The sequence below is a fragment of the Entelurus aequoreus genome, linkage group LG02 (assembly GCF_033978785.1).
Source record: "Entelurus aequoreus isolate RoL-2023_Sb linkage group LG02, RoL_Eaeq_v1.1, whole genome shotgun sequence".
Lineage (NCBI taxonomy): Eukaryota > Metazoa > Chordata > Actinopteri > Syngnathiformes > Syngnathidae > Entelurus > Entelurus aequoreus.
This window is the reverse complement of record NC_084732.1, coordinates 71,342,218-71,606,134: the sequence shown is the minus strand read 5'-3', so window position 1 is coordinate 71,606,134 and position 263,917 is coordinate 71,342,218. Positions and strand designations below refer to the sequence as shown.

The window sequence follows — 263,917 nt, the reverse complement described above, 5'->3', positions numbered from 1 at the left end:
CATGACATGACATTGCCAGTAAAACGAGCAGACACGCAAATTTGGTAACGCATACGCACGGAGTACTTACAAGCAGAAACAGTGGGGAGATAGAAGAGGGAGAATGGACGCATTTTGAAGCTATAAACATTGAAGCACCGCTCTTAGCACTTGTGCTTGTTAGCCGTTAGCGAGTTAGCGGCTAACGTCCATTCGCAGTCAGTAGTGTTTTAGCTACTTCTAAATCACTAATCCTCGCCGCCATGGCAACAAATAAGGTAAGTTTCTTACAAGTATCATCCCTACAGGACGAGGAATAGCTAAACATGCTCCACTACACACCATAGGAAAATTCAATAGCTAACCGCTAACGGCAAGCTAGTGCTCCTGAATGTAATCAAATGGGTGGATCTACGCAGACATTAACTGTAACAGTACCAACTACAAGAGCGGTACAAAGTCGATACCATAATGATTATGTCAATATTATTATTTATTATCACAAAATCTTTTGTCTTTTTTTATTGTGTATAAACCCATGAAGTATGACCAATGTACAAACCCCCAAAACGTGGTGTAAATCGTAAATTAAAAGAGAATACAATGATTTGCTAATCCTTTTCAATCTATATTCAATTGAATTGACTGCAAAGACAAGATACTTAATGTTCGAACTGCAAAACTTTGTTATTTTTTGCAAATATTAGCTTATTTGGAATTTGACGCCTGCAACATGTTTCAAAAAAGCTGGCACAGTGGCAAAAAAGACTGAGAAAGTATAGGAATGCTCATCAAACACTTATTTGGAACATCCCACAGGTGAACAGGCTAATTGGGAACAGGTGGGTGCCATGATTGGGTATAAAAGCAGCGTTCATGAAATGCTCAGTTATTCACAAACAAGGTCACCACTTTGTGAACAAATGCGTGAGCAAATTGTCGAACAGTTTAAGAACTTGCCAGGAATTTAGGGATTTCACCATCTACGGTCCTTAATATCATCAAAAGGTTCAGAGAATCTGGAGAAATCACTGCACGTAAGCGGCTAAGCCCGTGACCTTCGATCCCTCAGGTGGTACTGCATCAAAAAGCGACATCAGTGGGTAAAGGATATCACCACATGAGCTCAGGAACACTTCAGAAACCCACTGTCAGTAACTACAGTTTGTGGCTACATCTGTAAGTGCAAGTTACAACTCTACTATGCAAAGCGAAAGCCGTTTATCAACAACACCCAAAAACGCCGCCGGCTTTGCTGGGCCTGAGCTCATCCAAGATGGACTGATGCAAAGCGGAAAAGTGTTCTGTGATCTGATGAGTCCACATTTCAAATTGTTTTTGGAAACTGTGGATGTTGTGTCCTCCGGACCAAAGAGGAAAAGAACCATCCGGATTGTTACAGGCGCAAAGTTCAAAAGCCAGCATCTGTGATGGTATGGAGGTGTATTAGTGCCCAAGGCATGGGTAATTTACACATCTGTGAAGGCACCATTAAAGATGAAAAGTACATACAGGTTTTGAAGCAACATATGTTGCCATCCAAGCAACGTTATCATGGACGCCCCTGCTTATTTCAGCAAGACAATGCTAAGCCATGTGTTTCAACTGTGTGGCTTCGTAGTAAAAGAGTGTGGGTACTAGACTGGCCTGCCTGTAGTCCAGACCGGCGCAATATGAAGCCTAAAATAGCACAACGGAGACCCCCGGACTGTTGAACAACTTAAGCTGTACATCAAGCAAGAATGGGAAAGAATTCCACCTGAAAAGCTTCAAAATTTGATCTTCTCAGTTCCCAAACATTTACTGAGTATTGTTAAAAGGAAAGGCCATGTAACACAGTGGTAAAAATGCCCCTCTGTCAACTTTTTTACAATGTGTTGCTGCCATTAAATTCTAAGTTAGTGATTATTTGCAAAAAAAATTACGTTTCTCAGTTCGAACATTCACAATGGATGTGCTGCCGGACATAAAATGGCTGCACTGCGAGGCACACAGTGGGCAGATAAAACATTCACATTCTGAGACAGGGTTTGTACGCCAAAGCATATTTTCATTTAGTCATTGGTTTGTAAATCGAAAAGTTGGTACAATGAGGGGTTCGTACATTTACTTTCCACTCTATTTTTTTGGGATTTTATGTGAAAGACCAAGCCGCACACATTTGTGGTATGGAAGGAACATCGTATGGGATTGTTTCCTTTTTTTACAAATAAAAAACTAAATAGTGTGATTTTGCTAAAGGGGGCCTATTATGCAAAACTGACTTTTTTTTACTTATTGGTACTTGCTTATGTGTATTTGGGATCTGCATAAGTCCCGAAAAATTTAAATCAAACTGTGGAGTCATTGTGGAGATATTTATGAAACAAGCTTGCCATCCTTCATACTTCCTCCAAACGATCCGTTTGGAATTTTCCCCAAGTGTGACGTCAATGTATCTTAGTGTGTGCTGTGAAGAGTCCCGTTTCAACCAAAAACTTTTACAGACATGGTTTTTACCAAAAACAAATTTTAATGGTGGACTCAGTGACTATACTAATTAAATACTAATTATGGCAATGGAGGAGACAATGAAGCCATAAGTAATAACAATAGGTTAGAAATGTGTGAATGACACATTAGCAATGTTAGCTTGAGTTGTTGTGTAGCTAGCTTAGCCTTCTAATGTAAGACAGTAGCATCACCGTCCTCCAGTAAAATAATGATCGCCCCAAAAACTACTTTTAATTGAATCAGTGTCTACTGTGTTTGGCAATAGACCAGTTAGTATTATAATCCGTTATTACTCTTGCGAGCCTCGCAAACGATGATGTAGCCCGTAGCATAGCTAATTGTTTGGCCGACTCGGGCCTCTATTGTTTACAAGAATTTGTATGGAAGTATTATTGTAGCAAACTTATTTTTTTAAATTAGTAACGCATATCTCAATCTGTGTGCGCGTAATCAAATTTGCGTGTGTGGATATTATGAGTCTGAGTGTAAAAAAATATCTGTCTGTCCATATTTGAACAGCGTGTGTATAAATAAAATGTGTGTATTGTGGCGGGCACTATAGGACCATGCTGACACCCAGTACAATGGGGGTGGTTTTCATGTCTTCTTGAGTGCACTGTTAAGGCGCAGTTCTTGTTCATGTTGGCAGTCTTACAATAAAGGCCTGAGAGAAACAACAGCTTTGTGTTCCCTGCGTTTGCCACATTGTTGACCCCGAATTACCTTCCTCTTCCTCCATAAGAGGACGGTGTGTCTTCATCGGCCATGTCGCCTCAACTACAGCAACCGGAGTTCTGGCAGAGGTACCCGGTATCATGGTTCCAGCACATCGAGGCACTTTTCCACGACTCCCCGTATTACATGGTTGTAACAGCCCTCGACCACGTAACCACTCATTGTGCAATGCAGCTATTGCGAGCACTTCCACAGAGCGGCAAATACACTGCCCTCAAGAATCTTCTGCTTCGGGGATTCACTACATTTGATGCTGAGAGGGCAGATCGACTTTTTCCCTGCCTGATCTGGGCGATAGTACCGCTGTGGATTTGATGGACAATATGCTGTCGCTGCTGAGCTCCGATGAGGACGGGTTCATTTTCCCGCATCTTGTCCTGCGGCAGCTTCCACATCCGGTCCGTGCGGTGTTGGCTAACTCCGCTTCTCTGGCCTCCGGCCACTACCAGGGCTTGGCTGAAGAAGTGAAGGGTTTGCCGTGTAGAGCGTAGAAGCAGGCGCCCCGCAGACGATGGAGGATGCGTACCCGGCGGTAGTGGCGGGAGTTGCTACTGGGAAGCATCACGAGGCAAGCCTGTGCTTCTTCCATCAACAATTTGGCGCCAAAGCTCGAGGGTGTATGCCTCCATGCTCCTTCATGGCCCTGGGAAACTCCAATGCCGGCGTCGAGTAGCGGCTGTGGGCGCCGGCAAAGCAAGCGAGCTGCTCTTAATTACCGATTCGTCGTCAATGAGACGTTTCCTGGTGGACTCCGGTTCACCAGTCAGCCTGCTGCCCGCCACGAACAAGGTGGTCGGTGGCTGCGGGCCACGGCTGAGTGCAGCTAACGGCTCGTCAATCGAGACTTTCGGCTCCAGGTTGGTGACTGTGTGCTTCCATGGACGCAAATTCCGGTGGGACTTTGTCATCACCGCCATCACGGTCCCCATTATTGGTGCGGATTTTCTGTGCACTAATGGACTGCTTGTTGATGTTGCTAACCGCCGTTTGATTGATGCTGTATCTTTTTCAACTGCTACATGTAAGGCGGGAGGACTCGGACCGTTAACACATGTTAATTATTTAGCATCTGGTGACATTTTTCAGCGTTTGCTGGTAGATTTTCTGTCACTGATCACTCCCGCTTTTTCCACTGCGGACACTAAACATGGTGTTAAACATTTCATTCCCATGGTGGGCCTGCCAGTTTTTGCCAAAGTTCCCCCCCTCGACTCGGCTAAATCGGCCATTCCTAAAGAGGAGTTTGCTATTTTGGAGCAATTAGGCATTTTGAGATGTTCTAATAAACCGTGGGCCTCGCTGCGTTGTTAGCATCACAACGCACAACCTACTACCCTATCCTACACATCCAGGACTTTTCGGCACGCCTGGCGGGTGCCACCATTTTTTCGAAAGTAGACTTGGTCAGTGGTTATCACCAGGTACCGGTGCGTGCCGAGGACGTGCTCAAAACCGCAGTAAAGACCCCGTTTGGGTTTTTTGAGTTCCTGCGTATGCCTTTTGGTCTGTAGGGGGTGGCACAAACTTTTCAAAGATTAAAGAACTCTGTGTTGCGAGACCTCATTTTTATGTTCATTTATCTTGATTACATTTTGGTGGCAACTCCTTCAGCAGAGGAGCACCGGTTTCACCCAACGCAGGTGTTCACACGTCTTGACAAGCACGGCCTGATCGTCAATCCTGCTAAATGTCAGTTTGGGCTGCCGGAGATCGATTTCTTAGGTCACCGCATTCTGTCGCTAGGTGTGATTCCTTTGGCTTCAAAAGTGCAAGCACTAGCAGATATCCCTTGTCCCACCACTGCTAAAGCGCTGCAGGAGTTTTTGGGCATGATTCATTTTTATAATCAGTCCCTTTCTCGCGCTGCCCACCTCCTGCAGCCTCTTCATTGTGCCCTGCGGAACAAAAAGGCGAACGATTGCCTCGAACGGACTCTTCACAGAGTCCAAGCTTTTCAAAGGGCGAAGTCCGCTCTCGCAGACGTTGCTCTCCTTGCCCACCCTGTTTCCGTGGCGCCCGTGGCTTTGACAACAGATGTGTTCGATGTCGTCGTGGGCGCAGTGGTCGAACAGCGGGTTGCGAGTGCGTGGCAACCCCTTGCGTTCTTCAGTCGTAAACTGCGAGATAACAAGCGGAAGTACAGTGTATTTGACCGAGATTTGTTGGCACTGAATCTTGCCACACACCATTTTGTTTACTGTTGGAGGGTCGGTTTTCCACGGCTTTTGTTGACCACAAACCTCTGATTTTTGCCATGTCAAAGCCCGTCAGCTGTGTCACTTGGGGGCCATCTCTGAGTTCACTATGGACATTCAGTATGTGGCTGGTAAAGCCAACCCTGTGGCTGACTGTCTCTCACGTGTACTCGTGTGTCCTGTGCAGCTCGGTTTGGATTTTTCGGAAATGGCTGCTGACCTAACCGACGACCCTGATATTCACATACTCAAGACCGAGGGTATGGCCCTCAAGCTCGAAGAGGTGGTGGTTCAGGATGGCAGTCCTGCTCTCCTCTGGGGCGTTTCCACTATCTGCCCCCAGCCGGTAGTCCCAGTGGACTGGCGCCGCGTGGTTTTTGACACAATCCACTCTTTCTCCCACCATGGCGTTCGGGCTTCCGTCAAACTGGTTGCTGCCAACTTTGTTTGGCCTGGCCTGAGGAAGGATGTTAAGGAGTGGGCAGCCACATGCGTGGCATGTCAGCGCGCAAAGGCCCACCAGCACACTAAGGCTCCCCTCCAACAATTTCCGATCCCGGTCAGGCGGTTTGACCACGTACACGTGGACTTAGTTGGCCCCCTCCCTTCATCGCAGGGTTATACGCACTTGCTCACCATGTTAGATCGCACCACCAGATAGCCAGAAGCCTCATCCTCCACTGCCTCTGTAGATGTTACCGGTGTGTTTCTGTCAACCTGAGTTGCACCTTTTCCCACGCCGTCAGATATAACCTCAGCCAGATGATCTTAGTTTGTGTCGTGCAGCTGGTCAGCGTTGGCGCAGTCCTTGGGTGTGCAGGTGCACCACACTATGGCCTACCACCTCTAAGCTAACGGCTTATGTGAATGTTTTCACCGGTCACTTAAAGCAGCGTTTCACGCGGCACTCTTTGATAGCAATTGGATTAACCATTTACCTTGGGTCATGCCCGGGTTGCGCTCAGCTTCTAAAGAGGATCTTGCCACAGCACCCACTGAGTTAGTGTGAGGTCAGCCACTTCGCGTTCTGGGGGAGTTTTTTCCAGGGGAGTTCTTGCCCGAGGGTTTCGCCCCGCAATCTTTTCCCTTTTTGTCGAGGGGACCCTTGGCTCCTGGCTTGGTTTACCATTGTTTCCCGAGGTTGTTTGTACCGTCAGAGCTTAAGTCTACCCATTTCGCCTTTGTACGTCACGATGCCCACTGTTCACCCCTCCAACCCCCTTACAATGGCACATTTAGGGTGTTGGAATGCGGCCCTAAAAGTTTTGTGCTTGATATAGGCGGGCGCAGGAAGTACGTTTCTCTGGACAGGCTTAAACCGGCGCATTGTGTTGCAGGTGAGGAACTATTGCCGGGCCAAGTCCCCCGCTGAGGTCGCTCTCCAAAGTCCGTCAGGGTTGAATGACCTCCACCTGTTTTTTTTCTGGGAGTTTTTTGTTTTCCAAATAACTTGCCGTCTGGGTGTTTGAGGTAGGGGTTGTGTTGCCATGCTACCATGCTCTCACCCATCAGAATGGGCGTGGTTTTCATGTCTTCTTGGGCGCACTGTTAAGGTGCAGTTGTTGTGATATTCTCATGTTGCCAGTCTTACAATAAAGAACAGAGAGAAACAACAGTGTTGTGTTTTTCTGCATTTGCCACAATATGCATATTCATCAGTGTGTGGAGAAGGAACCCTCTGTTGGCATGGGACTTTTTACACGTGACTTTTGCGACACTTCCTCCGTGTACGACTTGTCTGTCTCTACAGCGATTTGAAGGTGTAAAAGGATTTGTCTAACTTCACCTTGTCTTTACTTATACTTACCACTACTCGGTGCATCGCAGCCACTCACAGTCGTGTTGGCGTTGAAGCCAAAAACAATGGACTTTTCATCCCTTGCTGTTGATAAAAGTTTGTGTTTAAACAGACACTTAGCTGTCAGAAGTAACTTTGTATTCAAATAAGTGATCAGTAATAACATAGTGGCCGTCAGGGCTCTCCCTTGGACACCCACGGTCTTCCCCGTGGCTTCTCACCAGTCAGACGTGTCCTAAACACTTCCCCAGGGAGGCGTTCTGGGGCATCCTGACTAGATGCCTGAACCACGTCTCTGGCTCCTCAATGTGGAGAAGCAGCGGCTTTACTCTTAATTGATAAAAAGGAAAGTAATTGATAAAGCATTCTCACAGCCCTGAGCCAATGGGCTCTTGAAACTGCGGCCCTCTTCACTATGTAGTTAAACAGTCCTGCTTTAGAGTAATATGACTCAAGTAAAAGTAAAAAGTAGTCAGCCAAATAATTACTTGAGTAGAAAAAAACTACTCAAATACTGAGTAACTGTTGAGTAATTTCTGATTTATTAGTAGCTATTTTTTTAATGGTACTTGCACTACAGTGTGTGCGAGAGATAGATATACCACAGCATTAGTTCAAAAGGGTGGCAGCACGGTGGCAGAGGGGTTAGTGCGTCTGCCTCACAATATGAAGGTCCTGAGTAGTCCTGGGTTCAATCCCGGGCTCGGGATCTTTCTGTGTGGAGTTTGCATGTTCTCCCCGTGACTGCGTGGGTTCCCTCCGGGTACTCCGGCTTCCTCCCACCTCCAAAGACATGCACCTGGGGATAGCTTGATTGGCAACACTAAAAATTGGCCCTAGTGTGTGAATGTGAGTGTGAATGTTGTCTGTCTATCTGTGTTGGCCCTGTGATGAGGTGGCGACTTGTCCAGGGTGTACCCCGCCTTCCGCCCGATTGTAGCTGAGATAGGCTCCAGCGCCCCCGCGACCCCGTAGGGAATAAGCGGTAGAAAATGGATGGATGGATAGTTCAAGAGGTGCATATCCCATTTTGTCCACAAGCGATGCTGAGATCATTATCCATGCGTTCGTTACATCTCGTCTCGATTACTGTAACGTTTTATTTTCGGGCCTCCCTATGTCTAGCATTAAAATATTACAGTTGGTACAAAATGCGGCTGCTAGACTTTTGACAAAAACAAGAAAGTTTGATCATATTACGCCTATACTGGCTCACTTGCACTGGCTTCCTGTGCACCTAAGATGCGACTTTAAGGTTTTACTACTTACGTATAAAATACTACACGGTCAAGCTCCTGCCTATCTTGCCGATTGTATTGTACCATATGTCCCGGCAAGAAATCTGCATTCAAAGAACTCCGGCTTATTATCATTAGAAGCATTTAAGTCTCATCTTAAAACTCATTTGTATACTCTAGCCTTTAAGTAGACTCCCTTTTTAGACCAGTTGATCTGCCGTTTCTTTTCTTTTCTTTTCTACTCTGCTCCGGGGTGGACCGCTAGCCTGTTCATCAGATGGGGACATCTCTACGCTGCTGACCCGTCTCCGCTCGGGATGGTTTCTGCTGGCCCCACCATGGACTGGACTTTCGCTGATGTGTTGGACTTTCACAATATTATGTCAGACCCACTCGACATCCATTGCTTTCGGTCTCCCCTAGAGGGGAGGGGGGGGGGGGGGGGGTCACCCACATATGCGGTCCTCTCCAAGGTTTCTCATAGTCATTCACATTGACGTCCCACTGGGGTGAGTTTTCCTTGCCCGTATGTGGGCTCTGTACCGAGGATGTCGTTGTGGCTTGTACAGCCCTTTGAGACACTTGTGATTTAGGGCTATATAAATAAACATTGATTGATTGATTGATTGATATCATACAGTCACTTGTGACATCATAACAGCAGTTAAAATTAGAATATGCACAGCCAAAACATAAAATAAAACATCCACAACAGGGGTGTCAAACGTACAGTTTGTGAAGTAAAAAAATGTAGCTGCAATTTTTTAATGAAAGAAACTGCGGTACTAAATGTGTCCACTGGATGTCGCAATAGCAATTCAAGTGTAACTCAAGTCACACATCACACTGTTTAAGATGACTGTCAGCTGACTTTAAGCGCCTCTGGATTGGCTGCCGCTACTCCTATCAGTGCAGGTGTAAGCAATCAGCTGCTCTTGTTGTGGCTGGCAGCAGACTAATGCTGTAGCGACACACAATACCTTCTTTTATTGTAAATTATCCACTCTACGGATAAAATAACAAAAGACTTAAGTCAACTTGACCATCATCTTTATAGTTAGAGTCCCGGAGTTAAGGTGGGTTAAGCATCTTGCTGGTCGTGACTTGGATGGCGGGAGACGGATTCGAACCAGGAACTCTGAAGTGGCCCGATGCTCTCTACCATCTAAGCCACGCTGTGCCCTAAATTTGGATTACCAGTCCAAATTCACTGTAATATTACAATAAATAACTGTAAAAATGAGAATATCATTATACTGTATTTCACAACAATTAACTGTTATTTTACAGTAAATCTAGAGGTGGCGATCTTTGGGCACCTCACAATTCCGATTCTTGGGGTGATGATTGGATTCTAGATTCAACAAAATTGCCGTGATGTATAATGACATTTTTGAAAAAGTCTTTTTATTTTTTTGATATATATTTTTTAAAAACACAGAATGTTAATCATGCCAATTAAAGAAAATAGCACAACTCCAACCCAATCCCATTTTTACAATTCTTACGATATGAACTTACAAAGCAATTAAAAAGACATGCAAAAACCATACTAAAAAACGAAAAACAAAAATGTATAAAAGCAACAGTGTCAATAATAATAATATCAATACTAGGTTTTCAATTAAAGAAAAAAAGAAAAACAATTGCAAAAAAACCATTTATAAATATTTTATTTGTTTGAAAAAAAAAACAACCTACTATTGATATTATTCATAATGTTGCTTTTATTATTTTTTGTTTTTTTCTATTTTTAATATATATATATATATATATATATATATATATATATATATATATATATATATATATATATATATATATATATATATATATATATATATATATATATATATATATATATATACACAGTATATGTACATACAGTGCAGGCCCAAAGTTTGGACACACCTTCTCATTCAATGTGTTTTCTTTATTTTCATGACTATTTACACTGTAGATTGTCACTAAAGACATCAAAAGTATGAATGAACACATGTGGAGTTATGTACTTAAAAAAAAAAAGGTGAAATACATGAAAACATGTTTTATATTCTAGTTTCTTCAAAATAGCCACCCTTTGCTCTGATTACTGTTTTGCACACTCTTGGCATTCTCTCGAGGAGCTTCAAGAAGTAGTCACCTGAAATGGTTTTCACTTCACAGGTGTCATAGTTTTGATGCCTTCAGTGACAATCTACAAGGTAAATAGTCATGAAAATAAAGTAAACACATTGAAATGAGAAGTTGTGTCCAAACTTTTGGCCTGTACTGTATATACACATACATTTTTATACATAAATATATATACACATATACATACATACATATATTTATTTGTTTGTAATTGAATATCGAAAATGATATATCTATTTAGAATAGGAATAAATAAAAATGGCGCTTTGGATGTGGGTCGATTTTTTTGGAGCACCTCTGGTAATCACAATATCTCAACAAATTGCTGTGCAGATATTTCACAGTAAATTACCGTAATATGTTGTTCTAAAAGCAATGCAATTCTTGTGAATTTACAATGTATTTATTTTTCAATGCAGCTGCTCTTGCCTTCAGGAAAGCGTTCAAAGAGGAGGCTTTAAAATGAACATTCATTGTGTGTTTTCACAATGGACGCATGAGGCGTGCGATCAATATCTATTAGCACTCCCATCAGAAGAATTAGATCTCCCTATTAGATCAGCCTGCTCCCCTGACACCATGTCAAACATGATCAGTCCCATCATGTGCAGCTCAAATACAATACAAGGAAATATGAGGCGCCAGTAGATGTCACACTCAGTCCATTCACCACCTCAACAAAGACCTTGACATATTTGAATATATAGGTTTTTATAAGGTTACCTCACATGTAAAGATAAGTGGACCAAATGTGAGAGAAAATCTTTTATTGCATGACCTCAAACATACATGACGGCTGAAGTAAGTGCTTTTAAAACATGAACAGCCTTCTTTTCCACAAACATTTGGTATTTATTAGGACGACGAAAGCAGAAATGTTGCCCTTTTTTTTCCCTTCTTCTTTTTTTTAAAGTGCTTTACAACACAGAACGGTGGTACAAATCATCTGAAAGATAAATTAAGAAAATAACAAAAGCTAAATAATGACAACTTATGATAATAATAATAATAATAATAAACATACATGCCATTGCACATTGTCACATGAATATATTGTATATAGGGATTTTTTTTTTTTTAACCCCTTTTTCTTTTCAGAATAGTTAAATAGCAGGTGACTTCTTGGTAAGAGCTTTTCTCATGACATCTGATTCATAACTTAAAGTAATAAAAACATTTGTTTGTGAGTGTACTCAAGTATTACGATCACCTTCTACACCAGGGGTGTCCAACTTATGGCCATGGGGCACATGGGCAGTTTCTAGAAGGGCCAACGCATGATGTAATAATGGTGCATTATGTAATAGAAAATAAAGAGTTAACTCAGGCGATTATTAACCAAAAAATATCGCGTTAATCGTGTATATTTGCAGATTATCACGTAATTTATCGTAACCGCACATGCTCGTTTATCTTAACCGCGGATGGTTACCTGAAAAGTGTGTTGTGATGCGGTCAGTGATCAGGTGGACGCATACGTCCGTGCAAAAATGGAGTAGTGAGGAGACCGACTGGTGTTCCTTCTGGCAAATTTCGCTTCAAAATAAACCTAGACGGGACTTTAGATAAACACTGTTATGAGCAAATAAATATGAAAATTATTAAAAATGTTTTGTGTATGACATTGACAATAAAATGTTCTTTGTGTCCAAATATCGGGGTCTTTTTGAAGTTCATTTAAAATGATGCCAGTAAAGAAAATATGTGATTAATCATGATTAATCCAAATTCAAAACTGTGATTAATCGGATTAAACAGAAAATCCTTTGGCTGCGTGAGTAATAATGTAAAAAAAAAAAAAAAAAATGTCACCACGTTATGTAATTGGGTGATTTTGTAATAACTTGGTACAGAAAACCTTGAGAAAAAATATTACAAAATGCGGGAGCTGCACTTTTTTTTATAACAATTGTGTGCTTTATTTATAAAACCATGGGAATGAATGCCTTATTCAGAAAATCTTTCACAGCAACACAGCGCATCAATATTTATATGTTCATCATTAAAAAAAAAAGAAGAAAAAAAACATGCAATTGGTCATTGGTAGAATAAATGTATTTTTTTCTGTTTCATAATTGTATTTTTTATTCTTAGTATCATGTATAATATGGTGTTATCATAACATGAGCGTATGTCTTCCAACATTTTCATGTCAGTAATAGATCATTAATGTCATTTATAATCCATTATCCTTCATAATCAATAAAGTTACATTGGATGGATGTATTTCCTACTGGATTCTTAAGATGAATTTGAATAAAGAGTAAATGTTTTGTGGTGTAGCGATAGTTTTTTTTCTGATTAAGGCATCAATTTCAATGGTTTATCACATTAAAAAAGAGCAGCACCCACATTTTGTAATAACTTTTGCAATACTTAAGTTATTCAATCATTTGATTACAAAATGCGCTAGATTAATTCCAAATGCAGCGTTATTATGTACACAATGAGGTGAAAATGCATGACATTATTACATAATGCACCAATGTGTTGTTATAGGGCGCCCAAAGATCGAGGGGGGAAAATGATTCATATTGTGGCGAGCTGCACGTGTTGCTGTTTGGGCGCCATCAAAGCTACTCAGAACAGGGTCCATTTTCTTTTATTGGCCCACATTCTGAAACCTCGAATGACTTCATTATTAATGAGATGTATGAAGTGCCACCTAAAAGACAAAGTAAGTTCAGATAGTTTTACAAATATTGGCCTACAGTAGATTGGTTTCAGCATCATTAATGTACAAAATGGATTATCCTGTCATTTTTTCAATATGCGGCCAACAAAAAGTTTGGACACTCCTGGTGAAAGTGTGTGCGTGTGCGTGTGTGTGTGTGTGTGTGTGTGTGTGTTGCACTTTAAGGAGGCAGCAGCGGGGGTTTAAAGGTGGTGCAGGCTCCACTACACTGGCGAGGGGTCAACATCTTGCAGGAGAAATGGTGAAGGGCGTCGTGAGCTTCTAGGGAGGAACCAATCCATCAGTCAGAACATTTCCACTCTTCGCTAAACCCACTTGAATATTACTATGATGATGTCTCTAGTAGCACTTATGTTGTACTGCATGGCGAGCCTTTTCCACACGATGATTGAATGAATGAAGGAAAAGGAAGAAAGGGGGAAGCGAGTGATATTTACACTGACCCCCGTGTGTACTTGAACCTTGTATTTAAACAACGTAACACGAAACCAATCCTTTATTTGCTGTCTGCTGCGTGTAAGTGATACAGCCACACATAATGGACTCTCTAGTCTACTTTTCCACAGCACAATTTAGGAGAAAATAATCTCTGCAAACTAAACATGGTTCAAGTTTCTTTTCTTTAAAAAAAAATTGAAATATATATATATATATATATATATATATATATATATATATATATATATATATATATATATATATATATATATATATATATATATATATATACACATTTTATATATAATATATGATGTGTATATATACACACATATATTTTATATATATGTATAAGTATATATATTATATATAACATATATTTACATACAAATATACACACATAAATATATATATATACATATATGTACACTACCGTTCAAAAGTTTGGGGTCACCCAAACAATTTTGTGGAATAGCCTTCATTTCTAAGAACAAGAATAGACTGTCGAGTTTCAGATGAAAGTTCTCTTTTTCTGGCCATTTTGAGCGTTTAATTGACCCCACAAATGTGATGCTCCAGAAACTCAATCTGCTCAAAGGAAGGTCAGTTTTGTAGCTTCTGTAACGAGCTAAACTGTTTTCAGATGTGTGAACATGATTGCACAAGGGTTTTCTAATCATCAATTAGCCTTCTGAGCCAATGAGCAAACACATTGTACCATTAGAACACTGGAGTGATAGTTGCTGGAAAAAGGCCTCTATACACCTATGTAGATATTGCACCAAAAACCAGACATTTGCAGCTAGAATAGTCATTTACCACATTAGCAATGTATAGAGTGTATTTCTTTAAAGTTAAGACTAGTTTAAAGTTATCTTCATTGAAAAGTACAGTGCTTTTCCTTCAAAAATAAGGACATTTCAATGTGACCCCAAACTTTTGAACGGTAGTGTATATATACACACGCAAAAATACACACATATACATACACATTTATGCATATGTATATACATACACACACATATATACATACACACACTTTTTTGTACATATACACACGTATATAAATACATATATACAGTACACATACACACACGTATACATACATAAACATATATACCTACATATATACATACATATTCATATATATATCCATATATATATATATATATTAGGGCTGTGAATCTTTGGGTGTCCCAAGATTCAATTCAATATCGATTATTAGGGTCACGATTCGATTCAAAATCGATTTATTTTCAATTCAACACGATTCTCGATTCAAAAATTATTTTTTTCCCGATTCAAAAGGATTCTCTATTTATTCAATACATAGGATTTCAGCAGGATCTACCCCAGTCTGCTGTCATGCAAGCAGAGTAGTAGTTTTTTGTAAAAAGCTTTTATAATTGTAAAGGACAATGTTTTATCAACTGATTGCAATAATGTAAATTTGTTTTAACTATTAAATGAACCAAAAATATGACTTATTTTATCTTTGTGAAAATATTGGACACAGTGTGTTGTCAAGCTTATGAGATGTGATGCAAGTGTAAGCCACTGTGACACTATTGTACTTTTTTTTTTTTTTAATAAATGTCTAATGATAATGTCAATGAGGGATTTTTAATCACTGCTATGTTGAAATTGTAACTAATATTGATACTGTTGTTGATAATATTAATTTTTGTTTCACTACTTTTGGATTGTTCTGTGTCGTGTTTGTGTCTCCTCTCAATTGCTCTGTTTATTGCAGTTCTAAATGTTGCTGGGTCGGGTTTGGTTTTGGAATTGGATTGCATTGTTATGGTATTGCTGTGTATTTGTTTTGATGGATTGATTACTTAAAAAAATTAAAACAAATCAAAAAAATATATATATGTATTTAAATAATAATTTAAAAAAATAAAAAAATTTTTTTTTAAAAATGAGAATCGATTTTGAATCGCACAACGTGAGAATCGCGATTCGAATTCGAATACATTTTTTCCCACACCCCTAATATATATATATATATATATATATATATATATATATATATATACATATATGTGTATATTTGGGGGTTCGATTTTTGTGGTTGACGATACGATTTAGGAACAATCTCTTTTTTAGACACATATATACATATATACATATATGTATATATATATACATTTACATATCTACATATATCTATGTACATACAGTACATGTGTATGTATATTTGGGGAGTAACAATTCATTTAACAACAATTCAATATTTGTGGTTGACAATACGATTTAGGCCCGATCTCTTCTTTTTATCAACATAATGAGTGTAAAATGAATAGTGGACACTGCAGGTGAGGTTTTCTCTAGTCCTGGTATTTCTTGTAAGGGAAATGTGTATAAATAAATGATGGATTCAAAGAAGCAAGTAAACAACAAATAATGTCCAGGACATTCTCATCTTATTTGAATAAAGTGCAACCAACACTTTAGGTTGTAACCTTTTCTACTCTAAATTTCAACATTCAAGCAAATTTCAATAAAAGTACAGTAACCAGTATTTAACAGTAGATTTACCTGATGAATAAAGTTCCCTGCCCTGGCGTCGCCAATGAAGGACGGCGTCCCAGGTGAGCGGAAGTGTGTATGCCCCCTCGCTTCCTTATTTCCATAGCCTCCTTCATCCATCTCTTCCATTTTTTCTTTCTCATCAAATGACTTCTCCTTATGTTTTGTAAATCAGTGTGTGGCCCCAACTATCTATCACTCACTCTATCTGTGCCTTAAAGTTATGTTGTGGCTTTATCACTGTGTTGTGCCGTTTGCATTTGTTGTGGCTTTTGCAATCGTGTTGTAGCTGAAAGTTATGATATTGTAATGCTGTGCAGTGGAGAAGGTGAGACACAGTTGGAAATACACGCTTTATTTAAAAGTGGCTGCTGCTCGGCACACAGAAACCCAAACTCTCTGTCACACACCAGCACCACCTCTTAAAGACACACACACACACACACACACACTTTTCACAGATATTGTCTTGTGGTGTTTGCTTTTCTGATGACCTTTCTCGACCACCGTAGTTATCCACCATTTTTGTTTTGATGACGCCACCGACAGGAAAATAAAAGTGCTAAACTTCATCTAAAGTCTGCCGTTCTTAAATCCACTGTTTTCCTTTTTCTAGTATTGATAAAATTCCTCATTTCCATTTTAAAACGATCTTTTGGAAGGCAAACTTGCTGACCACAGATCAATACTTAAAATTTAAGAATATACATCGATGTATCAATCAATCGTTACACCTCTAATATATATATATGTATGTATGTATGTGTATGTATATATATATATATATATATATATATATATATATATATATATATATATATATATATATACACACACATATATGAATGTATGTACCTGTATGTACATACATACTTACGTACGTATTACATACATATATATACAGTACTGTATATATGTGTGTATATATATATATATATATATATATATATATATATATATATATATATATATATATATATATATATATATATATATATATATATATATATATATATATATATATATATATATATATATAATATACATACACACATATTGTATGTATATATTTTTAATTTTTAAGAAAAAAATGCTCATAATTTGAAATGAAACAATTAAGATTTGATTAAAGTAAAATAATAATAATACAATGTAATATTCTAATAAAAATATATATTGTTTTTCATTTCATTATGTATTGTATTATTTCATTGTATTGTTATTTTGTTACTATCATGAAACTGTTGAACTTTTGAAAATTCTGTGCAATAAATTAATAATTTTAAAAAGATGTGAATCAGGTGAAGACTGCACCTTCAATTTGAGAGCTGACATTTACAGCGTATGAATTAGACATTTTATGTGTACGGTAGTATCAGTAAGGGGTTGGCGCATTCATCCAATCATCTATATTAGTAATACCTAAAGTTTATTAGTATCAGTGTCAAGACTACGTTCTCGGGTTGTGTTTCTCCAGAAGGCAAAGGAAAATTGGCGCGGGCAAGGCATGAATTTAAATACATGATTTATTTTTTAACACTAATAAACTACAAAAAAAAGGAAGCAAACAAATGACGCGCACAAAGGCGGAAATACAAACTTGACTAAGAAACAAAAGACATGCACGTGGGCACAAAAACTATGAACAAAGAAACAACAACACTAACTGTGGTCTTAATAAACAAAACTTACTTGGCATGAGAAAAACATGAAAAAGAGCAGCATGGATCATCAGAGTGTGAATGTGTGAGGACGCCAGGACGAACAACAGAAACAGAAAGATTTAAATAGTGACGTGATCAGTGAAAACAGGTGCGTGACTCGAAACGTGAAACAGGTGCGTGACAAGACAGGTGAAAACTAATGGGTGACCATGGAAACCAAACCAAACAAGGAAGTGCAACCAGGAACTAAAAAGAGTCCAAAAAACAAACACATGGCCAAAACAAAAACATGAACAGACATGACAGAACACCCCCCCCCCTTACGGACAGATCCCAGATGTCCAAAAAACAAAACACAAAACAGGATCAAGAGTCATGCGAGGGCGGGAGGGGGACATGGCGGTGGGTCGCCAGGCCAAGTGGCCCCGAATTCACCGAGGCATAGTCATGTGGCGGCGGCGAGTGGAACGCCGCCGCCACAGGCGAGGTGGGCGACCCGGGAAGGGCCACATGCGTGGCCGACGAAGAGGAAGCCGCAAATGACGCAGGTGCGGGTGCAGCAGACGAAGCAGGCGGCGAAGCTTGGCGTGGCACTTCGGGCGGCGAAGCTTGGTCTTGGCCGCTTGGAGGGTCTTGGCTGCTTGGAGGGTCTTGGCCTTGGCGAGGGTCTTGGCGAGGGTCTTGGTCCTGGTCTTGGCGAGGGTGGTCTTGGACTTGGACATGGTCTTGGCATGGTTGGTCTTGGACTTGGTCTTGGCGTGGGGGGTCTTGGCTTGGACTTGGTGGAATCTTGGTCTTGGCTTGGAATTGGGGGATCTTGGTCTTGGCTTGGACTTGGGGGATCTTGGTCTTGGCTTGGACTTGGGGGATCTTGGTCTTGGCTTGGACTTGGAGGATCTTGGTCTTGGCTTGAGGGGTCGCGTCGTGGAGCTGCGACTGGCGGCACTTGGCGTCGTGGAGCTGCGACTGGCGGCACTTGGCGTCGTGGAGCTGCGACTGGCAACACTTGGCGTCGTGAAGCTGCGACTGGCGGCACTTGGCGTCGTGAAGCTGCGACTGGCGGCAACTGGCGTCGTGAAGCTGCGACTGGCGGCACCTGGCGTCGTGAAGCTGCTACTGGCGGCACCTGGCGTCGTGAAGCTGCGACTGGCGGCACCTGGCGTCGTGAAGCTGCGACTGGCGGCACTTGGCGTCGTGGAGCAGGTAGCGGAACTTGGCGTGGAGCTACCACGGGTGGCACTTGGCGTGGAGTTGCGACTGGTGGCGCTTGGCGTGGAGCTGCGACTGGTGGCGCTTGCCGTGGAGCTGCGACTGGTGGTGCTTGGCGTGGAGCTGCGATTGGTGGCGCTTGGCGTGGAGCTTGGCGTGGTGGAGCTTGGCGTGGTGCAGGTGGAGGTGGCCTAGCTGGAGGCTGTGGCTTGGCCGGTCGAAAGACTGGTGGTGGCGGCCGTGCTGGTGGCTGTGGCTTGGCGTGACGAAATTCAGGTGGTGGTGGCCGAGCTGGAGGCTGTGGCTTGGCAGACCGAAGAACGACCCCACCTGAACAGTCCCCAGCCCTAGCCCCCCCCCTCAAGGAGCGGATCCCAGACGCGCTACCTGCGGTCTGGAACCGTCTTTTGGGGTGGGTGGAGGGAGGTCAGGAGGGGGGCAGAATCTTCCCCTCCAAACTGTCCAAAAAGTCTTTCTTCCTGGGATTGAGTGGGTGGAAAAAAAAATTGTGTGACTTGGGCGTGGCTTGAGTTCTGGGGGGCGGGGCATGAAAACTGGGTGACTGTGACTGATATGCTCTAATTTGTAAAAACATGTCCTGATAATGCTCTATCTTGGACTTAGAGTCTTTTGCTGGGGGCGGGTGATCAAAAGAAAAAGAGTTCAGAAAAAAAAAATCCTGGTCTGTGATGTCATTTTGGAGCTGCGGAGCTGGCAGCAACCTGCTTCCGCCCGGAGTGGGAGGAGCCTGCGGCAGCGCCGCATGCTGTCCGCGCCGCATGCTGTCCGCGCCGCATGCTGTCCGCGCCGCATGCTGTCCGCGCCGCATGCTGTCCGCTCGCCTTCCCTGATGTCCTTGGTCTGGAGCGGCGCTTCCGGGACTGCGGTGACGCAGCGCCGTCCTCGGACCAACTGGAGCTCAATGGCACCAGATTTCCATCTGGCCCCCACATCAGGTCTCTGCGCTTCCCGGAGGAATAACGCAGCGTCTCTTCCTCCATCGCGCGGAGGACCTCCCACGCTGCCTCGTCAAAATTGTCCAATTTTCTTGCGGAGAAACTCTTCTGCTGGCGTCCTACTGTCAAGACTAGGTTCTCGGGTTGTGTTTTTCCAGAAGGCAAAGGAAAATTGGCGCGGGCAAGGCGTGAATTTAAATACATGATTTATTTTTTAACACTAATAAACTACAAAAAAAGGAAGCAAACAAATGACGCGCACAAAGGCGGAAATACAAACTTGACTAAGAAACAAAAGACATGCATGTGGGCACAAAAACTATGAACAAAGAAACAACAACACTAACTGTGGTCTTAATAAACAAAACTTACTTGGCATGAGAAAAACATGAAAAAGAGCAGCATGGATCATCAGAGTGTGAATGTGTGAGGACGCCAGGACGAACAACAGAAACAGACAGATTTAAATAGTGAAGTGATCAGTGAAAACAGGTGCGTGACTCGAAACGTGAAACAGGTGCGTGACAAGACAGGCGAAAACTAATGGGTGACCATGGAAACCAAACCAAACAAGGAAGTGCAACCAGGAACTAAAAAGAGTCCATAAAACAAACACATGGCCAAAACAAAAACATGAACAGACATGACAATCAGATCGTTACCAGCATGATAAGATTGATGTTTTTTAGGTTTTTTTTGTTTTTTTTAAAAATACAATTCTTGGTATCAGAATTTGGATTGTTATTGAGTCAGTAGAACATTTTTATTAGTTTGTTGACATTGTTTCACTGTCTTTAATTGATCAATTGTTCACAAATCCCTTAAATTCTCAAAAACCTTTTGGTGTCAGAAGTGGGATTATTATTGAATAAGTGGAACATTTTATATTAGTTTGTTGATATCGTTCCAATGTTCAAAAATCCTTCAAATTTTCCATATTTTTTTTGCCAGGAGGGGCATTGTTATTGAGTCAGTGGAATACTGTTATTAGTTTGTTGATACAGTGCCACTTTCTTAAATAAGTTCACAAATCGATTTGATGTCAGAAGTAGGATTGTTATTGAGTCAGTGGAACATTTGTATTACGTTGTTACTATTGTTCCACTGTCTTGAGTTGGTAAAATGTTCAGAAATCCCTTAAATTTCCAACAACAATTTGGTGTCAGAATTGGGATTGTTAATGAGTCAGTAGAGCATTTCCATTTGACATTGTTCTACTAATTCTGTTAAATTTGTAAAATGTTCACAAATCAATTTGGTGTCAGAAGTGGGATCATTTCTGAGTAAATGGAACATTTGTATTAGTTTGTGATATTGTTCCACGCTTTTGAATTGGTAAATTGTTCCCAAATAACTTTTGTGTCAGAAAAACAGTTTTTATTGAGTAAGTTGAACTTTTTATTACTTTTTTGATATTGTTCTAGTCTGTTAAATTGGTCATTTGTTCACAAAATCAGTTTGGTGTCAGAAGTAGGATTGCCAATGGGTCAGTGCAAAACAATTTATTAGTTGGTACATATAATTGTGATCAACAATATAAAATCACAAATTGGATCTTAAAAACATTTAAGTAAGAAGTACCCGTATGTGCAAAAGTGGTGCCGTATTTACTAAGTATCAGATTAAAATCTAAATGTGCAGTGGCACTCAAGTAATTATAACAAATAATGAAAAACGTCTTCATCCAAACACTTGATTCCCTGAAATTAGACATTTTTTTCGACATTTATACTTTTTGCAGCGAGCGTCTAAATTAAATTGAAGGACACAGGGGATCATTTTGACACATATTGTTCATTAAAGACAATACAATTCAATTCAGGCAAATATACTGTATTATAAACAAAGTGATAACACAAATCAGTGTAATATCTAATATAACTTAGGGCCGTAAATCATTGGGCACCTAGCCATTTGATCCGATTCCGATTCCTGGGGCGATGATTCGATTCAGAATCAATTTTCGATTCAATACAAATCTCGATTATAACCGATTCTCGCAGTTCATCATTTGGTACAGTAATAGAAACTTTTTTCAAAACACATTACAAAAGTTACAACAGCTCCTTCTGGGTGAATGGAGATGGCCTAATAACTTATTTAAAAAAATGGATTCTTATAAAATATATATGTATACACACACACACACACACACACACACACACACACACACACACACACACACACACACACACACACACACACACACACACACACACACACACACACACACACACATACACATATATAATATATATATATATATAAATATATATATATATATATACACACACACATATATATATACTTATACATACATACTTATATACACACATATATACATATATATATACACATATACATATATGCATATATACATATACGTATATATACACATATACATATATGCATATAAATGTGTATATTATACACATACAAATGTGTATGTGTGTGTATATACAGTACAGGCCAAAAGTTTGGACACACCTTCTCATTTCAATGCTTTCTTTATTTTCATGACTATTTACCTTGTAGATTTTCACTGAAGGCATCAAAACTATGACACCTGTGAAGTGAAAACCCTTTCAGTTGACTTCCTCTTGAAGCTAATCGAGAGAATGCCAAGAGTGTGCAAAACAGTAATCAGAGCAAAGGGTGGCTATTTCGAAGAAACTAGAATATAAAACATGTTTTCAGTTATTTAACCTTGCTTTGTTAAGTACATAACTCCTCATAGTTTTGAAGCCTTCAGTGACAATCTACAAAATAAATAGTCATGAAAATAAAGAAAACACATTGAATGAGACTGTGTGTCCAAACTTTTGGTCTGTGCTATATATATATATATATATATATATACACTACCGTTCAAAAGTTTGGGGTTTCTTGTTCTTGAGTTTCTTGTTCTTAGAAATGAAGGCTATTCTACAAAATTTTTTGGGTGACCACAAACTTTTGAACGGTAGTGTATATATATATATATATATATATATATATATATATATATATATATATATATATATATATATATATATATATATATATATATATATATATATATATATATATATATATATATATATATATACACATACACTGTCGTTCAAAAGTTTGTGGTGACCACAAACTTTTGAACGGTAGTGTATATATATATATATATATATATATATATATATATATATATATATATATATATATATATATATATATATATATATATATATATATACACTGTCGTTCAAAAGTTTGGGGTCACCCAAACAATTTTGTAGAATAGCCTTCATTTCTAAGAACAAGAATAGACTGTCGAGTTTCAGATGAAAGTTCTCTTTTTCTGGCCATTTTGAGCGTTTAATTGACCCCACAAATGTGATGCTCCAGAAACTCAATCTGTTTAAAGGAAGGTCAGTTTTGTAGCTTCTGTAACGAGCTAAACTGTTTTCAGATGTGTGAACATGATTGCACAAGGGTTTTCTAATCATCAATTAGCCTTCTGAGCCGATGAGCAAACACATTGTACCATTAGAACACTGGAGTGATAGTTGCTGGAAATGGGCCTCTATACACTTATGTAGATATTGCACCAAAAACCAGACATTTGCAGCTAGAATAGTCATTTACCACATTAGCAATGTATAGAGTGTATTTCTTTAAAGTGAAGACTAATTTAAAGTTATCTTCATTGAAAAGTACAGTGCTTTTCCTTCAAAAATAAAGACATTTCAATGTGACCCCAAACTTTTGAACGGTAGTCTACATATATATATATATATATATATATATATATATATATATATATATATATATATATATATATATATATATATATATATATATATATATATATATATATATATATATATATATATATATATATAAATAATTATAAATATTATTTGATTTGATTAAATTAAACATTCATTTAGAATTGGGATGAATAAGAATATGTCTCATTATTGAATTAATCATATTTTTAGAATCTGCAGAGTGCCAATAAAAAGCAAGCTGCGGTCCAATAACAATCCATGGACCGTACTTTGGACACTTCCTGCTTTGGTGCTTGAAATAACAGCTAAAAGTTTACAGTTCAATCGCATCTTGTTTCAAATCCAGTGTGGTGGCATTTAAATGCATAAAGCATTAAAATAAAAAACACCCAAATATTTTTGGACGGAAAACTTCAAAATATGCAAGTGTTTATAGTGTTTCCATGACGCTCAATGAAAGAGCACTGTTTTGATTGAAAGTTGTGTTTTACATGATGGAGAGACACTGACCTCTAACAAACTGCAGCTGCTGGACCATTTCTTCTCTGTAGGACAGCTCACGCTTCATTTGATCCTGAAAATTATCTGAAAAATACCACATGTACAGTTATGTACTCATTATTTCTATTTTTTTTTTATCATGCACTGAGGTGTTTGCTTTTACCTTTTAAATGTTGAAACTCTCGCTCCAGCTTTTTCCGCAGCTCCATCTGCTCCACAAGTTGCTTCTGCAACTCCTCTGTGAAGCCAAGCGACATCACAATGTCAGCTGTCAGTCACTTCATTAGGTACACCTGCACAGTCTGAACACACGCAGGCTGCTTTGATTGACACTGCAGTGCAAAGGTGTCCACCACAGTGCTGGCGGGTTCTTTTTTTTGATCATTAAAAAACACGATCAAAAATAAAACAGCCAAAAATGTCGATATAGGGTTGTAACCGTAAATAGAGGTCTGAGACAAGGACATTTCTGTACCTTCACATCATTTTTATTAAAGAATATTCCCTCAAAAGTACATAGCTTTTCTTTAATAGGCCAGAAGCATACCTTTATACTACCAAAAAGATGATATAAAGTATAAATTTGTACCTTTTCAACGGTACCTGCTGCATTAAAAATGTGCTTAGAAGTTGTCGACATTGTTCTAAATCAGGGGTGTCCAACAATTTTTCCACTGAGCGCCACATACTGAAAAATGTAAAAATGTAATGGGATACATGTTGATACATGGTGTACATTAAAAATGATGAAACCCAATTTAATGTACGAGTATATGCTAAACTACAAACCCCGTTTCCATATGAGTTGGGAAATTGTGTTAGATGTAAATATAAACGGAATACAATGATTTGCAAATCATTTTCAACCCATATTCAGTTGAATATGCTACAAAGACAACATATTTGATGTTCAAACTGATAAACATTTTTTTTTGTTGCAAATAATCATTAACTTTAGAATTTGATGCCAGCAACACGTGACAAAGAAGTTGGGAAAGGTGGCAATAAATACTGATAAAGTTGAGGAATGCTCATCAAACACTTATTTGGAACATCCCACAGGTGAACAGGCAAATTGGGAACAGGTGGGTGCCATGATTGGGTATAAAAGTAGATTATATGAAATGCTCAGTCATTCACAAACAAGGATGGGGCGAGGGTCACCACTTTGTCAACAAATGCGTGAGCAAATTGTTGAACAGTTTAAGAAAAACCTTTCTCAATCAGCTATTGCAAGGAATTTAGGGATTTCACCATCTACGGTCCGTAATATCATCAAAGGGTTCAGATAATCTGGAGAAATCACTGCACGTAAGCAGCTAAGCCCGTGACCTTCGATCCCTCAGGCTGTACTGCATCAACAAGCAACATCAGTGTGTAAAGGATATCACCACATGGGCTCAGGAACACTTCAGAAACGCACTGTCAGTAACTACAGTTGGTCGCTACATCTGTAAGTGCAAGTTAAAACTCTCCTATGCAAGGCGAAAACCGTTTATCAACAACACCCAGAAACGCAGTCGGCTTCGCTGGGCCTGAGCTCATCTAAGATAGAATGATACAAAGTGGAAAAGTGTTCTGTGGTCTGACGAGTCCACATTTCAAATTGTTTTTGGAAACTGTGGACGTCGTGTCCTCTGGACCAAAGAGGAAAAGAACCATCCGGATTGTTATAGGCGCAAAGTTGAAAAGCCAGCATCTGTGATGGTATGGGGGTGTATTAGTGCCCAAGACATGGGTAACTTACACATCTGTGAAGGCGCCATTAATGCTGAAAGGTACACACTTTGGATACCTCTGTTCTAAATAGGAAAACAATGTTTTGTAGTATATCTTCCTGACGTGTATGTATGTGTACGTACATGCACAGTATATGTATAACATGTACAGTGCATCCGGAAAGTGCTTCACTTTTTCCACATTTTGCTATGTTAATGCCTTTTTCCAAAATGTAATACATTTATTTTTGTCCTCAAAATTCTACAGACAAGACCCCATAAAGACAATGTGAAAATGTGTTTTTTATTAATGAAATAGAAATAAAAATACAAAATAACATGTACATAAATATTCACAGCCTTTGCTTAATACTTCGTTGATGAATCTTTGGTAGAAATTAAAATTACAGCCTCAAGTCTTTTTGAATACGATGCCACAAGCTTGGCACACCTATCTTTGGGCAGTTTTGCCCATTTCTCTTTGGAGCACCTCTCAAGCTCCTTCAGGTTGGATGAGAAAGTTGGTTTTCATCCAGGATAGCTTTGTTCATTGCAGCATTCATCTTAGTCTAGTCAGGGAGGTGACCAAGAACCCGATGGTCACTCTGTCAGAGCTACAACATTCCTCTGTGGAGAGAGGAGAACCTTCCAGAAGGACAACCATCTCTACAGCAATCCACCAAGCAGGCCTTTTTAGTATACACTGCAAAAACTGAACTCTAAGTAAGATGAAATATCTCAAATAAGGGTGATATTTGCTTATTTTCTGTCTGATAAGATAATTATTCTCACTTAGCAGATTTTATGTTAGAGTGTTTTACTTGTTTTAAGGGTTTTGGTCCTAAATTATCTCAGTAAGATATTACAGCTTGTTGCTGAGATTTGATGACCTATATTGAGTAAAACATGCTTTTAAAGTAATAATTTCTTATTTCAAGCATGAACAAAAAAAAATCATGACTGCCACATTTGTGTCTCATATTAAAACAGATGACAGCCAAATGGACTTTGCTATTTTATTTTCAATGAAACAATATAAAATACGTACTCATATAGTAGTACAGTTGTTATTAGTGTTATTTTTGTGTTCATTGAAATTAGCTAATTTTACTTCTTTTGGAAAGTCTTGACAAGCCAAATTGTCTTATTCTATTGGCAGATAATTTTGCTTAGTTCAAATAAAATACCCATCATTTTTGTATTTTTTTTTCTTGTTTTTGAACACTGACTTTTTGCTGTGTAGTGACCAGACCGAAGCCATTTCTTAGTACAAAGTTTGCCAAAACGCACCTGAAAGACTCTCAGACCCTGACAAACAAAATCTCTGGTCATGATTAGGCAAAGATTGAAGTCTTTGGCGTCAATGCCAGGCGTCATGTTTGGAAAGAACCAGGCACCGTTCATCACCAGGTCAATACCGTCCATACAGTGAAGCATGGTGGTGGCAGCATCGTGCTGTGGGGATGTTTTTCAGCAGCAGGAACTGGGTGACTAGTCAGGATACAGGGAAATATGAATGCAGCAAAGTACAGAAACATCCTGGATGAAAACCAACACTTCCCATCCAACATGATGGAGCTTGAGAGGTGCTGCAAAGAGGAATGGGCTAAACTGGCCAAAGATAGGTGTGCCAAGCTAGTGGCATCGTATTCAAGAAGACTTGAGGCTGTAATTTCTGCCAAACGTGCATCAACAAAGGCTGTAAATACCTTTGTACATGTCATTTTTAATTGTTTTTAATTTTTGAGTTAAAAAAAATAAAAAAATTTCACACTGTCATTATGGGATTTTGTTTGTCGAATTTTAAGGACCAACATTAAATAATTCCATTCCATTGGAATAAGGCTGTAACAAAACAAAATGTGGAAAGATTGAAGCGCTGTGAATACATTCCGGATACACTGTATGGGTAATTGTTTACATGTTTGCACAATCAATGTCCAATAAAAATATATTTTAAAAAAAATGTGTTCAGCTCATACCTATTTTGAGTAGGATTTTAAATAAGGCATATTTAAAACCTGCTCAGTGGCCTTGTGGTTAGAGTCTCCGCCCTGAGACTGGAAGGTCGTGAGTTCAAACCCCGGCCGAGTTATACCAAAGTCTATAAAAATGGGACCCATTGCCTCCCTGCTTGGCACTCAGCACCAAGGGTCGGAATTGGGGGTTAAACCACCAAATTATTTCTGAGCGTGGCCACCGCTGCTGCTCACTGCTCCCCTCACCTCCCAGGGGGTGGAACAAGGGGATGGGTCAAATGCAGAGGGTAATTTCACCACACCTAGTGTGTGTGTGACTATTGTTGGGACTTGAACTTTATAGTAATATGTTCTAGTTCAGGCATATAGAGCAGGGGTCTTCAACGTTTTCTACGTCAAGGGCCCCCAAACTGATGGAGAGATGTGTAGCAGGGACCCCTACCTGTAAATCTTATACAAAATTGTGCTTTAAACTGGTCCTAAAGGTCCAATATTTAGATATTCAAATAATAAACCGTTTTACTTTGTCATGATTTTATTCTAAACATTCAATATTTATTTATTTATTTTCATTATCATTAATATTATCATTATCATGATTTTTTTCTTTAAATGTGAAATACATTAAAATTTGTGGAAATTGGGGAATATAAAAGAAAATATATATATTTTTAAGTTTAATCAATTGAAAATTTCCCAACACCCCTGTTAAAGATCTCTGATTTAGAGCCATTGTTAATAGAAATACATTTAGCATCTTTGATTATTGTCGTAACCTCTATTCCAATAACTTGTATTCATTATGTATAAATGAAAGTGTTATATTGTCAATTTCATCCTCAAAGATTTCACTTATTGTTGAGTATTGAGCTTTTATTGTATTATTTATTGACGGCTTCAAGCACACCTTTACATCATCTTGGCACTGTCAGGTGTTTTAGAGCTTCCTGCAATCTGAAGACTAGACTTAGACTTCCTTTTTATTGTCATTCAAATTTGAACTTTACAGTACAGATAAGAACGACATTTTGTTACATAAGCTCATGGTAGTGCAGGATAAAAAAGCAATAAGGTGCATGTATAAATAAATAAACAAGTTACTGTACAGATAAATATATGAAGCACTTTACTTTAACTTTAACAAACACACCTGGACTTAAGGGTACAGAAATGTATCCTGAAAAGGTTCACGCACACCCAGTTCCAAGAATTGGACCCTTTATTTTGGCGTATCCTGTTCTGATTTTTCAGTTTATGACATGAGTACAGCTGCATACTGATTTCCCAGACGATGCACATTTCAAGACAAAAATGAAGTCATGCTATAGGAACTCTCTTTGTCGTTGGAAAGTATGCGTAACGGCCAAATACAAGTGGATGAAAGCAGTGTGTCATTGTTGGAGAAGAGGGACATGATGAAACTACTAATGCTAAACTTTAAACAATAAGGAACTTTACTAAAAAATACAATAATAATTTGCATATTTCAACCTTTACCTGTTTGCAATTTCCTAAAAAATAACAACACACACTCTAAACCAGGGGTGTCAAAAGTGCATCCTGGGGGCCACTTTCAGCCTGCAGCTTGTTTCTTTGTATTGGCCTTCATCTTATTCTAAGGATAACATTATTGACATTTAATTTTACACTAATTCCATTTGTCAGCTACAGTGAACCTTTGTTTATCATTGTTATTTTGTTCCCAGCCAGACGATGGTAAATTAATCACTGGGAATATTAAGTACACATTTAATATTTTCATAGATAGACCACAAAAAAACTGTTCATAACATTCGAAATATGGTTTTAATATCATTAAAAGCCCTCTAGACACAAACTAATACCCTTTAGTCCCCTTTACATTCTCTTAATCCAATATAGTACTGCTCTCTGAGGCTGAGCCAATCAGTGGCCTCGATACTGAAGAGCGCAGTCGGATTCGTTTGGTCTCCTGTATACCATATTATATTGGCCAATACTACTGTAATATTGATACCGTATTTTTCGGAGTATAAGTCGCTCCGGAGTATAAGTCGCACCAGCCGAAAATGCATAATAAAGAAGGAAAAAAACACATATAAGCCGCACTGGAGTATAAGTCGCATTTTTGGGGGAAATTTATTTGATAAAACCCAACACCAAAAATAGACATTAGAAAGGCAATTTAAAATAAATAAAGAATAGTGAACAACAGGCTGAATAAGTGCATGTTATATGACGCATAAATAACCAACTGAGAACGTGCCTGTTATGGTAACGTAACATATTATGGTAAGAGTCATTCAAATAACTATAACATATAGAACATGCTATACGTTTACCAAACAATCTGTCACTCCTAATCGCTAAATCCCATGAAATCGTATACGTCTAGTCCAGGGGTGTCCAAAGTGTGGCCCGGGGGCCATTTGCGGCCCGCAGCTCGTTTTTAATTGGCCCGCGACACCGACAAAATACAATTTGCGCTTAGGAAAAATGGAACAAGACCAAATTCCCCCAAAATGGGACCTGTGCGTCTTTTACATGGTGTTTGATGAACACATTGCTTGCAAGATATGGTAAGATTTTGAGTTTGTGAAAGCAAAATATTAATAATAATAAGTATTGATAAAGACTAATTATAAGATGGATAATTGATTGGACTACATTGTACTAGTTTTTTGTTACGTTTCGTTTTATGTATGCACTCCGGAATGCAGGGACGGCAGGCAAGTGCAGAAAACAATGGTAATGGTAAGATTTTGAGTGTGCTAAGCGTTATAATGTAATAATCATACTAATATTAATAAAGAATAGTAATAGGAATAATTGATTTAACTACATTGTATTCGTTTTTGTTACGTTAGTCACTCCAGGATGCAGAGACGGCAGGCAAGTGCAGTAAACAAGTCTTCTTTACCAGAGAAAGGCAGGTGCACAAATGGAAAAGAGACGCATGAAGTGTAAAGGTACAACGTTGAGGTCGTGAAAAAGGACGTGGAACAAAAAATACGAGCGCTGGACAGGAAATCATGCAAAATAAAAATAAATAATAATAACTGGCATGTAAGAGGTTTTCGGGTCTTGAATGTACAAAAAAAAGTACAAAGTGGCCCAGAGAGCCTTCAACTTTTCTGTATGCGGCCCTTGCTGGAAACAGTTTGGACACCCCTGGTCTAGTCTCTTACTTGAATGAGCTAAATAATATTATTTGATATTTTACGGTAATGTGTTAATAATTTCACACATAAGTTGCTCCCGAGTATAAGTCGCACCCCCGGCCAAACTATGAAAAAAACTGCGATTACAGTCCGAAAAATACGGCATACATTTTTAGTTCATTTATCCATTTTCATGATTGATAATGCGTAATTTTGTTCAAAAAATACATCGAATATGCTGTGAAAAAAATTGTTTAAAAAAAAACAACGCGATATTGTAAAGCCGCATAATTGCACAAAGCTAATATAGATCCAGTGTGTTGACCTACACTGGATTGTTTTTTAGCATCTTTAATGCACCAAAAAACTATTACAGTGGTTCCTGCGTCCTTACATTTATCTGTACGCTATATTTTTATGTTATATTTGAGGAATTGTATTTTGTGGAGATTTAGCAGGCAGCATTTTTTTTTTAAAAACCAACATAATTCTGTACCCAAAACAACCAGAATTATCACCATGTGTGTGATTATAGTAAGTACAGTTGCAAAAGAAACAAAACAACTAATATTAGTAACTGCAAGCTGAGATGCATGATTTTTTTTAGCACACTTTGAATTGTTTTTTTTTTTTTAATGAAAAACAACATGACCTAACATTTTTTGATTTGATTTTTCACAGTGGATATTTTTCTTTGTTTTGCATGTTTGCCTTATAAACTTTTCTAACATTTTGACTATAATGAAACTATGACCCACTACAACAATAAACACCTTTCAGGCCAAAGTGTCCACTTGGCACAATTATAGCTTGGATGTCATTAGACATGCGTGCACAAATAGTCCACATGAAATGTTGCAGTGGATATTCTGCAGGTGCGGGTTTATGGCATGCAGGCGACATCAGGTGCGTCGCCTTGCAGTCGCAGTAATTGTCGCCCACAGCCCGCGGGCTGCACGAGGCCGTGATATTGCCACATTTGGCGCGCAGGGTTTTTCCAAGCGTTCAAAAATAATTAGCTGCGGTGCCTCGGGGGGAAGGCTCTGTTCGTTAAAATATTAATAGCCTCTAAACGATTTTTTTTTTTAAACAAATAATGCATCCAAACGAGCGTGTCTTGTCATTCCCGCGGGAACACTTCAAATGCAAAAACGCGTAATGCGGCGCGAATGGAGTTGTTGTTAATACACTAACACACATTTGCAGTGATTAACACTTTGCATTCGTTAATACACAAATAATGCATATTTATTACATATTTATTACACCTTAAATGTTTGAAACAGGTCTTTACCTTTTGCCATCCTCTCCAGATCTCGTTCATGCACGCTTATGTCGATGCGTAAAGCTCCGTTGGCTGTGAACAAAATATGATCTATATGTAAGGAAATGTATTTGCAACTTTAAAAATAATAATAATAATAATTTACATAAATGAGCATAAATAAATGACCTGGTTTGTCCTTTTGCTGCTGATATGTGATGTTGCGTTGAGGTTCAGGCAGGTGCTGCACACCTTAATATTTAAATGCATTAAAATGTGCTTATTGTTGTTTTTAAACCTATAATAATAATAATAACAATAATTACCTTCTGATCTGCAGGGACTGCAGCTCGATGACTCAAACGTCTCTATCACCTTTTCATGCACAAACACCTGCAAACAATCATGTTTGATTATGTCATGTTATTTGGTTGGAGGAAAAAATACATAATTTGAAAAAAACTAAAAAAAAAACGCCTCTATCACCTTTTATAAAGTTTTTATAAACGTCTCTATCACCTTTTCATGCACAAACACCTGCAAACAATCATGTTTGATTATTTCATGTTATTTGGTTGCAGGAAATTATACATAATTTGAAAAAAAAACAACAAAAAAAACCCCGTCTCTATCACCTTTTCATGCATAAACACCTGCAAACAATCATGTTTGATTATTTTCATGTTATTTGGTTGCAGGAAGAAAATACATAATTTGGGGGAAAAAACAAAAAAACAAAACGTCTCTATCACTTTCTCATGCACATACACTTGCAAACAATCAGGTTTGATTATGTCATGTTTGATCATTTCATGTTAAATTAATTAAAAAAATAAAATAAAATAAAACGTCTCTATCACCTTTTATAAACTTTTTTATAAACGTCTCTGTCACCTTTTCATGCACAAACACCTGCAAATAATCGTGTTTAGTTATTTCATGTTATTTGGTTGCAGGAAAAAAATACATATTTTGGGGGGAAAAACGAAAACACAAAACGTCTCTATCACTTTCTCATGCACATACACTTGCAAACAATCAGGTTTGATTATGTCATGTTTGATCATTTCATGTTATTTGGTTGCAGGAAAAAAATACATAATTTGGGTAAAAAAAAAAAACCCGTCTCTATCACCTTTTTAAGCAAAAACACCTGCAAACAATCGTGTTTGGTTATTTCATGTTATTTGGTTGCAGGAAAAAAATACATAATTTGGAGGAAAAAAACAAAAAAAACCGTCTCTATCACCGTTTCATGCAAAAACATCTGCAAACAATCATGTTTGGTTATTTTAATGTTATTTGGTTGCAGGAAAAAAATACATAATTTGGGGAAAAAAACAAAAAAACAAAACGTCTCTATCACTTTCTCATGCACATACACTTGCAAACAATCAGGTTTGATTATGTCATGTTTGATCATTTCATGTTATTTGGTTGCAGGAAAAAAATACATAATTTGGGTTAAAAAAAACCCCGTCTCTATCACCTTTTTATGCAAAAACACCTGCAAACAATCGTGTTTGGTTATTTCATGTTATTTGGTTGCAGGAAAAAAATACATAATTTGGGGGAAAAAAACAAAAAAAAACGTCTCTATCACCGTTTCATGCAAAAACACCTGCAAACAATCGTGTTTGGTTATTTCGATCGGTAGGTTGGAGTTCAAATCCCAGCCGAGTCATACCAAAGACTATAAAAATGGGACCCATAACCTCCCTGCTTGGCACTCAGCAACAAAGGGTTGGAGTTGGGGGTTAAATCACCAAAAATGATTCCCGGGCGCGGCGCCGCTGCTGCCCACTGCTCCCCAAGGGGATGGGACAAATGCAGAGGACAAATTTCACCACATCTAAGTGTGTGTGTGACAATCATCCATCCATCCATCCATCCATCCATTTTCTACCGCTTATTTCCTTTGGTACTTTAATCTTTAATCTTCATGTTATTTGGTTGCAGGAAAAAAATACATAATTTGGGGGGGAAAAAACAAAAAAAACCCGTCTCTATCACCGTTTCATGCAAAAACACCTGCAAACAATCATGTTTGGTTATTTTCATGTTATTTGGTTGCAGGAAAAAAATACATAATTTTGCAAACAATCAGGTTTGATTATTTGATGTTTGATCATTTCATGTTATTTGGCTGCAGGAAACTATACATAATTTGAAAAAAAAATAACACATTTATTTTTTAATATAATGACGTCAAAAAGTATTTGATGTATGTACTGGTGCGTCCTCCGTACCTGATGAAGAGGAGATCCATCCCCCTCCTCGGACGATGCGCTGTGCGAGTCCCGCGGTGATGCTGATGCTGCGGGGCTGCAAGGCGCCAGCTGCTCCTCGGGTGTTCCACGGATCTGCTCCTCGTCCTCTTCTCCCCGATTGGACTCCACGTCCACGTCCGGGTCGTCATCGTCGTCGTCGTCCTCTTCCACCGTGTCCCTGTCCGGGGACACGGACCTGTAGCTGGAGGTCTCGCTGATGAAGTCCGGGGACAGGTAACCGTAGCCGTCCCGGCTCCCGTAGAGCTTGGCGATGGTCTCCGCGTCCTTGACGACCGGCCGGAAGGCGGAGATGTAACCGATCTTCCGGTGCGGGGTGTCGTCGACGGACTTGTCCTCGTCGTTCCTGTTGCTGGACGCCGCGTCTTTGTTGGTGTTGTTTGACCCCCGCTCGCTGGGGTCTGGCAGTGACAAATCCGGGCCTGGGACCTCCAGGGGTTTGGGGTAAGGCGGCATCGGAAGGCCGCCCGCCGCGGGCCAGAAGACGGGGAAGGCCGGGTAGATAGCGTCCTTGCCGGCGGGCCAAAACACGCCAGGCACGCTGGCTTTGCTGGCGTCCGGCACGCAGTCGCTCTTTTTGGGACACAAGCCGTAGCCCGCGAAGCCGTAGGGCGGGTGCGGGAACAAAGGCGGGGGGATTTTTTGCAGCATGCTAAAGTTTTTACTCGGCACGGGAATGAGCGGGTAGCTGCGCGCGGCACTCGGGTGCGTCGTCGCCGTCGCTCCCGGGTCGTCGCCGCCGCAGCGCAGGCGTTTGTGCGCCGCGTCCGGCGGCGACGCGGCGCGGCCCAGGGCGGACGAAGCCTGGGGCTTGACGGACCCCCCCTGCACCGGAAGTGTCCTCTTCCTGCTGCCGCCGTTAAACATGGCTTTGACGTCCTCCCACGCGTGGTTGATGTCCTCCGATGGTTTCTTCTCCGTCAGTTTCAGGTGGCGCCTCCACGAGTTGAAGTTGGCGGCGTCCGGCTGCATGTACTTGGACTCCGGCGTGCGGTGCGAGTGGAAGATGAACTTGTTGGGGGAGAAGTAGAGGCTGCAGAAGCCGCACTTGATGCACTTTGCGCGGGAGGAGTTGTAGCGCGCCGGGATGAAGCTGCCACGGCAGCCCCACGCACACTCGTGGGAGACGTCGAAGGCGAAGTTCTCCGGGAGCTTGGGCGGGCTGTGCGCGCCCAGGAAGGACTTGCACAGGCGCTCGGCCTCCCGCTTGGTGATCATCCCGCAGCGCCGGGACGAGATGGGCATGGCGCCGGCGCGCCGCAGCAGCTCCAGCTGGACGGGGGTGCACTGCACGCAGGTGATGCCCAGCGCCACCCGCCGGTTGTGGATCTCGTTGTAGCTGTAGTTCTTCAGCAGGGTGTTGGAGATCTGGGCCAGGCACAGCCGCTCCCTGCCGTCGATCACCAGGGAGACTATGGGCACTCCGTACAGGGACGTCTCGCTCACCTGGTTGGGTTTCAGCGGGTTGGGGTGCGCGTCCTGCTTGGGACTCGGGGAGGAGCTGCGGGATTCTCGTCCGGGCATCGACTCCATTCCTGGGGGTTTGTGCAATCACATGGAAAGCTGGAGTGAGGCTACAAAAAACAAGAACAAAAAAAAACAAACATTTTTTTTTTCTTTCTTGTTCTATGTAGCAAACATGGCTTCTCCCTTCTGATCCTGCGAGATCGGCTCAGCGCTGATTGGGCTTTAAGATCCACATAAGAGCTTTAGACGCAGATAAGGACAGAAGGGAAACGCGGCAATGCGCTTAGCGGAGGGGAAAAGAACAGGTGTAAGCTTCTTTGCAGGTAATTAGCCTGCGTCTTTGCCTTCTTAATAAAATACGAACTCCAAATATAATTAAAGCTTCAGTGCGGATTAGCCTTAAACGGCCGTTTGCTGCTCCAAATTGAGCGGAAGCGGCTCCTTTTACGCACAGCCTCTCATTTAAAAAACAAAAAAAACAAATCACAATTTAAATTGGAATTAATACAAAAAATATATCACAATTTAAATTGGATTCCAGCAAAAAATAATAATAAATGAATTGGAATTAAGTATGCAAAAAAAAAAACAACAACAAAAAAACACGAATTCTTACCTTCTAGTGCTTCAAACGATGACCTCCTCCAATGGCTGTGGAAAAAAGAATAAAAGCTGAGAAAAGTGCGGTATTTGGACTTTATTAGTACACGTGCTGCAGAAGACAAGGCGCCTCCATCCTGTTGGACAGCAAGGAGGTGAATGGCGGGGAGAGACCGGAAACACGTGTCACACACCCCCACCCTCTCTCTCATTTTCTCCTCCCCTCTCTCACAATGTAAACTCTCTCCCTATTTCTGTTTGTGAAGAGCCACAAAATCACCACAATTGTGACACACAGGCGGAAAATAGGCCCCAAAACCATTAAGATATTGTTGTCATGTATTTTCAATTAACATTAGGACAGGATCAACTAGAATATAAAGCAGAAATAATCATACAAATATATATATATATATATTTCATTCTAGAAAATCAACCACTCTCTGCAATCACACTACAGATATATTATAGAAATATAATCTCAGAGAAAAATGTAATTTAAAACAGCTGTATGCACGCACAACACTTAAGACCTTCAGTATATCAGTATGTGGAATTAAATTATGGAATGGATTAAGCAAAGCAATCAAACAATGTACTAATATGATCCACTTCAAGAAACTCTTCAAACTTAAAGTGTTTACAAAGTACAAAGAAGAAGAACCATGATAAACATTCTGGATTTATTCAATCCATTCATTCTTTCATTATTTCATTCTCAAAATAATCTTACTTATCTCATTATATGTAATATGACTTACTTCACCAATTACTATTTATTTGTCTATTTTTATTGTGATTACTTATGGAGTTTATTGTGAATAAATTGAGAACAGGAAGTGAACAAAAGTTTTAGCAACTGTTAAGTAAAATCAATCAATCAATCAATCAATCAATGTTTATTTATATAGCCCTAAATCACAAGTGTCTCAAAGGGCTGCACAAAAAAGGGGTAGGATTAAATAAGCTCTGCTTCTTCCAACTCCTTTTCGAACATGTTGAAAAATGAAACTGGAAATTGTGATGTATAATGTGTGTATGCTTGCATGTTCGAAATAAACTCAAACTAAACTCAACACTGTAAACAAATCTAAAGATGTAATATTAAATAAATAAAATACTGTACAATACAATATCCTTTCACAGCAATTAACTGCTATTGTCCACAACAAAAGACTGTAATCGTATAGTCTTTTGGCATATTATATATAATACAACTGTGAAGGTACAGTGTAACTTTATTGTAATGAACAGTAAATGCAGCAGTTACAGATATTTCACAGTAAATTACTGTAAATGTTACTGTGATTGTAATGCCATTAATTATTAGCCGGTAGTTTGCTGCGAAATTAAAATTACTTTTTTATATATATATATAGTGTGGTGTTTGTTTAAAAGGTTAGACAAAAGCTGAATCGTATGAAAACCGAAGCGGTTTCTTCTTCCATAAGAAATAATGTGAATCCAATTAATCTGCACGCAGGTAAAAATGAAGGCTGTTGAACAAATTAAATAGATAAAATATACAATAATTGTGTATACATCCAAATTAATCACGCAATGTATTTATTTACAACTATCAAGGACTTTACCAAAATGTTAATGTGTGACGTTCTGACAAAACATTGCATTTGTGTCCAACAGGCTCTTTTTTGAGTTATGCAAGTTAGTAATAACCTGTGATTAATCTCGATTAATCCAAATTCAAAAGTGGTATGATTAATCTGATTAAACAAGTTAATAAAATATTCGTTTGAGTTCCAGTTTATTTTGAACATGCATGCGATACAGTATAATGCATCACACATTTCCAGTTGTTTCATTACTGCACGTCCGAAAAGGAGTAGGAAGAAGCTGAGTTTATTTAATCCTACCCCTTTTCATACCATAGCAATTTTATCCAATTTCCTTGTTCTCTGTAACAGAATAATGAACAAATAAATAATAAATAAGTAATATACCATAGTAAGCAAACAATTATTAAATTCATCATTCATCTTTGTCTCAATTCAAAAAAGAAAAAAGTAAAAATATTAACATAAAACATTCAATAATTCGTTTGAAATGCAGAAAAGAATGTGAAATGGATATAAATGATGAATAAAATGGATAAATGAACATTTCACATCGCTGTTACTTTTATTGAAACACTTGTGGCAAAGACAGCAAGGAGTGGAGAGAAAGTGTAGGAGAGCCACACAGAGAATTTCTCTCTTGAATCCAATAGTGTTTCTCACTTTCTTTATCAAAGTGCTTGCACTCACAACTTTCTTTGGCAGCATTGTTGATTATTTCTCTGTCCATGCGATACCCCCCAAAAAAATCTACTCTTATGACAAATTGGTCTTACAAAAACAAGGTAGTATTGTTTTAAAAATTTTTTTTAAAATATCAGCAATTCTTCCCCCTACATTTACTTGGTATCGGATTGATACCAAATTGTGCAGTATCGCCCTGCGCCCATATGCAGTGTCTCCATGCAAGTGAGAGGCCGAGAGAGCTGACAAAAGACAAACGTCCCTGCCTCATTTATCAAGTTACAACACCATCTGCTCGGCTTCCACGGCCACGCAAATCAATGTGAGGCCTCAGCAAAGAAGAGGAATATGGGGGGTAGAGGGGTAGGGGGGGCTTGGAGAAGATGGCGTTTAAAAAAATGTTTTCATATGTTTGAATAGAAACTGCCTGAGGTTAAAAAAAAAAGAAGAAAAAACAGTTGTGATATATCATATTAGTCACATGATAACATCATGATGGTGACAGAAGGGAGGAATGTATGTTGATATTAAAGGTTACATATATGATTGTTTATTACTTCTTGTTTACATTCAAGTTGTCATTAGAAAAATCATATTTAACGTTTATAATTACACCGCACCTATTATAGTAATTACTTCAAAATAGTACAGTCGCTTTTTGTACGGCACGCTTTTATGATTAGTTAAAAAAAAAAAAAAAAAGACTATTATGGCAAAATAATCCACCATGGGGCCAAAGAAAGTTGCGAGTGCCAGCACTTAAATAAAAGTGAGAAACACTACTGAATTTGAGAAAGAACTCACAGCAAAGCATACAAGATGCACTTCCCCTCCCCTTCTCCACTCATCTGGGGGGTGGGGAGATACTGAAAATGTTGGTATCAATTTGATACCATGTAAATATTGGGAACGTATTGCCGATACTTCATTTTTGTTTTTTTCTTTACACAATGGTACCTCGTTTTCGTACACCCGTCTTTTAGTAAAATTAGGTTTTTGAAGAACGCTATGCCGTGGTTTTCATATGACTTCGGTGTCGTTCGCACACAAAAATAATCCATCACGCCGCCACAAAAAGTTGCGAGTGCCAGCACTTTGATGAAGAAGGTGAGAAACACCCTTGATTTCAGGAACTTGTAACAACTTTTAAACTGACTTTTGTGGCTTTAATTGCCGTCTTCACCGACAAGAACCTTCAATAAAAGTCAAAGTCATTGTTTTTAATTCATCATTTATATGTATGTCATTTTGTTTTCGGCACATAAAACTATACTTATTCTCTATTATATGTTTTTTTTTTCATATTTCTGGGGTTCTGGGAAAAATGACATTGGTTTTTGTATGATTTGCTCTTGTTCTAATATTTTCGGAACAGATTACTAACAAAAACAGTCAACATAAGGAATATTATTGCATAAGCCACCATATACAAACTCTTTTAGCATTACTGTTAAATAATAACACAGGAAGTGAATCAATTGCAGAGGTGCAGAGAGAGAGAGAGAGAGAGGGAATATTATTTATTTATAATAAACTCCCTAATTCCTTCTCAGGCATTCAAATTATAACCATATTATGTATGTCAACGTGACTAAACTGGCTTTGATACATATTAAATATGCTAAACCAACATATTGTACATTATTATGCTAAACCAACCCACTTTAGGTTAAAACTGACACAGATCTGATAATAGATCTCATTGATAATGATTGTTTTATTATTTATAATAAGTAGATGTCCAAAAAAAATGGACCTGCGTTTGAAAATGGCCCACGAGCCGCACTTTGGACACCCCTGACTTAAGACTGTGTACATTTTAGGAAGATGTTTGTGGTATAAGACATATATATATTTATATATATATATTTACATGTTTGTAATATTAATGCTGACTAACCTGATCTTAGCAGATGCTATCCTCTTCTACCATCAAAAGACTTCCTCGCCGCCCCCACCAATAATTACAATTTTGCACTGTAATTATTCCTCTCCTCTTAATTATTTACACAGCCATTGTGCGCGGGCTTATTTCGCGGGAAACGTGAGCCGACACAACAGCGCATGGCCAAGCACGGAGAAGGTTTGTTTTCGGGTTTTTTTTTTGTTTTTGTTTTGTTTTTTTAGAAGGAGACATTCAAGCTTGTTATTATTTCCGTCTGCTTACAAATGAGCGCGGCCTGTTCAGACAAACCTTCAGCTTGAAATATTCATGCGCGGTCATGGTTGGAAGTCGTGAAGCGGAGGGATTAGTTTACGTGGCGGAGGAAAGCCTCTCTCTTTTTTTCCAGACAGTAGGAACCGTCGTGTTTTAGCATTTTAACAAACATTTGACTTTTCTATCATATATTTTTTTAAAATGCGTTTATTTAGGGTTTGAAGTTTATTGAGCATATTTATTATGTAAACTTGAGAGTTCCACCTCTCAGAAAAAAATCACCTAAATAAAAAACATCTTGATTATTTTATGAAAGTACATATTATATTAAATTAATTAATACATAATATTAAGTACAATCTCACTGACGATAAATTGGGACCCAAAACAGAATTTTATTTTGAGTCATCCACCCCAATTATTACCAAAAAAAACAACACATTTGTGCAATTATTTGTAGAATTTTTTTTTCTTTTTACTCAAACTTGAATTTAAATTGATATATGTTTTGTAGTAAAATATATTCATGGGAAATAAATTGTTCAATAATGATCTTTTATTTAGTGTAAATTAGTTTTTTTGGTTTTTTTTTGGGGGGGGGGGGGGTGTTGAAGTTTGCATATTTTAATACATAAAGTTGCCTATGAAGTCCACCTCAAGTAAAAATAAATACTTTCAAATAGAAATAGCATCTTGATTACTAGAGGACATATTATATTGAATTAAATAATACAGGATATTTAGTTAAAATTTCACTGAAGATAAATTGGGGCCCCAAGCAGAATTTTATTTTTGAGCCCTCCCACCCAGTTATTACAAAAAAAATCACACTTGTGGAATTATTGTCATACTTTTTTTTAATCCAACTTGAATTTATTTTGATTGATGTTTTGCCCTGTATGGAATTCACAGGAAATAAATTGTTGTTTTTTTTGTGTGCAAAATAACAAATTTAACACAATTAAAACTAGGGATGTCCGATAATATCGGACTGCTGATATTATCGGCCAATAAATGCTTTAAAATGTAATATCGGAAATTATCGGTATCGGTTTCAAAATTATCGGTATCGGTTTCAAAAAGTAAAAAGGATGACTTTTTAAAACGCCGCTGTGTACACGGACGTAGGGAGAAGTACAGAGCGCCAATAAACCTTAAAGGCACTTCCTTTATGTGCCGGCCCAATCACATAATATTTGCAGCTTTTCAGACACACAAGTGAATGCAATGCATACTTGCTCCACAGCCATACAGGTCACACCGAGGGTGCCCGTATAAACAACTTTAACACTGTTACAAATATGCACCACACTGTGAACCCACACCAAACAAGAATGACAAACACATTTCGGGAGAACATCCGCACCGTAACACAACATAAACACAACAGAACAAATACCCAGAACCCCTTGCAGCACTAACTCTTCCGGGACGCTACAATATACACCCCGCTACCCCAACCCCAATTCATGGTAATGCATTGTTTAATGCATCCAGCGGGGCTTCACAACAAAATTGGGCATAATAATGTGTTAATTCCATGACTGTATATATCGGTATCGGTTGATATCGGAATCGGTAATTAAGAGTTGGACAGTATCGGATTATCGGATATCGGCAAAAAATACATTATCGGACATCCCTAATTAAAACACATTTGCCAGGATTTGATCCAAGCACTAACATTGATGTGCGCCACCAAGGACAATGATTACATATGGGGATATTTGCAATTATATTATTATCGGTGATAGAGCAGGAAGGGGCTGGGAATACTTGACATACATTTTATGGGAAGCACCTTGTCATTCATTGATTGACATTTTACACTCAAAATGCCCCCCCACTGAACATGTGATCTACAAACATGAGGGGCGACCCCCCTGAATACATGAATCAAATGAAAGACAATATTAATAATGGTTGATTATTATGTTTTCCAATGAATAATGTTTAATTTAATAGATTCAAGCCATCCAAAGTGCGGCAAGGGGGCCCTTTCCGGCCCGTGGCTTATTTAATATTGGCCCTTGGCTAAGATTGTTAGCTTAGCAAATACTGACATGTAAATTGGATAGACTTGAGCATCTTTAATGTACAAAACGTATTCATCGCTGCATGACAAAAGTGTGTTTATGTCCAAAACACACCAGTTTGTTAGTTAAAATGAGTAAAAAGCTCAAATTCAGACGGGGCTCAATCAGTGGAGGTTTAATAAGAGGCCAAATGTTTTCTAATTAACAGTTGTATCAGCACCCTATAAAACCATGAGCCTATAAATCCCATTTTAGAGAGCAATCAATCCTCCTCGTGGACTAAAGGGCCTATTGATCCCACTACTCAGCCTCTTTTCCTTTTTTCTTTTTTTGGTTCCCACTGAAAAGAGCGTTTCGATTGCACTTTTTTTTTTATTGGAGCAAAGAGTCCGCCGAGAGCAAAGCGATGGCTTGAAAATGAAAGCGTGACATTTTAATTACAGGGCATTGATAAAGGGATGTGGCTAATGGGTGGGCACGGGACGCTCGCTCATTGTCCCGCCTGACGTGCTAATCAAGTGGGACTGACGCGGAAGGGGCTGGGGGGGTGGACGTCGCAACCTCCCTTCCATTCAGAAAGTCGCTGGCTGGGAATTGGGGAATATGACGGCGCCAAATGAAGACGCATCTCCAAACAATACACGCTCGATATCACCAGATGAGATCAGCATCCGTATCTCATTGGGACATGTTAGCGCTATAGGTCACTTCAAAAAGGGCCTATAGATCATCTACTGGCACACTCAGCTGTCACACACACACACACACACCACTTAAATCACAGCATTTGATTGGCACTCCCGCCTTAAGAGCACTTGTAAGGAGCGGGTGTTGCAATGTGACAAAGAAAGAAGAAGTTGAAGCTGCATACTTACAGTGCGTGATGGACCACATCTGACGGCAACACAGCGCTGCATTCAACTTTCCTCTGAAGAAGAGACGGACAGACAACAGAAAGATGGAGAGTTACATCCTGGGTATATCTCACATGGATAGATGAATAAATCGTCCCTCCCATTTTGGGCTTTTGGAGTTTTTCCTTGCCCAGATGTGGGTTTCAGATGAGGGGATGTGATAAAAGGCTTCATAAGTATAAACTCTGATTGATTGATCAATAAATGTTTACTTATATAGCCCTAAATCACAAGTGTCTCAAAGGGCTGCACAAGCCACGACGACATCCTCGGTTCAGAGCCCACATAAGGGCAAGGAAAAACTCACAACCCAGTGGGATGTCAATGTGAATGACTATGAGAAACCTTGAAGAGGACCGCAGATGTGGGTGACCCCCCCCCCCCCCCTTTAGGGGAGACCGGATGCAATGGATGTCGAGTGGGTCTAGCATAATATTGTGAAAGTCTAGTACATAGTGGATCTAACATAATAGTGAGAGTCCAGTCCATAGTGGGGCCAGCAGGAGACCATCTCGAGCGGAGACGGGTCAGCAGCGCAGAGATGTCCCCAACTGATGCACAGGCAAGCGGTCCACCCCGGGTCCCGACTCTGGACAGCCAGCACTTCATCCATGGCCACCGGACCTGTGTGTGTCCCCCCTTCCACGAGGGAGAGGGGGGCAGAAAAGAAAAGAAACGGCAGATCAACTGGTCTACAAAGGTTTTTTTTTTAAAGGCTAGAACAGGGGTCCCCAGACTACGGCCCACAGGCCGGATCCGGCCCCTCAGCATCCAAAATCCGGCCCACGGGAAGTCCCAAGTTAAAAAAAAAAGTGTTTTAATTTTAAATTTAAATTTTATTTTATCTTTCCTTTCTTATCCATTTTATACCGCTTGTTACTCTCGGTGTCTCCTAGCCGCTCAGGCAAATCATATTGTCTAAAAATGAATTTTCCCATCGATAATGTGACAATGTTAAATGTTTAAGAACATCGTTAATTGATGTTAAATGACAAAACAGATTAACTCGCTGGAATATAAAGACAATATATATATATATATATATATATATATATATATATATATATATATATATATATATATATATATATATATATATATACAGCCCGGCCCCCGGACAATTTTTTTTAACCCAATGCGGCCCCGAGTCAAAAAGTTTGGGGACCCCTGGGCTAGAGTATACAAATGACTTTTAAGATGGGACTTAAATGCTTCTACTGAGGTAGCATCTCTAACTGTTACCGGGAGGGCATTCCATAGTACTGGAGCCTGAATAGAAAACGCTCTATAGCCCGCAGACTTTTTTTGGGCTCTGGGAATCACTAATAAGCTGGAGCAGATTTCTTGCCGGGACATATGGTACAATACAATCGGCAAGATAGGCTGGAGCTAGACCGTGTAGTATTTTATACGTAAGTAGTAAAACCTTAAAGTCACATCTTAAGTGCACAGGAAGCCAGTGCAGGTGAGCCAGTATAGGCGTAATATGATCAAACTTTCTTGTTCTTGTCAAAAGTCTAGCAGCCGCATTTTGTACCAACTGTAATCTTTTAATGCTAGACATAGGGAGACCCGAAAATAATATGTTACAGTAATTGAGACGAGACGTAACGAACGCGTGAATAATGATCTCAGCGTCGCTAGTGGACAAAATGGAACAAATTTTAGCGATATTACGGAGATGAAAGAAGGCCGTTTTAGTAACACTCTTAATGTGTGACTCAAACGAGAGAGTTGGGTCGAAGATAATACCCAGATTCTTTACCGAGTCGCCTTGTGTAATTGTTTGGTTGTCAAATGTTAAGGTGGTATTATTAAATAGGTGTTTATCAATTGATAAAGTAAATCAACTGACTGATAGTTCATCGGTTGCAGCTTGAAATACATTAGAATTGCTTTGTCAGCATTCGAAAGGTAGAATCTGAATGTTTTGTTAGCATCAGCATACAGTACAGGCCAAAAGTTAGGACACAACTTCTCATTTCAATGCATTTTCTTTATTTTCATGACTATTTACCTTGTAGATTGTCACTGAAGGCATCAAAACTGACACCTGTGAAGTGAAAACCATTTCAGGTGACTACCTCTTGAAGCTCATCGAGAGAATACCAAGAGTGTGCAAAGCAGTAATCAGAGCAAAGGGTGGCTATTTTGAAGAAACTAGAATATAAAACATGTTTTTAGTTATTTCACCTTTTTTTTGTTAAGTACATAACTCCACATGTGTTCATTCATAGTTTTGATGCCTTCAGTGACAATCTACAATGTAAATAGTCATGAAAATAAAGAAAACGCATTGAATGAGAAGGTGTGTCCAAATTTTTGGCCTGTACTGTATATTGACCTCCATTGGTTTAGTTTTAGCGTCTTTAACATACTCCTTAATGGTTATACTTGTATAGCGCTTTTCTACCTTCAAGGTACTCAAAGCACTTTGACACTATTTCCACATTCACCCATTCACACTCTGATGGCGGGAGCTGCCATGCAAGGCCCTAATCATGACTCATCAGGAGCAAGGGTGAAGTGTCTTGCTCAAGGACACAACGGGCGTGACTAGGATGGTAGAAGGTGGGGATTGAACCAGGAACCCTCAGGTTGCTGGCACGGCCACACTCTCCCAACCGGCGCAGTTAAGTGCTCTAACTCCCCCGTTTATAATCTTATTCATTTACAATTACTAGTCTGCTCAACTTGCATGTCACACAATTCTGTGAAAACAAGAAGGAATTTTGTGTTTTTGGATAACATTTGTTTTCCCATTTTTAGGTATTTTTTAAACTTTTCAAGATATTTTTTAAAGCCTCGTTTCAAAAGGAGACGAGCATCAGACACTAATTACATTAATAATGTATAAACAGAATCATTACGTTATTTATTTTGACTGAACATGCTCCTTCATTGGCAATCACGCGAGTTAAAAGACCTCGACCCTTATAAATGACTATGTCTCCGTCTGTCTGGTTTGCCTGGGCTCAGTGGTGTGACTGTGAGCAGAAGAGGGGATTAGCACTGCTACTTTCAATCTCTCCCTTTTTACCATCTCCCAATATTTTGGTGTTTCTAGCATGGATCCTCTCTGAACAAGACGGTAGGCTAACTTTATTTTTTACAAAGCCCCATGGACACGAGCTGCACGAATGCTTTCACACTGGTTCCTCTGTGTCAATAACTTTTTTGAACGTTTTTTTAGTAGGCCTATGCGTTTTTTGCCAAGCTGAGTCACAGATTTTTGTGAACTGTTTTTGGGACACATTTCTCTCCACACCTCACTGGTGCGTGATCTGTCGGCCGTTTAACATACTGAGTCATGCAGGTCCGATGCTCTTTTCTGGACTGGAACATATTTTGTACTGGACGCTGGAACTGTTTTGGACTTGTTATTTTTACTCATTTATGCTGCTATTTTTGCGTTTGTGTGTCTGGAGTGAGTGTGTATATACCGGTATGAATGTGGCTGTGCTGTGTGAGTATGCGTGTGTAATGTGCACCGTGGAGTTATGCTCCTCGTATGGAAATATGAACACTAACGTCAATCTACACAGGAGATGTCATTCGGTGGTCGTGAGGGTGTGGAAGAATCCGATAGGGTATACCGTGGACGGTGCGGGATTGGGGACTTATGAGCATGGACATGGACACTGGATCCAAGTAATCAGGCTAAGGGGGGACCGCAGCCTGGGAAGGTATGAGTGGCACAACTACAGTACATCCATGTTAACCACCATGATGCCATCCTACAACCACAAATACTATGCCTATACTATATCAATCATTATATTTATATACTATACTATGACGTCATGCTATTTCTATATGACAACTATGATCATGTTTAGCTTTGGGAATATAACATCAGCATATTTATTATGTCATGAGTTTAGCATTGGGAATATAACATCAGCATATTTATTATGTCATGAGTATATTTATTATATTATGAGCATATCAATTATTCTATTACTGTGCACTGGCAATATAACATCAACCCATAATGGCTGAGACAACTGAAAATCATCCGTCAGGATCTGAATATATAGATTACAAATTGCATGACTTTGAATGTCAAGTTGACCCAGATAAACATCTGTTCAACTCAATTAATTCCTTGTGTGATTACTATACAGAGGAACAGCTTAATGATAGTGTTAGTCTAGACAATAACTTTTCTCTAATACACTTCAACTGTAGAAGCGCATACGCAAATTTTAATAAAATCAAAGAGTATCTGAGTAACTTGAAAAGTAAATTCAAAATAATAGCTCTGACAGAAACATGGATAGATGAGGAGAGAGGTATCGACTTCTCCATCGATAATTATGAGCTGCATCACAGTAATAGAATAAATAAAAGGGGAGGGGGCGTGGCCCTGCTTGTCCACCGTGACTTGAAATGCAAAGCAGTAGAACGTATGACGATGGTTATTGATGATTTGCTTGAATGTATAACTGTGGAGATTGAGATGGAAAGGAAGAGAAATGTCATCGTTACGTGTGTATATAGGGCACCGAGGTCCAGAGTAGATGAATTTAATGATAAACTTGAAGAAATACTGTGCCATCTAAATGAAAAGAAAACATATGTCATGTGTGGGGATCTAAATATTGATTTGCTGAGCGCTCCTAGAAATACATCAACAAGCGAATATCTAGAGATACTGTATAGTAAAGGATTATATCCGTTGATCACCAAACCAAGTCGAATAACAACAACGTGCGCCACACTGATTGATCATATCTTTATAAATGTTGTAGAAAAAAACAAAATCAAGAGTGGATTGGTAGTTAATGATATCAGCGACCATCTACCTGTATTTTTTACTTATGAGTGCCAAATCAATGAGGGGGACTGTCAAGTCAACAGGAAGAGAGAAGAAACAGCCCACAAATATGTAAGGAAAAGATTAAGAACCGAAGCGACAATTGACATGTTTAGAAGCGACCTTCTTGTAAGGGATTGGATGGAGGTATATGTAGGAGAGGTAAATGATGCATATGAAGCTTTTTTAAATATATATTTATCACTGTATGAAAAACATTGCCCAAATATGCTATGTAAACAAAAGGACAATTACAGTGAAACTCCTTGGATCACAAGGGGACTACAGAATGCATGTAAAAAGAAAAATAGACTTTACAAGGTATTTTTAAAATCTAGGACAAATGCAGCAGAAATTAAATATAAGGTTTATAAAAACAGGTTGACAACAATAATGAGACAAGCCAAAAAAGACTATTATAGTAACTTGTTAGAAAAAAATAAAGCCAATATCAAAGGAACATGGAACATATTGAAAAAGGTGATGGGAAGCACACCGGGACCTATCAGCCCGCCAAACCACTTTGTAAAAGAAGAAAAGATAATAAAAAATATGGACGAAGTGGCAAATGAGTTTAACTCATTTTTTGTAAACGTAGGTCCAAAACTAGCAGAAAATATAGAAAAACATGATGATGGGTCATTTCAGAATGGGTTGGGAGGTGGAGGCAGAGTACTTAAGTCAATGTTTTTGGGAGAAGTCAGTGAAAATGAAATTATAACAATTGTAAATAAATTAAAGAACAAAACATCAACAGACGATGATGGGTTAGATATGATAATTGTAAAAAAGACAATTGACTGCATCATTGAGCCTCTCTGCTATATCTTCAATCTCTCTTTCAATACAGGGACCTTCCCAGATAGAATGAAGGTAGCAAAGGTTATTCCACTCTTTAAAGATGGGGATAAGCACATGTTTACTAATTACAGACCGGTATCACTTCTGTCCCAATTCTCTAAGGTGCTTGAAAAAATATTTGTACAAAAATTAGACCATTTTATTGAAAAAAACAAGTTGTTGAGCGAGAGCCAGTATGGATTTCGTTCAAACAGATCTACTGCCTCTGCTGTGATGAACATAATTGAGGACATAACAACAGCCACCGATAGTAAGAAATACACAGTAGGGGTGTTTATAGACCTTAAGAAAGCGTTTGACACAATCGATCACTCTATCCTTTTATCCAAATTACATTCATACGGTGTGAGAGGAATAGTTTTAGATTGGTTAAATAGCTACTTGAATAACAGACAACAATATGTACAATATGCTGCTAATACATCTGAAAATATGAGTATTAAGTGTGGAATTCCACAAGGGTCTGTTCTGGGACCGAAACTATTTATTTTATACATAAATGATATCTGTGATGTGTCAAAATTACTCAATTTTGTATTATTTGCTGACGATACCAACTTTTACAGCTCTGGACATGACTTAAATGAATTACTAAAGAGTATGGAACAGGAAATGGTCAAACTCAAAAAATGGTTTGACGTTAACAAATTATCATTGAATTTGAAAAAAACTAAGTTCATGATTTTTAGTAAGAGAAAAAAGCCTGAAAATATTGTACTGTCAATAGCTGGAACAAGCATTGAAAAAGTCTCTGAGATTAGATTTTTGGGAGTGATTTTAGATGATAATATTAGTTGGAAATCGCATATCTCACATGTTAGAAAAAAGATGGCTAAAAGTATATTTATATTAAATAAGGTAAAAGATGTATTAGATTATAAAGCAATGCGTACACTGTATTGTGCACTTGTACTGCCTTATATCAATTATTGTGTGGAAATATGGGGTAGTACATATAAGAGTAACACAAAGCCACTGTACCTCCTTCAGAAGAGAGCGATCAGAATCATACACAAAACAGGTTATAGAGAGCACACAAATGGATTATTTATTAGCTCAGGACTTTACAAATTTTATGAACTAGTTGAGCAGCAGACATTATTGGTTATGTTCAGGGCTAGTAGTCAAGAGCTACCAACAAATCTACAAAAAAATTTCACTTTAATAGAAAAAGAAGGAAGAAGGAAAGGGCACTTTAAGCATCAGCTTGCACGAACAACATCAAAACAAATGTGTACATCAGTGGTGGGAGTAAAACTCTGGAACTCTCTCCATAATGAAATAAAGCAATGTAAAAACACATTTCAATTAAAAAAAGTCTTTAAAAACAGAACTATGATGTTATATGAGCACTGACAAAAGGGACGCAAAGGGAAAAATAAGGGGAAAAAAATAAAAATAAAAAATAAAAATAATAATAAACACACAAAAAAAAAAAAAACAACGCTTACATTATCCTACATGACTGTAGGTATTGTATAGTCTAGCTTTCCTTTCATTTTTTTTTTTTTTTCTTTATCGACATGCACTATGGATCCTTGGTTGAATGATCACATTGTTCTTAGCTTTGTTTGGTTTGAATGATACCTTGTTATGATAGCCTTGTTCTATTCAGTTTTGTTTGGTTTGAATGATTACCTTATTCTTTTTCAGTTTGTTTGGTTTGGATGATTGCCTTGTTCTTTTTCAGTTTGTTTGGTTTGAGTGATTGCCTTATTTTTTCAGTTTTTGTTTTGTTTGTTTATTTTTTGTTCAACTTATCTTGCTTGTTTATTCTTTTCATTGATTGTTTGTTCTATTAATTTCTATGAGTGTGTGCACTGGGTAGGGGTACAAACTTGTAGTTTTTAGGCAACAATAACTTTTCTTGTCAACTGGGTCATACATGTCCTGTAGCCTTTTTTACTACTCTAGAGTCTACGCCCCTGGTGGGTGGGTGCGTGTGGGTGTGGGTGCCTGTGTGTGTATATGTGATATATTGTTTTGTATTGATTTGTTGCATTGGATGTTCTAATGCACTACCGGCAAAGAGATAGCAAGAAAATGTTTCTTTTGTGCGAAGGGGCAGGAAATATAAGATTTTCTTCATCCTGTTCCTTTTCGACATGGCTGTGTATTGAATGCAGTAAGGTATGTGAGATTGTTGAAATGTTGTTGAAATGTACACATCCAAGTACGAAATAAATAAATAATTGAATTGAATTGAATCATTACAAGAGACAATAACACAAATGTCTTTTTTTTTTAGGATTCCAAAGATAAAAAGAATGCTTGTGAGATGCGGCTAACGGGAGTCCCCTATGTTGCCTTCAAAGCGCTCTAAAAAAACTTGAAAACCCTCCATCAATGTTTTGTATACACACCGCAAGCAGGGCCGTAACTAGGATTTGATAAATACCGAGGTCAAAAATTGGTGGTTCAAGAGGAGCTTTGAAAGGTTGAAATCATCTGTGGCCTTGTGGTTAGAGTGTCCGCCCTGAGACTGGATGGTCATGAGTTCGAACCCCGGCCGAGTCATACCAAAGTCTATAAAAATGGGACCCATTGGCTCCCTGCTTGGCACTCAGCATCAAGGGTTGGAATTGGGGGTTAAAATCACCGAAATGATTTTCGGGCGCGGCCACCGCTGCTGCTCACTGCTCCCCTCACCTCCCAGGGGGTGGAACAAGGAGATGGGTCAAATGCAGAGGGTAATTTCACCACACCTAGTGTGTGTGTGACTATCGTTGGGACTTTAATCTTAACTGTATTTCAGCACCATATAAATAATATTACCTTGAGCAACACAAGAATAACAAAAGCTTTCATTGAGGTAGAACTATCACGTGTTAAATTATCTAACATATTTGACAATCAGCATGGTTTTGTAACAGTCCAATTTTGTATTAATATACCGAAGCTTTGCGTATTAAACAATTCTGATATGATTAAAACATCAATTTGACACCATTGCATAGTTTCATATTGACCGGGCATCGAACCCACACCCTTTTGTTTAGAAACTGGGTATCAATGACACACGCCAGTGACAGTGAACGTTAGGGGTCAATTTTTATATGAAGCGCCTTGTCATCCAATAATTTACATTTTAATGTGCTTCTTTACGCAAAAAGGGCCCCCCACGGATCACTAAGACCTATGCACGGCTAAGGCGGGCTTGATCTGTGTGAGCAGAACCTGGCTGACATGACAACTGTGGTTTCCCGACATCAAATTCATTCAACATTAGTTACGTCAGTACAATCTCATGTTAACGTTATGTTGACAGCACATTTCTGATCGTAAAAGTGGACTTCATTGTGTTATGTTGCTGGAGTTGCAGCCGGCAGTACAGGATCAAAGATCGTATATTGTAAAAAATAAATGATGGCAATATAGTGCACACAAGGTCTCACACAAAGTACTTCCCATTTTGCATCAGTCATATCATCTATTTGTCACTTAAAAAAAATACAGAGGATTTGACCTCAGTTTCCTCTATGTTAGTTATGGCCATGACTGTATATATATATATACATACATATATAAATATAAGTGTGTGTGTGTGTGTGTATATACAGTCATGGTCAAAAGTTTACATACACTTGTAAAGAACATAATGTCATGGCTGTCTTGAGTTTCCAATCATTTCTACAACTCTTAATTTTTTGTGATAGAGTGATTAGAGCACATACTTGTTGGTCACACCAACCATCATGAAGTTTGGTTCTTTTATGAATTTATTATGGGTCTACTGAAAATGTGACCAAATCTGCTGGGTCAAAAGTATACATACAGCAATGTTAATATTTGCTTACATGTCCCTTGGCAAGTTTCACTGCATTAAGGCGCTTTTGGTAGCCATCCACAAGCTTCTGGCAAGCTTCTAGTAGAATTTTTGACCACTCCTCTTGACAAAATTGGTGCAGTTCAGCTAAATGTGTTGGTTTTCTGACATGGACTTGTTTCTTCAGCATTGCCCACACGTTTAAGTCAGGACTTTGGGAAGGCCATTCTAAGACCTTAATTCTAGCCTGATTTAGCCATTCCTTTACCACTTTTGACGTGTGTTTGGGGTCATTGTCCTATTGGAACACCCAACTGCGCCCAAGACCCAACCTCCGGGCTGATGATTTTAGGTTGCCCTGAAGAATTTTTTCATTGTCCCATTTACTCTCTGTAAAGCACCAGTTCCATTGGCAGCAAAACAGGCCCAGAGCATAATACTACCACCACCATGCTTCACGGTAGGCCTGGTGTTCCTGGGATTAAAGGCCTCACCTTTTCTCCTCCAAGCATATTGCTGGGTATTGTGGCCAAACAGCTAAATTTTTGTTTCATCTGACTTCACATGGACAAAGATAAGACCTTCTGGAGGAAAGTTCTGTGGTCAGATGAAACAAGGAACAAGCTATGCCAACAGAAATGGAGTGCTGTCCCAAAATCAACTGGAAACGTCCCAGGCCAGCTTGACCAAACGGGCAACAGGTAAGTCACTATAATATTGATCATGATGAAGGCAGCACATCATGCTTGTTAGCTGTGTCCAAACTAAACATGCAATGTGGGCTACTTACAATAACAACATCTCTACAGCTTGGTTATTATACAGATTATGGAACATAAAAAAAGTATTGGTGGCAGTTTTGGGATTTTTTTTTTGGCAGCTTTCATTAGCAGCATTGGTAGATGCCGAGAATGAGCCTAAACTGCAGCCACCAGGGCGAGGGTGTGTCATTTTGACGTCACAGCCTTTTGCCTCATTCCGCAGAGTGACATTGCGATAACACAGCTGGTTGCTATGGTGGAATCTGAGATCTAGTGCAACAGAGTTAAACAATCCTAGGCTTACTTAAGGGAACGGGTAAGAGATGTCAGGAACATTTCACTGGGAGAGTTACAGCAGCGACCTTGCCAAGTCGAGAACCAAAATATATATAAGGATTGTTTTAGTTAGGGCGATCAGATCCCTTTTAACAAATCGTCTCCTCAATTGTCAGTTCTGGTCCTTAAGTTAATTTCGCCTTGCAGGGCAGAACGCTTCTCCGAGATGTTACCCAGTTTAATGAGTCTGAGTGCCTACAGCCCTTCCCATCCCATCAATCATGACGGTCTGCTTCTGGGTACCTTGGAAGGGCAATGCACAATCCAAACAGGAGATGACCTGTTGTCATAGTTTTGTGTAGGTGTCGATGTCTTTAACGGAAAGAATCACCAGGCACACGACCCCCAACTTCTCCCAAGAGCCGATCGTGTATTCAGCAACCAACGTTCCGTCAGGACAGGCAAGTTCCCCCAAACCTGAGCTTCTCGTTGAGAAGATTTCGTCAATTTGGTTGAGAGGCCAGTTGATAAAATAAATTTTTTTTTATTTGGAGAGCAGTGCAAGAAGAAACTCCAAAAGTTAAATGGAGACAAATAAGCAAAAACAGGGAAACTAAGGGAGAGGGAAGGGAAGTGTCCGGCTTTGTTGCGAACCAGATAGAAAGAGGCAAAAATATTTAACATTTTTAAAAATAATCTCGGGTGACATTCTGACCATAAAATTGCAGTTGTTTTGAAATGTTGGGGCCCTTTTTAAATTAATCTAAATTGTGCAAGTGGGTATTAACTTTTGATTAATCATAATTAATCCAAATTCAAAAGTTAAAGGGCCCCTCTAATGCTGACGACATTGGCACTTATTTCATAGTTCTAAAAATGTCTGCGGGTAAAAGTCCCCCTAAAATAGACACAGTACTGATTTTGGTTTTAACAAGTTTCAGCACATTTTGGAAAGCCCACTTTTATGCCTGGACTGGAGACTGGAGGCAATTTCATATTGTGTAATATGTGTTTTGGTAGCATCTTCATCCCAAATCATACTTTTGCACAAACTTTGAAATAATTATCAAATATGTTTACCAAATGCCTTGCTGCAGTTTGTAGCCATACAACTAAATAAGTTGTCAGCCTATATATATTTCCAAATGATGGGACGATGAAGAAAGTATGGACCTTTTCACTCAAACTGACTCATGCAAAGTGGGGCTGACCAGGTGAGAGGTGTGTTTTGCAATGATCATTTTAATAATTCAGACTTTGAAGAACGAAGGTTTTGGTCGTAGTTTTGATGGAAAAAATATAAAAGACTCAAGCCAAATGTGATACGGAAAATCAAGAGCACACCCGAAGAAAAAGACCGAGTCAGAACCTGTAAAAAAATGGAGAATGAAAAGCAGACCCAGCGCTCACTAATGAGTAAAAGAAAGGGTGAGCCACTGGTTTTCTATTTTGCATTCACTTCTACTGATGTTTTCCCTCAAGACGCTTGAGGAAATGCTGAAAGAGCATGAGGAAACAAAGGTGATGGTGTCTATGGAAGAGGAGATGGAAGAGCAAAACATGCAATTAAGTGATCAAAATAATAATTTTACATGACTTTATGCACACTGTCTATGCAGGGAAATGGGCTCCAGGAGGGGGCGGCATTGAAATCATTCAATAACAGATTTAGACAAATTCATGAACAAAAGTGCAACACTCGCAGAGAACCAGAGCTATTAATCATCAAAGGCATTAATCAAAATAACAAGACATTACCAATGCAAAAGATAGTAAATAGTGTGCAGCGGCAGTATTCATGGATCTTCATCAATAAATTAAGACATCAATTTATTGATATATTGGATTAGAAGTTACTTAAACCACAGAAAGCAATACGTTAAGCCAGGCAAAAATACGTCATCAGAGCTGGAAATATTTTGCGGAGTACCCCAGGGATCAATACTGGTACCAAAATTGTTTAACATCTACATAAACGACATTTGGAAAGTTACAAACCCCGTTTCCATATGAGTTGGGAAATTGTGTTGGATGTAAATATAAACGGAATACAATGATTTGCAAATCATTTTCAACCTATATTCAGTTGAATATGCTACAAAGACAACATATTTGATGTTCAAACTGATAAACATTTTTTTTTTTGCAAATAATCATTAACTTTAGAATTTGATGCCAGCAACACGTGACAAAGAAGTTGGGAAAGGTGGCAATAAATACTGATAAAGTTGGGGAATGCTCATCAAACACTTATTTGGAACATCCCACAGGTGTGCAGGCTAATTGGGAACAGGTGGGTGCCATGATTGGGAATAAAAACAGCTTCCCAAAAAATGCTCAGTCTTTCATAAGAAAGGATAGGGCGAGGTACACCCCTTTGTCCACAACTGCGTGAACAAACAGTCAAACAGTTTAAGAACAACATTTCTCAAAGTGCAATTGCAAGAAATTTAGAGATTTCAACATCTACGGTCCATAATATCATCAAAAGGTTCAGAGAATCTGGAGAAATCACTCCACGTAAGCGGCATGGCCGGAAACCAACATTGAATGACCGTGACCTTCGATCCCTCAGGATCAAAAACCGACATCAATCTCTAAAGGATATCACCACATGGGCTCAGGAACACTTCAGAAAACCACTGTCAGTAACTACAGTTCGTCGCTACATCTGTAAGTGCAAGTTAAAGCTTTACTATGCAAAGCGAAAGCCATTTATCAACAACATCCAGAAACGCCGCCGGCTTCTCTGGGCCCGAGATCATCTAAGAGGGACTCATGCAAAGTGGAAAAGTGTTCTGTGGTCTGACAAGTCCACATTTCAAATTGTTTTTGGAAATATTCGACATCGTGTCATCCGGACCAATGAGGAAAAGAACCAGCCAGACTGTTATCGACGCAAAGTTCAAAAGCCAGCATCTGTGATGGTATGGGGGTGCATTAGTGCCCAAGGCATGTGTAAATTACACATCTGTGAAGGCACCATTAATGCTGAAAGGTACATACCGGTTTTGGAACAACATATGCTGCCATCTAAGCGCCGTTTTTTTCATGGACGCCCCTGCTTATTTCAGCAAGACAATGCCAAGCCACATTTAGCACTTGTTACAACAGCGTGGCTTCGTAAAAAAAGAGTGCGGGTATTTTCCTGGCCCGCCTGCAGTCCAGACCTGTCTCCCATCGAAAATGTGTGGCGCATTATGAAGCGTAAAATACGACAGCGGAGACTCCGGACTGTTGAACGACTGAAGCTCTACATAAAACAAGAATGGGAAAGAATTCCACTTTCAAAGCTTCAACAATTAGTTTCCTCAGTTCCCAAACATTTACTGAGTGTTGTTAAAAGAAACGGTGATGTAACACAGTGGTGAACATGCCCTTTCCCACCTACTTTGGCACATGTTGCAGCCATGAAATTCTAAGTTAATTATTATTTGCAAAAAAAAAAAAAGTTTATAAGTTTGAACATTAAATATCTTGTCTTTGTAGTGCATTCAATTGAATATGGGTTGAAAAGGATTTGCAAATCATTGTATTCCGTTTATATTTACATCTAACACAATTTCCCAACTCATATGGAAACGGGGTTTGTACAACAACTTACAGTTAGTACTATTTGCAGATGACACGGCAGCTTTTTGTTCAGGAGTGAACACACAGAAGCTAATACAAATAATAACAGAAGAAATGAAGAAATTAAAGAGATGGTTTGACAAAAACAGACTATCCTTGAATGTCAGTGAAAGTAAAATAATGTTATTTGGTAGAAAAGAAAGTCAAACACAAATATAAATAGACGGAGTGGATATTGACAGAGTAAAATAAATCACATTTCTATGTGATATAATGGATGAGAAAATGAACCTAAACTCTCCTGTAAAAAATATACAAGATTCTCAAAAAATATTTCAATAATGAATAAAGCCAAATATGAACTAGACCAAAAAATCACTTCACATTCTCTACTGCTCACTCGTGTTACCATATCTGAGTTATTGTGTAGTAAATATGGGGAAATAACTACAAAAGTACATTACATCCACACACCGTGCTACAAAAAAGATCAATTGGAATAATACATAATGTTGGACATAGAGAACATACAAACCCTTTATTTATTGAATCACAAATATTCAAATTCAATGATTTGGTGCATTTGCAAACAGCTAACATGATGTACAAAGCAAACTATAACCTGCTACCCAAGAAAGTGCAATTCTTCTCAATGATAGAGGAGAAACATAAGCTCAGAGAAAAATCTAATTTAAAACATTTGTATGCACGTACACCACTTAAAACATTTAATATAACAGTATGTGGAATTAAACTATGGAATGGGTTAACCAAAGAAGTTAAGCAATGTACTAATATGATCCACTTCAAGAGACTGTTCAAAATAAAAATGTTTACAAAGTACAAGGAAGAACAATGTTGATGAACATCTTTAACCTTATTGAAAATGAGATATGATTAATCTCATATGTGAACCATAACTGACGTAACTATTATTAAGAGATCTGTTGTATTCATTGATGCAAATTGTGTAACAAAATGAGGACAGTAAGTGAATATGTGCTACTAAACTGCTATGAATTGGAAAAGGGGTAGGCTTGGCTTCTCCCTACTTCTTTTCGAACACATAAAGAGAAATGTAAATGTGTAAACTATATGATATCATACTTGTAACTGCGTACATGTTCCAAATACATTTTAACCTACCAACCTACCACCCAACACCCTGAGGAAAAACTGACAATACTTAATTAGCAGTGAGTGCTGCCATGTGGCAAGTGTGTGTGCAAGGTTATACATGTGTAAATACATAGTGTTCATTCAGAAGGCTATTATTTGAGTAAAAACACGTACAAGGTCTCTGGTCACTAGGCAACATTTGGTAATAGCGGTAAGTATATAAAGGTTGAACGTTCATTGATAAGCCCACACAATATGAGTTAACGATGGCATTTGTTCATTGAATTTCATAGTTGCAGTGAGGAAATTAATTAGTGAACTTAACTGCGGCCATAAAAACATTTCGGGAGGTATTCATAAGAATAAAATGCACATTACCTTGCTTATAATTAAGCTTGTGCTAGGTCATGGTGTCAAAGCGACCCCTGAATAACTGTCTAATTCACCTCATTCAGTTTCATCCAACAAGTGCATGCGTTTGAATACAACATATAATCATTTTCTTTCCAAAGGGTTTGAAAACGATTCATGTCTTGAAAACCATACCTTACTTTCACTTCAATTAAAATAAGGGTCAGAAACCGGAGGCGCTTCAGCCTCCTTGTTGTGAATCCTTTCTTTGGAGAGTTTTTAAACACTGCAGTGGGGGAAATATAGGGGTGTAACGGTACGTGTATTTGTATTGAACAGTTTCGGTACGGGGGTTTCTGTTCGGTTCGGAGGTGCACCGAACGAGTTTCCACACTGACATATTAAGTAGCGTACCGCACGTTGTGTAAACAATGCACACTGAGGCGCAACACACGGCATGCTAGCAACGACCGGGCCAGGACAACATGTAAAAGCCAGAGCTGGAAGACCCTCCTGCCTCGTTAATCAATCAATCAATCAATCAATCAATCAATCAATGTTTATTTATATAGCCCTAAATCCCAAGTGTCTCAAAGGGCTGTACAAGCCACAACGACATCCTCTGTACAGAGCCAGATCTCCCGTTTGGGAACACTTCGGTGCGATACAACAATGGAGGACGGAGTTTTGCCGACATTGTTCAGCAGCAGCAGGAATGCTTCTGACAACCATTTGAAGCGTCATCACTGCATTCAAGCAGCCTCTCCTCGGCGAGTCAGGCAGGGCTAAAGCAATAACAAATGTTTTTATAGCAGCAGATTTATGACCATATTGCATTAAAAACTAGATTTTGAAAGAAAAGTTAATCTGAGGCTGAGTTGACTTGACTGTTTAATGTTGCACTTTTTATATGCAGAAGAAAAGTTTTGTCATTTTATTTAATCTGAGCAACAACTTGAGGCAGTTTAATGTTGATTAACGTGGACCCCGACTTAAACAAGTTGAACAACTTATTGGGGTGTTACCATTTAGTGGTCAATTGTACGGAATATGTACTGTACTGTGCAATCTACTAATAAAAGTCTCAATCAATCAATCAAAAAAAGCACTTTGTATGTAGAAACGTTTTGTTAAGAAACCATTCTGAGCCATATCTTATTTAGTTTTTATTTTATATATGTTGACCACATTAACTCTGGCAATGGATACTGTTCAAAAGCTTGGGGTCACATTGAAATGTCCTTATTTTTGAAGGAAAAGCACTGTACTTTTCAATGAAGATAACTTTAAACTAGTCTTAACTTTAAAGAAATACACTCTATACATTGCTAATGTGGTAAATGACTATTCGAGCTGCAAATGTCTGGTTTTTGGTGCAATATCTACATAGGTGTATAGAGGCCCATTTCCAGCAACTATCACTCCAGTGTTCTAATGGTACAATGTGTTTGCTCATTGGCTCAGAAGGCTAATTGATGATTAGAAAACCCTTGTGCAATCTTGGTCACACATCTGAAAACAGTTTAGCTCATTACAGAAGCTACAAAACTGACCTTCCTTTGAGCAGATTGAGTTTCTGGAGCATCACATTTGTGGGGTCAATTAAACGCTCAAAATAGCCAGAAAAAGAGAACTTTCATCTGAAACTCGACAGTCTATTCTTGTTCTTAGAAATTAAGGCTATTCCACAAAATTGTTTGGGTGACCCCAAACTTTTGAACGGTAGTGTACGTAGTTACGGCATTACATACTTGAATTATTTATATGGTAATTATTATTCTGTGACTGTAAATTGTTTGCTTGTTTTCTTATTGATGCTTTAATTTTTTTCTGTATTGTGTAGTTATAATTATATGCTTTTACTTGTAATTGTATTGAGTTTGTGGACCCCAGGAAGACTAGTGGGTTGTTGTGGCAACCAGCTAATGGGGATCCTTAATAAAAATCAAATCAAATCAAAATCAAAAATCTAATCAAATTACATACTAGAAGCTGTAAGAAGGGCGGGATGTTCTGTGTAAAATACATTGGAAAGTGAAAAAATGTGAGTAAACGGGGTTGTGACTAATTTTTAAAAAGTATTGGACTTTACCTGTTTATGTATTTACTGGTATTTACTGATCTACCAAATGTTAGTCTGCTATTAGCAAAGTCATGCTCCAAAGAAAGTGAATAATAGCAATATTAATCTCCATAATCTCCAATCTTCAAAATTAATCTCCATAGTTACATGGGAAGAATTCAAACAAAGTTTGGATAATAATTTTGCTTTATTAAAGCATATTAATATACAAGTGTATTCCAGTGCTTTTTTGTCTGCTTTAGGATGGTCAGAATTTGAAAGGTCTTTAAAAAAAATAAAGAACCGATTTTTTTCACATGCTAAAAAAACAGTCATCTAGGCTAAGCACCGGATCTTCTTCAATCCTTAATCTGTAATACATTTGTGCAATTGTCACTGAAAAAGAAGCTGCAAGAAAAAATGTGGACAGTGAAAGAGTACAGTAATTTACCCCGCCATGACATTTGTTCGTTAACCACATATTCCCAGGTTAATGATCACATTAATAACCAGTAACAAGGCTGCCTCAGAATAAAAGGTTGACTACGATTAATTACCAAATGCAAATTAAAAAGGTGAATTCCACCTTGCAAGGTGCTTATACAGTTTGGGTGACATCCAAATGTCAGCCTATGCATGATCAAATGAAACCTTCACCCAAAGGGTGTCGGACATATTTCATTCGACAAGAGAGGATTTCACTTTTAGGTAAATACATGAAAATAAAAAGCATTACATTACCCAGAATGTAGAACAAGGACAACACGTATACCACACCCGTACAATGTCCCTCAAACTGGTGACGGATGATAGTGTGTGATCCTGTGGAAGCAGACAGACACTTTCCCTTGTTAGAACGTTAAAGCAAATTAACATTTGGGTTCACTCTTTGGTTGTAAACTTCATTTGACATCTGCATAGTCAACCTTTACTCTGCATGCTATTACTATCTGTTGTTTTGGAGACTTTGATGCATGTTTTGGTTATTTCTAATCAGTTGTACAAGTTAAAGTCCCAACGATGGTCACACACACACTAGGTATGGTTAAAGTATCCTCTGCATTTGGCCCATCCCCATGTTCACCCCCTGGGAGGTGAGGAGAGCAGTGAGCAGCAGCGGTGGCCACGCTCGGAAATCATTTGGTGATTTAACCCCCAATTCCAACTCTTGATGTTGAGTGCCAAGCAGGGAGGCAGTGGGTCCCATTTTTATAGTCTTTGGTATGACCCGGCCGGGGTTTGAACTCACGACCTTCCAGTCTAAGGACGGACACTCTAACCACAAAGCCACTGAGCAGCACACTTCAAATATTTTTAAATTATCATAATTTTGACACAAATTCCCCTCATTGATAGCCTTGGAACCTCAGGAACTCTCGTTATAAAGAGTGAGAAGAATTCTTCATTAGAGTTCACTTTGTCAAAGACTTGCTTCTGGAGGCACCCACTTACGTACGCAATGCGGGTGTGAGACCAATGTTGTAACATTCACTTGTGACCTGTTTTAATAAATATTTGTGGACTGCTCAACCAAAAAAGGCGAGTGGTGTGTAACACCCTTCATATCGGGTAACTCTGCATATTTCTCATCTTGTCTGAAACTCTTGGATTTGGTAGCCTCTTAAAGGCAGTGATGCCAGGAACGCAAGTAACGCCCTACCCTAATATGAACACTTTTTTTCAATAACAAGTTGTCTAATGCGGTGTTTTTCAACCACTGGTGTACCGTGAGATACAGTCTGGTGTGCCGTGGGAGATTAGATAATTTCACCTAATTGGGTTACAAATATTTTTTGCCAACCAGTAATTATAATCCGCAAATGTGCCGTTGTTGAGTGTCTGTGCTGTCTAGAGATCGGCAGAGTAACTGTGTAATACTCTTCCATATCAGTAGGTGGCAGCAGGTAGCTAATTGCTTTGTAGATGTCGGGAACATGGTTTGTCGTGATCACAATATGCGGGAGGCAGCGTGCAGGTAAAAAGGTATCTAACGCTTAAACCAAAAATAAACAAAAGGCGAGTGCCGCTAAGAAAAGGCATTGAAGCTTAGGGATGGCTGGGCTAAACGAAGCTAAAACTGAACTGGCTGCAAAGTAAACTAAAACAGAATGCTGGACGACAGCAAAGACTTACAGTGTGTGGAGCAGCAGACGGCGTCCACAAAGTACATCCGTACATGACATGACAGTCAACAACAAAATAGGAGCGCAAGACAAGAACTAAAACACTACAAACAGGAAAACAGCAAAAAACTCCAAATAAGTCACGGCGTGATGTGACAGGTCGTGACAGTACACCTACTTTGAGACAAGAGCTATAGTGATGCATGCTTGGTTATGGTTTGAATACATATCCAACAATTGCGAGAACGACGTTTTACTGTCAATATCGGCTGCTGAGTTTAATTTTTTTATGTTTTCTGCTGGCGTTGTGACTCGGGATTTTTTCAATGAAAAAAATGTGCCTCGGCTCAGAAAAGGTCGAAAAACACTGGTCTAATGTTACCTTTACCAAACCGGTAATCAGATTAAGGTTACTAATTTTGTAATTTTTCTTACCAAAAATATATAATATTCTTGCATCTCGGGGACTGACGGCACGCCCGTCACAAGTCACGTTTTCAGCACGGGGACAACTCACCTGTAAAGATTATACAAAGCCCGTTTCCATAGGAGTTGGGAAATTGTGTTAGATGTAAATATAAACGGAATACAATGATTTGCGAATCCTTTTCAACCCATATTCAATTGAATGCACTACAAAGACAAGATATTTGATGTTCAAATTCATAAACTTTATTTTATTTTTTGCAAATAATAATTAACTTAGAATTTCATGGCTGTAACACGTGCCAAAGTAGTTGGGAAAGGGCATGTTCACCACTGTGTTACATGGCCTTTCCTTTTAACAACACTCAGTAAACGTTTGGGAACTGAGGAGACACATTTTTTATGCTTCTCAGGTGGAATTCTCTCCCATTCTTGCTTGATGTACAGCTTAAGTTGTTCAACAGTCCGGGGGTCTCCGTTGTGGTATTTTAGGCTTCATAATGCGCCACACATTTTCAATGGGAGACAGGTCTGGACTACAGGCAGGCCAGTCTAGTACCCGCACTCTTTTACTATGAAGCCACGTTGAAGTAACACGTGGCTTGGCATTGTCTTGCTGAAATAAGCAGGGGCGTCCACGGTAACGTTGCTTGGATGGCAACATATGTTGCTCCAAAACCTGTATGTACCTTTCAGCATTAATGGCGCCTTCACAGATGTGTAAGTTACCATGTCTTGGGCACTAATACACCCCCATATCATCACAGATGCTGGCTTTTCAACTTTGCGCCTATAACAATCCGGATGGTTCTTTTCCTCTTTGCTCCGGAGGACACGACGTCCACAGTTTCCAAAAACAATTTGAAATGTGGACTCGTCAGACCACAGAACACTTTTCCACTTTGTATCAGTCCATCTTAGATGAGCTCAGGCCCAGCGAAGCCGACGGCGTTTCTGGGTGTTGTTGATAAACGGTTTTCGCCTTGCATAGGAGAGTTTTAACTTGCACTTACAGATGTAGCAACCAACTGTAGTTACTGACAGTGGGTTTCTGAAGTGTTCCTGAGCCCATGTGGTGATATCCTTTACACACTGATGTCGCTTGATGCAGTACAGCCTGAGGGATCGTAGGTCACAGGCTTAACTGCTTACGTGCAGTGATTTCTCCAGATTCACTGAACCCTTTGATGATATTACGGACCGTAGATGGTGGAATCCCTAAATTCCTTGCAATAGGTGGTTGAGAAAGGTTTTTCTTAAACTGTTCAACAATTTGCTCACGCATTTGTTGACAAAGTGGTGACCCTCGCCCCATCCTTGTTTGTGAATGACTGAGCATTTCATGGAATCTACTTTTATAGCCAATCATGGCACCCACCTGTTCCCAATTTGCCTGTTCACCTGTGGGATGTTCCAAATAAGTGTTTGATGAGCATTCCTCAACTTTATCAGTATTTATTGCCACCTTTCCTAACTTCTTTGTCACGTGTTGCTGGCATCAAATTCTAAAGTTAATGATTATTTGCAAAAAAAATTTTTTTTATCAGTTTGAACATCAAATATGTTTTCTTTGTAGCATATTCAACTGAATATGGGTTGAAAATTATTTGCAAATCATTGTATTCCGTTTATATTTACATCTAACACAATTTCCCAACTCATATGGAAACGGGGCTTGTAGACCCCAAGGAAGTGTTTTCCATGTAGGAAAAAATATGACCCCTTTGAAAGAATCATTTATACATTTTGTAATTTGAGCAGGTAAATAAAATCAAATGCCTAATCAATCATGACAGTTTTGGAATCTTCCTCCTAAAACATTTTAAAATATATATAACATTCTAAACCAAGCATAAGTCAGAAAAGGTGTAGGACTAGCAAACGACCGGTAGACTGGGGTGCAGGACTAGCAAACGAGCTAAATCTGTTATGCGTCTTAGCTGGATCACCGTAGCTTGTAGGCCGTTAAGGGCTGCTACAGACTGGGCTAGTTAGCTCAATACGACTAACGCTAGCAAGCGTGTCCACGGCATCTAAAGTTACGAAGTTACTCTGCTCCAACTGGCGGACACGTCCCTCCATGAGAAGGGTGCAGGAAGAACACAAAGCCATACTCACGTTTTTTCCATCACCAAGTCGAGTTCTTGCTGTATTCGGAGTGGGCAGCTAGCTAGCTGAAAGTAAACACGGTGAAACAAAGAGAGCAAATGCTTTGTAAATTCGATAAGACTACAAAATGTGTCGGAGAAGGGCTAAAGAAGGCTACAAAATATTTGGAAGCACACAAAATAGAAAGTTAGCACTTAGCTTTGATGACGAAAGAGCACAGCTGACCAAACAGCAGCTTGAATGCTTTTTTGTTCCTTTGTCGGAAGAAACTGGAAGTTACTAAATAAAAATGTCACTAAATAAAAATGTATTATCGACCAAGTGATGTCCAAACCTACTCTTGGATAGATAGTGCCTGCCCCATTCTGGGACGTGAGAGCACAATCTACCAAACCAGACATGCCGTGAATGGTGATAATTTTTTTGTATTGTTTCGAAAAGAAGAGGGTAAAAAATAAGAATTTCTATACAGCCCGATCTCGGGAATAAGGCGATGGGTATTTTATGGACCCCAACAACGACATTATGTCAAACTTTGAGTGTAGAGTTAAAAAAAAAAACACAATTTGGCAAGTGGAAACTTCAGACACGGTGCTGCCCTTCCATCTCTTCTACTTTGTCTTCATAGCAGATAATTGCAAAATATATTCTACTAGAATATAAGACATTGTCAAGTGTATTATGTTTGCTCTGCTAAAGAAAAATCCATATGTGTTCCTTGGAGGGAAGTGCACTGTATTAAATTCCTCCATCAACATGATCACATTCCACTGCAGTTTGTTTCGAGATAGTTGACAACTCATCAGAGTGCAAAGCAATGGTTAAATTAAACAATAGCTGGTTTTCAGAAATAAATGCTAAAAACCATGTTTTTCCCTCTCTGTGACCTTGTCAATAGGCTTTTTTAAAATAGTATTTGATATCAAAGAAAGTCTAGGCACATTTACATATCAGAATTTAGTAAAACGTGCACAGTACATGTTTAACAAAGGCAAAAGTCTTTCAAACTGAGCTAGATAAATCTTTATTTGGTCTCTGATTGTCAAGGGTAAAATTATCTGAACTGTTTTCCTGACTGTCAAACAGACATACAATTCTTGGCTAAAGGCTTTTTTTTTCATTTTATAATAAATCCTTGTCTTCTGTTTGTTATATCATTTTAGGAGCATGGGTCAATGTTATGGCAATATATGATTATTGGGATGAGTAACAAAATAATTTGGGTCTTGGGCTGAAAACCCTTTCTTTGGTAGAAAGCAAAGTTTGTCTCTAACAAATGGGGCTAAACAGTTTTTTTTGTAAATGGCTATACAGGGGATCCTCGGGCTATGTACGAGTTCCGTTTCAATGATAGCGATGGGAACTTAGACCTAAATTAATACACATGAATTCAGACATAAAAAGAATACATAGAATACAGGAATTAAATGAAACAGTAAAAGAGAGACAACTGGAATGGGAGGAGGGACAGAAAAGCTTATTGGAATGAGAAAGCCTCAATAATGATACTACTACCCTGCTTACCTATTACTAAGTAGAAGATAATTTCACAAAACGGGGTAACATCAAACGAGGACCGCCTGTATTTAGTCCTAAAATCTTGCAACTCCAGACATGAGCTGAAGCAATCGATGACACCACTGGTAACATGGGCAAGGGAATGACCTCGTCACAAGCAAACACTTGAACATTCACTTAACGGGTTGCCAAGAAACTTTTCTAAGACAACACCACAAACAGTGTCAGCATATTGTGATCATAAATGTTGATGCTACCGTCATTGATCTCTTTTCACCTTTCCTGCAGAAGAAGACCGTTGCTGGAGGGGTCTCCACTCCAAATTCAAAGCCTAGGAAGCGATCCAAAAGATGTGAGCTCTTGCCACTGCGCAAAAGTGAGGCACCAAGTCTCAAGTATGTCGTGATTTTCATCCGTGTTTGTTGAGTCATTTTCAGAGTGCATATGGAAATACAGTACATGACCTTGAAGCCTCTCGGGGTTCAAGAGCTTGGCTCAAAATATCATGGTCCATCATGGCGTAAGTTACGACCTTCAGCCTGCTGCGCTCGTCTCTCTTCCAAACAGCAACAAACCCACATGGACACAACCTCTGCATTTCCATCATTGTATTGTACGATGAAGGAATGATCCTGAAAAGAAGAAAGCACAATTGTTGTTAAACAAGAGGGTTTTCAGGGAAGTTTGATTGCTTCTGTGATTGATTTAGGGTTTTCCCAATACCAGTATTTTGGTACCGGTACTCTACAGAAAAAGGCCATTAGGATTGTGTCCAATGTTCACCACAGACATCATTCAAATCCACTATTCATGGAGTTAAAGCAACTTAAACTGCACGATGTGATCAACTTTAAAACTGCTCAAATTATGTTTAGGGCATCCCAAAACTCTCTACCATCCAATATACAGAACCTATTCCAGGATAGAGATGCTCACCATAGTTACAGTCTAAGAGTAAACAACAAATTATATTTGCCTAAATTTAGAACAACTTTAAAATCAATGTGCATTTCAGTGCGTGGAGTCACTCTGTGGAACAACTTAGGGGACGAGTTAAAAACCTGTTCTAACATGATTCAATTTAAAAGGCTGTTTAAAAAAGAAGTACTGAAGAAGTACGAGGAGGAAAGAGACTGATGCCCTCAGTACAGAGCGATGGGAGAGAGGTGTATGGTCAGAGAGTGTTTGGGCCTGTGTGTGTGTGTGTGTGTGTGTGTGTTTTGTCTCGTCTTGTCTTGTCTCATAGTAACAGTGATACTATTGTATTGTTAGTGTACAGGAGCTTTTCTTGTTTTTGTTTGTATAGTATTGTTCTTGTATTATATTGTTTATGTTAAATGTGGAATAAGTGAGAGGGGTTGGGATATTATAAGCATCTGCTTCATCCAACCCCTTTTCAAACCTTGCATAAATGTCTCTGCCAAAATATTTTAAAAAAAAAAAAGTGTGTTGTTGTATTGTGCAGGTTTGAAATAAATACTTCAATTCAATTCAATTCAAAATAAGTTTCAATACTTTTCATTACTTTTCCAAATAAAGGGGACCGCAACAAATGGCAATTTTAACCAAAAAATCTTACGGTCACATTAAACATATGTTTCTTACTGCAATCGAAGAACAATTTTGATCTTAAATAAAATAGTGAACATACTAGAAAATAAAGGCTTCTAATTTGGCTGCTGACGTATGCAGTAACATATCGTGTCATTTCTCATGCTATTATTTTGTCAAAATTATGAGGGACAAGTGGTAAAAAAATTAATTATTAATCTACTTGTTCATTTACTTTTAATATCTGGTTATTTTCTATTTTAACATGTTCCATTTACACTTCTGTTAAAATGCAATAAACACATATTATTCTGTTGTTTGGATGCTTTACATTAGTTTTGGATGAAACCACAAATTTGGGTATCGATACCAAGTAGTTACAAGGTCATACATTGGTCATATTTGAAGTCCTCATGTGTCCAGGGATGTATTTTCCGAGTTTATAAACATAATATACATTTTAAAAAAGGAAAAAGGATTTTGTGACCATAAAAAATATCAATGCAATCATTGTAGTATTGAGTAAATGCGCTCTTGTACTTTGTATCATTACAGTGAATGTCAGGTGTAAATCCAACCCATGGCAGTTGCTTACATTGAGGAGCACTCGCTTGTTATTAGCGGTGAGCTATTGTATCCTCCTATGGTGTGTAGTGAAGCATGCTTAGCTATTCCTCGTCCTGCAGGGATGATACTCGTAACAAACTTACTTTGTCGCCATGGATGCGAAGATTATTGATTTAGAAGTAGCTAAAACACTGCCGATTGCGGCTGAATGTTAGCCGCTAGCTAACTAGCCATGTTTAAAAGCACCTCTTGCTGAGCGGCGTTTCAGTGTTATAGCTTCACCGTTATCGTTAGATTTTAAGCCAAAATGCATCCATTCTACATCTTCTGTCTATACTCCATGTCTGCTTGTAAGTACTCCGTGCGTGTACGTTGCCGAAAATGCTCCTTTGCTTTTAAAACCAGTCATGACGTGACGACTGCGAGCCGTCATGCCCGTAAAAAAAAAGGCAACCGGTATTTTTCAGAAGCAGTATAGTACTGTTTTTAATTCATTAGTACCGCGATACTTTTTTAGTATCGGTATACCGTGCAACCCTAGATTGAATTCAGAAAAGGTTTGGCTTCTTTCCTAAGAAGACAGTCAAATCAAATACTACGGCGTGGTGAAGTTGGTAGAGTGGCCGTGCCAGCAATCGGAGGGTTGCTGGTTACTAGGGTTCAATCCCCACCTTCTACCATCCTAGTCTCGTCCGTTGTGTCTTTGGGCAAGACACTTCACCCTTGCTCCTGATGGCTGCTGGTTAGCGCCTTGCATGGCAGCTCCCGCCATCAGTGTGTGAATGTGTGTGTGAATGGGTGAATGTGGAAATACTGTCAAAGCACTTTGAGTACCTTGAAGGTAGAAAAGCGCTATACAAGTATAACCCATTTATCATTTATTTGCTGTATAAAATAGTAACATCTAGTTGAACTTTGTTGATTGAGGTGAATGTCCGGAACTATGAAATCAAATCAAGTCAAAGTCTAATATTTCTGCATACAGTCCAGTGGTATCTTAGTTTTCGTATGTCCCAATTTTTGTGTGGTTTTTCACATGAACATTTCGGTAAAAACGTAGTTATTGTACGTCCAAACACTGCATGTAACAAAGTACAGGAAAACCTTTATTTAAAAACCCCTCTATATGTGAACTTTTTAGTTTACAAACTTGTAGATCACACCAAAAATGCCTGTGTCTCCCTGTCTCCGCTCTCTTCTCTGCCTTGAAAGCGTTCGCCTCCTCATGTCAGGTGCATGCCACAAACATTCACAACAGCAAGGTTAAGAAGTTTTCACTTTGTTTCCTTATTGTAGCAACATTGTTGTTAATGTTTTTGAGAGCACCAAAGGTACTTTTTGTGTGTATGAACGCTTTGACAGTTCAGAATGCTGTTGTTGTTTTGATAATAAAGAGATTGTTGATCCATCGCCCCCTCGTTATGTTGTTTTGACATATACACAATATAGTGTCTTCAATGTGGGCATTCTTTTACTAAAATGGGGATTTTTGTCGAGGCTAGAACCAATTATTCATGTTTACATTGTTTCTTATGGGGAACTTTGCTTCACTATATGAACTTTTCAATTTACGAACCATGTTCAAAAACCAATTAAGTTCGTAAATCCAGGTTCCAATGTAATCCGTTTCCCTGTGTATCATTCTTTGAGTGCCTGAACAAAGAATCCCACGTGTTGGTGACTTAATCTCTGTGCTTTTTTAAAATTCAGTATGACTGCCAAATAAGCCACAATAGGGCTTAACCAGTGGTTCTTAACCTGGGTTCGATCGAACCCTAGGGGTTCGGTGAGTCGGCCTCAGGGGTTCGGCGGACCCTCCGCCGCAGAAGTCAAGACACACCCGACTCATCGTGTAAATAAAAACTTCTCCCTATCGGCGAATTATGGATACCGCCAGTCTTTGCGAGCAATCCTTTTCGAGGATGCTCGACATAAAAACGAAGAAAAGGAACAGACTTTGCTGTGAAAATGACATGAGAGTGGCACTTGCCAAGGTGAAGCCACGCATATCTAAACTGGTCTCTGAAAGGCAACAGCAGAAGTCACACTGATTTGCAGGTGTGTAATTTGTTGTGAGTTCATGCACTGTGTTGGTTTTGTTCTTTGAACAAGGTGATGTTCATGCACGGTTCATTTTCTGCACCAGTAAAAAAAACATATACATTTGTCTTGGATTTGAAAGAAAAAAAAAAGAAAAAATTTGCACTAAAGAAGGGTTCGGTGAATGCGCATATGAAACTGGTGGGGTTCGGTACCTCCAACAAGGTTAAGAACCACTGGGCTAAACAAAGTTGTGACTGCCAGGACTTTAATGAAGAAAGTGAGAAACACTATTGAATTAAAAAATAACTCCTAGCAAAGTACAAAGTTGGTGTCCGCATGGGTCTCCCCTCTCCATTATTTGCCACCATTGTCTTAAATAAAGGTAAAAGTGATGGTAAATGTTCATGTGTATTTTACATTGTTTTTTGCAATTAAAACTATAATGATCTTTTTGTGTTATTATTTTTAGGTGATTAGTTGGACTTACATTATTTTTTACGGTAAAACATGCTTAAGTTTTCTTACAATTCGATCTTTGTCAGACCTTTTGAGTGGGATCACGAACAAAAACTGTATGTGGTTTAAACAATAACATCAAAGTAAAACTACTGTATGTTGATTAAGGCAAAGAGGCCTGAACTACTAAATCAAATCATGTCGAGAGTATTTAGAAGATATAGACCACTTTCAATACCTCATTCTAGTCTAACACATCAATGACTAAATGAACAGAAGGAGCTATAAAAAGGTGTCTGCACTCATTATTTTCTTTCTGATATATGGTTACACTGCCCGATGCGCAGTATCTTTTATGATCAATTTTACCATTAACAGCTTGAATGCGCAAATAATAAATATAAAAAAATCATAAAGAACCACAAATAAATCAAAGGGAAAAATGATTAAATGGTCTTAAATATTTAAGTCCAACAGATTACACTTTATAGTCATTATGTGGTGTCAGGCCATTCGGAAAAAATGTGTTTATTGGCTTTATTGATCTGCTTGACAGGCCGTAAACGAGTTTAGTAACATCTTTTGAAAGTGTCTATATGTGATCTAAATTGTTTTCACATCTAATTTCGCAAACAGTGACCGGTACCCTGTCTAGTTTAATGGAGACAGCTTTCACACAGGCTGACAGAGTCAAACACAGATGTTACATGCAAGGTCTCAATGACAATAGTCACTCACCTCATCTGGGAGACCATCGTCTCCAGTGAGGGGGGTCAGAGGTCAAAAGGTGAGAGTGGAGGTTGTAAATGAGACAACTGAATCAAAGCTGACCATGAATTTTCTCTATGCCATCTGGTTGTCCAATTAGTAAAACAACCCAGTGGCTGGTGGGTTTAAATGAATCTGTCAACAACAATTCCTAAAAAAGTGAAACACTGTCTACTCTGTTAACAGGCGACCAACGAAAGGCTGTGCTCAAAACAGATGTGGCACAAAGATGTTCTTAACATTTTCTGACAAAGGCAGCATGAGGTATTTTACACACAGGGCAAAAAAATTTAGTTGATATTCAAGCTCCAATTCGAGGCAACTAAGAATTAACTTTTAGCAAAAAGATGGTTACAAATTGTGTTTGTTTTTCCTTGGATTACGTCAGTGCTTCTCAATAATTGTCTGTTACGCCCCTCCAAGGAAGAAGAAAATATTTTGCGACCCCCCACTTTCGGCCGCGACCATTAATAGTAGCATTTGTCTATACAATTGTTATAAGTACACCTCTGGATACCATTAAATAAAACAAAAAAGGAAAAAAGAAAGAACTACAGATCAACTTACAACAAAGAATCCTTATTTATACTAATAACATTAACAACCCGCATCGCGCCCCATTATTTGAGGAGAACTGAAAGGGACAAGCGGTAGAAAATGGATGGATGGATGGATTATTCAGGTTTATGATCGCAACAAGGACCAAAGCAAACTACTTTACTTTTAAGTTAAAGTTAAAGTACCAATGATTGTCACACACACACTAGGTGTGGTGAAATTTGTCCTCTGCATTTGACCCATTCCCTTGTTCCACCCCCTGGGAGGTGAGGGGAGCAGTGTGCAGCAGCGGTGTCGCGCCCCAGAATAATTTTTGGTGATTTAACACCCAATTCCAACCCTTGATGCTGAGTGCCAAGCAGGGAGGTAATGGGTCCCATTTTTATAGTCTTTGGTATGACTCGGCCGGGGTTTGAACTCACAACCTACCGATCTCAGGGCGGACACTCTAACCACTAGGCCACTGAGTAGGTTAGGTTAGGTTAGTTAGGTTAGTGTTAGGTTTTCGTCACCTGTCAAAATGATCCCAAGTTAAAAGTAAGACTCCAACATCAACATAATGCTAGGTTGTCAAAGGTAGTGTCTACTTTCATGTTTTACGACTGCCATTGGTTTACCCAGGCTGACCATATTCCGAAATCCCAAAAAGAGGACACATATATGCGTGCCAAGGCGGGCAGCACGCCAAGGCCGGGACTAGGTGAAAATTTGCCAATGATACTCGAACTTGCTTTATAAATAATATATTTATTTAAATGAAGCATTTTTTCTCCTCTGTTGACAGCAGTGTTGGTGCTAGGAATTTTCAAAATGGGGTCCCACAGTAAATTTTTGGGGCCCCACTTTTTTGTAAGCGTTTTGAAAAAAAAATTATTAACGTATGCATTATCCTGTTATATCTCACATTCTATATTGCGTTTTGGAAAAAAGTTGTCATAAACGTTACTTAATTCATTAAAAAAATTAATAAAAAAAGAAAACAAATGTGTATACATATGTAAATGTATTCAGTTATAAACATTCATTCACTTTCTTCTTTCCTTCATGGATCTAAACTTTACCACTGCTTCTAGTTTTTTCTATGTTTTTATTTAGTAAGTTGTAGGTGTATTTATTTCAGTTAAAAAGTGTAAAAAGTGTTTTGCTTCGGTCATGAAATGATGATAATGGTGTGCCAGGCCATACATACATTTTATATTTAACGCTTAAATCTCTGGAGTCTACATCAACTTCAGATCTATCCCTCATTTAAAAATGTTTTAGTTTTTTTTATGTTGTTTTTTTGTTTGTTTGTTTTCCGCCCTTTTTTGTCAAACAAATCTATGTTTTTAATGGCAAACACCAGAGGTGTGGACTAGAGTCACGTGACTTGGACTCGAGTCAGACTCGAGTCATGAATTTGATGAATTTGGACTCGACTTGACAAAATGTAAAGAGACTTGCAACTCGACTTAGACTTTAACATCAATGACTTGTGACTTCACTTGGACTTGAGCCTTTTGACTTGACATGACTTGCTACTTTCCCCAAAACCCAAAGATTAAAAAGTTATTTGGGAGCGCGCCGCTCCGTATTTTTCCTTTTCTTCGTCTGTGTCTATCAGCGTGTTGTTCCTGTCAGCTGGTGTGCTCTCAGTACAACAGCCAATCAAATTAGATCAACGCTGTTTTCATCCCACAGCTCTCATCCAATCAAATTGCAGGACAACCAATGAAGAAGAATTGTCAAACAATGCGGCAGTGAGAAACAATTATGCCAAAGTTAATTTCGTTCGGGTATTAAAACTACGACTCGGTCAACAAAACACGAATAGCCCTATGCAAATCATGCAGTTCGAATATTATAGACGGAGACGTAACAACTTCCAACTTCGTTCGACATTTGAAGATGCACAAAGAAGGGTAAGTTTTTAATGTAAGCTAACGTTTATTGGCTAAGTAACGTGAATTTTATTTGCTGTGTACCGGTAGTTAAATGAGTGAGGCTGTAAACTCACTGCTAACGTTATAACCATAGACATCTTATAAGTAGACGCAGCATGGAGACGAGACGCGGGGCCGCCATCTTGGAGTGGTGATCCGCTCAACTAGTGCAATTCATTTGGCAGGAGCAATGAACTGTCAGCGCATTTAATTCATCTTACCTCACTGAATACCACTCATTTTCACGCGCTTTTTTGTCATACGTTTAGCTATGATAAAGGACACATGTTTTATTATTCATAGTTTGCTTAACAGTAATATAATATTTTTATACGTTATAAGTGACCAGACGTCCCAGATCAAAACTGGGAATATAATCCCAGAGAAGGGGGAAAAAAACGGCCAGCTATTTTTAAATTGAAGAAACAATATGATGAGGTTATATATACATGCTACATAAACAATGTATGAATACATTAGATATCTATATATCTTATAGACTGTATCTCTGTTGCTGCAGCAGCAGAGAGTTTATTCTGTCTTGACACTTTGTATTGATATTTTCTATTACATTCTTCCCTTAAATGATCATGTTTACAGTCATTGTTTTATATGTATTTTTTATGTATGTCGCTTTGGATAAAAGCGTCTGCCAAATACTTCAACATAAACATATATAAACACCTGAAAGTCTTTGTATCAGCTAAAACCACCAATCTGTTTCACTAGATTCAGAATAAAACCAAATGCTGTCTTACCCAACAATGTTAGTATTTGAATATTGTTACTTGAAGACTTATTCCTGGTTACAATTATACTGTAATGAAAGTATTGTCTTATATTTTGCCTAAAATGAGAATGCATCATAATCAGTGGCGGCTGATGAATTTTGTTTTAGGTGGGGCTGAAAGTTTGTAAACCAAACCCCTGTAGGGGCGTCATCCTCCCCCAGAAGATTTCTTTGTGATTTTAACATACAAATATTGAAGATCTTTGCTCCTTCTCAACTCTGTGGTAATATTATTTTCATAAAATACAACCAATAGTACATTAATGTTAAATCTTACTTGTGAAAAGTAATCCCCCGATTCCTATTTTCAACAGTTTGCTCATTTGAGTAGGAAAACGCTGAACACCATCTTTGTTTTCTACCTGTCAACTGTCACTTTAGCATCTTTGTTTTCTACCTGTCAACTGTCACTTTAGCATCTTTGTTTTCTACCTGTCAACTGTCAGTTTAGGCTGCTCGCCGGTTCCTCATCACCACTTCAAGATGGCGGCCAAATTGCTCACGTCACAGCAACCAATGCTGCGTCTACTTATAAGATGTCTATGGTTATAACGTCATTGCAAACACGGCAATCTGTTGCGTCCACTGCAGTTCGCTACCTTATTCATACTTTTTGTCAAGTGATTTTTTTTAAGCAGTGTTGGATGAGGTACCTACACGTAACGTTACGTTAGTCAATGTATCACACACAGTAACGTAACGTTAGACGGCGGTCAGCAGCACCGCGTATTTTAGCCACCTACAAAAAGACAAACATAGTCAAATAAAGGTCAGTTAAAATGTATACTATATTAAGAATATGTGTACAAATTGCATAGGGCCCTGACATCTAAAAAGTACAACTCTGTTCATTGTTATGTTCATGTATTTGTTATGTTTTTCATGTGTACGCACACTATCAACACATGAGATGAGATCAATGAGATAAGGTAAGAACAGGATAGAAAGTGCTGTGGAACTAGTTACAATGCAATATGCCATGGAAATACAATGTTAACACTCTTGTGCAAATAAGTACAGTTGCACTTGTTTTTTCAAATGTATTTATTCTGTAAAGGAATGAGTTAAATGTTTAAAATGACTGGTTAATAGTGCTATTATGAAGTGCAATGTCAGCACTATTTTTCTTCCTGCAATTTCAAATGCACTTGTTTTAATAAATAAATACAGCGTTTGAAACGCATACACAATCTGTGTAAATATATTAGTCTGTGGTTAAAAAGACTTGAAAGGACTCGAAATTCAAAATGCAGGACTTGGGACTTGACTTGAGACTTTCCAGTCTTGACTTTGGACTTGACTCGGGACTTGCCTGTCTTGACTCGGGACTTGACTCGAGATTTGAGGGCAAAGACTTGAGACTTACTTGTGACTTGCAAAGCAATGACTTGGTCCCACCTCTGGCAAACACACAAAATATGCAAAGTCTTCCACCAAAAATATTTTTCAAAGTGGAATATTTGATGTGAAGTAATCGGAACCTTGGATAGGTCAATAATTCATAATAACACTGATTTTGATTCAATATTACGTTTTGAGCAATGACAGTTTGAAAGAAAAAAAAAACAGCTTTGTTTTATTAGTCAACATTGCAACTTTTTCTAAATTACATTTCACCTTTAAGCTATTTCACTTTTGTTATGTTTTTGTTTATTTTAATAGTATTTTTAGAATGTGCCGTGGGCCTTTAAAACATTAGCTGTGGGCCGCAAATGGCCTCTGGGGCACACTTTTGACACCCCTGCTATAGATAATAAAAAATTAAATCTGATTAATCTATCGATAAAAAGCAGAGCCTGGCGACGCATGCGCGTTTATCATAACGCCCCTACCTCACGAATGCTGCTGCGTGCGCAAACCTTCACAATTTTTTTTGTTTTTAACCCCTTCTTAACCCTGAACGTACATTGAAAATACACGCAATAACTCAAAATGCCGGACATTTGAGGCATTTAAGAAACTCCGCGCGGACAGCCCCGCAAATGAGGACATGTCCGGGGAAAGATAGCACGTATGGTCAGTCTAGTTTACCTTCTTCTTCCACTTACAATAAAATAAGCTTGGAGATACATCTGCAACTTTAATCATTTTGCGGTGACACCTTGTCAAGTCAATATTTTTATATTTTTACAAGGGCTGTCAGAATGAGCGTTATCAATTGGGTTAATCCATCATCATTATCAATGGGATTACAAATTGTATTTCACAGATTGACTCAAAATCCATGAAAGGTCTCTGGCAAGTAGTGCTAGCGTCGCGTGTGCGCAAATGGGCAAGTGTTTTGGTGGTGACAGGCCGCAGAACCAAACAAGTCAATACGGGAGACAGTAAAAAGCACGTCGCGCCTGTCCGTGGGAAATTTGAGTACCAAAAAACAAAAACATGACGGAACCGTCGACCGACATAAAAGTATTATGCAAGAAGGAATGTTCTTTTCACCAAGACATTCCTATTATAAAACATCATATTAAAAACAAAGTGTTACAGGTATGCACGCACACGCACACTCGCACACACACGGTACATACTGTATATCCACAACAACTTCTCCACATACAGTGCTTGTTAGCCACAGTACATGTAAGTTAGCCAAGGTTCACACTGCTAACTACAATGACAGGATGCCAGCAGCACAACAAGGTCTTCAGCAGACACAGCCATCAATGACAGAATGGGACAGTTTGACCACAAAGGATAGTAACGAGTCCAGACTGGACTGAATCAACTGGTAACTGGGCATTAACATCAGGACTGGTTCAGTTGATTTGTTACTAAATGCTTAGTTCGTAATGTGATATTTGGTCAGGCTTGTATGGATGGACACATGATCAATGCATGCGTTAGTTCTTAACACGACACTACTAATTAATAATCACATATAATCTTTCCCCACTGGGAGAGAAACTTAGCCAATTAATTTATGCAACAAAAAATAGTGATGTATGCATTGCAAATACAAGTAATACAATTACTATTGTTATGGGTCACACTTCTGCTGCGTCTCCTCCTGTTGCGTGCCCGGACGAGCGCACCGCAGGCCACGCCCACGGGCGCTCTCTCTCTGCTGCAAGCGCGCTTCCGCGCGGCTGCAAACGCTCGGCAATCTACGCACCTGTCCATGATGAGCGATCAGCCTTCTTAAACCAGCGCAACCTGAGATCCGACGCCAGAACGTAGCTTCTCGTATCCAGTACAGTAAGCCCATACGTTTCTCGCTCTCCTACATGTGCATTTGTTCTCCCTGTGCTTCCTTCCCGTCGTGCTCATCGTCTACTGTGTTGTGTCTTCTCCAGTTCCCCGTCATCCTTCCTCGTGGTCAAGCTGTGTGCCTTGTCACTTTGGACCTCCCTGTGGAACCCCCTTGCCTTCCTGGATTTTCGACCTCACGCCTGTCACCCGACCACGACGCCGTGCTCCTGTCATTGACTATCCGCCTGTCCTCCGACACTCGAGCCTGCCTTGCCCTTATTTGGACTTCCGCCTGGATCAACACGCACCTTCAACACCCTCTGACAACCACGCTCAGATAAGTCTCACATTTAGTCACACCACATCTCTTTGGTTTAATTACACATCTCATTTACACACCAAGCTGTTAATAAACAAGCTGACAGCTAAACGACGTCATATCTCTGTCGTCTTCTTCTCCCGATATCACGTCACAGTACGTTCTGGCCATGTCAGAACCAGACGGCAAAGACATGACGCGTACCCCGCTCACCTCCAGAGCCTCCCCTGTACCAAGTATCACAGGTGTGCACACGGCACTCCGGCAGCACCAAGAGCGCTTTTGTGTACTGGAGAACAAGCTCGATGCTGCTTTTGCTAACATTTTAGCTCGACTGGAATTGATTTCCCCAGGCTCCTCCGCTCAGCCGATACCCGAGCAAGCCGCCCCTGCCGCTGCAGCCCCCATGCCGCCCCCCCCATCCTGCGTGCCGAAGATCGCTAGTCCCAGAGCTTTTGAGGGGGATTTTGAGCTTTGCCGTGGCTTCCTGGTCCAGTGTGACATGGTGTTTCGTCATCAGCCCTCCCGCTACACTTCTGACGGGGCCAAGATAGCTTTTATTTTTTCACTGTTGACCGGAAGGGCTCTCCAGTGGGCAACGGCAGCTGTTGACCGCAACCTTAGTCTCAGCACAAACTTTGCTGCTTTTTGTGCTTGACCACCCCGCTGAGGGAGGAGACGCCGCCTCACGTCTTCACTCCCTCCAGCAAGGTTCTCGTTCTGTAGCGGACTACACTCTCGAGTTCCGCACCCTGGCCTCCGACAGCGGGTGGGATAACAAGGCCTTGTTGAGCGCCTACCGTCAGGGCCTCTCTGACGAAATAAAGGACGGATTGTTGCCACCGACCAGCCACCTACCATGACCTCATCCAGCTGGCCCTGCTTATGGACCAAAGACTAATGGAACGAGCAGCGGAACGAAGACTTGCTGCCCGTGAGAGGACCAGATGGCCGGCGTGGGAAAATCGGACCGCTTCCTACTCCCCTACCGTGGCCAAAGCTCGGGATGAGGGTGCTCACTTGGTGGACCAGTCTGGCTTTTTCCCTGCACCTACCAGCGGGGTGGAACCCATGCAGTTGGGCAGGACTCGACTTGCCACGGAGGAACGGGAGAGGAGGTTCCGGCAGCGCCTCTGCCTCTACTGTGGTTGTGGGGGTCACGTGATCAAGACCTGCCCCACACGACCAAAAGATCAGGCTCACTAGTTAGGGGAGTACTTGTGAGCCACACCATCTTTCCCCAGAGCAATAGTGACCCTGGCATTCTTTTCCCCGCAACATTGTCCTGGAAGACTAAAAGACTGAAGGTGGGAGCATATTTGGACTCTGGAGCAGATGAGAGTTTCATGGACCGTGATTTCGCCTGTCAAGCCGGGATTGAGCTTCTGCCGCTGGACAAGTCCTTACCAGCTCAGGCCTTGGATGGGCATCCCCTGGGACCCATCACCCACCGTACCGCACTAGTCACTCTTACCCTGTCTGGCAACTACACTGAGCAAATTAGCTTGTTGATCCTCAACGCCCCTGTCGCCCCTCTTGTCCTCGGCCGTTCTTGGCTTCGCCAGCACGACCCCCAGATTTCCTGGATCTCAGGGAGGATCCTAGCCTGGAGCACGGCTTGTCATGCTAACTGCCTCAAAGCAGCAGACCCCGTCTCGGAGAACCCCAAGCTCAAGTCTTCCCCATCTGACCGATCTGGGGTTCCCGCTGTCTATCATGACCTTGCTGCTGTATTTAGTAATGAACAGGCACTTTCACTACCCCCGCACAGACCATACGACTGTGCCATTGATCTCATACCCGAAGCAGTACTCCCCTCTATAACCTGTATAACCTATCCATACCCGAGAAAAAGGCCATGTCAGACTACATCACGGAATCACTCGCATCTGGTATCATCACCCCCTCTAAATCACCGGTAGCCGCTGGATTCTTCTTTGTCGGCAAGAAGGATGGGTCCTTACGTCCGTGCATCGACTACCGCAAACTCAACCTCATCACGGTCAAGAACCGGTATCTCCTACCACTCATGAGCTCTTCTTTCGAACCCCTTGCCCCTGCTACCGTTTTTACCAAGCTGGATCTCCGTAATGCATACCATCTTGTCCGGATTAGGAAGGGGGACGAATGGAAGACGGCCTTTAACACACACTTGGGTCACTTTGAGTACCGGGTCATGCCCTTCGGCCTGACCAATGCCCCAGCCGTTTTCCAGACTCTTGTTAACGACGGGCTGAGAGACATGCTCGAGAAGTTTGTGGTCGTATATCTTGATGATATTCTGATTTTCTCTCACAACCTGCAGGACCATCAACAGCACGTCCACCTTGTTCTCCAGCGCCTCCTTGAGAATCGTCTTTTCGTCAAGGCAGAGAAGTGCGAGTTCCATTCGTCATCAGTTAACTTCTTGGGTCACATCATCGAGAAGGGTAACATCCGAGCCGACCCCAAGAAGGTCAAGGCAGTGGTGGATTGGCCCCAACCCACCACTCGTACTGAGCTTAGGAGATTCTTAGGCTTTGCGGGTTTCTACCGTCGCTTCATACTCGACTTCAGCAAGGTAGCCGCACCCCTTCACACGCTAACTTCTACCAATACAGTTTTTGTGTGGAACAAGGAGGCAGACAGCGCATTCTTGAGCCTCAAGAGGAGTTTCAGTTCCGCTCCCATCCTGGTACACCCTGACCCTGACAAGCCGTTCACGGTGGAAGTAGATGCATCTGATTCTGGGATTGGAGCAGTATTGTCCCAAAGAGCTAATGAGAATAATGTGTTGCACCCTTGTGCGTTCTTTTCCAGACGCCTAACCCCAGCCGAGAGGAACTATGATGCAGGGAACCGAGAACTGTTTGCCGTCCACGAAGCTTTGGTTGAATGGAGACACTGGCTGGAGGGGGCTAAACATCCGTTCCTGGTCCTGACCGACCACCGCAACCTTATTCACATCCGTTCCGCAAAGAGACTTAATGACAGGCAAGCACGCTGGTCACAGTTCTTCGGCCGATTCAATTACACTCTCACCTACAGACCCGGTTCGCGCAATGGCAAGGCTGACGCTCTTTCGCGGATCTTCTCCGAGGAACCCACAACTAGACAAACTGCAGAGACCATCCTTCCCCTGAACCGCATCTTCGGGATGGTAACTTGGGAAATCGAGGGCCTGGTCAGGAGGGCGCTACGGTCCGACCCTGGTCCTGGGAACGGATCCCCCAATAGACTTTTTGTTCCACAACCCTTAAGGAGCAAGGTACTCGACTGGGCACATTCAAGTCTGTTTACATGTCATCCCGGAATCCACAGATCGCTATCATTCATTCGACGCCGCTTCTGGTGGCCTTCCATGGAGGCGGATACTCGCGAATTCATCGCCGCCTGCTGCATCTGCGCCCGGAACAAGGCAGACCACAGCCCTCCTGCTGGACTCTTACATCCCCTTCCGATCCCGAGTCGACCTTGGTCACACATCGCTCTTGACTTCATTACTGGACTTCCCCCCTCTAAAGGTAACACCACAATCCTCACCATAATCGACAGGTTTTCCAAGGCGGCCCATTTCATACCCTTGCCCAAACTCCCATCCTCGGCCGAGACCACAGAACTGCTCGTTCAGCATGTGGTTAGAATTCACGGGATCCCCACCGACATTGTGTCTGATCGTGGTCCCCAATTCATTTCCCGGGTCTGGCAAGCTTTCTGCAAGGGGATTGGAGCCACGGTCAGCCTGACTTCTGGCTACCACCCCCAGAGCAATGGACAAGCGGAAAGGGCCAACCAGGGGGTGGAGACCATGCTGCGCTGTATGGCTGCTCAACAGCCCAACTCCTGGTGCAAGTTCATTCCATGGGTGGAGTACTCCTTTAACTCCATGACCTGCGCGGCTACTGGTATGTCCCCTTTTGAATACTGGCAAGGTTTTCAACCTCCTCTATTTCCCTCCCAGGAGATCGAAGTGGCAGTTCCTTCCACCAGAGCTCACCTGAGACGATGCCGCAAGGTGTGGAGGTCTGCCCGCGCTGCCTTATTGAAGGCATCTGAGAAGATGCGTCGTAACGCCAACCGGCGGCGCATCCCAGCTCCCGACTATCAGCCCGGACAGCAGGTGCTGTTACGGGCCAAGGACCTTCACTTCCCGATATCCTCTCAGAAGTTAGCACCACGTTTTGTTGGACCTTTTACAGTCAGATCCAGAGTCAATCCTGCCGCAGTTTGCCTGGACTTCCCTGGGTCCATGAGATCCCACCCGGTGTTTCACGTGTCTCAGGTAAAACCAGTAACCAACAGTTCACTGTCGCCCCCCATCCCTGCCCCCCCTCCGCCTAGGGTTCTCGAGGATGGGGACCAGGTGTGGACCGTCAGGGAGATTCTCAAGGTCCGACGACAAGGAAGAGGATGGGTCTACCTCGTGGACTGGGAGGGCTATGGACCTGAGGACAGATCATGGGTCCCGGCTTCTTACATCGCCGACCCTTCCCTTATTGAAGATTTTTACCGAACTCACCCTGAGGCACCCCGAAGCTCGTCGGGAGTCTCGCATAAGGGGGGGGGGGGGGTCCTGTTATGGGTCACACTTCTGCTGCGTCTCCTCCTGTTGCATGTCCCGACGAGCGCACCGCAGGCCACGCCCACGGGCGCTCTCTCTCTGCTGCAAGCGCGCTTCCGCGCGGCTGCAAACGCTCGGCAATCTACGCACCTGTCCATGATGAGCGATCAGCCTTCTTAAACCAGCGCAACCTGAGATCCGACGCCAGAACGTAGCTTCTCGTATCCAGTACAGTAAGCCCATACGTTTCTCGCTCTCCTACATGTGCATTTGTTCTCCCTGTGCTTCCTTCCCGTCGTGCTCATCGTCTCCTGTGTTGTGTCTTCTCCAGCTCCCCGTCATCCTTCCTCGTGGTCAAGCTGTGTGCCTTGTCACTTTAGACCTCCCTGTGGAACCCCCTTGCCTTCCTGGATTTTCAACCTCACGCCTGTCACCCGACCACGACGCCGCGCTCCTGTCATTGACTATCCGCCTGTCCTCCGACACTCGAGCCTGCCTTGCCCTTATTTGGACTTCCGCCTGGATCAACACGCACCTTCAACACCCTCTGACAACCACGCTCAGATAAGTCTCACATTTAGTTACACCGCATCTCTTTGGTTTAATTACATATCTCATTTACACACCAAGCTGTTAATAAACAAGCTGACAGCTAAACGACGTCATATCTCTGTCGTCTTCTTCTCCCGATATCACGTCACAACTATGAGCTTTAAATAATGTTAAGCGCAACTGTACATGATAGGGGCTCTTTAATTAGTCAGGTTATTAAAGGTGTTTCTTTTCCTGTAAAAGGTAACATAGGGAAATGACTCTTTTAGTCCCATTACTCACCACCGGGCTACATCAAAACGAGATAATCACCTGAAAGCCTCACACTGAAATAGAATATGCCCAAACCCTGGGGATATTCTATCTGACTCTTTAATTGTTTAGGGTCTTTAAAAGAGATATGTTGAATCCACTATGAATTAATGCTATTTTAAATAATAGTATGGTTAATATGCTCAGGAGAAAGTAAAAAGACTTTAAGGCAAGTTTAACAAAATGCAAAACAAAATAGCAAAACAAGATTGGTGTAATCGAGAATAATGAGAGTGCTAAATCACCATTTGCCAACAGAAACTGTTTAGCACTGGTTCTTGCATATATGGCTAATTGGCACTAATGTATGTTTATTAGAATGCACTTCCTCATACTTAAATGTTTAATATTTTGACACTGTCATGTCAGAGATACTGCAGCTGGGTTGTGAAATTTTTGGCTGATTAGGCCGATTAAGAGCAGATTTGCTCAAGAACTAGTTGCAGCGCGCACAGTGCAAGTTGCTTGTGTGGGATTTTTAGTCAACTTTCGGACTCTATTATCTCTCCAAAGCATCGGTGTGCCAGGAAAGTAAAAAAATTAACATAATAAAAATCTAACATAGGAAAATACTGCCACCAATAATAGTCACACATGTGTTCACTATTTCTTGACTATTGCAATCGACCCTCATCAAAACTTTAAAGTATTAATGTTCATGAAAGCTAGAGTGGTCAATGATGCTGTGCCATTCATTACAAGATCTGGTAGGAGAAGAGGAGAATATTTAGGATCAATCGGTTTTAGGAGCTGACCTAAAAAAAAAAGTCTGGCTTCTTAAAATGGAGAAAAGTGGACAAAATTGTGAAACTTGACTAATGTTCCAATGGCGTGACTGACTGCATCGCTGCCATATTGCAGTACGCTGGTATGTGTGAATGGGACTTTTGTCAGGAAATGCCCATGGGTGAAAGGTGAAAGCATTTTGGAGTGAAGGTGGTGACAGCTAAGTTTAGGTTGGACCGAAGAGATCTGACAATACACATGAGGAACACGTATGAGGTGCAATGATAGGTTCACCTTGTGAAGAAACAGGATTGATGAGAAGTTATATAATATGAGGAACTTCTGAAGTTTGGTTATGCTGCTGCATAGTCACTACGACCATCCTTTTCGACAGTGTCGTGATCCTTTTGAAGTTCTGCAGTGACTTTTATTGGAAATCTTAAATTGGAGATGAGTGTGCTTGTGAAAGTGAGCTTTAGGTGCTCTCAACACAGGAAATCATATGCAAAAAAACAACATATCACAATGTTGCTGAGATGGGAGGTCAGCTTTTTTGTGGAAAACCGTCACAGAGTTTGGATGGGGGCGAGCGAGCCACCATTTCTTGCGGGGACGACTTGATGAAGCAGCATAAACCAGTTATAACTGATGTGGTTGTTGCCGATCTCAACCAACCAGACTCACAGATGCCTTTAAATTGTAAACATGACAAATATCACTGCTTCTATGGAATTATTGTTCAAACTGGAATTTTTAAAATTAAAACTAGACGTGCATGGATCTCAGACAACCACATTATATCCCAAGGTTTTCTTCTGGTGGTCTATATCAGGAGAAAAACACACACTTTTTTCTCCAACACTAAAGCTGAAACGTTAGGGATGGAAAGTCAATGGACTAGAATCTTAAATGGGTCGTATAATGATTTATTTTCAACATTTAATATACTTTCTTGTGGACTACATGACATCTAATGGTGGTTCTTTGGTCAGAATTGTTATAGATTATATATTACAGATGGTCTTCAACACTAGAGATCGACTGATGTGTTTTTTCCAGGACCGATACCAAAAATTAGTAGTCAAGGAGGCTGATTTGATTTGGAGTCGATATTTGATTGCAGTAAAAGTTCTTTAAACATGAGTAAAAACACATTTTGTTGTACATTTAAGTGCAATGACAATACATTTCCATCCCATTCCAGTCCGAGCAGAGAGGAGACGCACATCTGCTCTGTGCAAAGCTGCTGCTGTTTCTTCCTTGGTTTACCATGTAAGATTAAAGTAAATGATTCATCACTGTCGCGCTTCCAATAAAAACATTCATGTTATGGCTAGTGAAGATTTGGTTAGTTTGTGAATATCACAAGCCTTCAATCTTTTGATCAAATTTGATAGTTTAACATTTAACGATGTAAAACAAAAAAATATATATAACTAAACTATGAATCAACAGAAGAAAATTAATGTACAATTATTGCATTTATTAACTCACTTTTATTGTCCCCACTACATTATTCCTCTCCGGCAGCATCCATTGTAATCAATTATCCAAATGAGACAATGATGTCATCTATCAACTTCTAGCAACTTTTATGATAGCCAATAGCTACTTTCCTTAATGAGGAGTTGGCAACACTGGAAGATAAGAGAGATCAGAAGAGTTTGAAGACAGAGATGTAGAAGACATACAAATTGAGAACACTGATGCAAAGGATGCCACAAAAGAGCCAGTAGAGAAAACAGTGGATATGATTTTCATATCTAATTTCTGGGTAATTAAGACTAGCATTAGGAGGCCACAGAGCTGCTGGAGGCGAGGACACCAGTCTTAAGGTATAAATTGATGTTAAAACAGGCCGAATCGGTGTTAAAAAAGGTCAAAGTCTTTTCAAACGCATCATGCCACTAAAGTCTCACTCTTGTCATTTTCTGAAACTTGGCAGCCCTGAAGATGTCATTTCTTCAGTGTTGTCTCATGAAAAAATGTGATAAAATATTTGCAGAATTTTGAGGGCTTAACTCACTTTTCCCTGCTGGTAAAAGAAATTGTACACTTGACTCGAGAAGCGTTATTAAGCTAATTATGTTGCACAGCACACAGGTTGATATGGCAAACTCTCACATGCCCACATCCTCCACTTGTTGCGTCTTTTTAAATATTTACACAGGAATGATAACACCATCCTTTTCCAGAACTATCACTTTAAAACGTTTCAATTTTTATAAAAAAAAAACACAGTTGTGAATTAAAATGCCAAAACAATGCCAAAACAATGTGCTTAAACATCTTCATGGCATATTTAGGCTTCACTGGCTTGTTCAAAAACAGCTACTGTGGAGACAAAATATGCTGCATATTAAAACAGAATAAGTGTTTTTGTTGGCTGACGGGCAGACACGGAAAGGAGTCTTTTGTGAAAATCACTGGGGCTCATCTGGTGTCTCGGGTTGAAGGAGGGGCACAAAAATTGTCTATGTGCAAACCAATGAATAGAGAAGAATTGGGGGAGGTTGCATGGACAAGGGTGCTAAAAGGCTGTGTGAAGGCTGCTGGCTAGGGAATGATGAGGAGGGAGATGGGGGAGAAAGCGATGACATGTCAATCAAATCACAATCAAAAAATGTAACCATCTTAATCCGAATGCTTTTTTTTCCTGGCCTTTATAAACAAAAATAAGCACACAGACAAAACAATTGCATTACTATCTTGTCTAATATATGCTCAAATAAGGCATTGTTTTTAAGCAGAATGAGGGAGAGGGCAGTTTGCTTAGAGGCAAAGGCAAGAAACATCACCTGATCATCAACTCCCAGCAGTTAAGCTCCTGGAGGCTGGCCAATGGAAAGTTTCCTTAACTGGGCAATGTCATTAACTTATGACGACAGGATAGGGTGTCCACAATTAAAAATGCATTAGGATAAGGGGAGAAAAACACTCACTTTCCACTAAGATGGCTCATCACACAATCAAAACAAAAGCTTAGACTTGTATAAATTGATAGAATAACTTTTTTTTTTACAGTATGAGCACAAGATAAATGATGACTGATTCAGCTTGAATGACTGGACCTCAAATCTTTCCAAATACCTGTGACTAACAAATGCACATCTTAGCCCAGTTTTAGGATCCAATTTGAGAAACCAGGTTACTGCAAGTTCACATACTGTGTATAGCTGGGACGCACGTGACGTCATGTCTGGTTGTTGTTGCCCCAGACTTAAAGAGGAATTGTACTTTTTTTGGAGTTTTGCCCATCGTTCACAGTCATTATAAGAGACAAGTAGACAAAAGTTTTGTAGTTTTTTTTCGCTCTCTAACATATAGCAATCAGCTCCTTCTCTGTGGGTAGCAAAGCAGCTAATGGGGTCAATCAATTCTACCTCTAAATAACTTTACAAATGCATTTAAAAACGTACTTCATTTACGTTCCGTAACCGGTAAAATAACCAAGCTGTAGCGACCTTGTTATTGTAAGAGCGAACACTGAGGAACTCTTTTTCTAGCCTCGTAACATATCGGCATGCTTTGTTATTAGTCGGAAAAGCTAACTACGGCAAGAGATATTATTATAATGCACAACTCCGCGATACGACACAAATTTGTACAGTGAAAAACATGAACAATTATATTACAGTATCCGTAAAGTATTAGTCCACATTTTAGCTTTTGTTTGTACACAGTTGAGCAGGCCAGACAACGTATGTGCTGTAGTTGTACTAACACGCATGGTGTGCTGCATGTATCATGATCGAAATTAAAGTGACTCACTCGATGGACAGTTGTTCGTTTGGTCCAGCTGGCCGGGGATGTTCCCTGTTGATTTTAGGTAAGCAATCCATTTATGTCGAAACAGTTTGGCTCCAAGTTCCATATTTATAGAGTCAATAACACATTCATCCCCCTCTCTCTGCTTTCGTCTGCTCCAACGTCTCACTCTTCCTTCGTGCTCGCTTCTATAAGCAGCAGTATATTTAGCTTCAAAAGTAGAAGGTTGTTAATCCTCAATTTTCCAAAAATAGTCATCTTTGTGGTCTGTTACCAAGTCTACCATGATTAGAAAACACACTCGTGTAGGTAGTAGGAACACACATGTTGCCAGAAGTCAGACGTGTGCTGCTATGGAAACAGAAATCAATTTGCGGAAAAATCAGTCCCGGAAATGATTAAAATTATCAAAATACGGTAAATTGTTAACATATTGTTATAAACGTGTCTGTTACTACATTATACATAGACTTGCAGTGTGTATATAAAACGTTGCTGGAGGGTGTTGAAGTTTTGTTTTAGAGGGCTTTACAACGGTGACCCCCATTAGCCGCATCTTTCAAATGTTTTTTATCATCTTTAAAATCGCGGTGGGTGTATATTGTAGCGTCCCGGAAGAGTTAGTGCTGCAAGGGGTTCTGGGTATTTGTTCCGTTGTGTTTATGTTGTGTTACGGTGCGGATGTTCTCCCGAAATGTGTTTGTCATTCTTGTTTGGTGTGGGTTCACAGTGTGGCGCATATTTGTAACAGTGTTAAAGTTGTTTATACGGTCACCCTCAGTGTGACCTGTATGGCTGTTGACCAAGTATGCCTTGCATTCACTTGTGTGTGTGAAATGCCGTAGGTATTATGTGATTGGGCCGGCACGCAAAGGCAGTGCCTTTAAGGTTTATTGGCGCTCTGTACTTCTCCCTACGTCCGTGTACCACTCCGTACAGCGGCGTTTTAAAAAGTCATAAATTTCACTTTTTGAAACCGATACAGATAATTTCCGATATTACATTTTAAAGCATTTATCGGACATCTCTATTAAAAACCATCCAAACACTTCCATCAAGGTTTTATACACCCGCTGTACAGAAGGAAGGGGATTCATAAGACCCCATCGTCGCAATTCACCTGACACATGAAACGTGACAAATTTGGGGGCTGCACTATCCACCTCAACCGCCAGACGACAGTAGATGTTGACTATTGTGGCAATTCCAACTTTGGCCAAAGTGTCAGTTGCTATGTCGAGTGGCACTTTCCATCATTTTCAGCAGACTGCATTGCAAAGTGTAGGCCTGAGCCGATATTTGACAAGTCAATTAACCGACCAAAAAATTGTAATAATGTCGGTAAGTTTTCCAGCGTTGATAAACCGCCATGTGCACGCTTCAAGATAATTCACGCTTTTCATGGGTTTCAGCAGCTGCACACGTTTCTGCCATAGCGGAATGAAAACAAAGGGGTGAATTCTCTTGTTCTTCATTAGGTGTCTTGGATTCTTTGTGCGATAAGGCGGGGCCGCTGTCCCGCTAGCATTACATAGGGCAAAATTCCACCGCGTCATCGTGGGAATATTTCAGTTTAAACCTTTGGAACAAGATGAGCGAATCGACACCAAGGAGCAAGTTTGCCGAATGTGTTCGAATACAACAAACCTTCATTCCCACTTTGAAACCCAACCACCCAACAGTCCACACTCCCTGAGGCGTTAGACATGCTGCCCTGTAATACTGTTGAAAACGAGCATTTCTAAAAATGCTGCAAACGTTTGACAGTCATTTTTTATGTTGTCATGTCATGTTGGTGTTCCTCGCTTTTTTGCATATGACCTGTTAATACATCTGCATATACTGTAGTGTTTATAATGTTACTCTGCACTTTTGTTTAAATGTTTGCCCACCAAGTCAAATCCGAATGTGCCTTGAATGGTTGCAAATAAAAAATCAATAACAAGAGTACGTTGAGTCCAAAACATACAGTAAATATCAAGACCAATAAGTGATATTAAAAATAAATGACTAAATGTAATTTGATAGATACTGTCTATGCTCGATATGCCTAATATTTTTTGATAAGTTTGGCATAGAGGACACAAGTGTAGATAAGATAAAAAGTAAAGGCAAATGGTGGCACAAGCAAAACAGGTCGATGTAGTTTGGCGCATTAACATACAGATTGAATAGGTAAAATAGTTTTAATGGACTCAGGAGGCCGACGGAATGGGGAAACAGAGTAAAACGTGCGAAAGAAAGAGGGAATGAGAGAAAGGAAGGAGAGACACAATCAGTAGGCTGGCATTACAAAGGCAGGCATCCATGACCTTATACCCCAGGGCACATAGCAGGGAGAAGAAACAAAAGAGCTAAAGAGGACACAAATATAGGCAAGGCTATGGCTGGGACATATGGCCAAAAAATAACATCTCAGAATAAAAAATTGAATAGTGTGTCTAATAATGTCTATTTACATTTTACCTTTTTTTTTTTAAAGAAAGCCAAAACTAGGGGTGTAACGATTAATCGATATAACGATTTATATTCCTTAGATTCAACTTAATCAATCTGTGCTTGGCAAGTTTGACTTTCGGAAGATCGTTTAAAAAAATAATCGATTGATTGTATCGTTACTAGAAAAGGGAAAACATTGGATTTAAGAACAAGAGACTTTTTATGAAGTTTAGCACATAAGGACAAACATTCAAATCTGTCTGCAGCGTCATCAAAACCAAAATGGCGAATATCCCTGGTGCCTAAGAAGGTCACAGCACATGCAAACACCATAAGACAATTTTGTCAATTACAACACAAAAAGTTTTAGCTACAACACGATTGTAATAGCCACAAAAAAAACAAACGACACAAAACAATTATATAAAGCTGCAACACAACTTTGAGCCAGAAAGGACACGACCGACACAACCGAAGTGACAGCGGAGCTAATTTACTAAATTGATAAAATCGATATATCACCCAGGCCTAGGTTAGGCCTTATGTGTAATAATAGACAGAAAAACTACCGTTTCTTTGGAGGGGATGAAAAAGTCCCTGCAAATGAGTAAAAACAATTCTGTATTAAATCAGCCTGCACTTTACAAAATTAATAATTTGGATGAACTCATTAATGACCGCGAGCAGGGAAAATTAACATTATTGTCAAATAATGCTGAACCAGTCAAAAAGAAGTCCAAAGAAAGTACCGTATTTTTCGGAGTATAAGTCGCACCGGCCGAAAATGCATAACAAAGAAGGAAAAAAACATATATAAGTCGCACTGGAGTATAAGTCGCATTTTTTGGGGAAATTTATTTGATAAAACCCAACACCAAGAATAGACATTTGAAAGGCAATTTAAAATAAATAAAGAATAGTGAACAACAGGCTGAATAAGTGTACGTTATATGACGCATTAATAACCAACAAAGAACGTGCCTGGAATGTTAACGTAACACATTATGGTAAGAGTCATTCAAATAACTATAACATATAGAACATGCTATATGTTTACCAAATAATCTGTCACTCCTAATCGCTAAATCCGATTAAATATTATACATCTAGTCTCTTACGTGAATGAGCTAAATAATATTATTTGATATTTTACGGTAATGTGTTAATCATTTCACACATAAGTCGCTCCTGAGTATAAGTCGCACCCCTGGCCAAACTATGAAAAAAACTGCGACTTATAGTCCGAACAATACGGTAATGCCTAAAGCAGGGGTGTCAAACTAATTTTAGCTCAGGGGCCGCATGGAGGAACATCTATTCCTACGTGGGCCAGACAGGTAAAATCATGGCATAATAACTTTAAAATACATCTACGACAACTTCAGATTGTTTTCTTTGTTTTACTTCAGCCCAAAATAGAACAGGCACATTCGGAAAATGTACATATCACAAACAATCCTCTTAAAAAGACACTTCAGATTAGTTGAACATTTTGAGGAAAAAATTGGTGCAGTTTCAAAAACACCATGAGAACACAATAAATTTAGACTTAATCTCAGTGTATCTACAAATCAATTAAACTTTAAGTCACAGCCCATCTAGGATTGAACAAAAAACTAAATCAGGCATAAATAAAAACTCTTCTATGCATCAACTACCCGATTTGTCATTTTCACATATTAATCCTGTGCTAAGTCAACAAACCATACAAACTAAGGTCGAAACTACTAGGCATCACTGTGTATTGATAGAAAAATAAAAGCTGTGCAATGTGTGAACAATTTCAACAAACCAAAAATACAAATTTAAAAGACTGACAGTATTGCAGTAAATCCCACACTGTTCGCTTTCTGTAAATTTGCACACAAGACAATCATTTTTACAGAACTATATAAATGTGCAGTGTATCATGCAGCATTTTAAGTGGGGTTACCAATTGTTTACTTTACCCCTGTTTGTTTTAAAATGGGTCGAGGGGGAAGAGTCGCAGCCGCGCTGTACCGTGTAACTCTTGCTTGGTATACTTGCTCGCCCCGGTATAAACTATTTGCTTGCCAAACAGAATTGCTATTGCAACATCCCATGGACACATTTGGGACAGCAGTTTCTTTAATTTAATAATGCAGCTCAACTTTACCCTTAGCAAACTCATTCGCGGGCAGGATTGAACCTGTTCGAGGGCCTGATCCGGTCCTCGGGTCGCATGTTTGACATCCCTGGCCTAAAGTATTCTGCTATTGCTAAAGAAGTATATTTGTCCTGTGACATACATTTCCATTGAGTGTCAGACCATGGTTTCCATTTAGCCTTCTATGGTGTGAGACTGCAAACTTGCTATCCGTTAACAGTTCTACATTTACACCTTTCAATGCTGTGTCCCCACAACATAAAACATCACCCACTGTCTCTCTAAGGACGTAACTGTTGCTGTCCTTGGCGTTATAACAGATAGCAAAATGTCCCTGCTGTTAAAAGATGCTTCGTGTAAATGATTGCCTTGTGTGAAAACCATCTAGCAAAGAACAGCTTCCACAGTGGGGAAGTAAATGGTGTACAGTGTTGTAATATGATAAACAAATACATTCAATTAGATTTTACTTTGTATCCGTTTAGAAATGAAATTATTTGCTTTTGAATAGGACATGTCTGGGAATATTCCCATTTATATGTTTTACTAGTAAACCAGGTACACACCACAGTGAACGCACAGTAACTTAGCAACAACACTAGAAAACGTCTAGCATTGACCAAAAAACAACCAAATGTATCTTGCCTCAGGATACCAAATAAAACAGAATCACCCGAACGGTACTTTCAGGGATGTGAGCACCCTTTGAGAAAACAAGATTAAAATTGAGAACAAAAAGAGGAACGTTTCTAACAGCACAAAGTGCTGCCACGCAAACCCCGAAATAAAAATTTTAAAATCCAGACTACATTTCCTGCAATTGGGTTGATTTCTACATTATACTTAACCTTTCAAATTATTCTCATCCACCAACCTATTTTGGCTATCTTTTTGTCACTTACATGTCCAATGTAATGTACTACAAAATGTTTAGTGTTTTTTTTTTAACACAAATATCATTGCAAATGCCATGTAAAAGTCTATACCATGCATGCAAAGAATTAAAAATTGCAATTTCCCATTTGTCAACTCTATCCGGTAGGCAAGCCCCCTTGGGTAAAATACGTCCGGTGTTGTGACTTCTGTTTGCAATCCATTATGTCAAAAATATACCTTCTCTGTGGTTACTAATAAACACTCTATAACCGAAGTGCCCATTATGTCGATCGCGAGCTACTGGTCGATCGCGCAGGGTGTGTCAGTCGATCACCAGCCGGCATTTAAAAAATAGTCCTAAAAATTAGCTCTCATCAATCTTCACTATGACGTCACTTTCGTCACTTGATTGACATTCGTGGCACCCAACGCCGGTTGCAGCGAGCTTTGTAGAAAGAAAAAAAACACTGCAAGAAGGCGAGAAACACTTTTTATTTCAACAGACTCTCGCGTCGCACCTGCTCTGCTGTCAAAACCCTAAAAAACGACCGCACAGTTCCTGTCTTCACAATAAAAGTGCTGCTCTATCCTGCCGACGCTAACAAAATAAGAGTCTCAGAAAGCTAGCGTGCACAAGCCGGCAAGCTACGGAGTTTGTCGTCAATGTATTTTTTGTAAAGTGTACAAAAACTAGTATGAAAGCTGGACAAATAAGATGCCAAAAACCAAACACTTTCATGTGGTATTGGACAAAAAGGAGCACTTTTTTTGTCCTTCACAATGTAAATTCGAAAATGTGGAAGTTTTAGCACTACTGTAAATCCTGTCTGACTCAAATCAATGCAAGTCATCAGAATGAGGTAATACACCAATTATATTCTTGTCTTCATGAAAGAAAGGAATCTATATATTATGGTTTGAGTTTATTTACGCTTACAATTACAACATGATACATGTGTTAAACATGCTTATTAAACACTTCTAACATGTTAACAAAAAACATCTGTTTCATAAGTAAAAAATATTAGTTATACATATATATATATATATATATATATATATATATATATATATATATATATATATATATATATATATATATATATATATATATATATATACATATATATATATATATATATATATATATATGTATATATATATATATATATATATATATATATATATATATATATATATATATATATATATATATATATATATATATATATATATATATGGAGATGAGGTAGATCACTTCAACTTGGTCATTTGAAAAGTAGCTCGCCTGCTGAAATAGTGTGGGCAACTGGTTCGGAACTAAGAGCGTTCGGATTGTAATTCCCCAAATATGATTAGCACCAAAGTAGACAGCCATCAACGTTGTGGCTCTAAGAGTGAATGGAGGTAACAACAAGTAAGCTAGCTAGATGGTTAGCTAACTTGCAAGCTTGTTTTTCGGTGCTCCTGATCGTCTCCTCGTCCTCTCACTCAGTGTGGCGTTTATGCAAGAGTAACAGCAAATACCTGCGGCTGAGGCGAGCGTTCAACAAATTTTATTTGGATGTCATTTATTGCTATTTCATTTTTTTTTAAAACGCGAAAGTTATATCACACGAAAATGAAAGTTTAAAAGCGCGTATTTCTGCTTTTTTACGGAAATTTCCCATGTCTGTACTTTTATAGGTAACGACCAAATTCCATCGGTACAAACAGGTACAGATTTACGTAAAATCAAACGACAGCACATTTCAATAATTTTGTTGCACATTTCACTTACGAGAGCAAACTGTGCACTGACTTAAGCACTTGGCAGGCAAACAAGCGTATTCATAGTGAAAATTAATGTATTCAATCTTGGCATAAGGCATAACGACAAAATGGGGAAAAAGTGAAGCACTGTGAATACTTTTCAGATGCACTGTATATACAGTTAATAAATATGGATAAATATTACCATTTAAAGGTTTTATCAAAAAAGTGCAGATATTGGTTTTGTTGTATTGTAAAAAACTTTTATTTAAAAGTTGTTCCCTTGATAGGCAAAACACCTCCACAATGAATTCGCCTTTACACAGTGACCTTCAGCAAACGTCTTTTATTATTCCAACTTTAACGAATAATCATTTGTCATTCATAAATGTCTCATAAAATATGTTAAATGGTGCATAATGCAAAATGCCAGCCAGACAGACACTTCTGTTAAATTTGTCATTTGCTTTTGTCTGTCAATGTCAAAATGGAATGAATTAACTATTCTAAGCACTGTGGTCTGATTCATTAACATTGTGTTAATTTAATGAATTACTACTGAAGTGCACTTTATATTGGTCTCAAGGTTTTTTGGAAAAACCTCTGTGACATCTTTCCCAAAAAGGAAAAAGTTCATTCACGTTATTTTCACATAACGGCAGTAAATTATAAGGTCTTTGACAAAGAACTTTGCTATTTCACAAAAAGTATAATTGCATAATACAAAATCTAGAGATATACAGTCGTGGTTTTTTTGATTGATTGAGACTTTTATTAGTGGATTGCACAGTGCAGTACATATTCCGTACAATTGACCACTAAATGGTAACACCCGAATAAGTTTTTCAACTTGTTTAAGTCGGGGTCCACGTTAATCAATTCATGGTACAAATATATACTACCAGCATAATACAGTCATCACACAAGTTAATCATCAGAGTATATACATTGAATTATTTACATTATTTACAATCCGGGGGGTGGGGGGTGGAGGGGGTTGGGACAGGGGGGTTAGGTTTGGTTGGTATCAGCACTTCAGTCATCAACAATTATATCATCTGAGAAATGGACATTGAAACAGTGTAGGTCTGACTTCGTAGGACATGTACAGCGAGCAGTGAAAAAGTCAAGTCAAAAATTCAACCAGAAGCTTGTGGATGGCTACCAAAAGCGCATTATTGCAGTGAAACTTGCCAAGGGACATGTAACCAAATTTTAACATTGCTGTATGTATACTTTTGACCCAGCAGATTTGGTCACATTTTCAGTAGAGCCATAATAAATTCATAAAACAACCAAACTTCATGAATGTTTTTTGTGACCAACAAGTATGTGCTCCAATCACTCTATAACAAAAAAAATATAATTGTAGAAATGATTGGAAACTCAAGACAACCATGACATTATGTTCTTTACAAGTATATGTAAACTTTTGACCACGACTGTAATTATTTTTTTACGTGGGTGAATGAATACACTGATACACACCTCGGGCCTGATCTACTAAAGGTTTGCGTTTACTAAATCTTATGCAAACACGATAGCACATGCAACAAAGGTCATGAGCAGAGGATTGCGTCTCTTAAAGGCCTACTGAAACCCACTACTACCGACCACGCAGTCTGATAGTTTATATATCAATGATGAAATCTTAACATTGCAACACATGCCAATACGGCCGGGTTAACTTATAAAGTGCAATTTTAAATTTCCCGCTAAACTTCCGGTTGAAAACGTCTATATACAATGACGTATGCGCGTGACGTCACTAGTTAAACGGAAGTATTCGGACACCATTGAATCAAATACAAAAAAGCTCTCTTTTCATCTCAAAATTCTGGACATCTGTGTTGGTGAATCTTTTGCAATTTGTTTAATGAACAATGAAGACTGCAAAGAAGAAAGTTGTAGGTGGGATCGGTGTATTAGCGGCTGGCTGCAGCAACACAACCAGGAGGACTTTGACTTGGATAGCAGACGCGCTATCCGACGCTAGCCGCCGACCGCACGGATGATCGGGTGAAGTCCTTCGTCCTTCCGTCGATCGCTGGAACGCAGGTGAGCACGGGTGTTGATGAGCAGATGAGGGCTGGCTGGCGTAGGTGGAGCACTAATGTTTTTATCATAGCTCTGTGAGGTCCCGTAGCTAAGTTAGCTTCAATGGCGTCGTTAGCAACAGCATTGTTAAGTTTCGCCAAGCTGGAAAGCATTAACTGTGTATTTACATGTCCATGGTTTACATGTCCATGGTTTAATAGTATTGTTGATTTTCTGTCTATCCTTCCAGTCAGGGGTTTATTTCTTTTGTTTATATCTGCATTTGAGCCTGATGCTATCACGTTAGCTCCGTAGCTAAAGTGTTTCGCCGATGTATTGTTGTGGAGATAAAAGTCACTGTGAATGTCCATTTCGCGTTCTCGACTCTCATTTTCAAGAGGATATAGTATCCGAGGTGGTTTGAAATACAAATCCGTGATCCACAATAGAAAAAGGAGAAAGTGTGGAATCCAATGAACCCTTGTCCCTAAGTTACGGTCAGAACGAAAAAAGATACGTCCTGCACTGCAATCTAGTCCTTCACTCTCACGTTCCTCATCCACAAATCGTTCATCCTCGCTCAAATTAATTGGGTAATCGTCGCTTTCTCGGTCCGAATCTCTCTCGCTGCATTGTAAACAATGGGAAAATGTGAGCAGCTTTTCCTCCTGTGACGTCACGCTACTTCCGGTATAGGCAAGGCTTTTTTTTTATCAGCGACAAAAAGTTGCGAACTTTATCGTCGTTGTTCTCTACTAAATCCTTTCAGCAAAAATATGGCAATATCGCGAAATGATCAAGTATGACACATAGAATGGATCTGCTATCCCCGTTTGAATAAAAAAAAATTCATTTCAGTGGGCCTTTAAAGGGGCCTTATTATGCAAAACCAACATTTTCACCTTTTTGGATATTTGAGATCCCCATATGTCCATGATGAAAAATAATTATAAAACAATCTTGCATTCTTCTTAACTTTCCTCAAAAAAGTTGTCTGGAATGTGACACTTTAATTACATATTTTGCCTTCATTATGACAGCGGATATCTCCATATATGGTAGAGGTTTACCCAAACATGTTTACGTGAGTCAGACATTTTTATTCGGTGGTAGTCAATAAGTTCTTTATTTTTCTCTATCCTCTTGCTGTCAGGCAGACTGGCTTGTACATATACATGTATCCTGAAAATCCTCGACAGTTGCCATTTCTAATAGAAAAATAGTGTATCGTTCTATCTCATATCTGTGAGTAGACATGATATGGAAGCCAAAAAACTAAAACATAACTGACGGGGTGTAGCACAGTCGAAAGGAACTTGGGCTGGAAAAGGACTTTGGCACGTAATTTAAGACCACCCACAAAACAGTGCATTTTAAAGAGACAATCAGAAAGCGGTTCAAAGATGGTCCGTAAAAAAAAATTCCATGCAAACTTTTGACCAAAGCACCACCATTACATGGTATGCACGCCACAAGTGTTTTGAATGTGGAAATAAAATCAAAATATGACCCTGTCAAATGAGCAAAAAAATTAGCTGAAGAATATGCAAGAATATATGCTCATCGTCAGCCGCCCACAATCCTGGGAGGAGGAGATGCTAATATAATTATTCAGCACACCCAATGTGATTCATCAATGCGGATGTTCTGCAAGCGCTATTTTGCGTCTGAAACGTATGTGCAACTGACACAGTTACGCACACGGCTGATAAAAAGTAGAAGATCGTGGTGCAAAAACAGCTGGACAGAGAATTATTTGTTTAAATGTGCGTGTCAACATATATGGACAGTCAAAAATAAAATAATATACGTATGGTTGATTCAGCAAAATAAATTCTTAGCTTCTGGATGACTTATGGGGCTGATTAAAACAATTTCAATTGGTGCATTTTTGTGTGTGTTCATTTTATCATTTAGGAAATATTTAATAATATATCTCCTATATGAAAAATGTCTTGTCCAGATTGTGATTCTATATTGCAGAAAATGTAAATACATATTATAGATGTGTTCTGCTTGTTCAACATTACAAAACCCAGAGGCTGGGGAGCACAATATTATGAATCTGAAAGTGAGTTTCCATTGCACATAATGCCAGTAGTACACGCAAAAAACCTCATAGGACAATCTACACTAATTATCAAAACAAGTTAGTCTTAGTAGATCCCATGCAACACGACCACTAATAGTACGCACAATTTTATAGTGAGTACATGCAATTTTATAGTTTTCACACGCTGTTTGGCGTGTGGAATTTGGATCTTTGTAGATCAGGCCTTAAGTACACAGACGGATACATAGATTATTTTGAAGGTTACAACTGCTTAATATGGTAATTGGTTTGACTTACCATTAAGTTATTGGGTGCAGGTCTCTCTTTGGGCTGTCGTCTCATACTAAAAGATAAATAGGCAGTCACTATCTGCTCCCTATCTAACTGATGTTATTGTTCTAGCCTGTATGTCATTTCACAAATTCTAATCTACACAATAATCCCTCCATTATTGCATACTATGTACGCTGTTCAGGGTCACAATAAAGTTAGCATCCATCCCAGGTAACTCAAGAGAAGCAGTAGGGGTATACCCTGGACTGATCACCAGTGAGTTGCAGGGCTTACTATGGTAATATAGAGCAAAATTAAATATATTATCATAAAAATAAAAAAAATTTTTAATTGTAAATAATGTCATCGGGGAATGGATGAGCTCTGACAGACTTACCATTGTGTGATGAAGTGAACAAACATCTCGCTGAACTGTCCAGCAGGCAGAACTGGAGGATCCTTTGAAAATAAGAACAAACATGTTATACAAGAAAACATTTATGGGAGATTTAGTCAAGTTTGTTTATATTAGAATTATGATCAACAATGTAAATGTGGAATTTTACCAACCACACAATCAGGAGGTTTACAGTACGTGTGATAAAGTAATTGCAGTCTTTCAAAGGTACAGTACATACTGTATACTGTGAAATAATGGAGGGGTGGAATAAATGATGGTAGCAATGGCGAAAGAGCAGTCTGTTAACTCACCTTGTTGCAGTTTAAGAGTAATTGTTAATCAATTTTGGACCAATACTTACATACAAACCCTGTTTCCATATGAGTTGGGAAATTGTGTTAGAGTAAATATAAACGGAATACAATGATTTGCAAATCATTTTCAACCCATATTCAGTTGAATATGCTACAAAGACAACATATTTGATGTTCAAACTGATAAACTTTTTTTTTTGTTGCAAATACTCATTAACTTTAGAATTTGATCCCAGCAACACGTGACAAAGAAGTTGGGAAAGGTGGCAATAAATACTGATAAAGTTGAGGAATTCTCATCAAACACTTATTTGGAACATCCCACAGGTGAACAGGCAAATTGGGAACAGGTGGGTGCCATGATTGGGTATAAAAGTAGATTCCATGAAATGCTCAGTCATTCACAAACAAGGATGGGGCGAGGGTCACCACTTTGTCAACAAATGCGTGAGCAAATTGTTGAACAGTTTAAGAAAAAACTTTCTCAACCAGCTATTGCAAGGAATTTAGGGATTTCACTATCTACGGTCCATAATATTATCAAAGGGTTCAGGGAATCTGGAGAAATTACTGCACGTAAGCAGCCAAGCCCATGACCTTCGATCCCTCAGGCTGTACTGCATCAACAAGCGACATCAGTGTGTGAAGGATATCACCACATGGGCTCAACACTTCAGAAACCCACTGTCAGTAACTACAGTTGGTCGCTACATCTGTAAGTGCAAGTTAAAACTCTCCTATGCAAGGCGAAAACCGTTTATCAACAACACCCAGAAACGCTGTCGGCTTCGCTGGGCCTGAGCTCATCTAAGATGGACTGATACAAAGTGGAAAAGTGTTCTGTGGTCTGACGAGTCCATATTTCAAATTGTTTTTGGAAACTGTGGACGTCGTGTCCTCCGGAGCAAAGAGGAAAAGAACCATCCGGATTTTTATAGGCGCAAAGTTGAAAAGCCAGCATCTGTGATGGTATGTGGGTGTATTAGTGCCCAAGACATGGGTAACTTACACATCTGTGAAGGCGCCATTAATGCTGAAAGGTACATACAGGTTTTGGAGCAACATATGTTGCCATCCAAGCAACGTTAACATGGACGCCCCTGCTTATTTCAGCAAGACAATGCCAAGCCATGTGTTACATCAACGAGTGCGGGTACTAGACTGGCCTGCCTGTAGTCCAGACCTGTCTCCCATTGAAAATGTGTGGCGCATTATGAAGCCTAAAATACCACAACGGAGACCCCTGGACTGTTGAACAACTTAAGCTGTACATCAAGCAAGAATGGGAAAGAATTCCAACTGAGAAGCTTAAAAAATGTGTCTCCTCAGTTCCCAAATGTTTACGAAGTGTTGTTAAAAGGAAAGGCCATGTAACACAGTGGTGAACATGCCCTTTCCCAACTACTTTGGCACGTGTTGCAGCCATGAAATTCTAAGTTAATTATTATTTGCAAAAAAAAAATTAAGTTTATGAGTTTGAACATCAAATATCTTGTCTTTGTAGTGCATTCAATTGAATATGGGTTGAAAAGGATTTGCAAATCATTGTATTCCGTTTATATTTACATCTAACACAATTTCCCAACTCATACGGAAACGGGGTTTGTATGTGAACCATTCTCTTTATATCCTGGCATAATTCTACAATGTACACTACCGTTCAAAAGTTTGGGGTCACATTGAAATGTCCTTATTTTTGAAGGAAAAGCACTGTACTTTTCAATGAAGATAACTTTAAACTAGTCTTAACTTTAAAGAAATACACTCTATACATTGCTAATGTGGTAAATGACTATTTTAGCTGCAAATGTCTGGTTTTTGGTGCAATATCTACATAAGTGTATAGAGGCCCATTTCCAGCAACTATCACTCCAGTGTTCTAATGGTACAATGTGTTTGCTCATTGGCTCAGAAGGCTAATTGATGATTAGAAAACCCTTGTGCAATCATGTTCACACATATGAAAACAGTTTAGCTCGTTACAGAAGCTACAAAACTGACCTTCATTTGAGCAGATTGAGTTTCTGGAGCATCACATTTGTGGGGTCGATTAAACGCTCAAAATGGCCAGAAAAAGAGAACTTTCATCTGAAACTCGAAAGTCTATTCTTGTTCTTAGAAATGAAGGCTATTCCACAAAATTGTTTGGGTGACTCCAAACTTTTGAACGGTAGTGTATATCCTCAATCATGTTTTCAAAATTAGAATTGGATGCACAAGTTATTATTTTTATTCTAAATAACTTGTGGTCAAAATGATAACTGCAGAATAAAATACATATATAAAAGTACACTTCTGAACAAAATACAGTGGAACCTTAATAAAAAGGTGCAAGCTTTATAATAGACAATATTTACGAACCCTTCAGTGTATAAACTTTTCAATTCACAAACCACGCACCGAATAAAAAATATGCTTTGATGTACGAATCTTGTCTCAGTGTACAAACATTTCATCCACTCATTGTGTGCCTGCAGCGCAGTCATTTTGTGCCCGGCAGCATATTACATTGTGGTCGAGCTGATCAATCAATCTCCGGTACTCATTTAGTCAGCAGAGCAGTGCTGTCATTAGCTACTGTGGGATTGGTACCGTTCACTCGATACAGGTATTCAACGTCACCAATTATCAGAACTTTCGTGCTTTAAAAATTTGTGGTTTTTGATAATAACCTTTTTTTTTTTTAATACCAACATTTAAAAAGGAGCTGATAATGACAACTGCAGTCCAGTTGTTATATTGTGTTTTATTATAACATTTGTGAGTCTCAATTACAGGTGCAAGTCCAAGATGTTAGATGGCAGTAGTGTGTAGTTTATGGTGTGTTGGCTAGTCAGTTAAGGCTTGTTGCGGCCTAAAAAGTGTTAATACTCTAAGTATTGTACTTATTATGCACCAGATATTTGATTGTAATGTCCAATGTAGTTGTAGTTTTCAAATACTAATTTGGAGAAATTAAGGGGCTTGGCTCGGTTGGTAGAGCGGCCGTGCCAGCAACCTGAGGGTTTTCGCCATCCTAGTCACGTTCGCTGTGTCCTTGAGCAAGACACTTCACCCTTGCTCCTGATGGGTCGTGGTTAGGGCCTTGCATGGCAGCTCCCGCAATCAATGCGTGAATGTGTGTGTGAATATATGTGTTAATGGGTGAATGTGGAAATAGTATCAAAGTGCTTTGAGTACTTTGAAGGTAGAAAAGCGATATACAAGTATAACTCATTTACCAATTTGAGGTGATAAAATCGCCATGTAAAATCGCTAATGTTAATCAATAGCATAGCCAATGTATATTAGCATCGAGCCAGCACATTTTTGAAATAGTGGAGCCTTCCTTAACTAACATTGAACCATTTTCTGAGTCAATTACTTTGTTGGGATGAAAATAGCAACATTACCTAGAAGTAGTTTGGCTGAGTCTGCTCTCAGTGCTGCTGGAGTGATCACCAAGTGTTGAAGTGCTAAAAGCGACTTAAGTCAGCAACAGAGCGTGACATCACGCGCAACCCAGGTACTGTAACATGACACCATTAGATTTTACATGAATCAGAAGCCCGTAAATCCGGCGGGATTCATTCTGTGTTTAAAAAGTACCAGATTCTGTACACATTCCTAGTGCTAAATGAGTATTGCGAATTGAGTTCGTAGATCGAGGTTCCACTGCACAGTCGTCCCTCACCACAACACGCTTCAAATATTGCGGCTTCGCTATAGTGTAGATTTATTTCGCTTAATTTTTTTAAAGCATATTTTACGTTTCTTCCCTAAATTTTTAAGCATACCAATGACTAAATGGACTAAAAATATAAATCCTACAATAATTTTGGCCATTAGATGAAACTAAACCAATCAGAGCACGCTGTTTAGTATTGTGGCCACTGATTGGCTCAGCCTCAGGCAGTGTTTCCATATTAGATTAAAAGAGTATAAAGGTGACTAATTGGCTCTCGTAAGGTTGAAAACATATTTAGAAGGGAGTAAACAAGTCTTTAATGCTCTTGCTATGAAAATATTAGATTTATATTTTATGATGTCTACTTCGCGGAAATCAATTTATCGCGGTCATGTTTGTAACCAATTGACAGCGTTAAACAAAGGATTACTGTATAACATTTTAGATCTCTCTCTTACTGCGTCCATCTTCAGCAGCAATTGTGTGTTGCAAGAAGCCTTATTTGTGCAGTTTAAAGACTGAATGTTTTCCTGCCTTTGCCACCACAAGGTCATGACAATGACTACGTTTTCATGCACTAAATGAGTCTGATTTCAGTTTTTTGCATTTTCATACCTACATGTGAAGTCCCAGTGTCTATACACACTCTCTAATGAGACTATTGGTCAAACACCATGTGCCTCCCGTACACTGGGGAGCATTTATTTCCTTTTAGCGTGCATTAATTTATTGCTTTTTCAGTTGACCTATGACAAGGCATTGGCGGCTCCTTACAAGTCAACAGCTGAGCTCTGTTGTACTTGTAATATTGATACAGATTACAAATATAATATCGCTAATGACTATGCTGATGTTAAATAGCAGACAGCAATGAGAAATTATCTTAGATTGCGCTACGAACATAATGCTACTACCGGCGTGGCGAAGTTGGTAGAGTGGCCGTGCCAGCAATCGGAGGGTTGCTGGTTACTGGGGTTCAATCCCCACCTTCTACCATCCTAGTCATGTCCGTTGTGTCCTTGGGCAAGACACTTCACCCTTGCTCCTGATGGGTGCTGGTTAGCGCCTTGCATGGCAGCTCCCGCCATCAGTGTGTGAATGTGTGTGTGAATGGGTGAATGTGGAAATACTGTCAAAGCGCTTTGAGTAACTTGAAGGTAGAAAAGCGCTATACAAGTATAACCCATTTATCATTTATATTTATTTATAAAAAGGTCTTGGACCAGATGCAGGTCAGCAGCAAAGAAGGACTGGCAGGAGAGAGTTGTTTTGAAGGATTTTTCAGATGAAGAATCATGGAAACAAAATGTTTAAACGTCTCAGAGTTCATTCAAAAGGCTTCGTGGATTGATGGAAGGAGTTTTAAATCCGATGGATGAGACCGTTCGGGCCCCGGCTGATAATGTTCCAGATGAGGTTTGCTATTGTTCTGGACTATCTTGCCAGTTGTGTGGAATACAGAGTTATTGCTAATTAGTTGGGAGAGCACAAATGCAGCGTGAAGAGGTTTGTGTATGCTTTATTATTTGCTTTTTAATATACCTGCTTCATTCTCTTTCATTCCATTCGTATTTCGTTCAGGAATCCGAAATTAAGCCGGCATTTTACGTTTCATTACTATCTCCTTAAATCATACTTGCCAACCCTCCCAAATTTTCCGGGAGACTCCCGAATTTTAGTGCCTCTCCCGAAAATTTCCCGGGACAACCATTCTCCCGAATTTCCAGCCGGACTTAAGGCACGCCCCCTCCAGGTCCGTGCGGACCTGAGTGAGGACAGCCTGTCGTCACGTCCGCTTTTCCTTCATATAAACAGCGTGCCGGCCCAGTCACGTTATAACATCTACGGCTTTTGGTGAGTGCACAACTGCGCACACAACAAGAAGGAGATGAAGCAGAAGAACGAAGAAGACCCAGTCATGGCGACGACGAGTGACAGAGAATAGAACGAGGATGGACAATTCAACCCTAAACTCACTCCTTTCCTGCAAATTAAATTTCACAGATGCTGCCTGTAATAGAGTGATCTAAGTTGTTTGTTGCCATCTCCTGGTGAATGTTGGGTATAGTGTTCTGTGGTTACTTTTTGGTTGGCCAACGGTTTACGTTGTATTGCGCACCCTGACGGCAATTGTGGGAGTCGGTTCTGAAGTATGAAGTAAAGAGACGTAACTTCATCACCTCGCCTGGTTATTGACTCCAACCCAGAATATTACACTGCCCTTACCTACTGTATGTTCCTTCAAAGGCTGTACTACTGGCTGCAAAGCATTGCACTTTCAAATACAACAATGAGTAGAGGAGTGTTATGTGTGTATATGTGTAAATAAATTAACACTGAAATTCAAGTATTTATTTTATTTATATATATATACTGTATATATATATATAATAAAATACATATATATGTATATGTATATATATATATATATATATATATATATATATATATATATGTATATGTATATATATATATATATATATATATATATATATATAATAAAATACATATATATGTATATATATATATATATATATATATATATATATATATATATATATATATATATATATATATATATATATATACACACACAGTATATATATATATATATAGCTAGAATGTACTGAAAGTCATTTATTTTATTTATATATATATATATATATATATATATATATATATATATATATATATATATATATATATATATATATATATATATATATAAGAAATACTTGAATTTCAGTTAATTCAAGCTATAAATATACTCCTCCCCCCTTAACCCCGCCCCCGCCCAACTCAACCCCCCCCCCAAGTATGCCTTAAATAAATCTCAGTTTCTTTTTTTCTCCCAACGATGCACTTCAAAATGTTCCGTTCTTTCAATTTGTGAAGCAAATAAACAGTCTCATCTTTATTCCAATTTTTGCCTATGTTTTTATCGAATGGTATCTGCTTCCGGATAATATCCCGCGCGTTGAGACTGGCGCATCTGCGATATGAAGGGTTCCCTCCAGCAGCGCACACCCACTCGAGAGATCTGGTCTCCAATCGCATAATCTGGGTGTTAGTGCAGTTGCTCAAAAGACAAACATGATCAAATTAAGGTGTTTCCAACTATCATATACTAAATTAGAGTAATTTAGTGCATGGAAACGTAGACAGTGTGAGTGTCTGACATAAAATGATGTTAATGAATAGACCGTCTGGAGTTTAAATGCAGTTTTCAATACAATGCAGCTTTTATCTTCAATAGGTTTCCCATAGTTCTGAATATTGGTCTTATATTAAAATACATCTTTTTTTTTGCTGTCAAAGAGACAGCACCGGCTACAGTCAATCATTATCACTAGTTAATGTCAGAAGCTCTTAGAAGATGAAGATGACATAGGTGTACAGTATCTATTGTATGTATTAGATATATGTCAGATAGACACAATATATGTGTGTAAAATTATAATTAAATTCTAAATGGTGTAGCCTTTTTTTGCTTTTAAAAATCATTGCAAGTGTACACTGCTGCAAGTCTGGGATCAATTGCAAATGCCATCCATCCATTTTCTACCACTTGTCCCTTTTTGGGGTCACGGGGGGTGCTGGAGCCTATCTCAGCTGCATTGGGGCGGAAGGCGGGGTACACCCTGGACAAGTCGCCACCTCTTCACAGGGCTCAATTGCAAATGTTTCAAAGAAAAACACAGATTTATGTAATTCACAATTATATTCATTATCCGCAATTACAAATAACGAGATTATGTTTAAAGAATGAATCAGACAATTATCTGCATTAAAATCCTGGTATCCTGGCCATCCATCCATCCATTATATATTCTCCCACACAAAACTGTACTGTCAATCTAAAAAATGTAGAGAGTAAAACTGAGTAGGAAAAGCAGTCATACTCAAGATTACACTGAATGTAGTTATCAGTAACATGTCTGAGTGTGTCAGTTAGATATTGTCAATGGGGTTATGAGCCGTGTCATGTAGAACAGCTCTGCCAGACGCCCCCTCTGACCACCCCTCACCTCATTACTTCATTTATCTATCTCTCTAGCCCACGCTTTCCAGCAGGAGCAGCTGTAGTTAACTCAGGCTGCAGTGGAGAGGCTGATGACAGCCTAAACTGTGCTTGTGGTTATTCCGAATGCCCATTTGCTTGGATTTTACAGATGTCACATCCGGCTCACGTCCCGCCCATTAAATATGAGTGGTGGTCAAGCTAGCTCTGTTCTCACTGGGTACTCTGCGCCATTTAGCCTTTCAGAAGAAAACATGCCCTATACTTGTGTTGTTTTCGGCTGTACGAATCGTTCAAATCGCGAAAAAGATAAATGCTTCTTCTGAGTTCTTCGAGGGGTAATCATAAAGGGCGGAAGAGTGCAACATTTTACGAAACGACGACGAGAAAAGCAGGCAGCTCACACTCCTGTCCAAGGGAGCACAGTCGAAGAATGCACAAGTTTGCAGAGATCACTTCGTTAAAGGTTTGTTTGATATACTTTTAACATTTATTATTTCCCATTTAAGTATTATCTTGATATTATTTGTATTTCTTAAACATATGTTTGTTATAAAAAGCGCCAACACGGCATGTCTAAATAAACGGAAGCAAATGTGAGCGAAATCTAAAAGAGTTAAGCTTTTATCAAAGGCAACAATCGTGAATGAAGCTTTCAGCACATACACAACGTTGCAATCTTTAGTTATATTTTGATAAAGATGGGGAAAAATACTGTACTCGTAAATGGCGTGTGCAACAGCAACTAACATAGTATTGATATCAATTTCTGTAGCCCAGCCACACACAAAGAAGTTGTAAACCTCCAGGATTTTCAAAATTTCCATCTGTTTTGTCGTGTAGAATGGCGTCTGGAGCACAATAGTTCAATATGTCTGGGAACGTGACCAAAATATAATCCTCGACAAATCTTTTTTGATAAGGTATAGGGATCCATTTCATTGCATAGTTTGATTTTTTGCTCGTATCTGCTTTTTGCAGGAATATTTAAGCCTCTTTTATACTCAAATTGTTCGCGGCCTGCTTGCTGCACAAAAGCCATCTAAGTTTTGTTGACCACCACTGGTTTTCACTTCTGGGAAGAAGTCACGAGTCAGAATACAAGCAATAGTATGTAGAAGATGTGGTTAAGTGTGCTTAGTCTGAAGACAGCCTGTTTCAGTCATTTAGGGAGATTTCAAGAATTGTTAGGTATTGTACAGGGAGGAATGAGCAGTAATTTCACGTTCCCAACTGGTTATGTGGATTGCTAGCATTGGCGTCAAATGCAACCAATGACCTTGAATAGTTAATTGCATAGGAAAAGCTACAACTAACATTCTCAATCTCAGTCTTTTTCCCTACAACACAGACTTACAAATTGCACTATACTGTAGAAGTACAGTGTTTCCTCCATTATTGCAGGGCTTACGTTGCAAAACCCCTAAGGTAGGTGAATTTCAGTGAAGTAGGGACACTGTTTATTTTATACATTTTATGAATATCGTATGCATTTAACGTCTTTATAAGCCCTCCACACATTCCGCACAGCTTTCACGCATACTTAGAAACACTTCAAACACTCTTAAAACACTGCACACCCTCTAAAACCTACGTAATTTTAACATTAAAAGTCTGTGGGTATACTCAAAACTTAATGTACTCAATGGTACTTTAAAGGGGTCAAATAATAATTTTTTTCCTACATTTAAAACAGTTCCTTGTGGTCTACATAACATGTAAGGTGGTGCTTTGTCAAGATTTGGCATAAATTTGTTTTACAAACCATCTTCAAGCCGCTTTCTGTCTTTCTCTTCACAGTGCCCCGTTTTGTGGGCTGTCTTATTTACATGTCGAACCCCTCTTCCTGGCCAAGCTACCTTCGACTGTCTTCCACCCGTCAGCCATGTTGTAGTTTTTAGCACTTCCATATTGAGTCTACTGACAAATATAAGTTAAAACTATATGATACTTTTTTTTAATAAGAAATGGCAACAGTGGAGTATTTTAGCATACATGTGCATGTATGAGGCTGTCAGCCCCACAACAAGAGGATAGAGAAAAAAAACAATTTGACAACTTTCAACTACAACTGAATAAAAATGGCAGATTCACGCAAATCTGTTGAAGTAAACCTCTACCACGTATGGAAATATCCGCTGACGTAAGTAAAATACATCACTAAAGTCTCAAATTCCAAACGGCTCATTTTGAGCAAGTTCGAAAGAAGGCAAGATTGTTTTATATAATATCTCCACCATGCCCCATGGTTTTATTTCACATTTTCGAGACTTATGGGGACACCAAATAAACAAAAACAGGTACCTACAAGTAAGAAAAGTTGTTTTTGCATCATGGGACCCCGTTAAAATCCGCAATGCACTGAGACTGCAGCAAGTGAACCGCAAAGTGGAAATGCTATGTAACTGCACCTCATCTCCTGTTATTACTGTACCAAAGCATCGTTCAACCCATCCTTATGTACTGTTCCACATGTTTTTTCACCATGCTTTCTGTAACCAACCGGACCAAACTCACACGCATTACAAACATAGCAGCTAAAATCATCGGCCTACCCACACCCAACATTTCAGACTTAAAGGCCTACTGAAACCCACTACTACCGACCACGCAGTCTGATAGTTTATATATCAATGATGAAATCTTAACATTGCAACACATGCCAATACGGCCGGGTTAACTTATAAAGTCACATTTAAAACTTCCCGGGAAATATCCGGCTGAAACGTCGCGGTATGATGACGTATGCGCGTGACGAAGTCAGTTTAACGAAGTTATGGTACCCCGTAGAATCCTATACAAAAAGCTCTGTTTTCATTTCATAATTCCACAGTATTCTGGACATATTTTGCAATTTGTTTAATGAACAATGAAGGCTGCAAAGAAGACAGTTGTAGGTGGGATCGGTGTATTAGCAGCGGACTACAGCAACACAACCAGGAGGACTTTGTTGGAGCGCTAGCCGCGCTAGCCACCGACCTCACCTTGACCTCCTACGTCTCCGGGCCGCCAAACGCATCGGGTGAAGTCCTTCGTCCTTCTGCCGTTCGCTGGAACGCTGGTGAGCACGGGTGTTGATGAGTAGATGAGGGCTGCTGGCGTAGGTGGAGAGCTAATGTTTTTAGCATAGCTCTGTGAGGTCCCGTTGCTAAGTTGCTAAGTTAGCTTCAATGGCGTCGTTAGCACAGCATTGTTAACTTTCGCCAGCCTGGAAAGCATTAACCGTGTATTTACATGTCCACGGTTTAATAGTATTGTTGATTTTCTATCTATCCTTCCAGTCAGGGGTTTATTTTTTTGTTTCTATATGCAGTTAAAGCACGATGCTATCACGTTAGCTTGTAGCTAAAGCATTTCGCCGATGTATTGTCGTGGAGATAAAAGGCACTGAATGTCCATTTCGCGTTCTCGACTCTCATTTTCAAGAGGATATAGTATCCGAGGTGGTTTAAAATACAAATCCGTGATCCACAATAAAAAAAGGAGAGTGTGGAATCCAATGAGCCAGCTTGTACCTAAGTTACGGTCAGAGCGAAAAAAGATACGTCCATCACTGTCTCTCAAGTCCTTCACTGTAACGTTCCTCATCTACGAATCTTTCATCCTCGCTCAAATTAATGGGGTAATCGTCACTTTCTCGGTCCGAATCTCTCTCGCTCCATTGTAAACAATGGGGAATTGTGAGGAATATTAGCTCCCGTGACGTCACGCTACTTCCGGTACAGGCAAGTCTTTTTTTTATCAGCGAGCAAAAGTTGCGAACTTTATCGTCGATTTTCTCTACTAAATCCTTTCAGCAAAAATATGGCAATATCGCGAAATGATCAAGTATGACACATAGAATGGATCTGCTATTCCCGTTTAAATTAAAAAAAATAATTTCAGTAGGCCTTTAAACCACAGGTCCATCACTCGACTGGCAAAAACAATAGTCCAGGATATCACTCACCCACTACACTAATACATCATCCCACTACTATCAGGGCGCAGGTACAGAACTATCAAATTCCGGAGGGCCCGCCTCAGGAAAAGCCTTATCCCTGCAGCTATAGCCGCCCTTAACAGCAGGCCCGGCCGACCTGTCTGACAAGCCTATAAATGTGTGTTGGTCATGTAGGATGTCTTTTTGTTATTTTTTGTGATGTGTAATGTCTATTGTTCAAATGTACGGCAGTGACAATGAATTTCCCCAAGGGGACCAATAAATCTAATAAATAATGATAAATGGGTTATACTTGTATAGCGCTTTTCTACCTTCAAGGTACTCAAAGCGCTTTGACAGTATTTCCACATTCACCCATTCACACACACATTCACACACTGATGGCGGGAGCTGCCATGCAAGGTGCTAACCAGCAGCCATCAGGAGCAAGGGTGAAGTGTCTTGCCCAAGGACACAACGGGCGTGACTAGGATGGTAGAAGGTGGGGATTGAACCCCAGTAACCAGCAACCCTCCGATTGCTGGCACGGCCACTCTACCAACTTCGCCTAAATCTAAATGTAAATCTAAATCTGTTACAATAAGATGGTTAAAAAATTATTATACCATCTCTTTTATAGTTTGAAAGCTTTCAACATACATATGAGATGTGAAAACAGTATTTTGTAAACATCAGCATTCAAAAAAATAACTCAGGGGTAGAAAAGCCGGGGCTTATTCAAATTCAGGGGAATTAAACCTCTCTACAGTTGATGCCCCGCTGTGCCTTTAAAAACACCTCTGGGCAGTGTTCGCCATTCCTTAATGTTCTGATCGGCAGCCTCTCGCAAACCCTGATGCATGAACCTATTTAAATTAACAAACAAATGGGTTCCGTCTAATCTCACTGCACTTCACAGTGCTGCCTCCCCTTGGATGAGTGATATACCATCGTGTATACTCACACGCACACACTAAAATGAACTGCTTGGTGTGTTGTTTAGTTATGACAGAGGTTGTGTTTTCCCCACATATTGACTGGCACATGCAGCTTCTACAGTTACAAACACCAACACACACATTTATGCATGTATTCATGTTTCCAGCTGAGAGGGATGCTGCCACAGCTTTGATGTGGCACAAAAGACAAGCAAGCTGATGAAAGTGTCTCATCTGTGTGAATTATTCCTCCGGTTGTCAACATGGTTCCACGACAAGAACACACCATGCAAGGGTACAAGGGTACGAGTAAATATACATGTCATTGCCATGAAGCAATTATTAAGCAAAATTAGATCAGTAATTACAGGCTTGAAAATAAAGAGGGAGTTCTTTATCGGTGGAGCTGCTTGCTATTCAACAAACGGAAAAAAGAGACATTAATGAAAAACAGATGGTAGGAAAAACTACAGAGAACCTCTCCTTCAAGGCATTAGCTAAAAGTGTTACATACTGTAGGTGAGTCTGATTTAACGTGTAGTACACAATGATTTCTTTAAAACAAAAGGGGTCCTTATCCTGCTAATTTCAGGAGCTTTTTAAACAACATTGGATCCCAGTCACCGTCACCCCGAGAGGGACAAGAGGTAGAGAATGGATGAATGCTAAAAATGTGGGTATCGATCCAATACCAAGTAGATAAAGGGCAGAATTGGTCATACCAATGCTGATACTTCACATTTTGAAGATATTTGGAATGATTACATTTTATAATAATTATAATCAAACAAAAACATAGGATGGAGGTGTAACAATATCAATTAAAACATTTCCTACTATTGGCTCTGATTTAAATTCTTTGGTTTTTGACCTTAAAGCCCTCCTCCGTCCAAGGACATACAGTATTAAAAAAATGACGAAATAATTACAAATATTAATTAATTTAAAATAATAAATATCGATCCAACCACTGCATTATAGACCATATACTGATACTATACTTGGTATCGTTACTGTCGATACGTGTATTAATTCTCCCACCTTTGCTTAAATTCAAGAGCTCTGGCTTAGCGGTTAGCATATCCTCCTAGAGTGTGTAATGTAGCATGTTGAGCTATTCCTCATCTTACAGTGATGCTACTTGGTTTATTTTGACTTTGAATTGGCTTTGCACTGTGGAGGGATGTTAGCCGCAAGCTTACTAGTGAAAATGCTACGATGCGTTGAGAACACGTTCATTCGCTTGCCGCTGACAACTTTGCAGGTCACTGGCAGTCAACATGTAGTATCACAATGTAATAATAGTATTAATAGCTCTATTGTCGGCTAAATGTACATCGTCTATATCGCACAAACCCGAGTGGTTTTCATATACCCGACTGTTCACAATATTTAGGAGTGGCATAAAAATTAAACCAGTGACAACGTAGCACAACAACCTCATGATATGGTACTGTCACATCATGTAGAACAAAAGTATTGTACATTGTAAACAGTTTGAAGTTTAAAAACTTGCAAATATAGAACTGGGCTCCTTTAGGTGCAGTTGTTTTGTATAAAATATGAGATCAGGTAAACAGATAAGTTTTCTCATACATTTTCACAATAAACTAGTAACTGCAAAAGAGACCAAATCTGATATGTATACAGTATGTCTGAAACACAATTGTTCAATCTTCATGACTTGATGAAGGGAGACAGAAAATATTTTGATAAATTGGTTTCGCTGCAGTGCCATGAATTCAAATGAATTTTTTTCTTTTCTTTTTTTTTTAACAAGAATTATATTTTTTCGGTGGCCCTGCGGTGATTAACAAGGTCACTAACTCACTCATCATGTAAAACTCACAAAGAGCAAATTACAATCCTTTTTATTTTTGTAATTAGTTTAACGTGTGAATGCTGAACTTTAATCGGGGGGGTGGGGGGGATACAACCTAATTTTATTTTGTGTTTTTGCATGAAAATCAATCCCATCAAAAATTAGTACACAGAAAAAAAGGCTTTAATTAGTAGCTAAGGTCGGGTAATTACAATTTATTTTACAATGTTTTTAATGGGGGAATGTCAGTTCATCTGTGTGCTATCAGAGCATTGGCCAAGAAAACAAGCATACATTTTTTGTTTAAATCTACATTAAATCTCACATGCATTAGCTCCATAGCTGCAATGCGCAATACTGCCGCCCACCGATCTGGAGTCCCCAGTGCGTTTTTTTTTTTTTTACAATCTATTACAGTAGCTTTTAATCTGATGTCTTGGTGGAAGTCTATTTAATATGTAATATGTTATTTTTTTTCTGCCATGATTTATCAGCAAAAATGCGCTGCACTAAATAATGCAGAGATATGAGGAATGAAAAATGCTATTTTATACAAATGTGTGAGTATGCATTGCCTAAGGCAGTGGCTTTGGGTGAAGGGTCGAGTGAGCAGGGTGCTAAGCTGCTCGAGTGGTTTGCTTCATTAGGAAACAAAATATAAGCTTTCTGGTCCATTAGCACCGACTTTAGATGCAAAAGCACATAAGACAACGACTCACCTCATCAACGATGCATTGTAGTAGCTGAAGAGGCTGAAATGGGATAAAGACAGCTGACAAGTTGGAATGTTTATGGAAAAAAGGAATGCAAATTATTTTCTTTACAAATCAAATGCAATGAAGTCAGACAAATCTATCATAAGCTCCTGAATATTTTTATTTTTCCCACGCCTGGATTTATTGTACCACCAGCAGTTTCAGAATGAATAAATATTTCAGTGCCATTAGAGTGAATTTCCAAATTAGGGACTGCACCAACAATTTTGCACAGGACCTGCAAGGAACAATAAAACTTACCATTAAAGAGCCTTGGTTTTTCTGAATCTGTAAGACAAACCAGAGAAAGACGATATGGCAATACGTAATTAGCATATCATAATCAAGACAATCCACTTGGACACATTATGATCACTAGGAGAAAATTATTGCTTTCCTGGTGGCACTTTGTGGGTATGCGAAACACCATTTACATAATGAAAACACACAATTGTTAATGGCCTTGCTCTCATTTGAGGGAATGAGGATAAAAGATCCACTAATGTGAATTCTCAGAGTAGCACTTTATTCTTGGCCCGCAGGTTATCTAGAGGTACTGAGATGTACAATAATTGCTACAATCGGCATGACCAGATGTCAGAGTGAGCATGCTCAAAGTGCCAATTTCTCGGGCGAAAAGACGACAACCCATGTCGTCTTTATCAGATATTATTAGTGTGTCTACCACCCACTGTAAACTTTAAAGTTCAACAGTTCTCCAATACTGTGATTTGTAGAGATTTGTATTATCATCCCAAGAATTAACAAACATATTTTTCCTTAATAAAATGTTATACACATGTTAACCACTGCTATAAATAAAATATAAAAGTAATAAACATACTTTACGTTAACCCTTATGACACATGAAAAACACGTTGAAAAATGTGGAGAGGACAACAAAACACAACTAAGACCCTTAAAATGTTATGGTCAAATTCCGTTGGCCAAAACTGTGTTACTTTAGAGATTACAGAGTATTGTCATACTACTCCTCTCAAACATAAATTAAGCTGTGTTGGCCTTTTATTTACAGTTTTGTCTAGTGTCTGTTCATTCTTTAGCAGATTGTAGAGCATCTCTCTCACACACATACATTAACATACATCTTTAACTGCTGAACCAAATAACAAAATACGATCCTATATTTGTAAGTCTCTTTATTTAAGTTTTCAGATGTGTTTTGGCAGTTTGCACACTAGTTAACAGCAAACTGTTTCTCATCGAACCAAGACTACTAACCAAGACTTCTAAGATAGACCACAGCATTACAAAATGCGTTATGTGATTGAGCACAACTAATCACGTACAATTTTTTTAAAAATGCAAGATCCACTCTTGTCTCACTTGTGACCAAGACCCCAAGGTACTTGAACTTTTCCACTTTAGGCAGGATCTCATCTCACACCAGGAGATGGAGTTTAACCCAGTAGACGAGAGGGTAGTCTCCCTCCGCCTCCGGATAGAGAGACAAGTCCTGACTGTTGTTTGTGCTTACCCGCCAAACAATAGTTCAAAGTAGCCACCTTTTTTGGATTTCTCTCAGCTGATTCCCTTGTTCTGCGGGGGGACTTCAACACTAATATTGGCAATGACAGTGAGACCTGGAGAAGCATGATTAAGAGGAACTGCTGCTGGGATTCAAACCCGAGTGGTGTTTTGTTACTGGACTTCCGTGGTCATCACAGATTATCCATAACAAACACAGTGTTCAAGCATAAGGGTGTCCATATGTAAATGGTAAATGGGTTATACTTGTATAGCGCTTTTCTACCTTCAAGGTACTCAAAGCGCTTTAGACACTATTACCACATTCACCAATTCACACAAACATTCACACACTGATGGCGGGAGCTACCATGAAAGGCCCTAACGACGACCCATCAGGAGCAAGAGTGAAGTGTCTTGCTTAAGAACACAACAGACGTGACTAGGTGGGAATTGAACCAGGAACCCTCAGGTTGCTGGCATGGCCACTCTCCCAACCGCGCCATGCCGTCCCACTATTTGCACATTTGTGCACCCAACACCAGAACACTATGGGTCGCAGTTTGATGATTGACTTTGTGGTTGTGTCGTCGGACTTGCGGTCCCATTTCTTGGACACTCGGTTGAAGAAAAGGCAGAACTTTCAACGGATCAACAGTGAGTAGGGGAGGACGCCGTTTAGACCTGGCAAGCCCAAATGCATTGTGAGGGTCTGCTTTGAATGGCTGGCAGAGAGTTTCAATTCCTACCTGCGAATTCTTTAAACATGTTCCGAGGGAGGCAGGGGACATTTAGTCCAAGTGGACCTTGTACAACATTGTATAAAAACATGTGAAATCACCTCATATTGATGAATAAAGGATGGACATAAAAAAAAACGGCTTATCGAATAAGGTTTGTCTAATCTAATGTTTGCTAAAAAGAAAATGTTCATGTTGCAACTCCTTTAGCACAATATAACCACACTTATGGATACACTCAATTAAATACAGTTTTCCCACACAGTATAAATGTCAAGAGACTCCTCAAACGGTCTCCATATCCACTTTTGCCTGATTCAAACACATTAAATGCAACTATGCTAAAGTAATTTGCCCCTGAAATAATTACTTGGACCAAATGGCATTCTGCTTCAGGGGTTGAAATTGTATTGTGAAAAACAAACAGATTCAAGCATATAACATATTTTTAGGAGGTATTTTAACCACCTATTAAAAGTGAGGTTACAATAACCACCCTCTTATCTGCTTTTGACACCAAATGTTAGTTTTTTAGACTTAGAGAACATGGACCTAAATATAAACACTGATCAGTCGATCTAGATCTAACAGGACGTCCGTGCAGCACTTCCTAATATTGTAGAACCATATAAACCTAGACAGTATAAGGTTACTCAGAAGGAGCTCAGAGATTGTGCAGATTTAAATACGCGCGCCACTTACTCTCATCTAAATGTTCGATCTTCTCATCTCTCTTCATCAATGTCCTTTAAAAGTTATTTCGGAACTTAACTTTGATAAATTAAGGCCTTCGTTAGAGAAGCTATACCAAGTCAAATTATCGAATTATTAGTAGTTATTAGTAGCATTTAGGGTAGGTCTAAGTTGTTTGAGAGAAGCAATGATGTAAAGCTAGGGTTCGCAATTCCTTTGAAAAATAAAGAAAAATACAAAATGGCAGAGCCAATCCACTCAATTGTCTTCACCCATTGCAGTGTTGTGAATTTTGTCAACCTTTTGTTTTGTAATTATGTAATCGATGCCATTAGTTTGTTAGTTGGCAAAATAACTCAAAAAGATATGGGAGGATTTTTATGAAACTTTGAGAAAATGCCCGAAATGTGATGAATGACAACTAATTAGATTTAGGGCCTGATCAAAATAGTTTCAACTACATTACCTTATATGTACATTTCTATTTTTCTCTGTATCAGAGACAAAAACAGTAGATGGATGTCAAGGGTCTTCACTCCAGATGCATGTTTTTAGAGTATTACAAAAATATAGAAAACAAATTGAACACATTCAATTCAATATTTATTTTTTGGTGCAAAATATTATAATTAACAGAATGAAATAAATAACCGTCAATCGCAAGATGATTTAGCTTAAGGGTCTTCAACGTTTTTGAGGCAGAGGACCCCCAAACAAATGGAGAGATAGAGAGGGGACCCCCTACTTGTATGCAAATGTGTTTTGAATTAAACTGGTCCTAAAATAATATAGTTTAGCGCTGCCAATAGCTAGCTGGCAACTAGCACACTAATTGCTAGCTGACAACTGCATTAATCGCTAGTTGACAAATAGTGTGCTAACCTCTAGCTGGTAACTAGTACGCTAATTGCTAGATGGCAACTGACACCCTAATCGCTAACCGACAACTGACACGCTAATCGCTAACCGACAAATAGTGTGATAACGCTAGCTGACAACTAGTGTGCTAATTGCTTGCTGGCAACTGGTGGGGTAATCACTAGCAAGCAACTAGAGTGCTAATTGCTAGCTATCCTAAATGCTAACATGAATACAGTCATATAATTATTTTGTTTTTATTTAAAAACTGCAAGATACAGTGGGTAAGGGTGTCACTGCTATTTCTACACTATATTACAGTGTGTGCGATAATTTTTAACAAGTATTCAAAGATGTTTAAAATTGTGAATAAATTGCACGGGACATATATGTATATATATATATATATATATATATATATATATATATATATATATATATATATATATATATATATATATATACATATATATATATATATATATATCTATATATATATTTTATTTTTTTTTAAAGTCTAATCAACCAAAACTTTCACAACCCCCCCCGAAGTACCTCTGCGAACCCCCTGTGGGTCATGGATCCCCCGGGGGTTCAAGACCCCTGTCTTTCTGTTAACATTCTGTTACTTTTTTCTCTCATTGGTGACTGAGCAGAAAAGGTCTCGGAAAAATTTGCCGTAAAAATTTTGTGTAAAGTGTTCCATTGACATCTTCATTCCCTAGACAACCCTAAGACAAAAGAAAATAACAAAAATGTCACTTGCTCCTCGCAACAATATTACAACATCAACATTGACAGCGACTTTATCTCATAGTCACCAAAGTCTGAAAAAACTTTAGCAGCTAGTCCTACAGTATATCTCTCGTACAGTAAAGTTTCGAAAAGCCATACTATCTTTGATCTTACCCAACTTCAATGCTCAGCCTGTATTAAAATGCTCTCTGGGAAGTATAGAGGGGTTGGGGTTTGCCCAGACAGCTGTGCCAACGTCTGTAAAATGACAGCCTCAGCCTGAGGACTTTGGCTAGCTACACCTAACTTGCTGGATCCAAGCGCTCATGCCAGACCACTCTGCAACAGCCTGCAGGTGATCGGTCTGCAGTACCATATGGGGGCTGAGAAAAATTAAGAGATTACAAAGCTGCGTGACACTAAGACATTTGCTAAGACTTTTTGGGCTTTTTAGAATACAGTAAGCTACACCCTTGCTGTATGTCACACACAGTGCAGTCATTGTCATTCAACTAGAACCGAACATTGAAGACTGTATGATGGTTTTGTATCTAGAAGTAATAGAAAAAATACTTTTGCCACATTAGTAGCTGAAACACTAAACTCTTCAAATAGAATCCGCAGACTCACATTCCGTGCAGAGGCCCAAGATGGAACCTAAGGTAACCAGAATCAGATTGCTCAACTAGAGATTAGTGAGGTAAACCCATTTGAAGCGCTAATTAAGACTTGATGAGATTGGGAAGTCATTCCTATGGTCGGCAATTACATCTGAGCAGGATTTAAGGAACTGTAATGAGAGAAAATGCTCTACTCAAATCAAAGATAGTGCATATCACCTCCCCTCTCCACATAAAAAGCTAAAGAACAACCTCGTTGACACATACAGTACATCTTTATACTTGGGTTTCCAAAAGGACACTTATTGGGACTTTTGAATTGTTCATAATACCCTCATGGGTCTTATTAGCATTAATCAGTCAGTCTTCGATGCTAAGTTTTGACACCATATTTTAGTTTTCTGTATTTAGCTTTTATTCCCTAAAAGAGTAATCTAAACAGCTGAATCAAACTGTGCCATGCATCAAGCAAAAAAGACAAATGTTATGACAATGTCCCCGAGTGGCATGGAGAACAATCATGTTGTTTTAATGTTTTTTGGGGTTTTTTTGTTTTGATTTTTTTTAAAGGTAATTATATGTGGAGCCTGGAATGTTGCAGGAACAGTACAACACTTTTATAACTGCTGTATGAAAACAATATTGTAAAACCAACCCTTAAGTGTTTTAATAGTTGGATAATATTAACAGACTCACCTGTGGATATGGGAACATGCCTAGGGCCAGCTGTGTAAAAAACAAAAAAAACAATGTAAAACTGGATATGATTTAGTATTCTTGGGGAAAATGTCTATGATATTACTCAAACAATGTACACCCTGTCAGGTCATTAGAAAAAGCAATTTGAAAAAGTGCAGATAAATATGCAACAAAAGTTGTAAGGCTACCAAAAAATAACATGTGCACCATATCACTTGGTTGTGCCATACAGTTGGGGTACCAAAAGCATAGCGATTTGGACAGGTTCATGTGTTGATTGGTCTACAATTTGAATTTAGATGTAAAGGGGGTAAGAGGCTACTCTTTCTTTCAATTCCCAATTGCATTCTTTATAATAAAGCAGAGTTTATTGGCTTTGCTTCTCCTCACAATGTTTTACCTCTAGTTGTATACTGGTACTCCCCCACAACAGCATGGGTACACTGTACAGCTGAGTAATAGTCATAGGTCAGCAGTGTTTATAGCAAATGTTCAGGTGATGTCCTTAAGGGGAGCTGGTGAGAGAATGAGTGACAATGGATTTTATTAACTTTCAGCGGTTGGTGAAAAAGTACATGTCCTTTTTACACAGCAATGCTCTTAATTCAACAAAGGCCTGTTTATCACTATATTAACATAAAGATGTATAAACTAATAAATAAACTTCATCAAAGGTGGAATTGTTACTTGCTGGAGTGATTATTAGTCATCAAATTTGAGACTTCCAGTCGTCTGTATAAGCAGAACGTCCACCAGCTGTTAAGACTCAGACCCTGTCAACATGAACCCAAATATTTTCAAAATTGCACATCTCCCCTACACCAGTGCTAAAATAAAATTCCATTTACAAAAGTGGAGTTTCAAAAAATCTCTGTCGATCCCATAACACATTCACTAGCTGTCATGCAGATTGTGGCCAATAAGAACCCTGAAAAACCAACTACAGCTGACTTGGTCGCTGTTTGAAACGCCTATGTTTATCAATATAGTGATATATTAGAAGTTGAATGACATGTACATTATCTTTAACAGCCGCGAACACATACATATGAATGTTTTATTTGCCATGCGTGTTATAAGATGCACACATGCATGTCTACCACTGCATGATACGAAATAAACACCTGTAGGTCAATAACTTGATGTTCTCTTGTTTAAATACCGTATTTTCTGCACTATAAGGCGCACCTAAAAACCTCCAATTTTGTCAAAAGCTGACAGTGCGCCTTATAATCAGGTGCGCCTTATATATGGACCAATATTGAGCTACAACAGGTCTCGTAACTACGCCCACTTAATTTTCCCCCTTCTACGGCTGCTTACCGTAGAAGAAGAAGCGCTTCTTCTTCAACGGGGGAAAATGAAGTTGGCGGCTGCTTACCGTAGAAGAAGAAGCCCTTCTTCTTCTACTGGGGAAAATGAAGTTGGCGGCTGCTTACCGTAGAAGAAGAAGCGCTTCTTCTTCTACGGGGGAAAATGAAGTCCTGTAGTTGCGAGACCTAAACTTTATGTAAAGACCCAAAAATGGCTCCTATTAAGAGGCTCGCTTACGACGCAGAGTTTAAACTCAAGGCGATCAGTCACGCAGTAGAACACGGGAATAGAGCAGCAGCGAGATAATTTAACATTAACGAATCAATGGTGCGGAAGTGGAGGAAGCAACATGATGACCTGCGCCAAGTAAAGAAGACTAAACAGAGTTTCCGAGGGAACAAAGCGAGATGGCTACAGTTGGAGGACAAACTCGAACAGTGAGTTGTTGAACAGAGAGCAGCAAGTAGAAGTGTCAGTACAATCACTATTTGTTTTGTTGACATTCCCTTTAGCGGAGCTCCATCTAATGGATGCATAACGTAACCCCAGCCTCTACTGTAGCGTCTATTCTATGTGCCTTATAATGCGGTGCGCCTTATATATGAACAAAGTTTTAAAATTGGCCATTCATTGAAGGTGCGCCTTATAATCCGGTGCGCCTTATAGTGCGGAAAATACAGTACCTAGGCGGAAGAAAAGCAGTCCCCATCAATCGTGTTTCATTCAGACAAATATCTCAATGATTAAGTTATAAATAGATAGTTTTTAAAGTATTAAAAGTATTGATATTTGAACTTGAGAATCGATATTAGAGCATAAAAATCTGGTATCAGCGGTCATTATTGCACATGTCTTATGACAGGAACCAAAAAGCTCCGTCTGCATACAAACGCTGAATGCGGCGCTTTTAAAAATCTCCACTTTTGCTCAGTTTTTAAGGACTAAAACCTAAGTTTGTATGTGGAAGAGAAGCTACACTGCCGTTCAAAAGTTTGGGGTCACCCAAACAATTTTGTGGAATAGCCTTCATTTCTAAGAACAAGAATAGACTGTCGAGTTTCAGATGAAAGTTCTCTTTTTCTGGCCATTTTGAGCGTTTAATTGACCCCACAAATGTGATGCTCCAGAAACTCAATCTGCTCAAAGGAAGGTCAGTTTTGTAGCTTCTGTAACGAGCTAAACTGTTTTCAGATGTGTGAACATGATTGCACAAGGGTTTTCTAATCATCAATTAGCCTTCTGAGCCAATGAGCAAACACATTGTACCATTAGAACACTGGAGTGATAGTTTCTGGAAATGGGCCTCTATACAGCTATGTAGATATTGCACCAAAAACCAGACATTTGCAGCTAAAATAGTCATTTACCACATTAGCAATGTATAGAGTGTATTTCTTTAAAGTTAAGACTAGTTTAAAGTTATCTTCATTGAAAAGTACAGTGCTTTTCCTTCAAAAATAAGGACATTTCAATGTGACCCCAAACTTTTGAACGGTAGTGTAAATTTATTTATTTTTTTAATACAGTATTCCACTGGACATGGTCTAACTCATCAAATGACATTAGCTATTAATAACCCCCCTCCCACACTATTACAACAAGCTGAGGACGTATCGTTGGAGTGTACTGAATCATCAAAGGATCCAAGGGCCAATTTGATACATTTTGTGCATTAAAGATGTGATAACGAATCCAATGTAGATCAATGTATGCTAAATTTTCTGAACAAAATGTACTTTGTATTATAGGTGACAAAGATAATAAATGTAACTCTCATTACTAATGGATTATTTTTTTTCGAGAATATTCCAGAGAAGCTGCAGGCTCGAAATGGCCAGCGTAATCAGGGACAAAGAGATAAGGTACCAAATGGTGGGCCAGTTGTATATATTGTGAATGTGTGTGAGGGGGTGGGTGGCAGCTGTCCGTGATATTTTTGGCAATATTATGTAAAAAAAAAAGTGCAATGTAAATTGTTTGGGAGTCATTTGATTCAGCTCACTGCCTAACTAAAATAAAAATTGAGAACAGATTTCCCAAACTGTTTCACATAAAAATATTACAGAAACTTTTAGTTGTCTCTTTTTGTGTCATCTGCTCATTATTGTTATACACGTGATGATACTATACGTTACTGACACACAAAACTGAGACAAATCATTTGTTTTACTCTGGACACAAATAGATGGAGAACCATAGCTTCAGTGACAAGGCATTCCGGATACTGAAATTCTAATTACCGGTATATTTAAAAACAGTGTCACTCGAGCACTTTAGCAAGACTCTATGGAGCAATGAACACTGCATCATCATCAGCTCTTTAACTACCTCCAAACACACATGCGCACACACGCACATCTCTCATATGACAGCAGTCAGACAGACACGATAATGTCATACCTCCATGAAAGAGATTCCAACACTCCAAACATCTGCATGGATACCATACTGTTCCCCTGATATCCGTTCTGGCTGTGGATACATAGTATGCATAAAAAAGTATTTCATGGGCAGAGCAATAAGCTCCGAGCCAGAGACACATTTACATGACATACTTAGGGTTTACTTACCGCCATGTATGCATTTGTTCCCACATATGTTTTGGCAATAGAATTCACCAACTGCCAAATACAAAAAAAATCACCAAGGAGAATTATGTCATAACAATACTGAACTTTCAGAAGACATTCAATAATAGCTAGTAATATTTATCAATTAACAGAAACATAGTATATCCAAGATGGTTGAGGAATCAGTATGCCTGAGTAGGCATGAGAACATATTGCATACTATACATACAGTACATGTGAAAAAAAGGGGTGTCCCGATAACAACTCTTTCACTTCCGATATGATACCGATGTTGGAGCCTTGAGTAATAGCCGATACGGATAACCTAATACGATCTCAGCATTTATCATAGTACATAGTATTATTTTGTAGTGTGGAATATCTCAAAAGGCTTGATCAAATGAAATTACTCAGATAACGTCATTATCTAAGTAGTTCATAAGTTTTTTGGTGACACCTAGAAGTCAAAATAATTCATTTGATAAGGCGCATAACGCAATAAATTAAGTAATCCAGATGCGTTTGTTCGTGGATACTTTCTTATTATGCTTCTGTTTTGTATCTCTACGTAATATGCAACTATAATTATTTGATACTTTTTTATACTGACAAATGTCATGTTTTAGACGGCAATATTGATCAATTAAGGACACTTACTATGTACAGTATGTCTAGCTTGTGTGCTATTGTGCGCTTAGCTGCTGTGGAGCTGCTACTAGCCTATAGCCTAACATGTTTACCTTTTGTAAAATATTTCACTTAAATGCAAGGAAAAAACTAACTTGTGTGCTTATTGGAGGACATTTAGATGTGCAGCTTTGCACAAGTTAACACGCTACAGGACCATTTTTATCAAAGCTTATCCTGTATGTCGGGGATTTTAGATGCAACCCAATATCATGCAATACTTATTTTTTTTGCTGATATTGGGCCACTATCCGATATTAATATCGGATCGGGACAATCCCAGTGAAAACTACAATAAATCAACACATATGTATTTTCCTGATCTGGGAAAGACAAGCGATTCTCTTAATGACAGGGGGAACAGTATAAAACATTATGACCACAACAATCCCTAGAAAAGCACTCAGAAAGTGCAGTACTCCGCTATGCTCTAAATCCCAAAAGGAAAATAGCCTTGAATTCAGAGGGTGATCCAGATCATCCCCAAATCGGAATCACGTGTTCCTTATTTCATTTCTGACATTTCCTGAAAGTTTAATCAAAATGGTGCCCATAACTTTTTGAGATATCTCTAGTGGATTGAAAAAAAAAAAAAGTAAAGCCTCTGGTCAGTCATCCACTGTCTTTGTCTCTACAGGGCACTAGCATACACACACAGAAGTGTAAACTTAAGGTACTTAAGGTAAGTAAAGGTAAGTAAAAATGTGTACATTTCCTGAAAGTTTCATAAATTACTTAACTTTTCAATTATTTGATAACTAAATGACAAACCAACAGTAACGGTAGAGGACCTCCTGGCTGAGATAATTATACCAAATATAAATTTGTCAACTGGTGGTAAATGTAAAAGTTCTACATTAGGGAATTTAGCTGTTCTGTCCCTGTACTCACTACCTACATGTTTTTGACATTTCAATTTAATAACTTGGGGTGTCCGTAACCCCCACCAAAAGGAACATGGGTAAGGCAAAGTGCCCCTGTGAGTATGCACTCTTGTGTGTGTGTGCGTACAAAGGCACATGCCATCGATGACAAGATAGTGATAATGAATGCCAATTCCCGCACGGCTGTTTTCTTTTTAGAACATGTCCTCCGAGTGGGAGAAGGTCAGTGTGTAAAAAGACGATGCATCCAAAAACAGCCAAACAGGCTGGATTACATTTTTATGCCACATTGTTAAGACATTGGGTTTAAGGTTAAAAGTGAATAACAAGTTAACATTTTAGAGATCTATGCCTGTATTGAGGAGGAAGGCAGATATTAATGATGTTTTGAGAAACATCCAAATTCAAATACAAACACGGCAACACGCAGATATATATTGAGAAAAACACAGTTACAAAAAATGCACACAATGACATGGGTATTGTCTGCAACCCACGTTTTCTGCACTTTTGTTGAATGCATATCAATGAGGCTTCGCAGTTGTGTGTGCGGTCATAATTATAACGACATTCTTTTTGGAGGCTGCAGAACAATGGGGTAAGGGGGATGTGAACGTACGAGACAGACCCTTGGGAAAGCACTCGTGTCTCGAGTCTAAAATGAATGCAGTGATTGACAGGTTGACCATATGCACACAGGACTGAGCACAGTAGAATATAATTTTCCTCTCGCCCACCCACCCGACTCTCTCTCAAACAAACGAGAGTACCTGAGTGCTGACACCAAAGTCACAGAGCTTCACTTGTCCTCGGGTGTTCACCAGCATATTGGAGGGCTTGACATCTGTAGAGACAAACTGCTTGAAACAACTGCAACATCAGCAATCCCATACTGATCTTTATCATCTCGACTCCTGTTGACCAACAAAAAACCCATTGCCAATTTTACTCACCCCTGTGAAGTATCTTTAGGCTCCACAGATACGTTAGGCCTTTCACTACCTAAGAAAAACACCATCAAAGTATTTAAAGTTTTGACAGTCTGTCAAACCAACCACACCTCCATTCAAATTATACACTTCACTATTTTACACATAATGTAAAATAATTTGAAGGCAGTGGCAAACAAACTTTTTCTATCGGGGGGCTGCGGTATTGGGAAAAAAAAGGATGTAGTCAATTTTGTAAACGGGCCAAAAAAAAAACACCCCATGTATACGCTAAATTGTATGTATGGGTGACACATGTCCTAGGTGAGGGACCAGACAAAGAGCAGCTCAAAGACTTCTATTAAAAAAAAAAATCGAGGACCAAGGTTTCCCTCGCCCGCCCGCACGCGGGTGACAGGGCCCCCCCCCTCTGGAGCCAGGCCTGGAGGTGGGGCTTGATAGCGAGCGCCCGGTGACCAGGCCTTCCCCCATGGCGCCCAGCCGGGCACAGCCCGAAGAGGCAAGGTGGGTCCCCCCTCCAATGGGCTCACCACCCATAGGAGGTGGCATAAAAGTCTGGTGCTCTGTGAGCTGGGCGGCAGTTGAAGGCAGGGCCCTTGTCGGTCCGATCCTCGGCTACAGAAGCTAGCTCATGGGACGTGGAATGTCACCTCGCTGGGGTGGGAAGGAGCTTAAGCTGCTCCGCGAGGCAGAGAAGTTCCGGCTGGATCTAGTCGGTCTGGTCCTGACCGTTGTTTGTGCTTAAACACCAAACAGCAGTTCAGAGTACCCGCCCTTTTTAGAGTCCCTAGAGGGAGTACCGTAGAGTGCTCCCTCTGGTGATTCCCTTGTTCTGCTGGGGGACTTCAACGCTCACGTTGGCAACGACAGTGAGACCTGGAGACTTGTGATTGGGTAAACGGCCGCCCTGATCTGAACCAGAGTGGTGTTTTGTTATTGGACATTTGTGCTCGTCACATATTGTCCATAACAAACACCATGTTCAAACATAAGAGTGTCCATATGTGCACTTGGCAACACTCGGCCGCAGTCTGAGGATTGACTTTGTGGTTGTATCATTTGCGGTCTCATGTTTTGGATAATCGGGTTAAGAGAGGGGCAGAGCTTTCAACCGATCACCACCTGGTGATGAGTCGGCTACGATGGTGGGGGAGCATGCCAGACAGACATGGCAGACCCAAACGTATAGTGAGGGTTTGCTAGGAAGGTCTGGCAGAGTCTCCCGTCAGAGAGAGTTTCAATTCCCACCTCCAAGAGAACTTCGAACATGTTATGAGCGAAGCGCTGGATATTGAGTCCGAGTGGACCATGTTCCGTGCCTCTATTGTCGAGGCAGTCGATCGGAGCTGTGGCAAGGTCAATCAATCAATCAAAGTTTATTTATATAGCCCTAAATCACGATTGTCTCAAAGGGCTGCACAAGCCACAACGACATCCTCGGCTCAGATCCCACATTAGGGCAAGAAAAAACTCAACCCAATGGGATACAATGAGAAACCTTGGCAGGGACCGCAGATGTGGGAACCCCCCCCTGGGCGACTGGTGCAATGGACGTCGAGGTGGTCAGTGTCTGCCCTGGCGGTAAACCCAGAACACGCTGTTGGACACCAATGGTAAGGGATGCTGTTAAGCTGAAGAAGAGGTCCTATCGGGTCTTTTTGACTCATGTGACTCCAGAAGAAGTGGACAGGTTCCGACAGGCTAAGCGGTGTGCGGCTTTGGCGGTTGCAGAGGCAAAAACTCGGACATGGGAGGAGTTCGCAGAAGCCATGCAGAACGACTTCCGGACGGCTTTGAAGCAATTCTGCACCACCATCCGCCCCCTCAGGAAGGGGAAACAGTGCACTGTCAACACCGAATACATTTTTCTCCATGCGGCCCCAGAGCTAAAATGACTGACACTCCTGATCTAAAAGTTAGTTTTTCTTTATAATAGGCATGTCACATGTTAAAATGGTGAAGCACACATTAAATTGATTTTAACTCATTTCAATGGGCGGGGTTCCACTGAGTGTTCCGAGTTACGAGCTTGTTCGTGGAACAAATCGTGCTCCTATTGTAAGTTAAGGTACCATTGTAATTCGAAGCGGCGAAAATAAATCAGCGTTGTATCTAATCGAATTGCTAGTTGATGAAAAAGCATCCTACATGCATTAAATAATTGCTTGAAAGAGATCAAAGACGCCCATCCCTACTCATAACTCCAGTGGCAAAGTGACACTTGATTCCTGTGCGCTTTAGCAGTGGTCCACTTTGTGGACAGATACTTTCAGTACCTGAACAAAATAGTGATTGATAAAACATGGTTGGTAAAACAAGGCACATTGGCAAAATAATAAAAATGTCTATCTGTAAGCCGACCTTAGCTTAAAAAGTCACTCTTTCATCAAGTCACAGTTTGGTCTCTGAGTACCTTGAATGATTCACTGAAAGTGCAGATACTGAAAATTACTTGAGCTGAAGGGAGTATCTCCTGAATGGCATTAATGCAAGTGCACTTAACACAACATGTCCTTGCATTTCAACACTACTTACAAAAGTAAAGCACTTTCGTGCACTGGCATTGCAGTAATCCACATCACCAAGTACAAATGCTCTGAGGTCATGCAGCTTCAAAAAAAGTGGTGTGGATGACGTGTAGCGCCCTACTCAGGCGCTCTTGGGTGCCTCTCCTGTGATAATTAGAAGTGGTGACGATGAAAAGAAGGGAAAGCTGTAAATTACAATGAACACAGACTAACCAGCTGTCATTGTTTGATTACAGACTGTGTCTGAAGATGGGGTACCGAAAAGTGGAAAATAACTCAGAGTAGGTTAATGAGTGTGGAAAGGGGACATGCATACATCTACATCAAGGCTGTTACTATCCAAAGTGCTGGTTTGAACCGTGCATAGTAAAAGGAGGGGCTAAACTAATTATAAAGCGGACTAATTTAACTTTTGACACTTTTGGATTCTTTTTCACTCCTGGACTTGCTCTTTATCTTAACAATGGGTATGGAAAAGTGGATCTAAAATGGTAACTCAGTCAAATACTTTCACCTTACTGACGGTAAAAAAATACAAATTAAGTTTGCATTGTATACATTTTGGATTTTGTGCACTATAATCACTTACTGCCACAGCAATCCTCCCTAGGACATGCTCAGGGATTCTTTTGTACACATCAAGTGAACCACCTGCATTCAAAAGACAGTCATTATTATACACCATTTCATTCTATGCAATGGAACAACAATGACACAAATGCATGATGGCCTTAGTGAAAGTGAGTAATCACAGTCATACAAACAACACACTTGGAGATTTGAGCACTTGGACTAGACTCTTTGCAACATAATTTTACTGAACATCACACACAACTAATGTGGCTTTACAGGGGAACTGCCCTTTTTTGGGATTAATGCAATCATTCACAATCCCTATGTAAGACAACAAAACATGTCTTTCTGTTTTTATGTATTCTAATTACCGGTAGTAAAATACGGCAAGTATGAGGTGGCTAACAATGCAGCTAAATCAAGTACTCTATTGCGCCCATAAACATTAAATAAAACACCAACAATACTGCATTTACATCTCGTGACCTGAATATTAACTAGTTTATAAGCGCTAACGCAGAGGCACTATTTTAGCTGTGTCGTGATCACAGAGGTAATAAATATTGACATACTGAGCTGCTGTATTGCCTGACTTGGTGAAAGCTAATTGTACATGAAAAATCATGCCTCTCACTTAGAAGAATGTTGCCATAAACTGAGAAGTTGGTCAACTTTGACATTTAAAGGCCTACTGAAACCTACTACTACCGACCACGCAGTCTGATAGTTTATATATCAATGATGAAATCTTAACATTGCAACACATGCCGATACGGCCGAGTTAACTTATAAAGTGCAATTTTAAATTTCTCGGGAAATATCCGGCTGAAAACGTCTCGGTATGATGACATTTGCGCGTGACGTCACGGATTGAACGGAAGTATTGGGACACCATTGTGTCCCAATACAAACAGCGTCTGTTTTCATCGAAAAATTCCACGGTATTCTGGACATCTGTGTTGGTGAATCTTTTGCAATTTGTTTAATGAACAATGGAGACAGCAAAGAAGAAAGCTGTAGGTGGGATCGGTGTATTAGCGGCTGGCTACAGCAACACAACCAGGAGGACTTTGAGTTGGATAGCAGATGCGCTATCCGACGCTAGCCGCCAACCGCACCGATGATCGGGTGAAGTCCTTCGTCGCGCCGTCAATCGCTGGAACGCAGGTGAGCACGGGTCGTGATGAGCAGATGAGGGCTTGCGTAGGTGGAGAGCTAATGTTTTTAGCATAGCTCTGTCGAGGTCCCGTAGCTAAGTTAGCTTCAATGGCGTCGTTAGCAACAGCATTGCTAGGCTTCGCCAGGCTGGACAGCATTAACCGTGTGGTTACAGGTCCAGGGTTTGGTTCGGTGTCTCCTGTGAGTAGAAATAATAGTAGTATTGTTGATCTTCTGTCTATCCTTCCAGTCAGGGGCATGTTTCTTCTGTTTCTATCCGCAGTTAAGCACGATGCTATCACGTTAGCTCCGAAGCAGAAGTGCTTCACCGATGTATTGTCGTGGAGATTAAAGTCACTGTGAATGTCCATTTCGCATTCTCGACTCTCATTTTCAAGAGGACATAGTATCCGAGGTGGTTTAAAATACAAATCAGTGATCCATAATAGAAAAAGGAGAAAGTGTGGAATCCAATGAGCCCTTGTACCTAAGTTACGGTCAGAGCGAAAAAAGATACACCCTGGCGTCCTGCACTGCACTCTAATCCTTCACTCTCACTTTCCTCATCCACAAATCTTTCATCCTCGCTCAAATTAATGGGGTAATCGTCGCTTTCTCGGTCCGAATCGCTCTCGCTGCTGGTGTAAACAATGTGCAGATGTGAGGAGCTCTTCAACCTGTGACGTCACGCTACTTCCAATACAGGCAAGGCTTTTTTATCAGCGACCAAAATTTGCAAACTTTATCGTCGATGTTCTCTACTAAATCCTTTCAGCAAAAATATGGCAATATCGCGAAATGATCAAGTATGACACATAGAATGGACCTGCTATCCCCATTTAAATAAGAACATTTGATTTCAGTAGGCCTTTAACTTAGACCTGGAGATGCTAAGAAAGACACAAAAACACGCTTGTTGGCGCCCACCTTTTTTTTTTCTTTTTCTTTTTTTTTTACCTGCGTGAGGGTTATGTTTAATTCTTCATCTAAACGGGAAGATATAAACATCCCATCAGTCGGCATCCAAGTGAGAGCCGACATTGTACAATAAGTGATTGTTTTACTATGTTCATAGTTTGTATTACTTGTTTAGCACTTAGCAATAGTGCTACATGATGCTTAGTGTCTCACTAGAGCTGGATCTGTTTAGCACACAGCTTCTAAAACGTGTTGCTCATCCTCCTTATATTCAGGTTAAAAAAATCTGAGTTTCTGGACCAGCTTTTGTCCCAAAGTAGTCTTTGTTGTTCCTTATTAAGTGTGCCATGATTAGTAGTGGTAGCAGTTGTTGTTGTTGAAGTAGATAGCGAATGTTGTGATTTGTCTGTCAAATTAAAATGCCACCGTATGCTTAAAATGACCCAAAAATTTAACTATTACATGTTTTTATGATAAATGATATAAATGATAAATATGAATGTGCTTGTTACGACAATACATACAGTATATACTTATGTGTATATAAAATGTTGATGGAGGGTTTTGGATGTTTTTTAGAGCGCATTATAGGTCAAATAGAGCAACTCCCATTGCCTCTATTGTTAGCTGACTTTTCCTAGCGTTTATTTACGAGTTAGAACGCATTAAAAAAGAAAAGCATATGTGTGCTTGTCTCACATGAGGATTGTAAATGATAGGCAAAACGCCAAAAAAGTGTGTTTCTCCTTTAACGGTAAAAGCTTTTAAGTGACAAATATCAGCAACAATAGAGGAATAATTACAGTAAATATGCCTTAATGGGTAAAACAAGTATGTATATATATATTTTGAGGATCTTATCAAAAATGTTAAATAAAAACTTTGCATTGATAGTGACAAATATATCAACTGGATTTTTGTAAGTGCCAAGCCGTTGACAGTTTGACTAAGGTGTGAAACAGGGGAATCAATGCATTAACACAGTTAACACACACAGTTACTAATGCAGACATTCACCTATCAAACCAGTGGAAAAACACGTTGTGCACACAGCCCTCCGATTCCACTCAAGTCAGGATTTATCACACCCTTGTAGCTTTTAGCACATGGGCCCAGTAAGCAGCCCACAACACCATGAAATTCTTTTGATCAGCAGATGTGTAAATGGATACAGAGTCGAAACACAGAGGGCAGGTGCGAGGAAGAACAACGCAGAGAAACTCACCATCCATATATTCTGTGCATATGGATATCCGGTTCTCCACAAAAAAAGCACTGAAGAAAGTGATGATGTAGGGTGAGTCACACTGCAAAAAGCATAAACGACAATTAATACCTACAGAACAAGATGGAAGGAATCTATCTATCGAGTGTGGATCTTCTTAATTTCTTCATAGACATTTTTGGAAAATACAAAGTTAAACTAAATGTTTCAACTGTCCTATAATGTGTGAACAAATATATCAGCTATTTGCAGTTCCTCATACAAAACAAGAAAGGAAAGGTAAGTATCATACGGGGTTTGAGCTGATAAAATAATATATTCACAAAATAAAATGTTATGGTATGGAAAAAACCTATTGTGATTATCCATATTCTCCCCTCTGTCAATAACTTGTGTCTGAATAACAAATCAAAACATGTGGAACATTGGATGTCAAAAGTGTCCAACGAGTTTGACTCACTTAAAAGGGTACAGACAGATCGATACTTTATTAGTCCTGTGAGAAATATTACAGAACATAAAGGAAGATGTGCCTTCAGGGGATGCCATTAAAGGTGCAGTTTGCAGCGGGTTCAAGTCTGACTTTTTTTAAAACCAGGCTGTAATATATGATACCAAAAGTGGTTTCAGGGAACAAATTTTATAAATAAATGTCTATATTTATCACAATTGTAAAATGAACTTTGTAAAAACTGAATGAATAATGTGACTGGCGCCAGTGACATCAATTACGGGTGTCTCGTGCAAATGTGCATGCTTGTCGCGTGTGCACATGCATTAAGAGATCTTGGAGAATGAAAAATTAACAATTGATGCTATGGTTGCTTTGTTGCTGTTGAATCGATGAAAAAAACCATACGCTTTTCCAAACATTGCTTTTGTTGCATCACTATATCTTTAGGGCTATAACAATTAATCCATTAAATCAAATGATTATATTTGAAAAAAGTGTCCATTTATGTTTTGTTGCTTTGATTAATCATTGAAGAGCGTAACTAATAAAAATATATAAAATCCGGACTGCATGCAATGCCTGTAACTTGCACATGAGAGCAATGATGTGCGGCAAGTTTTTTTTTATTTTTTTTTATTAATGCACACATGTTAAAAGTGCAATTTTAATATTGATGGCCTGCATTTATTAGAAAAAAATAATTAAGGGTATGGCACTATTTTCTAAGGGTGCTAAAAAAAAATTCACATTAGGGTTGTCCTGATACCCATATTTTGGTACTGGTACCAAAATGTATTTCGATACTTTTCTAAATAAAGAGGGCCACAAAAAACGGCATTAGAGGCTTTATTTTAACAAAAAAATATTACAGTACAACTTGTCTTTTAATAGTTAGTAAGCAAACAAAGGCTCCTATTTTGTCTGTATGCAGTAACATATTGTGTAATTTCCTCTTCTATTATTTTGTCAAAATTTTGAGGGACAAGCGGTAGAAAATTGATTAACATATTACTTATTATATATAATTTACTGTTAATATCTGGTTATTTTCTGTTTTAACATGTTCCATTTACACTTCTGTTAAAATGTAATAAATTAAACACATATTCTTCTGTTTGGATGCTATACATTAGTTTTGGATGATACCACAAATTTGGGTATATACACTATATTGCCAAAAGTATTTGGCCACCTGCCTTGACTCACATATGAACTATGATGTCGATCCACCTTTTGCAGCTATTACAGCTTCAACTCTTCTGGAAAGGCTGTCCACAAGGTTGCGGAGTGTGTTTATTGGAATTTTCGACCATTCTTCCAAAAGCTCATTGGTGAGGTCACACACTGATGTTGGTCGGGAAGGCCTGCCTCTCAGTCTCCGTTCTAATTCATCCCAAAAGTGTTCTATCGGGTTCAGGTCAGAACTCTGTGCAGGCCAGTCAAGTTCATCCACACCAGACTCTGTCATCCATGTCTTTATGGACCTTGCTTTTAGCACTGGTGCACAGTCATGTTGGAAGAGGAAGGGGCCCACTCCAAACTGTTTCCACAAGGTTGGGAGCATGGAATTGTCCAAAATGCTTTGGTATCCTGGAGCATTTAAAGTTCCTTTCACTGGAACTAACGCCTGAAAAACCACTCCACACCATAATTCCTCCTCCACCAAATTTCACACTCGGCACAATGCAAATGTACCGTTCTCCTGGAAACCTCCAAACACCGACTCGTCCATCAGATTGCCAGATGGAAAAGAGTGATTCATCACTCCAGAGAACGCATCTCCACTGCTCTATAGTCCAGTGGTGACGTGCTTTACACCACTGCATTTGACGCTTTGCATTGGGCTTGGTGATGTAAAGCTTAGATGCAGCTGTTCGGCCATGGAAACCCATTCCATGAAGCTCTCTGCGTACTGTACGTGGGCTGATTGGAAGGTCACATGAAGTTTGGAGCTCTGCAGCAACTGACTGGGCAGAAAGTGGTCGACCTCTTTGCACTATGCGCTTTAGCCTCCGCTGACCCCTCTCTGTCAGTTTACGTGGCCTACCACTTGGTGGCTGAGTTGCTGTAGTTCACAAACCCTTCCATTTTCTTATAATAAAGCCGACAGTTGACTTTGGAATATTTAGGAGCGAGGAAATTTCACGACTGGATTTGTTGCACAAGTGGCATCCTATGACAGTTCCGCGCTGGAAATCACTGAGCTCCTGAGAGCGGCCCATTCTTTCACAAATGTTTGTAGAAACAGTCTCCATGCTTTAGTGCTTGATTTTATACACCTGTGGCCGGGCCAAGTGACGAGGACACCTGATTCTGATCATTTGGATGGGTGGCCAAATACTTTTGGCAATATCATGTATCATATTTAAAGTCCGCATGTGTCCAGGTACGTATTTCTTGAGTTTATAAACATAATATAAATGTAAAGAAAAGGAAAAAAGATTTTGTGACAATAAAAAATATTGATGTAATCATTGTAGTATCGACTGGATACGCTCTTGTACTTGGTATCATTACAGTGGATGTCAGGTGTAGATCCACCCATGGCATTTGTTTACATTGAGGAGAGCCAACTTGTTCTTAGCGGTGAGCTATTGTATCCTTCTACGGTGAGTAGTGAAGCATGTTTATCTATTTCTCGTCCTGCAGGGATGATACTTGTAAGAAACCTACTTTATTTGTCGCCATGGAGGCGAGGATTGGTGATTCAGAAGAAGCTTGAATACTGCCGACTGCAGAGGGTCGTTAGCTGCTAGCTAGCCATGTTTTAAAGCACCTCTTGCTGAGCGGCGTTTCCGTGTTGTAGTTTTACCTTTATTGTTAGTTTTTAAGCCTAAATGCATCCATTCTCCCTTTCTGGTAACACCGTGTCTGCTTGTCAGTACTTTGTGCGTGTGACTTGCCAAACATACTCTTCTGCTCGTTGAACCAGCAATCTCACAACGTGATGACACCATCATGCCCGTAAAAAAAACCCAAAAAAAACAAGGAACTGGTATTTTTTGAAGCAATATGGTACCGTTATTAATTCATTGGTACCATGGTTCTTTATGAGTACCGGTATTCCGTACAACCCAAACTCACATCCAACTTGCGATTTTTAATTTTCCTGATTCTAAAACAATTCATAATTAATAAAAAAATAATAATTATAATTTTTATAGAATACATTTTTTGAATTAAACATTAAACAACTATTATTGATATGATTTTTCTTTTTCATACTGTTGTAAGTATTGTATTCACATGTCAATTTCTATCCTGAGTATTGCAAAGCGGAGATTAGGTTGGAATTGGGGTTGCTCTATTTTCTTTTATCAAGTAAGATTCTGTGATTCTTGGAAATACATTTTTTTAAATACATTTTTAAAAGATGTTTTTAAGCCAACAATGCGCGTACAAATCATACGTTTTGAAAAAGTTTTATTATAATCTATATACCAAATCATTTATTACGAGAATCGTGTTGCATCGAATCGTTCCCCAAAGAATCAGAATTTAATCGTGAGATGCCTAAAGATTTCCGCCTTTACTATAGTCCCTAAAATACGCATTGAGGCTATAAAGTATGTTTATCCGATTCCTCGATTAATCGAACAAAGTAATCGATAGATTACTCGATTACTAAAATAATTGATGGCTGCAGCTCTAGTGCGTGTGTATCAGTAGTGCCTATCTTCTATGGTCAAACCAGGAAGAAGGCGAGAACTCGCTCAAACAGAAGCGCCCTCTAGACAGTTCCCTCTCCGCTGAAAAACAGCACCTTTAAATCTTGCTTTGTACATTCTACATCTACGTACATTTTACATAGAACTCATCAAATAAAAACTGACCTTGTAGAGAATTTCTAACTCTGACATGATCTGCTTCTGTAGCTCCACAGTAATGTCAAGAGGAATTACCTGTTACAACAAATCAAAGCAGAAAACACCGTCATTAGGAAACATTAAAATTAAGACAATGTAATATGTACAACAGTAAATGCGAATACTGGAGTTATATAATCAATATAGTGTAAATGTTTATAAATAAATACAGCATTACAATTGAGTACATACTAATGACTGCAGTTTTTTACCTTTGTTAAATCAAATGCCAGTCATCAGTTGAAAGGAAGCACCTGGTCCCACATGCTGCAGTTGATGAAGCAGGGGACCTTCTATCTTCCTAAGAACCAGCATCCTTTGCAGTGTAAATTTGATTTCCGTCTATTTATTTTGTCAGACTCACAAAATTGGGGGTAAAAACAGCTCAGTTGTGTAAAACACAAGTATCACTGTAGAGGACGCAAGTTCTTAGGAGGATGTTTTCAGGTCTCTCTAATTTTGTTGTCGCACAGGTCTACCTAAAGTAATAGTGACTGTCTGATAGTTTTTCCAAAACATACATCATCATTAAGCTAAAAATAGACTGACATTTGCATGAACTCATCAGGCCAATTTAACTGTAGAAGGAATATTTGTTATTGATCACCCTCAAGAACATTTTTCAATAGCATGAAAGATCAGTCATAGCAGATGTCTCACCTTGACAGCTAAAACCCTCTTGCCAAGTAGATGATATGCTCTAGATAGACAAAAAGAATACAACGTGAAACTGCATTCTTCTTTAAAAAGGGCTCTCAGTATATTTCTAAACCCAAAATCATAGGACAAAGCAGTGAAAGCAAGGTTTAACAATGCAAAACTTAAGTCAAAATGTGTCATTTAGTGTAAAAATAAAAAATTTTCCCCTGTAAAACTCGGTCATGGGTCAGTCGGCTGCAACCTACAGAAAGTCCCAAGTTTTGAGTTGCAAGAGAAGCAGCAAACAAACAGGCCCCATTGTGATCTATATGTCAAACTCCTTAATGGCAGACTGCAGCTTTAGTTACATTGCTTAGAGCTTTGTTTACCAGTCACATTACCTCATGACCTCTCTTTAATAATTAATATGCACTAACAGCTGCCCGGTGATGGGGATGACGTGGGTCCTGGCATCACATGGTTTGGTAGCCAGGTATCACCATCATACCTGGCTACACCCACCTATCAATGAGTGTGGAGCAGAATGTGCCTGGTGCAATGTGTGATTACACTTGACACAGACTGGAGTATCACGTTGCCTCTTGGCGAGACACCTCGAAACTAAGGCAGTCCTTTAATCACCAACGCAAATGTAACATTAGTTATTAACCAACAGTGTTATGAATACATCTACATGGGCTTATTTTACATATACCTTTTTGTGTAATTGTAAACAAAAAAATTATATCACTTTGACTAATTTCAATAGTGTTTATTGCTTCCTTTAATTCTTATGGTTATGTCATTCAATGCAAAAGCATGTGTCAAATATGAAAATTATGTGTTTGAAGTCAACGATAAGATAAATAAACCTTGAATAGCCATAGCTTTAAATTTTAAACTATGACCTCTAACTTGACTTTAATACAATCATTATAATGGAGAGTTATTTATTGTTTCCAGAAGAATAAATTCGATCTGTGTCATGTTCTCCCCGAAAGAGCACTTTTCACAAAAGACTCGTGGCCCTGTTTTCCTGTGGATGTCTCAGTATTCTTCTAAACTACAATCAATATCAGCTAAGCATGACTGCTGCCTCGTAATTAAACTGACGATGTTAATTGAGGCGAGATCGCAGGGGTAGAAATGTTAATGCTGAATGAGCAGGTTGTGGAAGCCTAAAAAGCTATCAAACAAACTACCTGGAGTCCTCCCATTATTCTAGCCTGAGTACCCAGCCTGTGGCGGAATGCACCAAAACAGAAGCTCTGTGTGTATCTTCTGCCTTTTGAATATTGTTTGGTATAGCGAGTACTGTTGAGCGATTACACTTCTTATCAGATTAATAAAACTTCAGAATTTTGATTATTCACAGGTGCTACAAAACTGTTGCCTAACTTATCTGTGGTACTTTTGTTGCCAACATTTCCACAGTTATACTCTGCCAGCGTTGTTTTTTGACCACTCCCTGTTGTTGAAGTTAGCGTTCTTGCTAGCGGCTGCCTAATTAAAGTGCTTTGCTTTTATATGTAATTTTAAAATTGTTGTACTTCAATGGTACGATAATTCATCGCAATGTATTCAAATTACCTTTGTTTTATCTTACGTCTCAACGAGGTATACTTTAAAGTGAAATTTTCCACCGAACAGCTAGTCACAGTCTCCTCACTCATCTTTACACGGGCGTATGCATTGACCTGATCACTGACCATATAACAACCTATGTCACCTTTTAAGCAACCGTTCATGGTTAAGGTAAATTGACATGTGCTATCAAAATAAATTGTGTGATGAACCTGGGTTTATATTGTGCATGAATAATGCGATAATTTTTGTGATTAATTACATGCATTAGCATGTTAACAGTCCTAGTATACACATTAACTAACACAAGGAAGTACATCCCTTACATTTCATCAACTTATTTTCTTAAATCTTCACTAGAGATGGGTGCCAAAACTGTTTTATAATAGCACCAGTGCCGATGTAAATGACAGTAACCAGACCAAAAAAAGTAGCTATCGGTGCCTTATTTCGATGCAAAATAAATGAGTACTTGGCAGAGATATTGTGCAAGTAACGTCTTATAAATAATGTAGTGTCTCGACAGAAGCACAGAGTCTGAAACTCTTTTTATACTTTATTTCCTACCTTAACACATCAACAGCAACCCTTATAACACTACAAGTGCTGCAGTGCTGGACAGAAACCAGAACAACCACACAGCACTTTCTCATTATGTACCAAAGACAGTTATTGCGAGCAAGGTGCATTCAAAAATCCCTGAAACAGAGCATCAACTAACAACGCAAGCAAGTAATTTTTTTTTTAACATTCTCTCTTTTCTGTATTGCTGCTAGTTAAGTTTCCTGCAACAATCATAATTCTTTGTTGTGGATTTTGTTTCTTGTACTTGTTGCTTATTCATTTAATATTTAATTATATAGTTTAAGTATTTAAATCACTAGTCTGTTCACACTGAATATTACAAAATTCAATAAGAATAAAAATACATTGTTTTTTCTTTAACAAAAATGTAAATGTTCTTCATGTTTTAAGCACTGTTTTTTTGCATGGTTTAAGCACCAGCACAGTTTTAAAAGGTACAGACGGTACTAGTATCGATTAAAATGTAAACAATAACCATCCCTAATCTTCACAAAAGACAATACGAACTTAAAATAGTCAGCATACTGCTTGGAAATAAGTGCAGATTATAAAAAATAACAGCACAGTTATTACAAGTTGTACAATGACTACTCTAAAGAATATCCAACTATCATGTCTATAGCACGGTTTTGAAAAAATTAAATAAAATGGTTGTTGAAATTAAAAGTGTTTTTTACTCCCTTTTGTAAGATATTGCACACTTATTTTTCATGTTATTAGCTCCAGGTATATTTAATATACATATTGCGACGGCTATAAAATAGTTTAGTTTTGAAAGTTGACTTACTTAAAAATACAATGTAACGACTATTGAGGTGTAAGGCACAATATTGTACTATTTAATTGATATTGAATTAGTCACATTGCTTAGCATAACCATTGAACTATTGAACTTTAAAGTTCACTGTGTTTTTGAAGACAGAATCAAGACATACAGTATGTCCATAATCTTAACATTAAGCTTGACGGAAAGTACTTTAAAAAATATGGTTATGAATATAAAGTACAAATTGCTATGTTTCAAACTGTTATAGGGGATGCTATAAAGATAAATATATGATGTGGCTTGGTTAAAGAAAACTGTCCTTGACCAGCTCAGGGCTGAACATTCTTATATGAATTACAGTGACGGACTTGTGACAGCAGGAGAGCTAGGGACAAGGTTACATAGCCACCCCCTGTCATTTCCCCCTGATCTGACCCCAGTAAATGTGCCCCATTGCCTAGATCTTATTTACACTCTAGCTCCTCTGTAATAAAAGCTCCATCATGCAGTATTCATAGGCCCTCTCGCTATCTTTCTCAAGTTGGGGCTATATGTTAGGATGTCTGGCCTTTTGGATCAGGGCTAATGCGCTACTTTTACACTGCCACATGGCTGGCGCGCCCCTCGTTCTCACAATGTGTCAGCGATAGCACAAAATTCAAAAAACAAACAAAGAGACTTTATAAAGAATATTACTATTAGCAAAAAACTACTGTAACTGTTACATTAAAGTACGTCATGTTTACAATTGCATAATGTAACATGTCTGAAAAGGAAAGAAGCAGTTTATTTATTCCCACTTCTCTGTGGCTCAGCGGTTACTGAAAGTGTGTTCACTTCTTATGTTTAAAATGTACAGCATTATTTGGTTGCCATTTTCTAACAGAAAAAGAAAGGGTATTGAATTCTTAACAGTAAGGTTAATAGACAGTTTGTATGGATAACTTGTTCAATGATAAAAATGATAAGTTAACAAATAGAGTAAATATTATATTGAAACTAATTTACAGCCATTTATTTCAGAACCAGGGGTATCCATATCACAATAAAAACAACAACACAACAACCTCAACAACATTAAAACAAATACAAGTGATACAAGCAGCAGAATCAAACAAAAATACTAAAATACTGACAGTGACATTTTATAATAATAAATAAGCGCAGGATATTAAATAACAAAAAAAAAAAAAGAATAGAAAATGAGTCCAGTTAAAAAAAATATGAGACCTAATGAAATAATAATGCAAAATGATGAAGTCATGATAAATTGATCAGACATTGTGGTGTTCAGCATTCAGCTTCCTCCATGTACATTGTAATCAATCACCATATTCTGGTACAGTTAATAAGGCAGTAACAATAGATTTTTAATAATGGGGAAAAAATTATTATTGCATGTTTTGAGAATTACAGTATGCAAATTGGTGGAAGTTGTTCAGATTTGCAGGCAACAATAATTTTAAAGGACTTTACTTGCCACCTGAGGATTTAAAATCATGTTATTGTTAATACCAAGATGATGAAGTTATCTCATATTATGATGCAGTTTCTAATAACATTACTATGAAATAATGTACATTTATGATCAATAACAGTATTTTGGGGCATTGTTCATGAGGCGAGTTTACTTTTGATGTTTGAGGCTACCGTATTTTTTGGACTATAAGGCACACTTAAAATCCTTTCATTTTCTCAAAACTCGACAGTGCGCCTTATAACCCGGTGCACCTAATGTACGGAATAATTTTGGTTGTGCTTACCGACATTGAAGCTATTTTATTTGGTACATGGTGAAATGATAAGTGTGACCAGTAGATGGCAGTCCTACATAAGAGATAGGTGTAGACTGCAATATGATGGCAGTCACACATAAGAGATACCTGTAGACTGCAATATGACTCAAATAAACACCACCAACATTGTATATGTTCCATTGAAAATATAGAACATTACACACGATGTTACACACGACGCTCAAAAATTGATCTAACATTTTTTAGTACGACTTTGGTAAGCTATCAAGACCGCACTGCTTGAAGGATTGTACTGTGCTTCAACATACGAGTAATATTATGGTGTGTGTGTATAAGGTAAGACATTATCTGGCGTCTTGTTTCGCAATATTATGCAAAAGCAACTTTTCTTACCTTCTGGTACCTGCTGATCTGTATTTGGGATCTCCATAAGTCCTGAAAATTTGTGCGAGTCCGCCTTTGTAGTCCGTGCCGACCCCATTGTCAATAAGCTTCTTCTTTTTCTTTATCTTCTTGTTATGGGACATTATCCTCCGCTGTTGCCATTTGTAATTTAAAGTAGCGTAAAGTTCTTACTTATATCTGACAGAAAACTCGCCATGAAAGCGCTAAAACATACCGGTGTACTGAGTTTACATTATTCACCCAAGGAACTTTAGTTATTAGAGAGTTCCGGTCGGACGTTTTTTCATGGGACACATTGTTATTGCACGCTACACCGGTACAACAAAGACGACGGAGAAAAGACTCTGCCGAAGGTGAGCAATGTAAATAAGACCACCCACAAAACGGCGCATACTGAAGCGACTGTCAGAAAGCGGCTTGAAGATGATCTGTAAACATAATCTATGCAACATTTTGACCAAAGAACCACCATTACATGTTATGTAGACCACAAGGAAGTGTTTTCCATTTATAAAAAAATAATAATAATATGACCCCTTTAATGCGCCCAATAATCCGGTGCGTCTTTTGTATGAAAATAGACCTGACTAGACCCGCTCATCGGCAGTGCGTCTTATGGTCCGGAAAATACGGTAATCTAAATATAATTTCAGAGACAATCTAAAGTATTGACAAGGACTAGTTTTATTTTGTTTCGAATTTCCTGTGTGTCTTAACTTTCTATATTTTTAAAATAATTAATTGTAATTTTTCGTATTATTTTGTGTGTCATGCTGCTCCGCTTGAGCATCTCCTTAGTTCATTAAAGACTCTTTTTGACTGCACTTACCATGATGTCTCTGCATCCTGGGGTCACGCCACATTCTCAAAGAGCGTATCGTTACACATTCAAACCATTAAGACACAAGGTAAACACAGATTAATCAAAGTGATTGGAGTTTCGACCATTAAATCTAATCCATGGAGTGACTAAACAAGTCAATATAGAAAATGGCTAAGGGGCTTGAAGAAGAGTGTCTGAATAGATGTCACAGCTATGCTAACATGCTGGTTTTAATTGCACTCCTGGATTTTGAGAGACTAAAACAATGGTCTGTGTGTCCTTGTAATTGTATTTATAAGCCATAGAGTCAGTTAAATTGGCGGACAAGATGGTACTCTGAGGGAGTGTGTAATAAAAAAAACAAAGGCAGACGCTGATGGATGACCAGGTCAGCATATAAGAGCTGAGGTGTTGGTAACATCCAATTGAGTCCAAATGGCTCTAGGTCATAAATGAACTAAAGGGTTGAAAGGTGGGAAGCATTTAGTGATGTTTTTACACGTGATGAGACCAGCATTGCTTTGTTACCAAGCAAGACAGAAATCCAGGGCCACAGCGGGAATTGAAAAATCCTAGTCTTAAAATATGGAACACAATGGTCCTTGTTCAGCCAGAGGACTGATGTAAGACACTGCACAGTAACAACGAGCATGACATAACCTAGAAAGACATTTCAGACCGGTTTAAAGATTAGAGATGCAACAAAAGGATTTAAAAATGGGAAACTTGGATAAGACCAATGTGTCATAGGTGTAGATGTGGGATGGAGGCTTTTGATGCACACAAACTGTAAATTGCTTCATGGTTATGCAGTTGCAATCAACCTGAAACCTCAAACCAATGTGTAATGATTTAAAATGACATATTTAGTCGCCTCTGTCTAGCAGTTTTTTAACAATTCAGAATGCACAGAAAAGAGAAAGATGTGTGTTTTTATGACACATAAGAATTGTGGATGATGAGCAAAAAGTGCAGTTCCACTTTAAACCTGCAGACTTTTACTCTTACGCTGTAAAAAAAATCCACACAATTTACGGTAAACTACCAGCAGCTGTGGTTGCCAGGAATTCACTCTAAAACACACAGTCACAATGTATTTGACATTATGGTATGTCGATGTTGAATCTGTTAATTTTCCAGTTGATAAGTGTTTTTGCTTACGATATATTACTATGAAAAAAACTGATATATTGTCACGACTTGCCACAAAAATAATGTTTAAATGTTGTTGGCCAAAAGTGAACTAGGCTAATGCTTTAACACAAACCCCTAAAACAATTAAGCAGAGGTGGGTAGTAACGCGCTACATATAAAAATTGTACTTGTCAGAGTAGTTTTAATGTAACATACTTTTTACTTTTTCTTGAGTATTTTTGTGAAGAAGAAATGCTACTTTTACTCCGTTACATTGAGTTTCATTCTGATTGTTACCTTTATTTACATCATAATTATTGACAATCTATTGATAAAGACAAACTAATTTGTTTTCGCAGTAAGCCTTCACGTGACTCTGTTTCGCCACTCCAACTTAAGCTTTCGTGACATTGGACTCCATTCCACCAATCAAATGGAGCCTCACGGTGGGGATCTATTCAAACCTACAACCACTAAGACGCAGTGTTTGGAGTTTCCACCAGGAAACAAGATTATATTGTAGGGATGTAACGATAAACGGTAATAATGATGACGGCGACAAATGTCCCGACGGTTAGTATTACCATTTCCATCCATCCATTTTCTACCGCTCATTCCCTTCGGGGTCGCGGGGGGCGCTGGAGCCTATCTCAGCTACAATCGGGCGGAAGGCGGGGTACACCCTGGACATTTTTAAATTAAAATGACCTAACAAACTGAGATTGATAACTGCACTTTCATAAACTCACAGCGGACTGACTGGTGCTGACAGCTCGCTCGCTTACCGTATTTTTCGGACTATAAGTCGCAGTTTTTTTCATAGTTTGGCCGGGGGTGCGACTTATACTCATGAGCGCCCTATGTGTGAAATTATTAACACATTACCGTAAAATATCAAATAATATTATTTAGCTCATTCACGTAAGAGACTAGACGTATAAGATTTCATCGGATTTAGCGATTAGGAGTGACAGATTGTTTGGTAAACGTATAGCATGTTCTATATGTTATAGTTATTTGAATGACTCTTACCATAATATGTTACGTTAACATACCAAGCACGTTCTCAGTTGGTTATTTATGCGTCATATAACGTACACTTATTCAGCCTGTTGTTCACTATTCTTTATTTATTTTAAATTGCCTTTCAAATGTCTATTGGGTTTTATCAAATAAATTTCCCCAAAAAATGCGACTTATACTCCATTGCGACTTATATATGTTTTTTTTCCTTCTTTATTATGCATTTTCGGCCGGTGCGACTTATACTCCGGAGCGACTTATAGTCCGAAAAATGCAGTATATGTTAACATGAAAACAAGATACATACTACGTCTTATACATTATACTATTATACATTATATTTTAGTGGACAAAATTTACTGTCATTTTAGTCGACTAAGATGTTGAGGAATTTAATCGGCTAAAACAAAACATTTTTACATGATCAAAATATGTCTAAAACTAAGATTCCTTTTCGTCAAAAAACTATCCATTCATCCATCCATCTTCTTCCGCTTATCCGAGGTCGGCTCGCAGGGGCAGCAGCCTAAGCAGGGAAACCCAGACTTTCCTCTCCCCAGCCACTTACTGGGTCTTCCCCGTGGCCTCCTACCGGTTGGACGTGCCCTAAACACCTCCCTAGGGAGGCGTTCGGGTGGCATCCTGACCAGATGCCTGAACCACCTCATCTAGCTCCTCTCGATGTGGAGGAGCAGCGGCTTTACTCTGAGCTCCTCCCGGATGACAGAGCTTCTCACCCTATCTCTAAGGGAGAGCCCCGCCACCCGGCGGAGGAAACTCCTTTCGGCCGCTTGTACCCGTGATCTTGTCCTTTCGGTCATAACCCAAAGCTCATGACCATAGGTGAGGATGGGAACATAGATCGACCGGTAAATTGAGAGCTTTGCCTTCCGGCTCAGCTCCTTCTTCACCACAACGGATTGATACAGCATCCGCATTACTGAAGACGTCGCACCGATCCGCCTGTCGATCTCACGATCCACTCTTCCCTCACTCGTGAACAAGACTCCTAGGTACTTGAACTCCTCCACTTAGGGCAGTGTCTCCTCCCCAACCCGGAGATGGCACTAATCCTGCAGCCACCAAACCGGATCCCCTCAACGCCTTGACTGCGCCTAGAAATTCTGTCCATAAAAGTTATGAACAGAATCGGTGACAAAAGGCAGCCTTGGCGGAGTCCAACCCTCACTGGAAACGTGTCCGACTTACTGGCGACAATGCGGACCAAGCGCTGACACTGATCGTACAGGGAGCGAACCGCCACAATCAGACAGTCCGATACCCCATACTCTCTGAGCACTCCCCACAGGACTTCCCGAGCGACACGGTCGAATGCCTTCTCCAAGTCCACAAAGCACATGTAGACTGGTTGGGCAAACTCCCATGCACCCTCTAGGACCCTGCTGAGAGTATAGAGCTGGTCCACAGTTCCACGACCAGGACGAAAACCACACTGTTCCTCCTGAATCTGAGGTTCGACTATCCGGCGTAGCCTCCTCTCCAGTACACATGAATAAACTTTACCGGGAAGGCTGAGGAGTGTGATCCCACGATAGTTGGAACACACCCTCCGGTTCCCCTTCTTAAAGAGAGGAACCACCACCCCGGTCTGCCAATCCAAAGGTACCGCCCCCGATGTCCACGCGATGCTGCAGTGTCTTGTCAACCAAGACAGCCCCACAGCATCCAGAGCCTTAAGGAACTCCGGGCGGATCTCATCCACCCCCTTGCCACCGAGGAGCTTTTTAACTACCTCAGCAACCTCAGCCCCAGAAATAGGAGAGCCCACCACAGATTCCCTAGGCACTGCTTCCTCATAGGAAGACGTGTTGGTGGGATTGAGGAGGTCTTCGAAGTATTCCCTCCACCGATCCACAACATCCGCAGTCGAGGTCAGCAGAACACCATCCGCACCATACACGGTGTTGACAGTGCACTGCTTCCCCTTCCTGAGGCGGCGGGTGGTGGTCCAGAATCGCTTCGAAGCCGTCCGGAAGTCGTTTTCCATGGCTTCCCCGAACTCCTCCCATGTCCGAGTTTTTGTCTCCGCGACCACTGAAGCTGCACACTGCTTGGCCTGTCAGTACCTGTCCACTGCCTCCGGAGTCCTATGAGCCAAAAAAACCAGATAGGACTCCTTCTTCAGCTTGACGGCATTCCTCACCGCCAGTGTCCACCAACGGGTTCTAGGATTACCGCCACGACAGGCACCAACTACCTTGCGGCCACAGCTCCAATCAGCCGCCTCGACAATAGGGGCGCGGAACATGGTCCATTCGGACTCAATGTCCAGCACCTCCCTCGTGACATGTTCAACCGGAGGTGGGAATTGAAACTCTCTCTGACAGGAGACTCTGCCAGACGTTCCAGCAGACTCTCACAATGCGTTTTGGCCTCCTAGGTCTGTCTGGCATCCTCCCCCACCATCGCAGCCAACTCACCACCAGGTGGTGATCAGTAGAAAGCTCCGCCCCTCTCTTCACCCGAATGTCCAAAACATGAGGCCGCAAATCCGATGACACAACTACAAAGTCGATCATGGATCTGCGGCCTAGGGTGTCCTGGTGCCAAGTGCACATATGGACACCCTTATGTTGGAACATGGTGTTTGTTATGGACAATCTGTGACGAGCACAAACGTCCAATAACAAAACACCACTCGGGTTCAGATCCGGGCGGCCATTCTTCCCAATCACGCCTCTCCAGGTTTCACTGTCGTTGCCAACATGAGCGTTGAAGTCCCCCAGTAGGACAAGGGAATCACCCGGAGGAGCACTTTCCAGTACTCCCTCGAGTGTATCCAAAAAGGGTGGGTACTCTGTACTGCTGTTTGGTGCGTAAGCACAAACAACAGTCTGGACCCGTCCCCCCACCCGAAGGCGGAGGGAGGCTACCCTCTCGTTCACTGGGTTGAACTCCAACGTACAGGCTTTGAGCCGGGGGCCAACAAGAATTGCTACCCCAGCTCGTCGCCTCTCACTGCGTGCAACGCCAGTGTGGAAGAGAGTCCAGCCTCTCTCTCTCGAGAGAACTGGTTCCAGAGCCCTTGCTGTGCGTCGAGGTGAGTCCGACTATATCCAGCCGGAACTTCTCTACCTCGCGCACTAGCTCAGCCTCCTTCCCCCCAGCGAGGTGACGTTCCACATCCCAAGAGCTAGCTTATGTAGCCGAGGATCAGACCGCCAAGTGCCCTGCCTTCGGCTGCCGCCCAGCTCACAATGCACCCGACCTCTATGGCCCCTCCCATGAGTGGTGAGCCCATTGGAAGGGTGACCCATGTTGCCTCTTCGGGCTGTGCCCGGCCGGGCCCCAGGCGCTCGCCATCGTGCCCCAACTACAGGCCTGGCTCCAGAGGGCGGGGGCCCGGAGTCAAAAAACTATGACAAACTAAATGAAAAACTGCTGTCAAAATTAGCACTGGCCGGTGGTAGGATAAAATAGAAACCTACTTGTTTAGCACGTGACAGAATGTTCCCATAATAAGACAATTTAATCATGTGACATGACACCAGCACATCCCGGCTGTTTGAAACAACTGGTAAGCAGAAACCTAAAACAGATAGCTAATATATCTATAAAAAAAAAACATTAAAATATATATTTTTGTATGTCTCTGATGATTATAACCACAATTGTCATTCAAACGCATTAAAACATTACCAAAAAGATTAAATAGTAGTGGAAGTGTAGTTATCTGTTAGATCCGGAGCTCGAAAGTTACTAGGGCTAGCTTATTAGCATTCTCTTCTTTTACTGTATTTACATTTCCACATAGCTAAACAAGCTGAAATGACCACAATCAACCCCGAGTGTACGTGAGGCACACTGCATATGGCCAACAGTCACATTAGAGATAAAAGCATGGAAACTACAACTCCACATGCAGCTGTGAAAATAGAAGAAACTGAATTATTTGACAAATTAGATTAATTTAGTGCATAAAAATGTACTGACTGTAAAAAGTGACATGAAATCAGAAAATACAGCACACATCTTTAATGATTACTTTAAAATTCGTAAAAAGAACATTTATATGATGTGCTGTCATCTGTGTCAATAGAATTGTTCACATTTCAGCTTACAAGAATTACACTTGTAACTAGAGAAAACATGTTGCAATAAATTGTATACAATTTTATGTTTTAGACACGCACACTCACATCAACTACAATTGTAGTTCAAGAACTATTAAAAAATAGATCCTAAATAAATCAGAAGTTACTCAATACTTAAGTTTTTTTTGCTGAATACTTATTTACTCTTACTCAAGTAATTGTTTTGATGACTACTTTTTACTTTTACTTGAGTCATATTATTCTTAAGTAACGGTACTCTTACTTTAGTACAATTTTTGGGTACTCTACCCACCTCTGCAAGTAAGTTATGCTGTAAATTTAAATTTACAATCGGCAAAATCTTTAATTTAGACAAAATAATAATACCATACATTTTAGAGTATGTGCTTGCTAAATTGCAATGTAAAGCAAATGCATGGTACAATTTTCCATTATTTCCACAGTAAAGTCATGTGTTGTCTACATATTACCGGTATAACTATAGTAATTTATATTATCTACTGTTTCTTTACTGCATTTAAGACTGTGATAAACTATGATTTATTTTACAGTGTTTTACCGTTGCTATTTAACAATTGCTTGCCATAGTTTTTACGGTCACTTTTTACAGTGTATAATCACATCATATTAATCATGTGTTTATATATATATATAAGTAGGGCTGAGAAAGTTATTGCGTTGACAAATGCGAAATAAAAAAACTAAATTAAAAAACACATCATCATTAGGTGTGCCGGAAAAAATTGATTCACATCCGAATGGCTATACCTATATATTACAATTCTAAATCGATTAATATTTTTCAAGAATCTATTTTTAAAAATAAATTTTTTAGACCATATCCATGCTTACTTCCTGTGCATACAGTATAAATCATACATCATCTGGATCGAATTGTCAATCCAAGAATCGGAATTGAATTGAATTGTGAGTTGTTGTAAGATTCCCATCCCTATTAATTATGTATAAAAGCAGATTAATTACACAATGTATTAATTATTCATCATTCGTCAAAATTCAAAAGGGTGATTCATCCGATCTAAAAAGGTCATCATTATATATAGTTATATGTAGGTATTTTTTGACAGTATTGTAATAGTAGGTATTTTCCCCTCTTAATTGGTTTTATTCAAATTCTTCAGACTAAATATCTTGTTTGTTTTGAATCTTTGTGTTTGTACTTTCAATGCATGTAAAGCACATCAAAAAAGTGTATAAAATATGCTACAGTAGATTAATAAATTGCCTCGCTTCTACTATTAAGTACTTTTAAGAAAATAATGCACAACAGCAAAACAAGGTAGAGTGCCATTTCTTTCCCTCTTCTCCTCCCAACCATAACATTTTCAGTGCCAAAACATATGGATTTTCTGCTGAGCTAAATTGACTGAGAAGTTGTAGGATTTGCAATATTGGCCTTCACACAAGCGTACTGTAACCATTTCTACCCCGAAACATCAGCATTCTGTTTGTCCTGCAACTATGAGAGATTGTACTTTAATGAAACAATCTAAAAGCGATAAAAGAGTCAAATGTATTTGGAATGAGACAAGAGAAAATAAATAGACGCTATTGTGGTTTGGCTCGATTGGAAATCTACTGGGTTTGCCGTGGAGTTGAGAGAACATTTGGCCGAGTCAAGGTTAGCCTGAGCAGTAATCAATACTTCAATCTCAATAAAACAGCTCAATGTAGGTGGATTGATGGCAAAGAAGAAACAAGGAAGCATTGGAAAAGCAGGACAGGAGTGCCTACCTTGTCATAACTTTAGCTCCTCAGTAATACAGTATATTTGTCAGTGTCTAGCCAGTGCGGACGCACCTTCTCTATTGGGTATTGTTTAGTACTATAGACCAATAATGTCTAATGCTGTCATAGCTTAAAGCCTCAATTGGTTTAATATATACATATATTAATAGACACAATGTATGTATTCATGCGTTTTCTACATGTACTTATTTTATTATTTAATTGTAACCACATTTTTTAATATCTGGATTGAAATATTTAGCAGTGAATGATCATGAAACCTTAATTATTTAAAATGATGGGACATATATTATAATACATGAGTGGTGGATCATTTTGTAACTGACATTTAGAATTTAAGTATATTTTTTATATAACAGTAAGTTAAAGATGCTCATGGCTTTCATCGACAGGAAATTATTTTCATCCAAGTAAGGTTATAATAACAGTACCAGTCAAATAGAAAAAAGAAAATACGGTGTACTGCCAAAATCCTGTGACCTGCATCTAGTATCAAGCATGTGATTTGAACTTAATGATAAAGAGTGAAAATAAGCCAGGAGTCTAGGGGGCGCAGGTCCCCAACCAGGTCCAGGGTGGTGCCCTGGTGGGGACACACAGATGGTTCATCTAGTTATTTACATTATTTAATGTGTGCATTCACACATGACTTTGGCATTTTTGCTTTGATGGCTCTGACATAAGCCTTCCTGGTAAATTTCTGAGCAGCTTGCATTTTTGTTTTTGTTTCTGCTTTAGTGGATTCTGCCTTGGATTTTATAGCCAATTTCTGTCTCTTCGACTCCCTCTCCACATCTAACTGCTCCAAATGCAAAAATCATAAAGAGTACAAACAATGTTTACACTATGAGCTAACTTCCTTTGTCTGAATAGCCATTTGTGATTTATAGCATGAAATAACAAATATATTGCAGTCTTGTTGTTTATGTTTCAAAATGATTCAACTATTCAATGTCAAAATAAAAGCAGTAGAAATATCAAACAAAATTTCAGCTACTGTCTTGTTCTAAAACACCAATGAAAATTAAATTGACCATTTAAACAGGCTATACAGTAGCAAAAGTCATCACATGTCTGCCATAATCATGTGTGTTCTTAAATGTGTATTCCACATCTTCCATGCCGAGAGCAGTTTTGATTTGGGCTTACATGGTAAACAACTAAAATGAATGTTTTGGGCATTGTTTTATCCAGACGCATACATTTGTCAAAATGTGGCCAAGTAGACACATTGTGGGTTTTTTGGATGTTGTCTATATCTCTAAAAGAAAAATCTAAGGAAGAGAATCCCTCTGCCATCTTCCACTAGTTGTTTTTAATATATAAATCGCCAGCTTGAATATTCCCTCTTCTCTTCTCCGACTCTCTCGTCGTCATTTGGGATGTTCGAGTCTGTTGTGATTTCCCTTCCTGGTTCGAAGACCCGCCCAATCTTGCCTCTCACTGGCCTGTCCGTAATGTTTTGCCCTAATCTTAACCAATTGTGACCCATCATAGTACACCAACCAACAAATCATGGATTTTCTTAGAGGTAAACCAACCAATCATCATTGAGGTTTCCGGTATATGTTGTCCCCTGCCCGTGGAGTTGCTTCGCTACGTAGCTTCGATTTTTTATTTAATAATTTTTAATGGAAAACCGTAGTTTTTTACCACTGGATTATCAAAAACCATACTTATTACGAGAAAACCATAGTTGTTGGCAGGTATGGCAAAGAGACGGATCCAGATTTTAACACACATTGTAGGTCGGAAAAAACGAAGAGAAACGGAAAATATTTTTTACAAAGATTAAAAAGACAGATTTTCGACTATAGACGGAAAAATCACATGCCTGTAGTATACGTCAAGCACAAAATTCCTAGTGCAAAGGAGTAAAACTCATTTTTGCTCAGGGGCCGCATGGAGGAAAATCTTTTCCCTCGTGGGCCAGACGGGTAAAATCATGGCATAATAACTTAAAAATACAACTAGGACAACTTTAGACTGTTTTCTTTGTATTACTTCGGACCAAAATAGAAAAAGCACATTCTGAAAATGTACATATCACAAATAATCCTCTGGACAAAACACTTCAAGTTAGTTAAAATTGCTGAGGAAAAACTGGTGCAGTTTCAAATACACCATGAGAACACAATGAACTTAGATTTAATCTCAGTGTATCTACAAAGCAATTAAACTTTAAGTCACAGCCCATCTAGGGTTGAACAGAAAAGCAAAATAAAGCATAAATAAAAACTATTCTATGTGTCAACTACCTCATTTGTCATTTCCACATATTAATCCTGTGCTAACTCAGCAAACAAAACAAACTGAGGTAGAAACTATTCCAGAGAGTTGAATTAGACCTGCTCAGTGGCCTTGTGGTTAGAGTGTACGCCCTGAGACTGGAAGGTTGTGAGTTCAAACCCCGGCCGAGTCATACCAAAGACTATGAGAGTGGGACCCATTGCCTCCCTGATTGGCACTCAGCATCAAGGGTTGGAATTGATGGTTAAATCACCAAATGATTCCCGAGCTCAGTCACCGCTGCTGCTCACTGCTCCCCTCACCTCCCAGGGGGTGAACATGGGGATGGGTCAAATGCAGAGGATAATTTCACCACTGTGTGTGACTATCGTTGGGACTTTAACTTTTAACTTTACTCCCTGCCTTCTAGGCATCACTGTTTATTGATAAAATTTGTGCAATGTGTGAACAATTTCAACAAACCAAAAATAAAAACTTAAAAGACTGATAGTATTGCAGTAAATCACACACTGTTCACTTCCTTTAAATTTGCACAGAAGACAATAATTTTTACAGAACTATATTAATGTGCAGTGTCTCATGCAGCATTTTAATTGGGGTTACCAATTGTCTTTTTTACTCCTGTTTGTTTTACGTTGGGTCAAGGGGGAGGAGTCGCAGACGCGCTTTACCGTGTAACTCTTGCTTAGTATAAATAAATGATAAATGGGTTATACTTGTATAGCGCTTTTCTACCTTCAAGGTACTCAAAGCGCTTTGACAGTATTTCCACATTCACCCATTCACACACTGATGGCGGGAGCTGCCATGCAAGGCGCTAACCAGCAGCCATCAGGAGCAAGGGTGAAGTGTCTTGCCCAAGGACACAACGGACGTGACTAGGATGGTAGAAGGTGGGGATTGAACCCCAGTAACCAGCAACCGTCCGATTGCTGGCACGGCCACTCTACCAACTTCGCCACGCCGTCCCAATACAGTATACTTGCTCGCCCCTGTATAAACTATTTGCCTGCCTAACAGAATTGTTATTGCGACATCCAACGGAACCATTTAGAACAGCTGTTTCTTTCATTTAAAAATGCAGCTAAATTTCACACTCAGAAAACTCATCTCGTGGGCTGGATTGAACCTGTTTGCGGATCTATTCCGGCACACTGACCGCATGTTTGACATCACTGTCCTAGTGACTAGTATGATTGATCGCTCAATGTGAGCCACACTTACTTGTAGACCGTTCCTCCATTTCCTTGCCCAAGCTGCTCTTGATATTGAATATCTTGGGCATTTATCTGAAAAGTAAGAAGAATATGACGTAATACAGCAGGCACCGATGCAACGTAGGGCAGTAATTCAAAACAGGGTTGTCATTTATAATACAAAAAAAAATCAATGGAATGCATTTAGAAGTAAAGTATGTTACATTGAGGTTTATGATGTGTATGCTCTCTTAAACAAGCATGACTGTCAACAAAATACAAATTTACAAACACATTCCTCTCCATTATGAAATGTGAAAGGGTAATGAATCATGCATTTGTCTGACAATACATTTTTGTTTAAATAAATGACTGAATGAGCTTATTTCAGTTAATAACAAGTTATAAATAAACTGCATAGCTTAATATCTTAGGTATTAAGTATTAGGACGAGACTATACATGTTACACACCGAGAGCAAGCAAGAGCTAAGATAACCGCTAAGCTAGCTAAAAACAATAGAATGAATAAGTGCTTAGTAAAATTTAAGAAGAGTAGATGGAACAATATTGCAGCAAAAAGAAAGGAGCTATTAAAAGGAAATTAACAAGTAGATTAATAAGAGTTAGAGAGATGACAAAATAACAACAACGGTTGGTGTGAGAGGAGGGCGGATTGATCCATAACTCAGTGGTGTTACAAACAAGAGTAGAATCAGTATATGATGGATACTAGATTGATTTGATCAATATTTTTATTTTCTCACAGTCATTTTTGGTTTGTTTGGTAATGTTACAAGCTCAGAGAATAACTCCCTGGACGCAGGACTTAGAGAGCAAAAAGGAATTTAATGAGTAATTGGTAGTAGTTTTGGATTTTGTTAAATTATTTTGTAATATTGGTTTTGTTTTGCTCAAACAATTGTAAGTAACAAAAGACAAAAAGGAACTTGTTTAAATATCATGCTCATACTGTTTAACTGTCAATAGCACATTAAATACATTGGAAAGATGTACAGTTAATATTTGTGATCGGTATTTGTATCGTCTGCGCTCACTTGTGGATAATCGTATCCGAACCGGCAGTATAATCTGAATCCCAATTTGCAGTTTACAGAGAAAAAAAACAAACGCGTAGAAAATGCCATGAGCTGGAATCGCATAGAATCAATACACAAGAACAACTACTAAAGATCATGTGCTGCGGTGAGTGGCTACAGGGTATAAAAAGACAAACAATGACTTCTAGTTAAACTAAAACACACTCACTTGTCCATTTGTTAGGATACGCTTCAGCTCAGCAGACGATTGCTTTAAGCTAAATTAAAAGCACACACAGTTATAATGACATAAGAGTCTCAAGATCTTGTTTAGCTGAACTTTGATGATGCGCAAACTGTGCCCTGAGCTTACCTGTTGTTGGCCATAGGGTCTGTGAAACCATGTGTGCAGTCATTGCCTGGGTTATGCCGTGTATTCACCTACATTTGTGCAAACATACATATGGTCAAGGTGGACAGACAGTGTGATCAAACTTTAAAATACAGGATTTTAGATTAAATAGTTTACAATAGCTCCAATGATGAAAAGCTTCAGGAATTACAACAGAAACATATGGTTATGGTCAGATGTTTACACACAGTCATCATGGGCATTACACGTCAAAATTATACTGTGCCTCCGGAAAGTATTCACAGCGCTACACTTTTTCCACATGTTTTAATGTTACAGCCTTATTCCAAAATGGAATGCATTATTTTTTATTCTCAAAATTCTACACACAATACTCAATAAGGACAATGTGATTGTTTTTTCAAATGTGTTAAAAATTAAAAAAAATAAGGAAATTACATGTACATAAGTATTCACAGCCTTTGCGAAGTGAACTCAGGGGCATTTTGTTTCAACTGATCATCTTTAAGATGTTGCTCCAGTTTATATGGAGTCCACCTGTAGTAAATTCAGTTGGCTGGACATGATTTAGAAAGGCACACACCTGTCTATATATAAAGTCCCACCTGACATGGCAGAGCATAAACCAAGAATGAAGTTGATAGAATTGTCTGTACATGACAAAATGTAGAAAAAGTGAAAGGCTGTCAATACTTTCCAGATGGACTGTACATATAGGTTCAAATATACTGTATACACGTACAACCCCAGTATTATGAGATCAGCTGCGTTCTGTAGTCAAGCATACGCTTCTAGCTGAGGGTGCAGCTAACGATTATTTTTCTATCGATTAATCTATAGATTATTTTTTCGATTAATCAGTTAATCTATAGATTATTTTTTTCGATTAATCTATAGATTCTTTTTCCTTTTACCGATTATTTTTTTATTCAAAATGAAGATGAAAAAATAAATGTAGGCCCGTTTTTTCAAAAGGCATGGCTTTTATTTACAAAAAAAAAGAAGTATGGCCACTCAGTCAGCATTGACAACAACATGACTAAATATTCTGTAACAATGTAAACATTTAAAACTTTTAACATTTAACAAAATTAAAAGTAGCTTATTTGCTTTTTAATGTGCAAATATAAAAGTCAACATCCAGTACAAATCTTAATATTCTGCAATAGTATAAGCATTTCAAAAGTAAAAGTATTGCTTATTTTGCTTTAAAATGTGCAAAAATAAAGATAAACATCCAATACAAAAAAGTGCAAAACGAAATATTCTGTAACAACAGTGTAAACATTTCAACAAAAGTGAAAGTATTGCTTATTTGCTAAAATGTGCAAAAATAAAGATAAACATCCAATACAAAAAACTGCCAAACTAAATATTCTGGAGCACTGTAAACATTAAGTATTGCTTTTAAAATGTGCAAAATAAACATCCAGTCCAACACAGTACACAATAACCAATTCTACTCATTCCAGTGAGTGACTAACAGTTGTAATGAAGAAAGGTTAGCATGTGTACATGTTTGGTTCTTTTCTTGTTTACAATATTCCCAGCAGCTGAAAATAGGCGCTCAGAAGGGGTCGATGTGGCTGGAACTGAGAGGTAATTAGCCTTCACCTCAAGCCAGGAGCTGAGCTGCAGTTTATATTTCTAGAAGGTCAACAGGCTCATAGTGATGTTACTAGTAGTTGACTGGGAGGTGTTTATTATCATTTGGGGAGAGTCTGCTGCCTGATGCTCACCTGCTAAACACCTATCTGCTCCACGCTGAAGCGCTGACTACATGCGCTCTGAATACACACTGCTGATTGGCTGATAATGCTTCGTGTGTACCAATCAGATGGTTGTGTGGGTGGGACAATGCTGCGTGTGTACCAATCAGATGGTTGTGTGGGTGGACAATGCTGCGTGCTGAGACAGAGGCAGAGGAGCGAAGCAGCTTGTTAAGACTTTAGCAGCTAAAGTTAGCTTTAGCTTAGAAACTCGTTCGGTACACCCCGGTGCCGAACCGAAAGCCCCGTACCGAAACGGTTCAATACAAAACACGTACCGTTACACCCCTAGCAGATACAAATGACACATTCATGTTTTTGTGTAATGATGACAACGTATGCTCGCGCGGACGATTGACTAGTTGATGGTTTTCTTTTCAAATGTTCGTTCATAGCCGTTGTGCTGCTATGATAGGCCATTTCCGCTCGACACAGTGTGCATACAACAACATTATTAGGCCGTTTATTGAAATACTCCCACACTTTTGACCACTTTTGGCATGCTTTTCCCCCCTCGCTCACATCGTCTGCTTTGATCGTCTGCTTTGCGGTCCGCCATGACGGTAGTGTGACGTAAATATGCGACGCGTCGACGTATTTACGTAACCGATGACGTCGACTACGTCGACTACGTCGACGCGTCGTTTCAGCCCTACTTCTAGCATAATGCTGGGAGACAGAACTAGTAGACATCATTTAAGTGATGTTTGGGAGGTTGGAAAGGCTGTTCCAGAAGCTTAATATTAGTTTGCATTATCCATTCCAAAAACAGTTTCAATATGTGTTTGGGATCATCAATTGGATCAACACCCAATTACTTGGTTAATTGTCACTCGCAAGTTGTGCCTTCACCAGAGGCACACAATTATAGCTTTTAAAAAGTATTAAATATATAATTTGAAAATAAATGTAATTTCACCCTAGAAAAACTGCAATGAGTAATGAGTTAATAATTACCAATGTGATAGTGTTCAACAATTAATATGTTCAATGTATGCAAACTTCTGTTTGTACAAAACCCAAAACCAGTGAAGTTGCCACGTTGTGTAAATCGTAAATAAATACAGAATACAAATCCTTTCAACCTATATTCAATTGAATAGACTGCAAGGACAAGATACTTAATGTTTGAAGTGGTAAACTTTGCTATTTTTTGCAAAAATTAGGTCATTTGGAATTGGATGCCTGCAACATATTTCAAAAAAGCTGGCACAAGTGGCAAAAAAGACTGAGAAAGTTGAGGAATGCTAATCAAACACTTATTTGGAACATCCCACAGGTGAACAGGCTAGTTGGGAACAGGTGGGTGCCATGATTGGGCATAAAAGCAGCTTCCATGAAATGCTCAGTCATTCACAAACAAGGATGGGGCGATTGTCACCACTTTGTGAACAAATGCATGAGCAAATTGTCGAACAGTTTAACAACAACATTTCTCAACGAGCTATTGCAAGGAATTTAGGGATTTCACCATCTACGGTCCGTAATATCATCAATGGGTTCAGAAAATCTGGAGAAATCACTGCACGTAAGCGGCAAAGCCCGTGACCTTCGATCCCTCAGGCGGTACTGCATCAAAAAGCGACATCAGTGTGTAAAGGATATCACCAGCTGGGCTCAGGCACACTTCAGAAAACCACTGTCACTACATCTGAGAGTGCAAGTTAAAACTCTACTATGCAAAGCGAAAGCTATTTATCAACAACACCCAGAAACACTGCCAGCTTAGCTGGGCCCGAGCTCATCTAAGATGGACTAATGCAAAGTGGAAAAGTGTTCTGTGGTCTGATGAGTCCACATTTCAAATTGTTTTTGAAAACTGTGGGCGTCGTGTCCTCCGGACCAAAGAGGAAAAGAACCGTCCGGACTATTATAGGCGCAAAGTTCAAAAGCCAGCATCTGTGAGGGTATGGGGGTGTATTAGCGCCCAAGGCATGGGTAACTTACACATCTGTAAGGGCACCATTAATGCTGAAAAGTACATACAGGTTTTGGAGCAAAATATGTTGCCATCCAAGCAAAGTCTTTTTCATGGACGCCCCTGCTTATTTCAGCAAGACAATGCAGCCACATTCTGCACGTGTTACAACAGTGTGGCTTCATAGTAAAAGAGTGCGGGTACTAGACTGGCCTGCCTGTAGTCCAGACCTGTCTCCCATTGAAAATGTGTGCCACATAATGAAGCGTAAAATACGACAACGAAGACCCCGGACTGTTGGACAACTTAAGCTGTACATCAAGCAAGAATGGGAAATAATTCCACTTGAAAAGCTTAAAAAATTGGTCTCCTCAGTTCCCAAACGTTTACAGAGTGTTGTTAAAAGGAAAGGCCATGTAACACAGTGGTAAAAATGCCCCTGTGCCAACTTTTTTGCAATGTGCTGCTGCCATTAAATTCTAAGTTAATGATTATTTGCAAAAAAAAAATGAAGTTTTTCAGTTCGTACATTAAATATCTTGTCTTTGCAGCTAATTAAATTGAATATAAGTTGAAAAGTATTTGCAAATCATTGTCCTCTGTTTTTATTTATGATTTACACAACGTGCCAACTTCACTGGTTTTGGGTTTTGTACATACTGAAAAAATCAAGTTTTTCATGTATAGTAGCTTAAAATGTATGAGATGAAAAAGGTCGTATAAGAGATAAGACAGGGATAATAGTGATATCAATATTAAAATTTACACAATTTGTCATTTGCATCTTTTGTGTGGCATTTCTAGCCAGAAGAAACCCGTTCAACAAATTAATCTAGAATATGAATAATTACGAGGTTTAACAGGAGTTATGTGCAATTACATATAATGTTCTTAACATCTGGGAAAATAAGACAAAGGCACAAGGAACAATCAAGTTGAGACAATAAAATGTCATCCTCCACTGGGGACGATTTTAGTTTCATTTTTTCATGCGGATCTATGTTTACTCGAAAGACATGAAAGAATAGACAAGACTTTGTACGGGGAATACTGAAAATTACTCTTTTAATTGAGGTCAAAAGGCAGGTGTGTTGGGTCTACTAAAGCGAAGGGATTCTCTCTTTAATTAGTGCCCAGGAAGACCTAATTTAAACAGCACACAAGACTCCCCTAAGCCAATTACTTTTATATTAACATAGGAGAAAAGGGGTGAAAGATTACCAAAGGTTTTTGGAAAACATCTTCTTGTCATAACAGACCCTTGACTTTAGTAGTTGAGTAGTTAGAGCCGAAGCTTCACAGCAGATACAATATATATAAGGCAGGGCTCTCCAAAGTGCGGTATACCGGCCATTTGCGGCCCACAGCTAATTTCTTATAGCCAGTGGCACATTCTAAAAAGACTTACTAAAGAAAAACATATAAAAAAAAGTGAAATAAAAGAGCAAACAGGTGTAATCAGAAAAAAGTTGAAATGCTGACGCAAATATAAACAAAGATGACATACAGCATGTTTTTTTTATTTTATTTTAAAACATCAACATATTGTATTAGTTTTAAAAATGAAAAATATCAAAATGGCCTGTGCATTCTTTGAGTTCTTTGGGTGTAAAAGTATGACAAATACGATATCAGGTATTTTATTGTTGAAAATGCAGCTGAGATAGGCTCCAGCACCCCCCGCGACCCCAAAAGGGACAAGCGGTAGAAAATGGATGGATGGATGGATGGATGAGAAAAGGTGAATGGGATACGGCAAGTGGCCAACTACAAGTAAATTTGGACCTCCGTAGAAAGAGAAACAGAAAGGGGGGTTCGATTGGTGTCTGTGTTGCTTGATGTTCCAACTCCGTGAAGTAGATGGCAGTGTAACTTTGCCACCTAACACACCTAATATGCACATACCACAACTGACTTGGCTGCGCATTATAACGCATCATTGATATAGTGATACATCAGATGTACAATGACGTGTAAATTATCTTTAAAATGAGTGAGCACTTGTATGGAGCACAGAAAACATCCATCCATTTCCAACCGGTTGTCCCAGAAAACATCATTCATTTAAAAATGTTTTCCTCGTGTGTATAAAAAGTAAGTAGGGCTGTGCTTTATGGTAAATTTCCCAAATCGGTTTGATTTTGATTCATGGTTTTAAATCGATAAATCTGATTCGATTCAATTTAATTCCATTAACACTTAAATATTGGAAATGTCTCAAATCTGTTACAAATATGTAGTGTTTTTTCTGCACCATAATTTAAATATTCTTCAAAGTCTCAAAAGTGCAATTTTAAAATAGGAAAGGAATTGCTAGTGGAAGTGTACCGTAATTTCCGGGCTATGGAGCGCACCTGATTTTAGGCCGCACCCACCTAATTTTTGGACAAGTTTTATTTTGTACATACTGTATATTGGGCGCAAACGTCAGTTAGCCGCAGGTGTACAACAAATTAATTCATTCATTCATCAAAATTTGGTGCTTGTAACATGGCATAAAGTAATCTCAGGGCATTCAATCGATCGCAAACAGACTGTTTGGTATGTCTTAGAAGATGACAATTAATGCAGTGCCAGTAGGGCACGCCCTTGATTAAGTAATTAGAGTGAAAATAGGATAATATTTACCCTGGGAGATTTCTAGGAGAGGCAGTCTGCTGGGAAAATCGGGGGAGGGGGGGTCGTTGGAAAACCGGGAGGGTCGGCAAGTATGTAGCTGAGCCGCATCAGAGTGGTCAAAGAGCCGCATGCGGCTCCGGAGCCGCGGGTTGCCGACCCCTGCCCTATAATATAGTGGTGTGTGTGTGTGTGTGTGAATGTGTTGTCGTCCTTCAGGGACGGGACATGCGCTGCCACACCGGAAAGATCCATAAATTAGCCTCAACATTATATAAAGTGCATGGGTTCAAAGCACTGGGAAAAAGTAGCGCTTTATGATAGTTTAAAAAAAGATTAAAGACACACATTTCAATCAATCTTTTTACTGATCATGTTGAACTCTTCCTAGGTTCTTAAATTGTATTCTGTTATTTTGTATTTTACAAGGCAGGGTACACCTTGGACAAGTCGCTACCTCATTGCAGGGCCTACACAGATAGACAAGCATTATTAGTCTCTCAAGTTTAGGTTTTTATTAATTTATTATTTACACTTTATTTTTACAGATATTTTAAAATATCCATCCATCTATCCAACCTCTCGGGGTTGCGGGGGGTGCTGGAGCCTATCTCAGCTGCATTCGGGTGGAAGGCGGGGTACACCCTGGACAAGTCGCCACCTCATCGCAGGGCCAACACGGATAGACAACAACATTCACACACTAGGGCCAATTTTTAGTGTTGCCAATCAACCTATCCCCAGGTGCATGTTTTTGGAGGTGGGAGGAAGCCGGAGTACCCGGAGGGAACCCACACAGTCACGGGGCGAACATGCAAACTCCACACAGAAAGATCCGAGCCCGGGATTGAACTCAGGACATTCGTATTGTGAGGCACATGCACTAACCCCTGTCTCACCATGCTGCCCATATTTTAAAATATGTTTTATAAAAAATTTTTAGATAGCGTTAATTGTAGTTACTCTCCAGTGCCATGCCAAGTTTTGTTATTGTCAATAGTACTGTGTGTATGTGTGTGCATGTTTTCTTTTTTGGTAAAAAGCACTTTGTGTTGCCACTTGCCTGTGCATGAAAAATGCTATATAAATTAAGTTTGATTGACTGATTAAATTAAATTAAAAAAATAAATATAGATAGATAGATAGATAGATAGATAGATAGATAGATAGATAGATAGATAGATAGATAGATAGATAGATAGATAGATAGATAGATAGATAGATAGATAGATAGATAGATAGATAGATAGATAGTACTGAAGGAATCAATAAAGTACTAACTCTCTATCTAAATGATTGACTGATTGATTATAGACTGAAAGCCAAGGTTTTTGTATTGCAACATTCCATCACTGCAAATTGCATTAAGATACTGTTTCTTCAAATAAAAAACAATAACAGTGAATGTAAGCTATTCTACTGGGACTCTTATTTTGGTAGCCCAGTCAGACAGGATGAAACACACAGCAATTTTATAGATAAGGCCGGAAGAGTGCGCTAGGTTTTTCTTCCGCACTTGACACTGCTCATTGTGGACGATGAATATGTAAACAAAAGTACCTGCCGTTCTTTCTTTAACTGTGATCAATACTCTCAGTTACAAATATAAAAAACAATAACAGTCTGAGTCAGATGTTTACGTTACACGATCATATTAAAGTGTGGTCCACTTCGAGCACAAGCCGAAACTGGCAAGTGCAGCTGGACATATTTGCTAATCCACGTAGTTGGTTGGGAAATAACCCAATTTGAATGGTCAAATCAACGTCACAACCTGACATTGAATAAACGTTGGCAAAAAGCTTGTTGTTCCAACGTTGCATTTGTGTTGTAAAATAATGGTGAAAATTACCAAAATTCAACTGTCAAATCAACATCAGAACCCAACATTAATTAAATGTCATCAAAAAGTAGAGATGTTGATAAATGCTTTAAAATATAATATCGGAAATTATCGGTATCGGTTTTTCCATTATCAGTATCGGTTGTTGTTTTTTTTGTTTTTGTTTTTTTTTATTATATCAACATAAAAAACACAAGATACACTTACAATTAGTGCACCAACCCAAAAAACCTCCCTCCCCCATTTACACTCATTCACACTCATTCACACAAAAGGGTTGTTTCTTTCTGTTATTAATATTCTGGTTCCTACATTATATATCAATATATATCAATACAGTCTGCAAGGGATATAGTCCGTAAGCACACAAGATTGTGCGTGCTGCTGGTCCACTAATAGTACTAACCTTTAACAGTTAATTTTACTCATTTTCATTAATTACTAGTTTCTATGTAACTGTTTTTATATTGTTTTACTTTCTTTTTTATTCAAGAAAATGTTTTTAATTTATTTATCTTATTTTATAATTTTTTTAAAAAGGACCTTATCTTCACCATACCTGGTTGTCCAAATTAGGCATAATAATGTGTTAATTCCACGACTGTATATATTGGTATCGGTTGATATCGGTATCGGTAATAAAGAGTTGGACAATATCGGAATATTGGATATCGGCAAAAAAGCCAATATCGGACATCCCTATCAAAAAGCATGGTGTTCCAAAGTTAGGTTTAAATTGCTCAATGTCAGGATCTAATTCAACAAGTTATCAAAATTGTTTTAATGTCTTGTGCCTGCTGGGACTCCCATATGCTCCATTGTAAGCAGACTTTTGATCGCATGTATTCAATATTTAGAATGCAAAAAAAATAAAACATCATCCATCGTCATGTCTCTCATAATGATTGTGAACGATAAGCAAAATTCCAAAAGTGCAGTTCCCTTTTAACAGAGCAGGCCGCCCGCCGCTGGTACAAAACCCTGTCGAGCCGCTACAAAAGTGGGAGTGCCCAAAATACAGACAACCGTAACATCAATTGTGCACCGAGGGACTCCGTATCCATCCACCTCTCAAAGACACGCCAAAATAAATGCGGTAATAACGTTTCATATTTGGCCAAAGATATATGTCCTATATATGCTGTAAGCAGTAGAACTAATGTCTTCCTCTGTATGTGCCTTTTGTGCATAATCTTAATTTTTCACTTGCTTGCACTTTATAATCTCACTCTGCAATGGCATATTTATTTTACTTAGCCCTTCGTATCAAATTCACATACTGTTTGTTTAAAATAGACAGTACAATAAAATATGTTTTATTAACAGTAAATTAATAATCATGATTTCAATATTGATGAAAATAATCGTTATCATTTTGGCCATAATCGTTCAGCCCTACCTTCATTATTAGCTCACTTTTGCTAGTGTTTTTTTACAAGTTAAAATGCACAAAAAAAGAAAAACATATGTGTGCTCATAAGGATTGTGAATGATGGACACAATTCCAAAAAAAGTACATTTCCCCTTTTAAAGAGACAAACAAAAAGCTCTACCAGAGCTACAGTATTTCCCTTCTATTCAATTAAAAAAAAACAACAACAGACAAGCGGAGCAATAGTATGGGCGTGACAGAAGTAGAGCCTTGACTGCAATTGACATTTCAATAAGTGGAACACAGTGTTACCAATCCATTCACTTTGAGACCCCCTCCTCATTCTGTGTAAGGCAGCTGAAACAATTATTGAGATAGGTACCTTCAGGCCATGTATGTTCCGGATCCCTGGAGTCTTGCCGGCTGAAACGGTAATTGACTCGATTGAAGAACACATCACTGGGCCATTTACAAATGCATCAGTTCAGTTTTATAAAGGAAAAAAAAACATGAAATGAGGGTTACTTTGAAATTAGCTGAAGACAAGAAGAAGATTGAACTGCTGTCCTCTTGAGAGTGTGGAAGGAAAAACTGTTACAGTGAGAGACATGAACAGGATATGAGTGCGAAAAAGATGCATGTAATAGAGCAGAGAGTCAGAAAATAAATGTATTTGTCACTAAGCCCTTGGGGGTTGTTTAAATTATGTGTATGAATTACAGGTGCTGTGAAACCGAGTCATACTGCCCATATGATGAACAGAACAACTGAGATAAGATAGAGGCTTTGACTGAATCAAGCAGTTAAAGCACCCTTGAACATGTGCTGAAATACCAGCTTTGTATGTGTCTGAATGACAAAAATGAGCACCTTCATTTCTATTTCGTTTCCCAGTTTTGCTTAAAGTTCAAGTGATTCACCTACTGTATATCACCTAAGTGTGTTACATGGAATCCAACAGCCAGTGTGTACTGTACATACAAAATTGAAGCCGACCTACTGTTAACATATTAATTATACATATCAAATTCCTTTCATGAATTTGCATTAATGATTAATTGCAAGCACTCAATACCTCGTGGAAATATCTGTAGAGGATCTGGCAGCTGTCCATTCATGCGCTGTTCATTCATTGTGCTGCAGTACTGAAGGAGAAGTAAAGTCAACATAAGCCCAATATAAAACAGGAAAACTTAATGTATGATGATTGTCCTCTTTTCTGACTTATAAATGTTGGATACGTGTGTTAAACAATGCCAAAAATGTCAAATCATGAGATTCATGAGTTTGGAAAGTAGCTTGACTGCAATGGGCAATTTTTTAAATCACAGATTGACATGTAAATATGTGGTCATCTTTGTACATACTGTGTCAGCCATGACAGCCTCTTCCCCCTATGCTAGGTCGACTCAGCCGAGACTGCTGCCTGAAGTTTCTGGTGTCATTGCTTTTCGTCTAATGCTCTTCAGCCTGCTCCGATAAAACATGTTTATTTGTCCGCTGCGTTTGTTCAAGATGGGCCACTACAAATTTAGTAGTCGCTAAACTCCCACACTACTGCTCGGTTTGAGGAAGCACAAGAGAAGGCGGGATAAAGTATAATTTTCATCTAATCGTGGCATGCGCAAAATAACATTGACGTGTGACATGCAGTGACTTAAATGGTACTAAAAGCATATTTTTTATATGTAGCTGTGTATAGATCTGAGGTTTACCTAACGTTGTGATTGGTGAATCTCCAGAAAGTGGAGTCACAATTTACGAACCCCTCATTATACAAACTTTTTGATTTACGAGCCACAAACTGAATAAAATGTACTTTGTTGTACGAACTTGACTCATTGTATGAACATTTCCTCCACCCATTCTGTGCCAGGCATTGTGGGTCTCTAGGGCTCATTCAGTCAGCAGAGCAGTGCTGTCGTTAGCTACTGTGCTCATTGCTATTTTGTGTGCTTTAAAGTGTTTTTTAGCCATTTTATAGCATTTTGATTCAATATGAGTAAAAAAAAAAAGGAATGGACAAGTGATGTGTGGTTTTGAAACATTCAGAAAGTATCCACAGCGTTGTCGACACTGGCCCTCCCTTCTTTCAGTTGCAAGGAGAATAACCAACAAAGAAAAGTAGATATAGTTCTGTCATTCCTAATTATTCTAGAAACCTGGCTGTTAAAGTTAAGGAGTTCCGTGAGTTTAAACAGAGTGCACCACAGGGCTGGTGACAGTGGTTGTTTATGCATGTAGGCAGGGCGGCAAATAAAGACAGTTCAACTTTTGTTGTTGTTTTGGCTTTGTTATTAAACAAAAAGTTGATCCATCACCCCCTTGTTATGTTTGTATTATGTACTGTACTGTATTGTGCATTATATTATGTTCTAAGTGTACTAACTTTAACTCAAATGGGGATCTTTGTCAACACATCATTCATATTTACATTGTTTCACATAGAGATTTTGCTTCAATACACAAACTTTTCCATTTACGAACTCTGTTAAAGAACCAAATAAATCGTGGTTTGATTGTACTGTCTAAGAAGTTTATTTTTGACCATGTCTGAAAAAAAAATCGCGGCTATATTGATATATTTTTAACAGTGTACATTTTCAAAAGATAGATTATGACACTTTTGGAAAGGGCGGTGCATGGAGGGTGTCATTGCACCAAAGTGAAGGCCTCCACGCAAGAACTGTTTGCGGACAGATTAAAAAAGGGGGTATAAAAGTGACTGTGGAGCAATATTTACACAACATTTACACCAAAGTATATCCAAAACATATCATATAGACCACAAGAAAGAGGGTTTAATGTAGATTAGAATCATTATAGGTCAGCTTTAGCGTTTCATACATAAAGCACTAACTGACGCAGAAGTGTGCTAAAACTACACCGAATCAAATCACAACCTCATAAAACTGGGAAGTATTAATTTTGGTGGATTAAAAATATGTAAAAATGCTCAAACGGCATCCAAAGTGTTTCCCAAATGTGAGCATGCTGTGTTGAAATCTGTCGCTGAAGAGGACTAATGCCCCGCGGGCTTGTTCTGAAAGAGTGTAGCATTAACCCTTTTCTCCTCCAGGTCAACAGCTCACCAAACACTCATATCCTACAGGACTAACACGTGTACACACACTCGGGAGCCACTCCGATGCTTGCCAAGCCAATGCAATAATTGATGTTTCAGTTAACCAAACCATCTGTTTAACGGAGTGTGTGGTTTTGTGAGTCTATGCACATGAGCGTGTTTGTGACTCCTTCCTCCGGTTGGAGACTTCAAATCAACAACAATTAACACGGTGACCTTGCTGCAGTTAAAAATCGCGACAATGTTCAAAATGATGTAGTTTTTTATACACGTGTTAATTGCATCTTTTCATTCCCAATTCAGTGTGAACTATCAAGTCATTCCAAAGATATGTAAATTTGTCTCTCCCATTGTGGGGAAGGATGGAGGACGATGGGCCCGGTCGGATGGGAATGGATCAGAATGGCTACCCAAGTGGCACAGCTGTTATTAAAAGGCCTATTTATCACTGTCAGATCCCTCCTCGCTTCTAGCTCTGTGCTGATGCCCTCCAGCATTCTCACTCGTCCACTTCTGAACAATGGGCCTAATACCAAAAACATGCTGTACGTGTTGGGGGGCGGGCTTCGCGTACCTTTAATTTTCCGCTCAGCTAGCTTATTGATTAAGGCAGCAATTACCGCTAAATCTGTGGAAGGTGTGTTATTAAAAGACATTCTCCATTGTTGGCCAATAACTAAACTGTGTCCGATCCCGAACACAATCGCTCAGCCTAAAGGGACAAGAGCAGGGAGAGGGTCTCATCATCATTAGCAGGCTGAGGGGTGATGGGAGTGAGAATGGTGGAATTAGAGCCATTACCTCCAGGGGGAGCTGATTGAGGAACAGATGAGGTCACATGTTTTTTTAGCACCTGACAGAGGCCAGTCTTTAACTTTGAACAGGGGCATCTGTCTTTCAGTGTGTCAAATAATGATAAGGGATGCCTGCAAGACTAGTAGTAGGTCTCACAGGAGCATGTAGCAATCAGTGTTCTCGCTGATGGGGGATAGGTTCCACAATAAATGTCCTCTACAAACAAATGTTAATGAACTGCAGAATGTGAGCATTCATTTCAGCACATAATTTCATGTGACTTTTAACAAGTGTCATATTTTTATGAATAACTTGATCTACCCCCCGGCCCCCCTTGTTTTTCAGATAGTTAAAGGGGAACTATTTTTCCTATCATTCACTATTCTGCCTGTATAGCGCTTAAAAACCATCCAAACGCTTCCATCAAAGTTTTATATACACGCTGTAGGTACATATGTAATGTAGTAACAGGCACATTCATAACATGTATTATTTACGTATTTTGCTCATTTTAAAGATAGGGCGGAGCATTAATTTCTCAGACGCATCACAATGTTCACTTTTTCCTTTAAAGGCCTACTGAAATTAATTTTTTTTACTTAAACGGGGATAGCAGATCCATTCTATGTGTCATACTTGATCATTTCGCGATATTGCCATATTTTTGCTGAAAGGATTTAGTATAGAACAATGACGATAAAGTTCGCAACTTTTGGTCGCTGATAAAAAAAAGCCTTACCTATACCGGAAGTAGCGTGACGTCACAGGAGGTAGGATTCCTCACAATTCCCCGTTGTTTACAATGGAGCGAGAGAGATTCGGACCGAGAAAGCGACGATTACCCCATTAATTTGAGCGAGGATGAAAGATTCGTGGATGAGGAACGTTAGAGTGAAGAACTAGAGAGGCAGTGCAGGGTGTATCTTTTTTCGCTCTGACCGTAACTTAGGTACAAGGTCTCATTGGATTCCACGCACTCTCCTTTTTCTATTGTGGATCACGGATTTGTATTTTAAACCACCTCGGATACTATATCATCTTGAAAATGAGAGTCGAGAACGCGAAATGGACATTCACAGTGACTTTTATCTCCACAACAATACATCAGCGAAGCTCTTTAGCTACTGAGCTAACGTGATAGCATCTGGCTCCAATACAGATAGAAACAAAATAAATAAATCCCTGACTGGAAGGATAGACAGAAGATCAACAATACTATTAAACCATGGACATGTAACTACACGGTTAATAATTCTCAGCCTGGCAAAGCTTAACAATGCTGTTGCTAACGATGCTGAAGCTAACTTAGCGACTTAGCAACCGGACCTCACAGAGCTATGATAAAAACATTAGCACTCCACCTACGCCAGCCAGCCCTCATCTGCTTATCAACACCCGTGCTCACCTGCCTTCCAGCGATCGACGGCGCGACGAAGGACTTCACCCGATCACAGATGCGTTGGCGGCTAGCATCGGCTAGCGCGTCTGCTATCCAAGTAAGTACTCCTTGTTGTGTTGCTACAGCCAGCCGCTAATACACCGATCCCACCTACAACTTTCTTCTTTGCAATCTCCATTGTCCATTAAACAAATTACAAAAGATTCACCAACACAGATGTCCAGAATACTGTGGAATTGTTCGATGAAAACAGAGCAGTTTGTATGGTGACACATTGGGTACGAATACTTCCGTTGCCGTCGTGACGTCACGTGCATACGCATCATCCAAAGACGTTTCCAACCGGAAGTTTAGCAGGAAATTTAAAATTGCACTTTATAAGTTAACCCGGCCGTATTGGCATGTGTTGTTCATCATTGATATTTAAACTATCAGACTGCGTGGTCGGTAGTAGTGGGTTTCAGTAGGCCTTTAACTACAACACTGAATAAAACTAATGCAGACTTCATGAGAGCCAACAAACATAATTAATCATTACTTACTGTACAATGCCTGCTCTCACTGGGATGCTGACTGATAGGATGTTGATATATTCCCATTTAGCTAAAAAATAACTCAATCCTAGCAAAGAAAAAAGGGGGTGGAACGAAGCGTCTTTTCGGGTCCTTTTCACCATTTCTGGGTCTAAAGTGGCTGTCAAAGTTGACCAATTTCTCAGTTTATTTCCACATCATTTTACTATCAAAATGAGAGGCAGGATTTATAATCTATAAAAAAAAAAATTGCAAGCTGCGAGGCGAGAAAGCAACTCACCAGCTGATGATGTCAATACAGCAGCAGGACTTACACATTGTCATGATTCCTTATTTTCTGCATTTGTTTCCTGTTAGGTGCTTTTGGTTTAGTTCCACTTCCTGTCCAAGTGTCTGTTTCCTTGCGGAGATATTTATAAAATAATCATGCATTCCTTCGTATTCACGCCAAACGAGCCATTTGGAATTTGCACAACCTGTGACGTCATCGGTTGGGAAGAATGTTACCGGATTATCCATATGTGGTTTAAATGTACCCAGAGTGCCTTGCGCTTCCGCCATTATAGTCTATGCTGTAGTCAATAAGCTCCTTCTTTTTCGCTGTTATCTTGTTGTGGGGCAGACTGGCTCGTACATGCACATGCATCTTCTGCTGTTGCCATTTCTCATACAAAGTAGCGTATAGTTTGAACTTATATCTGTGAGTAGTCTCGTTATGGGAGCTCTAAAATCTACAACAAATGTGTCGTGGAGAAGACGCAGTCAAAGTGGAGGCACGTAAATAAGACTGTCTGTAATGCATAATCTATGCAACATTTTTACCAAAGGACCACCATTACATGTTATGTAGATCATAAAGAAGCGTTTTAAATGTAGAAAAATAAATCATAATATAACCCCTTTAAGTCAAGTGCTTAGCTAGAAGGGGAGAAGCTCCTCCTCTGCTTCAGGCTATGAGGAAACACAAAAAAGTAATTTCATCTAATTGTGGCATATGCATTATGACATGAGATGCGACATGCAGTAACATTAACAGCTTTTTTTATGCACTTTCTGAATTAATTGGCGGAGTGTGAAGGTGTACCTAATGTTTTGACCGAGTGAATCTAATCTTTATGAAGCTTATTCTCGACCTTGTCTGCCATAAAAAGATATATATTTTAAACTGTGCATTTTCAAAAGATAAATTATGACACATTTGCAATCTAGAAACGCCCCCACAAACGAACATCTTGCAGATAGACTAAAAAACTGGGTTATAAAAGTGATTGAGGAGCAACATTTACACCAAAGCATATCTAACACATTGTCTAGGAAGTGTCTTGAATGTAAATTCAAATCATCATAAGTCCCCTTTAAAACAGGGGTCTTCAACATTTTCCAAGCCATGGACCACCAAACTTATGGAGCGACATTCTGTTTTAAATTTAACTGGTCCTATCCCAACGGGTTTAGTTTTTTCTTGCCCTGATGTGAGCCGAGGATGTTTTTGTGGCTTGTGCAGCCCTTCGAGACACTTGTGATCAAGGGCTATATAAATAAACTTTGATTGATTGATTGATTGACTGACAATTGCCGCGCAAATTGCTAGCTAGCAGCTTGCGCTGCTAACGATAGCTGGCAACTGGTGCGCTAATAGTTAGCAGGTAACTAGAGCACTAATCGCTAGCTAATTTAGATGCTAACATGGATACAACAATATATTTTTGATTCATAAGGTACATTTAGTATGGTGTCCAGGTCACTGCTATTTCTCAACTACATTACATTGTGTTAAAGGCCTACTGAAATGAAATGTTTTTATTTAAACGGGGATAGCAGATCCATTCTATGTGTCATACTTGATCATTTCGCGATATTGCCATATTTTTGCTGAAAGGATTTAGTAGAGAACGACGACGATAAAGTTCGCAACTTTTGGTCGCTGATAAAAAAAGCCTTGCCTATACCGGAAGTACCGTGACGTCACAGGAGGAAGGGCTGCTCACATTTTCCCATTGTTTACAATGCAGCGAGAGAGATTTGGACTGAGAAAACTAAGATTACCCCATTAATTTGAGCGAGGATGAAAGATTTGTGGATGAGGAACGTGAGAGTGAAGGACTAGAGTGCAGTGCAGGACGTATCTTTTCTCGCTCTGACCGTAACTTAGGTACAAGGGCTCATTGGATTCCACACTTTCTCCTTTTTCTATTGTGGATCACGGATTTGTATTTCAAACCACCTCGGATACTATATCCTCTTGAAAATGAGAGTCGAGAACGCGAAATGGACATTCACAGTGACTTTTATCTCCACGACAATACATCGGCAAAACACTTTAGCTACGGAGCTAACGTGATAGCATTGGGCTCAAATGCAGATAGAAACTAAATAAATAAACCCCTGACTGGAAGGATAGACAGAAGATCAACAATACTATTAAACCATGGACATGTAAATACTCGGTTAATGCTTTCCAGCCTGTCGAAGCTTAACAATGCTGTTGCTAACGACGCCATTGAAGCTAACTTAGCAACGGGACCTCACAGAGCTATGCTAAAAACATTAGCTCTCCACCTACGTCAGCCAGCCCTCATCTGCTCATCAACACCCGTGCTCACCTGCGTTCCAGCGATCGACGGAGCGACAAAGGACTTCACCCGATCACCGATGCGGTCGGCGGCCCGGAGACGGAGGAAGTCAAGGTGAGGTCGCCGGCTAGCGCGTCTGCTATCCATCTCAAAGTCCTCCTGGTTGTGTTGCTGTAGTCCACCGCTAATACACCGATCACACCTACAGCTTTCTTCTTTGCAGTCTCCATTGTTCATGAAACAAATTGCAAAAGATTCACCAACACAGATGTCCAGAATACTGTGGAATTTTGCGATGAAAACAGAGCTGTTTGTATTGGATCCAATAGGGTCCGAATACTTCCGTTCTCTCCGTGACGTCACGCGCATACGTCATCATATCTAGACATTTTCAACCGGAAGTGTCGCAGGAAATTTAAAATTGTACTTTATGAGTATTGGCATGTGTTGCAATGTTAAGATTTCATCATTGATATATAAACTATCAGACTGCGTGGTCGGTAGTAGTGGGTTTCAGTAGGCCTTTAATGTAGTTGAAATTTAAAGACATTTAAATTTGTGTAAAAATTGTCTGGGGAATACAGAAATGTTTTTTAAAATAAAGTCTAATGCACCTGCAGTACTTCTGCGGACCACCAAGAAGTCAAAGACCCCCTGTTGACGACATCAGGGAAAAATCCCTGTATCTAAAATGTACATGATTACTGAAAAACTTTACACTTGCATTTAACATGTAAGGAATTCATCCAGTATAAATTAGATTGCAGCCAGCAAAGTATTTTCCAAGTGTGTTATGAGCGATCAGCAACTTTTTGCTCACACAGCTGTCCCGGCAGAACAAGAAAACTATTACAGAGCTGCTGTTTTAATTGTACAAATGACATCAATTATGTGTTTAGCAAGGTAAATTTTTATGTTGGATCGGCTAAGGTGACGCTTGGGATCATTCTTAATAGCGTTGTAGTGGGAACAGCGATGGAATAAAAGAATGTGTCAACCAGATTTATTGAAATGAATATTATGATTGCATTTAATTCCACGTGTGTGCGATTAAAAAGGCCTGAAAGACATTGCTGACTGAATGTGAGAGACAAGCATGACCTACTAAATGCAATAATCTCTAGTATTGACTAGAAAGAACTACTGTGAACATTATATGTTATGTTTGTACAGGTTAGACACCAATGCAATGTGATGATGTTAATTGATTTGCCAAATTTATAGTAGTAGTAAATATTACATCTTAAAATCACTCTCTTTTTTTAATATATAGAGGGAGTTGCACAATAGATACATCTATAATGCGGGATAAACAAGCCACCAGAAGATATCGGCATGACAGACATGGACCAAAAAACAAGAAATGTTGTCTGCAGCTCCCACAGCATTCTGAGTTGATGGGGGGTAAAAGACATCTACAGATGAACGTAGATTTTCAGCAATTCTGCAACCCGGGGGGGCCTCCTTCTTAATGAGGCAAAACTTTAAGTACTGAATAATAAATAATGAAAATCGACAGCCATTTATCTGTCAGTGTGGCCATGTAGCAGTACCCATCACACATCATTACACTGACTGTCCGTGTCGTGAACACTAAATACTGTGGCGTAACACCCAACTGAATTGTTCGTGCAGTGTGTGTTGTTTTTGTGTTGTTGTATATAATACAGAATCATGATGAGACATACAAAAGAAAATACTGGATGATGAAATTCAAGTAAATACTCAGTTAGAATGTTTATATGCACATATTAATCGCATTACAGCCATAATGTGTTGCACGGTCTCTTAATATGATCGATTTTCTATGCGGTCACTTCAGCTCCTTTAATTGTTTGGCTTTTTCAACAATAAAGAAGGCTGCTTGAATGCTAGTAAAGTGGAACCTCGATTTACAAACCCACCTATTTACAAACTTTTATATTGATCTAAATATGCCTCAGTGTGTGAACCATGTCTCTGTGTACGAACGCTTCATGCATTTATTCATTTTGGGTTTCACTTTCTTTTTTCGCCTTTTGACCCGTTTTGTTCATTTTGCTAACTAAAACTAAAAGACAACAAACCAACGTGGAAAGAAGGAGGGAATCGCTGTGGAATCAAAAGAAAAACTATTTGCAAAGAGTACATTATTATGAAAGAATGGAGAAGACTATTCCTCGTTCAGCAGCGCATCTTTCAAGAGCACTCACACGGCCCCTCCCCGCACCTCCTCAGTTCTCCCCTTCTGTCTGCTGTTTTCTCTTCAGCCCCTTCTTTGCTGAAGTTAATGTAAGTAGATTTTCCGTTTTTTAAATGTTTATTATTGTAGCAATATGGTTGTTAAAGTTAAGGATTTTGTGATTTCTGATCGTTTGTGAGGGCATCAACGGGACTTATGTGTGTCTGTGCATATTAACAGAGCAGCGTATACAGGACATCATCTTGTTGTTGTTCTTGCTTGTTATCAAATAGAAAGCTGTTCCATCACCCCCTTGTTATGTTTGATTAAAGGCCTACTGAAACCCACTACTACCGACCACGCAGTCTGATAGTTTATATATCAATGATGAAATCTTAACATTGCAACACATGCCAATACGGCCGGGTTAACTTATAAAGTGCAATTTTAAATTTCCCGCTAAACTTCCAGTTGGAAACGTCTATGTATGATGACGTATGCGCGTGACGTCACGACGGCAACGGAAGTATTCGTACCCAATGTGTCACCACACAAACTGCTCTGTTTTCATTGAACAATTGCACAGTATTCTGGACATCTGTTTTGGTGAATCTTTTGCAATTGGTTTAATGAACAATGGAGATTGCAAAGAAGAAAGTCGTAGGTGGGATCGGTGTATTAGCGGCTGGCTGTAGCAACACAACAAAGAGGACTTACTTGGATAGCAGACATCTGTGATCGGGTGAAGTCCTTCGTCGCGCCGTCGATCGCTGGAACGCAGGTGAGCACGGGTGTTGATGAGCAGATGAGGGCTGGCTGGCGTAGGTGGAGCGCTAATGTTTTTATCATAGCTCTGTGAGGTCCGGTTGCTAAGTTAGCTTCAGCGTCGTTAGCAACAGCATTGTTAAGCTTTGCCAGGCTGAGAATTATTAACCATGTAGTTACATGTCCATGGTTTCATAGCATTGTTGATCTTCTGTCTATCCTTCCAGTCAGGGATTTATTTATTTTGTTTCTATCTGCATTTGAGCCAGATGCTATCACGTTAGCTCAGTAGCTAAAGAGCTTCGCTGATGTATTGTCGTGGAGATAAAAGTCACTGTGAATGTCCATTTTGCGTTCTCGACTCTCATTTTCAAGAGGATATAGTATCCGAGGTGGTTTAAAATACAAATCCGTGATCCACAATAGAAAAAGGAGAGTGTGTGGAATCCAATGAGACCTTGTACCTAAGTTACGGTCAGAGCGAAAAAAGATACACCCTGCACTGCCTCTCTAGTTCTTCACTCTAACGTCCTCATCCACGAATCTTTCATCCTCGCTCAAATTAATGGGGTAATCGTCGCTTTCTCGGTCCGAATCTCTCTCGCTCCATTGTAAACAACAGGGAATTGTGAGGAATTCTTCCTCCTGTGACGTCACGCTACTTCCGGTATAGGCAAGGCTTTTTTTTATCAGCGACCAAAAGTTGCGAACTTTATCGTCGTTGTTCTATACTAAATCCTTTCAGCAAAAATATGGCAATATCGCGAAATAATCAAATATGACACATAGAATGGATCTGCTATCCCCGTTTAAATTTAAAAAATTCATTTCAGTAGGCCTTTAATGCAGTACTGTGTATAACCTAATATTGTGTTTAAAGCAGGGGTTTCGCACTAATTTTAACTCAGAGGCCGCGTGGAGGAAAATCTATTCCCACGTGGGCCGGACTGGTACAAATCATGGCGTAATAACTTAAAAATAAAGACAACTTCAGATTGTTTTCTTTGTTTAAAAATAGACCAAGCGCATTCTGAAAATGTCCAAATCATGTTTTTTTTTACACTTCCATTTTGCAGTTACTAGTGTTCTATCTTCATTTGTCATTATTCATACTTTCTGAATAAATTATGTGATAATGTTCATCAGCAAAATGGGTGGAATTGAGTCTGGCAGAGTTTTAAAATGCTTTCATTGGTGTTAATGTTTAATCACTCAAAAGATTAAATGAATAATAATATCAAAATCAAATCACAGGATGTTATTAATGTAATGAACTTATTTTGCTTAACTGACAAACTAACATCATGTGGTTCATTCTGTGCATATATAGCATCCTCTACAACAAAACGTGTACATTTGGACTCATTTAATTTATCACACATGAAGGTAGAAGGGGATTCATATTATTTCAGCATATTTATGTGCACCCAGAAAATGTGTCCGCAGTCTTAAATATAACACGAAATGTACTGATTATCAAACGCATTTATTTGGGTAGAAATGTCAGAGATTACACCAACAACATATTTGAAAATCAAGGCATGAAAGTAACAATCCATATTGTGTATACTATCACTAATAAGCAGCGTAAGTACGTAGTGTCCAAACACTGACGTGTTGTCTCTATCTTAACACAGCACATAGCTCCGCCCCCTCTGAAGTCATGTGTGCTCTTGCTGTAGCAGATACATCCATCCATCCATCCATCCATTTTCTACCGCTTGTCACTTTCAGGGTCACGGGGGGTGCTGGAGCCTATCTCAGCTGCATTCGGGCGGTAAGCCGGGTACACCCTGGACAAGTCGCCACCTCATCACAGGGCCAACACAGATAGACAGACAACATTCACACTCACATTTACACACTAGGGCCAATTTAGTGTTACCAATCAGCCTATCCTCAGGTGCAGGTTTTTGGAGGTGGGAGGAAGCCGGAGTACCCGGAGGGAACCCACACAACGAATTGTTAATGCAACATTCAGTGGACACATTTAGAACAGCAATTTCTTTCATTTAAAAATTTCAGCTTATTTTTATACTAAGCAAACTCATCTTGGATCAGGCCTGGGAACGGGTTTTACCTGGCCCGCAGGCCGTACGATTGACACTCTTGGTTTAAAGTGTACATACCTTCACCAAAATATGGACTTCTGTTGAGGCCTGAACCCATTATTGTTTCGTATGGAGAAATTTGTTTTACTATACAAAATTGTCAATTTAAGAACAATGTGCAAGAAGCAATTAAGTTTGTAAATCGAGGTTCCATTGTATCTAGCTGTAACTAGTAGATGCTGACCGGTCAAATACATAACTTGGCTTTCTACAGCTCACACATGGGGTTGGTAGCATTTTATTGTTTGTTTAAATGGCAACTGCTTTTTTAAGGAGGAGTTCCCCATACTGTCATTTATTTATTGCGGAACGCTACAAAAAAAGTATTACGCCATTTTTTATTAGCATTTCTGTAATTTAAGAACATTTTATAATTTACATCAATGAATTACCATTCCTAAATGTAAGTAGAATGAGCACAAACTTGATTGGGCAGTGTAGCTTCCCCATAACAGGGGTTATCAGCACCGCTAGCTACAAGCTAAGCTGCAAATCAGCTGCACACATGCATAAACTGCTGTTAAAAACATTGATTGGCTGCGTGTGAACAGTAGCATAGTGTAACAACCTGGCAGTTATAGTTTATGTGCGGCGTTGGAGACTGTTTGTATGGCTGTGAACGTGTCAGTGGCTGAACCAAGTGTTTATGTGTTGATGCAAGTGAAAGCGCCATATTAAAAAAAAACAGCTACTGTTGAGATGACAGTTTTTTTTGGCGTGTTTACGGCGGAAAGTGTGACCAGGTTTGCTGGAAAATAGTTTTTGCTGACGTTTTGGCGGGGTTCGGCAGACAGTTTTCAGTACTTCTCAATAAAGTGATTGTTGATGGATGGGTCCCCTTTGTCGTCCTTAAAATGTCTCAGTAGAAGTTACAATAATTGACTTGGTTTCTAGTTTTTATTTCATTATCACTTAAGGAATAGCTGAACATGTGACATGCACTACACAAGAAGGAGAGCAGAAGGAAACGAGAAGCAATGCTAAGCTCGCTAGAATGTATAGTAGCGAAACAGAAAAAGATGTGCTTTTTACTTGATAACAGAAGTCTAACTGGAACCACATTACAGCTATGAACAGAAAAATCAGCACGTTTAGTAGAATATTTCCAAGCAGCGAATATTTGGTAATGAAAAGCTGGTTAGTTACAGTGTTGTTCCTCAATGCTTACCTGCTAGATGGCTGAAAAGTGATAATGCATGTCCTCAACGCAATGTATCATTCTCGCTATTGGTTAACGTTCTTCCACAGTGTAAAGCCACTTTTAAGTCAGTAATCCTAGCCTCCACGGCGGAAAATAGACTATGTTTTTTTACAAATTTCGAGGAATAGCTAAACATGCTACACTACACACTGTAGGAGGATATGCTAACCGCTAAACTAGATCAACAGTACTTTATCATTAACATGTGCTTTTATTCTTTTTCTCGCTCTTTCTTTTCTTTTTCTTTTATATTGTAATTTTACTGCTTTTTTACATCATGGCCAGGGTACTACAGATGAAAACCAGCCTTCTGGCTAATTCTGTCTTTTTTAACCATGTGTAGTCATGTGTTTTTATGAAATTGCATTGTCCCCTCTGAAATAAACTAATTAGTGATTAAATCAATATTTTTACTATCACAAAATCTTTTGTCGTTTTTATTATTGTTTACAAACTCAAGAAAAAAAGTCCCTGAACACAGGAGGACGTTGGGACAAAAAACATTTAAATCAGAGCCAATAGCAAGGAATAATTTAAATATTTACTTGATGTTATACACCAACACCACCATCCTGTTCTTTTTGTCTAAATATAGTTGTGTTCAAAAATGAAATAATTCATTGATCTTGAAAATTCAAAGTATCAGTATTATTATTCATATTGTCAATGGTGCCCCTGGAACTACTCGATACATTTTGCACATTTACTGTACATAACTTACTGGATGTTGTAATAAATGTATATAGTTTGTGTTGTGTGTTATTTGTTGTTTGTGTGAAAAACATGCCACTGTACTATGTTTATTTTATATTTGCAGTACATGGTTTGAGGGCTGATATATGATTTTGAGTTTGTTAATAGAAAATCATACAATAATATATAATGGTATACAATATACATACAGCATATTCATATAGAGCTACAGGCAAGGTTAAATAAATCACTATTAGATACAGTACAGGCCAAATGTTGGGACACACCTTCTCCTCATTCAATGCATTTTCTTTTTTTTCATGACTATTTACATTGTAGATTGTCACTGAAGGGATCAAAACTATGAATGAACACGTGGAGGTATGTACTTAACAAAAACAGGTGAAATAACTGAAAACATGTTTTATATTCTAGTTTCTTCAAAATAGCCACCCTTTACTCTGATTACTGCTTTGCACGCTCTTGGCATTCTCTCGATGAGCTTCAAGCACACCTGTGAAGTGAAAACCATTTTAGGTGACTACCTCTTGAAGCTCATCGAGAGAATGCCAAGAGTGTGCAAAGCAGTAATCAGAGTAAAGGGTGGCTATTTTGAAGAAACTAGAATATAAAACATGTTTTCAGTTATTTCACATTTTTGTGTTAGGTACATACCTCCACATGTGTTCATTCATAGTTTTGATGCCTTCAGTGACAATCTACAATGTAAATAGTCATGAAAATAAAGAAAATGCATTGAATGAGGAGATGTGTCCAAACTTTTGGCCTCTACAGTGTATTTCACACTATGGTTGAATATAGATATGTTTTACACTGTATATAATAACAGTTGATACCAATTGGCATTGTTATCACTAGATATCAATTAAACTAGCAGTAACCTATGATACAAATGTTGTAACACATCACAGTTGTTGCAGGAAAGGAAAAGAGAACAAAAAGAAAAATATGTTATTTATGACTTAGCTGTGTCCGGAATCCGAACCCAGTTCTCTTTGTCTTTCTCCTTTCCCCTCCCCCCATTTCCTTCCCCATCGTATACGGACGATTGTTCCCCAGCTTGCATAGTTGTGTTTTCAATAATTATGAATATGGATAAAGAAATATTGCATTTTGGATGTATTGTCTGGTTATTAACAGGCGCATGAGCGCTTTCTATTGCTGTATCTGTCACCTTTGCAGGTGAAACATTTTTGCCATCGTTGCTTGTTGGCTTAACTTTTTTGTTGAATATTCTTTGGTCAAATTCAACTACTTTTATATGGAACATGCTTGTGCTGTGTATCCATTCATCCATCCATCCATCCATTTTCTACCGCTTATTCTCTTCGGGGTGGCGGGAGGCGCTGGAGCCTATCTCAGCTACAATCGGACGGAAGGCGGCGTACACCCTTGACAAGTCGCCACCTCATCGCAGGGCCAACACAGATAGACAGACAACACAACACAACTTGTGCTGTGTATCATAACTGAATTTATTGAAAACTTAAAATTCTCTCCCTTAGCCCCGGGGGAGAAAAAATCCTGGAGCCGTCCCTGTGTCCAGTCGCATATGACTGCAGTTTTCTTCAAAGTAATATGGAAAATAGCATCTTGTCCCGTCCTCATGAACTATATCATGCATCGTCTCGTCACGTGAGCAAAGTGTATATCATCACACCCCAAATGCTTTAATTTGAAAAACACTTAAATTATTGCTGAAAGTCAGCATTATACATTAAAAAAACGCTAAACTGCAGGTAACGCCATCATGATGAATAAAGAAATGTAATAATGTGTACTTACATATGACAACATGGCTTTTAGCTCTTCATCACTTCTTACAGTGATTCTGTCACCAACTTCATCTTCATCTAGAGACAAGTGGTAAAGTAAATATCATTTTATGACATGGAAAATTATACATCTTAAATCCTAGCATAAGGAAAACAAGTTGATGCACTTGATATTGATGGAAAACATGGAAATAAAGTCTATGCTCCTTTGCAGGGGTGTCACACTCGTTTTCATTGAGGGCCACATCGCAGTTATAGCGGCCCTCAAAGGGCCGTTGCAACATTGAGTAATACATTTATATAAATGTATACAGTAGGGATTCACCTCATGGTATTATTATACAACTGCCTTTGCATTTGATCATTATATATATATTTTTTTTAATGTAAAAAACATCTGTAGACTGGCAGCTCTGTCGCCAGTGATTTAATGTAGAAATGTGCAGTGTCTTTTTGCAGCATATTACTGTAAGTGTAAAACGGTAAAATTCTGGCAACAGCGCGGCCAGCGTTTTTGTTATATCTATGGATGTTTTAGTTTTTACGGTGTATTACCATAATTGGAAAAACAGTACCACTGCTTTTTTACGGTAAAATTCTGGCGACTGAGTGGTCATTTTTTGATCGTAAAATCGATGGTTGTTGTTGATTTTGCGAAGTATTAGTGTAAATGGAAAAACTGTACCATGGTTTTTCTTAAACAGTTAAATTCTTACTACTGAGCAGTCATTTTTTTTACCGTAATATCTGTTGTCATTTTTTCAACGTGCGATTTAATGGATAACGTCCTTTGAAATTATAAGTCAATGAGGTATTTTTATTTTAACAAAAAAAAGTTTGTAATGTATGATAATATAACATATGTTACATTCTTAGAAAACACAAAACTAATAATTTATTATTATTACTATTATTATTATTATTATTATTATTATAACTACTTTCCAAACTACATTCATACAAATATAAAACAACATTATTATCATTACAGATTCATACATAAGTCAAGCAGATATTCAAGTAATTATTCGTATTTTAAGCAATAAATGCATGACAGTATAATATTTGTTACATTATTCAGTTCAGTTCAGTTTCAGTTTGTTTCGAACATGCATACGATACAATGTAATGCATCTAATATTTCCAGTTGTTTCATTTAAGCACGACCGAAAAGGAGTAGGAAGAAGCTGAGCTTATTTAATCCTACCACTTTTCATACCATAGCAATTCACCTAATGTCCTTGTTATCTGTAACAGAACAGTGAATAAATAAATAATAAATAAATAATATACCATAGTAAGTAAACAAATATTAAATACATAAATAATCTTGATCTTTAAAAATAAAAAAATATAAAAAATAAATACATAAAATAAATAAAAAAAGGATTCAAGATGTTCATCATAATTCTTGTTCTGTGTGCTTTGTGAACATTTGTAGTTTGAACAGTCTCTTAAACTGAATCATATTGGTGCTTTGTTTGATTTCTTTGGTTAATCCATTCCATAATTTAATTCCACATACTGATATACTAAAAGTTTTAAGTGTTGTACAAGCATACAAATGTTTTAAATTAGATGTTCCCCTAAGGTTATATTTGTCCTCTTTTGTTGAGAAGAATTGTTGTACATTCTTGGGTAGCAGGTTACAGTTTGCTTTGTAGATCATTTTAGCTGTTTGCAAATTCACCAAATCGTCGAATTTCAATTATATTATTAGATAATATTTAACGAAAAGTTATAAAATTGCATGTGGAACCTGTATTTTTTCTGTCAAAACAGAAAGAAGGACTACATTTAGTAAGAAGAAGAAAAAAGTAATTTATTGATTCATATTATTTCCAGGCTTTCGCGGACCACATAAAATAAGTGACGAGCCAGATCTGTGCCTCGGGCCATGAGTTTGACACCTGTGCTCTATAGCAGTGATTCTTAAACTGTCATAAGTGGACCACTAGTGGTATGCGGGCGGGCTCCATCTAGTGGTACTCCAAAGATTGAATTCATTATTTAAGAACAGTGTTTTATTATTCAAACACAGTGTTCAAACTGTGTGTAATATTACAGTGGCAAAACAATATTAAATATCCATCCATCCATCCATTACTACCGCTTGTCCCTTTTGGGGTGGCAGGGGGTGCTGGAACCTATCTCAGCTGCATTCGGGCGGAAGGCGGAGTACACGCTGGACAAGTCGCCACCTCATCACAGGGCCAACACAGATAGACAGACAACATTCACACTCACATTCACACACTAGGGCCAATTTAGTGTTGCCAATCCACCTATAATATTAAATATACTTGCTAAATACAGCTTCTGCCTTGTTTTAATGAATACTTGGGCCTACTATGCTACTGCATTTTAGTGTTGGTCATTATGATGGTACTTCGAGAGCTGAGTGTTTTCTGAGGTGGTACTTGGTGGAAAAAGTTTGACAATCACTGCTCTGTAAGCAATACCAAAAAAAGTGACCAAAGTTTGGGAAAGTTTTCAACTTACATTCAAAAGCAGTGACGGTGGCTTCTGGCATAACATCCCTGATAGCTACCTATAAAAGGATGTATATGAATAATCCTCAATGAAACCAAAAGGTTGTGTAAAAAGACAGAAAGTTACCATTCAGGAGATATTGTGATGCTATGTTAGCATTGGTGACTTACCAGTAAGTCACTGAAGTTTAGGAGCGATGGACAGTCGACGGAAGAATCCATGTCCCCTAAAGGAGTTTTTATTCGAATGACTATTCCCTCAGTATCCATTACGAAGATGTTAGTAAATAAGATCATTAGTGTGAAGACGATAAAATAGACTTCAGCACAACACCAGCGGAGCTCAACAGATCACTTCCTGCCGTGGTGTGCTAACACATGCTAGCATTCTGTTCAGTCCATACACGTCTACTTAGTCAGTTAAAGGCTTAAAAGGACAGTGACAGCAACTGTGCGGGAGTCCGAATCACGCCATGAATTCATAAACAGTGAAACAAACCATGTAAAAAAAGTATTATCGTGTGTTATCAGTGTTGTTAGCTCATGGATGTGAAGGAAGGAAACCATAACTGTGTCGGCAGTAGCACATTGACAACATCCGGTCCGTTATTTTCAAAATAAAAAATACAAACTCTGACGTCAACTGGCTTCCTCGATATGAAAAAAAAAAATACAATATCACTTTAACCTTACAATAAACACTGATTACTAAGAAACAACCTAAAAAAAAATTGTATTTTGGACAAGCGGTAAAATATGGATGGATGGATGGATGGATGGACAATACTGTCTGTAAACATAATATAATAATGATAAATGGGTTATACTTGTATAGCGCTTTTCTACCTTCAAGGTACTCAAAACATGTGCTTTATCTTCTTACAGGGGAACTTGGAAGTCAATATATTTTGATCAAATTGATCATATATTTGATATTGATTGTGTACATCAGGGGTGCCCGAACTACGGGCCGCGGGCCGGATTCGGCCCACCTGCCTCCAAAATCCGGCCTGCGGGAAGTCCAAAGTTAGAAAAATTTAAAAATAAAACATAAAAAAAAAAAATATTTTTAAATTATTATTATTTTTAAATCTGTCCTTTCTAAACCATTTTATATTGGTTGTTACCCTCGGTGTCTCCTAGCTGCACAGGCAAATCATATTGTCTGAAAATGTATTTTCCCATCGATAACATGACATCATCGTGCTCGGAATGTATATATTTACATTTTTTTAACCCAATGCGGCCCCCCGAGTGAAAAAAGTTTGGGGACCCCTGGTGTAGATATTGAATGTGGCTCTCCTGGACCACTACAATTATTTAGTCACCATGTTGACAAAAATATGGAGCAAAGCAATGTCAATAGGCATGCATTAATCAACAGTTTTTATATTGTATGTAAGTATTTAATGAATTCCAAATTAATTTGAAAACCAGATTAAATAAAATGTAAAAAAATATATATAATAATACGCATTGCATGAATTCACAATTTATTCATGATGTCCTTATCAAAGTTAACATTGGTTATGTTTAAAATGTTGTGTCAAAATAAAACTCTTTGACAACCAACATTGCATATGTGGTCCTTCAAAACAAAATGAAGAAGACTTTCCGTGAGAGTGCTGTCCATTCAGTAAATTGTTCAGCCTTCCTAAATTCCAGTTACATTATGCAAAACTGTCAAGTATAAAGGGGAGCTGCTCTTTTTGGGGAATTTTGCCTATCGTTCACAATCCTAATGAGAGACAAGAAGACAAAAGTTTTTTGGGTTTTTTTGCATTCTAATTTAGAAAAATTGTCTTGTTCTTGGTGGCTGGTAATGCAGCTAATGGGAGCAATCCATTCTGCCTCGAAATGGCTTTAAAAATGCATCCAAAAACCTCCAACAGTACTTCATTTACGTTCCGTAACCTGCATAATAACCAGGCTGTCGTGACATTGTTATTGTAGGAGCGAACACCGAGGAACTGTTTATCTAGCGTAGTAACACATCGTCTTGCTACGGCATTGGCTGTAAGCCAGCTACAGCAAGAGGTAAGCGAGCTACAAGATGTAAGCTTGCTTTTGCATCAGCAGGTGCATGCCTTTTGAGTTTGTAATGCACAACATAATGCGAAAAGACACAAATCTGTACTGGCTGAAAAACATGTATATAAACAAAGTATTAGCCCATATTACATGTTTTGTTTGTACATAGCTAGCCAGACAGTCTATGTTGTTGTAAAAACAAGCACAATGTGTTGCATGCATCATTATCAATACTATAATGACTTACTCGATGGACAGTTGTCCATTTGGTCCAGCTGGCCAGGGAAGTTTTTTTCAAGTTGATTTTGGCTAAGCACACGATTTATGTCAGCATAGCTTGGCTCCAAGTTCCACATTTACAGCGTCAAAGTCACACCGACCTCGCTCTCTTCCGTCTGCTCCAAGGTTTCACCCTCTCTTTGTGCCTGCTTCTATAAGCAGCAGTTCATCCTCCGTATATTCAGCTTCAAAAAGATAAGGTTGTGAATTCTCATTTGTCCAAAAATAGTCGTCTTCGTTGTCTATTTCCAAATCTGCCATGATTAGAACAGACACACGCGTTTGTTTCCGCAAGTAGGAACACACATTTGTTGCTGGAAATCGGAAGTGCGTTGCTGTGGAAACGGAAATGAAATGCGGTAAAGAAAGAAGTTCCGGTAATGCATAAAATGACCAAAATAAGATAAATATTGTACATATTACATATTGTTATGAACATGTCTGTTACTACATGATATACTGTATATACAGTATACTTGCAGTGTGTATACAAATTGTTGATGGAGGGTTTTGAAGTTGTTTTAGAGGGCTTTGAAGGCTACAATGTTGACTACTATTAGCCGCATTTTGCAAGTGTTTTTTATTATCTTTAGAATCTTAAAAAAAAAGACATATGTGTTCTTGTCTCCCATAATGATTGTGAACGATAGGCAAAATGAAAAAAAAGTGCAGTTCCCTTGGGTGGAGTCTTTTTAAAGTGATTAATGTGAAATGTTTGAAACTATTTTTATGATCTGGCAACAAACAGTGAATAACTACACAAGCTAAAGCTGCTTCTCTCTTGTTTGACATGGCATGGTTATTTGCGTGATGCAAGTTTGCCAAGGTCCTCTTGAGCAAGGCACCTAACCCTGACAGGAGCCGAATGTGTAAAAAAGGATAAATGTGTATTCGTTGCATTTTTACAAATAGTGTACAGTAGTACCTCAACATGCAAGCTCAATTGGTTTTGCGACGGTGCTCTTAACTCAAAACACTTGTATCTGAAATCAACCTCTCCCATTGAAATTAATTTAAATTAATTTAATTAGTACTCGCCCCCCCCCTCCCCCCACCCTAAAAAAAACAGCCTTTTAAAAAGAAAAACAACTTTTAGATAAGAGATACTGTATTGACAATACAATATAATGTACTACCAACAACTACAGTAGAGTAGTTTGATGAAGTAGTGTAATAATAATGCACAACATTTACCTTGGAGAGTGGACTTCTACAGTATCACCTTCCAGCTGTTTCTTCATAAAACACACCATCAGTAGCTTCTCCATATTTTCATGGATAAAATGTCTGCTGTTTAAATATTTTATTTGAATTTTTTTATATCTTTGTTACATTGTTGTTGTTTTTTGTCGTTATTTTTCGACAGCTTAGCTACTTTTTTAACAAGTAGCTTTTCCTGTAGCTTAGCTACTTTTAGACCCATGTAGCGAGGTAGCTTATGTCAAAGCTACAAGCTACAAAGAGAGAAAATGGACTGCGAATCCAGGCCAAAAAAAAAGAAAATACAATGACCTGGATTATTGAGAACATCCAAACATACGGAGAAAACCCATGATGATTGGTTGATGTTCGTATGATGAGTCACAATTGGCTAAGGTTAGGGTGAAACATTTCGTCCTGGCCAATGAGGGGCAAGATAAGTTGGGTCATCGAAACTAGTAAGCAAATTCATAACAGACACGCACTCATGTCACATGACGACGGGGGAGTCGGAGACAGAGGGACGCTTCCAGCTGACGACATTGTTTTTTGTCAAGACATAGATAGATGCTGTTTTTTTACGGTAGGTAGAGAAAATAAATAACATTATAGGGTGGGCCAAAGAAAAGGCAAACTAAATAAATGCATACAGTGGGGTCCGGGGACCCCTAGAGGTAGTTGTAGGGTGTCTTCAGCTAAATGACAGATAGTTAATAGTAATGGACCCTTATTGGGTACATTACTATTATGTAGCAAGCTACTTTTGCCATGTAGCTTGTAGTGTAGCTTGCTACAACTCTCCGGGAATAGCTTACCTTGTAGCTTAGCTACATTTAATCAAAAGTAACTTGTAGCTTAGCTTACTACATTTTCCAAGTAGCTTGCCCATCACTGCACACATATATAAATATACACAAAAACATACCCACACGCATAAATATATATGCACACACACATATTTATACAAACATATATACATGCACATAATTATACACACACACATACATATATATATATATATATATACATGCACATAATTATACACACACACATACATATATATATATATATATATATATATATATATATATATATATATATATATATATATATATATATATATATATATATATATATATATACACATATATACAGACATATATGTACACACATATATACATACATATACTGTATATACACACACACATATACAGTATATACAAATATATATATATTTACACATATATACATATACACAGATGTACAGTATATACACACATATACATACACACACACACGCAGAGACATATATATATACACACATATATATATATATACAAATGCACACACACATACAGTACATATATATATATATATATATATATATATATATATATATATATATATATATATATATATATATATATATATATATATATATATATATATATATATATATATATATATATATATATATATATATATATATATATATATATATATATATATATATGAGGGAGGACAAAGGGACTTTTTAGTTAACTGTACATAAATCATATATTTTGTTACACACCTTTACCAACCTTTGGGGTAAAGGCCCATTGATGTTTATCTAATGATAAAATGATAGCATGCCTCAAGACAAGGCAAGCTATCCAGTGCGCTGATTAGTGCCTCCACAAGCAGTGCCCTCTGATGAAAAGCCGAGGATCTATACGGCCCATTTGTCAAACATGCTCTCCAGGGCTCGGCGCAGGCCCTTCTGCTTTTAGGGGCGAGCGGGATGAAGCCCAGTCAGCAATCTGCATTATCAGAAATCAAACTCCTGACTTAGCTTGGGGCAGAAAGTGAAGGAGGAAGGCCAGTGTTCACTGTCTGGTAATTAAAAGTCATTTTATCAGAGTATCTTGTTAGGCAGCAGAAAGAAAGGTATGAACATGAGTGGTTGCAATTCACTTTTAAAAAGGAGAGAAGAAGCAGAAATACTGTTATAGGCGTGCAACGACCGTGGGGTTGGGCGATTTGGCCTAAAATCTTTATTGCGATATACTGTATATTGCAGCCTCTTGCGATAACGATATATATCATGATATATTAACTGGTATGTAAATGATATATATTAAGACATTAAAAGATAATACACTCAAAGTTTGCGATAGTGCGATCCCATATATAGCGCAGATTTTCACCTGTTTACATAGCAGCTTTTTCTAAATCAATAAAAATGTTACGGTACAGTGGGAGAAAGACACGGCACAGAGTCAGGGACGTCGTTTAGCTCTAGGCCTATTTATTAATATAATAAAATGACGTGTGTAATAAATCAAGATACATATGGTGTGACTATGTGTTGTGTTTAACTGAGTGTTGCCAGGAGTTGTTGAAGGTGCGTGTTGCGCGAGATGCGGAAGTCAGGGAGCGCAAGGCAGTCTCTATGGTCCGTTGGCAAGCAAGTGTCAGGCTTGGTAAAAAGGATAGGACTCAGATGCAGAGTAGGGAACTTTGACAGGCTTTTATTTTGACAGCTTCCTTTCACCTCCAAAGTCAAGGAATTACAATATCTATATCAGTGTTTTTCAACCTTTTTTGAGGCAAGGCACATTTTTGTCATGAAAAAAATCCGGAGGCACACCACCAGCAGAAAACTTTAAAAAATGTAACTCCACCAAGTCGTCGTGTCTTATTTTGAGTGTGTTGGTGTCTTCCTGTGTGTAGTGCTTTAGTTCTTGTCTTGCTTATTTTGGTGGCCCTTCCTGTTTTGCCGGTGTTTTCTTGTAGTGGCTTCATGTCTTCCTTTGAGCGCTATTCCGCGCACCTGCTTTGTGTTAGCAAGCAAGGCTATTTACGTTGTTGCTATCCTTCTTTGTGTGGACATTGTTGATTGTCATGTCACGTACGGATGTACTTTGTGGATGCCGTAAGTTTTTGCTGTCGTCCAGCATTCTGTCTCTGTTTACTTTGTAGCCAGTTCAGTTTGACTTTTGTTTTGCATAGCCTTTTCCTTTCGTTCATTTTGGGTTTATGCATTACATACCCTTTTTACCTGCACTCTGCCTCCCACTGTGGTCTGCATATCGGGATCACAACAAACCATCCTCGTCTCACCCGACACATTCCGACTTTTACAAAGCAATGCTGCCACCTACTGACATGGAGTATTACGTGGTTACCCTGCCGAGTTTTACACAGCACAGACTCTAAGCAACGGCACATTATTGGCAGATTCTAATTTTTGATTTGCAAAAAATATTTTTGGGTTAAATTAGGTGAAGTTGCATAATTTCCCACGGCACACCAGACAATATCTCAGTGGTTGAAAAACACTGATCTATATTAACCATCGGCGAAAAAGGTTCCAAAAAATAGGAACAACCAAAAATCACTCCGAACGGAGGAAAACACAAAAGCAAAGACGAACTATAATTGGCGCCGTGTATGCTATAAAATGTATTAACAAAAAACGCTCCAACAGGAGGAAGAAACAACAGCTATGAAAAATTCGACACTATCTAATCTACTAAAGTTTAACAAAAATTGTCACTCAAAAATTTGAGGAAAGAATTAAAAAATAACTGATAACTCACCACTCCGGCTGAATAAACTAAATAACAAAAAATCACTCTGCTGAGGAGGAAGAAAGGAAAACTCAAAATAACAACAAAGGGATTCAGGATCAAGGAACATAAGCAGGAGACAAGGCAAGGCATGGACATGGACATGGATGCTAGAGAGCACGAATAAACGAGACAATCTGGCACAGAACAAAGGGAGGCGTGGGCTTATAAAACACACGAGGGAAATGGGGAACAGGTGGAAACAATCAAGGGTCAGGGATGACGTCAGACTGATGACACAAAAGGAAGAGCAAGTGATCTCACATGAAAGGAGTTAATTTTCAAAGTAAAACATGCAATTCACAAGACAGAAGAAACCAAGACAAGACATCCCTCAATGCGGTGTGACAGCAAGAGGTCAGGGGCAGGAGCGAGGCGTCAAGGTTTGTGTCCAGGCGAGAGGTCGAGATCCAGGAAGGCAGCCAGGGAACCAGAGGGAATTCGGGGAGACGAGACACACAGCTCGAAATCAGGAAACGGAGGAACGCTGCGGGATGACGACACAGGACACACGTCACTTTGACTAATTTCATTGTTTTTATTTTTTGGGTGTGTGTTTGTGACATGACCATGTTTTATTGTCTTTCTGTGTTTTTATGTCTTGGCATACAGTATATGGCATGTCTATGTTATAATCTGTCTCATTTACAATCTGTAATTCTTTGTGCATTGTACTAAATAAACAAATCTCCGTCTTTTTTTCCACCAACGTTAATTGTATTGTTTTTCACCAAATTATGTGGTTAATATCGTGGTGTCATACTCTGTTCAGCGGTCCTTGAAGGCACCACAGAAACATCTCAGTCCCGTATTCCTCTGAGTATAGGACGGTCACTCTGTTCTTAGAGAGCACAGCTTGTAGGTTCAATTTGCACAGTTTAATATTTTACTTGCTCAGACAGTCATGTGTTTACAGAATATACATCTGGATTGGGATATGTTGTTTCTTAATGGCGAAAGACGTTAATGTCTCTTGGTTTCAAGTTAGCATTTTAAGCTAGCGAGCTGGCACCAGTCATTCCGTGAGTTCATCAAAGTGCGATTATCAACCACGGTTTTTCGATACTTTTAATTTAAAAAGGTACTACTAGCCTTCAGTAGTTTTACCGCGGTTATCAATAATAACGTTTATTGTTACATACTTAGTCATCAACATGCATTATCAAAATATGACAATAGTATTAAAAGCTTTATCGTTTGTATTTATTTATATATATATATATATATATATATATATATATATATATATATATATTTATATATATATATATATATATATATATATATATATATATATATATATATATATATATATATATATATATATATATATATATATATATATACACATATACATATAGATAGGTAGGTCGTTAGTTCAAACCCCGGCCGAGTCATACCAAAGACTATAAAAATGGGACCCATTACCTCCCTGCTTGACACTCAGCATCAAGGGTTGGAATTGGGGGTTAAATCACCAACAATTATTCCCGGGCGTGGCCACTGCTGCTGCTCACTGATCTAGGGTGATGGGTCAAATGCAGGGAATAATTTTGCCACGCCTAGTGTGTGTGTGACTATCATGGGTACTTTAACTTTAACTTAATATACATATATACATACATATATAGACACATATATACATACATACATACAGTCGTGGTCAAAAGTTTACATACACTTGTAAAGAACATAATGTCATGGCTGTCTTGAGTTTCCAATGATTTCTACAACTCTTATTTTTTTGTGATAGAGTGATTGGAGCACATACTTGTTGGTCACAAAAAACATTCATGAAGCTTGGTTCTTTTGTGACTTTATTATGGCTCTACCGAAAATGTGACCAAATCTGGTGGGTCAAAAGTATACATACAGCAATGTTAATATTTGCTTACATGTCCCTTGGCAAGTTTCACTGCAATAAGGCGCTTTTGGTAGCCATCCACAAGCTTCTGGCAAGCTTCTGGTTGAATTTTTGACCACTCCTCTTCACAGAATTGGTGCAGTTCAGCTAAATGTGTTGGTTTTCTGACATGGATTTGTTTCTTCAGCATTGTCCACACGTTTAAGTCAGGGCTTTGGGAAGGCCATTCTAAAACCTTAATTCTCGCCCAATTTAGCCATTCCTTTACCACTTTTGACGTGTGTTTGGGGTCATTGTCCTGTTGGAACACCCAACTGTGCCCAAGACCCAACCTCCGGGCTGATGATTTTAGGTTGTCCTGAAGAATTTGGAAGTAATCCTCCTTTTTCATTGTCCCATTTACTCTCTGTAAAGCACCAGTTCCATTGGCAGCAAAACAGGCCCAGAGCATAATACTACCACCACTATGCTTGATGGTAGGAATGGTGTTCCTGGGATTAAAGGCCTCACCTTTTCTCCTCCAAACATATTGCTGGGTATTGTGGCCAAAAAGCTAAATTTTTGTTTCATCTGATACCACATGGACAAAGATAAGACCTTCTGGAGGAATTAAACGATTAATCAAAGCAACAGAATATAAATCAAAACTTGTTTCTAAATAAATGAATCGATTAATTGTTAGAGCCCTAGAACAATTACAGTTCAATATAGCGCAGCCCAATATAACGTGATATTCTATTCAAAGTGATCGTGCCATGGACCCAAAATTTTCACCCATTTACATTGCGGTGTGGTGGCCGGTAGATTTGGGCGTAGGACTAGCTCACAAACTAAATCTGTTACGAGTCTTAGCTAACCAAGGCTTGTGGGCCGTTTAGGGCTGCTACAAACTGGGCTAGTTAGCTTAATACGGCTAACACTAGCAAGCATGTCCACAGCATCTAAAGTTAAAGTTAAAGTTCCAACGATAATCACACACACACTAGGTGTGGTGAAATTATCCTCTGCATTTGACCCATCCCCATGTTCACCCCCTGGGAGGTGAAGAGAGCAGTGAGCAGCAGCGGTGGCCGCGCTCGAGAATCATTTGGTGATTTTGGTGAGTTGCTGAAAATCTTAATTTCCCCTCGGGGATTATTAAAGTATTTCTGATTTCGATTCTGATTTAACCCCCAATTCCAACCCTTGATGCTGAGTGCCAAGCAGGGAGGCAATGGGTCCCATTTTTATAGTCTTTGGTATGACTCGGCCGGGGTTTGAACTCACTACCTTCCAGTCTCAGGATGGACACTCTAACTACAACAAAGTTACTCTGCTGTAACCGGTGTAGTGGGGGGGGGGGGGGGGGGGGTTTCTGACTAGGGCTCAGCTCTGATAGCTTGAGGGCGAAGCGGTGGAACAAAGAGAGCAAGTGCTTTGTAAATTCGATAAGACTACAAAACTTGTTGGAGAAGGGCAAAATAAGGCTATACAATATTTATAAGCACACAAAATAGAAAGACAGCACTTTGCTTTGACGACCACGAAGGAGTGCAGCCACCAAACAGCAGCGTGAACGATTTTTTTGTATTTCTTGGGAAAAATAAAAGATTTCTATATAACAATGTGGAGGGAGGGAGTGATCAGCGCGCCTGCAGGAGCAAAAGTCACTGCCTCTGTCCATGGTGCTGAAGACAGAGCACCATCAGACGGGGGCGTGCCAGTGCTGACGGCGAGACATAGCTGGCAGGTGATTAGACTTCCCAGGAGGTACGAGTTGTCTAATCACCTGTTGTCTTTAACAGTAGCGGTCGGGAACAGCAGGAGGAGGAGGGTTGGAGAGTTGGAGAGGAAGACGACAGACTGAAAAGTCAAATCTGCAGAATATTTATGGTTAACAAAACCTTGTTCAACTCTGAACGGCAGACTCCGGTGAAAGTGTGTGATCAGCGGCACTTGCTAAGACGCGACTTCCACAAACGGGATGTCGGGAATAACAGGATCAGTATTTTGTGGACCCCAACGACCGCGTTACATCGAACTTTGAGAGTACATAGATTACCTTATGAAGTATACCAAGAAGTACTCCATTGCAGGCACAGCATTTTTCTTGTTGATGATCATTTCATTCATCTTGGTCACATTTGATGTTTTGTTTTGCTCATCGATTCCCGACCTGCCAAAGTCAGCACTGTCGTCTTTGAGCGTAATGCTGATCCAGGATATCTCGAAACTCTGCTGGTTTTAAGCACTGATTGCTCTTCCAGTCATTGACAGGGGCATCAATCTGCCATGTCCCTGGATATAAATATTAATTATTCAAAGTCTGAACCCCCACGCTTGTGGTTACTTACCTCAATAGACAAAACAATGAAGCAAGCGTCACTAAAGCTGTCATTAAAGAAGTTGTGTCTTGGGCCGAGTCCAAACTCTGCGGTCCAGATGTGAGCCTGTGCTAAAATGGAGATGTGTCTCCTCAGCCTTGAAGCCTGAAGCCGGTTGTTTATTGACGCCGTTTGAGTCGCGGCGCAGATCGATACCATCTCCCTCGGATGGGCCTTCAGCGCGCACGCTCCAAATTGAGGTCAGCGTATGTAGAGGGTTATGGCACGCCGTCAGCCATGAATCGCAGTCGTTGCTGCCATCATTTGTTACACCTTCCTGTAAAGTTCATCTCAAAGTTGACATGTGATGAACTGGGGCCCTTCTGATGATTTGAAGGCATCGTCCCAAGGACCGTTTACAGCTCCTTCCCCACTTTGGTTAATGTAATCCACGTCATAAAAACATACTTAACCCAAGGGATGGGCAGAAATATCCATAGTATCTATTATGGTTGTTCCGATACCAATATTTTGGTACTGGTGCCGGTACCAAAATGTATTTCGATACTTTTCTAAACAAAGGGGACCACAAAAAATTTAATTATTGGCTTTATTTTAACAAATCTTAGGGTACATTAAACATATGTTTATTATCGCAATTTTGTCCTTGAATAAAATAGTGAACATACAGGACAACTTGTCTTTTATTAGTAAGTAAGCAAACAAAGGCTCTTAATTTAGTTGCTGACATATGCAGTAACATATTGTGTCATTTTACATTCTATTATTTTGTCAAAATTATTAAGGACGAGTGGTAAAAAATTAATTATTAGTCTACTTGTGCATTTAATGTTAATATCTGCTTACTTTCTCTTTCACCATGTTCTATCTACACTTCTGTTAAAATGTAATAATCACTTATTATTCCGTTGTTTGATACTTTACATTAGTTTTGGATGATACCACAAATTTAGGTATCGATCTGATACCAAGTCGTTACAGGATCATACAATGGTCATAATTTAAGTCCTCATGTGTCCAGGGACATATTTCCTGAGTTTATAAACATGATATACATTTTAATAAAAGGAAAAAAGATTTTGTGATGCTAAAAATATCGATGTAATCATAGTAGTATCGACTAGATACGCTCTTGTACTTGGTATCATTACAGTGGATGTTAGGTGTAGATCCATCAATGGCGTTTGTTTACATTTTGACGCCGGTGAGCTACGGTGTGTAGTGAAACATGTTTAGCTATTCCTCGTCCTGCAGGGATGATACTTGTAAGAAACGTACTTTATTTGTCGCCATGGAGGCGAGGATTAGTGATTTAGAAGTAGCTAAAACACTGCAGACTGTGGCTAGACGTTAGCCGCTAGCTAGCTAGCCATGTCTTAAAGCACCTCTTCCTGAGGGCGTTTCAGTGTTATAACTTCACCTTTATAGTTAGTTTTTAAGCCAAATTGCATCCATTCTCCCTTTTCTGTCTACACACTGTGTCTGCTTGTAAGTACTCCGTGATTGTGCGCTGCCGAACATGCTCCTTTTGCTCGTAAAACCAGCAATGTCACGACATGGGGGTGGGGGAGTACATTTTTAGAGGCGGTACAGTACTGAATATGATTGATTATTATCGCGGTACTATACTAGTACCAGTATACCGTACAACCCTAGTATCCATTATATATCTATATCTATTAGAGGTGATCCAATCCGATATTGTTATTGGATATCGGGATGTTATCAGAAAAAAGTACCGGATGTTATCGGCCTCTATCTAAAATCTGCGCAAATCTCAACAATTAACATCTAAATGAGCTCCAATAAGCACACAAAGTTGGTCTTTTCTTGTATTAAAGTCATTGACAACAGGTAAACAAGAGGCAATTTTCTGCCGCAGGAACTTTCCCTTTTACCACCTGGGTAGATTTAGTTCTTCAAGAACCTTTCGGAGTTTCTGCCTGCTTGGTGGGACTTCTGGAAGGTACCCGGAACCTTTTCGGGGGCGGGCTGTGCTGTCGAACGCTAATTGGTTGAAGACAGTTCGGGGCGTTCCTAAAACGTATTTCTCAAACACACGACCGCCATCAGAATATGTGCATCGACTTGTTTATTTCTTATTTCTTGCGTATTTCTATTACAATAAACTTGAAAACGGAGAGAAAGTAGAACGAACGGAACTTTCGACTCGCAGAAACTTTTGTGGGGAATCTTTTGCGCTAAAGAACGCTGATCAGAGGAACTATCTTGGAGTGTTTTATCTAAGCTGTAGTCTTTAAACTATATGCAGTTTATTGTTGTAAAAATATTTTTTTTACAAACTTAATTTCGTTACGCGAAGCTATGAGAAGTGGACGGACTTTTTTAAACGTATTCACGAAGCGGCGACCGTAACTGCTACTACTCTGACTTTGTTGGACAAAAAGTGAAATAAAGAAGTTGAACAAAGATAAATAACTTCAAATATTACTATTAACTTCATTATTTGTTGTAAAAGTAGTCATTTATGTAGTTATAGCCTCAACCCGAGTTGACAGAATACTAATGCTAACCAGCTAACGCTAAAGCCGATGTGTTCGTGTTGTCAGCGTGAGATAAAGACTCACATGTATTATTTATATATTGTTATTTACAGCTGAAATAGACCAAAAGGAATCGCCTGACCCTCATGAATTCATCATTTACGGAGAGGACGACTTTCACAGTGTTGGACAGTGCGGAAAAAACCCTGACTTTTTATAAACAATTCTGTACACTTTGATTTTAAATCACATTTTTTTGCATATTGTTGCTTCGTATTTCATATACTTACTTTTTAGTAAAAGAACGTTGACCTAATATTGTCTGTTTATTTACATGGTAGAAATATACTAAACCACTCATCCATATGTCATCACCCTGATTTGTACAAACTACCTGAACTGTGAAATGCGGTGGAAACACAAACCACACACTTCTACAGGAACTTAAAGTTCCAGAAACGAGAGGTTCCATGGACCTAAAGTTCCTGAACTTTTGGTGGAAAGGGGCCTATGGTGGGCTAAATAGTAGACTGCTAGGAGCTAGTAGCTACACAACAGCTAACACAGGATAGCGCACAAGCGAGGCGAATTTTCAATTAAATTTTCAATTAAACAATATTGAAGTGTAAAACACGACACTAGTCAATATAAACAAGTACATTGGTACCTCAATTTAAGAGTGCCCCAACATAAGAGTGTTTTGAGAGCAACCGTAGAAGTCCACTTTCAAATGTAAAAAATACTCAATATCATTACATTACTTAATTAAACTATTGTAGTTGTCTGTAGTACATTATATTGTATTGTTGTTATACAATACTTAATATCTAAAAATGTGTTTTTAGTTTTAAAAGGCATGTTACGTGTAAACATTGTGCTGTTTTTTGGGGGGGTTTTGGGACTCGTACAGGTCGTGCGGGTATTTTAAAAAAGGAGCACACGTGCAAATATAGATTTTAACCCTTTAATTAGCATTTTACTTCTAAAATAAATCCATCCTAAGTTGATCAAATTAGAGTAAAATTTTTGCGCATCTGTATAGCATGTTCGAAATAAATTTAAACCATAACCAAATGGACAAGTGATTGACGCGGAAGTGTCACTGATCACTTTGTGTGCTGTGAGAGCTGTGTGTGTGCTCCTTCTGTTCCTCCTCCATGCACAGAAATGAGCGGGGCTACAGGAACATATGTCTTAGTTGGAGGAACTGGTCAGTAAAAGACAACACATCTATTTTCACCACTTTAAAACTTGACAAAAACTCCACTATGAGGAGCGTGTGAAGCTGTGCGCTAAATAAAAGTGTGGTAACAGGCACGCGTAAATAGACAGTCTATCGAGGGTTCCTGCTTGACACAGATCTAAATACGCACACACACAGCTTGTATTACACACACACAGATCTGGATATGCACACACACATTATATTACACACACACATTGTATTACACCCACACAAATGTGGATACGCACACACATATTGTTTTACACGCACACAAATCTAGATACACGCACACAACCAGCCATGGCAGAAGTGTAGCAACAGTCAAATATGAATGGACAGTCTATCAAGGGTTCCTGCTTCATACAGATCTAAATACACACATACAAAGATTGTATTACACACACACAAATCTGGATAGGCTCACACAACTCTTTTACGGAAAAAGTATAGCAACAGTCACAGGTAAATATCAAGGGTTCCTGCGTCACACAGATCTAAATAGGCACACAAACACATTGTATAGCACGCACACACATCTGGATACGCCCACACACATTGTATTACACGCACACAAATCTGGATTTGCGCATACAACTCTTTCACAGCAGAAATGTAGCAACAGTCACATGTAAATAGACAGTCTATCGAGGGTTCCTGCTTGACACAAATATAAATACGCACACACACAGATTGTATTACACACACACACAGATCTGGATGCGCACATTCACTTTATAATACACACACACAAATCGGGATACGCACACACACACATTGTATTACACACACACAAATCTGGATACACACACACAACTCTTTCAGACCCTGGAAGTATAGCAACAGTCATGTGCAAATAGGCAGCCTATGAAGGCTTCTTGATTTACGCTATTCTGATTACAGACACACAATTTTTTGTTTTTTTTAGACACACCGATCAAACTACAGAAAGACCGATTTTTTTTTTACCCACAGACAAATCATAATACAGACAGACAACTTAAAACTCAAATTAAACACACACACATTGAGATACAGACAGACACATTAGTAATGTAAACAAATATGTGAATTGGATTATACACGCACATATTTGAAATAATTTTGCTATAATATTACTTCCATGAATCGGCGTTAAATGGCATTAATCAGCAATGACAATCCTGTACTTTTTCACAAAAAATGGCCCATACAGATCGGTGGCAGGTCGATTGGCACATCCTTACTAGTATCCATATCTATCTAGCATCAGATTGATAAAAGTGTGATGATATTGATGTTTTTTAAAAGTTTTTGTTTTCACAAATACTCGTGTATTTACTCGGTATATTGGATCAATACCAAAATTTGCGGTGTCCGTCTTTATAGAAGCACCTTTCAATAAGAAAGAGGAAGGAATTGGTTATAAGGAAACCTCGGAATGGTTTTTGTGAAAGCGGTGTAAGGCAGCAATAAATGTACAAGCTGTTTAGAGGAATGGATGGTGTGAGTACCTCTCAGCTGGGAGCAGTATGCTTTAGCTGCTCTTACTCGTGTTTGAGATTCACCTCTGAGGTCCTCTTTATGGCTGCGTGTTCTCTCTGTTGTTTCTAATAAAGAGGAAATATTGCTGCCTTCCTGACCTGCTCATAGGGGCCACAGCAAGATTTATGGGCTGTGTCTTCTCCATAGAGGCTGCTTTGGAACTGTGTCTAACATAAATGACAACACCATAGCTCCACCGGCTCCTTTTTTGGCCTCGCTCAAGTGACTTTAGTGAATGCTGAATGTGTTGTTTTGCCACATGATACAGTGGCTGGAACAAATTGGTTGAAGCCATGGGGAAAAAAAAGAGGATTTTGGTTGACAGTTTTTAATTTGTTTTTCCAAATGGGGTCGCAGATTGAGACATACCGTATTATTCGGACCATAGGGCGCACCGGATTAAAAGGCGCACTGCCTATGAGCGGGTCTATTCAGGTCTTTTTTCATATAAGGCGCATTAAAGGGGTCATATTATGATTTGTTTCTACAAACCCCGTTTCCATATGAGTTGGGAAATTGTGTTAGATGTAAATATAAGCGGAATACAATGATTTGCAAATAATTTTCAACCCATATTCAGTTGAATATGCTACAAAGACAACATATTTGATGTTCAAACTGATAAACATTTTTTTGTGTGCAAATAATCATTAACTTTAGAATTTAATGCCAGCAACACGTGACAAAGAAGTTGGGAAAGGTGGCAATAAATACAGATAAAGTTGAGGAATGCTCTTCAAACACTTATTTGGAACATCCCACAGGTGAACAGGCAAATTGGGAACAGGTGGGTGCCATGATTGGGTATAAAAGTACATTCCATGAAATGCTCAGTCATTCACAAACAAGGATGGGGCGAGGGTCACCACTTTGTCAACAAATGCGTGAGCAAATTGTTGAACAGTTTAAGAAAAACCTTTCTCAACCAGCTATTGCAAGGAATTTAGGGATTTCACCATCTACGGTCCGTAATATCATCAAAGGGTTCAGAGAATCTGGAGAAATCACTGCACGTAAGCAGCTAAGCCCGTGACCTTCGATCCCTCAGGCTGTACTGTATCAACAAGCGACATCAGTATGTAAAGGATATCACCACATGGGCTCAGGAACACTTCAGAAACCCACTGTCAGTAACTACAGTTGGTCGCTACATCTGTAAGTGCAAGTTAAAACTCTCCTATGCAAGGCGAAAACCGTTTATCAACGACACCCAGAAACGCTGTCGGCTTCGCTGGGCCTGAGCTCATCTAAGATGGACTGATACAAAGTGGAAAAGTGTTCTGTGGTCTGACGAGTCCACATTTCATATTGTTTTTGGAAACTGTGGACGTTGTGTCCTCCAGACCAAAGAGGAAAAAAAACATCCGGATTGTTATAGACGCAAAGTTGAAAAGCCAGCATCTGTGATGGTATGGGGGTGTATTAGTGCCCAAGACATGGGTAACTTACACATCTGTGAAGGCACTATTAATGCTGAAAGGTACATACAGGTTTTGGAGCAACATATGTTGCCATCCAAGCAACGTTACCATGGACGCCCCTGCTTATTTCAGCAAGACAATGCCAAGCCACGTGTTACATCAACGTGGCTTCATAGTAAAAGAGTGCGGGTACGAGACTGGCCTGCCTGTAGTCCAGACCTGTCTCCCATTGAAAATGTGTGGTGCCTTATGTAGCCTAAAATACCACAACGGAGACCCCCGGACTGTTGAACAACTTAAGCTGTACATCAAGCAAGAATGGGAAAGAATTCCACCTGAGAAGCTTAAAAAATGTGTCTCCTCAGTTCCCAAACGTTTACTGAGTGTTGTTAAAAGGAAAGGCCATGTAACACAGTGGTGAACATGCCCTTTCCCAACTACTTTGGCACGTGTTGCAGCCATGAAATTCTAAGTTAATAATTATTATTTGCAAAAAATAAATAAAGTTTCTGAGTTTGAACATCAAATATCTTGTCTTTGTAGTGCATTCAATTGAATATGGGTTGAAAAGGATTTGCAAATCATTGTATTCCGTTTATATTTACATCTAAATAAATTTCCCAACTCATATGGAAACGGGGTTTGTAAATTTAAAACACTATCTTGTGGTCTACATAACATGTAATGGTGGTTCTTTGGTCAAAATGTTGCATAGATTATGTTTTACAGACCATTTTCAAGCAGCTTTCTGAGCGTCTCTTCAGGATGCGCCGTTTTGTGGGCGGTCTTATTTCCGTGGCTCACCTTCGAGAGTGTCTTCTCCCCGTCATCTTTGTTGTACGGGTGAAGTGTGCAAGGACGGGAGTGGAAGAAATGTCAAAAGATGGAGCTAACTGTTTTAATGACATTCAGACTTTACTTAAATCAATAACGGAGCAGCATCTCCTCATCCGTGGCTCAATAATGCAACATCAACACATGTCCCGTGAAAAACCGTCCGACCGGAACCCTCTAACAACGAAAGTTCCGTGGGTGAATAATGTAAACATACTACAGTTTTTAGCGCTTTGATAGCTAGTCTACTGACAGATATAAGTAAGAACTTTACCCTACTTTATATTAGAAATGGCAAAAGCGTAAGATGAATGTCCCATAAGAAACTAGAGAAAAAGAAGAAGCTTATGACTACGGTGTCGGCACGGACTACAATTGCGGACGTGCGCACATTTTCAGGACTTATGGAGATCCCAAATACACATCAGCAGGTTTTGCATAATATTGTGAAACAAAACGCCATGTAATATGTCTGCTAATAGGTGCCATTTTGCGGTCCTTATACACGCACCATAATATTCCTGGTATGTTTAATGCGCCGACAATCCATCAAGCAGTGCGGCTTCATAGCTTACCGAAGTCGTACAAAAAAATGTTTGACAGATATTTGAGCGTATGTGTAATGTTCTATATTCTCAATGGAACATTTAAAGTGTTGGTGTTGTTTACTGCCTTCATATTGCAGTCTACACGTATCTCTTATGTATGACTGCCATCTACTGGTCACACTTATCATTACACCATGTACCACATAAAATTGCTTCGAGGACAATAAGCACAACCCGAATCATTAGGCGCATCGGGTTATAAGGCGCACTGTCGATTTTTGAGAAAATTAAAGGATCTTAAGTCGCCTTCTAGTCCGAAAAATATGGTACTTGGCTGTTTTACACACAAATAGACTTTCTTGTTTAATTATGAAAAACAATAAAGAGACTTCTTTTTATTGTCATTCAAATTTGAAATTCACAGTACAGATAACAATGAAATGTTGTTGCATTAGCTTGTTGTAGTGTAGGATAAAAGAGCAATAAGGTCCAGATATAAATAAATAGATTACTGTACAGATAAATATATTGCATTTTTGCATATGCATCCAGGTTTATGGATGTATGTTATATTGTCTTTATATTCTAGCAAGTTAATCTGTTTTTGAGGGGGAGTTGAGGGGATAATTATGATGCGTTCAAGAGTCTTATGGCCTGAGGGAAGAAGCTGTTACAGAGCCTGAAGGTTCTGCTACGGAGGCCGCGGAACCTCTTTCTAGAGTCCAACAGTGAAAACAGTCCTTGGTGCGAGTGGGAGGAGTCTCTGCAGATTTTCTGAGCCCTGGTCAGGCAGCGGCTTTTTGCGATCTCCTGGATAGAAGGAAGAGGAGTCCTGATGATCTTTTCCACCGTCCTCACCACTCTCTGGAGAGACTTCCAGTCTGAGGCATTGCAGGATCCAGTCCAGACAGAGATGCAGTTGGTCAGTAGGCTCTCTATAGTGCCTCTGTAGAATGTGCTGAGAACGGGGGGAGGGAGCTGTGCTCTTTTCATCCGACGCAAAAAGTGCATCCGCTCTTTTTACAAGAGCTCCGGTGTGTAGGGACCAGGTTATATTGTCAGTTATTTGCACCCCCAGGAACTTGGTGCTGCTTACCATCTCCACCGCTGTGCCGTTGATGAAGAGTGGAGTGTGGCTGGACTGGTGCTTCCTGAAGTCGACGATGATCTCCTTGGTCTTGTCGACGTTCAGGACCAGGTTGTTGGTTCTGCACCAGTCCACCAGATGTTTCACCTCCTCCTTGTAGTCCATGTCGTTGTTGTCACGTATGAGGCCCACTACTGTTGTGTCGTCCGCATACTTCAAAATGTGGTTAGTAGTGGACCTGGCGCAGCAGTCATGGGTCATCAACGTGAACAGCAGCGGACTCAGGACGCACCCCTGGGGGGAGCCGGTGCTCAGGGAGATGGTACTGGAGGTGTTGTCGCCCACTCTCACAGACTGGCGTCTGTCTGTGAGGAAGTCAAGCAGCCAGTTGCATAGGGGGGTACTGAATCCAATAGGGGGGTACTGAATCCAAATAGGGGGGTACTGAATCCATAGGGGGGTACTGAATCCATAGGGTGGTACTGAATCCATAAAACAAATAGTTGTGAGGATAAAAATGTAAGGTAGCCTACATTTTTAAAATAATCATATTAATTAAAAAGTATGTACAATATGAGCGGAATTCCTATGACCTCATTCGTTGCGGTTTATCAGACACATACTCAGTGGCCTAGTGGTTAGAGTGGCCGCCCTGAGATCGGTAGGTTGTAAGTTCAAACCCCAGCCGAGTCATACCAAAGACTATAAAAATGGGACCCATTGCCTCCCTGCTTGGCACTCAGCATCAAGGGTTGGAATTGGGGGTTAAATCACCAAAAATGATTCCCGGGCACAGCACCGCTGCTGCCCACTGCTCCCCTCACCTCCCAGGGGGTGAACAAGGGGATGGGTCAAATGCAGAGGAAAAATTTCGCCACGTCTAGTGTGTGTGTGACAATCATTGGTACTTTAACTTTAATTTAACATGAAACGTGACTAATTGTAGGGTGTACTAGCAACTTTAGCCGCCAAGCCACAGTAAAATGTGTTTTGTGGCAATTCCAACTTCAGCGTCAGTTGCTAAGTGGAGGGGCGCTTTCCATTATTTTTTAGCAGATTGCATTGCAAAATGATTAACCCGCCCTCTTCACCCAGGAATGGGGTCATATGAATCCCTTCCCTACTGTACATTACATTTAGGGTGGCAACAATTAAACTAATTAATTCGATTTTTTTTTTTAAAAGCTTTGATTCGTAGTCTGTTGCTTCGCTTAATCATTTAATGACACCATCCGAGTCACTGCCTTTGTGTCCTCGGGCAAGATACTTTACCCACCTGCTGCCGGTGCCACCCACACTGGTTAAAATGTGACTTAGATAATGGCATTCACTATGTAAAGCCCTTGTCCCACTGGGTGACTTCAACGCTCATGTTGGCAACGACAGTGAAACCTGGAGAGGCGTGATTGGGAAGAATGGCCGCCCGGATCTGAACCCGAGTGGTGTTTTGTTTTTGGACTTTTGTGCTCGTCACAGATTGTCCATAACGAACACCATGTTCAAACATAAGGGTGTCCATATGTGCACTTGGCACCAGGACACCCTAGGCCGCAGTTCCATGATCGACTTTGTAGTTGTGTCATCAGATTTGCGGCCTCATGTTTTGGACACTCGGGTGAAGAGAGGGGCAGAGCTTTCTACCGATCACCACCTGGTGGTGAGTTGGCTGCGATGGTGGGGGAGGATGCCGGACAGACCTGGCAGGCCCAAACGCATTGTGAGGGTCTGCTGTGAACGTCTGGCAGAGTCTCCTGTCAGAGAGAGTTTCAATTCCTACCTCCGGAAGAACTTTGAACATGTCACGAGGGAGGTGCTGGACATTGAGTCCGAGTGGACCATGTTCCGCGCCTCTATTGTCGAGGCGGCTGATTGGAGCTGTGGCCGCAAGGTAGTTGGTGCCTGTCGTGGCGGTAATCCTAGAACTCGTTGGTGGACACCGGCGGTGAGGGATGCCGTCAAGCTGAAGAATGAGTCCTATCGGGTTCTTTTGGCTCATAGGACTCCGGAGGCAGCGGACAGGTACCGACAGGCCAAGCGGTGTGCGGCTTCGGCGGTCGCGGAGGCAAAAACTCGGACATGGGAGGAGTTTGGAAAAACCATGGAAAACGACTTCCGGACGGCTTCGAAGCGATTCTGGACCACCATCCGCCGCCTCATGAGGGTGAAGCAGTGCACTGTCAACACCGTGTATGGTGCGGATGGTGTTCTGCTGACCTCGACTGCGGATGTTGTGGATCGGTGGAGGGAATACTTCGAAGACCTCCTCAATCCCAACAACACGTCTTCCTATGAGGAAGCAGTGCCTGGGGAATCTGTGGTGGGCTCTCCTATTTCTGGGGATGAGGTTGCTGAGGTAGTTAAAAAGCTCCTCGGTGGCAATCCGCCCGGAGTTCCTTAAGGCTCTGGATGCTGTGGGGCTGTCTTGGTTGACAAGACTCTGCAGCATCGCGTGGACATCGGGGGCGGTACCTCTGGATTGGCAGACCGGGGTGGTGGTTCCTCTCTTTAAGAAGGGGAACCGGAGGGTGTGTTCCAACTATCGTGGGATCACACTCCTCAGCCTTCCCGGTAAGGTTTATTCGGGTGTACTGGAGAGGAGGCTACGCTGGATAGTCGAACCTCGGATTCAGGAGGAACAGTGTGGTTTTCGTCCTGGTCGTGGAACTGTGGACCAGCTCTATACTCTCGGCAGGATCCTTGAGGGTGCATGGGAGTTTGCCCAACCAGTCTACATGTGCTTTGTGGACTTGGAGAAGGCATTCGACCGTGTCCCTCGGGAGGTCCTGTGGGGAGTGCTCAGAGAGTATGGGGTATCGGACTGTCTGATTGTGGCGGTCCGCTCCCTGTACGATCAGTGTCAGAGCTTGGTCCGCATTGCCGGCAGTAAGTCGGACACGTTTCCAGTGAGGGTTGGACTCCGCCAAGGCTGCCCTTTGTCACCGATTCTGTTCATAACTTTTATGGACAGAATTTCTAGGCGCAGTCAAGGCGTTGAGGGGATCCGGTTTGGTGGCTGCAGGATTAGGTCTCTGCTTTTTGCGGATGATGTGGTCCTGATGGCTTCATCCGGCCAGGATCTTCAGCTCTCGCTGGATCGGTTCGCAGCCGAGTGTGAAGCGACTGGGATGAAAATCAGCACCTCCAAGTCCGAGTCCATGGTTCTCGCCCGGAAAAGGGTGGAGTGCCATCTCCGGGTTGGGGAGGAGACTCTGCCCCAAGTGGAGGAGTTCAAGTACCTAGGAGTCTTGTTCACGAGTGGGGGATCGGTGCGGCGTCTTCAGTAATGCGGACGCTGTATCGATCCGTTGTGGTGAAGAAGGAGCTGAGCCGGAAGGCAAAGCTCTCAATTTACCGGTCGATCTACGTTCCCATCCTCACCTATGGTCATGAGTTTTGGGTTATGACCGAAAGGACAAGATCACGGGTACAGGCGGCCGAAATGAGTTTCCTCCGCCGGGTGGCGGGGCTCTCCCTTAGAGATAGGGTGAGAAGCTCTGCCATCCGGGGGGAGCTCAAAGTAAAGCCGCTGCTCCTCCACATCGAGAGGAGCCAGATGAGGTGGTTCGGGCATCTGGTCAGGATGCCACCCGAACGCCTCCCTCGGGAGGTGTTTAGGGCACGTCCAACCGGTAGGAGGCCACGGGGAAGACCCAGGACACGTTGGGAAGACTATGTCTCCCGGCTGGCCTGGGAACGCCTCGGGATCCCCCGGGAGGAGCTGGACGAAGTGGCTGGGGAGAGGAAAGTCTGGGCTTCCCTGCTTAGGCTGCTGCCCCCGCGACCCGACCTCGGATAAGCGGAAGAAGATGGATGGATGGATGGACTATGTAAAGTGCTATGAGTCACTAGAGAAAAGCGCTATGTAAATATAATTCACTTCACAACTTTATATATGGGAGTATGTGTGGGTGCCGTGATCTGTGCGGTGGCAAACAGCAGAAATCTTTCAAAAAATTATATTTATACACAGATATTACAAAACACAAAACCAGTGAAGTTGGCACGTTGTGTAAATCGTAAATAAAAAGAGAATACAATGATTTATTTATCATATTTGCAAATCCTTTTCAACCTATATTCAATTGACTGCAAAGACAAGATACTTAACGTTCTAAATGGTAAACGTTGTTATTTTTTGCAAATATTAGCTCATTTGGAATTTGATGCCTGCAACATGTTTCAAAAAAGCTAGCACAAGTGGCAAAAAAGACTGAGAAAGTTGAACAATGCTCATCAAGCACTTATTTGGAACATCCCACAGGTGAACAGGCTAATTGGGAACAGGTGGGTGCCATGATTAGGTATAAAAGCAGCTTCCATGACATACTCGGTCACTCACAAACAAGGATGGGGCGAGGGTCACCACTTTGAGAAAAAATGCGTAAGCAGATTGTTGAACATTTTAAGAACACCATTTTTCAACCAGCTGTTGCAAGGAATTTAGGGATATGTACTACTAAATTAATTAACAATTAAAAAATGTAGCGTTATTCTTAATTGCAGGAGTAAAAATAAATTTAACATTGGATATAGACAACATATACTTTGTATAGACATGTATAATAGGGACAAGCGGTAGAAAATGGGTGGATGGATGTATAATAAACAAATAAATACGTACTATATATAGCATAATGTAATAATAATATTTACTAGTGTTTCATTTTGGCATACAGATAGTTTTATTGGCATTGGAATAATAATAATTAGATGATACACTATTTGGCTGAGTCACATATAACTGGAAGATATTTAGTAGCTTAGCATATGTTGACCTACGTTGAATTGTTTTAGCATCTTTAATGCACAAAATGTGTCAAATTTTTGGACGCCCTGCTTGCAGTTTATGTTGTAAATGTTCTGTTGGTCATGAAGCATGTCTTCAGTGCACGGTGTCAGGTGGCCTGTTTGTCACCTAATATATTCATCAAACACATCAACAGAAAGTCCGCCTTTACAACTACAAGTCAATAATAGATTGGAAAAGGAACATAATGTTGTTTGCAGGTCTAAGTGATGCTTTTGACCTTTTGGTGTGTAAGAGGATGTGTCTCGGTATGCTTTATTGTACCCTACTCAAACTTCGATTGTGATGATTAAAGTTAAATACTAGAGATGTCCGATAATATCGGCCGATAAATGCTTTAAAATGTAATATAGGAAATTATCGGTATCGGTTTCAAGAAGCAAAATTAATGACTTTTTAAAACGCCACTGTACGGAGCGGTATTGTACAGAGCAGTTGTGTCTCCCAGTCAGCAGCTTCTCCCCTCTCCTTCCCCCCTCTCCCACACACAACACAGGAGTTGACGACTGCAGCATGAGGTGTACTGGCGACGCTTGATGACCTCATCAAACCGCCGCGAGCGGAGCATAACATCAACAAGAGTGTGTTGTTGCCGGTGCTGTAGCCGTGGCTAACAAGCAAGCTCGCTCGGTGACTGACTAACGACACCATGTCTATGGTTTGGGATTATTTTAAAGTGTCTCTGACGGATAAAAAACTGGCAATTTGCAATGACTGCAAAAAGTTGGTTATATTTGATCTCCCACCTCTTCAAGAATCATAAGGAGATACACGATGAATACAAGCGGAAGATGGATGAAAAGCAAACACGGAAAAAAGTAGCACCACACAGTTGTCGCTTAAAGACTCCGCCGAGAAAAAACAAAAATACAACAACAACCACCCCAAGGCGAAAGCCCACGTTGTGGTCAGGGACAACGCACGGAGTATGGCAAAAGCTACGGTGGAGTTTGGTGTGGCTAGTCTGCCCTGCATGGCGCACACTTTGCAGCTTGCAGTGAACGGAAGTGCCCTGTCTCAAGGCAGTATTTCAGAAGCTCTGGCTAACTGGTAGGCCACTTCAGCATTACCACTCGCTTGCAGCACATTTGTGTTACTCATACGAATACGTTAGAGCAGGGCAGATTCTGGTTAGTAGTGGAAATGGCGCAGAATTCTTTTGCATTCTAACATGTAACATTTGGCTCATTCGAGGTGGCTAGCAATGCAGTTAATGGGAGTAATCAATTCTAACTCTAAATCATTTTAAGAATGCATTCAAAAACCGCCAACAATACTTCATTTAATTTACGTTTCGTAACTCGTATGTCACACAGCGGTGAAGGATGTCTTGTCTTGTTTTTTTTTTGTCTTGTGAACTTCATGTTTTAGTTTGAAAAGTAACTCTACTCTCGTTTCAGGTCACTTTCCCTTCCTTTTGTGTCATCAGTCTGACGTCATCCCTGATCCCTGATTGTCTCCACCTGTTCCCCATTACCCCCATGTGTCTTATAAGCCCACGAATCCCTTTGTTCTGTGCCAGAATGTCTCGTTGTCTCGTGCATTTCCAGCATCATGCCCAAGACTTGTCTCGCATTGCTTTAAGTGATCCGGATCCTGAATTTCCTTGTTGGTATTTTGAGTTTCCTTTTCTCCTCTTAAGCAGAGTGACTTTTGTTTATATAGTTTTGCAATCGAAGTGGTGAGTTTCAGTTAGTGATGGATTGATGAGGCGCCATGAAGCGTTTCGACACATTGCAAAACTGTATTGATACTGTGTCGATACTGAGTCACTAAATACTGACATCTGCTGGACATTAAAAATCCCTACAGGCAACCTATGGACCGACTCAACTGACACTGATTTTATGACCTAGTATATACAATTATATGAACCAAGTCATTGTATTTCATTTAAGATTATTTCATATCTTCATTTAAATAACATTTTTTAGATACAGTCAATAAATAATGTGAACATGTATCATAACATGGAAATCTAAGAGAACGTGTTGTGAATGAGGATGCTTGTGGACTGGGAATTTGTTGTTGTTTTTTTTTTTACACATTTTTATTAAAAAAAAAACGTTTTTCCAACGTATTAAATTTTAGACGATTTGTCTTCTTAGTTATTATTTCTCCGGCTGTAGAAAAGACCCGCTCACAGGGCACAGAGGAGGCGTCAGTGCGACACAGTTCGCGTATCGGTCACGTGACCTAAACAGCTCATGATCGGTCACGTGACTTTCTAAAAGCGGTACGCGAACCGACACAGGGTTTTGCTCTATGAGTTCGACGCATGCCCCCATCACTAGTTTCAGTTTATTCTTACACCTCCTCCTTCTTTTCCTCAATTTTTTAGTGAATTTTTGTTAACTATTTTTGTAGATCAGAAACAGTGAAGAAGTTTTATAGCCCATTGTGTTCTCCCTCCTTTTGGAGCGTTTTTTGTTATTGTTAAATTTCAGTTGCTTCATAGTTATATTATATTATTTTTCTAGCGTACTAACACATTGTCATGCTATGGTTTTAGCCGTATGAAGCTAACTACGGCAAGTGATAAGCTCGCTTCTACGTCAACACAAAGCGCGTTTGAGTCTGTAATGTACAACGTAATGTGATAAGACACCAATTTGTACTGACTGAAAAAACCATGAACAATCATATTACAGTATTCTTAAAGTATTAGCTCACATTTCATGTTTTGTTTGTACACAGCTGAGCTAGCCAGACAGCGTATGTACTGTAATTGTACTAACACGCATGGTGTGCTGCGTGTATCATGATCAAATAAAGTGTGACTCACTCGATGAACAATTGTTCGTCTGGTCCAGCTGGCCGGGGACGTTTCCTATTGATTTTGGGTAAGCACACCATTTATGATAAATAGCTTGTCTCCAAATTCCACATTTGCAGCTTTGAGTGACTTTCACCCCACTGTATCGGCTTCCTTCTGCTCCAATGTTTCACACTCTTCTTTGTGTTCCCTTCTATAAGCAGCAGTTCATTCTCAGTCTATTCAGCTTCAGAAAGAAAAGTTTGTGAATCCTCATTTGTCCAAAAATAGTCTTCTTTTTTGTCTGTTACCAAGTTTGCCGTGATTAGAAAACACACTTGCGTTTAATTCCGGAGGTAGGAAGACAAGTTGTTGCCAGAAGTCAGACGTGTGCTGCTATAGAAACAGAAATCAATGTGCAGCAGAAATACATCCCAGAAATTATTAAAATGATCAAAATACGGTAAATATTGAACATATTACATATTGTTATGAACATGTCTGTTACTACATTATACAAACCCTGTTTCCATATGAGTTGGGAAATTGTGTTAGATGTAAATATAAACGGAATACAATGATTTGCAAATCCTTTTCAACCCATATTCAATTGAATGCACTACAAAGATAAGATATTTGATGTTCAAACTCATTAACTTTATTTTTTTTTGCAAATAATAATTAACTTAGAATTTCATGGCTGCAACACGTGCCAAAGTAGTTGGGAAAGGGCATGTTCACCACTGTGTTACATGGCCTTTCCTTTTAACAACACTCAGTAAACGTTTGGGAACTGAGGAGACACATTTTTTAAGCTTCTCAGGTGGAATTATTTCCCATTCTTGCTTGATGTACAGCTTAAGTTGTTCAACAGTCCGGGGGTCTCCGTTGTGGTATTTTAGGCTTCATAATGCGCCACACATTTTCAATGGGAGACAGGTCTGAACTACAGGCAGGCCAGTCTAGTACCCGCACTCTTTTACTATGAAGCCACGTTGATGTAACACGTGGCTTGGCATTGTCTTGCTGAAATAAGCAGGGGCGTCCATGGTAACGTTGCTTGGATGGCAACATATGTTGCTCCAAAACCTGTATGTACCTTTCAGCATTAATGGCGCCTTCACAGATGTGTAAGTTACCCATGTCTTGGGCACTAATACACCCTCATACCATCACAGATGCTGGCTTTTCAACTTTGCGCCTATAACAATCCGGATGGTTCTTTTCCTCTTTGGTCCGGAGGACACGACGTCCACAGTTTCCAAAAACTATTTGAAATGTGGACTCGTCACACCACAGAACACTTTTCCACTTTGTATCAGTCCATCTTAGATGAGCTCAGGCCCAGCGAAGCCGACAGCGTTTCTGGGTGTTGTTGATAAACGGTTTTCGCCTTGCATAGGAGAGTTTTAACTTGCACTTACAGATGTAGCGACCAACTGTAGTTACTGACAGTGGGTTTCTGAAGTGTTCCTGAGCCCATGTGGTGATATCCTTTACACACTGATGTTGCTTGTTGATGCAGTACAGCCTGAGGGATCGAAGGTCACGGGCTTAGCTGCTTACGTGCAGTGATTTCTCCAGATTCCCTGAACCCTTTGATGATATTACGGACCGTAGATGGTGAAATCCCTAAATTCCTTGCAATAGCTGGTTGAGAAAGGTTTTTCTTAAACTGTTCAACAATTTGCTCACGCATTTGTTGACAAAGTGGTGACCCTCACCCCATCCTTGTTTGTGAATGACTGAGCATTTCATGGAATGTACTTTTATACCCAATCATGGCACCCACCTGTTCCCAATTTGCCTGTTCACCTGTGGGATGTTCCAAATAAGTGTTTGATGAGCATTCCTCAACTTTATCTGTATTTATTGCCACCTTTCCCAACTTCTTTGTCACGTGTTGCTGGCATCAAAGTCTAAAGTTAATGATTATTTGCAAAAAAATGTCTTTGTAGTATATTCAACTGAATATGGGTTGAAAATTATTTGCAAATCATTGTATTCCGTTCATATTTACATCTAACACAATTTCCCAACTCATATGGAAATGGGGTTTGTACATTTCTTACAAGTATCATTCCTGAAGGACGGGGAATAGCTACACCACACACCGTAGGAGGACAGGCTAACTGCAAGCTAGAGCGCTTGAATGTAAACAAAGGTGGGAGGATTGATACAAATATCAACATTAATAATACCAATTATAATATTAGAGTATGGTCGATACTACAGTGTTTAGATCGATATCTTTTGTTATCGAAAAAATATTTTGTTGTTTTGCTATTGTTTACAAACTCAGGAAACACATCCCTGGCAACAATAACATAATAAGCATAACATTTGTTTTTTTGTGTTTTTGTCTTGATTATAATTGTGATCTAAAATGTAATCATTCAATGATCTTGAACATTTTAAGTGTCAATATCAGCATTGGCATGGCCGATACTGCCCCTGCAACTACTTGGCATTGTATCGACACCCAAATTTGCAGTAGCACCAAAAACTAACAGAAGAATAAGTGTTTATTATATTTTAACAGAAGTGTAGATAGAAACATGTTACAATAAAAAAATAACCAGATATTAACAGTAAATTAGCAAGTAAATAAATAATAGTTTAAAGAAAATAATACAACTGGAAATTACGGAATATGTTACTGCGTACATCAGCAGCTAAATTAGGAGCCTTTGATACCTGTTTTGAAATGCTTTCATTATCATTTATATGACAAATTATACATCGTGATATCTATGGGCATCACAGAAGGCTTCAATAAATATTGCGATATAGATTTTAGGCCGTATCGCCCATCCCTAACAAGAATCATTTAATTATAATAAACAATATTACGTGTGCGCATGTTTCCACACCAACTCATTGTAGGATGTGACAAAGCAGCGCAAACAAAACCTCCAGGGGTCCTACCTGGATGTGGCAGCCCCCGCTTTTTCATTAAAATCCTGCAGCTGAGGCTCCGTTACACAATGTGACAAAACTATACAAGAGCAAAACGTATTTGACCCGCAACCGACCTTGGAATTTGCTACAGGACACGTCTAGTGGTGTTCCCCGTCTCAGGTCTGAATGCAAATTGATGTATTTCGAAAGAGTGTGTGTGTGTGTGTGTGTGTGTGTGTGTGTGTGTGTGTGTGTGTGTGTGTGTGTGTGTGTGTGTGTGTGTGTGTGTGTGTGTGTGTGTGTGTGTGTGTGTGTGTGTGTGTGTGTGTGTGTGTGTGTGTGTGTGTGTGTGTGTGTGTGTCTTCTTGTATTTCTACCCTTTTTGAGACATCAACAAGGAAAAGTACCTTGCATATGAGAACCGGTGAACAAGTTAGGACCGAAATCATGGTCCCAATACGGAAGACCATTGCATCTAATAGAGATTGTCTCATTTGCACCCCTAGTGGTGAAATCTATCAAAATTAGGGTGGTCCCAAAAAGGAGGGATTTTTCAAATTGACTGTGTGTCGGTTTTAAAAGTGCTCCCACTCTGGTCAACATATGAAATAACAAGTGTGTGTAAAAATTGGAAGTGCTCCCCGCCTGGCCAACATATGTAATAGCAAGTGTATATAAGAAATGGAAATGTGCCCCCTTTGGCCAAAATAAAGACAACAATAAAAAAAATATAGAGAGACATACTGTAATAACCTAAAGTAAATAATGAAGATTAAAAACCAATTACAAACAAAAAATTTAAAAAATAACTAAAAGCAGTCTTTTTCTCACAATGTGTCAACTTTTTTCTGATAAAATTGGGAACAATTTCTCATATTCTTTCTGTTTTTGTAATATCGCAATATTTTCTCGTAAAATTATTACTTATTTATGTAAAATTATTACTTTTCAATGCAAAATGGTGACATTTTTCATATAAAATTCAGACTTTTATCACAATATTGCCAGTTTTTTTTGTTGTTCTTGTAAAATAGTGATATTTTTTGAGTAAATTGATGACTTTTGTCATAATTTTGCCAAGTAAAATTCAGATTATTATTAAATAATATTGCCAACATTTTAAAGTTTTCTTATAAAATTGTGACTTTTATCAAGTAAAATGATGACTCTTTTCATAAAATTGCCAACATTTTAAGCTTTTCTTGTGAAATTGCGACTGTTATTGAGTAAAATTCCAACCTTTATCATAATATTGCACAAATGTTCAGTTTTTCTTGTAAAATTTTGAGTGGAGTAAAATTACGACTTTTATTATAATACTCGAGGTAGGCATTTTTTGGAGAACTGAAGAACAATTACATGAATGTGTGTGTGTGTGTGTGTGTGTGTGTGTGTGTGTGTGTGTGTGTGTGTGTGTGTGTGTGTGTGTGTGTGTGTGTGTGTGTGTGTGTCTGTGTGTGTGTGTGTGTGTGTGTGTGTGTGTGTGTGTGTGTGTGTGTGTGTGTGTGTGTGTGTGTGTGTGTGTGTGTGTTGGACATTAATTTTGGCCTTGCTGTTATTTTTTTCAGCCCACCTTTACAGTAATGTCTTGAATTGAGCAAAAAAGACTAAAATCCTAATAATACCACATAGAAAAATGTGTGTGTTAGTTTCGACACTACCCTGTCTTTGCTGGTACGCATGGAGTACAATGTGAACGAATATGATCCCCCGACTGTCGTTATTGCAGTATTTTGTTGGGCTTGTGAGAGCCGCAGAGGTACTGAAGTGAGGTAATTGAAGTGTATGAGAGCAACCTGCTCTGCTGAGACATGAGAGTAAAGTTGCTGCAATGTAATTACAGTTCATATGTTGACCACTGCAGTCACGGAGAGAACAGCAACTGTCAAACATTGTCACACACACACACACACACACACACACACACACACACACACACACACACACACACACACACACACACACACACACACACACACACACACACACATTTTTGGTGACGTTATAGCAATGTAATGTATTTGACCAGGTCCAGTGTCAATCTGTCCTCCCTGGTGGTAAAAACAAACACTACAATGGGAAGGCACACTAGTATTAAAAAACACAAACTACTACTACCACTACTACTATAACTCATTGGAAATGATGTATTCAGCAGACTTGGAGAATGTTCATTCAGTTGTTTAATTTTGTATGAAAAAAGCAGATAACAGACATAACACAAAACTATAGTCTTTCTGGCTTTAGGAAACACAAAAAAAAAAAATCAAAAATCAAGAATATTAATTTTGGTAGTCAGTAAGCATTTAATTTTTAGATCAAGGAGAGTGTAAAAAATCTGGAATCATGAAAAAAAAAAAAAAACATATATATATATATATATATATATATATATATATATATATATATATATATATATATATATATATGTTTTATATATATATATATATATATATATATATATATATATATATATATATATATATATATATATATATATATATATATATATATATATATATATATATATATATATATATATATATATATATATATATATATATGTATTAGTGTTGTCCCGATACCAATATTTTGGTACCGGTAAAAAAATTATTTTGATACTTTTCGGTACTTTTTGATACTTTTCTAAGAGTCAAAAAAATTGCATTATTATTGCTTTATTTGAACAAAAAATCTCAGGGTACATTAAACATATGTTTCTTATTGCAAGTTTGTCCTTAAATAAAAAAGTGAACATACAAGACAACTTGTCTTTTATTAGTAAGTAAGCAAACAAACTAATTTAGTCTGCTGACATATGCAGTAACATATTGTGTAATTTATCATTCTATTATTTTGTCAAAATTATTAAGGACAAGTGGTAGAAAATGAATTATTAATCTACTTGTCCATTTACTGTTAATACCTGCTTACTTTCTCTTTTAACATGTTTTATCTACACTTCTGTTAAAATGTAATAATCATTTATTCTTCTGTTGTTTGATACTTTACATTAGTTTTGGATGATACCACAAATTTGGGTATCGATCCGATACCAAGTCGTTACAGGATCATACATTGGTCATATTCAAAGTCCTCATGTGTCCAGGGACATATTTCCTGAGTTTATAAACATAATATAAATTTTAAAAAAACAAAGAAGATGTTGTGATGCCAAAAAATATCGACGTCATCATAGTAGTATCAACTAGATACGCTTCTGTACTTGGTATCATTACAGTGGATGTTAGGTGTAGATCCACCAATGGCGTTTGTTTACATTTTGACGCCGATGAGCTACGGTGTGTAGTGAAGCATGTTTAGCTATTCCTCGTCCTGCAGGGATGATACTTGTAAGAAACTTACTTTATTTGTCGCCATGGAGGCGAGGATTAGTGATTTAGAAGAAGCTACAACACTGCCGACTGCGGATGGACTTTAACCGCTAGCTAGCTAGCCATGTCTTAAAGCACCTCTTCCTGAGGGCGTTTCAGTGTTATAACTTCACCTTTATCGTTAGTTTTTAAGCCAAAATGTGTCCGTTCTCCGTTTTCTGTCTACACACTGTGTCTGCTTGTAAGTACTCCGTGGTTGTGCGCTGCCGAACATGCTCGTCTGCTCGTAAAACCAGCAATGACACGACGTGACAACGACAGGGGTGGCAGACCGGTACTTTTCCGAAGCGGTATAGTACCGAATATGATTCATTAGTATCGCGGTACTATACTATTACCGGTATACCGTACAACCCTAAAATATATATATATATATATATATATATATATATATATATATATATATATATATATATATATATATATATATATATATATATATATATATATATATATATATATATATATATATATATATATATATATATATATATATATATATATATATATATATATACATACACAGTAAGAAAGGGACAAAGACTACAGGTACATCTCAACAAGCCTGTTTCGTGGTTACCCACTCATCAGATTTATTTTAGCCCACAGAGTCAAAAAGTTTGAACACCCCTGTTTTAGAAACAGGTGACTGAAAACATCCATCCAGCCATCCATTTTCTACCGCTTATTCCCTTCGGGGTCGCGGGGGGTGCTGGAGCCTATCTCAGCTACACTTGGGCGGAAGGCGGGGTACACCCTGGACAAGTCGCCACCTCATCGCAGGGCCAACACAGATAGACAAACAACATTCACACTCACATTCACACACTAGGGCCAATTTAGTGTTGCCAATCAACCTATCCCCAGGTGCATGTCTCTGGAGGTGGGAGGAAGCCGGAGTACCCGGAGGGAACCCACGCAGTCACGGGGAGAACATGCAAACTCCACACAGAAAGGTGTGATGATATACCTTCTTGAAGAGTTTGATAATAATTGGTTTCAATTGACTCTCATGTTGGAGCCATGATTCATGTCAATCTACTTGCTGCATCAGCTCTCCAAGGTGCAAACACCCCTTTTAAAGGTAGATTAATGAATAAATACATTAATTTGATCCCGGTGTTAGCTTTGGGAATAAAAAAAAATACAGGGTGATTCCATATATTTTTCTTCTTAATTGTGCGATTACATAAATATTTCCCTCTGCTTATATCTAAAAATGAATCTGTTACTGACTCACAATTTATTCTCTTGATTTTTGTTTTAGTGTTAAAGCTATAAAGTTGCCATTTGAAATTACCTCAGCTTTGTGTCATGTCTGTAATCTGTTTTTTTAACCATATTTTTTGCCCACACTTGTACAACACCAGAGTATTCTACAAGTGTGGGACTTTTTTTCTGTTCCATTTAGACACAACAGCGTCTACAAAACGAGTGTGCGGTAACAGCTGCCCCAGTTCAGCCCAGTCATTTGTTATTACCTCATGGCTCCTGCGACGCACCGTGCAATTGGCTGCGCTTCTCCGGGGTCAAGGGTCAAGCCTTTAAAAGGGAATTACTTCACTGACACAATAAGAGATGACAGTTTATTTGACGTCTTACCACCACTTCACACACCGCCTATATCCGGCCCTGCCCTGCATCCTTAACTGCTCTCCTGGGAGTGTGTGTGTGCGTGCGTGTGCGTGTGAGTGTGTGTGTGTGTGTGTGTGTGTGTGTGTGTGTGTGTGTGTGTGTGTGTGTGTGTGTGTGTGTGTGTGTGTGTGTGTGTGTGTGTGTGTGTGTGTGTGTGTGTGTGTGTGTGTGTGTGTGTGTGTGTGTGTGTGTGTGTGTGTGTGTGTGTGTGTGTGTGTGTGCGTCTTGATTGCAAATGTGTGAGCGTGCGCTCTGATTTTAAGTGGTAGTGTCTCAAAATTATTTTCTTGATTATGGTCATATAAGTTGATTAACCAAGAATGACACGGACGTGTCAATAATTTTGTTTCTGTTTTGCCTGTCAGAGGGCTGCATTCTGAAAAATCAAAGCATGCAGAGGCCATTTGGACATTTCTAATTTAGTAAACAGGCTAAAACCAAATCGGTGCCATTAGTGTCCCTAAGAAATACAATTTAATAAATGAGCGATACAAATAACTGTATTTTTTCATTGTCAAGTAAAGTGTCCTGCACATTGATCTGATAGATATTTAATTAACACAATGTATATGATTTATTATATATATATATATATATATATATATATATATATATATATATATATATATATATATATATATATATATATATATATATATATATATATATGTATATATATATATACACATATATATATATTTAAATATATATACACACATATATATATATATTTAAATATATACAGGTATACATATATATATATATATATATATATATATATATATATATATATATATATATATATATATATATATATATATATATATATATATATATATATATATATATATATATATATATATACATATATATATATATATATATATATATATATATATATATATATATATATATATATATATATATATATATATATATATATATATATATACATATATATATATATGATCAATTATATTAAGTTAAAGTACCAATGATTGTCACACACACACTAGGTGTGGTGAAATTTGTCCTCTGCATATGACCCATCCCCTTCTTCACCCCCTGGGAGGTGAGGGGAACAGTGAGCAGCAGCGGTGGTTGCGCCCGGGAATCATTTTTGGTGATTTATAGTGTGCCTTCAACTTGGAAAAAGTCGCTTCGAGTGTGTGACAAGATGAGTCTTGCTTCACCCACAAACTTTCACAAAATAATGGCTCGTTGCCAACCATTTATTGCAATGGAGGAGACAATGAAATTGGTAAGTAAAAACAATAGGTTTGAAATGTGTGTATGACACGTTAGCAATGTTAGATTGATTTGTTTTGTAGCCAGCCTTGCCTTCTACTGTAAGACAATACGAAATAAAGAATTATTTTCTTATAAAACTACTTTTAATAGGATCAGTACCTATTGAGTTTGGTAATGAACTAGTAAGTAATTTAACCTCTTATTACATTCGCAATGTAGCTCATAGCGTAGCTTATAGCCTTTAGCCTCTGTTGTTTACAATTCAAAGGAGTCGTGCAGCGGAGTTATGTACATGATATAGAATAGAAAAGCCTTTTATTGTCAATATATACTGTATATGTTTATGTCCAGGATCTAATATTAGAAGATTAAGACTCGGTAGAAGTTTAACCTTAGCCAGCGTGTATAGTTCCAGACCTGTACATCAGCCGGTCTTCCTTCCTCGCTTTCGCCCACCCGCACCATCGCCTCCTTTCTTGTTGCCTACAACAAAACACGGTGAGCCGCTGATCTCGCTATATGATCTGTAATGTTGTGTTGGGGCGAAAGTAACTCAAACAGATGGCTGGTGGCGGTCACCGATGTCCACAGTGCACAATAAAAGCAAGAAAGTTAAAAAAAATACAAAATAAAACTGACGGGCAGAGGTGAATGCTCACTCAGCTTGAGGGGGCGTGGTGAGGAGGTGCATTTGCATCTAACAACTCCGCCTCTCAAAATAAACTGTTTTAATGGGGAGTCAAAAAGTGGCTTGAAAATAGGTCTGTAAAACAAAACCAATGCACATTTTCACAAAACCACCATTACATGTTATGTAGACCACAAGGAAGTGTTTTAAATGTAGAAAATAATCATGATACCATGACCCCTTTACATCTTTCAAAATGTTTATATTTTCGAGTTATTTGGTTGTATGATTACAATTGAGTTCAAATTCACACTTAAGTCATGGTCCTCGGTTTTCACTCAGTCCTGTTAACCTCTCTATAAAATGTGGAAAATTCCGAAAGGCCAGAAAAATACATTGAATTATTTTTCTACAGTATATTTTCAATATTTGTGTAGTTGGTTAAAATCTCAGCACAGACCTGTTACTCTAATTATTTATTCAATGCAATTGAATCTGGTCAGGATGCCACCCGAACGCCTCCCTAGGGAGGTGTTTAGGGCACGTCCGACCGGTAGGAGGCCACGGGGAAGACCCAGGACACGTTGGGAAGACTATGTCTCCCGGCTGGCCTGGGAACGCCTCGGGATCCCCCGGGAGGAGTTGGACGAAGTGGCTGGGGAGAGGGAAGTCTGGGCTTCCCTGCTTAAGCTGCTGCCCCCGCGACCCGACCTCGGATAAGCGGAAGAAGATGGATGGATGGATGGATGGATGCAATTATTTTATTTTAAATACATATTTTTGTTGAATAACTGTATTGTGCTTAGTATCAACATGCTATAAGCATAAACACCACGTGGCTATGTCATGTATTACCGTATTCTGTGCTAAAAACCCACACCTGTTACTTTCAGTTCTGCTTAGGAACCTTGTCTAAAAATGAAATAAAAATGCCTGAAATGGGGCGACACACATTTTGAGTAGTCTAATATGTGTATTATCAGATTTGAAGTTGGGAAAAAAACAGAAATTTAACAAGTACATTTTTAAATGTTTTCCAGTTAATGATTTAACAGATAGTTTTTCCAAAAATAAATACATAAATATGTTTTCCATCTTTGCTGCTATTTTCCAATTTTTTTTTGTTTTCTTCTTTCATTATATTTAAAAAATATATATATTGCTGGATTGCAAACATGTTCACAAAAAATTGATGGCATATGTTGCAGGACATCCAGCATAGTGCGTGTCATGTAGACTGTGTGTGTGTGTGCGTGTGTGCGTGTGTGTGCGTGTGTGTGTGTGTGTGTGTGTGTGTGTGTGTGTGTGTGTGTGTGTGTGTGTGTGTGTGTGTGTGTGTGTGTGTGTGTGTGTGTGTGTGTGTGTGTGCGTGTGTCAGCACGTGTGAAACAAGGGGCAATTGAGTGATTGACAAGCGTGTGTGTGTGTGAGTGTATGTGTGTGTGTGTGTGTCTGTGTGTATGTGTGTGTCACACCCAGGGGGATTCAGAGAGGCCACACAACCAGTTTGGCAGGTCATTATCAGTGTGTCACAGCGCAGCATGTCGACGTAGAAGAAACACAACGCGCTCGTCTTTTCCTGGGTCATTGACGAATGCCTATCCGAGCCGATCAATTGGGCAATCAATTGGGGGCCAACTGGCAATTCCCCGCCATCAATATGGCCCTCGTTGCATGGCTCCAGAAGTGCCACAATGGCCGTGGCACTTAATGAAGTTGTTAATTGCTGCGTTAAGCATTCTAAGGTACCCTCCCAAGACAGTAATGGGGAGTGGCTGAATAATTTGGCTATCAGCAGCACTCTGCTAAATTTAATTACTAAGTGATCACAGTTTGCCATCGCGGTGATAGCGAAGGCCGAACCAAACAGATTTGAAACAGCTGATATGGAGAGAAGAAAAAGTGCAGCTTAAAAGTCTGATTACATTTTTGCATCTGATTTTTCCACATTTTCTTAGCCTTATTCGAAAATATAATTTATTCTTTACTCAAAATTCTACACACAACACCACATATGGACAACATAAAAATAAAAAATATTTTAAATCATTGCGAACTTACTAAACATAAAAAAACATGTGAGAGGAAGGTGGGAGGTTAATCATTTTGCAATGCAGTCTGTTGAAAATGATGGTAAGCGCCACTCTACGTAGCAACTACCACTATAGTCAAAGTTGGAATTGCCGCAAAACACATTTTTAAATATTCAACACTCTACTGCCATCTAGCGGCTAAAGTGTATAGTGCATCCGCCCCCAAATCGTCACGTTTCATGTGTCAGGTAAACTGCGACGAATGGGGTCATACAAATCCCCTTTCAACTGTACATAAGCAAACATTTGGAATATATATATATATATATATATATATATATATATATATATATATATATATATATATATATATATATTTATAAAATAAATGAAATAATAACATACATATTTTTATAACTAAATACATACATAGATATTTTTTTTCCTGTGATCATTATGTTGGAAATTTGAGAAGAAAAATTGTTTAATGACTTTTTTGAATAAGTTGACATGAGAATGTGGAAAAGGCAGTATGAATACTGCTGCACATCAGTTAGCTGCAAACAGATTAATATCCATTTTGAAATAAGTCTGGAACTATTTTTTTAATTTTTTTATTTTATTTGATTAATCACACTTGAATTTTGATTGATCCTTATTTAATTTCACTAAAAAGACCCCAATATTTGGACACTAATGCAATGTTATTGTCAGATTGACATCCAGGAACATTTTAAAAACGTTTAACATCATTTATTTATTCAAAACTTGGTATCTAGAGTCAAGTTTGGGCTTATGAAGAAAGTACACCAGTCCCAGTCTATTCACTCATCTTTGCACTGACTATACATTGACCTGATCAATGACCTTTTTAACAGCACACGCCGCCTTTCAGGTAACCATCCATTGGTTAAGATAAAGGAGCATGTGCAGTCAAAACAAATCATAAATAAACTAAATAAACTAATCTGCATATACACATGATTAATGCGCTATTTTTTGTAATTCATCACTTGAGTTAATAAAATAAAGTTGTTGAATTATGCAGCACTTACTGCATCATATTGACAGGCATTTCTAACATTATGATTCTAATGCATTATGAAGTAAGTCTGCAAGCAGAGAGGCCACGCGCAAGCAGGGTCTTTTACACACGAGGATGTTGGCACTGTTTGACGACTGACAGCGGAACCTCCATTTACGAACCTTTTGGTGACGAACATTCGCATCAGACACATATCGGATTTATAACTACAAACAATGAAAGGCCTTCGTTAGATAAAAAAAAAATCTTAATTGTATTTTTTACATTGATATGAAAAAATCGGAAGATAGCCTTGGTTTTATTTTTACAATTGCTGGTAGTGATTGCAAGTGCCCAACTTTAACAACCAATGTGACACCACTGTTAAATTGTTTTGTTTTGTGTGATCTTTTCTTTTGTTTATGACTGAATTTGGTAATATAGTTTGTGTTTCTGTTTTATTAGATTCTTCCGTTTCTGGACCCTCTTTCCTTGCTGGTAGTATCCTCATTACAGTATCCTCGTTTCACTGCCCGTTGACTCCCGCCTCTTGAGTTTGAGTTTTGAGTTTATTTCTTGGTCATTGAGACGTCGCCCTGCCTCACTCGTTACTTCGCCCACGTAAGTTTTGCTAGTTAACATTTGTTTGCAGGCACGGGGCAGCAAAAAATTCAAGCCTTTAAGTATTTTTTTTAATAAAACCTTTAGCCGAGTCATACCAAAGACTATAAAAATGGGACCCATAACCTCCCTGCTTGGCACTCAGCAACAAAGGGTTGGAGTTGGGGGTTAAATCACCAAAATGATTCCCGGGCGCGGCGCCGCTGCTGCCCACTGCTCCCCAAGGGGATGGGACAAATGCAGAGGACAAATTTCACCACATCTAGTGTGTGTGTGACAATCATTGGTACTTTAATCTTAATCTTAATCTTAATCTAACCTATGCTTTTCCGGGCCAACCATTCAAATAAAATACTAAAATAATTAATTGATTTCCTTGAGTGGCTGAACAGGACATGTTAAAAATAAATGAAAAATAAATGGATAAATACATAAATAAACAAATATGTGTATTATTTAGCAAATACAATTATTATTGGTTTTAAATAAATAGATAAATAAATAGGATTGAAAAAATAAAGTATGTGTCTGGCTATTATTTTGCACAAAAAAAATTATTAATATAATTTTAATATATACATAGAATTCTAAAATTCTAATAAAATACATACCTGTATATTATTTTGCAAATACAATAATTATTAATTTTATATAAACTAATGAACAGATAAAAAGAATAAATACATATAATAAAATACATTTTTACGTCTCGGTTAAAAATAGAAGGATGAATGGATTTCTCCGTATTATTTGGCAAATTAAATAATAATGAATTTTATATGAATAAATACAATTTTAAATGTTAAATGAAATACTCGTCTGCGTATTATTTGGCGAATAAAATTATTGATTTCATATCATTAAATACATTAATACATCAAATTGTAAAAATAAAATAATTTCCGTGCATTATTTTGCAAATAAAATAATTAGATAATACATAATAATAATAATGATAACAATACTATAAAATAATAATTACAATGCTTATTTTCATACGAAATGAATATGTTTAAAAAAAATGATGTCTGCATATAATTTTCAAATAAAATGATCAATTTTATATTATTGTATAAATGAATAAATACCTGTGTATACAACTATTACAGTTATTTCTAAAATGGTGAGTGCGAAAAATATGCCGCATATTAAATTCAATGTAGTTAATTATATAACTATTGGAAACAAAAAAAATATGATTATCCTTTCATTTTTTATGGGCAAGGGACATTCTGAAAGTTTTCAATCAATCAATCAATCAATGTTTATTTATATAGCCCTAAATCACAGGTGTCTCAAAGGGCTGTACAAGCCACAACGACATCCTCGGTACAGAGCCCACATACGGGCAAGGAAAAACTCACCCCAGTGGGACGTCGGTGAATGACTATGAGAAACCTTGGAGAGGACCGCATATGTGGGTAACCCCCCCCCTCTAGGGGAGACCGAAAGCAACGGATTCTTGAGTTCGGTTCGTTTTCTGCTTATAGTGTAGTAGTCAGTCTACTGTAGCATGTTTTGTGGACTCCGAGTGTTTTTAATTAATCAAGAAATATACAATGTCTCAGCAAAAAAACAATAATAATAATTAACAATAATTACAACATTGCATAATCCCTTTCATTTTCCCGGAACGCTCAATTAGATATCCAAAGAAAATGTGAATGCTGGCCCTCAACGTGCACCAACACTACTTGGGTAATTACAGAGAGTGGCAATTAGAGGCCCGAATGATACCAAGCCCAATGCCATTTAACTCACACATATGCAAATGTTGTCAAGGCACTTCTTGCTCTGAAAGAGCGAGCTGAGAGACGCTTTGATAGAGCAGGAAAAGTGGAAGTCAGACAAACAAGCGGTGCTGCTCTAGGCTCTGTGAACAGGCTTGCCAATGATTAAAACAGCAAGGTGTGCAATAAAGCGCAAGGCAAAGTGTTGCCTTCCATATGGGGCCGCGCACCCTAAGGGTCTGGCCACCTATTGAGGCCCCGTGTCCCGCCGTCCCCCATTTTTTGCTTCCCCTCCGTCCCCAGATGGTCAAAACAATTTTGCAGTCTCTTTCCGCCTCTACCCAGCACTGCACCATCACAGTGGGGCCTGGCTGCAATTCAACCTTTTACTCCAGTAATTAACAACACCCACACTGTAGTGTACACACACACACACGTACAGTATATTCACACAAACATGCACGCCGCCTTAACAATGTCACAGTGTGACTTGGAAAGCTGCAAAAAGTAGAAGTAAAAAACAATATTACCATTAAAAGGTGAGGACAACTGTTGGCACTGCAGCAATGATTATCACATAATTAGAGGAGACAAAGCGCTCCCTCTATCTAGTGGCAAAACACTGTAATTACTGTGCTGACAGAAAATCAAAGGCTACTTTGTAAGCAGCATGTAAAATTAACATTTCGGGCCCTCAAGCTGTATGTCCTGATTAGAAACATATTAAATCAATGCATCGCTAACTGCTGTGCATAAATACGTCCCCTCCTGAAGGAGGCTATAATTGCGAGAGCAGAAATAGTGGGTTCCAATTTCAGAAGGATATGGCTTTTATAGTAATTTATTGTAATGGCACTATTAGGCGCTAAACACACAGTCCTATTGTTGCGAGCCAAGTGCAGTTTTGCACGCAATGATGATCAAAGTATGTTCAGCTTGGATGTTTGTAGCATAATGAGGAGCTCAACTGCTGTAGTTTTTACATATGTGTTTTACTACTTGCTAAAATGAGACTTTAGCAGGAAAAAACTGTCATTTAAATCCTTCAGCCATATTTATTGTTTACAGCTGGGATAGGCTCCAGCACCCCTCGTGGCCCCGAGAGGGACAAGCGGTAGAAAATGGATGGATAGGTGGATATTTGTGTTATTTATTAACCCTAACTATACTTTTCTTTTAAAGGGGAACTGCACTTTTTGCGGGGAATCATTAAAAATCCTTATGTGAGGCAAGCACACATATTCTTTTATTTTTGTATGCATTCTATTTCGTAAAAACAAGCTAGCAAAAGTCAGCTAACAATGGAGCCAATGGGAATCGCTCTACTCCGCCTATACAGAGCTGTAAAAACATCCAAAAGCCTCCATTAACGTTTTATATACATGCTGTTAGTACCGTATTTTCCGGACTATAGAGCGCATCAAGATATAAGCCGCACCCACTAAATTTTAGTAGAAAAAAGTGTTTATATACGCCACATTTATATATACGTTGTGAAATTAGTTATTTACACAGAAAGATTTTGTAAATTATTATATACATACCTCAATTGTTTCCAAACGGGGTGTGTAACACGGCAGTAAAGCGGCTGATCAAACAAAACAGAAGTCATTGTCATGTACCCAGGAGGAGAAAAGGTGAGGCCTTTAATCCCAGGAACACCGTACCTACCGTCAAGCATGATGGTGGTAGTATTATGCTCTGGAACTGGTGCTTTACAGAGAGTAAATGGGACAATGAAAAAGGAAGATTACCTCCAAATTCTTCAGGACAACCTAAAATCATCAGCCCGGAGGTTGGGTCTTGGGCGCAGTTGGGTGTTCCAACAGGACAATGACCCCAAACACACGTCAAAAGTGGTAAAGGAATGGCTAAATCAGGCTAGAATTAAGCTTCTACAATGTCCTTCCCAAAGTCCTGACTTAAACGTGTGGACAATGCTGAAGAAACAAGTCCATGTCCGAAAACCAACACATTTAGCTGAACTGCACCAATTTTGTCAAGAGGAGTGGTCAAAAATTCAACCGGAAGCTTGCCAGAAGCTTGTGGATGGCTACCAAAAGCGCCTTATTGCAGTGAAACTTGCCAAGGGACATGTAACCAAATATTAACATTGCTGTATGTATACTTTTGACCCAACAGATTTGGTCTAAATTCATAAAAGAACCAAACTTCATGAATGTTTTTGGTGACAAACAAGTATGTGCTCCAATCAGTAGTAGAAATTGTTGGAAACTCAAGACAGCCATGACATTATGTTCTTTACAAGTGTATGTCAACTTTTGACCATGACTGTATATCATTTTTACAATTCACAGTCAAATGTTCTTTAGGTCTAACAATTCTGAATCGTGCCAACATTTTTTACCGAAATTTTTTTAAGTTTTTAAACATGAAATCCATGCAATAATTGCACATCAACTGTGTGTGTATGGGGCGGTGACATTGGCGGGATGGGATGGGTGTCCCTTTAAGAGTATTGTACATGGGGCCCCAGAATTTGGTGCTACGCCCCTGCCTGTATATATACCACTTTTGGGGGAGGTTTTGTTTTTTATGCCACCCTACAAGAGGTTAATTAATTAAAGAGTAACTCTGGCTTTAAAAACAAATCCAGTGCAGAGAAATAGCAAAGGCATGTTGTGCCTTTAGCGACCTCTGCTGTACAAAAGAGATGCTGCAGAATTAGAATGGAAGCATAAAGCAGGAAGTGTAGCACCTTGGCCTTCAGGTTGCAGTTGAGTTGTGTTGTTCCGCGACTTCACCGTCTCCCCAATGAGCCCTGAGGTAAACAAAGCATGTTAGCATGATTACACACCGCTTCCCTCCAGAAATCCTGCAAATGAATTCTGAATAATGAACAATCTCATGCCGTCCGCCCTGGAGGCCCCGCTATAGTCTGCGAGCAAAGTATGACTACACCGTATAGTTCGCTTCAAACTAATTTACATCGCTGCGTTAATTATTTCACAGCAAAACAACAAAAAAAAACTTCTTAATTATTCTTCTTCACACTGCATTTCCCGTGCACATAGCCGCCTTAAGTGCAAATAAAGCCACCCATCTGTTTGTAATTACAAGCACATTATTTAAGACGTTGTGGCTAATCATTTTGACTGCACATTCCATTAAAACGAGTGGATTTTGTACTCGTGCATGAAGACATGAATGAAGTTTGCGTCCAGAAAAGGAAAGTAGACAAAAGCACTGCGGCAGAGCTCCGCGCTTTTTATTCGCCTAATCCCCAAATTCAATGATGTTTGACGCAGGCAATGTTGTAGCCCGCCTGTCATCACGCCTTATTTCCCCGTGGTGTGCGTGCAGTCGGATAAGCAGGCGGCTTCGATAAAAACCAGTTCGAGAGACATCGTGCGACGCGTTTCTACGTAGCCTCGCCGCCTTCTGAACCCCGGGGGCGGTAGAGAAACCTAATGACGGGAGGATGATGGTGACTCGAGCCAATTTCCAGATGTTTAACTTGTGGATCAGCCACGAGCTTTAGCTTTAGAGGTTTCCTCATTTGCGCCGCCATGAAACTTTTTTGACGAACCAAATGTGAAATAAGTTAAGAATGAAAGAAATGACTGGATGAATTACATGTACAATAGTACCTCGACTTGAGAGTGATTTGAGATAAGAGGTAATGGTTCTGCTGTAAGTTGCAAGGAAAAAATGGAGTTACAAAATGTCAGAGTGAACAAAGAATTTGGCCACTCATCCAAATGACTAGAATCAGGTGTCCTAATCACTTGGCCCGGCCACAGGTGTATAAAATCAAGCACTTAGACATGGAGACTGTTTCTACAAACATTTGTGAAAGAATGGGCCGCTTCACTTATGTCCTGGTGATACTACCAATTAAGGCATGTATTCAATACTAAGTAGTTACAGGATCATACATTAGTCATAATTAAAGTTCTCTTGTGTCTAGGGGTGCATTTCATTGATTTATAAACAAGAATAAAAAGACAAAAGGTTTTATGATAATAAAAAATATTGACATAATCATTGTAGTATCGACTTTGTATGGCTCTTGTACTTTGTATCGTTACAGTTGATGTCTGTGTAGATCCACCCATTTGTTTACATTCAGGAGCACTAGCTTGCGGTTAGCTATTGTATCCTCCTACGGTGTGTAGTGAAGCATGTTTCGCTATTCCTCGTCCTGTAGGGATGATACTTGTAAGAACCGTAGTCTATTTGTCGCCATGGCGGCGAAGATTAGTGATTTAGAAGTAGCTTAAACACTACTGGCTGCGGATGGACATTAGCTGCTAGCTGGCTAACAAGAGCAAGAAGTAAGGAGTAATAATTGATAATAAACTATCATGGAAACCTCATGTCGGACACATTAAAACAAAAATCTCCAAAAGCCTCTCAATTATAAACAAAGCAAAACTATACCTCAATGAAAATGCACTCCGTACTCTATACTGCACCTTGGTACTCCCATACCTTACATACTGTGTTGAAGTATGGGGGAATACTTACCACAACACAATTCATCCACTGATCATATTACAGAAAAGAGCAGTGCGGATCATTCACAACGTTAGTTATTTAGAACATACTCATAATCTGTTTATGCAATCAAAGTTGCTCAAATTTGATGACCTTGTTAAATATAATACATTAATAATCTTATATAAAGCATTTGACAAATTATTGCCGCCTAATCTACAACGTTTTTTTACAAGACGAGTGCAGGCTCATAACTTGAGAGGCTTTGGATATTTCTTATTGCCGAGAGCTCAAACCACTCGTAAACGGTTTTGTGTGTCTGTATGCGGAGTAAAACTATGGAACAAACTGGACTTACAACACAAGCAATGCCAAACTATTAATCGATTTAAACTATTATACAAACATGGGGTCTGGTTCAAATATAGAGATGAGGGTCTTTAATTTGACCTGCTGCTATACTCTGTCTCAAAGTGTTAACATGTGCTCAATGTTTCCTTACCATTATTGCTATGTTGTCTATTACCATTGTTGCTATGTTGTCTATTACCATTGTTGGTATATTCATTATTCCTACATTGTTGATACAAATTATTGTTACAGTGTAATAATTATTGTTACCTGTGGTAATGCCACTATGATACAACATTTGTATTATAATCCTTGAACAAAGTAAGAGTGAAACTCATGTGAATAATAACTGAATGGAGAACTGGGGGTGGGATTAAATAAATTATCTTCTTCCCACTCTCTTTCAGGCAAAACTGGACAATCATGCACTATATTAATTTATATTATTATGTGTTGTCAACTTGTACTTCTTTATGTTATTGCCTGAAATAAATACATAAATGAAAAAAAAATGAAATTAAGCACCTCTTGCAGTTTATAGCTTCAACTTTACCATATGTTTTTAAGCCAAAATATGTCCATTCTCTCTTTTCTATCTCCACACTGTTTCTGCTTGTAAGCACTCCATGCTTGTGCATTTCCCAACTTGCGTCTCTGGTCACTAAACAATGTTACGACTGTGCACCGTTATGTCCAGAAGAAGAAATACCAGTATTTTTCAGTAGCAATATAGTACCGTTTTTAATTAATTTGTACCGGTATACCCTACATGCTACTGTTGTTTAGCATTGACAATGTTATAGGGCGATTCCAAATTGACCATCGCATACACAACAAAGATGCACATTTGATACTGTAAAAGTCCACTCTCTGAGGTAAACAATGTACATTATTATTACATTAAGTCATACAACTATTGTAGTTGTAGTGCTTTTATTAGGGCTGTCAAAAATGGCGAGTTAGCTCATGTGATTAATCACCAAAAATGAAGTAATCAATTATGAATGTAGATTAATCAGACAATTTATATTGACCGTGCATAACCGAGAATGGTTACAAAGATGAGTGAGGCGACTTGGACTGATGAGCTTGCTGGCACATTTCACTTCAAAATACACCCAGATGGGACTTTAGATAAAAATGTAATCAAGTTTTGAGAAAATGATTGCAGTGCATTTAGGGTCGTACGGTACACCGTAATTAGTATAGTACCGTGATACTAATGAATCATATACCGCCTCTGAAAAGTACCAGTCCGCCAGTTTTCCTGTTAAAATAAAGCCAATAATGCAAATTTTTGTGGTCCCCTTTATTTAGAAAAGTACCGAAAAGTACCAAAAAGTATCGAATAATTTTGGTACCGGTACCAAAATATTGGTATCGGGACAACACTAAGTGCATTCAAGTAACACATTCAAATGTTTCTCCTGTAGACATTCTGACAGTAAAATTCCATTTGTCTCAAAATATTGGGCTCTTTTTTAAAGTTAATTTAAATTGTGCAAGCGAGTAATACCCCGTGATTAATCATGATTAATCGAGATTGAAAATTAATCCAATTTAAAAAATGAATCATTTGACAGAACACGTTTTTACACACTATTTCTCATGTTAAAGTGTGTTTTTCCTTTTAAAAAGCATGTTGCATGTTAAAATTATGCTTTTTGGGGGGCTAGGCAATTAAAGCGATTTCAATTAATTTCATTGGGAGACGTTGATTTGAGATACAAGTGATTTGAGTAAAGAGCTTTGTCACCGAACCAATTAAGCTCATAACTGGAAGTAGTACTGTACAACTAAGCAGGCTAAATAAGTAGAAACTCCATCTGTGGTAGATGGTGTGGTTGGTAGGTTGTGGTGAGAACTTCATGCAGACATCTTGATTTCCCAAAGGTGACTTACTTAACAACATGGTGCATCTCTACTTTGCACGCAAACACACAGAACATGTTTTTCCGGTCTTTCTAATATATTCAATTACTTTTGGCGACGTGCCACGAGTAGATTTGTCGCTGCTTGATGGCCTCTCACTTTTTTACACAAATTTAATGGTACTGTCTGTGAATGTAGTTAACTTAGTACAGTAGATGACACTCTTACTCTGCTTCAGTGTTGCCAGATGGGAAATAACAAATTATTGTTGCAAAAGCTTAAAATGTAATCAAAACCCAATTATAAAAACATGTTCTCTCTCAATTCAATACTGATATTTGGCCTTGAGCGGTGCCGATTTTGATCCGATACAATCCTACACATTTTTATTATTTTGTAATATGGAATGTTAAAAAAAAGCGTCGATCAAGTGAAATATCTCAAACAGTATGAAAAACACTAACATTAACCATTTGGAATAAACTTATTAGGGCTGTGAATCTTTGGGTGTCACACAATTCGGTTCAATATCGATTCTTGGGGTCACGATTCGATTCAAAATCTTTTTTTTTATTCAATTCAACACGATTCTCGATTCAAAAACGATATTTTCCCGATTCAAAAGGATTCTCTATTCATTCAATACATAGGATTTCAGCAGGATCTACCCCAGTCTGCTGACATGCAAGCAGAGTAGTAGATTTTTGTAAAAAGCTTTTATAATTGTAAAGGACAATGTTTTATCAACTGATTGCAATAATGTAAATTTGTTTTAACTATTAAATGAACCAAAAATATGACTTATTTTATCTTTGTGAAAATATTGGACACAGTGTGTTGTCAAGCTAATGAGATGTGATGCAAGTGTAAGCCACTGTGACACTATTGTACTTTTTTTTATTTTTATAAATGTCTAATGATAATGTCAATGAGGGATTTTTAATCACTGCTATGTTGAAATTGTAACTAATATTGATACTGTTGTTGATAATATTCATTTTTGTTTCACTACTTTTGGTTTGTTCTGTGTCGTGTTTGTGTCTCCTCTCAATTGCTCTGTTTATTGCAGTTCTGAGTGTTGCTGGGTAGGGTTTGGTTTTGGAATTGGATTGCATTGTTATGGTATTGCTGTGTATTGTTTTGTTGGATTGATTAATTAAAAAATAATAATAATAATAGTAATTTTTTAATAATTTGAAAAAAAGAATTGACTTAAAAAAAAAAGAGAATCGATTCTGAATCGCACAACGTGAGAATCGCAATTCAAATTCAAATCGATTTTTGCCCACACCCCTAGAACTTATTAAAGTGGCGTAGCAATTGTTTTTTATTTGGCGACACCTAGTGGCCACAATAAGTCATTAAGTTAAAGGCGTAATATGATTTTTTTTCTATTTTTAAAACACTTCCTTTTGGTCCACATAACATGCAAGGGTGGTTCTTTGGTCAAAATTGAGCATAAATGTTGCTGTAAAGACATATCTCCAAATCACATTTTGCCTCCCGCTGGAAACAAGACATTTTGAGAAACAAGAGTTTTTAAGATGCAAATGAACCTCTCTTCTTAATTGTCCCTTCGTCCCCGCCCCGGCGGCCATGCTTGTAGTAGAGAGAGAATCTTCCTGCGAGATATGGAACGACGCAGTAAGTTGAATAACGCGGACACGTTTATTACTGGATACTTTCGAATACACTTCTGCCTTGGAGACTTTGTATCTGTAAGTAATATGCAACTATAATTATTTGAAACTTGTTTACATTGACAAATGTGTTCAATTAAGGACACTTATTACGTAAGTCTAGCTTGTGTGCTACTGTGCGTTTAGCTGTTGTGTAGCTGTTAGCTCCTCGCCTACCATATTTACCTTTTGTAACTAACTGAAGTAAAAAAACAGGAAAAAGTGAGTCATTAAGTAACTGTTTGGTGCACGCTATTTTTAACCACCTGGTGTCCTAAATTGTTTGACGCTGGCCATGCAAAAAACCGAGGTGTCATTGCTTTGTGACACGATTCAAAGTTTCAAGGCTGGAGCGATGTCACGTTTTGACCCAAAAGTGGAAACCATTCAAGCAGTTCTGAACAATACTCAAGGAGCTTTGTCCACTTTGAATAACCACGTGACCAAGCTTGAACATCAGCTGGCTTTTAAAAGCCTACTGAAATGAGATTTTCTTATTTAAACGGGGATAGCAGATCCATTCTATGTGTCATACTTGGTTATTTCGCGATATTGCCATATTTTTGCTGAAAGGATTTAGTAGAGAACATCGACGATAAAGTTCGCAACTTTTGGTCGCTGATAAAAAAAAGCTTTGCCTGTACCGGAAGTAGCGTGACGTCACAGGTTGAAGAGCTCCTCACATCTGCACATTGTTTACACCAGAAGCGAGAGCGATTCGGACCGAGAAAGCAACGATTACCCCATTAATTTGAGCGAGGATGAAAGATTCATGGATGAGGAAAGTGAGAGTGAAGGACTAGCGTGCAGTGCAGGACGCCAGGGTGTATCTTTTTTCGCTCTGACCGTAACTTAGGTACAAGGGCTCATTGGATTCCACACTTTCTCCTTTTTCTATTGTGGATCACGGATTTGTATTTCAAACCACCTCGGATACTATATCCTCTTGAAAATGAGAGTCGAGAACGCGAAATGGACATTCACAGTGACTTTTATCTCCACGACAATACATCAGCGAAACACTTTGGCTTGGGAGCTAACGTGATAGCATCGTGCTTAACTGCGGATAGAAACAGAAGAAACATGCCCCTGACTGGAAGGATAGACAGAAGATCAACAATACTATTAATGCTTCTACTATCAGGAGACACCGAACCAAACCCTGGACCTGTAACCACACGGGGTAATGCTGTCCCGCCTGGCGAAGCCTAACAATGCTGTTGCTAACGACGCCATTGAAGCTAACTTAGCTACGGGACCTCGACAGAGCTATGCTAAAAACATTAGCTCTCCACCTACGCCAGCCCTCATCTGCTCATCACGACCCGTGCTCACCTGGAGCAGATGGAAGCCAAGAGAGGGAGGTCAGCGTGATTTTCTGGCATAAACGTGGAATTTGGAGGCAAGCTACGCTAACATAAATGGCGTGCTTACCCAAAATCAACTTGAAAAAGCTTTCCCAGCCAGCTAGCCCAAACGGACAAATGTCCATTGAGTTTGTCACTGAAATATTGATCATGATAGAGTACTTGCAGCACATCACTGTACAACTACAGTACTTTAGCTAGCTGCAGGGTTTCCCCTTAATGTAATTGAAAGTTTTAATTACCGCCACACCTTGAAAATAAATATTTTTTTTACTTGAAAACAAATCAAATTAATATAATACATTGTAGGCCCCAGAAGAAATCACAGAGTCCGACGCTATTTTTAAGTTTTATTACCACTCTTATGATAACAAACGGCACAATTCCAACAGGTTTTACCTCCCGTGCAAACACTTTCGTCTCATGAGTCCGCGCTTCCACGGACACACAACAACACTTCTTCATTCTCCACCAATCACTTTTCAGGCACGGACGGTGTGTTTGCGACCATGGGAAAAACTGACCTCATATCTAAACCATATAGACATAAAACATTAAGTGATTGTTACAGTATGAATTTATATTCATATATATATATATATATATATATATATATACACTGTATAGCCTATTATTTTCGCACGTGATTTAGGGCTATATAAATAAACATTGATTGATTGATTGATTGATATTGACAAGTGATGTACCAAAAACTTGACCACCAAAAAAAGACTTTGATCACCGAAAACCACGCTACCAAAACCGGATGTAAAGAAAACACATGCCATTGTGACTGTCATTGTGTTGTCAGCATGTCTGCAATGTGGCAGTATTTTTTATATATAGTGCAGATATACCCGCGGACAGCCATTTACAAAATGTGCAAAAATCAAGAGGACAGTGGCGGCTTTTAAGAAGAGGAAGTCCAACTAGATCGGGGGTCCGCTGTCATGTCTGTTTATCATGTTTCTGTTTTGGCCATGTGCTGTTTTTTGGACACTTTCTTAGTTCCTGGTTTCACTTCCTTGTTTGTTTGTTTCCATGGTTACTCATTAGTTTTCACCTGTCACGTCACGCACCTGTTTTACGTTTTGAGTCACGCACCTGTTTTCACCAATCAAGTCACTGTTATTTAAGTCTACCTTTGTTCTTCACTCGTTCTGCCTGCATTGTCTTTATGTCACACCGGTTCATGCCTTTGACCAAGTAAGTTTTCATAGTCCACGTCATAGCTTCTGCTCAGTAGCAGCTTCATTTGTGTTTTTGGCACGCTTGCCTTTTTGCTTTATTGTTTGCTTTTTTTTGTGATAGTTTTGAGTGATTTATGTTTAATAAATCCAAGCTCACCCTCACGCTGTCGTCCGGAGCCGTCTTTGCATGGGAAGAACAACCCCGCAGCAAGCTGCGACCCCCCCGTTTTGACAGTGACTTGATTGGTGAAAACAGGTGCGTGACTCAAAACGTAAAACAGGTGCGTGACGTGACAGGTGAAAACTAATGAGTAACCATGGAAACAAACAAACAAGGAAGTGAAACCAGGAACTAAGAAAGTGTCCAAAAAACAGCACATGGCCAAAACAGAAACATGATAAACAGACATGACAGAACCCCCCCCTTACGGACAGATCCCAGATGTCCAAAAACAAAAAACAGGATCAAGAGTCATGGGAGGGCGGGAGGGGGACATGGCGGTGGGTCGCCAGGCCAAGTGGCCCCGGATCCACCGAGGCATGGTCATGTGGCGGCAACGCGTCGACCGCCGCTGAACCTGACGAGGTGGGCGACCTGGGAATGGCCACCTTTGTGGCCGACGAGGAGGTCGGCGCACCTGGCATGGCGGACGCCCATGGAATGGCCACATCCTTGACCGACGAGGAGGTGGGCACGTTGTTGTGGCAGGCGGCGAAGCTTGGCGTGGTGCGTCAGGCGGCGAAACTTGGCGTGGGGGGTCTTGGCAGCTTGGGTCTTGGTCTTGGCGGCGTGGGTCTTGGTCTTGGCGGCGTGGGTCTTGGTCTTGGCGGCGTGGGTCTTGGTCTTGGCGGCGTGGGTGTTGGTCTTGGCGGCGGCGTGGGTCTTGGTCTTGGCGGCGTGGGTCTTGGTCTTGGCGGCGTGGGTCTTGGTCTTGGCATGGGTCTTGGTCTTGGCGGCGTGGGTCTTGGTCTTGGCAGCGTGGGTCTTGGTGTTGGTCTTGGCAGTCTTGGTCTTGGCAGTCTTGGTCTTGGCAGTCTTGGTAGTCTTGGCAGTCTTGGTAGTCTTGGCAGTCTTGGTCTTGGCAGTCTTGGTAGTCTTGGCAGTCTTGGTAGTCTTGGTCTTGGCAGTCTTGGTCTTGGTGGTCTTGGCAGACTTGGTCTTGGTCTTGGCAGTCTTGGCAGTCTTGGTCTTGGTCTTGGCGTGGGTCTTGGTCTTGGCGTGGGTCTAGTACCGGAGCTTGGCAGTGTGGAGCTGGAACCGGAACTTGGCAGTGTGGAGCCGGAACCGGAGCTTGGCAGCGTGGAGCCGGAACCGGAGCTTGGCAGCGTGGAGCCGGAGCTTGGCAGCGGGGAGCTGGAACTTGGCAGCGTGGAGCCGGAACTTGGCAGCGTGGAGCCGGAACCGGAGCTTGGCGTCGTGGAGCTGGAACCGGAGCTTGGCGTCGTGGTGCAGGAACCGGAGCTTGGCCGCGTGGTGCCGGAGCTTGGCCGCGTGGAGCTGGTACCGGAGCTTGGCCGCGTGGAGCTGGTACTGGCAGCACTGGAGCTTGGTGTGGAGGAACTTGACGTGGTGCAGGTGGCCTAGCTGGGGGTTGCTGCTTGCCAGGCCGAAAGACCGGTGGTGGTGGACGGGCCAGAGGTTGCTGCCTGGCTGGACGCAGCTGAGTCACCCCACTGTTACAGCTCCTGGCCCTAGCCCCCCCCTCAAGGAGCGGATACCAGACGCGCTCCCCGTCTGGAACAGTTTTTTGGGGTGGGTGGAGGGAGGTCAGGAGGGGGGTAGACTCCTTCCCTTTAAATTGTTCAGGAATTCTATTCACCACCCCCACTTTAGACTGGGTCTGAAAAAATCTAAACTTAGAAAAAAATTTCTCAAAAGGATTATTTTTAGAAACAAAGTCTTTAGTGGGCGGCTGACAGAGGGCGTAAATAGAATCTAAAAAAAAGTCTTGGTGTCTGATGTCATCACCAGTGTGCGGGATGACGTCATCAGCACCGGTCTCCTGCGGCGGCGAGGAAGACTGGGCTGGTTGGGGGATCTTGTTGTCCGGAGGAGGATCCTGGGGGAACGACGCGCCATGCTGGCGAAAAGAAGCCTTTCTGGCTGGCCTCCATCTTCGCCAGCGCGTCTCCATCACCTCCTTGGGGCTCGTCTGCGGAAAGACGTCTGCTGCCTGCATACTGTCAAAACGGGGGGGTCGCAGCTTGCTGCGGGGTTGTTCTTCCCATGCAAAGACGGCTCCGGACGACAGCGTGAGGGTGAGCTTGGATTTATTAAACATAAATCACTCAAAACTATCACAAAAAAAAGCAAACAATAAAGCAAAAAGGCAAGCGTGCCAAAAACACAAATGAAGCTGCTACTGAGCAGAAGCTATGACGTGGACTATGAAAATGTATTTGGTCAAAGGCATGAACCGGTGTGACATAAAGACAATGCAGGCAGAACGAGTGAAGAACAAAGGTAGACTTAAATAACAGTGACTTGATTGGTGAAAACAGGTGCGTGACTCAAAACGTAAAACAGGTGCGTGACGTGACAGGTGAAAACTAATGAGTAACCATGGAAACAAACAAACAAGGAAGTGAAACCAGGAACTAAGAAAGTGTCCAAAAAACAGCACAAGGCCAAAACAGAAACATGATAAACAGACATGACATCCGCAACCCGTGGCTCTTTAGCGCCGCCCTAGTGCCTCGCTGGGGCTTTTTCAAAAATATATTAAAATGGAAAAAATGGGGAGAAAAATATGTTTTTTTCGTTTTAATATGGTTTCTGTAGAAGGACAAACATGACCCAAACATTCCTAATTGTTAGAAATCCCACTGCGGATCTTGAACTCAGAGTAGTTTGTTCACATGTAAGGCTGAAACGACTACCGTCATGGCGGAGCGCGAACAGACGATGCGAGCGGTGCGAGCGAGGGGGAAAAAGCACGCCAAAAGTTGTCAAAAGTGTGGGAGTATTTCAATAAACGGCCTAATAATGTTGTTGTATGCACACTTGGTCGAGCGGAAATGGCCTATCATAGCAGCACAACGGCTATGAACGAACATTTGAAAAGAAAACCATCAACCATCAACTAGTCAATCGTCCGCGCGAGCATACGTTGTCATCATTACACAAAAACATAAATGTGTCATTTGTATCTGCTAGGGGTGTAACGGTACGTGTTTTGTATTGAACCGTTTCGGTACGGGGCTTTCGGTTCGGTACGGGGGTGTACCGAACGAGTTTCTAAGCTAAAGCTAAAGTCTTAACAAGCTGCTTTGCTCCTTCTGCTTCTGTCTCAGCACGCAGCATTGTCCCACCCACACAACCATCTGATTGGTACACAGAAAGCGTTACCAGCCAATCAGCAGTGCATATTCAGAGCATTACCAGCTAATCAGCAGTGCGTATTCAGAGCATTACCAGCTAATCAGCAGTGCATATTCAGAGCGCATGTAGTCAGCGCTTCAGCGTGGAGCAGATAGGTGTTTAGCAGGTGAGCATCAGGCAGCGGACTCTCCCCAAATGATAATAAACACCTCCCAGTCAACTACTAGTAACATCACTATGAGCCCGTTGACCTTCTAGAAACTTAAACTGCAGCTCAGCTCACTCGCAGTCCTGGCTTGAGGTGAAGGCTAATTAGCTCTCAGTTCCAGCCACATCGACCCCTTCTGAGCGCCTATTTTCAGCTGCTGGGAATATTGTAAACAAGAAAAGAACCAGAGCATGTACACATGCTAACCTTTCTTCATTACAACTGTTAGTCACTCACTGGAATGAGTAGAATTGGTTATTGTGTACTGTGTTGGACTGGATGTTTATTTTGCACATTTTAAAAGCAATACTTAATGTTTACAGTGCTCCAGAATATTTAGATTGGCACTTTTTTTTATTGGATGTTTATCTTTATTTTTGCACATTTTAGCAAATAAGCAATACTTTCACTTTTGTTGAAATGTTTACACAGTTGTTACAGAATATTTCGTTTTGCACTTTTTTGTATTGGATGTTTATCTTTATTTTTGCACATTTTAGCAAATAAGCAATACTTTTACTTTTGAAATGCTTATACTATTGCAGAATATTAAGATTTGCACTGGATGTTTACTTTTATATTGCACATTAAAAAGCAAATAAGCTACTTTTAATTTTGTTAAATGTTAAAAGTTTTAAATGTTTACATTGTTACAGAATATTTTGTCATGTTGTTGTTAATGTTGACTGAGTGGCCATCCTTTTTTTTTTTGTAAATAAAAGCCATGCCTTTTGAAAAAACTGGCCTACATTTATTTTTTCATCTTCATTTTAAATAAATAAAAATAATCGGTAAAAGGAAAAATAATCTATAGATTAATCGAAAAAAATAATCTATAAATTAACCGATTAATCGAAAAAATAATCTTTAGATTAATCTATAGAAAAATAATCGTTAGCTGCAGCCTTATTCACATGTACAACTTTTTCGACGCTGCCACAGAAAGACGCTTTTTATGCCACTCCTTATTTGTCTCATTTTGTCCACCAAACTTTGTATGCTGTGCGTGAGCGCACAAAGGTGAGCTTTGTTGATGTTATTGACTTGTGTGGAGTGCTAATCAGTCATATTTGGTCAGTGCATGACTGCAAACTAATTGATGCTAACATGCTAAGATGCTGCATGTACATATTGCATCATTATGCCTTGTTTGTAGGTATATCTGAGCTCATTAAATGTCCTTTACTTATGTCCTCTGTGTATTTAATTTAAATTTGCATGTCTCATGACACATTATCTTCATGTAATATTGGCTGCATTTCTGATAGTTGTTTGTGTGCCGTGTTGTTCCAGACCACAGCAAACGTTACCCAGCTTGCAAAGATTGTAATAAATCCATTAGGAGAAGACAGCCTGCTGTTTCCTTTAACTTGGAAACACACATCTATACCTTTGGTCATTCTAAGCCAGTAATTTCCAGGAGTTATCTCACCCTGTGAGAAGCTTTCATTTTACTAATGTTTTCCATCCATCCATCCATCTATTTACTACCGCTTGTCCCTTTTAGGGTAGCAGGGGGTGCTGTTTTCCTATGTTGTAAAAATGTGTAGAATAAATATTACATTTCTGTCTACCAATATTTCCGTCAGACTGCGACACATAGTCATTTTGATAGTAGGCTATTATAGCTACTATGGACATTTACATCATGTGTTGCCTTTATTATAACTCTTACATAAGGCTTTTAATTTTTTGTGGCTCCAGACACATTTTTTTTTTCTTTTTTTTGGTCCAATAGTGCTCTTTCAACATTTTGGGTTGCCGATCCCTGTAATACAGTGGTCCCCAACCACCAGTCCGGGGACCGGTACCGGTCCGTGGCTCATTTGCTACCGGGCCGCAGGGAAACATTAAATTTATAAACGACTGCATTTTCTCCAACTTAACTCTCCCACTAGACACACCAATAAATAAGCTTGTTTATACTGTAGATCAGGGGTCACCAACCTTTTTGAAACCAAGGGCTACTTCTTGGGTACTGATTAATGCGAAGGGCTACCAGTTAGATACACACTTAAATAAATTGCCAGAAGTAGCCAATTTGCTCAATTTACCTTTAACTCTGTTATTATTAATAATTAATGATATTTATCTTTGTGGAAACACTGATCATCTTAATGATTTCTCACAATAAATATATATAGAAACAGATAAATATCAATATGCAACACTTTATTTTTATATTTTCTCTAAGTGCACATTTTTCAAATTGAACATTTTCAAATGATCACTTCTAAGACAGTCTTGTGATATCACAATATCCCATTTTAACTAGCTAGCCACTAACATTTTTTAACAAATCATGAATTACTTTGCACCATGTTTGTACGAATAATAACTCATGTAAAATACAAAAGTAAACTCTCAAATTTTTAAATCATGTCACACTTTGAACTGGACACCCAATCTGTTATCTGTTTCTTTGTCAGTTAGTGGGAAGCCTGGCATTGCATGCTGTTAACTAGTGTGTTGTACTCTGGTGTGTAACTTGACACTGCAACTCTGAGTGAGTCTTGCAGATGTGCATCAGTGAGACGTGTTCTGTGTTTGTTCTTGATGAAGTTCATGTCAGAAAAGGCTGATTCACAAAGATAACATTTTTCCTCATTGTTTGCGGAACCTTCTTAATCTTTTGGACATATTTTCACAGCAATCTGGCCTTAAGCTTAATTATGATAAATGTAAAATGTTAAGGATCGGAAATCTAAAGGGAACGTCCTTTCGAATGGAATGCAAAGTGCCTGTTTTGTGGACAGATGGACCAGTTAACATACTTGGTGTTGTTGTCCCAGAAAATCTGGAAGATCTAGGCTCAGTAAATTATGATAATCGACTAAGAAAGCTGGACAAAATTATGCAATTATGGAAAGGGAAATCCCTAACCTTGTATGGTAAAATGTCTATTGCCAACTCGTTAATTATTCCTCAATTTATTTATTAGTTTTTGTCATTACCAGCTCCATCACAAAACTTTTTTAAGATTTATGAGCGGAGGGTCTTCGATTTTGTCTGGAACGGCAAACCAGAAAAGATTAAAAGAAAGGTTTTGTACAAAGAGTATGAATATGGGGGCCTGAAACTTCTCAACCTTGAAGCTATGTGTCTGTCTTTAAAAGCATCAATTGTTCCAAAGATGTATTTAAACATTGAGTGGTACACAAATGTCCTGTTGGACAAAAAACATGCACTGTATCAAAAGAAATTGTATCCTTTTTTACAAGTGATCCCCTCCCAGAGAGTCTGCTGGGAAACATGGCGGGGTTCATAAAGGAAACAATCCACTCATAGTGGTGTTTTCAATTTTATGTGCCAGAAAAAAGAGACGATATTTTGCAGCAGTTAATATGGATGAACTCTAATATTGTAATAGATGGAAAGCCTTTCTTTTGAAAAAATATGTTTGAAAGAGGAATCATTTTTGTCAATGATATTATCAATGAGAATGGTAAAATTATGAAGTATGATGAATTTAGAGCTATGTATGGTGATGCTTGCTCAAGCTTTTCATTTTATCAACTAACTGGAGTAATTGGGAAAAGATGGAAACAAATAATTAATTATGGAACTACTAAATTATTAGTTTGTAAACCTCTAATAAGAAATTCTAGTTGGCAAAAAGGAACTAAAATAAATAGAAAAATATATATATTTTTATTTAATAAAGAAATCTTTGAAGGCTGCCTCATACAACACAAATGGAAAATGGGAGGACTTTTTTGACTGCCCGTTGCCATGGGATGCCATATTCAAACTAATCTATAAAACCACTATCGATGTGCAAAATCGTTATTTTCAAATTAAAATTATTTATAACTTCTTACCCACAGGGAAAATGTTAAAATTATGGAATATGACAGAGTCAGATGATTGCCGATTTTGTTGTCAGGAGCCTGAATCCACCCTGCATTTGTTTTGGTATTGTCATATTGTGTCTTTGTTTTGGGTGGAAGTTGAAAAAATGTGTTTAAGGATTGGTTTGTTTATGAAGCTTAATGTGGTTTCTGTTATTTTAGGAGAGTTCATTGACAATCATGATTTAGTCAATTTAATTATAGTACTCTGTAAAATGTTTATTTTTAAGGCCAAAAACAGATATTCACTTAGTATTACTTTCTTTAAAACATTTATTCAGTATTTTCTAATTTTAGAAAGTTACATGGTTGAAAACGATAATGATGCCAAAAAACATTAAAAAAAAGATGAGAAGTCCTCAAAGGCTTATTTTGAAAGTATAATTATGTTTATAGATTATATGCTATCTGTTGTTGTGTTCCCTAATTTGAGTGACCTGGACATAATCTGGACTGTACATAAATGCTTATTTTGAAAATGTAATTTTGTTTATAAATTATATGCAATCTGTTGTGTTCCCTAATTTTTTTCTGTGTACATGAATGAAGGTGTGTGTTGCTGAGTCCGACTTGGACATTATCTGGACTGGGCCTGGTTTAAAAAAGCCTTTAAACAAATCTAATTTCATTGACAACCTGGTCTGTTGAAGATAAGGCCCTTTTTTAAAAAAATAAAATAAAATAAATAAATAAAAAACATTTTCTTGGATAAAAAAGAAAGTAAAACAATATAAAAATAATTACATTAAAAATAGTAATTAATGAAAATGTTAGTGGACCAGCAGCCTATACAATCATGTGTGCTTCAGGGACTGTGTCCCTTGCAGATGTGTTGTCTATGTTGTGGGAACCAGAATATTAATTGGTAGCAGAAAGAAATAACCCCTTTTGTGTGAGTGGGTGTGGATGAGTGTGCATGGGGGAGGTTGTTTGGGTTGATGCACTGATTGAAAGTGTATCTTGTGTTTTTTCTATGTAGATTTAATTTAAAAAAATAAAAAAATTTAAAAAAAAATTAAATGTAATTTTTTTATTTTTTTTTATTTTTTACAACAGGCCCGCGGGCGACTCATCTGGTCCTTACGGGCGACCTGGTGCCCGCGGGCACCGCGTTGGTGACCCCTGCTGTAGATGTACAATAAAACTCCTAAAAGGAAGTTGCCATTTGCTATATTTGTTATAACTTTGTGACATGATACAATGCACATTAATGAACATATGAAATATAAATGTGACAGATTGTAGCCAAAGGCTGATTTCCATCTGCATTCCATTGAAAAGAAACAGGCCCAGGGCTCCCACTAATTCAACGTTATAGTGAGTTGTATTTTTCATGCACTTATTTTTGCTGTATTTATCTGGCACGAGTGGAAAGCCGGTCCCTGAAAATAATGCCTACATTAAACCGGCCTGTGGTGCAAAAAAGGTTGGGGACCACTGCTGTAATAGATATATTAATTATCTTTTTTTTTTTTACAGTTCCTAAAATTCATAAAGAAATAGGCCGTAAGTCATTGAAGCCCAAAGTCCCATCTGATTGGAATAATCTTCCTGCTTCTATAAACTTCTTCTTCTTTTTTCTATCTTTAAATCAAATTTCTGTTCCCACTTGAAAACAAGTCATTCTGGTTTCTGTTTTTGAAGGTGTATTATTTTGCTCCTGATTACCTTTGTACCATTGTATTGTAATCTACTGTAACAGTTTATGTCAATGTGTGTGAGCGGGTGTGATGTGGGGTGCTGTGGAAGTGGTAGAGCAGTGTCTTTTTGTGTATGTTGTGTTTCATTGTAGTTTGATCATTTCTGTATTTGGGTTGGGAGATGCTGCATCTCAATGGGCTATCCTAAATAAAATTGAAATACATTTACTTTTTCACCCTCCGTTGTTTCCTTAACGCTGATTTCCTGCACAAGCGATGACGATCCAGCGGCAGGATGCTGCCAAGAAAAGAGGAAAGTAGCAATTAACCCATCTCTTGGCCCACAGGCGCACATCCAGCGTGCCGCTCGCAGCTTCTCTGCTTGCTGGCTGGCAGAAGTCCTGGCTTTGGCAGCAGGGACTTAGGAGGAAAGTGATGAACATGTGGTGCAGGCAGACAGAGGCTGCCACTATACAACAAGTGCCTGAAAGCTTCATTATGTCCCAGCTGTTGGACTTCGCCCTCAGCGAAAGCAGCCATGACAGAATGATGTTATCGGCTAATACGAATAATAATAAACTCTCCTTCTTTTCTGTTCATTTGCGGGAAAACATGGCTTATTAAAAGTGTTGATTGGAATAGACAGCAATATGATTTCTTATTAATGGGGATTTCTATGTTTAGCTAAAGGGGTGGTCGATACTTTGCACCAAGCAAATAGTATTGCTGATACTGTTACTTTTTGATCTATATTTTCTAAGATCACTGAAGGATTTTGCCTTTCATTTGTTGATTCACGGCATAAACACTTTTATGTGGTTGTTAAGGGTCAGCGGCATCCCGTTCATTCAAAGGCCCGTATAGATAATTGTTAATTTAGCATCGCTTCGAATGCCATAATCGTGACAGGTTTACAGCCGTATTTCTAAACTGACCATACAACTTAAGTTTATATTGTAGCCAAACTTTTCCCCCCATCGATAGGATGTCTCAAGAAAATTAGTTTTTTCATAGTTTTTGTCCATTTGTTTAGAAGAGGTGTCAGTGTAGTATATATATATATATATATATATATATATATATATATATATATATATATATATATATATATATATATATATATATATATATATATATATATATATATATATATATATATATATATATATATATATATATATATATATATATATATATATTCATTTATTGTTCATATATGGTAATTTATAGTAAATACAAAACTTTACATAACTTGTGAAATAAGAATCTAGACCAGTGATTCTCAGTCAACCTTTTTTCAGTGATGTACCCCCTGTGAACATTTTTTTAATTCAAGTACCCCCTAATCAGAACAAAGCATTTTTGGTTGAAAAAAAGAGATAAAGAAGTAAAATACAGCACTATGTCATCAGTTTCTGATTTATTAAATTGTATAACAGTGCAAAATATTGCTCATTTGTAGTGGTCTTTCTTGAACTATTTGGAAAAAAAGATATAAAAATAACTAAAAACTTGTTGAAAAATAAACAAGTGATTCAATTATAAATAAAGATTTCTACACATAGAAGTAATCATCAACTTAAAGTGCCCTCTTTGGGGATTGTAATAGAGATCCATCTGGATTCATGAACTTAATTCTAAAAATTTCTTCACAAAAAAATACATCTTTAACATCAATATTTATGGAACATGTCCACAAAAAAATCTAGCTGTCAACATTGAATATTGCATTCTTTCTTTTCACAGTTCTTTTTGACAGACATTTTAGTGAGGGTCAAACCATCATGGCATGGGGGAAACTCTGGGTTTATGGTAATGAATGGAATAGCCTACTTGATTTGATGATCTATAGCCCGCTCTATAGCTGCGGGCTATAGAGCGTTTTCTATTCGGGCTCCAGTACTCTGGAATGCCCTCCCGGTAACAGTTAGAGATGCTACCTCAGTAGAAGCATTTAAGTCCCATCTTAAAACTCATTTGTATAATCTAGCCTTTAAATAGACCCCCCCTTTTTTAGACCAGTTGATCTGCCGTTTCTTTTCTTCTCTCCTCTTCTCCCCTGTCCCTTGCGAGGGGGAGTCGCATAGGTCCGGTGGCCATGGATGAAGTGCTGGCTGTCCAGAGCCGGGACCCCGGGTGGACCACTAGCCTGTGCATCGGTTGGGGACATCTCTGAGCTGCTGACCCGTCTCCGCTCGGGATGGTTTCCTGTTGGCCCCGCTGTGGACTGGACTCCCGCTGATGTGTTGGATCCACTGTGGACTGGACTTTCACAATGTTATGTCAGACCCACTCGACATCCGTTGCTCTCGGTCTCCCCTAGAGGGGGGGGGTTACCCACATATGCGGTCCTCTCCAAGGTTTCTCATAGTCATTCACCGACGTCCCACTGGGGTGAGTTTTTCCTTGCCCGTATGTGGGCTCTGTACCGAGGATGTCGTTGTGGCTTGTACAGCCCTTTGAGACACTTGTGATTTAGGGCTATATAAATAAACATTGATTGATTGATTGATTGATTATGAACTTACATTCATATTTTGTTAAAGTATTATTCAATAAATATATTTATAAAGGATTTTTGAATTGTTGCTATTTTTAGAATATTTTAAAAAAATCTCACGTACCCCTTGGCATACCTTCAAGTACCCCCAGGGGTACGCGTACCCCCATTTGAGAACCACTGATCTAGACGTCTAATTATAAATGTGTTCGAACTGCATTTTTGTTTGTTTTGTTTTTTTATGTGTTGAAGTCAAGTGTGATGTGTATTTTTATAATGACATATAAATATTATAATATTTTTATATTTTAATAGTTTATTTTATAATACATTTTGAAATTGAGTCATTTAAAAGATACACAACAAATACATTGTTTTATTTTATTATAAAATAAAATTTTAAAAAATACAAGAAAATCATAGTATTCTATATTTTATTATTCTATATATTTAGTTTTTGTTTGTTTATTTCTTTGTATTCTACAAAAAACTAAACAAAATCAATAATTTCAAAAATAATATTAATTGTATTTCATATTCCCAAATGTTTATTTTCTTGTATTGAATTTTATAAAAATTCAATCATTTCAAAAAATTATAATAAAATATTAAGAATTGTATTATATAGTAATACAATTAAGCAATTCTAAAAAAATGTATTATCTTTCATGACTGTCTTGAACTTTTGTTTATGGTTTCCTTAGTTTCTGTATTATTTCCTGTTTAGCGCTCTTATTTTTGTATCCATTTGTTGTTTGCTGTAATGTTTTCATAACTTGTAAAACATTAATAAACCATTATTTCTTCATATGGAATTATATAAACAACTGCATTTTTCTTGGTTGGGTTGTTTATGCACACACTCAGGCTCTCATAGCCAACTGTACTTCTGGTCAACGTGAGTAATACAGTAATCCCTCGTTTATCCCTGTTAATTGGTTCCAGGCCGGGCGTGCCAAGTAGGAATTATTCATTAGAAATGGAATATTGTTTATGGCTAGAGTATTAAAATACTGTACACGACTTTGTAAATAATATTTTTTAACATTAAGAAAGCCCTCTAGGACATGAAACAACACCCAAATGACCAGACAAAACCTTGTTTAGGGCCACAAACAACCTTGTGTTGATCATAACTTTGAGGGTTTATTAGTGCACAATTAAACAATATATGAATACAACATGTAAGGATTTAAATTGATGTAAAAAACGAAAAATAGCGATATCGTAATTACAATATCGATCCAATACCGATCCTCCCATGGTATCGATACTACCGATATTTGGATGGAGCCGCTCACCACTACATTTAACTAAGGGCCATTCCACTGAATCAGTCTGATTTGTTTGTTAAAACTCTGGCAACGTTTTATCATTTATGTGCAGGGTTCCTAAAAAGGGCAACCCCAAGCTAAATTGGGGCCCTAAGCATAATTTTATTTGGACCCCCCGTCCCATATTACAACTTTTTTTTTTACACTTTTTTTATTTATGAGAAACGTTTTTTAGAATTTTTCAATCAAACCTAAATTTTATTTGTTATTTGGGGCGGTATAGCTCGGTTGGTAGAGCGGCCGTGCCAGCAACTTGAGGGTTGCAGGTTCGATCCCCGCTTCCGCCATCCTAGTCACTGCCGTTGTGTCCTTGGGCAAGACACTTTACCCACCTGCTCCCAGTGCCACCCACACTGGTTTGAATGTAACTTAGATATTGGGTTTCACTACGTAAAGCGCTTTGAGTCACTTGAGAAAAAGCGCTATATAAAGGTAATTCACTTCACTTCACTTCACTTAATGGAAATAAATTGTTCGATAACGACTTTTGTGTGCTAAATTACAATCATTAAAACATACATCTATAAATATTCCTAAATCAACTCTAACCGGAAATGGAACCCAGTAGCACTCCCTTTCTAGGCAGCCATTTTAAGTCATCGAAACATTCCAGGAAAACAGTAGACAAATATCGTTGTTTTTTTTTCCAGAAACATAGTTGAGTTTAAATAAATAACTATCCACCATAAAAACGAGTTCTATAAGAAGTTAAACATGGTTTACTTACAGACGTACCTTTACCAAGGCTTGTTAGAACGTACACGACTTGTCTGCTTTTCAATTTTGACCAAATCTGACTTCCTGGAAGCGTCAAATACGGAAGTGCGCAGAAACCAATCATTTGCAGTAACCTCATTTTGCCACAAGGTGTCAGTGTTTACATCAAATGGGCACACCATAATAAATGATAGAACTGTAATTATGTATCATTTAGTTTTCACTTATTTATTATCAATTAAATTACGCGTTGGTATGATTGTACTGTATGTATAATCTATATCTATATTATAAGGCCTTTAAAGGGGAACAGCACTTTTTTTATTTATTTTGCCTATCGTTCACAATCATTTATGAGTGACAAGAACATGTCTTTTTTTTTTTTTAAAGGATCTTAAAGATGATATAAAAAAAAAACGCTTGGAAAATGTGACTAAAACAACTTCAAAACCCTCCATCAAAGTTTTATATACACAACGCAAGTATATATATATAATGTAGTCACAGACACGTTCATAACAATATGTAATATGTTCAATATTTACCGTATTTTGATCATTTTAATCAATGGCGGGACTGATTTTTTTCAGCTCATTGATTTCCGTTTCCATCAGTTCAGTTCAGTTTATTTATTTATATCGCACATTTAAAAACAACCCCAGTTGGTCAAAGTGCTGTACAGAGATAAAAACAATTTGAAACAAAAAAAAAGGGCATTCAAGGTCACATTTACATTGTAACACAGAAGGATGAATACAATACAATAGTAAAATATACATTAGAATATAAAATGTAATAAATAAAGAAAAAATGTATATAACAAGAAATTTTTAAAAAAGATCCACACTTCCGACTTCTGGCAACAAATGTGTTTTCCTATTTCTGTAAACAATGGCGTGTGTGTCTTTTAATCATGGCAGACTTGGTAACAAACAACGAGGGGTGACTATTTTTGGACAAATGAGGATTCACAACCTTATATTTTTGAAGCTGAATATACGGAGGATGAACTGCTGCTTCTGCAACTCGAAGCCAGCACGAAGGAAGGGTGAGACGTTGGAGCGGACGAAAGCCGAGAGATGAGGCCGGCGGGACTCGAAGCTGCGAAATGTGGAACTTGAAGCCATGCTATTTCGACATAAATGGAGTACTTGCCCAAATAAACTGGAAAAAAATGTCCCCGGCCAGCTGGACCAAAACAGACAACTGTCCATCGAGTGAATCACTTTAATATTTATCGTGATATGCTTGTTGTTACAACTACATACACTGTCGAGATAGATGTTTTTAAAAAAAACATGAAATGTGGGCTAATACTTTACAGATACTGTAATATGATTGTTCGTTTTTCACTCAGTTCAGATTGTTGTGCATTACAAACTAAAACACATTTCGTGTTGACGTAGAAGCTAGCGTATCTCTTAGCGTCGCTATCTTTTGCATGCCAATGTGTTACTACAATAGATAAACAGTCCCTCAGTGTTCGCTCTTACAATAACAATGTGGCTACAGCTTGGTTATTATTATAAAAGTTACGAAATGTAAATCATGTACTGTTGGTGGTTTTTGAATGCATTTCTAAAGTAATTTAGAGGTAGAATTGATTGCAGCCATTTACTGCATTGCGAGCCACCAAGATCCAGCCGATTTTGACATGTTAGAATGCAAAAAAACAACTTTTGTCTTTTTGTCTCTCATAAGGATTGTAGGCAAAATTCCCCCAAAAAGTGCACTTCCCCTTTAAAAGTAAATGTGGCATACAAGTAATAGTAATGTACATATGGATTAGTTTTATACCAATATGGTGATATTACAATTAGACTTAGACAAACTTTATTGATCCACAAGGGAAATTGTTCCACACAGTAGCTCAGTTACATAGGATGGAAAGGGTAAGGATGGAAAGGATAATACAGGTATAAAGTAGACTATTTTAGTACCATAGTAGCAATATAAAATATAACATATATGTAATATTTACATATTATATATACAGTATATATATATATACAGCATATATATATATATATATATATATATATATATATATATATATATATATATATATATATATATATATATATATATATGTATATATATATATATATATATATATATATATATATATATATATATATATATATATATATATATATATATATATATATATATATATATATATATAAATACATATATATATATATATATACATATATATATATATATATATATACATATATATATATATATATATACATATATATATATATATATATATATATATATATATATATATATATATATATATATATATATATATATATATATATATACATATATATATATATATATATATATATATATATATATATATATATATATATATATATATATATATATATATATATATATATATATATATATATATATATATTGATAACTTTGGTATAAAAGCTGTACACGCTGGCAAATGTTTTGAAAGTTTCCAGTTGTATTTCCTCAGCTTGGCGTTGAGCTGGTATATATATATATATATATATATATATATATATATATATATATATATATATATATATATATATATATATATATATATATATATATATATATATATATATATATATATATACATATATATATATATATATATATATATATTGATAACTTTGGTATAAAAGCTGTACACGCTGGCAAATGTCTTGAAAGTTTCCAGTTGTATTTCCTCAGCTTGGCGTTGAGCTGGCAGCAGGCTGGGCAGATTGTTCACGTTATTAGTTCCGGTTCAAAATGTGACTCCGCTTCTTTCCGCCATTAATCACATTACTGACAGCCCATGGATGTCAGTAAGTATGTTTCCTCTGCTTTCCCAATCGTGTGCCGCTCTCATATAACTGCATTGTGACGGCACTCCAGGCCCACATAAATAAAAACATTAGAGTGGGTGTGCAGTCATCAGTGGACACTGCAGGAGTAAGCAGGACATAAAAAGTGACCTTTGCTTTTCCGCACGGCTCCGCCGTGACCTTTATGAGGAGTTAACGCGGACGTTGTTCATCTTTGTGCACACTTATTTCTATTAACACAAGAGACAACATCAAAGCCCTTTCACTGCCACCACAAGTGGTCGTTTCATCACAATTAGATGTTATCAGGTGGTCGGCATTTATCACCTTCAATGTTGGGCTGATAAATGATGGGAAAGTGAGCTTGTTCTTTTATTGGTATTGAAGAAACGTGTGCTATCTACAGTGCATCCGGAAAGTATTCACAGCACTTCACCTTTTGTTTTGTTACAGCCTTATTCCAAAAAGTTGCTAAAAACCATCCCCATATCATGATGCTGCCACCCCCATGCTTCACTGTAGGGATGGTATTGGCCTGGTTTCCTCCAAACATGACGCCTGGCATTCACGCCAAGGACTTCCAATCTTTGTCTCATCAGACCAGAGAGTTTTGTTTCTCATGGTCTGAGAGTCTTTCAGGTGCATTTTGGCAAACTAATTACTAATAAATGGCTTCCGTCTGACCACTATACCATACAGGCCTGATTGGTGGATTGCTGCAGAGATCGGGTTCTTTGATCACCTCCCTGACTAGGGCCCTTCTTCCCCGATCGCTCAGTTTAGACGTCCGGCCAGCTCAAGGAAGAGTCCTGGTGGTTACAAACTTCTCATTGAGACCTTCAAGGCAACAGATATTTTTCTGTACCCTTCCCCAGATTTGTGCCTCGACACAATACTGCCTCGGAGGTCTACAGACAATTCCTTCGACTTCATTCTGGATTTGTGCTCTGCCATGAACTATCAAGTGTGGGACCTTACATAAAGATGGGTGTGTGCCTCACCAAATCATGTCTAACCAGCTGAATTGTTCACAGGTGGACTCCAATTATTTCTAATTTGAAACATCCTAAGGATGACTGGTTGAAACAGGATGGCTCACTTAAAAAAGAATACACTAAATTTAAAAAAAATTAAATAAAATTCACATTGTCATTATGGGGTATTGTTTGTAGAATTTTGGGGACAAACATTTGTTTATTCCATTTTGGAATAGGGCTAGAGATGTCCGATAATGGCTTTTTTGCCGATATCCGATATTGTCCAACTCTTAATTACCGATTCCGATATCAACCGATACCGATATATACAGTTGTGGAATGAACACATTATTATGCCTAACTTTGTTGTGATGCCCCGCTGGATGCATTAAACAATGTAACTTTACCATGAATTGATTAACGTGGACCTCGACTTAAACAAGTTGAAAAACGTATTCGGGTGTTACCATTTAGTGGTCAATTGTACGGAATATGTACTGTACTGTGCAATTTACTAATACAAGTTTCAATCAATCAATCAAAAACAATGTTTTCCAAAATAAGAGAACAACTTTAACTCCAGTTATGGAAAAAAGTGCCAACATGGCACTGCCATATTTATTATTGAAGTCACAAAGTGCATTAGGCCCTGCGATGAGGTGGCGACTTGTCCAGGGTGTACCCCGCCTTCCGCCCGATTGTAGCTGAGATAGGCTCCAGCGCCCCCCGCGACCCCGAAGGGATTAAGCGGTAGAAAATGGATGGATGGATGGACAAAGTGCATAATTTTTTTTAACATGCCTCAAAACAGCTTGGAATTTGGGACATGCTCTCCCTGAGATCATTTTAATACCCACTACAACTATAGGAAATACTATACTTTGACTTTCACAAAGTGCATTATTATTATTATTTTTAAACATGCCTCAAAACAACAGCTACAAAAACAATGAAGGCACACAGCTTCAGTCCAGAGTATACTAGAGCATACTTGCCAACCTTGAGACCTCCGAATTCGGGAGATGGAGGTGGTAGGGGGGGTGTATATTGTAGCGTCCCGGAAGAGTTAGTGCTGCAAGGGGTTCTGGGTATTTGTTCTGTTGTGTTTATGTTGTGTTACGGTGCGGATGTTCTCCCGAAATCTGTTTGTCATTCTTGTTTGGTGTGGGTTCACAGTGTGGCGCATATTTGTAACAGTGTTAAAGTTGTTTATACGGCCACCCTCAGTGTGACCTGTATCGTTGTTGATCAAGTATGCCTTGCATTCACTTATGTGTGTGTAAAAGCCGCATATATTATGTGACTGGGCCGCTGTTAGTATGGAGGGAAAGTGGACATGACGACAGGTTGTAGAGGACGCTAAAGGCAGTGCCCCAAAAATGTTGTCCGGCTGGAAATTCGGGAGAATGGTTGCCCTGGGAGATTTTCGGGAGGGGCACTGAAATTCGGGGGTCTCCCGGTAAAATCGTGAGGTTGAAACCGATATCAATAATTTCCGTTACTACATTTTAAAGCATTTATCGGCCGATAAATAGACAGCACATGTCACAGAGCAGTTTCAGAAAAGTAATATGTTAAGACATACATTTTAAAATGCATAAAAGGGAACTGTAAAACAATTTAACAATTAAGATTTACACCTTTTAAAAACCCTCCTTGTTGCTAATAGATATACTTTTACCTGCACACTGTCTGCTATTTCCGCATCCTTGGGGTCACATTACAAGTAATGCTCACCAGATCGTGACAATATTCCTAATCTAAATGGGACTTTTTAGGGGATACACTTTGGTATAATTAGCATGGTTTGACAGTTGGTCAGTTTTAAGCATGCAGGTTACAAAGGGACAAGAGGTAGAAAATGGATGGATGGATAAATTAAATAGATGTTTTATTTTATAATAAAAATAACGTTTGTTTTTTCATAAATACTTGTATTTTATTATATCGTTTATATTATTGTATTACTCTATATTTTATCATTTGTAATGTCTGTACTGTTTTTATATTAAAAACAAATGAAATTTAAAAAACAGGTAGCCTATCTTTAAACCTTATAAAATGTTTTATAATATAATATTGTAATATTTTGCATCTTATAATTTGTATTGTATTTTATAATAAAAAAAATGAAATACAAAATTGTATGATTGTATTCTATATTTCATAAAATTCTTCATAACAATAATACTTTAAATATGTTTTTATTTTTGTATTTTATTTTATAATAAACTGGTCAAATCATTTTTTTAAATGATTGTATTAGATTAAATTCTGATAACTGTATTTTATAATAAAACTGAGATATTTTATGATATAATACAATATAATGATACTTTATGACTGTCTTGACTTTTGTTTATTGTTTTGGTATTATTTCCTCTTTAGCGCTCTTATTTTTGTTTCCATTTCCTGTTTTTTTCCGCCATTTCTCTAATGTTTAGAATTGTTGATTACAGAACCAGGGGTATATACATTATTTAATGGAATGTATATAATTACATTAATAATAATATACAATAATAACAATAGACAATGTTTTAAAAACAAAATAATCAAATTAAAAATGTAATTGTATAAAATGTCTAGTAAATTCATCCATCCATTCATTCATTATTTACAGCTTGTCTCTCTCGGGGTGGCGGGGGCTGGATATCACTTCAAGATAATTGTATTTGACACTTTTGGAACACCCTACTGAAAAGCTCAGGACTTCAGAGACCAATGATATTCCATCCATCCATTTTCTACCGCTTGTCCCTTTTAGGGTTGCGGGGGCTGCTGGAGCCTATCTCAGCTGCATTCGGGCGGAAGGCGGGGTACACTCTGGACAAGTCACCACCTCATCGCAGGGCCAACACAGATAGACAACATTCACACTCACATTCACACACTAAGGCCAATTTAGTGTTGCCAATCAACCTATCATTAAAAAAAAAGATTGAGGCACACCTTTATAATTAGGCATTATACTGAACTATTTTAAAGGTTCTTAGCTTTTGTATTCTGTTGATTTATTACAAATTTTTTTTTTTTAAATCACACATTTTTAAGTACTTAGTATTCGTTTTTACTTGGGGATTCCTGTGTGTGAAATTTGTTGTATAAATAGAAAATAAAATAGATTTTTACCAAACATTTTATTTGCACTTCCCTTTTTGTCCTTGGGACCCCACATTATATAACGCATACATTTTTCTGTATTTCAATTCAGTTGCTACTACCACCAATGTATTGTGAAATTACCACTCCTCTAACAGTCTTAACCACAAATGAACATGAATATCTTTATGAAGATGAAAAACTCTGTGTTACAGTCTAATTGCTGGAGCTTATTAATGCAGTGCTTGTAGTGAAAGTGGCCAGCAGATGGCAGTGTGGCATCACGACAGCTTTCATTAATATTGTACAGCATGGCTGCAGCATTGCTGCACTACTATAAAGAAAGAGGAAATACTAGTATTTTTTCTAAATATATATTTTTTTAT

At 39.0% G+C, this 263,917-nt stretch overlaps 2 protein-coding genes and 1 long non-coding RNA gene across 9 annotated transcripts; all 3 read right to left on the bottom strand.

Moving 5' to 3' along the window:
- Window positions 1-11,234: 11,234 nt before the first annotated feature.
- Window positions 11,235-44,608, bottom strand: LOC133638811 (SKI family transcriptional corepressor 1 homolog-B-like). 5 transcript variants are annotated; one of them, XM_062031810.1, is made up of 10 exons: window positions 44,507-44,608; window positions 44,123-44,175; window positions 36,812-36,846; window positions 34,690-36,302; window positions 32,767-32,833; window positions 32,630-32,692; window positions 32,471-32,533; window positions 24,503-24,577; window positions 24,349-24,423; window positions 11,235-13,530 (listed from the first exon to the last, which is right to left on the bottom strand). In XM_062031810.1, the coding sequence occupies exons 4-10, from the start codon at window positions 36,259-36,261 to the stop codon at window positions 13,430-13,432; spliced, it is 2,016 nt and encodes a 671-aa protein (XP_061887794.1). In that variant the 5' UTR covers window positions 36,262-36,302; window positions 36,812-36,846; window positions 44,123-44,175; window positions 44,507-44,608; the 3' UTR covers window positions 11,235-13,429. The 5 variants fall into 5 exon arrangements, with proteins under 5 accessions (XP_061887794.1, XP_061887787.1, XP_061887773.1 ...); XM_062031803.1 differs by lacking the exon at window positions 44,507-44,608 and having other exon boundaries at window positions 34,690-36,263; window positions 44,123-44,429; XM_062031789.1 differs by lacking the exons at window positions 44,123-44,175; window positions 44,507-44,608 and having other exon boundaries at window positions 34,690-36,263; window positions 36,812-37,017.
- A 22,782-nt stretch (window positions 44,609-67,390) lies between these two features.
- map2k5 (mitogen-activated protein kinase kinase 5) lies at window positions 67,391-189,872 on the bottom strand. Of its 2 annotated transcripts, XM_062069092.1 has the most exons (22): window positions 189,057-189,869; window positions 188,896-188,944; window positions 186,404-186,471; window positions 170,357-170,426; window positions 169,664-169,704; window positions 159,764-159,831; window positions 159,620-159,668; window positions 158,380-158,444; window positions 141,004-141,043; window positions 140,311-140,379; window positions 136,024-136,105; window positions 132,739-132,800; window positions 129,625-129,673; window positions 129,442-129,515; window positions 127,101-127,151; window positions 126,931-127,002; window positions 123,214-123,243; window positions 117,645-117,671; window positions 117,348-117,380; window positions 101,942-102,003; window positions 101,569-101,614; window positions 67,392-68,557 (listed from the first exon to the last, which is right to left on the bottom strand). In XM_062069092.1, the coding sequence occupies exons 1-22, from the start codon at window positions 189,180-189,182 to the stop codon at window positions 68,429-68,431; spliced, it is 1,362 nt and encodes a 453-aa protein (XP_061925076.1). In that variant the 5' UTR covers window positions 189,183-189,869; the 3' UTR covers window positions 67,392-68,428. The 2 variants fall into 2 exon arrangements, with proteins under 2 accessions (XP_061925082.1, XP_061925076.1); XM_062069098.1 differs by lacking the exon at window positions 123,214-123,243 and having other exon boundaries at window positions 67,391-68,557; window positions 189,057-189,872.
- A 5,024-nt stretch (window positions 189,873-194,896) lies between these two features.
- Window positions 194,897-256,701, bottom strand: LOC133664442 (uncharacterized). Of its 2 annotated transcripts, none has more exons than XR_009828585.1 (4): window positions 256,628-256,701; window positions 252,288-252,356; window positions 234,837-234,899; window positions 194,897-196,496 (listed from the first exon to the last, which is right to left on the bottom strand). It is a non-coding gene; the product is annotated as an uncharacterized LOC133664442 (long non-coding RNA). The 2 variants fall into 2 exon arrangements; XR_009828586.1 differs by having other exon boundaries at window positions 256,620-256,671.
- Between the last annotated feature and the right edge of the window lie 7,216 nt (window positions 256,702-263,917).

Coding starts and splice junctions, on each gene's coding strand:
- LOC133638811 (XM_062031789.1), bottom strand. CDS start 37,007: ATGAGAGAGAGGGTGGGGGTGTGTGACACGTGTTTCCGGTCTCTCCCC. Junction 24,578..32,470: donor TCTGGAGAGGATGGCAAAAG/GTAAAGACCTGT, acceptor TTGGCTTCACAG/AGGAGTTGCAGAAGCAACTT. Junction 24,424..24,502: donor AGAGTTTCAACATTTAAAAG/GTAAAAGCAAAC, acceptor GGTATTTTTCAG/ATAATTTTCAGGATCAAATG.
- map2k5 (XM_062069092.1), bottom strand. CDS start 189,182: ATGATCTTATTTACTAACATCTTCGTAATGGATACTGAGGGAATAGTC. Junction 188,945..189,056: donor TAAACTTCAGTGACTTACTG/GTAAGTCACCAA, acceptor ATCCTTTTATAG/GTAGCTATCAGGGATGTTAT. Junction 117,381..117,644: donor AAAACCAAGGCTCTTTAATG/GTAAGTTTTATT, acceptor ATCCCATTTCAG/CCTCTTCAGCTACTACAATG.